The 202,127-nt window shown below is 42.6% G+C and overlaps 7 protein-coding genes and 1 long non-coding RNA gene across 9 annotated transcripts in view; 4 read left to right on the top strand and 4 right to left on the bottom strand.

Annotated features, from left to right (window-relative positions):
• Window positions 1-17,646, top strand: part of fgf12a (fibroblast growth factor 12a) — a 23,916-nt gene extending 6,270 nt beyond the window's left edge. Inside the window, exons 4-6 of the mRNA XM_062403590.1 lie at window positions 3,990-4,093; window positions 13,637-13,835; window positions 14,905-17,646. Coding sequence (XP_062259574.1) covers window positions 3,990-4,093; window positions 13,637-13,835; window positions 14,905-15,020 — 419 coding nt within the window. The 3' untranslated portion in view covers window positions 15,021-17,646. The remainder of the gene's footprint in view (window positions 1-3,989; window positions 4,094-13,636; window positions 13,836-14,904) is intronic.
• A 7,617-nt stretch (window positions 17,647-25,263) lies between these two features.
• Window positions 25,264-48,182, bottom strand: LOC133968364 (collagen alpha-5(IV) chain-like). The gene is made up of 50 exons (XM_062404360.1): window positions 48,111-48,182; window positions 45,733-45,777; window positions 45,497-45,541; window positions 45,289-45,351; window positions 44,943-44,996; window positions 44,796-44,822; window positions 42,950-43,018; window positions 42,492-42,554; window positions 42,362-42,397; window positions 41,832-41,876; window positions 41,619-41,699; window positions 40,809-40,862; window positions 40,570-40,635; window positions 39,862-39,903; window positions 39,644-39,697; window positions 39,509-39,550; window positions 38,378-38,462; window positions 38,169-38,204; window positions 37,870-38,046; window positions 37,605-37,694; window positions 37,244-37,327; window positions 37,043-37,113; window positions 36,783-36,971; window positions 36,534-36,705; window positions 36,338-36,427; window positions 36,130-36,237; window positions 35,895-35,989; window positions 35,303-35,453; window positions 35,085-35,195; window positions 34,780-34,944; window positions 34,488-34,574; window positions 34,147-34,287; window positions 33,533-33,631; window positions 32,890-32,988; window positions 31,407-31,546; window positions 31,131-31,257; window positions 30,951-31,036; window positions 30,654-30,744; window positions 30,426-30,473; window positions 29,876-30,058; window positions 29,377-29,507; window positions 29,064-29,136; window positions 28,719-28,793; window positions 28,435-28,560; window positions 28,174-28,269; window positions 27,753-27,962; window positions 27,493-27,670; window positions 27,244-27,358; window positions 26,974-27,146; window positions 25,264-26,386 (listed from the first exon to the last, which is right to left on the bottom strand). The coding sequence occupies exons 1-50, from the start codon at window positions 48,180-48,182 to the stop codon at window positions 26,269-26,271; spliced, it is 4,878 nt and encodes a 1,625-aa protein (XP_062260344.1). The 3' UTR covers window positions 25,264-26,268.
• A 4,514-nt stretch (window positions 48,183-52,696) lies between these two features.
• On the top strand, window positions 52,697-67,011 carry LOC133967896 (collagen alpha-4(IV) chain-like). Its single transcript, XM_062403591.1, has 41 exons — window positions 52,697-52,928; window positions 53,392-53,457; window positions 53,569-53,604; window positions 53,738-53,800; window positions 53,973-54,008; window positions 54,114-54,155; window positions 54,516-54,599; window positions 54,821-54,865; window positions 54,942-55,013; window positions 55,102-55,146; window positions 55,231-55,284; window positions 55,476-55,539; window positions 56,661-56,765; window positions 56,890-57,051; window positions 57,325-57,414; window positions 57,655-57,806; window positions 57,906-57,978; window positions 58,291-58,397; window positions 58,479-58,662; window positions 58,767-58,838; window positions 59,119-59,226; window positions 59,390-59,608; window positions 59,767-59,931; window positions 60,087-60,254; window positions 60,952-61,095; window positions 61,317-61,427; window positions 61,570-61,748; window positions 62,580-62,643; window positions 62,830-62,904; window positions 63,048-63,155; window positions 63,644-63,751; window positions 63,943-64,014; window positions 64,261-64,389; window positions 64,611-64,718; window positions 64,827-64,982; window positions 65,054-65,161; window positions 65,320-65,457; window positions 65,591-65,707; window positions 65,841-66,029; window positions 66,119-66,402; window positions 66,477-67,011. The coding sequence occupies exons 1-41, from the start codon at window positions 52,755-52,757 to the stop codon at window positions 66,735-66,737; spliced, it is 4,737 nt and encodes a 1,578-aa protein (XP_062259575.1). The 5' UTR covers window positions 52,697-52,754; the 3' UTR covers window positions 66,738-67,011.
• Window positions 67,012-67,174: 163 nt separating this feature from the next.
• Window positions 67,175-82,660, bottom strand: nyap2b (neuronal tyrosine-phosphorylated phosphoinositide-3-kinase adaptor 2b). Its single transcript, XM_062403578.1, has 6 exons — window positions 82,465-82,660; window positions 78,217-78,533; window positions 74,012-75,058; window positions 69,933-71,351; window positions 69,708-69,811; window positions 67,175-69,514 (listed from the first exon to the last, which is right to left on the bottom strand). The coding sequence occupies exons 1-6, from the start codon at window positions 82,641-82,643 to the stop codon at window positions 69,221-69,223; spliced, it is 3,360 nt and encodes a 1,119-aa protein (XP_062259562.1). The 5' UTR covers window positions 82,644-82,660; the 3' UTR covers window positions 67,175-69,220.
• Window positions 82,661-90,196: 7,536 nt separating this feature from the next.
• LOC133968363 (cullin-3-like) lies at window positions 90,197-97,039 on the bottom strand. Its single transcript, XM_062404359.1, has 16 exons — window positions 97,001-97,039; window positions 95,559-95,747; window positions 95,124-95,237; window positions 94,654-94,814; window positions 94,419-94,533; window positions 94,096-94,324; window positions 93,810-93,955; window positions 93,543-93,719; window positions 93,286-93,456; window positions 93,063-93,170; window positions 92,736-92,860; window positions 92,556-92,652; window positions 92,314-92,448; window positions 92,013-92,199; window positions 91,717-91,862; window positions 90,197-91,166 (listed from the first exon to the last, which is right to left on the bottom strand). The coding sequence occupies exons 1-16, from the start codon at window positions 97,037-97,039 to the stop codon at window positions 91,035-91,037; spliced, it is 2,271 nt and encodes a 756-aa protein (XP_062260343.1). The 3' UTR covers window positions 90,197-91,034.
• A 1,633-nt stretch (window positions 97,040-98,672) lies between these two features.
• On the top strand, window positions 98,673-101,023 carry LOC133968909 (uncharacterized). Its single transcript, XR_009924151.1, has 4 exons — window positions 98,673-98,796; window positions 99,400-99,486; window positions 100,237-100,384; window positions 100,621-101,023. It is a non-coding gene; the product is annotated as an uncharacterized LOC133968909 (long non-coding RNA).
• A 199-nt stretch (window positions 101,024-101,222) lies between these two features.
• LOC133968908 (zinc finger and SCAN domain-containing protein 21-like) lies at window positions 101,223-103,572 on the bottom strand. Its single transcript, XM_062405162.1, has 2 exons — window positions 103,226-103,572; window positions 101,223-102,564 (listed from the first exon to the last, which is right to left on the bottom strand). The coding sequence occupies exons 1-2, from the start codon at window positions 103,518-103,520 to the stop codon at window positions 101,609-101,611; spliced, it is 1,251 nt and encodes a 416-aa protein (XP_062261146.1). The 5' UTR covers window positions 103,521-103,572; the 3' UTR covers window positions 101,223-101,608.
• Window positions 103,573-106,313: 2,741 nt separating this feature from the next.
• On the top strand, window positions 106,314-199,113 carry LOC133969002 (glypican-5-like). 2 transcript variants are annotated; one of them, XM_062405303.1, is made up of 9 exons: window positions 106,314-106,739; window positions 114,484-114,645; window positions 128,549-129,252; window positions 142,962-143,125; window positions 144,244-144,300; window positions 144,886-145,008; window positions 166,381-166,501; window positions 180,926-181,064; window positions 196,358-199,113. In XM_062405303.1, the coding sequence occupies exons 1-9, from the start codon at window positions 106,562-106,564 to the stop codon at window positions 196,543-196,545; spliced, it is 1,836 nt and encodes a 611-aa protein (XP_062261287.1). In that variant the 5' UTR covers window positions 106,314-106,561; the 3' UTR covers window positions 196,546-199,113. The 2 variants fall into 2 exon arrangements, with proteins under 2 accessions (XP_062261287.1, XP_062261289.1); XM_062405305.1 differs by lacking the exon at window positions 144,244-144,300.
• Window positions 199,114-202,127: the final 3,014 nt, after the last annotated feature.

Here is a 202,127-nt window from a genome sequence, read left to right as displayed (position 1 = left end):
TGAAAACCAGTTGTTGTTGATGGGCGTATGTCGGGAGAGAGTGGTCGTCAAAGTGATAATGAAAAACTCTCCCAGTCTGGTGTGAAGCAAGGCAGGAAATCAATCATGGCCTATCTTTAAAAAAAAAGAAGCCAATCTTTAAGGAAGCCGTAGCCAAAACTGCCGGACCATAGCAGTCATGCAGCGCAAAGAAACGTCCCTCCCTGTCACCCACCGTTTTATATTTTATGAGGAGACAGATACTCTGAGAGAACTACTCAGAGCATCAGAGTCTCCAGAACAAAGAACAAAGGATTAATGGAGAGAGGGGGGAACAATGATGACATCCATGTAATGCATTGACTCCCTGTGCCGTTTTTTGACCTCCATTGTGTCCTATTAAGGTTTAGGCTGATGAGGTTTTTGTTGTATACAAGGGTTTCCCCACCTCAAGGTAATCCTCTACTTAAGCAGCCCCGCTGGCCCAGAGATGGAGGAATGCAGTGAATAATTCAGCCAGAGGAAACTAAAAATACCACCTTCTCCGTTTGTACCCGATGAATAATTCTCTGTGTGAGATGCCTCAAGCTCAGACAGTCCGACAGAAGAGACAGAGGGAAAGCAGAGGGGAGGAGAAGGCTCAGCGAGACGGATTGGAAATGTTTTTAGCAGAAAGACGCAGAGGCCGAAACAATAGAGGAACAAGAGAGTGTGATTAGATAAGATAAAAATGGAGCAAGAAGATTTGGTATTCAGGTCTCGCGCAGAACTATTGATTGCCTGGCAGCATTATTAGAATAATAGATTACCCCCACCCTTGAACCACACCACCCTCTGACCTGCAGAATCCGGCTTTTTATTTTCAGGGGGAGTTTCAGTAGAAGCGATGGGATTGAGGAGAATGACGATGCCCCCGTCCATACAAGGGGCGAGCTGAGCCAGCCAACTTCATGTTTTTATAATTTACTATAGTTCTGCACTGAATGACAGCAAGCTCCGAGACAAGGACACAACTGAACGGCTGTATTACAAACAACTCACCTTCTGCTTTAATTAAACTAGTTGAGTGCCTGAAACATTGGGAGTGCAACCTCAATGATGTCATCGGTGACAGTATCAGAGGGTTGCGTCTTAAATGTGGTTACCAGTGGAAACAGCATGTGCAGATTCTCTGGATGATGACGCTGCACACCGCTTTGTCCTCAGCAACGAACCTGCCGAGTTTGAAGTCAGACCAGTGATTGTAGAAAGACGGGCCGACAGATCAGGAGGATTTGACAGATGGCTGCGATCCTCTCAGTGGGACTAGTGCAGTGTCTTATCTGAACCAAGCTGTTTGGAATAAGGCTGTTTGTTTGGCCTGCGGTGACGCTGGTTGCAGCTTTTCATTCTGAAAACTATAAAAGAGACCTGCAGTAATTGAACCAAGGAGAGTAAAGTCCGGCTGCAGGAAACCACAGAACCCTGAAGCTGCACCAGCGCTGCTGCACAAAGAGCTGTTCACTTGTTCAAAGTTCACAGGATGTTGACTCCGAGTGCAGAACTGCAAACTGGAGAATCAGTTGGCGTTGCAGTTGTCTGTCACTTATGAGTCCCAACTGCTGCTGCCCCAGGGAGCTGGTTGCCTGTGACTTAAATATTTATTCATTTTGAACATACCTTTTGTCAAATTCGCACCAAAATTGTCACTGCACCTCCTTGGTACACACGGCAAGTGTGTAGCCGATAAAGTGAGCGGTTCTCGAAACATGAGATCCACAGACAGACAGGCAGGCAGACAGACAAACAGCTACAATCTTATTAGTGACATTAATAGAAACCTTTTCCACCCAACATACTCAGTAAATTGTGAGGAGTGACGGGATAGAGCAGGTTGTTACTGTATTACACATAAAACTGATTTAAGCATCGCTGACTGGCAGGGCTACACTTAACTCACTGCAAGCGTCACGGAGCACCATTCAATTAATTAACGCCCTTGTTCCAATTTGCTTAGTTATTAATTAAATTGTCGTCAGTTGATCGCCTTCAGTAATTACCTGCACTCTCTGAGGCTCTAGAAAGATGGTGCTAGATATGAGTCACCTGCGGTATCAGGCGCCCCCCCTCCACCTGTATCTGGTGCTCCAGGTTTGATGGATGGGATGAAGGAAAGTTACTATTTAATTTTATGGTTTGGAGACCCAGGTGTTCATTCCAAATGCATAATCAACTCTTGCAGAGAACTGTGAGGAAAGTAAAATTAAAAACAGTATGTAAGTAACACACCTATATCCACACCTCCTTCTGGGTTTGGCTCAGATTTTTTTTTTTAACTAAACCTTTTCTGCAGGGAATATTTCCTGCTGCGCCAGTATTCCTCACATAAAATTCGCTTCTTTCAGCCTACCTGCTTGTTTTGCTTGTAACCGATTATTGCTCCACCGGAAGACTTGCTGTTTCAAGGATTTTTGCTTTGTTGGGTTGTTTAAACCTATTTTGTGTGGCCCTTTGACGATAGTAGATCCCCTTGGAATTCTCTGTCCCGGCCCGGACGTTCTCTTTTCTGAGGTTATTAGGAGGAAAGAGCAATTACTGTACCTTCAGAAGAGCCACCAGGTACAAACAGCTGGAATTATGGAATCCATCAACTTGTGGAACAGTAAATAGAGAAAAGCCAGACATTTAGAAGAAAGACAGCTCCCGTCAGCCTAGCATTTTTTGGAGCAGAGATAAATAGTGTCTTACTATGTGTTGTCGTTCTTCTTCCCACTTTTCAAATTGGGGCATCATTTTGGGCCCTACTGCAAATAGGAAATCTCAGAGAAAGCTATATTTTGATAGGTGAATGGGCTCTGGCGCAGAACACTACTTGGTTTTAGTGATACGTGACAGAACTGTGCACAGTATGGGCACAAAGGGAGCAGCCATGAAAAGCGGATAAAACAAAAAGAGCAATGGAACGGGCCAATGGGGAAAGGGAGCGTTACCACAGATGAAATGAGGAAACAATCAGGGCAGCCCTCGAGCCTGAGAAAACAAGATTTCAGGTGGAAATGGAGCCACATCCCCAGTCATCCAGCCCTCAAGGGTATACCTAACTGCAACAGGGGTCAGTGTGTATCACCCACACCAGTGGCCTGAGGGCAGTGGGACACCATTGGCAAGCGAAAGCAGTGTGTCGATATTTATTGAGTGAAATTGAATCTGCTTGGAGGACGGACCCGTGTTGGCACATCTCCTCTTGTCTCTCCAGCTTTATCAGATAGTCCCCATCCGTACTCGCAAGAACAATCATGCCAACAATACAGGCAGCCTGAGGAATGTAGAGTGACCTCACACCCTCACCAAAACCAAAGCCCGTTAAAAATCACAGTCCAGTCGGCAGAGTCGTTGGAACTCACCTAGAGAGATAACAATAACTCAGATCCGCAGGTACAGAGCCATTTAGAACTGGATGTCCCTGTGGACATTTTCAGAATGAATCATTTCACCTGGATAATTGTTGAAACATGAAGTACGGTACTTAATTTGCCATAATTAAAGGTTTCAGTTGTGGGTACACTCAGCACAACAAGTTTAGACATTTGTCACTGTTGCTGTTCAGCCTCAATTCCTTCGATATGATGGCGATCGCAATTACTGTTCTGTTCAAAGAGCTGTTGCCGACAAAGTCACATGAATGCAAATCAGTGTAACTTGTCCTGTGGACAATTTCAATTAAATTACCAGGTTGCTGTTCCAAGAAGTTGCTTTTCCAAATTATACCAAACAACGTTTCAAGTACCTGAAAAGTTTTGGATTTCTGACTTGTGATTGATCCATCACTGTTAGACTTGGGTGCCTCAGTGTTTCCATTGTCCATGACCTTTACTGTTCACTTTAGTGCCGACAGAAAGCAAAACAACAGAGATCAGAGTCTTTCGTGAAATCTCAAATGTCCTATTCTGTCATTTCTGTCTGATATCTGTCTTTTGTCTCCCTCTCTCTTTGCATCTGTCCATACCTCCCTCCGCCTGTCCTCTCTGCAGCCCTGTTTAATCTCATTCCCGTGGGTCTGAGAGTGGTGGCCATCCAGGGCCTGAAGAGTGGCTTATACATCGGCATGAATGGCGAGGGCATGCTCTACAGCTCGGTAAGATACACAACCCGTGCATGTGTGTGTTTGTGTGTGTTTGTGTTGCCAGCGTGCGTTAGCTCATTTACACGTGTTGTGTTTTGTTTCTGCTTGTTGTCTCTTCCAATATCCCACTACAGCAAAGACTCAGCCCTTCCCAACCCTTTCATCTCAGCTCTATTCAAGAGCTCTTCAGATCTGCTGCGGAGCACTTATTCTCCCCTTTGTTGTTGAAGCACCACTGCACATGTTTTACATTTAATTTGGCATCAAGTTCTGTGGCTCAGCCCATTAAAAAGAATAAAAATAAAATGCTTCTACTGGCTACTGATGGAGGCTCATTATATTATATTTCATTATAAACAGAAATCCCAGTAAATTCCACGGTCTTTTGATGTAAATGATGCTTCTCTGTTCCACTTTCATCCTGACATCTATCCAGGATTCCTGCTGTCATGAAAGCAAACCACACACCCAAATATCCCTTATTATATCAAGGCAGTCTTGGTTCAGGAATTAATTTGAATTAATATTTTTTTAACGTTGGCCAAATGTTCATTAGAGTCCAACACATGGCTTGGAGAAATGAAAAGACAAATCAAGACTCAGCGGGGGAGTAAATATTGTGATGGTGGATGTTTTATTAGCAGAGGAAGTTAGAGACAGCACACAGGCTAAGGGCTGTTGGTGCAGGGGTGGGGGTGGACGCAGTCACTGATGTCAGGTGTGGAGCTGCAGCTTTTGCATCGAGGATGAAGTCATGGTTCTGCAGCACGTTTTGAGTCTAAATGAGTTGCAGAGGAAAGGAGTGTTTGAGTGCATGTGTGAGAGAGAGAGAGGCAACGAGCTCGAGAAATGGGGTGGGGACAGACAGAGATACAGAGACAGGAAGATATCCCTATAGTTGGCATAGTTACATAACCTCCAGTCTCACTGTTTCTAATCTAGCTGAAGATATAGCTACTGGGGGAAAAGGAGGATGGGAGGGCTGTGTTAAAACTCGGTCTGATCGGCAGACGGTCCCGATGAACGACGTGCAAGAGCTGAAATTTTTTTTTATAAAATGAAGGACAGAGTGAGGCTAGCGTCTGCCGTATTCCACCGTGGATTTATTGTTAAGTGAGGCGCTTTACCGCAGCAGAGACAGGAGAACATTTAGAAGCGGGCCAGATGAATAGCTGCACATGATGTATTTTTTAAAATGCCCACTTGAGTAATTGCGGAGTCGATTAAATTCAGTGCAACGGGAGCTCAGCTCGGTGCCTCGGCAGATGTATGAGCACTCACAGGTTCACAGGAGGACGTACAGTGAATGCACAGGCCGTTGTGACTCATCCAGGTCGACCCACTCATTCAGAACGAAAGGCAGAAACAAGAGCAGAATTCACAAGCTTACAATGAGGCTCATAATAACTCTCCACCCACCTATCTCTGTCTAATTAAAGTTTAGTTGAGGCCAGACAGCAATCTTTTAATGTATTAAACTGAGCGAGTTGGGCACTCTGCATGACTCTCCATACTCACAAACACACAACTAAATGCCTAACCCTATCCCTAACCCTAATCTAGACCTGATTGTTACCCTAACCGTAATACCAAACAGCCCATTGAATTTGTGAGGTCCAGTCAAAATGTCCTCACAATGATGGAATTAAACCAAAATGGACACTCAGAACTATAGATATTGATGCTTGCACAAACACACACATGCACGTCTCTCAACAGTTGTGAGGAAACTCATTTACATAATGCATTCCCTAGCCCCTAACTCTAACCTTAACCATCACAGCTAAATGGCTAACCCTAACCCTGACCGTAAAACCAAGTATTAACCCTTAAACAACCCTGAACAATGATGGTATTTAACCCGAAATTGTCCCTCATAACTATAGAAAGACATATACACACACAGACACACACACACACACACACCCTTGATAAAATCATCATTGGCATCAGAGTACGTACTTATTATTAATTACAAATGATTCAGTCTCTCTGTGTCAAACAGGCAGCATTAAGTTTGTCTTTTTAATCGCCATTTTTACGGGCGCAGGAACCAACTTGTTACCTCTCTATTGCAGTGGGAATTTGTCGGGATATGTCGCGGTTCAAAACCCCCTATTAAAAAAGCAGTAAAGCGGAGGCGCTCACTTGCCATATGGAGGATGTCCGGTTTCTCAGTCCTGAGGCGAGGAGAATTAGCATGCGTTGGTAAGCGTTTTTGTGTGGGTGGCAGACTTTTTAGCTTGCAGAGCCACAGAGTGCTCGTAAAGAGGCCAATTTAAGACGTAGACCTTTGGATGAAAGAACAGATGCTCTTGGCTTCTCTCTCTAATCCTTGTTATTTACCTGTTTAATTTACCAATTCAGATGTAGTGTTTCAGGAGGACGGTAAGGGAGAACATTTCCGTTACTTATTTATTCATGAAAGGTGCTGTGGTACAATAACAGCTATACGAGGCCTTCACTATCATTCCTCATACTTACTAATTTTTACTCTATTATCATTTATCCTGCGCCCCCCCCCCTTCCTTCCCGCTCTCTTTCATTCAAGGTCTCCATTACTTTTCTGCCTCTCCAAACTATGAAGTTTCTTTCTTGCTTGTTTGTTTCAACTTGTTTTGTTTTCCTAACATCTGCGAAATCCACCACCACCCCCCAACACACCCCACGCCCCTCACATCCTCTTGGGAGATAATTACTGTGGGTTATCCTCCTATACTTCCCTTACTCTCCTTCCTTTCTCCTTTTTCCCGCTCCCTGCTTCTTTACACCGTCTTGTCAGGTGAGGGAATGTGACAAGCTTAACCTTCACTGTGTCGGAGATGAGACGTTGTTTTAGTTGCTGCTCTGTGAAGCTGCTCGATCAAACTCCTTAATCTAGATGTGGAGGTCCTTATAGTCGTTTTTTGCTGGTCGGTTTATCGTTACCTTTTCGAGCCTGGAGTGCAGACCTCACAGCGGGCAAGCGGGGTGATAACGCTTGTGTGTAGTGTTTAGCGATGGAGTGCGTGGGGGCTGAGCATCTACAATGAAGAGTTCCCTTCCATTATTTATAACATTTCTCAATATGACCTAGTTTAGTGCACAGCAGCAACCACTGTTCTGTCTCTCTGGTTTCTCCCTTCATCTATCCATCTATCCATCTATCCATCTATCCATCTATCCATCTATCTATCTATCCATCTATCTATCTATCTATCTATCTATCTATCTATCTATCTATCTATCTATCTATCTATCTATCTATCTATCTATCTATCTATCTATCTATCTATCTATCTATCTATCTATCCATCTATCCATCTATCCATCTATCCATCTATCTATCTATCTATCTATCTATCTATCTATCTATCTATCTATCTATCTATCTATCTATCTATCTATCTATCTATCTATCTATCTATCTATCTATCTGTGTGTGTGTCTGTGTGTCTGTCTGTCTGTCTGTCTGTCTGTCTCTCACTCACTCTCTCTCTCTCTCTCTTTTTATCTGTCTGTCTATCTGTCTCTCTACCTGTCTATTTGTTTCTCCATCTATCTGTCTCTCTCTCCTCACAAACGCATACTTTATCTGTTTATTATTTGTGTCAGATAATAATGTGTGAAAGTTAAATCTTCAATGAGGGCCCTGAGGGATGAGTGAGTGGCAGTTGGTGTGGAAGGTCAGGGCTTCAGATTTGTGTTGAGTGACAGATAGTAATAATGGAGATTTGTGAGTTGACTCTCAGAAAGTCACATGCTGTGTGTGTGTGTGTGTGTGTGTGTGTGTGTGTGTTTTGGATGCATCAGGACATATCAGTGGTCCGTCCCGGTCTTGTGCCTTGTCTGATGCTTTGCCACATAACAGACCCATCTTGTCGAGGTCAGTCATCACCATTTGCTGAAGATCTTGTATGACCTGAGCTGGCGTAGCTGTTTCGTACGTGATACGCACATTCCATGCTCCAAAGTAATATAGACATATAAAAAGAATAGATTGCCTCTTTAAAAAAAATGTGTTAACAACCCCACAAGTTGCTATTCGGTGCAGAGGGAATTATGGAAAAATTAAATAGACCTTTATTAGTATTAATGCATGCCAACGATAATGCAGTTTGATGCAATTTCAAAACCGTTCCCATTTAGTGGCCACACTAATAATTACTTATTTTTTTTATTTTCATTGTTTCAGTTCATCACTTAATTATTTAGTGTATAAAATTGTGAAAGGGGCCTATTTGAATGACATTGTAACAGCGGATGTTTTGCATTTCTGCTCAATAACAGACCTGAATAATAATCAATCAATAATGAATCAATTATATAAATTTGTTGGTGAATCATCAGTCAATACACTTATGGATTATTAAACTAATTGCGTAGGCCCTCGGGTGCATCAACATTGAACAGGGGTTTGTTTGTGCTGACAGTCACAATGGCAGATAGGGACAATGCTCACTGCAGAGAATGGGAAAAGAAAATTGAGAGGAGGAAGACAATTTGTAGCACTAATCTCGAAAAAGTATTTTATTATTTGGGCATTGGTTTGTGTTGGGGTTTGAATTAAGCCACTGGCCACCGACGTCGTCTCTACAGGACTTTTTTAAAGGACAGAGCAGCCCCTTGCTGCAGAGTGATTGAGTTACAGAGGAAAGGAAGAGGAAAAAGATAAAGCGAGTAGGATAAACAGCGAGGGGCAGATAGAAAAAGCGAGAACAAGAGTTTTTAAGTTTAAGTAATGTCTAGACAATCCCCGACCTGAATCTCCCCCAGAATAACAATGAGCTCGATGGGAGTTCGGTGGCAGGGCAGGGATTCTTCTCACCGAGTCAGGATCTCTCTGATAAACCAGAGTCTCAGTGTCATACGTCCTCCCCACATCCAGAGAGTCACAGGACACCTATCCACAGCAAGCAGGGCTGCTTAATGCAGAGCTACAGAGCTGCCTGCCCTTTAGGGTGGAGCCGAGAAACTGATTTGGATTCAGGATGCGTTCAACCCAGTTCTTTTGGCAACCCAGTTTTATATCCATTACATATTGCTCTCTTGCGTAATGCTTCATTCACTTTGCACACCACCTTCTTTAAGCCCACAGCCCACAAACATCAACTCACTCATATCTGTTTAAATATGCTGTTTTGTTTTTTATCGCGGTGTTTGACATTGTGTGGAAACGGACTCCAGCGTTAAAACACCCTGTAGCCGACTGAGCCACATGTAACCAGCTGTTACAGATAATGTCTGACCCGAAAGTAAATCTCAGCGGTTTGGTGAACCTCGAGCACCTTTACTGCTTATAACTGTGCTGGTGTGATTTGGGCTCTGTGATCTTATCAGCCAGCAGCTCTCCTCAGCATAAAAGCTCTGACACATCCAAGAAAGGCGCTGAATATACGTCTCTGTGGCTCAGAGTTGGCAGAGAACAAAATGGAGCCGCAGACATGTCTTCAAACGAATGTGTCCACTGGGTGTGCTGATGTGTTTGCTATCAGGTTGTGTGAGGTGAAGTTTATTTTTCCTCCAGCTTGTTGCGCCAAAACACGAGAGAACATGCAACATATTTTATAGCGTACATATATAATGTCAGTTCATCCAGACAAAAAAAAAAGCTCCTCAGTTATACAGTGTCCTTTTTTTAAATTATTGTTGTGTTTTGACATTGTGCTGCAACGGACTCCAAGGACTAAGACATCATTAATCCACAGACCCCATTATGAATAGCATAAGATAAATCTCATAATAACTCGAGAGAGAACATTGTTTAGGTGACCCTGCAGTCCTGGCAGCCATAACAGTAATATTACACAATTTAATAATTTATGGTATAAGCCTGGAAAAGCTATAGCGAAAGCAGGCTACAATATGCTTCCATCCCACCGCCTCCCGACGGCCCACTTGTCAAAGCCATGCCACCAAAACACAAGAAAGCTCCTAACTTAACTTCCGTGTCATGTTTATTACAGTCGTGTTTTATTACTGCGAGGGCCACAGAAAGCCGTTTTGTCACAGCTTACATTCATTGTCACGCATTAACATTTGCAGCCACTATTGTTGCATGGATGAACGTGTTAAACGCGGTTTCATCCTCATAAGGTGTTTGTGAAGTCACTTCTTGGAAACCCTGCATTGTTTACATCCATGTTTACATTGACTATCATAGTCCATGTTCTCCAGCTTTATCCGGTGCTTTGGGCATAAGCACCACAGCTGTTCAACCGTGGAATAGCCGCCTCCCTCTGACAGACATGGTCGTTTGTCGAACTTACTGGCAGTAACCATCACACCCGTAGCTAGCACCTCATGTACTTGAAACTGTTTGCACCTCTTCTGGTTTGTCTTATCTCCTTCAGGTTTTATGAACTGCATTCACTTTACATTTGCATTTCTTCACCAGACCTGCATAAGATCCGTGCCTGTGAAATCACATATTTGAAATAAGCAGCAATAGTTGTAAGTTCAGCCGACATTCTTTTAATAAAAATATATAAATCCTTGGAAAGTGCTTTGTGTTAAACTGCTGAAATATTTTATAGGCCTGTATTCTACCTCCACCTCCGGTGTGTGTGTGTGTGTGTGTGTGTGGGGGGGGGGGGTATTCAGCAGGTCTCAGGTTGACCTCTGTGTTTATTTATCTTAAGCTCCCCGCTGGGACCCCTAATGGCAGCAGTCTCATGTGCCCAGCTTCGCTAACAAGTCCTTCGCCCCTATATCCTTCACATCCCCACAGAATATAAATAAGTGTCCTTGTAATCAGTTTACCATCACTAAGGGCAGTTTGAAATGTGGCATCACTTTTTTCCCTAAATCTTCCCTGTTTTTTTGCAGCAGGGACAATTTTAGCTGATTATGTATTCCTGGCCAAGGAAGTGATAGGGCAAACCTGTTGGCGTGCATTTTTAAACACGTGCGCTGCATTGACTCTGTGTAAATAAGTGCCCAGTTCACCAATTGGTATTTTAGTCCATTTCTTTCCCCGCATGGTTCTGTGGTTTTAGCATGTCCATTAGGCACAGCCCATTAATCAGGAAAAAATCTTGCCCCGTCTCTTTCACCTCATATTTCCTCTCAGTCACCCGCAAACAAGGCACTTTGTCAAAGATTTCAAAGTCACTTACATTCCACCCCTATCATTTCCAAGCCACGGCCTGGGTGCTTTCTATACCGCTCCGAGCCTTGTCACAGACGGGAACAGAGTGTTGTCCTTGTGGACACATTTAGAGGGGATTCTACAGTGTGTCAGCAAAGCGAAGTGGCTGGTTGTGAAGGGTAGGATAGCAGAGAGCACTAATGTCTTTGTGTGGGTGTGTATGTGCGTGTGCACGGCCTGATTTCGGCTCCGAACAGACGAAGCTAGAAAGCCTGCTGGTTTGTATCTATCACCCGCTCCCCCCTGCCCACACAAACACATATGTTCACACCCAAACACCCCCGATGCCCTGACGGAGGGAGAGATGTCTGCTCTTTGACAGGGTGTCAGCCGGCCCAGATAACCACTTCACCGTGAAGCCTCTCCCCTCGCCGACCAGCGAGACGTTTCCTTGCCGCCGACCACTTGACCTCACCTTCCCCGAGTCCTTTACAAAGCCTGCTGTGCCCCGCTGTGTCTTATAAATGAGCAGTCACAGACATTATGACTCATTTTCCGAGAAATGGCCCAGCGTACAGCAAAGACACAGACACACACACACACACAGACACACACACACACACACACACACAAAAGCTTTGTTTTTGCAGAACTTACTAACTTTTATACAAACCTCGGAGGTTCATCACCAGACTCAGCATTTCCCCTCTGCTCTTCAGAGCTTTCTCCCAATGCATTAATTTAGAGTCTCTCTGTGCTGTTGTGATTTGTTCTAAGTGATCCCATCAGCCAGAAGATGTTTTCAGCACAAAATCTCGGTGCTTAAAAATGGGTGGTGGTTTTGAGTTGGTGGAGAACAAAACTGAGCCAAAAGGAAAGTGAACAAAGGATTTGATTTGCCAGGTATGGTCATGCACAAATGAATATGTCTGCTGGGTGCGCTCCACAATGCAGAGAACACGCTACATATTTTAATTATATGAGGTGGATCCTATAAGCAGAGCCACTTTGTCAGTTGATCCAAAATTACAGAAAGACATATTTTCCTCAGTTACGTTCAGTGTTATCCCGACTTGTGGATGGAGATTAGGTTCAGTCTGCCCAGGTTTCTGATGAGATTTATTTGAATTAAAGTTTGCTTGTAGCGATCATAGTTTTGACAACTGGCAGAGACTTTTTTTCAGAGTCAGTGTCACTCTTACTTTGGATAATCCGCAGGCGTCTCAGGGTCATATTTCTTCAGTAAGAAGTGCTATATATCCTAGAAAGGCATTTTCACTTTCAGTTCATCTCTATTGATGCAGGCAGAGAACATATAAATGCAAAAACCTGGTTAAACAAATAAACACAGTCTACAAAGCTACAACAGATAACTATGTGTTTTGTGAATTGGGAACCCTATCCCTTTACCGAAAATTTGTCTCCGCCTCTCCGCCACTCTTTATCCTTCACTCTTTCAAAGACTCTCCCACTCCCTCTGTCTCTCTCACACACACACACACACACACACACACACACAAACACACACACACACAACCACACGCACGCTCACCCAAACACGTAAACAGTCACCTCCAGCGGGAAGTAGAATTGGGCTGTCAGTCAAGCGAACAACCTTAAAAGGGCACAGAATCCTGCAGCAGGTATCAATGAATGAAATATGGCACCAACACCAAAACTCACACAGGCACACACTCACACATATAATGCAAAGTCTGCCTAAACTGAGACGACCCATCATCCAACGAGCCATGCTGTTCCACATCACCTGCATCTATTGTGGATGCACATGATTTCACAGACCTTGAACCTGTCTGGAGTGGGTTTGTATTCTCACCTTTTGCAGACAGGAGATATTCAGACTACAGGGAGAGCAAGAGATTTCATATTTAGAATTCACTGCGTGTCATATTTAACAAATTACCCAACATTCCTGCAGCTTGGATCTGTAATGATTGAGAGAACTAGGAACATTGTTTCCTCTCTGGCATCGTCATGGCCATAATCTGGCTCTGCACTCAGTCACAGCAGTGTCTCCAGTATCTGGATCTTTCCATCTTTACTGACATTCGCCTCCACTTCCTCTCGGTCCCCTTGACTTTCTCACGGACTTTGTTAATGAAGCCGAGATAAAAATCTTCCACTGGTCATTGTCATTTTAATTAGTCTATCATTCTCATTACTTGGGAGGATGTGTGTCTGTGTGTGTGCGCGTGTGTGTGTGTGTGTGTGTGAGTGAGTGAATATAGTATGTCTCCTGAACTTGGCAATGTACACAAGCTTACTAATGAAAGACAGTATTGGCAGAGTAAACCAGATACACTTCATTATCTAAAATCTTCTGACTGCCATGCTGCCTCTCCATGTGTCTTTTATATTTATGTGGATGCAAATGAGGTTTTATCTGTGCGCACTGATTTATATCTCTGATCCTTAATGTCCGTATCTGTGTCCTCCGCTCCACTCCTCTGGCCATCTGTTCTTAGGAAATGTTCACACCGGAGTGCAAGTTCAAGGAGTCTGTTTTCGAGAACTACTACGTGATCTACTCGTCCACGGTGTACCGACAGCAGGAGTCGGGCCGAGCCTGGTTCCTCGGCCTCACCAAGGAGGGGCAAGTCATGAAGGGCAATCGGGTCAAGAAGACTAAACCCTCATCACACTTTGTGCCCAGGCCCATTGAAGGTATGACATTTTTTTGTTGTTTAATAATTTCAAAATAACCCTCCTGTCTTAATGCATATTTTGTCCGTCTTAAATATAAATTGCGCATATTATTACTACCATTAACATTTTGATTTTCGCCCTATATAGTATAAAAGGCTAAATACCTAGTGGCTGTATATAAGCTATCACAGCAACATTATGAGAGATTATTTATGCTGCCTTTACTTACAAAAAGAGAGACGTGCATTTAAAAAAATTTAACCGTCAACATGCCAAACCTTCATGCTAGGTTTGGCATGAAGGGTATGCAGTATGAGCATGTTAAGCGATGCGTCCACTAGAGGGCAGCACATAGTGAAGCATTTGTTACCTTTCATAAAGTTTAGCCATCGTTGAAATTTTCTCCTCATGTCCTTTGGTTGCTTGAAGTATTGGCTACACTGACCCCCACGATTTCTAGTGATACTGCTCCTTTTTTTCTGTTTTGTCCGGAAGCTTTCAGAAGATGTGCACAAATAAGAACAATATTATCGCACTATATTGACAGGAGGCACCATCCACATATCTAATGTTGGTCATAAATGAGCCCTGAAGTGCTGGTTTTACGCAACATTTTATGGCACAGGAAATATTCTGACCAAGAAGGATAAACTATTTAATCATTAAATTTAGAAAGTTGCACTTTGAAGCTAGATGACTATCTAGCCTCAGACTATTTTCAATGATACTTCTGTGATCTTACTGTTGTAGATATATAACCTCTAACGTATTTTCGTTTGATAGATATTATCATGAGAACTTGTCAGGCTATGTGGAAAAAAAGTGCTGACTTGGTCCAAAATATCCATCTTATCACTCCCAGCCTGGTATAATTGTCCCTCCAGCCTCACACCTGACCTTGTCTCCGTCTGCACATCCATCTCTCCAATCTCCATTGTCCCCTCTCTGACTTCCTCCCCCTCTTTGTCCCTCTCCTCTCCTCTCCTCTCCTCTGCTCTCCTCTCCTCTCCTCTCCTCTCCTCTCCTCTCCTCTCCTCTTCTCTTCTCTCCTCTCCTCCCCTCTTCTCCCCCGGCATCTCCACCTCAGTTTGTATGTACAGGGAGCCGTCACTGCATGAGATAGAGGACAAGCACCGCTCCAGAAAGAGCTCAGGGACTCCCACCATGAACGGAGGGAAAGCTGTCAATCAGGATTCCACATAGCAGCAAAGGGGAGGGGCTTCCAGCGGGGATGGGGGAGTGGCCTCATCCTGACTCAAGGGGCGGGGGTCATCGGAATACTCGCCGCCCCCCCACCAAGATACATACCACCATCCCCTCTGAAGAAGGGAGCTACGTATTACTGTACACCCGAGATGACAAAAAAACTGAACTCTTGCCTGTGAAATACTTTTAGATGAATTAATATGAAACCAGAGGATATATATATATATATATATATGAAAAAAAGAATATTTTCAATCAGGACTTGACCAACATTTTATGCAAAAAAAGAAAAAAAGCTGTGATAAACAAAGAATGGTGGTCTCTCTTCACACAAATACAAATATCTATCATTTCCAATTTATGCTGTGAAAAACAAGCTTTAATACATGTTCAATTTTCATAAGGTGAGTTTTTTTTTATCTAAATGCTATTGCACTCTCATATGCTTTATGGTGTTATTGCCGTCAGTAATATCTACATCATCATAAGGTTATAGCTTTGTTTTTGAGATCATAGAAAGTTTTGATTTGATTGTTATTACTCCTATATTTTGTTTTCTCTCACAGTTTGATCTCCAATGTATTGTCTCACTACCTGCTCTGGTGTGAGGGTAAGACTGAATGTATTTGATAGTTCTCCGTATTGAACTGAGACAGAGCGCTTAGGGTGGGATATAATACTCAGGTGTGTACTGTACGTTAGACTAAATGAGACTAAATGGACAGACGGGGCTGTTTGAAATACTCGGACATGAACTCCCCTGCGTTGTCCTGCCATGACGGGACAGGACTGATAAAAAGCAAAATAATAGCAAGCGGTTGAGTATAATACGCTAATAAGCTGACAACACATCGCTGTGATTGTTGGCCATGAAGACTGATGAAGAAAGCTGTTTGAGGAGGTTAAAGTCTGAATCAAGGGTAAAAGTGTTTTAAGCTGTTTCAGTAAACTTTGCAAGGGTTACTAGGTTTTAGATAAAGAGATCTTCACACTCGTCTACTATTCTCTCCAAAACCTGAGAGGAAGACCAGCATCAGCACTACGAGCCATGGCCAGAAAAAGGTCACATCACATTGGCACCTCAAGAAACACAGACCCCTTTTCTTTCCACTGATAATCTAGATTATAACCACAACTCCTCAAGTGTACCTACACGACAGCATTCATGCTTTTGAATTCTACGGACGAATTGTGAAATAATCCTTGATAAAGAGGAAGTCTTTTTAATGTTTTTCCAAGACAAGTCTGCGATTGTTACTTTTATTGTGAAAGCATGACTGGTTCCTCAGCACAGGTCTGATTGGCTGACTGTTTAATCATCCGCTGACTTGACCTGTTGATATCGTCGTTGTGATGTCTCTATCACAGAGACTTTCCCGTCACAACAGAAGCAGAGCGCTTTACTGAGGATCCAGTATATCTGGAGTTAACTAGGTTCGAGGAAGGGCGTGTTTCCATCCCAGTGAGAGCTGTTTGTTCTCTCGGACATGGTCCTGGTTTTGTGACCCATGAAAGGAGCCATTTGCTCCATTGTGGAAAGTCAGGTCTGTGTATGAGTAGGTGGATTGACCAGTACACTGCACAGGCTGTGTACACTCTCATAACTCATTCCTGTTCCCCCGATTAGTTCGTCCAACTCAGGAAGTCCTCCTATAGTTCTGTGAATGGGGCGAGATGAGTAAAGGCTAACAGCCTGTCTTCCAGCACCCATCGCAGAAAGCCTGGCCACTGCGTGGTGTTTAAAGAGGTCAGGATTGGGGTCAATGGTGTTTTTGTTATTTTAAGGATGGTGTACAGCTAAGCTTAGCCAGGTTAGGTAGTTTGATAAAGGGACAAGAGGAGGCCTGACAAAGCATGAACATTGCATGATTGTAAAAGTTGATGTTAGCTTTGGTTTTGAGGTGAGAGCAGGGAGGAGAATGTTCCAAATTTGGGGAGAGTAGGTAAAAACTTTTTACTGCAACATTTTGATCAGTATTTGTAGCGAGAGCTCCCACATCTCTCTTGTTACTGTTTGGAAATGTTGTGCTGGGTTGGTGGTATGTACACTCAATAGCACACATTCAGAGCAAAGCGCAGTGATATATCATCATGGATCCGGGAGAGTCTTCCATCTGGGGCCCGGATCCATCGCTGGTGCAAATAACCTGCAAGAGCTAATGATAGATTAGTTCAACTTCCACAGCACCTACAGCATCACAGAGATACACACAGTATATTTGACTTTGAAAGTCGACAGGCAAGACCAGCATATATCAGAATGTTTTTTATAGAGGTTTATATTGGTGCAAATGAGATACATGTGGCCTCAAAGCAATGCATGAAATTGGATGTACTCGGTGTGAACTGTTGAACGAGAGGACTTGAGGAGGAGATGAGTAAAAGAAAGGAGGTGAAAACAGTTGAGCAGCAGCGCAGAGCACTTTTGGTGGGTTCATCGACGAATGACAGGGTGAGCGAAGGTTTCGGTTGTATGTGGTATCAAGTATCATGTGTTACTTTTACGTTTGCAGAGGATTTCACTGCATCGGAACACGCTCATATATGCATTATGAATTGTGAGATGAAATAAAAAATATGCATTGATAATAAAAATCTGAATGAAGTTAGTGATTGTTTAAGAATAAAAACTATGTTATCAAAAACTTTCACGCGGTGATTGATTCAGTGTCGTCGATGTGCCTGACTGAGTGTGTGTATTTGATCCTCTTTATTTGCGTCTCTCCTTGCATCAACAAGAGAAACAGCAGGATAAGCAGAGGAACTAAATCCATCAGTGTTGGGGCTTTTTAATGCACTTCAGTCAGATTCAGAAAATCCAATGTCAATTCACCGGGGCTGAGTTATCGTCTCGCCGGCCCCTAAATCCGTTGTCATTTTTGGGATGGCGCGCCCTTGCCCTTAATTCTCCCGTTGTCATGGAAACAGACCTTCCGTGCCGTCTGCAAGGAGAATGAGGAGGAGGAAGAGGAGGAGGAGGAAGGCTCCCCTGACTTTCAGGACGTGGCTTATGTTCTCTCTCCTGCGCGATGGCTGCAGCCCAGAGAACAGCAGAGTTGGAGGAGGGGTACTTTGTTCTCTCGTCTTTTTTATTGTGCTGTTTTCTTTAGTTACAGTAAACAGCTGAGCTGTGAGCAGCACTGCAATCTATAGGGACACAAGTGTGTAGTTACTTATGATGAGATAAAGAGAGAAGTTGCATGGAAGTAGAGCACATATCTCCCTTTAGAGCGAATCATGCCGCACCAAATTGCACACACTTATAGAAGTAGTGTCCTAAATATACCAGATTTTTTTCATCATAATCCATGAATTTTTCTCTGATAATCAGTAAAAATATCAAAGAAATGCCCCTGAGGTGATAAATTATTTTTGGTTCCTCTCCCTGATCTGCACCAAAATTGAATGGGTTTCTTCTCTGACCCATAAAACATCCTTCCACTAAGTTTCATGATAATATGACCAAAAAATATACACACTGACCAACAAAAAAACACATAGGGGTGAAAACATAACCTCGCTGGCAATGACAATGGTTACTGGCAAATGTGGCAGTCATGATGGCGTTGGAGCAAAAGTAAGCGCTCTCCAAAGTCTGTAGGGTTGATTATATGGAAAATCAAATATACTTCTTAAAATAAGTCTGAATATAGACTCTGGACCCTGAAGGAAAAGTGATGGGATCACTAAACTGTGTATGTTTCGTCTTCAGGATGAAACTAAACTGTCTGATAGTCAAATCGGTGGTATTCATCATCTGGGGACCATGAATATCTTGAAGCTCATTCATATTTCAGTCTGAACCAAAGTGGTGGACCCACTGACTGCTGTTACTGACTTTACTCCTAGTGCCATGCCATATGTGTCTGGTCAAACCTTACAGAAGCTGTGATCATGTGTTCTGAAGCAAAATATATCAGAAATACACAACGGTAAAAATGCATCCGCCTCTGTAATTGACTTTTTCACAAAGAACAGAAACAAGTCAAGGTCAGCTGATTGGACACCCATGGGAGTCGGTAAGGCTCATCTGTTTAGAGACACGTCGGGAGGGCAAGGCCTGGAAACAGCTTGAAGGCCACTTTCTCCTCCTTTTCTCTCCATCTACATCTCTGCCTCTGGCCTTTGCTTCTCTCCTCGTCTCCACCTGTTCTCCGCTACCACCTTCCCCCTTTTCTCAGGCAACCTTGGACTCAAAACCACTATTCAAATCTCCCCTGGAGAGAAATGTACTGATAGTCCAACTATTATTACCTTGAAGAGTGACATCACTCAGATTTATTATTCAAAAGCAATAACAAATAACGTAAATGCAAATTGCATGATGAAAAGGGAATTTACCAGAATTAGAGTTTTCAAAAAGTTTAACCCTTTTCAGATCTTATTTCCACCTCCACAAGGAGAGTTGTTTTTGGCAGGATTGTGCAAATAAAAATAAAAAAGCCAATTTCCTTTAAATATTGTGGAGGTCTGGGACCTGACCCAAATGAGAATCTATTAGATTTTGGTGTGGATCTGGGAGCGTATCCAGGAATAGGGATAGAGATAGAGGGTGTTTTTCAAGATTTTCATGGATTTCTCAGATTATTATTCATAGACCTTTTCCTGTTTAATGAACTAAAATGTATGAATGAGTATGAAAAATCTGGATCTAGTGAAAGAAATTCAGTTTCATCGGTCCGCCTGTCCGTCCGTCGGGAAGTTGCCAAAATGGCCAATAAATCCAAAATGGCGGGCTTCCTCTTGCATTTTTCATAATGCTCCATGAGACTTTTTTACTTGTCTGGTCATGATACACCTGTGAACCGATTTTTGTGAAGATCGGTCGAAGGGAAACCTAGGGGTTGCTTTCCAGGTGGCGCTGTTGAGCCATTTAGCCAGGCCGATTTCAAAATACTCCAGAATACGTACATTTTCACCACTTTAAAATGTTCAGCAAAGTTTGTAGAAGTATTTGAGCAGGTTTAAACCCTCAAAAAGCCCTTTCTTTTGCCTTAAAAATAATAATAATAATGTTTAAATTAATGAATACATGTTTTTAATTGTGTCTTTGACTCATTTAAGTCTCCTTAAATGTAACCAGTAAGTTTTAAGTTGTGTTCAAACGGCATGTATTGTTATTCAGCTACCCTCCAAAAAAGTGTTTGCATTTAGCTTCATCAACAACACTGACACCTATTTCTGGCCTGTGCTGTTATTTTAAACAAGCCTGTGTATGACTTTGTCTTTTGCAGACTCATGAGCACACGGAGTGAAAATATTCTTGATCCTTTATCCCAGGCATATCCTCCCTCCCTCTCTGCCTGCCTCTTGTTTGGCCTGTTGTTTTTTAAGGTACGGGCCACTGGGACTCCACTCGTTTCTCTGTTCTCGTCGTCCCAGGGAGAGAACGAGGGAACTCCTACTCAGAAGTGGGGCGTTCAGCTCTACTCATTAAAAATAATTGGTCTCAGTTCAATTAAGGCTCGGTGATGCCGCTTTGATCCAGGCGGCTCGCTGTGATTTTTTCTGTGTCTTTTACATTAAAATGAACTGTTGGCATGGATTGGGTAAATTGGTTATGCTGTGTTTATTTCCAGAAAGGGGGGGGGGGGGTAGGAAATAGGAGCTTTACTCGGGAAAAGATTATACAAGTTAGAATGAAATGGGCTTTGATGGTTAAAGAGGCACCGTGCGAGACGTTCCGCCGTCCCGAGACGACAGAGACGGATCACCTTACCTTCTCTCTTCCTCCCTTCTTGCTGTGATTTGTTGCTCTTGCCTTCTCTAGTTTGCAGATGAGTACCGCAAGGGATACTGCGAGCGAACACGCCGATACCAAACAGACGCAAGACACATCAAAGCTCATGCCAAGTGCACACATGCACCTACTCTCCCAGCCACATGCCCGCACGTCCACTCACACAGGCTGTGTTTCTCACGCTCACACACGCTCACCGTCACTTTATGGAAGAAGCTCTGCAGTATGAGCATGTTAATGTGCTGGCAGGGCTTCCTGACACAGAGGGAAGCTGTTCTCTTGAATCCCAATAGCCCAGGGACAGAAAAGGATACCAAGCCAAGCCCTGACTGCAGTTATGATCCGGCACTGCTTCTTTAATCATCCCCTTTCTCATCCTCTCTCCACCTCTCTTTCTCTCCGTCCTTCTTCTTTCTCAGTTTTCTAATCTCCGGTCCCTCTCCGCACATCTCCATCCATTTCTCCTCAATCTAGCTTTCCTTACCTGCACAGTACATCCAACCTATTTCTCTCTTTTCTTTTCCCCCTTGTTGTAGGTAATCCGCGCAAGAGTTCCAGAGTTCTACATGCATGCACAATACTGCACACACACAGTGGATATCAATGCATTTTTCATCAGAAATGCCTCTAAGACATGCATTAATGCAGAGCCACCTAAACACACGATCATCCCTGCAGTTATTATGCGAATTGGCACACATAAGCACGTATGTGATAATGTGCAAAAGCAATACATGAGTCATAGATGCATGTATTGATGCCATACACATCTTTTTCCAAAGCACTTACGTTGGGAAAAATATGCTTAATCGATGGTATAACAATTGAAGGAACATTCGACACATACTGAAATTGATGAATGGATGTCTGTAAAGATTCTTGTTTATTGCTTTGCAGGTAGACCATGACAATTATTGGGAAACATCAAACACACTGCGGGCATCTATTACATTTAAAGTCTATGTGGATTTGACAAAGAGAAGAACAGCCTCCTCTGCTGGAGTGAAAAATCGTGACAGAGTATAAAAGTACTTATTAAAGAGAGCCAGAACATAACTGAACGCTTTAAGGAATAAATTAATGAATGTTGGTTCATGTGTTTGACTTCGTAGAAACCGTGTGCATGCTCAAACCCCACAGGACAGTGGAGCACAGTTGGTGATGGAGGAAGCCCGCTGAGTGTTTCAGCTATCGTGGCAATTTCTGGTTGGGGCTGTTACAAAGTCAAAGGTCAGGATATTCTGATTAGATCATGGCAACAATGCCTTAGTTAAAGCAGTCAGGCCAAAATTCATTCAGTTTTACAGGATTCAGCATGATCAAGGTAAAATTGTATGAGTGTAAATCATGATCAATCAACGGGGAAATGAGCATGATCATATTGTGGTCAAAATGTTACATTTCCCTTACACAGCAAATAGCAGCGATTGTTTAACCATATCTTTGATGAACAGGACACGCAGGGTTCTGCAGAAGCTTTCCAATTGTGTGGGTCCTTAAATTAGTAATTGATGAAAGCATGAGAATAGAACGAGAGACATGAAATGGTTTGGCATTCAGTCCGGCACCTGAGTGAGAGCAAAGTTAGCAGGAATCCAAGGATTTCCAGTAGAATACTCGACAGCCATTTCTGCGACTTGCATTGCTTCTACCGAGGGCGCGTCGAACCTTCTCCTGTTGCTCGGTATCTTCCGGCGACTGGAAGGTATTTCCATTTTCAGCTTTGAAATATTCAAAAATCAAATCTGCAGCTGTCCGAGTCTTTGTTGATTCCTATGGAACAAAATATAAAAATAATATGGAAAATTGTCAGGGAACAGACTGGGAACATCTAAAACCTTTACCTCAATATGTATGTACGTTTCATATACCAAAGTTTACATTTGTTTTATGTTATAAATCATTTCGCATGAACATTGGATTGTTGCCATGAAAGTAAATGTTGTGTAAGTACTCCATTCTAAGTATCATGTTTGATCTGCACATTCCTGGAGGGACAGCTCAGAGGAAAATCCATGAGAGAAAGACTGGTATAGTATCTCTGAGAGAACCAGATGAAGCAAAATAAGGTAAATGTGTACGAATATGAACAAACTATAAAAGTATGAACTTTTTTAGTTGGAAAAAATCTATAGACCATCACATCCAGATGTATGGGACATAATCATAGCTGGGACCCGGAGACTGCTTTCAATCAATGGGAGGATTTTGTGCTGCACTCAGTATTAGGAACATGCATGCAGAAAGGTATTAAATAAAATAAAGACCTCTTACCTGCTTGTCATTTAATCTCTTGAGCCATGACAACGAGTCTTGCAGCCGTTGAACGTCGTTGATTTCCTGCTCAGTTTCCAGGTTTTTCGCAGCACATGATGCAGAACACAGAAGTGCCAAAATACAGAAGATATAGGCCATCCTTAGTCAGAAAATCGAGTTTGTGCGCCTCTTTTTTTTCTTGGGAAGACACCACAATGTCGCTGATTTGCACCCTAACAGAAGAATACTCTGAGAGGACTATTTTATATGTTGTACCTAGGTCAAAAAAGGGGAGGAGTATCCTGGTTATCTGCGTAAAGGCCCCATGTGCACTGAGGCATGTATTATGTTATTTACAGCTGCCATTAGGGGTGAGGCATAGGTCTAAATAAGGATGCTTTCACCAACCCGATGGTGTGACCATTTAAATAAACACACAGTAAAAGCACACAGGACAAGAAAAGGTCATCCTGATGCTGTCATTGGTAAAATATCCCCCCCCACCTCCTCCTTTCTAGCCAAATCCCTCACGAGAAATGCTTTGTGCATTCAAGTAAAAATACAAAATGAGTGATGCACAAACACTGGGGAAACAATGATATGATCAACCCTGCGCTGCTGTGAAGTTGAATCAACGGGTAGCACAGAGACACTGGGGCGTCCAGAGGCCATGAAGGTCACCTGATCATTTGTTACACCCTTGTGAGTTGGTCTCTTTGCATCTCTGCATCTCTTTAATGAGATTTCTGCTCTGTTTAACTTTACAGTTCTACTGCATCCGAATCGAGAGGCGTTTTAATGAGTTTGTTATGGTACATGCTGTAAACGGACAGCCACATTACATGGACTGGAAAATCCTCTTCTTTTTTTATGTTTGTTAGGCAAATGCCGGGTTTATTATGGTACAGTGTTTTTAATTCAGATGAATGAAAAGCCTAATTGAGTCTATAGAAGTGCACATTTTGAGTTAAATTTGACGGAAAATGGGAAAACAAAAGCATGTATGCTGCATCCCTCCTTCTCCTTCCCTATGTTTCTCATCAACACCACCAAGTGATAAGCGGTGTCATGGTCAGATGCAGAAGCCAAAGGCAGCAAAGACTATTACGTTTAATAAACACAAAATTCACAAATAAATCCCCGGTATCTTTATGGCGATCAGGGTTAATTATGTAAAGCCTCTATGTGAAGGAGCAGGTTAAGACAGATTAATGATTATATGAAATGAACAAATTAAATCTTTACTCTACCAGTTGTTTCCAGATCATTTTCACAGTATACATCACTTAATATATAGTTTGTATATTACTTCATAAACCTGCATTATAACTTCCAAAGTCACAAGAAATCCCTTGTTGTTCAGGATTGAGATCTGACCTGGGGAAAACAAATGTGCATTTAATGGAGCCAAAATACATTTAATACTTTGTAATCCACTTTTTCTTTTTTATTTACTGTTTGATACTATTCCAAGTTGGAGTCCATCCTCCAATGTGTGAAACTAATCTGTAACAGAATCAGTAGAAATATCTTTCTAGCACGTATGTGGATATAAACCTAGAAGGACGCGTCCTTCTAAAACAGGAGACGACCTTAAAGCGCATCAACCTCTCAACAAATCGCCATTCTAACCTAATTAGAGAGGTGTAGAAGCCTTATATAGCTGCCTAAACAATTAGTAAGTGCAGTGTCGGGAGCAGAATAATCCTGTTAAGGATACAGAGAGCGCTTGACAGCAAGAGTGTTTCCATTCATGCTGACAACTGTCTGCACCGGGCCATGTAAGACTTATCTAATTCAAGGTGGCATTCAAGGAGTGGCTGCTTCTCATACCTACAATACCTGGACTCCCAGATGTTTTGAGATGCTGAGCCAAAAATATCTAATTTTGATTTAATCAGTGTGATACTTTTATTTATTGTTGTGACATTCATCGTAGGTTTTTAATTCAGCTATCGTCAGCTGTTACATAAGCACACGAGGCAGTGTGTTATTTATGACCGCGAGCAGTCGATATCTGGGGATTATCTGCGAGCCGAAAAGAAATAGTTTGTGTTTGTGGACATTATTGTGCTTAATTGCATCAAGCTCCATTGGGATGTATTGATCACGGTGGCAGATATGGACGAGCGAGCGTGAATGACTGTCCCTCTGAGGTTTATCGCTCCAGTGATAGTTCTCTGAATGGAAAATGTGGAGGAATAATATGCTGAGGGAAATCACAAGATTCATAGTTTTCTTTATTTCTTTGTGGATGGAAATGGATGGATAACATATTCATTACGTTTTTGATAATTTTATAACAATTAGGAATCATTGGCCAAAACACTATATAACAAAAAATTGCATTATTTCTCATTTGTATTTAATCTTAATACATTTTTCTCCACTTGTTCATCTAGTAACATGAGTATGAGTTGCACATTTGTTTGTCTCCATGCACCATTTAACATTCATAGGAATGTCTTTTAGAGTGAGGGAACAAATGACTCAATGTTTGCATTTGGAAACAATTTCAAAGCGAGAGCAGATCACATTTACTCCCCACTTTCTCTCCAGATGGTTGAGAAATATTGGTGACATTTGCTGTGACCTATTACCTCCAACGTCATTGACTGGACTGCAGCCGCTTCTCAGGTCACTTAGAGCGAAGCAGCAAACATGTCACTGACATCACTGAGTGGACAGGAGTGGAAGGCTTTTGTTTGTTTTTTAATCAAAAAGATCTTTTGTTATCACATGGTGCTACATGACATTTTATCAGTTAAGGTACACACTGTAACAGATGGCTTGTTTTCAATATGTCAGTGAGTTTTTTAACAATATTAATACTAATAACATGTAAGAAAAATTATGTTGGATGAAGCATTTAAAGTTAAACACTCAAAGTAAAAAATTAATCATTTACAATCCAGAAAAAGATAAAATGTAAAAACTGAATAGGATACAGTGCTGCTGTTGCTACGAGTGCTTTTTCTACTGCCATAATAAGTTGTTATTCATGCTAAAAATTAATTAATTACTCTCCAGTGGCATACTACAGCATCCATAAAATATCATGGATCACTAAATGTTTCATTCAATTTAATATTCACTATTTTCAGAGCTTATATAACTGCCATCAAAGATGATTGGCTATTTGGTTGAGGAATGTTTTTCTATTTATTGGAAAAGGATAGGCACTTACACAACTAACAAGTACCCTCTCCCATTTATCATATTTTAGATGACATTGAAAATCAGTCATTGTTAAAAGCTGTCCCCACGTCTGTCGCCTGGACGAGCCTGTACTGGTTTCCTACAGACTTGACAACGGCTGACAACGCTTTCCAGAGCGGGTCCCTTGACGGTCCGAGGAACAGGTTTACTGGAGGGGAGAAAAAAACACAAACACAGTGTTACAGATGGCAGGGGCAGATCCAGGGGTGGGGACAGGGGGGCACTGGCCCTCAAGTAGGCATGTCTAGTCAGTAGTTATTTTTCTTTTAATAAAGAAGTTCACTTACCAACAATACATGTGGCAACCTGTAGCTATAGAGCTAACTGTAAACAAGAAATGACTTAGTGTGCTGGCCCCTCTGTGTAAATTGTTGCCTATTAATGTTCCCTGATTCAGAAAAATCCAGATATGTGTCATAGAGTTGTGGATCACAGCTGTTTAGATGATAGATTTAAAGTAAAATGTTAAAAGTGTTAACAATGCCATTGAAATCAAGAAGATAGATTTATTTTGTAAGATTTTATGGAACTAAACAGATTAATGTGGGAAAATGTATGTTATAAGAGCAAATATCTGTAACATTCAGTTTTCCCTCCAGAATTTGATTCATGGCAGGGTGGATTAGGACAAACGCTTAAGAGAATTGTTTGGCTAAGCAATTGTTTCCATGTGGCATTCCCCATCCTGAAAATTCAGACTGAACCACTACGTAAAAACAGAAGTAAACAGTTTACCTGAACATGTTGTTGGGGTCAAGGGAGGCCAACCAGTAGCTGTAGGAGTCGGGGTAGTAGTTACATGTTCCCTTGCCATGACATTCAATGAAGGGCACTTGGCGGAAACTTTCCAGACATGAGCCAGGAGAAACCAGAGGCTGGGAGGAGCCATCTGCACCAACGCCTGTTTGCTAGAATGGATAAAAGGTCCAGAGAGGACTAATTATTTGGGAAATGTCTGTTAAGGTGATCTCCTAATTCAGAGGCAACAAGCACTGGTCTCTTTACCATGACAAATGAGTATCCAGTCCACAGGGACTCCCATCCCTGTGGACATTGAGGTATCCGAGTTGTCTGGCTGTGGACGGCTATAACATTGGAGGTGGTTTCACACACTGAGCACCTAAACCAGGCATGCAAACACAAACGTTAATAGAATCATGCTCCATAAACAACTTCAGTTAACGAAAATCAAATTGAATTAAACAAATTCCTATTTCAACTATACAGGACATTTTTGTGAATGCACTGCTCCACCTGCTGATGTAGGAGGCCAGTTTATCCCCTGCGATGGCAACCATGTTGATGGGCATGGGAGCGTCAGTGGACAACCAGTACGAGTAGTCATTTCGAGAGGCGTAGCGACAGTTACTCTCTGTGTCACAGAACAGGAAGGGCATGGTGGAGAACCGAGGGAGGCAGCTTCCCATTGTGCCTGAGAGAAAGTTTCAAGGGGAAGACAGTTGTCCTCAAATGTCTAAAACAAAAAGAAGCTTCTATGTATGAAGGTTTCTTACCGAGGTCCTGACCATGAGCTTTCTCATTTCCATTGATGAAGAGGAGGGAGTATCCAGAGTAGATTAAGATGGAGCCATGAGGGCAGTCAGGGGCATGGATGCTTTGACTGTGTCTCGCTATCAGGAAACTGTCAGTGTGACATGAAAAACCTCGACCGGGCAACCCCGAAGGACCCTTGAGACCTGGGTCTCCGGTTCTACCTTCTGGACCTGCAGAGTACAGAACAAAATGGACAATGAAGTTGAATGGTTCACTGTCTTTGTTACTGTCACTGTTCTCACTGGACTCCCACCCAGTTTTACATGTATATAATGCAAGCAACCAGTCATGTGCCCCTTGATGTAGAAAGGCATCATATATAGAAAGGCACAAGAGCAGGTTCTTGTTCCACTGGTATCCATCTTTCAGCCTTAATCATACCTGGAAACCCGGCTCTTCCTGTGTCTCCTTTGCGGCCAGGAAAACCCGGCAGGCCGAGTGGGCTGGAACCACGCACCCCTTTGATTCCTGGCTGGCCTGGGGAAAATATATCCAGTGTCACATAGTATCACAAAGGGAAACTTCATTGAAGTAACATTATTTGAAAAAACTGTACATCACACTACACATTATTATATCAAACAATATGACAAACTACTGGAAAAAAAAGGCAAAGATTGAACTGGGATTAAATTTACGAACCTTGATGGCCAGGTGGTCCTGACACTCCCGTGCTTCCTGGGGATCCATGATTTCCAGAGGGACCAGGTAAGCCAGGAGGCCCTGGTTCATATATTACTTTGCCAAACGCTGGTTCGCCATTAGGGCCTGTAGCGATAGGTGAGAAATAATCAAGAATGGTGGTTTTCTGAAATGTCCATCAACTGTACCGAGAATGTCAGAAGGACCAAATCTAGAAGATATTATCGGGGCACATTGTTATCCCTGCTTATCGGGAAGAACAGTCAAACAGACTTCTGACGCACCAGGTTGTCCAGGTAATCCTTTGTGTCCCGGTGGTCCTGGCGGGCCTGGGATGTATCCAGGGTCTCCCGTCCCACCTAAAATACAAATGTTATAATTCGATTTCTAGTAGCTTGCCTCAAACCTTACTTCATATATTCTTTCTCATAGTGTATGCCAGAAAATATTTGAAATTTATCCTCATGAATATTAATTTACTTCTGGTCCCATTTGGGTCCCATCTCAGTTGTAGGGAAATAAATCAATCGCCGAATATCAATCTTCTGTGGTGACACATCTGCATTTGTTGGTGGAGGAATTCATAGAGGCCATCTAATCTGTGCAATAAAGATGAAATGATAGATTACCTCGAGGGCCTTGGAATCCAGGAGAACCTGAGTCACCTATTGGCCCTGGGCCTCCTGGTAGTCCTCTTGCACCCTGGGTACAAAGGTCAAAGGTTAGACTTCAAGTATTGCAGAGAGATTTTTTTTATATTCAGGATTAAAGGCATCAGTATAAGACGTGATGTAACTGCAGGTGATGCTTGGAATTAATCAGGGACAATCACCTGGAAGAAATTAAAACTACATATATGACATATTACTTGAATCTTTTGTCCAGCATATTTTATCAGACATTTTTGAGTAATCATCAAAAATAAATGTTAGGATCACTTACAGTTGGTCCTTGAAGCCCTTGATCTCCTTGTTGACCACAATAACCAGGGAGACCTGAAGGACCCATGTTCCCTCTGTCTCCTTTTAACCCTGCTACAGTGGGACCTGGAGGGCCAGGTAAACCAGGACAGCCTACGTATACAGCAGCAAGGAGAGAGAGTGTTCGCCGAGAATCCATCCATCCATTTTACTGCTTATCCCTTGAGGGTTCCGCATGGACTGGAGCCAATCCCAGCTGACTTTGTAAGCTTATTGGCAATTTAGTCTCTCCAATTCACCTAAGATTTATGTCTCTGGATTACCAGGAGATAACCCAAGCAGATGGGGCCTGCACACCGTTAGACTCTAGTCAGACATCATGTTTGAACCCAGAACTTACTAGCTATGAGGCGGCAGTACCAACCCTACCAGTGCACTGCCACTCTCAACACCTCAAACACAAACATTTTGCCACTTTAAGATATATCAGGTTCTTTAGTCCTGCAGCAGGAAATCCTCACCTCGTCTGCCAGGAAATCCAGGATGGCCACGGTCTCCTTTTAATCCGGGTAAACATGCCACTTTTCTACACGATGGCCCCCGAGGACCCTTAACCCCACGTGCGCCTGGAAGTCCTCTGTCTCCTGCCGGTCCAGGACTCGCTGTCACAGACAAGCCGGGAGGACCAGGATTTCCTGGGGGACCTAAAATACATAAAGAAGAATCTTCTAATGTCCACAGCCAAACAACGCAATAGTTAAGAGGATTAAGATTCTTAGTTAGATTTTAAGGTAAGATTTTGAACTCTGGAACTATGTCATTGTCTATGTCCTTATGATCAATTTAATTTTATAGTGTTAATATTACAAATTTGGGCATGATACAATTATGACATGAGCTATAAATGAGTAGGTTGCTAAAGCTTTCACCAGCTTCACAGCAGGTTAGAAAGCAAGGCCGACGCCCTTGGAGTCCAAAAACAGAATCTTCAGTCAACTTTCCAAATGTGTGAAAATTAAAATGCAGCACCATAATGAAGCAAACTTGCACAAGTGTTGTCTATTACCTCACCTGGTAGACCTGTGTCACCACGTCTTCCGGGAGTTCCTTCATTTATGGCTGCAGAGAAAATATCGAAGGTGAGCTTTGGCTACCTCAATTACCTCAATGACTTGTTGTCCAGTACACAGACAACTGTTCAGTAACAGTAAGAAAATAACACATTTATAGGTTTGTAATATGCATGATTTGCACGAGTTCATCGCGCCATGCAAGATGTTCATGGAAGATTTCTCTTACGCTCCCCTTTTTTTCCTGTTGGTCCAGGGATCCCATCCCTGCCCTGGTTGCCTTTCGGACCTGTAGAACCAGCAACACCCCACAGTCCTCGCTCTCCTGAGGCAGGAGACATGAAAAGGTCTTGTTGAGGTTTAAATTAAGATAAAGTATAAATAAAACTCAATGGTTAAAAGTTCAGTACCTATTACAGTATTTTCTGCCTACAGATTAGTTTTCATCTTGAAAGTATGTCGTAGATTAATTTAGTGACTTTTTAATGGTATTGTTATACAGTAGAAAATGGTTAATTTAAAGGACTTTGCCTGGTAAACCATGAGGTCCTGGGTGTCCTTTAAGTCCTGAAGGCCCATCTGAACCTTTAGCTCCTTGATACCCTGGTAAACCTGGAATGGGCAGTAGAGACAGACGTTGGATGTAGAGGTAAATAAAGTGTGAGTAAATGAAATATGCCTAGTTCTCATAATAAGAGGTAGTTACCATTTTTTCCAACAGGTCCTGGGTTTCCTCTGGCTCCTGAACTTCCTGGTATACCTACTGGTCCACTGATGCCAGGTTCTCCTTTCTGACCTTTCATTACTTCACTATTGATTGATCCTGGTTCACCCTGAGGACAGAAATAAGAAAAAAGAGAAAATTCATAGTCATTATTTACAATCAACACATACATTGGATGCATCCATATTTATATTCATATTCTACAAGATTGGATTGTGCTCTACCGATTCATGCGAAAATATTTTTGGGATCAGTCACCTTTTGTCCGGCTGGTCCAGGGAGTCCATATCCAGAGTAACTTGTTTCTCCATAAATCCCTTTGTATCCAGTTGGACCTGTTTTGCCGACTAGACCCGGCCCTCCAGTGATACCTTGAACTCCTTTTGTGCCTGTCAGACCTGTAAGGGTAACAATAGGGTTTGTTTGGTTTAACTAACCCTATTGTGGGAGCATACTGTATATGCTCCCACTGGGTGACATTATAAGAAAGCATAACATCTCTTTTCACCTCTATGCAGATGATTCACAGCTGTACCTGCCATTAAAATCTAGGGACTCCATCCCATCTCTCCTGGTCTGTCTTGAAGATATCAGAAACTGGATGGCCAACAACTTCCTCCAGTTAAATGGTGACAAGACAGAAGTCATCATTTTTGGCCCCCCCAAGGCAAGATGCACTACTCTAAATAATTTAGGTTACCTCACTCCATTTGTCACACCCTACGCCAGAAACCTGGGTGTCATCCTCGACTCTGAACTCTGTTTTGACAAACAGATTAGTAATGTGGTCAAAACAAGTTTCTACCAACTTAGAGTGATTTCCCGCCTCAAAACCTTCCTATCTCATAAAGACCTGGAGATAGTAATTCATGCCTTTATTACATCACGGCTGGACTATTGCAATTCCCTCTACCTCGGCCTCCCCCAATCCTCACTCAGACGTCTACAGCTGGTTCAAAATGCAGCTGCACGTCTTTTAACTGGCACCAAGAGGCGTGAGCACATCACCCCCATTCTGGCCTCCTTGCACTGGCTCCCCATTCTTTTTAGGATACAGTTTAAAGTTTTATTATTTGTTTTTAAGGCACTCAATGGGCTGGCCCCAGCCTACATCACTGACCTTGTACAGCCCCAGTCAGTCCAAAGGTCCCTCAGATCCTCTAGCAAAGGTTTTCTGCACGTGCCACGCTCACGGCTCAAGCAGAAAGGTGACAGGGCCTTTGCTGTCGCCGCTCCACGTCTGTGGGACCAGCTCCCTCAGAACATTAGATCCGCCCCCTCCATTTCTGCCTTCAAATCTAGGCTAAAAACCCACTTTTACTCCCTGGCCTTCCTTTCCCCCTAACTGTTCGCCTCCTGTTATTGAATGTTATTGAATGTTATTGCACTTTGTATTGGTTTTTAGTACTTATGGTCAATTTGTATTGTTATATTGTATTATTTGCCTTTTATTGTCATTGTACAGCACTTTGGTCAGTTATGCTGTATTTAAATGTGCTCTATGAATAAATTTTACTTACTTACTTACTAATGTATTGATTTATATTCTAAGGTTTTTTCTAATTTTGAGCCTAAATATTCCCATTTAAACAATACCTGTATTATAACTGTATTGATCAGGAGAATTATTTACAAAAGTGAAAACCAAGAATTGGCTGCAAATAACTATTTAGATGTATTAGTAGTGAGGTGAACAGGAACAAAAATAGTTAATGCCCTTAAACCACAGTTTAGGTTTTACCTGGGGGTCCCCTAAATCCTGGGTCTCCCAGGACTCCAGCAGGTCCTTGACTTCCTTCGGAGCACGCTGCTCCATCAATACCTGGAGCACCTGGAGGACCTGGATAAATAATACACATTACAAATACAGCTGCAAATAATGCAAAAGACATGCTTACCCTTATGACATCACCATGACATCATTTGTACCATATGAAAATCCATGATTGGTTATTCCTGTTTGTTATCTTATTGATTACAAAAGTTAATGTGATACAACTTTATAAAATGTATTTTACCGACCTACAGACAACACAGACACACACACACCCACACACACACACACACACACACACACACACACACACACACACACACACACACTGTGTCATAATACATTCATTAGCCCCTTACCCTCAACCCCCAACCATCCAAACTAAATGCCTAACCCTAACCTAAACCTAATTCTAACCCTAAAACAAAGTTCTAAACCCTCAATCAGCCCTTTCAAAAAGTGAGGACAGGTCAAAATATCCTCACTTTCTAAAAATGTCCTCACTCTGTAGGATCTATGTTTGAAATGGTCCTCACAATATTATAAATTCAGGAAGGAACACACACTCAAAATGAAGTATATTGTTAGAAATTTTACTCTAATTGCAAACCTCTTGGTCCAGGACCCCCTGGTCCTCCTTCTGTCCCTCTTTGCCCTTTTGGTCCAGTACTTCCAGTGTCTCCATGGGTACCAGTTGGACCAGGGGGACCTTAAAAAGTACAGTTAGAGTTAGAATATTGCAATATTTCAGTGTATGTATTCCATACAGTGCTATTTTGTATAAGAGTCAGACTGTATTAGTGACTTCACATGCACTCTGGTAATAGATGACCGTAAATCCAGATCAATCAGAGAGCTCATAATCTTCCGCTACTGCACAAAGATCTAGCTTCCTCTCACATTTCGACCGATTTATTCGCTATTAATCAAGATGACTATCACTGCTGTGGAGAGGTCTGTTGAATTCTTTATTGAGACAGTATTAAACAAACAAGACTCTATATTTCTCTGAAAGATGAACAGCTGCATGTAATAGTCTGTTTAGATTTTTCTTTTACTCATTTGGAAGCTGAAAACGAAATGAAAGGTCGCAGAGGATCTGGAGATAGTGGGCCCTGTCCTACCAAATTTTAAAGTTTATTAGAACCATAGCAACAAACTGTCTTTTACACATTTTTCTAATCCTATTTACTGAGTTACAAGAGTTTGATATGATTAGTTTACCAATAAAGCCAGGGTCTCCTGGGGGTCCAATGATTTGTATTGATGTTGGTGATCCAGTGCCTGGAGGACCTCTGGGACCAGGTTCTCCATCCATGCCTGGTGGACCCTGGGAACCTTTGGGTCCATCAGGGCCAGGGGAACCTGTGTGGTTAACAGTCATGTTAATTAACTCCATCATAAGTGTGGGTCACATCAACAAATACAATGAATCACTATTATTGAATGAGGCAAAAACCTCTGATGAAATCAGATGTAAGACTTTCTAATGTCAAAAATAATTAATAGATACATAGTGATTTGCTTGTCTCTGAAGGTGTTTGTGTGTTATATGGAAGTGTCACCTATTTGGCCTGGTGGTCCTAGAATTCCAGGCAATCCCTTCAGTCCATATCCCGGTAAGCCTTCTGGTCCTGGGTCTCCTCTCAGTCCTGATGAAATCCAAGTGCATCATTGAAAGACAAGCTGTTTCTCAGCATCTGTACATTCTTCCATTGGCACTGCATAATTATTGCAAACGTCTTTTTGATATGCACTTTAATTTGATTCAATGTTTTCTTATATAACTAATGGTTGAGAAAAGAACTAGTGATCATGAAATTAGTGTAGTTTTCACTCAGAGAAATAACGTCCTACCTGGTTTACCAGTCAGGCCGTTTCGTCCCATAATCCCTTTTTGTCCAGGAAGTCCATGTGAGCCTGCCACTGATGACCCAGGGGAACCAGGCTGACCACGGGGGCCCGGATGACCAGACCCTGCTAAACCTTGATTCCCCTTCTCACCAGGCAAGCCATTGGGCCCTGGTGTAGGTGACATAGAGAGTGATGTGGATAGAAGCAAATGGGGGTGGTAAATAGTGGAAAAGCTGAAATTCAATAAACTTTTATCTTTGACACTTTATCTTTCATAGTCACATGTCTTTAATGTACTGTAGACTGACCTGGGAGTCCTGGATAACCATTTGGTCCTGGTGGTCCCTCTGGTCCAGATAAACCATTACATGACTCTTTGCTACCAGGTAGTCCGGGAGGGCCTATAGAGCCTTGGCTTCCTTTATGCAGCATAGAGTTATGTTATACACAGATTAATATGTGTTTGTTGAAATATTACATGCATTAATGCCTATGTATTACAGTTTTACATTTGGTGTATGACTACCTTTTCCTCCTGGAAGACCAGGGTTGCCATTTAGCCCTGGGTTTCCAGGTAAACCAGGATTCCCAGGATCTCCTATAGGTCCCTGCACTCCAGGTTCTCCCGGAAACCCTGGCAGACCTGGGGTCCCACGTTTTCCAGAGCCACTATCACCCTGATAATGAAACATATAGAAATCATTATTTATTTACTTTGTATAAGATATATCTGTGCGCCTGCAGTATGGTATTTTCCTAGTGCTGTGCTATGCTAGTGCTGGAACATATCGTGATTTGAAAATTTACTGAAGCCGTCTGTGGATCCTAAACAGCAGGATAATCTCCAGTAGTCTACCCTAAATTCGGTTGTGGTTAGCGTTGAAATCTCCCTAATGAACTCTAACTATACTTTATACAAAACTCATGGCAGGATAAATTCAAAGAGGCATCTACCTATATTACATTATCAATAAAATAAACACTTGCATGTCCTGGACAAATTTATATAAATATAAAATAAAACATATAATAATGTGTTTTTATTCACACATTAGCCAACCAGGCACTATACCATATGTAGCTTTCTACATTTCACAGATCTTGTTTGTGTCCCTGACCTTCAGTCCCGGAACACCAGGAGGGCCCTGTGAACCTGGTTGACCAGGCAAGCCCATACCTGGAAGACCTGGGAGACCTGGCTGCCCCTTTTCACCTGAACAACACACACAGATGAAAACAGATGTTATAGCGAGTCTCCTAAGGCAATATCAAACTAACTGTGACACTGATAACACACCAATCTATAGAGTATAAGCATGCCTCCTTTGCTTGACTTCAATACACATTGATTACCTTTTGACCCTGGAATTCCGAGCTTTCCGGGAAATGCCAGATCCCCTCTTTCTCCTTTCTGTCCTGGGATACCTGGTAGGCCTGGGATACCTTGCACTCCGTGATCACCTTGATGTTTATTAGCAAGTATGAGATATGCTTTCATCATCTAATGTATAATCATGTTCAGAGTATCCGTCCATCCATCCGTCATCATCCTTAAGCTTACCCCGGTTCCCAGGAACACCAGGCAGACCTTTAAATCCAGGTGGTCCAGGTAGCCCCTTGGTGTGAATGTGGATAGGTTCCCCTTTCTGGCCTATCAATGAAGGAGAGGAGAAATAACAAGCAATGGCTTTCACACTTTTTCTCTCTCCATCTACTGGTATTTGCTAAATTGTTTTTTCATCAGTGTGTTTCTTTACCTGGAAATCCAGGCAGTCCTGGGAGGCCCGGTACACCAATATCTCCCTTACTTCCTGGATGTCCAGCATGCCCATATCCTACTGGGCCAGGGAAGCCAACTGGTCCTGGATGGCCTAAAGGCCCTGGTTGACCTGGAAAACCCTTGTCTCCCTCCACACCAGTGCTTGGATACTAGAGAGGAGACAGTAAACTTTGTAGAACTTTTGGTCCCAAATGGCATAAGCCCAAATTAGGCAAAACATTCTTACTGAATCCCCTGGAGGGCCTTGATATCCTTTGCGACCTGGTAATCCAGGAGTCCCAGGGAGACCGTTTGCACCAGGGTTGCCAGGCTGTCCTAGGCCTCCTATCTCTCCTTTTATCCCTGGGGTGTGATAAGAATATGAGTCTCCCTTTTGTCCTGGAGGACCTTGAAATCCCGAATCACCAATTGGACCCTTTAGAGAATAATACATGTTTGTAAAAAAAGGAACAAAACAAAAAGCTAGGTTAAGATATAATATCTTACTGGTCTTCCAGGTACACCTTTAGGTCCTGGGAAGCCTGGATCTCCGTTGGCACCTGGTCCTTGAGTGTAGCCTAAGCAACAGAAACAATAGTGTCTATTTCAGTTTTATATTTATTTTACTCCTCATAGTTACCACTAATAATATAAAAATGCAATTCAATGAAGAAGATTTGGACTGTTTTCAATCAGTCCAGGTTTTACCAGGAATGCCTTGTGGGCCCGGGGGACCTGGTAAGCCTGGGTGTCGGGAAATAGTACACTGACTACAGGACCCCCCTTTCTCTCCTGTACAAAGCATAAGAATGTATTTATACATTAATATGTATTTTGTGAGCCCTATTTTCATTACACAGTATTATATTTTGCTCATCACAGTTTTATGTATCCGTCTATTATACAGTATATACATAGAATAAGGTTTTAGTCCTTCTTATATTAAAAAATTATAAAATATCAAAGAGTTTCCAGAAACTGTATCTTACTAATACTCAGATTTAGCAGTTCTGAAGATGTGTAGAAGAAATGTGAAACAAATGAATGTTAGCCGTCAATTTATTACAACCTTTTATTCCTAAAGTTCCGTCATATCCCGGGGCTCCAGGTATCCCCCTGATTCCCTTTATTCCTGGGACACCTGTGGTTATCCTGTTAGCTATAAGCCACACGAAAAATGAAGTCAATAAGTTAACGCTTTACTGTTTCAAATTATTCTCACCATTGTATCAAAAAGGGTTGTTCTTTTCATCATTGTGCATTTGTTTGTACTTCAGAAATCCAAATCCAGACACAAAAAGCCTGGCATGAATAGCTTTGGCATTTATACATACTTCTGTCTTCTGGAAGTCCAGGTGGGCCCTGATCCCCAGGAAGACCTCCATCACCAGGGTCTCCTTCTAGACCTGGGAGCCCAGTATAAATATCCCCAGGCTCCCCAGGGTCCCCTTTGGAACCTGGAAAGCCATTATGACCGCGTGGGCCTGGCACATAAAAGCCAGATGCACGGCCTGTGTGATGAAAAGTGACAGACTGAGACAGATATATTCAGGGGAGAAAGCAATACATCCATATTCTGCATCTTTGAAATAAAACTATAGGAAGGTAGGAAGGCAGCTTATTTTCTTCACACCTGGCAGTCCTTCTTGTCCAGGGAAGCCCACAACACCTGAGAACAGAATAAGGACTTGTGTTATTGTCTGATTACTGCGTTACCGTTATAGCAACTGTAGAATTTGTTATAGCACAATCATGTCACAAACTGTCTTAACCCTTTGTTGTATCGATCTATTTCTCATCTCACTATCTGTCAGTGTCTTTATCATAAAGCTGTTCATCTACCCTGACGACCAGGAAGCCCAGGTGTTCCAGGGGGACCAGGATCTCCCTGATATCCTTTGAGTGGCTCAGGCACAGGCCCAGGTATCTGCAAACAAAACCATGTAGTGAAATCATTGCGGTACAAGTACTAGTCACGCACAGTATAGGACACACAAAAAATTCACAAGAATAATGTATAATAATAATCCTCATTCTTTCATCCGTCCATGTTTCAATAAATTATTAAAAGATCCCAGTTTGCTTAACTCAATCCCTCCATTCGATTATCGCAAAGGACGTCAAGAGAACCTGTTTCCAGAAAATATGGAGACTACATTAAGAGATATAAACTACACATTATTAGTAAGAATGCCACATCGGAATTTACTTATGATCCAAAACATACAAGCTCATCTGTGAAGCCTGAAGCAGATAGGATATAATCTCCCAGATTTATGGAACCATCTGTACGATGAAACCTGTCAGTAGATTAGTTTAGAACAAATGGACAAAAAATTTTGGCCACGTTATATCAGTCAGAAATCGGCATGTAATCATACCTGATCTCTTTGCTGCAGACATGGACTCAAAAACTTAAATATAAGTTTGTGCATTGTATTCAACATTAGTAAATATTAACCAAATCTGGACCCTACCAAAATGTAAATCAGAGCCAGCCATAAAAATCCACGTCTCTAGAACAGGTCATTTTGAAATCCTTAGTGAAGCTTACAACATATTTGTGGAGCTGCATCTTCTCACTGTGGGTTTCAGAGGAAATTTTAATAATGCATTTGCCTTTACTTGCTCGATAAACTCGCCGTCTTATCCTGTTTAACTCAAAAGATTCTAAGCCCACCTTCCCTGTCTGGTGGCCCCCTAAGGGCAAAGAAGGTTGAGTTAAGTAAAATGCGATGCCATTTTTATCTTGTATCACTACTGCGGGGGTAACAAATTGGTATGACTCATAGCGGATCAAGATTTATTTATTTATTTGGCTTTGTTCTCTCTCTCCTATTGTGTGGAGGCTTTCTTTTTTTCTTCTCACACACTTTTGTGTAGTTGTATGAAGTCTAAAAATTGTTTTTAAGTCTCAGAAAAAGGGATGCCAAGAAATCAGGAATATTAAGTTGAAAAAGAAAATGAACTCACATATCCGGGTGGACCAGAAGGACCTCTAGCTCCCTTTTCACCCTAAAGTTAGAATGTATAGTCAGAGCACTAAGCAAAGCACAGCAACCTTCCAAAAGACTATGTATTGTTTTTTGGCACTAACAGATCACTAACCGTTCCTCCTGCTGTCCCTGGATTTCCTGGCTGTCCTCTGTGGCCAGGGTTTCCCTGAAAAAAAAAAAAAAAATATTTAAAGGCCACATAATGAGGGCATAAACACACTGATACACCCACACACACCAACACACACACACACACACACACACACAGTCACACTCACATAGACACAATAACAGTTGACATTTGACATTCAACAACAGTTGAAACAGTACCTTATGTCCTTGACCAGGATGCCCATCCCTCCCTGGCTCTCCCTGTAAGTACATATAAAAACATCATTAAGGTTTCTATAGGTTCTACTTTCTATAAAGAGAATAACTTAGCGTGGTCCCTGAGCATATTTAATTTATTTTCTATTGAAATTGCAGAGTTGGCAAGTTTTGGCGGCTTTAATGTACTGAGTTAAAAAATACATATCAGATGCACTCTAATCAAATTGAGCACAGCTAAGGACAACATGACAACAATTTGATTTATAAGCTGTATTCAGGTAACTGTGGATTCATGGAAGGATTTTGTCCTTAACGCTTTCCCAATGTTCCAGAGAAGACTCTGTGTTGCAGGTCCTTTTCTGTGTTGGCCCTTGTAATTGGGTCAGTGATGAAAACTATTTTCCAGCTAGATAATTCTGATGACATTATGTGTAGATATCAATGACATAGGTCTATTCTTTTGTTCTTTCTTCTCTTTCTCCTGTACAATAGCAGATCTCATTGGGTTTGATGTTGCATTACTGCCCTCTGCTGTTCATCCCTATTCTTGAACTGCCACCTAAGTGATATATGCAAAGTGATGTCATAAAACAAATATCTGCACATAGGGAGAAAGATATTTATATATAACAGTGAAATACATTTGATCTGGGACACCACTACCTTTTATTTGTATGCACAGGGAAGACATTGAAGCTAGTATCTTACTTCTGGACCCTTCCGTCCTTTGTCTCCCTTTGATCCTTTGGAGTAGAAGCCATAACCGACGTCTCCCTGAGAACAGATCGAAATGAGCACAGAAATAAATAGGGCGGGAAATACACAACACTAGAAAGGCGGAATGAGCAGTGGCTGTTGTTAAACGTTTAAAAACATTAACTTTGAAGTGTGTATGCTTTGAAGCCAGGTGCAAGTGTCATCGATGTGAACTGTTACCAGAAACTTACTGGTTCACCCTTACAGCCTTTTTCTCCCACATCTCCTCTATCTCCCTTTAGAGCCTGAGTAAGAAATATAAATGAGTCAGTAGTTGCAATAACAGTCTGTCCAATGGACAGATATTGTAATAGCCACTGGCTATAAATATTGCTGCCATGCCATATTAAGAAAACAATCTATTCCTGTTTTTTTTTACATAAGAAATTGTAATGACTTGGGATATGAAGCATTATAATAATTTCCCTCTTACTGTACTTTGAATAAATGTTGCCTTCCCTCAGATGCTCTCTCTGTGTCTCAAACTACCTGGCACCGTCATTTATGAAATTTGTAATACCCAAAAAAACTCTCGCCAGCAGGTTGGCAACAATAAACTGATAAATGTATCCAAACATTGATGTTTTTGAATAAATGATATATTAATATTAGCTTATATCGCAACTGTGACTGCCTTAACACAGTGGCGATTTAGCATTGGAGTTGTCCTCATATACAGGAAACAACACATTGTAATACATTTAAAGATTCAGTGTGTATCATTAAGTTACATCTAGTGGTTGCATGAATACCCCTAACCTCACCCTCCCCTTCCAAATATGAAAGAGAACCTGTGTCAGCCTTCAGTTGTTATAAAAACCCCAAATGTCCAGTTTTGACGACTGTAAACACATATATCTTAATATAAAGGGCCCATTTTAGGGAGAAGAAATCAATAATTACAACAATTTAGTTATGTTAGTTTATATTGAATTAATGCCAATAGATCCTTTTCACCTAAATCGTACACACTGGACCTTTAATCGTCACAATGGTCTGACCTCAATCTGTTGCTGTAGGTCAGTCAAAAACTGCCTAATTCGACCTGGTGGCCCCGGTTGTCCATGTGGTCCTGGTCTCCCCTATATCAAACAAATTAAAATTATCCTCAAGACATAATACAGATAACGTTATGATTATTAAACAGAAATTGTCAACATCTTCTCCTCTGTAATAATTATCAGTTTACCTCAACAATGGATTAAAAAAAATACCTTTGGTCCTTGAGGTCCTCGGATCCCACCTGTGCCCCCTTGACCCTGAAGGATGGGAAAAACATTTGTAACTTGTTTGCATCTCAATCTCTCTCGAAACACTCCCTCAGTTTGCTAATTCTAATCTAATTTTTCAAGGTCTTGTTGCTACAGCACCAACCAAAGAGAATAGATATTCCTGTCCCTTCTCTGATCCCAATTATGTTTTCACCGTCTGAGAGAAGTTTCACTCAGAGCTGGGAGTCTGGAACCCATGTGCATGTTCCCAAAACAGTGTGAAATCCTGCCCCACTGATAAACAAGCGTAGGGACAGACGGCAGCGACAGCCAGTAAATGTTTACACTTTCCCAGGTTGTGTGAACACTGCCAATTATGATAATTGGATAACAGGGGCAAAACAAAATAACCCTGCAGCTGTGGTTTTCATGTGGTTTCCCAGGATATACAGTACAGTGCTCACTCTACTGATCACAGGTGTCAAATAGTGTTGGTGTGAGCATATCTAATGAAATATTCACACAAGCATTACCTTGGATCCCTGAGCCCCTGGACGGCCAGGAAAGCCCTGTTCACAAAGAAGGCATACGGCGATATCAAAATTCACATCATAATTTCCCATAGTGTCAAATATATTCTAACAACAAGGCAACTTCACTCACAAAATTTCCCCTTGGTCCAGGGTCCCCAGATGGTCCAGTCTCTCCACGGGGACCTGGGGCTCCCTGAAATACAGACCTGGCCAGTTATCAAGATTATCTGACAGTCTTCCATGATCTATAGCATTCACCTTTTGAGCGTCACATACAGGGCCAGTCCAAGCTGATATTAGGTGGAAGGGGGGAGGGGGTACACCCTGGACAGATCGCTCTTCCTAGATCGGGACTACATACAACCATTCACTACTATGGCCAACGTGTCTCCAATTAACCCAGCCCAAATCTGCAAGTCCTTGGATTGTGGGAGAAAATACAAGGAGAACATGCAAACTCCACACAGAAAGACACCAGCCGATTCAGGATTTGAACCAAGAACCATCTTTCTGGGACGGTACTGCCCCCTGATGATAAAATGGTGAATATTATACAAATCTAAACTGCGATGCAAAATGAATAGTTACCTGTTCTCCGTCCTTCCCAGGTGGCCCGGGTGGCCCTTGTCCTGAATTTGCTGGCCCCCGAGATTCACCCTGTGTAGCGATGGAAATATGTTTATTTATTATTTGATACAATAATCAAAAGTGTTAAATTTAGTGTTAAAATACCTGATAATCTCAGATATGTGATAACACTGTATCGAAGATGTAACGATACTTAGCTGTTACATTCTGAAAATCGAGCTGACGGTTGTGCTCTGTAGGCTTCATCACTCATCTTTATGTAGCCGTGCACTTGACATGCACATGCTCAGAATTACAATGACCACAGTCAGTGTCTTGGGAGCTGCCTCATTGAATCGACCACATAAACCCTACTTCTCATTCGCCATGACTTCAGCAACTAGTGGAGGAGAATCGATATTTAGAGGGTTTTAGCTGTGTTTATAGAACAAGGTAAAACAAACGTTAGCCTGTTTTACACATGCTTTGCTTTCTGGAGGGTTTCAACAAGCTTAAAGAGCAAAGTTGGCTTAAAGCGTCATGGCCCAAGCATGACAACACAGTAACAGGAATTTAAATGAGCCAAAAATGCACTTACACAACAATATCTCAGAGTCAAGATCCACACAAACACACACCAGGGAGGATGTTACTCCAATCATCTAAAAACTGTTTGTGATGTCATGGATCAATTTACAGAACAAATATCCAGTTTTAAATGAACCTTACTCGTGTCTGTCTTTATTTTTCCAGGACCCGGTGTGGCAGCCAAATCGAGGATATCGGTCAATTTGCGCTGTCAAAACACAATTGTGTGTTAATGGATCGATGTTTGGGAACCGGCTGCATTGCTCAATGCATGTGACATGCCTCATTCTCCTTACACATCCTCCCGATTTAGCGGTCTGCTAATGTTTTCCCATTTCGTCCTTTGCCTGTCAGCACCACCTCAGCATCCACCTGCATGCTCCAGCAGAGGGTTGAAGATATGTGCTCATCACTCACCATGATCTGTCATCTCTTATCTGGGCGGAGTGTTGAGGTTAAAGCCTTCAAACTCAAATTATGGAATGGAGCTCAGCGTAATTTCAATCAGGAGGATTATCGCAAGGACTTACGAATTCACAATTCTCCCTCCCTGCGTTTTCTAATTAGCCGACAGTGAGCATTTTCAGTAATATTAACCAGATTCTCATCCAGCCAATTATCTCCTTGCGGCCAAACTTTAAATCTGTTCTCACTCCCCTTGCTGTCAGATGTAAGTTCGGTGATTTGCTGCAACCCTCCTCCACCCCAATGACCTCCAGACTTTATATCCACAGCCTTAGTTCTTAGCCTCAGCATCGCTCCATCCCATCATAACCACCACCAGAGTCCAGAGGCTGATGGGGGGGGGGGGGGGGGGGTCCAATTCTACACAGTCTCACCCCCTTTCAATCATAATTACATCACACAGGGGTGTAAGTGTCAAAAGATTAATTTATATCCCATCACTTCATATTCTTTGGTGCACAGCTATAAAAAAAAAGCATTCAACTGTCAATTGAGGTCTCCCCTTAATAAACTGCTACTGTAATAAACATTTTATCTCAGCGGGGCAGATCCCTGTCTTCGGAGGTTGTTGTCAAACCTTAAAAGCGCGATCACTGAGATGTATTGACCTTGGTTCAGACACGTTTACCAACACATCCTTTTGCCTGATAGATAACAACATGGACATGTTCACAAATACATAAAGATGAGCCACACCTGCGGCAAAGGCTCAGATAGATCAGGGTCACAAAAACATATAAACTTCTTAAAAGTCGGCCAGTGTCAAGGGAATTCTCACTCTTCATCAATAGAAAAAGGCTTTAATGATCATTACCTTAGGTCCAGGCAGACCTGGCTGACCCTGTAAAATAAAAACAAAGCTGAGGCCAGTTTTGAACAGTAAAGTGGATTGAATTGTAGAAAGCCTCAATACATTATTTTGGTATACGTAATAATGAATTGTTTTGAGTTTGCTTCTTACTGGTTTTCCATCAATACCGAGGGCCCCATGGATTCCAGGAGGTCCATCCTCTCCCTAGAAGAAGGTCACAAACACTTTGAGGCATGAAAACATTTGTTTGAGATCAGAAGAAGAGTGATGGAAAGTTTTTCGTTTTACAAAAGTTCAGGATTTCTTAAATTCAGCAGCTCGGTGTTGTCTCACCCAATCACAGCCTGACATGCTTGCCTTTGGCGAATCACTTATTACAAGCCCTCAATACCATAGCTGCAGTCAATCAAACCCTGTCCTGTCATGAATCATCTTTCTCAATTAAACGTCTCCTAATTTAAAACTATTACAAGTAACAATGTTATTTTTTTCTTACATCAGTTCCATTGCATCCTGGGGCCCCCAGGGGTCCCGGAGGCCCTTGTAAACCCGGGATACCCTGTAAGAGAATGATCAATTATCTATTATCAGAAGTTTAAAAAAGCATCTATTTAACTATGCTGGAACATACATACATTTACACAATATGTAAATGATATGATGAAGAGTGTGGCACAGACGTGTACGAGGATAAGACAACTCACCGGTAAACCATGAGATCCAGAAAATCCTTCTTTGCCGTCAGGTCCCTGTAATGACATTGCAGTTTTTAAACAGCAAAACAGGTGCAACAGAATGGATACCAGGTCAATGCAATACAGTGCAATGCACGAACTTGTATTATACACAACTACATTCAAGCTGAAGTCAAATATATATATCCACTGAGACATGACTCAACACCAAACAAACAGAAGCAAGGATAACACAGTTATGTTACCGGATTGCCTTTTGGTCCCACGTGTCCATCAGACCCTCTTTTGCCCTGTCAAAGACAATAACCTATAATTGATTTGAGGATTTGATGTCATGCTGAGGTGTAACAATCTTAACACGATTGGAGTCAGTGTTAAGATCTGACAACATCTGACAATAACCTGTGTTTTGAAATAAAAAAAGAGAAGCCATTAGAGCCAGGCTAATATTTTACCTTTGCTCCCATTGGCCCAGCATGACCAGTTGGTCCCTGACGGCCTTCCAGTCCTGTGGGACCTGGAACTCCTAGTAAACCTTTGTCTCCCTGTGTGTGTGTGTGTATAGTAATGAAAGACAAATACACAAAGGGACAGACAGATGACAGATGACAAATGAAAATAGAGATAGCATTTTAAATTGTACATTTACACAGTTGAATTTTTCAGTGATTAATTAGTGAAGAGTTATTGAGGAATATATAGTTTCCTTGATGTTTGTGGAAATAATATTTTACCCTCTTATGTCACTATAATTTTGAAGGTTAGTGAATAAAATGGCTGTTGAATAACATCCCATTGATGACTGTATGTCATCAATGGAGGCCACTGCCCTTATAAAACATATAAACTCAATGAGCCCTCTGGAAAAATAAGCTTATTTCTATTATATGAACAAATCTACAAATATAAATTATGGTTCAAGTAGTTTTCAAGTGTCAGTCCCTGTCTTTATAAAATAAAGTGAGTAAAATGTATGTTCTTTTGAAGACTGGAGATTTGAGTGGGTTGACACTTTTGACAGTGAGACTGATAGCAAAGTGCAAATTAAACGTACTTCTCAAGAAGGTTTAAAAAACAAATTGAGTATGTTACATATACTGTAATTACAATGAAAATGTTGGAGTGCAAACTCTGTGAAAACAGACACATTCTTTTAATTCATGATTCCTCATGCATTGAGAATTATTTGCAAACCTTAGTTGATTAGTTTATGATGTACGATTTTGGAATATATGCAGTCATAGCAATTCTAGATCATTAAAGTGTTTGAATTATTTTACATTAAATAAGTTTCATTTGCTCTTTTTCTGCTTGAATCTTACAGTAAAGTAATTTCAAATAAAACTAAAATAATTATTATGGATGTAGAATCAAACATGTCAATCAAACAAGATGTAGCTGAGACTGATATAAACTATTTAGAAAGCTATGTAAAGAGAACCAGGTCTAAAACAGCAAAAGCTGAAAGTAATTCACATTTTAATTTATTTTTCACACAGTGAACAGTTGCTCTACTCACCCTGGTGCCTTTCACTCCTTCACAGTGGCACCTGGATTTTCTTCTGCACACACACTAAAAATAAATTATAACATTATTCAATATATATCGTCTGTATGGAAACCATTGTCCATATTCCAGAAACCAGCAACATTTGGGGTTGAGTATCTTCCCCAAGGACAATGGCATGCTGATTGGCTGAGCAGGAGATTGAACCACCAACCTTCTGGTTAGTGGACGACCCACTAGCTAACACACCACAGTCAGCGTGAGTGTTTTCATTTAAGCCATTATTGGTTTCTACCACACTGCACACATATTTTTAACAATTTATTTATGAGTTTTGTACTAGAATTGGCACAGTCACAACACCAACCACCTGTTCCTCCTCTGCTTAATGCTTGTTCTGCTCATTTCCAGCTTTCTCTCTTACATCCACCACTGTCTCCAAGACCTTCCTTCAGACAGCCCACCAACATGGCCCACTTGAAAAACACTGCACACACTGCACTGCATGTGCAGACCAACCGTAAACAAACCCATCTCTTCGGGGTACAAGATGTTTGCACATAAGCTCAGACCCTGCAGTTACAAACAGACCTTAGTGTTGTATATGAGAGCTGAGGCAGTGAAGAATGAACGGCACTAACTTTATACACAACAGAAAATACACAGAGAACTACAAAATGACACTCCTCTCCCTAAATAGATTTTAGTGAGGGATCTGGGCAAGTGGGTTTCAGGTCCACAGCATTATTAAGTATGTAAAAAAGTTGATATATTACTGCCATCTGCTTTAAATGTAAACAAAAACTTGACAGTGTTGAATGTGCAATGATTAAAGCTCAGTGGAAAAGTGTTTCTTACTTAATGGCTTTAGATTCAAGTTGTGACACAGTGCTTTTCTCTTGAAAAATCCTCAGCTTAAAACTCTCCTAAGACTTTTAGAGAAATAACGAGCAGTGGAAACATCACAAGTTTGACTTCACAAAGTGTGTACAATATGAGATGAAAGCAAAACTACTAAACTACTAGAGATCAGTACCTCTGCAGATGAGTGTTTACACCTCTGGCTGAATGAAATCACATCATTCTCCGTTAAAGAAAAAGCAAGAAGCATCTTACATTTTTGGCCCAGGTGCCCGACAGCATCACAGCGAACACCATCAGAGGGAGCACGAGCAGTGGCCTCCACATGGCTCTTCTCGCTTCAGCTCAGGGAGTATCCTCCAACAAACCAGGGGGTGATTAATGTCTTTCAGATCATCCTCCTGCGGCGACCGGCCTTCAAAGCTCACACCCGCACACTGCTGCAATCCCGGACACTCTCAAGTCATTGCCTTAGCTCATATCAAGGTTCCCACACAAGGGTTTTAGCGCCTTGATAGACGCACAGAGAAGTTGTTTAACTTAATTCTGTAGTGGTAGGAGGTCTGAGCTCACTGATGCAGCCAACCACAGTCATCATCCTTCTACTGATCTCACAAACAGTGGCAGCTACTCCGTGTGTGTTCTACTGATACTGAGGCAAGAGATCAGACTGAATCCCCTCTGTGGTCGTTCTGTTTGGAACACGCTAAAAGCTTCATGAGGATCATTTCAGCATCTGAATCTGGGTGAGTTGTGGATGTTGCTTTATGTGCACGATGGACTGTCAGCCATGGACTACATAGAATTTTTCAGCAAGTAGCATCATTTCAATGTTTTATATATCATAACTGCATGTACTACCTTTTATCTCAAATGAAGGATTTCTTTATATAATGTTTACTGGTCCATGGTTCACAGGTGTATTTGCTGTGTCATGCTTCCTTTTATCCCCTACAGGGGGCAGCCCTGAGGACAATACTCACCTGTTAAGCTGACTAAACTGATGTGAGATGAGATCCTCACTTACTGTAGTGACACTGTGCAGGTGGGTCTTTATCTGTAGCTACATTCATATCTGATCACTACTGATAACTGCTTGTCATTTAACTGTCTTCTATGATATCCCCACATCAGAAAACCTAGACTGGTGTGTGTTTTTAATTTTCTATGTTAAAATCTGTCACAGGATTTTATCAGGAAAAAAAAGGTTTTGGTGTAGAACAGCAAGAGGGCAACTAATTTAAGAAAATCATTTTCACTATTGTAGTATGGAATGTCATATGAAGCCCAATGGAATTCACATCCACTTCTCAGCAAATCTATTTACCGGAAGGCAAACACACTTCATGCATGTTTACTCAACACGTCTGAATACTATCAAAACCTCAGGGATGCACACGCAGGAGTCACCTGGGGCCACTGGAGAGTTTGAGCTCGACAAACCTCCTGCAGGGTTCCTGCTCTAAGCGAAGCTCATAAGTCCACATGCACACAGGAGAGAAATCACACAAGCCCATGTACAGTGATTTATCATGTGGATTTGTCTTTTTAATCTTCTGTACTCATATTATATGTATTTGCATCGGTTGGAAGTTCTGGGTTTTATGTTGTACTCCATGAAAATTTGGTCTCTTTTGGGATTCTGTTCTTGACGCTGGGGTTAAATGAGGCTGCAGCTAATCTATTTACATTCTTATATTCACAGATGGATCCTTGTGGTGTTTATCTTCGTGCAGCAGCTCAGTGCAGTAAGTATTTTCTTCTTGATTTCTTCATACACCAACCACCAGTTAAAAGGTCAATCAACAACTTAAATGCAGACATATACTACGAACAAAATTAAATATATGATCATAGTGTATGACCATATTGATGTGAATGACCATTACCTATGGGCATTCCCCCCAGTCTGACGTTTGACATATTTAAAAGATACAGCTGCCATAATTATTGCCAAAAAAATCAATAGAATGTCTTCAATATCAATGTCTTCCATGTAAATTCTGTTTTACACAAAAACTTTTGTTAGCACCTTTGTTAGCAGGTTTTGCTAATGCAATACAAGTGTGCATTGTGAAGCTCATCTTGTTAGTCTCTGTTGACACAGTTTCAAAATGCATCAATGAGCCCCTGTTAATTAATGTAAATGGTTGAGTTGTGGGTAGACAAATTCTTAGAATATAATGCTTTTCAATACAACGGCATCAATAACAATAAACTCACAACTTACCACTGAGTTAACCTTTTTTGACACAGGCTGAACCCCTGCGGTTTGGACTTTGTACAGAAATCTGAAATGCATCACGTTAACTTTAATTCCAGCCTAGCTTTCGCAAACATTGCTGCTGCTACAGTAACCAGGGATGTAGTTTGGGCCCATGTCACAAACAAGTCAAAAAAATCAACGCTCCCAGTATTACTTCCCTCATGGGGTCACTGGGTGTACATGAACTTCTGTTTGTGTTTACGTCTCGCTGGTAAGTTCTCCCAGAAAAAAAACAAACCCTACTGGGGTTTGTGATGTATTTCAAGGTAAAATTCCTTCATGCACTTGACGCACCTGCAAACTGTATGTGCTGCTCCCTATGTGTTTACAGTTATTTGTCACCAAGTATAACATTTCCTGAAACTTTGATGCACAGGACTATTTGGTGTTTTTATAGTACATAAATGTTTAATTCTGTGGAGCATTTGCTGGACTGACATTTTGGCTAAATATGAGTTACAAAAAAGATGTGTAGTCTATAAAAAAAACTAATAGATGAATTGATAACAGATAATTTGTTGTGATCTTGTCTTTAAAATGATTAAGTTAGGTTGTTAATTTTAAACCATCACTATTGGGATTGTGATGCTGGGACAAAGATGAAAAGGGACACCAGTGAAGCAGTAATAGTGACATCATGGCGATCTCAATGGCCTGTCCAGGACGCAGCTGCGTGCTGGGTTTTTTTTTTGGTGACTGAGAAACAGTCACGAGAAAAAGAAGACGGACTTGTGTTCCAGATGTGCATCAGAATACAGTTTCCCCAGACTACACTCATTCAAATATTTGGAATACCTCTGGGAAATTATTTCCAAATATTGTGACATCTCCACACTGTGAAACTCCCACCACTCACACACACACACATATCGGTGGGAACACTTGGCATCTGGAAGTGTGATAGAACAGTGCTTTGTTTCACACTATCTAATCAGCACTACTCAGTCTCCGTGGGGGAAATGTGTTCATTCTTTAATTCTCAGAGCCGACTCTTAAAGTGGCAGATACTGGTGGGAATAAAACTTATCTGCTGTGCTTGCTCGATGTTCCCATCATGAGTAAACCAGTAACGTTAAGTCCCAGTAAGGCCTGTGTTTCATCTCTGTTTGTCGTTCCAGGGGGAGGTTGAGCAGCCATGTCAAGGGAGAAACTGCTCTGTATGTCGGTGTCATCCCGCCAAAGGTGCACGGGTATAAACGCTTTTCTTATTACGTTTCTATATATTGGAAAATTATTCCCACTCAGGGGCAATATAGAGTATGTTTTCCATTTGAATGTGTGATCTCCCTTAGTTTCTTTATCTAATATAGTGCTCGCAGGTAAAAGCCATTTCATTCTGCCTGCACCAATGTTGTTGCAAAAGTGTCAATAAAGTCTGATTGGATTTCTGTTGGCTCTTAAGAGAGATATAAAGCTGAGTAGCTGCAGTAAATGGAAAAAGGGAATAATATATGAATAAGAGTATAAAAAAACGATCAGTTTCCATTATAGAGAATTTGCTACTTTTTGGTAATTATTCACTATAGGAAAATACATGTAACTGCAGTGTTAATGTGATGCTCTACAACTATTCAGGTAAAGTGATTAAAGCAGCAGCAAATTCTTTACAGTCTCAATCGCAGCAAGATTTTATGAGCATGACTTTCTTTTCCTAGGGTTCTCCAGGCAAGCCGGGGGAACAAGGCCCCCAGGGACCAATGGGGCCGTGGGGACTTCGAGGGCCACCTGGAGACAAAGGCAGGAGGGGAATAGAGGGCTCACAAGGCCCTGAGGGGCCCAAAGGAGACCGTGTTAGTGCAAATGTTCCTCTGCATGTTGCATTTCATTGTTGTATCTGAGGCATCAAATTAAATCTACTTCAGTAAAACTTTTTAAAATAACTAAAAACCAATATAAAACAGGAAATAGTGACTGATGCTCATGTTCCTTTACATTTCAGGGCAAGATTGGTGCACCTGGTTTCCCTGGTAACAACGGCTCGTTAGTAAGCAAACCACTGTAAATTGATTACAATGTGATCTCACTTAGTTTCAGACTACACAGTAATTCCTTTGCCAACGTCTTCAATGTTCAACATGAAGGTAAGGTACTTCCGAATTATTTCCCCACAACCTCTGTAAATAGGTTGTAATTTTATAAGTAGTACCAACTCGTTTAAGATTTTATCCAGATACAAGAATCCACAAGAGGTGGTGAGTGATTTGAAGCATGTGTCTGGTGGGCCCTCTAGTGGACACATCAAGGCACACTGTAGATGTGGACCTCTTCACGGCCTAGTGCAGCTGCCTCTTTATCACATTTCATCACATTCACTCACTTGGCAGATGCTCGGGGGACAGGGCTAAATGTGCAGTACATTAACAGAGCTGGAAGTGGGTACGTAGTGCAAAATCTAAGAAGTGGGAGATCAGAGAAAGAGGTGGTAGTTAGTCATCAAGGAACTAAAAATGAGAATAGTCTGGACTGTGATCTTGATTTGGGCAGGATGGTACTGACAAACACTGTCTCTTTGAGGATGGGGGAATGATGAGCATGACCCTGTATGAGACAGAGTTCAAGTAGATAGAGGCACCACTTCATGACAACTCAATTTCAAGTTGCTTTACTTAGCCGCTGTTATTACAAAGAACCCCATGACTTTAGTAATCTGCAATTATACTTCATCACCAGAACTGTGCAATATCGTTCAGGGTCACCCTGGGGCAGGTGGAGAGCCTGGTTTGTCAGGACTGGATGGCTGTAATGGTACAATGGGGCGACCTGGAGTTCCTGGTACTCGTGGTTTGGACGGTCTGAACGGGCCGCCGGTGAGTTAACTTCTGTTAGTATGAACACCATGAATCTACGGACCCAACCTGCCTTGACTCCAGACTGTTCACATTCATATCTTTATCTTATGGCCCATCACCAGGCGATAGTTTGAAGGCCACAGACTATTTGAGCATTGATACTGGCCACATGCATCTCTTATTGGCCACGATTTACCATAGGAGCTGGCCACTTCCATCGTTATCAATCACCATGTCACAAGGCAGAAATAGTCTTTAAGTGGTTTCATGGACATGAAAATAAATCCAGTTTACTCAGCAGATCAGTAGAATATATTTGGATGGTATAGAGCAGAGAGATTGTCAGCATGAATAAGCAAGAAGCCAATCTGCTGAGATGGTGGGGATTATGTGATCATGTTTTTTCCACATCGTCCAATACAAATCTTCTATTGGAAAGCGAATTATCGCTTATAATATGTCTACTCTCTCCTGTTGTCAGGGATTACCTGGACTTAAAGGAATTAAAGGAGAACCGTCGTATGGTGTTACCCTTCCTGGACTTCCTGTGAGTTTTTTCACATAAGAAAAAGTGCACAGTGTTTATTATATTAGATGATTTATAAAAATGTACTATGTCTTTCTTTATGTCCCATCTTCTGCTGGTTTTACATTGCAGGGGGAGCGTGGCAGAGATGGAGAGTATGGTCTACCTGTATGTTTTTAAAGCAGTAGTTCTGTACTATTACTATATTCTAATAAATAATGTATTGGTTAGATATTTGTAATCTTTCACTCTCTATCGTACAGTTAAATTGACTTATATGTGTTTTTACTCTTTTTTTAAGGGAGGACGAGGAGTCATGGGACCTAAGGGCAATGATGGCTTCTCTGGTCCTCCTGGACCTGAGGTAAGAAAATACTTAACCAACTACAATCACTTAACTACAATATCTTATATAACTGATTACTGTTGCAAATCTTGCATATGAAGAGTATTTAGAGACACATTAGATCACAAATTTCCAGCATTTACATAACAAGAAATGCAGCTCTTTAAATGTGTGTGTGTGTTCCCTACAGGGCTTGGTAGGACGTGAAGGTGTCAGAGGACCACCAGTGAGTCACGGGCTTCACAATCTTTGGCAGTGCATACTGTAGCAAAAACAATCATTGCACATAATTCACACACAAAACCTTACTAATCGTCCTGTTGTTGTGCAGGGAAACCCTGGAGGATCACTGGGAGGTGATAAAGGAGAGGATGTAAGAAAAACATATTGGCCTTTGGCTGACTGAGGTGTTGTGCTGTGTGTGTTTGTGTTCTTGTATTTATTCCTTTTTGAGGACCATTTTAAGCATGGACCCTACAAAGGGAGGACATTTTGACCAGTCCGCACTTTTTCAATAGGCTGTTTGAGGTTTAGGACTTGTGTTTAGGGTTAGGGTTAGAATGAGGTTTAGGCATTATGGGCTAGGGAATGTTTTATGTCTATGCATGTCCTCACTAAGCCAGGCGTACAAGCATGTGTGTGTCTGTGTGTGTGTCTGTGTGTGTGTGTGTATGTGTGTCTGTGTGTGTGTGTCCATCAAAGAACACAGCCAATGTGTTAATTTTTTATCCAGGGTGATCAAGGTCCACCTGGGCTCCCAGGACCAGAGGAAATCATTGGATTTCCTCCTAACTTTCTTCCACTCAAAGGCTACAAGGTGAAGACAAAATGCTCCTTTTTATTTATAAAACACTGCTGAGTTTAAGACATCCTTTAAGACATATACTATATGTAGAAGAAAAAAAATCCAACTTTATTTGTTTCATGGCAACCCAGGCTATCATCTGGAAAAACAAATAATCTACCATGCTCAAATTCTATATTTGACCAAACTATGAGTGAACCTTGATGCTATACTTTCCTTTTTCTGCTTCTCAGGGAGACAGAGGTCTTCCTGGACCATGTGGACCAAAGGGCATTAGGGTGAGTTCGATCCTGTATGTGACTACAGGTATGTTTCAAAGAGAGAAAATACATCTGAGTTTCTTTTTTTTATCAGGGAGATACAGTAGACTTTAACGGACAAAGAAATAAAGGAGAGCAAGGAATCCCTGGATTTCTTGGACTTCCGGTAGGTGACGTAAAACTGAATGCCCCATGATTTAACATAAACAACATGCATACATATTATTCTTAACCTCGCTGTTTGTGCTCTATAGGGTCTTCCTGGTATTCCTGGTATAGATGGACAAAAAGGACCCCAGGTACATCTATCACATGATTCAGCCTTCACATGTGTTTTAAACTTAGATAAGTTGATCAGGTTAAATACAATAGTGCATTTTCAGGGTGTCTATGGAGAGGAAGGACTTCCGGGTCTCATTGGAAGAACTGGACCAAAGGTGAGTCTGGTCCAATTTCCAAAACAATTTGAACCAAATTTTTGTGTTGAGCTGTAAGCAACTATAGGAGTGAGAAAAAAAATGCTTTCCTCGACTGCTGCCTTCTTGTGGTGATAACCCTTGTCACCTTAAAATCTCTGGCATGTTCTGTTTGAGTCTATGGTTTCCATCTCTGTCCTTGCATTCAACAGGGTTACCCGGGAGATCCAGGTCCTCCCGGCCCCCTTTACTTATATAATGGAAGTGATGCCAGAGGTGAGAACAAGTTGTATGAGCCATATGTTTCGTCTGGGTTTAAACAACGCAATACTCCTCAAAGCAGTGTGGGGTGTATCGTGATGCCCGGTTGACCATAGGTTATTCAGGTTCACGACAATCATCACTGTTGCTGAAGATGAATCAGAAGAGAAACAGTTTTTTAACTGTGCTCTGAAAAACGTTGTTTTTGGTTATATTGTTTTACTTTGTTTTTCAAAATCTTATTGAAAGTGACGGACACTGTGGTGAGCAAATAAACACCATGTTGAGAAAGACTAAATCTTTGTGACTGAGCATAAGTCTACGCAGCCAGTGGCAGCTATATTTTAGTCACAACAGTAGTTAACTTCTCACTGGTTTAGCAGTATTCTATTTTATATTTAGAATTATATTAAATAGAAATTGAAAAATCCATTAGTTTGCATTGTTGATCCTTACTATTTCGGCGAATAAAAATATAGTTTTTATAATTCTCAACACTGCCACTTTAGATGTAGATATACTGTCCAGCAGTTGCATAAACTTTACTATACTCAGACTCTATGTTTGGACCAAAGAGGTTTGGACGCTGTAAGTGGGTTGTGCTGAAGGGGTTGCAGCACACCCACTTCCAGTGTCCAACTGGGGTGCAGGGAAAAAAGGTTTACTAGACAATTCTGTCAAAATAAACATTTAATTTGATTTTGAGAGAAGATTAAGATTAAGATGCATTTATTAGTCCCAAACACATGCACAGACATGCAAAGGCACACTCATGCAGGTAGGGAAATTTAACTTCTGCTTTTGACCCATCTGGTGCAGGACACACAGAGCAGTGAGCGACCATGTACGGTGCTCGGGGAGCAGATGTTGGGGGAGTAAGGTGCCTTGCTCAGGGGCACTAGACAGGGTAGGGAGAATCTTGGATTTTTGGACAGATCAATCCAGGTTCGTCTTTTGTTGTCTCTCCGTGGAGTCGAACCAGAGACGAACCAGAGACCTTCTCTGCCCATAGTCCAAGTTCCTGCCACTCGACCACCGCCTCTCAAAACATTTCTTATTTATTTACTTCTGCTCAGTAAATAAATGACAGTTTGACACATATAAAGCATCTCTGACTAGTTCTGTGTGTGGTTCAGGAGCTAAAGGTGAACGTGGTTACCAAGGGTCATCTGGAATCCCAGGTGACATGGGGTACCTGGGGATGCGAGGACCTCCTGGCCCACCAGGGTTAACAGTATCAGGTCAGAGTTTAGCTTTTGTCTTGGCTCTCTAACTTTCAGGATACTAGTGTCCGTTTTACTTCACTAAGTATTTTTTAAATTAAACCTCATTTAAAGTTTCACATTATCTCTCACCCTTTTCCAGAAGGGCCAGGCCTTCCTGGTCCACAGGGGCACCCCGGTCCAAAGGGCTACAAAGGACAACCAGGGGGTTATAACAATTTTGAAATAAATCCGTTCCCGGGACCAAAGGGAACTAAAGGACTCCCTGGACCCAAAGGTGGCAGAGGCCTCCCTGGTCGTGCAGGTAAATATGAACTAAAGCGTTTCTTGAATGTGTGATCTTGCAAATAATATTTGATTATATGAACAAGTGATAGATTCTCAAATGTTCATTCGAATAAGGTTTTACCCTCCTATCTGTGTGTGTTTATTGTATGGCGTACTTGATGGCATCTGATTAGGATGTGGAGGTAAGTCTTTGTTTTTCCCAAAGAAATGTACTTTTACTCAATTTATCATTCAATGCACTTTCAAATATCGTATTTATATTGCTCAATATTTTTGGTTGATCCGACAGATTACTACTGTGAGCCTGGTGTCCCAGGCGACCCTGGTGACCCAGGATTCAAGGGATCTCATGGAAAGAAAGGACACAAAGGAATCAAAGGTGAACTGTGACTGCTTGTGATCTGACAAGCAAAGGCTGTGTTACTGACATCTGGCAGAGTCATAAAATATAGTAAGCCGTTGTACATAACAATCATCCTCGATGAATGTACTGGAACAGAACCAAAACTGATTTATTATACTCTATATGATCATGTTTGTCTATGGGTGAGAATGTTATTACAGTATATAAACATACTGCATCATAGTCACACATTTTTGCCCTCCCTGTCTCGAACAGGATGTCCAGGGGATTGTGAATGTAGGTATGTTGAGGGAAGCATTGGCCTGCCTGGTCCACCTGGTTATCCAGGATCTCCAGGGTTTCCAGGAGCTCAAGGACTCATTGGGGACCCAGGTCTGAAGGGAGATGAAGGTGCGAGAGGACCATGTGTAAGGATAATATGACTCTGGCTAAATGAATAAAATCTTTTTTCTCAAAATCTGTACTTCATAGCAATAGTTTTGTGTTTTGACTCTGTTTATATGTAGGGCTTTCAAGGAATTCCTGGTTTTAAAGGAGTCAAGGGGCAGAAAGGTGATTTTTTTGTGGCAAGTGGTAAAGGTAAGCTCCCACTGAAGGTAAAACTCTAGTATACACAGTGCTATATAAGCAAGGTTTTGTGTTAAAGATGTTTTAGAACATACATCCTCTGAGGGGATTCTCAAGATTTTCTAAAATGTTTCATGTTCCAAAAACAATAACAAAGCAATCCAATTGCAGACTGGTATAACAAGTAAGCTGTATTTGACTGTAACAATGTAATTGTGGTGAAAATAAGAATGATAAAACAGACTTCTCTTTTGTAAATGTCCATACCTTGGGTTTTTAAAAATGTCACGCCTAATACGTATTGTTTCTTTTTGTTGTTGGAAGGTGTCCATGGTGAAAGAGGATTTCCTGGAAATACTGGTCCTCCTGGAGCAACAGGTAGGCCAGGACAGGATGGCCTCCCTGGCCCCTCAGGAGACCCTGGACCAAAAGTAAGTGTGTCCATTTTAAGTTGAAAGAATGTATGATTAAAATTGTTACCACATAATAACATGCTACAATCATTTTTTAAGGGTTCTGGATATCCAGGATTACCTGGTACCAAAGGTGACCCTGGTGTTGTTGGACCCAAAGGTTTTCCAGGAATTGTAGGCCCCAAAGGACCTGGTTTTCCAGGCCCTACGGGGCCCCCAGGACCCAAAGGAGATTATGGTTATCCTGGCACCCCAGGAGTTACTGGCAGACCAGGACCTCCAGGTCAGAGACTAGGTTAAATTGAAAGATTCTCAGTCGGGTTTTTCACCCCCCCACCTGTCCCAAAGTCAGGTGTAAAATACTAATGATTGTGTTTGTGTCATCAGGTGAAATTGACAATTGCTGTCATGAAGAAGCGATTGGATCACCTGGTCCAAAGGGTGAGCCGGGCTCCCCAGGTAAGTCTTACAACTTTAACACATAAAATATGATAATAATGATAAATATAATGATAATGATAAACCAAATCAGTTCTCTGTCTATTGGTTTGACTTTTCTAAAGTTTGTAGAATAAGATCATCCCTACAGTTACTAACAAGTACTTTCCTGAAAGCCAGTAGCTCAAAAGTTGATGGCAAAATGTATTTGCCATACTAAGCCTCCGTGTATCATCAGCGTTGTTTAGACATTTTCAGTTCATGATGCAATTCAATGTTATTTTCATTTTGTGCCTTATAGGAATTCCAGGTGAGCCAGGAATAAATGGTCTCCAGGGAGTTCCAGGACACCTAGGCCTTAAAGGATTGAGAGGAGATGACGGTGGAACTGTAGGGGTTGGACTGCCAGGTAATGACTCTACAATGTCAAATTAAAATTGTGCAGAGGTTTTTTTAAGGTATTTCTTTCCTGGAAGACCCAGGTTCAATGTTTTGGATCATCGAGGAACAAGTTACAAATTATACATATCAGAGGGCTGTTTGTGTGCTTATGTCTTTCTTACTTGTAAAAGGACCTACAGGTTTAAACGGTGATCCAGGTGACCCTGGTCCCTGTGGCATTAAGCTGGATGGTCCTCCAGGCATTCCGGGGATACCAGGACTTCCAGGCAGAAAGGGTAGAACAGGAGACATTCTCTCTGCCTCTCCTGGTGTTATTGGCCCAGCTGGCCAACCTGGGGTTATTGGGACAAAAGGACTTCGTGGCTTCCCTGGAAACCCTGGGTCTCCAGGTATATTGGTTTGATTTAGGTGAACACAATAAACTGCTTAACAGATTTGGCTTTAGATAAATGTGACCTTTATTACATATAATAAAGTACTAGGAGAGTACTTCCTTATCTTTATGTATATTTAAAAACGTTTGACTATTGCTGCTATGGAATCACAGGCATACATGGCCGACCTGGACAACCAGGCCAGAAAGGAGAGCCAGGAGTTAGTGGTGACCCTGGTGCCACAGGGCCCCAAGGCCCACCTTGTGCTGTATGTGAACTATATGGACTCCCAGGCCCTCCAGGCCCTCCAGGGAACCCTGGACAGAGAGGAATACCAGGTGATAACACAGCACTGGACAGCTTGATGGATTGAGTGTCCATTACAATTTCTGTTGAGACTAAAACTGGCTTACAATAATGCATATTTTCCTTTGTAACCATCAAACAATCCATTGACATATTGTCTCATTGAGTTTTATGATGTTGCATACAGGCTACCTTGCTGAGAAGGGTTTGAAGGGAGATAAGGGTCCACCTGGTCATGGACCGAGGGGTCTTAAAGGATCTCCTGGCCTCCCTGGTTTGCCAGGCTCACCTGGAGGCATCGGCACCATTGGCCTTTCAGGAGATACTGGGATCGACGGGTGGCCAGGGACAAAGGGTGAGGCAGTTATACAAGTAATTGTTAAAAGCTCGAGTTTCTTAGACTTAAGGGATAGTTCACCCAGAAATGAAAATTCACTCATTATCTACTCACCACTATGACAATTGAGGGGAGGGTGAAGGGTTGAGTCAACAAAACACTTAAGGAGTCTCAGGGGAAAACAGCGTTAGAGCTGAATCCAATAAAAATGAAGTTATTGGAGACCAAATCTTCAGACATAATAAAACAACAGGAAAAACGGAACATACCTCATAACTGCTGGTGCAGTGTCATCAAAGTATCTGAAACCCAGACATTAAGATTCAACTCAAAACTGCATAATTTACACCGTGTCTTAAGCCTTATTAGTCCACCAGAAGTGGCTTAGCTGGCAGACGTTAGCACGCCAGGCGGACCCTTATTGCTCCTCATCAGAAAATATCAGTGGACATTTAGGCCTAAAAACAGTGTAAATGACCTTCGAGTCGCATATTAATGCGGGGCTTGCGGACACTTCTGGGTGAACTATCCCTTTAAAGTCATGCAACTTATTTTGAAAGATTAAACCAAAGAAAAAAAACAGGTGCCGTTGTTGAGCACAATATCTGACCAAAACTGCTACGAGGAACTCCACTGAAATCAATGGTATATCAACAATGCAATGTATGTAAACTAGATTGCTATGGTTGAAATGATTTTCTTTCAATACTTCTAGGGGAAATTGGCTACCCTGGTAGGGCCGGAGCAATTGGTTTACCAGGTCATCTTGGACCTCCAGGACCAAGAGGTAAACAGGGAGAAAGAGGCTTTACTGGTCAACCAGGTGACACAGGAGACCCAGGACTGCCGGGTAATAAAGGTAAGTGTCTGTGGCAGTCAACTTGGCCTTGACCCAATTGTCTTTTTAAATAGACTGTCTGCAAAAGATTACAGTCATGGCTATACAGCCTCAACACTGGTTAAGGAGGATTGTGGTAGACAACATAACAAACCGTACAATATAATCTCTGTTATTGAGTTTCACTTTGAATTAAATGTATACAGCAGACATGCATTTAATCAGAGTTGTGATGAATCCAGGTTTACAAGGTCTCCCAGGATTACCAGGCTCATCAGGACCTATGAATATGACTAAAGGCCCAGCAGGACTTTCAGGAAGGAGGGGACAACCAGGCCAACAAGGACTTGGAGGCACGTATACATGTTTTTTTTAAATATGTTATATTGTTTCTTTAATTTACATGAACAGTATGTCAGTTTAGAAGAATAACATACAGTTTGTGACTTTTTTGGCACAGATTGTATCATTTCTGATTAGTGTTGTCGCTTACAGGCTTAAAGGGTATAAGGGGAATACCAGGTGACTCGGGTCCTGAGGGATGGCCTGGTCCACCAGGGCTTAAGGGCAGTGTTGGTGTTCCAGGCAGGGGAGGAATTCCAGGACCTCCTGGGCACCCTGGAATCAAAGGTTTCCCTGGTCCAAGGGGATATACAGGACATGTTGGAGATCCGGTACACATTAAACTCAATTTATGTCTTTTAAGGGCCATGTTTTTAGAATCTCTCCAGTCTATACCCCAAAACACCTACACAGTCACAGAGGAGGAAAACCAGAAAAGACGGTACATTAAGTAAAAGATACACATAAGGAAAGCTTCAAAATAAAACAGGAATCTAAAAATCCAAAATATACAAAAACAACACGATTACAAATCACGTTAACAAATCCAAACTGAATATCAAAATATAATAATACTACCAATTCAAGGTTATGTTTACCAATAAAAGTCCAATGATAAATCAAGACTTTCAAATGGTGCACAACAGTCTCTTCAATAGTACAACATGGGGGCAGAATCATGGCACATTCCAGCCGTTTGGTAAAACCTTATTGTTTTTACTTTTTAGGCTCAACTCAAGTTAAACCAGGTCTGTGATCCCTTCTACCTCAGCATGTTACACAGCGTATTGGACTTCCTTACTTGTGTATTTGCACAATCTTAAGTATTTTAAAATGTTTTTGTTTATGTTACAATCCCATAGAGTCTTCGATAGTGAATAGGCATTTTACAGTTTTGCAAATTATTGCATATTTTATACTCATGTTTATGAAAACAAGAAAAATAAACAAATAAATTAGTTAACAATACGTTTTTGGGGGAACTTGTGGTGCTGCGATTATGACTAGATACTGTAGCTATCTACAGTATCTAGTGGATGGCTACAGTATCTTTCTACTTTTTAATGTTGTCATTTGTCAGACTCAGATGTGATGAGATATTGTTGGAATTTTATGCTCAATACAGATGAAATGTAATTGAATATGCTGATTATCTTTTACAGGGAGATCCAGGGCCTAGAGGGAATATAGGCATACAAGGGATACAGGGATTGCCGGGTGCCAAGGGTCAGTAACACTGGATAAGTTATTTATTAATACTGGTAAATATCTTCTCAGTTGAAAAAAAAATGCATATTATGATAAATGCAGATCGACCTGTAGGTATATAGCAAAATAAAGACAAATCTCTTGTATGAGCTCATGCATTTGTTATTCAGCTGAACTGAACTTGATGATCTAAGTCTGTTCCAGGTGAGCCAGGAAAGTCAATAGGACAACCTGGTCCACCCGGACCCAGAGGACTGCCAGGGGATAATGGACTGAATGGTGAGTTAAGACAAATCTACATGTTGAAGAAGAAATAGAAACATTTAAAAATTATTTAAGTAGGTTTGACAGTTTCATAGTCTATATGCTTGAGTGGAGGTAAACAGGAAATACATTAATCTCCACAAAATGATTTCCTCAAGCACACAGGGGGAGTCCAGGTGATTCAGGTGACCCAGGACCCAGGGGAAGGCCAGGACAGCCTGGACAACCAGGCATTCCTGGTTGTCCAGGAGAACTTGGAGGATTAGGTGATTTCCTGTGAACTGACGTACTACAGCAAAAATTTAAAGTAAATTAAGGTACACTGATGAGGTCTTTCTTTTACATGGGAACGCTGACTCATGAGTCAAGTACGAAGTCTGACTCCAGCAGAAAAAAATAACCAAGAACATGTGCCAATAACCAGAATGTCTGTCCTTCATGATATAATTATCACTTACGATTTGATTTAAAAAGAATTGGGTGTTATTAAGTGAATAAAATCAGCTGCGGTTTCCAATAACATCCTGTCAAGAATAAGGATTCTTACAAATTCTGATTTGCTCTCCTAGGAATTGAAACCATTCTTACACATTTAAATTTCCCTTAAGAAATTTGAAATCTGTGCTTAAGGTACATTATTTAGTGCATGTGTATTTGTGTGCGTATGTGTGTGTGTTAATGTGTGTGGGTGTGTGTGTGTGTGTGTGTATGTGTGTGTTTGTGTATGTGTGTGTGTTTGTGTGTGTGTATGTAGGCATCCCTGGGCCTCGTGGCACATCTGGCCATCAAGGGTTTCCAGGTATTCAAGGCGATAAAGGAGGTCTCGGCCCACCAGGTCCAACTGGCCCAAGTGGGCCTGAAGGTGCTAACATAATATCCCCTGTTTCATGCACACAAACACACACACACACACACACTCACACACACACAAACACACACACAATCTGTACTTATTTTTCTGAAGATACACAAATAATTGGATAAAACACACTGCAAAAAGTTGCATTTGTATGCTGAGGACACTTCTTATGTTGCATTGTGATCTTACACCAGGGCACCCTGGACCACCAGGTCTGGATGGATTGGATGGACTTAGAGGTCCAAAAGGGTTTAGGGGAGCAAGTGGTAAGCATTTTTTTTTAAGCTGAGCAATTATCCATTTGCATGTCTCTTATGGTGGTTGGCTTTCATTTTTCTCCACACTAAAATAAACTGCATATTTAGGACTTTCAAACTGCCTTAAATAGGAATACTGAACTTGTGAATTTAGTGATTGGTCATTTCATCCTGAAAAAGTGAAACTAGAGTCATTACATCGACTTTGTGAGGACATGCAACAGTATAGCACTGAGTCTAATAAATCACTTCAAGGCCAAGATATCCCTGGCCCACAAGGACTGGATGGTTTTCCTGGAGTCAAAGGTCTGAAGGGCCATCAAGGACCCCCAGGAGTCACCTATCCTGGGCCTAAAGGTCGGACGGGCCCACCTGGTGACACAGGTATGATATATATGATTATCATCACTTTTTCAGTACTGTAAGTCGGCTTAAAATATCAAAATGATTTGATTTGTTACCATGCAATAGTCTGTTCTGGTTTCTCAGATTTAATGGCCCACTCTTTTCTGTTAATCACTCTTCATTGTTAAGTGTGGCACATGCTCCATTCCTCTACATATTCAGTCAGCAAAGGAATAAAAGTTTTAGATTTCTTTTCTCAGGTCTTCCAGGCTTCCCTGGCGAACCTGGATATCCTGGTACAGAATGCGACACACCTTCCCCAGGGCCCCATGGAGATGTAGGATATGAAGGACCTTCAGGACTCCCAGGTGTGTGTGAATATTGTTGTTCCTGTCGTCAAGTTGTGTGGACAACTTGAAGATAACAACATTGTGTGCAGCCTGTCTACATCTGGGACTTTTGTATTGGGTTGGTAGGTCTTCCTGGGGAACCAGGCCCTCCAGGCAGCAACACATCCTCCAGTGGAGATCGAGGACCAATTGGCCCCCCAGGGTTAACAGGTTGTAAGGGAGCCATGGGCCACCGAGGGCCTCCTGGATCTCACAACAATCCAGGCTTTATCGGTCCAAAAGGTACATTATATAGTGCTGACCTCACTTACGAACCAGGTGAATGCTTTCTAAATGTTGCTGCACTCTGACAGGTGAGAGAGGTCCCAATGGTCCCAGGGGTGCTCAAGGACCCAATGGTCAGCAAGGTTTCCCTGGGCCACGGGGCCCTAAGGGAAAAACGGGTCCAGCTGGAAATAGCGGTGAGTGAGATGCTCAGTAGGTAAAAGGGTTCCAATCACTTTCTAGAGGTATTTTTTTACTGCTATTATTTCAAAAGCAATCCTCACCGACTGAAAGACATGTTGGGCTTAATGTTATTGCAGTGCATCTGGTAATTAGTGAACTGTGTTTTTACCAGGCGTCAGAGGAGCTCCTGGTGATATCATCAGTGGACGAGTAGGGGTGGCTCCTCCCGGACTTCCAGGACCAATTGGTCCCCCCGGATCTCGGGGATTCCCTGGTGATGTCGGTCCTACTGGGGGTCCAGGACGCAAAGGCAGGACGTTCTTAATATATTCTCTGTGTTGATACATTTATACACTTTCTGTCCGAATTGATATGTACTGTGCAATTCTCAGTTGTTTGCATGTTTGTGTGTTTATCTGTTCCTCTTTGACTGTGTGTTCCAGGTGAGAAGGGTTCTGCAGGCTCCATGGGCGGCCCTGGTCTACCGGGTCCTGCTGGTCCTAATGGCTATGTTGGAGACCCAGGTGAAGTCGGTCAGCAAGGATTCATTGGACCACAAGGTGAAAAATGAGAGTTTATGTATAAATGAAAAAAATGTGACCATTCATGGCCTCCATTAAATCACTAATTTATTATCTTCTTTGTCTTATCCTCTCTCTGTGTCATCCACTTGCTTACCCATTTATCCTCCAGGTGTTTCAGGCCCACCTGGTGAACAAGGTCCACCAGGTCACAGGAGGACATCCAGGTCAGGCTTCCTCTTGGTTGTCCACAGCCAGTCAGTGCAGGTGCCTCAGTGCCCTGAAGGCAGCAGTCAGCTTTGGGTGGGCTACAGTCTGGTGTACCTAGAGGGACAAGAGAAGGCTCACACACAAGACCTTGGTAAGTGTCTGCATAAAGTGATCGTTTTGTTGATGTATCTGAGTTTATTCACACACAATATTTTTTAATTTATTCTCTTTTCCCTGTAGGCCAGGCTGGCTCCTGCCTCCCTGTTTTCTCTACCATGCCTTTCTCCTACTGCAACACAGCTGCCTGTCACTACGCCAGCCGCAATGACAAATCCTATTGGCTCTCGACCACTGCTCCCATACCCATGATGCCACTATTCGGCCAGGAGATTAGCTCCCACATCAGCCGCTGTGCAGTGTGTGAGACGGTGTCACTTGCAGTGGCTTTCCACAGCCAGGATCACATGGTTCCTGCATGCCCACCTGGCTGGAGGAGTCTGTGGAAGGGCTTCTCTTTCCTCCTGGTGAGTACAAAACAAAAGTGAGTGGATGAAAGAAAATGTTACACCCTGAGCGTCCTCTGTCTTCCTGTCCTCAGCACACAGGGGAAGGTGTTAATGGCGGTGGCCAGTCTCTGACCTCCTCCGGCAGCTGCCTCAAGGATTTCAGAACTCAACCCTTCATAGAATGCCAGGGCGGGCGAGGCTCCTGTCACTACTTCGCCAACCTCTACAGCTTTTGGCTGACTACTGTGAGTGAGACAGAGCAGTTCATCATCCCGAGACCCGGCACCATCAAAGCAGCCGACAAACAGCGACACAAGGCCAGCCAGTGTCATGTCTGCCTCAGAGGGATATAAATGTCAACTCACATCACTTTTAACTGTTACTCTAAGGGTTTCAATTTTCAAAACCTAATTCTGATTTCCTCTCAGGGCCACATTTATGTAACATTTACTGGCAGAAATGTACCTTCATCTGAACATTATTTTGAATGAGGTGCTATTTCTAATTGAATCATCAATCATCTTGTTGCTGTACTGTATTCGTGCACATTTCACGATTAGTGTGGAAATCATTAGTAAAGCATTCGTGAGGAGAAATGTTCAAAACGCTGTCGTCCTTTATCTTACGTCTGCTCCTCAAATAAAATGTTTTTCTAAAAGTTTCAGAGTCATCCAGAGTTCAGCAGCTATGACAGTTGAAAATATGACAACTTGCATGCAGATATCCCCAGGTGTGAGGAAAATTAATAATTTCTTCAGGATAGAGGTCTTTTCTCCATAGTGGGTTTCAATTTCATATTTATTTATTTCTCTCAACAAAACCCATGTGACAATCAGAATACAGTACTTATTTCCTCAAACATTTTTTTTTCTTCATTTTTTTATATTACGCGAAACAAGAGAACACTCAGTGCAATAGGACAGAGGACTCTGACAGTGCGGTGCTCTCTCTACCTTTTCACAGTGCACATTTATAAACACAAAAAGATTGTACATCATCATTATTACATTTCCAACCTCCACCCACCAACACCATGGATAGGGCAAAGTGAATGTCTTAAAACAATCATTTGTAAAGATTCAACTTGCATACAGTGTAGCTTGGCACACAAACACAGACATGCACAGCTCTCTCCCACACACACATACACACACACACACCACCATTCGCACAACACAGAGGGACCTCTGTACTATGATTCTCACCAGAGAGAGGGGGTACTGCACTTGCACTCTGAGTGCTCGCCCATTTGTCAAACCCAAACTATTTTGGCAATGTTGACATTGCATTTTAATGTGCAAAGAGAACCAATTTCGATGATGTAAGCAGGAGGCTGAGGTAGAGGGAGAGAGCTGGGGGAGAAGGACGTGTATGTTACCAGCCTGATTGAATGTGATGGAAGATGATGGGTAGTGCAGTTTTCTTTTCTTCTTAACAAAGCCTCAAATGTGTGTAGGCCCTTGTGCAACCCCTGTCCTTTTGACTGGGTAGAGCTGTTGCCATGTGATAGGTCCTGGAATAATTTGATTTTTTAAAATGGTTTCCAGCCAATTCAATTGGGAACATTTTCAGAGACAACCGATCATGGACGGCCAGTCTCCTGAGGCGTTTACATCCTAGCCAATAAATGAAAACTTCCATGGCAGAGCTCGCTACTCCTAGCATTTTCAAAAATATATATATAGCATAATCTTGAAAGTTATTTCATAAGCAAGTGCATATGGCTATTATAATCTGCAGTAAAATTAGGAAACGTTCTAAAAGATCAGGTGTTGATTGTGCGGGCTGGTCGTTGGCATCAAGTCTTTACACTGTGCCATGGTGCTTGCAGTGTGCATGGCAAAAGGTAAGGGCGCTGGTTCTTGCCAGCTAATGCTACCAACCCGTTTTTAAAAAAAAAACACATCCTAAGTGCAACCACACCCATGTCTTGCTTTTACAGGCTTTGGCTGGTTTTGGAAATTATATAGTCTAAAATGTAATGTTATAATTTACTACCTCCCCATCCCACCCTCATAGTGTCTCTTAGAATACAGCAGAAACATTTCACACTTTCTCTGTCATCTACAACGTGCCAGCCAACAGGTTGACCTATAAAAGGAATTGACCGCTTGAAAGGCTTTGACGCAGTGACTACACAGCTTCTTACTGTAATATACAAAGTGAAGCACACAGAGTTTCCTGTCTCTTTTCTAGGACCAACTGTTGTACATTCTACAACATGCTGGACCAGGCATGGAGGGCGCCAGAATCTAAAGCACGTTGATGTTAAACTCCTTAACCTACTATACAACAGTGAAAATGAAAAGTATATATATAGACAGAATTGAATAGTCCATTCACTTCAGGGCTTTTGAGCACAAAAAGAGTTGGGCATAAGAAAATTATGCTACTACAGTACAAGTATTGATAGATTATGCTTTCAAATGTAAAATAACCACAAAAAAAACAACTTAAAAAAACAAACTTTAGATAGCATCTACATCTACTATACATATTTTAAGATGCTTTTTAATCCCCATCTCATTTAAAAAATATCTATTCATCAAATATCTATTCTACTAATTATATTACAAGAAATCCAGTCACAGGAAATAGAAAAATATCAAATATCATCAGTGATGATAAGAAAACATGACAACCTGAACAAGCAGAAATATTGCTATGGTAACCACCATTGTCCTTTGACATCAGCAAGAATCATCCCCCCGGTGCTCTTATTTGCTGTCCTGGTTCCCCCTGATGTTGCAGGGATGAATCAGCTCAACTCGGAGGAGAGAGGGATTGGGTAATTGGGGGGGTTGTGTGGCAAGGAGGTGCAAGTGTGTTGTCCCTGTCAGATTGCCGTGTCCCAGAATACGGTTGTCTGTGTGGGGTAAGGGGGGGGACGGATCTTTTTGGGCCCGCTGCTTTTCCCCCAGCTTGGGAGGACAGATGCACTCTCTTGCTTGCACTGACTCCGCTCCGGGTGCCTGTCCTCGTTCCTGTCCGGTGGAGGAGGAGGAGGCCTCTCCAGGGATCGCTGCAGGTGCGGGTGCTGTCTGGAGCGGATCTGCATGCAGAGGGTGCGCTTCCTCTCGATCTGGTCTAGCATGGTGTTGTCCCCACATATCCAGGGCATCTGGGGCAGCTGAGGGAGAAGATTCAGTGCATTCAGTGAATTGAATACAGCTTTAAAATCAACAAACATGAAAAGTTCCCTAGTAGGAACATTGAATATTTATGATAAAAGCAGTTTTAGTAATATTTCAGGAACCGCCTTTGAAAGTACATTTTCAGGAGCCGTACAATATGATTAAAGACCAACAGACAAATCTGTTTACCTGACTGTGATGCGCCTCTGCTGCTCTCCTTTGTGGAGTTCCCAATGGTGAGGGATTGCCAGGAGCAGAAGGTGAGCGGGCATATTTCGGTGGTGGTTTCGGATCTACAAAGCAAAATCATGACATAGAATTGGTTAAATGCACTTTATTCAGCTGGATGCTTTATGTTGCTCCTTATTCTACTATTTAAAGATCCGTATCAGATTTTGAATTTTAGGTCTTTACCATTTCCTGTTCCCACAGTCATTGGTGGGCTGCCGGATGATCTCCCGTGGTGAGTAGGTGTTGTGGTGGATGAATGCTGCCCTGACGTTGTGCTGCCGTTCCTCTCTTGTGCTTTTGGCTGTTCCATGCTGTAGTTTGTTTTATTTTCGCGGCGGGGCGTGCCATCCCGTCTGTATCCTTTGCTATCACACCTATACTCCATTGCAGCGGGGCTCTTGCTGTTCTTCAAATCGTAATAATGCTGCTCCCCCGAGCCATTCAGACTTCTGTCTTTGCTGTCCCGCCTCACCTCGAGGCCGGTTCTGCTCAGATCTTTACTCTCCTGCTTGGGTAGAGGAGGAGGAGGGAAATCTCCTCCATTGTGACAGCTCCGCTCTCTCCCTTCAATCTTGGAGTCAGAGCTGGAGACAACTCTGTCCTTGCTGTTGCCTCCTCTGGACGTTTCTTGTCGGGGCAGGATCTCCGGAGGCTGGTCTATTCTACCTTCATGCCTATGCTCAAGCTCACCCCTGAGTCTCTCTTTGCTATCCTGTCGGGGTAATAAATTAGGTCGATGATCTTTGCTATCATACCGATATTCTGCTCCAGTACTAGTTCCGTTTTTGCTCTCCAGTCGGGGTAAAAGCTCAGGTGGCCTGTCTCTGCTTTCATGCTTTAAGTCCACACCGTTCCTGGCCTTCTCCTTACTATCCTGTCCTGATATGAGCTCAGGTGACTGATCCAGCAGTCTCTCTCTGCTTTCGTGTCTGGAGTCTACACCATTTCTCGCCCTTTCCTTGGTGTCTTGTCTTGGTAAGAGCTCAGGCGGCTGATCCAGCAGTCTCTCTCGGTCTTTGCTGTCCTGCCTCAGCAGAGGCTCCACTCCATGTCCCCCGCTCCGGTCCTTGCTGTCTCTCCTTGGCATCAAGTCACCATTGCTGATCCCTCTGTCCTTGGAGTCTCTTCTTATGGAAGAGATTGGTTCTAAGGAGCTGCAGCCCTTGTCTTTGGAGTTCCGTCTCATAGGGATTGGCTCTACACTGCTGCAGCCCTGGTCCCTGTTGTCCCTACTGTCCCTGCTATCCCTGCGAACAGGCGGTGCCTCTACACTACTACAAGTTCGGTCTTTACTGTTTTTGTGGGCCAGTTGTTCTACATTGCTGCTTCCTCTGTCTCTGTCTTTGTCTCTGTCTCTGTCTCTGTCTCTGTGTCGGTCTCTGTCTTTGTCTTTGTCTTTGTCTTTGTCTCTGTGTCTGTCTTTGTCCTTGTCCTTGTCTCTGTGTCTTTCTTTGTCTTTGTCTTTGTCTTTATCTTTATCTTTGTCTCGCCGATGTGAAGACTCTTTGCTGTGCCGCTCCTTGGATTCTCGCTTGGACTCCTTACTGTGACGTTCCTTGCTTTCCCGCTTGGACTCACTGTGAGACTTGCTTTTGGACTCAGCTTTAAAGGAACAGGACAAAAAAATGACATTTTAATAATTTGGACATCTAAACATACTGTCTTAGTTAAAAAACATATAGTCGCATAATGTCAGTTTTTCACAATACGTTAGCAATTTGATAACACAAATTATAAATGCCATATTCCTGAAGAGAAACACCTGTATTTGAGAAAAAAATTATGTTTTTCCTGCTACAAGATTCTGCACTACCATCAAATATACACTAGGTGTCACTCTGTGCTCACTGAGGCAACTGCAGTAAACCGCTGGTGTCAGATGAGTCAAAACGTGGGCTCACACAAATTGATTATGATAATTTAATTTCATACTAATGATAGTTGAAACAAACCATCAGTGACACTCTCAAATCATTTGATGTTTGTGTATTTTGAATGCAATAAAAAGGTTTATTCTGTCACATTGTTTCACTCTACTTCCCTTTCACCTTAAAAGCTACGAACTATAAACATGAAGTGATCTGGATTACCAAGAAACATTTCAAACCATTAACCACTGTCATGTTTAGATTTTCTTCTTCTTTTATTAATGCGCAATTTCAATGTGTGCTTTTCTCTACAATGCACAACATTCCTTCATGCGAGCGTTGCAAACACTAACAGGGAATCATAAGTGTGTCACTGATTCAAGCATAAAGATATTAAAGATCAATGGTGCACCATAGGAAGAAAATGATGTGCCTGATTGATTCCCATATACACTTTGCCTCTATATGGTTTATATATGGGCATCCACATACAGTACCCTACGCAAGCGTCCCCTGTCATGCCCACATGTGTCATCCACGGCTCTACGGTGTGTGCGGATGCATGAGTGTGTGTGTGTGTGTGTGTGTGTGTGTCTGTGTAGTAGTATAGCGATTAACCGGCTGGTAAGTGGGTCAGGCTAGCTGTTGCTGCCTCTATCGCCTTAGAAAGGGAGAGTGAGAGAGGGGAAAAAATGAGCCTCTATTCATTGTGTTAAGTGTTCGTGCTCATTACAGCGTGTGTGCTCGTAGCATGCTGCAACCTGTCAGTGCTTTAGCCCCAATGACACAGGTGTCAGGATGAAAAGAGAATCATTAATTTAAAAAGACCCATCACCACAACCCACAGTGGATGTTTAGAGAACATATGCGCACAGTTTGCAAACCATATGAGACAAGCAGTCAAAGGGCTCATTAGTGAGACATCACTGGGAATTCCTGGCACCTGAACGCAACACTTGACTATCTAATAATCACTTAATGTCAGGTAGTAATTGTAATTCCCACAAGATTAAAAAGTGCACTGACTGATACACTACACTGAAAGACTTATTGATCAGTAAAAGTCGAATTAGCAAGGAACCATTCATTTTCACAGCTTCCACATCTGCCAGCAGCCCTGGCTTCATGATTGGCTGATTCATTAGTCGAGTGTGTGCTGATTGAACGGGAAAATAGAATCTGAAATCCTGTGATCAAGGGTAGATTTGAGTTCATAGGAGAAGCTATCCCCACCAAGAGCTCACTGCTCCGTCGTAGAACGACGTGCTCTGAGCTGTGATTGGCTGCAGTACCCAAGGGGAGGGAATCTGCAAATAAGAAACAGGGATTTCTCCTCCTTCCGCTGTTGCTATGTTGTAGTTGCTAAGAGCACGGAGTGGAGATGGATGGGTGGACTCTTCTTTTTTAATGTCTGCACAAAATGTACTTGAAAAGTTTTGAGCATTCAAATTTAGTTTGATATCTTAAAAAAAAGATTTCTGATGTGCAGCTCACCTCTGAAGAAACACATGTCAAACCTCTCTGTGCATAGTTACATACTCTATGCAAATTTACTAGTGACCCAAATAATAATGCATGACATGCTACTACATAAATCCTTCATGCATTTATGAAACACTATGTTCCTTATGTAGTTTGGTTTAATGGTTGCAGTCATTATTTTTTTATTATTGATTTCCAACATTATATTACATTATATTTCAAAATATTAAAGATTAATAGAATTCATTTGACAATTTGTGCATCTTATTTCATAGCGATCAGTGCTCATAATGATATAAATTGCACAAATTGCACTTTAAACATGGTATGTTCAGTTATTTGAGTGAGTTATTCGTGAGCAGATAACATTTCCCATTAGAGTTGAATTGATTATGGCACAGCCAACTGTATTTATAAATGATGTTTACATATTTAAAATTAATGCTGCCTGATGGCTAAATGCCTTGAGTAGGTTTGAGGGACCTGCTGTCTGCTTTAGACTCTAATCCTCTCAGATTAAATCATACGATCTGTATCAGACCTTGCTTGTGGGGCCGAGATTAAATGGACGGAAGGTTGTTGAACGCATCATAAACATGGTAGTATGTGCAACTTGTTACCCCAAAGCAGGGATAAATTGAAAAGTATCACTGATTAGGGAACTGAAGACTACTTATTTAATCGTTGCATTTAGACTCTGACTCTTTCTACTGTGTTTGGACAGTTATTCCAACTCTCCAGTTTGTTTGTCTAGGTTTCTTTGCATATCCTCTTGAGTGTTGATAGGGTTTATGTCTTGTTGACCCTCTTAACTAACCAAGAAGATGTCTACAAATAAATAAAGATAAAACATGTGTGCCATCTTCAGGACTTTGAGATCACTAATCATGATGAACCTAAGTGCTGACTTACTTTCTCCAGGCTCTTTCGACTTTCTGCCGCTTGCGTTCTTCTTCAGCATGTTCCTGCCTGTCGTGAACAGGTTGGTGAGTTCTTCCAGCGGGCTGGTGGGTGTTCGTGACCGCCCTGTTGACACATTCTGCATGGAGCCATGGAGGCGACCCACACCATCCTGAGGGGGTGATCCTTTTCCGTGAGGGGTGGCAGAGGCGCTGCGAGGCAGACCTCCAGGGAATGGCATTGAGCCGTCAAAGGGAGGTGTGCGCATGAGGCTCAGGGGGGTGAGACAGCGACCCATGCTGACGGGCGATGGGCAAGCAGAGTGGCTGCGCTGATAGGAGGACGAGGAGGACGACTTGTAGAGGGTGCAGGGTAGAGGAGGTGCGGAGGAGCGCCCGGAGACGGTGAGGGTTGGGGTGGCGGTGAGCTCCCTGCGGAGGTGTGCAGAGGCTGTCTCACCCGAGGACGTCGGGGATTTGCTGTAGGGTTGGTTGTCCATCATGGGCAATTTGGTCACATCTAGAGGGGTGAGGGGTGACTCGTCGGAGTTGGGCGAACACTGCGCTGGTGCTGGGGGGAACACCAACAGCGGAGGCCGATGGGTGAGTAAATTGGGGAAAGGTGCAGGAATGTCACAGAGGGGAATGTTTCGAGGTGTGGAGCAGCGGCTGAGAGGTTCGGGGTCATAAGGGGCAGGGGTGGGGCATGCAGAGCGGCATCCCACAGGGTCAGTGCGGTACTCCATATCATCCAGAGCAGGGTACTTCATCTCCTCGTACACAGACTCTCCCGGTTCCTCGTCCTCGCTCTTAAGGGGTTCCCGTGCTCCGACGTCAATCCCGCCCATCTCTATATACACAGGTTCATCTTCACAGTCATCTGTAGGGCTCTCGTCGCTCTGCGGTGGCGAGGGGTTGCGTTCGCAGGGGGAGGTGCGGTGGTGGTGGGGTCTGTGAGTCTTGATGTAGGACTCATCAAAGGAAACGCTCAGCTGTGTGTTGGGGTTCCTCTTGGGTTTGGGTGGCGGCACCCTCCTACAGTCCTCGCTGCATTCTTGAGCTGGTGACCAACAGGGAAAAAGAAAGTCTTAAAATCACCTTCACAAGCACCATACACAACATGATCTGTTTCCTAAATCATATGTTCAATACCCTGAATGCCATTTTTGTTTGCTGGCGTACAACATTTCTGCTGTCACAAAGCATTACTGGGTTTAACAAAAGTGTGTCATTTCTAATCAATCATTAAGTGATTCAGTGGCTTTAACCTAAAGCCCATCCCTGTTCTGTGGGTCAGATGTAGGTCAACGTGTGTAGCTGAGAGCAATTTCTTGAGTCAGATATGTGGGAATAGTTGAGGCATATGCATGTTTCTAGGTCACATATACGGCAGTGGAGCAGTATGTGAGTATAGTATCTGGGTCACACACACTGTGGAGCTTCGTTCTGATAGTGGTGACGTGGCATTGCAGTGTGAATCTCTTTAGATGTGGTGCAGTGAGGCTATAGAACAATGTTCGCATCGTGGATACTACGATACAGTATTGCTAGTTTACTCACGGCCTATACTACCGAGTTTGTTCAGCGTATTTCTAGGTCAGGCACTGAGATGTTTGGAGTGTCCCTTTCTCTGATAGGTGGGGGGGGGGGGGATAAGTGTAGTTAAGAGTCGGACCATGTTGGAAATCTTCAAACTGCAGATTTGACACCTTTAATAATTCAGAAGCCAGATGGCCCAGGCACACGCATACTTCCCGTAACTTTATGACTCACCACCATCGCTTCGTGCATGAATGCATGTGCACACACACACACACAGCACATGCCTACACAATCGCAGAGGGAAATTAGGACGAGCATATACCACGCAGTGTCACAATTTAAGAAGACTTCCAGAAAATGGTCTCAGAAACTGAGTAGGTGTACGCCTTCCTCGTTTTTTGGGTTGCATCTGAATGTGCTGCTTTGAAGATTATGTTGCTTAAATTAGATACACGGGTATAAAAAGATTGATTCAAGTATTTTATTTAAGTGGAAAAAATCAATTGAATTCAAAGTTAAGAAGATGATCCGCTGGGTTAAACAAAAACGCCAAAAGTGGATATTCAATCAGAAGATTTTGTGTTGTTTTGCTCTGGTATTTTGCATGTGGTGCATTTATACATGTTGATGGTGATGCCAGTGGTTCTAATTCGAGCTGAGGATGGAACAGGTCTTTTGTTTCCACATTTCCTTTTCATTACCACTAATTAATTGGGTATTAACAGAAGGCTTGCTTCATTCCAGATGTGCTCCTGATATGTCTTTCGTTAGACTCATATAATACTCAAACTCTTTGTGTTCAGATGTACATGCATATGTGTATGTGCATTTCATTTGTCTTTTCTACAGTTGCCCAATACATTACTACACTAACAGGTTTGCATGGTGGATCTGGAGATCTGTTTCAGCACTGACGATGAATCCATCGCACCCAACATCCCACATTCCCCTTCCCTTCTCCTGCTCTCTCTCCCTACTGCTCCCTCTTCGCCCCCTCCCCCTGTAGCGGATGTGTTTACCCGCAACCCCCTCTCCCTCCCTCTCCTCATGGGGAAAACGAATCTAGGTCAATCGCTCCTCCTGAATGAATTCTACTTTCACAGGCTCCTCCTCTTGCCGCTACAGCGCCAGCTACAGAGCATGCAACCCTCCCCTCAGCCAGGGACACCCCCACACTCTCGCAGCGATTGGCTCCGCAGCCTCAGACTTCAGCATCTCTGGAGCCCCATTGGCCCAAGCTGTTGAGTGATGCTGTGATTGGCTGGGCTGCAGGGGGTCTTGTTTCTGTGGGATGGTTGCCGTGGTGCCCAGGAAGATCTGTGTGCACATAGAGAGATCCCCACCAATCTGAGCCAGCCTGGGCGACTCCCTACACATCACGTTGGCAGCATCCAAACCGAAATGGAGTCAAAGACCCCTGCAACCTCTGAATCTCTCTGCTCTCTGAGCCACCTGCCACAGAGACCTTTATTATAATATCAGCTTAATATTGAAGTGCTGGTAACCTTACATTCAGCATACAGACGTTTGCATTGTGCATTTGCTGCAGCAACCACTGATTCTGTGGCATTTCGAGCACAATTGCCCAAGCTTGAACTTTGCATCAGAGATTCTTATACACTGAGTTGTTGTTCTGTATAAATGGTCAAATACAAACGGGAATCTGACTGAAATCGCTGCAGGGGGCATCTTCTAGAATTAGATCAATGCATCTCTAAATGTTTCCATTGGTAATCTGCCGTGTAGAAATGTAAAACTAAGTCAGATTTAATCAAGGTTACCATGTTTCTGCAATGAGAACCACTTTTACATTTTACACCACAGTCCACTCATCCATCTGCTGTGGTAAAGCTGGAGCTTCACTTGAATATACAGATCTGTTTGCTCTATAATATATCAAAGTATTTCTTTCAGCATTAAAGACAGAGACAGTGTTGGAAATCTACGAGTTAGCAGACTTGTTACGTGGATGTTTCTGAATCTTCCTCTCTGTGACTAATCTGTGCGACGAGGGGAAGAATGCGAACATCCTGTAATTTGTTTAACTGACTGTAAACTGTTTAATTACAGCTGTAGATATTTGCATCTTATATTGCACTTCGATAATGCGGTGTTTGTTTGGGTTATTGCTACAGTGTTATTTGTGGGCAGCTGGGGCTCAAAAGGAAGAGTGGGTCGTCCACTAATCGGAAAGTCTGCAGTTTGATCCCAGTCACCCCCCAGTCCTCTCAATTCCATGTCCTGAAGTGTCCTTGGGTAATATACTGAACTCCAAACTGCCCCTGATGGCTCTGTCAGCAGTGATGTATCATAGAGATAGCTAGACAGACAAAGATGTGCAGTGTGAATGGGTGAATGGCAAAAATGTACACTAAAGTGTTTTTGTTGGTCATCAAGCACCACATAAAAACAGACCCCTTTGTCAAAATGCTTGACAGATTCCATGTTGTTTACTTACCTGCAGGTTAATGTGTGCACAGTGTTTTAACCATGTTTTAACCCCATTGTAGTTATGCTTTGTTATAATTTCATATCAACATGCCACAATGCCACACACATTGGAAGTAAGAGATGAATAGATGTCACGTCATTGTAGGAGACAGTGTTGAGGAGGGCACTGCAGAGAGAAGCTATATATAGCGCAGCAGTTTGGTGTGAAGTGCCACCACCACTCACCGTCACATCTCTCCCCACGGCAGGTGGACATAGGACTGTGGTCCACCGCCTCGGACGACATGCTCAGCTTGGTGGCTGGGTCCCTCCTGGGCTTGGGTGGGGGCTGTTTCCTAGAGGTCGGGCTTCCAACTTCCTCCTCTCCTCCACCCCCAGTGTTCCCACCACCGACAGAGTGGAGGGACTGGGAGCGTACGGAGAAGCCCTGGCCACCGGCAAGGGCGTGCGGGTGGGGCATGGGCATGCATTCCTGCGGGTCCGGCATGGTAATGGAGCCCATACGCAAGTGCTTGCCCTCAGTTGCTATGTTTTCACCCGTCCTACATCAGGAAAAGAGGAGAGGGAGAGAGAGAGGGCAAAGGAAGGAGAAGGAAAAAACAAAAATATGTAAAATGTGTGAATGACAAAGGTGTTTATGATGCAAAAAGACATATTCAGCATCACGACACTCTTCTTAAGCCCTTGTGTGTTTGTTCATGTTGGTTTTGTTCCCTGCAAGGGTCTCAAATGATGAGGATCTGAGGTTAACAATAGCAGACGTGTTAGTGCCACATGAGAACAGGGTCTCTTTCGGGGCAAGGCATTGATTTGTATTTAACCCTGCACCAACCCTGCTCACACAACCACAAGCACAGTGACACCATGGAAGTTATCCAGCCTGTACACAATCAATCCCCTCAAATGGATGATTGGCCTGAATGGAGCAGTAATGATGTGTTAATGGAGGGGTGGAGCTCTGGGTGTGTTTGCGAGCGTGTGTTTTTGCAAAGTAAATGAGCTCAAGAGAGTTTGGGGAAATGGTTTATACAAAACACATGATAAATTTACAATGAAGCAATCCTTGATCTCTGCAGTTTATTTATTTATTCTCATATTAGAGGCACAATTAGGCTAATGTCAGAGATTGAGTTTAAGCAAATGGAATGATTTGCATGTGTTTTTTCACAAATCTCTTTCTTGTGTTCTGTGTGTGCATGTGTGTATGTATGCATGTGTGTGTGTGTGTGTGTGTGTGTGTGTGTGTGTGTGTTCGTGTGAGAGAGAGATTGTGTGTACGTGACACCCCACGGTGTGGGACTTTGCTGACTCTGGCTCCCTCCTGGCCAGTTGCTGAGCAGAAGGTGTTTGCTGGGATGGGCTCACTGACCAGGAGGACTTAACTTTGCCTAGCAACAGGGTACCCATAGTAACCAGACACACAAGCAGCTGCCGCCACACAACAATAACAAAGTGCACGTGCACATCTCCACTGCTTTGCGTTCTGAGCAGAGATTCCTGCAGCTAGATAAACAGGCAATGACATTTTAAACAGTTATGAAAAGAGCACTTGTATTTGTATACTATGAAATAATATACTGTATGGTATTATTAACCAATCTGCTTGGTCGATATTAATATACATTCTGTATAGAAATATGAATCTTCCATGGTTGGACTAAAATGGATTTTTGAAAAAAATAATCTTCATCTCAAGCCACAGGTTATACAACACAGTATACATCAAAACTCACCCTGTCATGCATGCATACCCACATATATGTGTTGTGTTTGTGTGCATGAGAGTGTGTGGGTCACTGGACTAGTGGTGACTGGGTTATTTATAGGATGTTTGCCCAGTGATTGGCTGCAGGACGGACTAAAGGTGTACTGGAGTTGACATGTCATTGGGCAGCTCTGGTTCTCTGTGACACCAAGAAAGTAAACAATACCCTACAATAAAAAAAAAACATTAAGTGTTGTGTGTGTCATTGCGTGCAAAGGAAAGAAGAGGAAAGCAGTCGTTTGATATTTGCCTGCGTATGTAAATATAGGTAAATTAGTGAATGTGTTTTTTTTGTGTGTGTGTGTGGGCGGCAGGTGCTTGTTCATGAATACAATTCAATTTATAAGTAAATTTGTCTGCATCTACTTTGTGTGTGTTTGGGTGTCTGTGTGAGTGACTTCTGATGAAATACAATAAAAGAAATCCAGAGTGAGACTGAGACAGCAGCAGGCAGGAAGGCCCGCCTCACTCAAACCTCACATACTGATCTGATTGGCCAATGGCTCTTCCAGCTGTCACCAGGCAGAACATATCTCCTGCAACTGAGCTCACACTTAATCTCTAACAGGTTTTTTTCCCCCTTCTTCTCTCCCCCCCACTCTTAAATACATTTGCTATAACAAGCTCTCACTCCCTCCCAGAGTCGAACAGGCCATTTGTTCTTTCCTAACCCTCCTCACACACTAATAACATATGATTTCCCCTTGTTTTTCACGCCAATGCAAGCACATGTGCAAGAGCACATGCTTATTTACGCACATGCAATCATACACACATTAATCTTAACACCGTGCCTAACTGTCAGTCAGTTACTGTTAAAAGGGGTCGTCTCATTGACCTACTTGTTGGCCTCATGAAAAATCCAGTTATTTTTTAGACTCTTCCTCCAGTGACTGTGTATTAATATTTCAGCTTTGGCAACAGCTGAGAGCCAGTGAAGGGGTGGCAGGACAGTAGATGCCACTTTCCTCAGGCGTCGCCCTGTCCCATTCACCAAGTTACTGCCTGTGTCTGAATCAGACTGCCTAAAGAGAGCCAGGGACATTTGTGCTGGAAACAGTGTTTTTGTATCTTAGCTCTCTTACTAAAGCCTGAGGAATGAAGTGGAGCTCGGCTTTGATCAGCCAAGGGACACACAGTAGAAAGAAATGGACAATCGCAGAGGCAGCAGAGCTCTGTTTAAATCTCATGAACCTTTGACAAAAAGGTGATAGGGTCGAAAGTGTTGCTGAATAAATCGGTTAAGAGGAGGAACATCTGCTCACATATAAACACCCGGTGGCCGAGACCAAGTGAACGTAATCATCTGATGCAAAGCTCAAACTCCCAACTGCTGCTCAAATGCCCTGCACCATGTCAAACAGACTGATAAATGAACACAAATGATTCATTTCAACATTTCTCTGAGCTTTTCCACTGTTTGTTGAGCCTGCTGCATAATCAGATGAGTTGTTTTTCCCGTTAGAGTGAATAACATATTCCTTTAAAAGATGATATCTTATTCTTTTAGACAACCGGCATTCAATCGATATTTTTATCATCAATATCTCAGCAAATGTAAGATCTTGTTTAAGTGTGATGACTTTCACTATGAAAAGGACAAAAATATATTTTCAGATTAACACCAAATGTTTAATTTCTTTTGGCATCTTGTCAAAGTATCAGAAAAAAATCACAGAACAGTTGTAAAAGCAGATAATGGTGAACAATACTCTTGAAGCAAAACTCAAATCAGCGCTGTACAACTTAAAAGTGAATTACAGATAATGTTTTATTCTACACAGTTTTTCCTGCCTTCCGTTATTTTGGTGGGAACAAAACACAGACTTCCATGATGTCACACCAAAACATCCTTCGTAACCCTTTTACAATGTACCATGATAGTCTCCAACGACTGGGTGACTCAGTGCTCTCAAACTTTAGCACACAACACAAGCGTACTGCGTCCACGTGCTGGTCACGTTTTCAGAGTGTGCCTCCTATTCGCTCAAGTTCCGGGATGCCACACAGTGGTGCTGCTGTTCACAGTGGCACTGCTGTAGCCGCTTTCTCATAACAAACTCAACAAGGTGCAGCAGCGCATGTGACAAAAACTCTGTTGAGGACGATTGTAAACATTCTTTTCTCTTAAACACTTCTTCAAGATGATATGGGACAATGAACTGAACATTGAACCCCAACAAGCAGGACACTTGGATGTACATGGATCACCACAGCCTAGGCAGATGTCTCATTTCGGTCCTAACACACTTTCTGTCACTGCCGGCCCGCCTCCTTTTGCATTCTAAAAACTCTCCTTCTTCAAAAATGGAACAGCAACAACCTCTATGCAAGGACAAGTCCTAAATACCTCCAGAGTGAAAAATTAATTATCCTCTTAAGATCGTGGAGTGCACCAGTCCACATTGACAAAAACCAAAATATGGCAACCTGCCATTGCCACAGAGACCCTCTGGCCGCTTGTCCCAATTCCTTACGACCTATTTGTGAAGTGAACCCGCTGACATCCTTGCATCTACAGAGCTTGATCCCATTTGTGTGATGAAGTGAGTCTTTTGAATTTAATTCATAAATCGCTGGGAAGTCGAACATTACCTTACCTCCTGTGACCAGATTAATGTGTTTTGTGATATAACTTCATACATTTATTTGTCAAGAAGTTTGTCATTTGTGCTTTTGGGAGAAACTTTTACTTGTTGTCTTTTTACCTCCTTATGGCTTCCTCCTGTTTTCTCTTCTTGTCGTTTTTTTCCTGCAGGAAGGCCTTATTTCTCTCATTCCTGGTGTGGTCCAAGTTCTGAGCTACCAGGCCATTGTAGGCTCTCAGCCCACTCTCTTCAACATACTGGAAAAACCGGAGAGTTTCCTCCTCTTTGGAGCTCATCATTCTTCAAGTGTCTCCGCAGCATTCTGATGAGAGAATACAGGAAATGTTAGTTCTAAAAGAGAGAAATATATACTATGAATGATGTGGATCAGCACAGCACCACGTTTGAGTATGTTCTGAATGCAATAAGCGTACGGTTGTGTTAATTACTATTCTTTCATCCTTCGATTTTCAAGGTCAGCCTTGGTGCGAGGGTAACTGATGGAGCAAGATTTCATCAGCACTACAACAGTGTCACACATTGAGTTTGTGCGATGTTCCTGTTGTTTTTACTGGTTTTCTGACTGTCGCAGTGGAGTTCATGGCCTGAGGAAGGTCCGTGTCGGTGGTGAGACTTGCATCATTCCTGTGTCTGCCAGAGTAAGCACTTTCCCCCAAGGGTTGCAACATCTTTTTCCATCACTCATTGTGCACAATACACATACACACATGCTCACATGCACACACAAATTTGAATAATGTCGAAGGACTCACTATCTGGCTACAGTCACTCATTCGATTCCAGTCTTTTCATTTTGGCTGAGGATAAGTAGCAGCTGCTCATTTTTCTCAGTTGTGTTTGCACATTTGCTGGCGGAAATTACTGGCTTTAAGAGTGTCTGAGTAAAACTGGAGAGAGGCTTTCATCCTCCACAGTTGTAATGTGTCGGGCACAGATGTGAAAATACAGCCCTCCTGGGACAAACCGCAGAGATGAAATGAGCAATCTTCCTCGACTGTGATGCGTGGTTTTAAAGATACCATCATCATCTTGTGTTTCAGATCTAAAAATAATCTCCTGAGTTTCCGTGAGTTCGAGTGTTCGTCGCAGCCTTTGATCTTTGTAAAAAAAGACTTATGCAGACATCACTGTCATATACGAGAAAAACAGCCCGGATGTTGCTGCGAGGAAGAGCCTCTTTGTTGAAACATTCACATCGGCAAAATCGTCATGTGATTCAATCAGTTAAAAGAATCAACGTTTGCAGCCACTTAAGATCAAACCATAGTGTGTAGCAGTTTAATTTGTGCATGCATGTATGGCATGCTCGTGCCCTACCACCCGTGCAAATGCAATAAACAGAGTATGTACAATGTGCACGATCCAAATGTGAAAGTGGATACGCCAGTAGTGGAAGAGAAGAAAACAGTGAATGCTTTTATGTAGGTCAGTGTTTTCAGATCAGCCTAAGACTCATGGCTGTTTACGTGTGAGAGAAGCACTGAGTGTGAGTAGGGAGGGGGAGGGGGCTTGTGATAGCTGTATGTATGTTTTTGTGTGTGTATGTGTGTGTGGGCAGGCAAGGGCAGCGAGGGGAGGGCTTGGAGGGCAGCCAGATGGAGATTGCAGGGCATGAGAGAGCGGCCATTGTCTGGTCATCCTCGGCATCCCTCCACCTCATGTCTGGCTATCAATAGGTCCAGCATGGGACTGAGGTCAGCGGGTTTATCTGCCAGTTCCACTCACCACGACGCATCCTCAGCATGCCTCAGCATGGGTTTTTACAAGCATGAGGAGAAGAGTGATAAGAGCCGACAGACAGAACCACCGTCTCAGGGAAGAGCTAAAATCACGGCACAGAATCCTGGTGTCAAGGAGTGTTGAGATTTCCCCCCTGATTGTCAGGTCTTATCGCCAATGCACAGCCACAGTCAGAGATCTGAAGCTGTACAAAGAAAATAAACCGTGGTTTCTGAGGAGAGACAAGATGCACCGGCTGGATGTGTAGAGGGTGCAGCAAAGGGAAGGCACAGTTCAAACACTGTTTGAGCGGAATTAAGCTTGCCTGCCTAATCCCTGTAAGCCTGCAGCAGCACTCTGCACTGGAATCAGCTTGTTTATGACACTGTTTTTACCAACCAAGCCTTTCACATTGGATTGTCCTCCTGTGGGTCATTGTTGTAAATGTTTTATTTTATACTCATCTCGATAAAAACCTGTCCCCTCAGCAACTTAGATTTCCATCAAAGCTGTCTTCTTATTGCTCTTTCCCCTCACTTGATGCGTTTCCATATTTTTCTGTCTTACCTCTCCCCCCTCCCCCCCTGCCCCAGTTGACATTGGCTGCAACAGTTAGAAAACAGAGGTGCACTTTGCTTTAAAAGTAAATGGCAGTGGCACAGTGATTATGTTTCCAGGCAGCCATGTCAGAGGAGGAGGGGCAGCGTGAACATTATAGAGACACAATGTCAAAAAGATTGCAAGGCCAATTGTCTGGTGTCAAAAATGTGTGGGACACATCAGTGCAGTGTGATGACCATGTAAAGGTTCATCTGTAATTTCAGACACACACAAAAACAATTGGCTGCATTGCTTTGTTATTTCTATGTTGTCTTGAGTTGAGAAAAAAAAACTTTTGCATACATTTGCATTTGCATACATTTGCATGGGCATGATTCTTTGTGGGTTTGTGGGTTTGTGGGTCATTGTTGTATAGCGACAAGCTCGATGATGCATACTCACAATGGGGCTGTGTCCCTTCAGATTTGTGGACCAATGTGTCTTCTGTCTTCCCCTGATGAGTCCAGTGCACGCTAGTGAACTCTGACCTATGCTGGAGCACCAGTGCACTATTCCACTTAAATCCACAAAGACTTCCATCCATTGTATGGTCCAACTGAGTGGCTTGCTAGAAGGAGTCCCTGTGACCCAGGATGATTCTGGTGCTAGAGGGGAGCTGAGCCATTGGGTGCCCAGCACGGTGCCCCCTCCCCTGGGAAGAAAAGGGAGATGCACCCCCTCCAGTCCAGATGCTGTCAAACTCCAGGCCAGGTGTCAGCTTCACTGCTCCACACATCTGCACATTCTGGAGACGGAAGGAAGACGCAGTGTTGCAACAGACCGCACCCGCAACTGCAAGCACGACACAAACACACACTGACACATTCACACTTCAAAACTCCCCCTGCAGTTGCAGCCCAGGCACTCACTGTCTCTGTTACACTCCCGTCACAGACTGTCTTCAATATGTCCAAATGCACAAAATGTCCCACAGGTGAAAGAGATCCTCATTTGCAGCGCCCTGAAGGTTGAGACCAAGGTAGAGCGGAGTGGTGTGTTTCCAGGTATGTCGTTCCCTGCTGCCTCCCTCTGTCCTGCTCAGCCACACAGGTTGGTATAGTCAGGCTTAAGCAGATGACACCGGGCTTCCCAACTATAGATCACAACAAGAAGAACACGCCCACTGCCGACTGTAGCCACCTTCCACTACAGCTATTCTCTCGTGCCGTGCGCCTCTCAACTCATCATCCCAAACACTCAGAGCCGAGTCTCTTGCTCCAGGTAGTCATTTCATGTTTCTGTCTTGTGTGTCTCTCCTGTGCCTTCTCTTCGCAGGCTGCACTGTTACTGGCGCCTGAGCGTGTTTTTCTGCTTTCAGCACCACGGAGAGCTCACTCTGTCAGAGGGTAGGGGGGTAGGGGGAGGGGGGAGGGGGAGGGGGGAGGGGGAGTGGGTGGGCACACTCAGAGGGGGGACAAGTGGAGAGATGGGGGGGGGGGGGGGGTGGGAGGAGTCACCGGGTTGCCAGGGTGTGACCTCATTAGACACAACCTCCTCTTCCCCCAGCAACGACTGTGCTCTCCCTCAATGACGGCCAACCCCCCCCCACCCCCCTCTATCCTCACAGCACGTAAACAAGACCACGACACAACAACACTTGCCAGTGGATGCACCGTGTGTCTCTCTGGTGCATTCATTACATGTACAGTTGCCAAAACAAAAGCAGAGCAATAACAAAGGGGGAGCTTGACGAGCATGAGAGCAAAACACACAGAAAAAGGGGGAAAAACTGCATTCTGCAATATCCAAGGCACGTTGAAGTGCAGATGCAAGATTAAAATATGTTTGCATACAGACAAACAAAGCTTGCAATCCAGAACAGAGATTTTGCTCCCAGTGGTCATAAAGATGAACAGAATGAAAGCAGGGACAGAGTTGAGCGTGAGTTGTGTGTTTGTCGGGGGGGGCTACTGCGGCTGCTGTTTACGTCTTCCTGACTGTCTGGGGGAGGAGTATTGGTTTCAGTAGTGCTGCCGGTTGTTTATGCGGTGGGACTAGCGGGTACATGGTGCAGAAGCAGGGGTTGAGGTAGGGTGAGCGGTGCGGGTAGGGTGGCAGGGCTGGGGTTTGCGAGGGATGGATTAACACCGGCGACACAAAAGGATTAGGGAGCAGAGATCTGTTGTTTTCATCAACCCTTCCCTCCATTTCTCTTAACCCCCCCCCCCCCCCCTTTTACGGCTCTGTCTCGCACTTTGCTCTGGGAAATATGACGCTGGGGGTGGGAGGTCGCACTCTGGGGCTCCACGATCAGTTTTCACAAACATGTGGTGGTTAGTTCAGAGGAGAGATCGGGATAATGGGGTTGTTAAAAATAAAGCAAGGGGAGGGCGAAGCCAAAAAGAGCAGCAGCCCACTGGTGAGTTCAGCAGGCGAGGGATGAACAACTGTGACTGCGTTTGATTATCAAAAGAGGAAAGAAAAAGGTAAAACTCCTCTCCCAACAACATGCCACATGCCACAAATAGACCACTGCTACGATCTCACTGTGGTGAAATGCTCTGTCAAAAGCTGGTCACCCCCATTTGTCTGCCCATTGTGAGGGATGTGGTCGAGTGGTCATGCACAAAGCAAGTCACTCCATCCAGACCCAATGCAGCGCATGCACACACAACAAACATGCCCGTGCACACAAAGACGCCGCTCTGACCTCAGCGCACGGCCCATGTGTGGGACCTCAAAGGAAGTTTTTAAGTCCCATCAGGCTTCAATGAACCCAGACACTGAGGGAATCTCAGGGGTTAATTGGGTTAAACACATGTTTTCCACCTTTGTGTGCAGCGGCACTTTGTTTTGTGAACAGCGGAGGACACTCCCTCAGGGATGGAAGGTGAAGATACAATGCCTGCAACCCTCTGGAGCTCACGCACACTTGTGCACACACAAAGATCTGCATCCACAGAGAGAGGCATTTAAATTTGTATGAATACATTAGTCGAGACACAGTTTACTGTATCCAAATTACATTTGGGGCTGTTTTCTGATTTTCTTTTTTGCATATATTTATCAAAGCTGCTTAAAAAAGTCTGATTATATACAATACATTAAACCAGTATGATGTCTCATCAATGATATCATATTTCAACGTCAGGGTGATAGCAAAACATCGGATTTATTCTACGTCTCCCTTATCTCCCTAAATCATTTACTAACAAGCCAATGACATGAAACAAGCCAATAAGTCCTCTCGGTTACAGTTCATGTATGTAGAGGGACATTATGACTGTTTACAAATACAAACCAATGTGCCCTGGAGCAGATGCCTGGAAGTCAGTTCAATCATGCATGTAATGATGTTGTATTGATCCACTGCTGTAACAGGCTAATGAAGAGTCTATAAAAGCCATTATACCAATCAATTACATGCCAGTGAGCAAACAGAGTCATTATATTATAGAGCAAGGTACAGTGGCCCCAAGAGCATGACATGCTCAACTTAGGAAAAAACGCCTGCAAATAGAGAAAAAAGATCAAGTTTACGGCTTATATGTCAAATACTCAAAATACAATGAAAATGATTCCAGGGGAGACCAAAAAGTAATAAACACGTCTAGTACACATGTGCCGTGGTCTGTGACTATATACATTTATTTTTCAGATCAACAGCTACACAGTAAAGAAAATACTGTCCATCTGATTATCACTTCTGTTCTGTTGTATTTGGTTGTGTCATTGGTTGTGTTGTGTTGGGGCGGTGTGGCCTAGGGGGTCGAGTGGTTATTTTCCCACAAGAAGGTTGGCGGTTCAATCCCAACTATTCCCCATCTGCATGCCGAAGTGTCCTTGGCAAGATACTGAACCCTTAAAATGGCCACTCATGAATGTTGAGTTTACTAATTGTAAGCTGCTTTGGACATGCAATGTAATAATGTAATGTAATATTTGTCACACATGTGGTTTGTCTATTTGGTCATTTTCTTAAGTTTGTAGTGTCTTCAGCTCTTAGGGCCACTGTAGCAAGAACCTTACTTCACAATATTTGTCATGGTGTGATTTCCTGATATCAGAGATTGGCGCCTGCACATGGGGCCACTGTAAATGGCACCTGCTTCGAATTGGGGAATGGAGGATAGCATGCAGACTCTTGTGAGCCTCAGTGGGGTGGGGTTCTCTGTTCTCCCCGTGAGTGCCATGCAGGTCATGATGAAGAAGGCACTGGCAGGACAGATACTGAGACAGTGGCACTAAAGATGTCAGACTCTCATTAAAGATGCAGCACAGCTTCCTCACATCATCAGAGAGAAATGGAGCGTAAGGTTCTAGCTCTGACCAACAATGTGCAGGCATCTGACCACTCCAGGTTTCATGTATGCACGCATGTGCTTTAAATTTATGCAACCGTTTCCTTCATCGTGCACAATTTAGGGTTGCATTTTTTTGGCACCGAAATCGTATCCACTTGTTCCCTAGTATTTAGCAGCACAGCATGAGGAACTGTTCTATTTAATCAAGCTCCTCGAGACTCATGCACAAATTATTCCCCCTGAGATATCAAGCTGAGGCCCGTCTCTAATGACCACCCTTCACACTTCCTGCTGTTTCCACCAAGACAGAGAGGTGAAAATAAGAGACTGAAGATCATAATCTCTCAAATGGGCAGTTGAGGGCTCCAGTCTTGGGGATTTAACCCCATGTAAGCCCTTTAAATCCACAGTTTAGAGGGTCAGAACTGATGGGCTAAAGCTTGCAGACTGTCTACGAACTACTTGACTCCAACACAGCGTGAGGATACAGACCAGTGGGCCACCACCACGACAATGGCAGCTACAGCATCCTTCTGTAGTCCTAGTCAATGGGGTTGGATGGGCTTAGTTGTTCCCCACAAACTTGGGATATAGGAGATTATTCCAGTTGAAACAAGAGATTGATCTCAAAATAATATATATAGATATATATATTGGCAGGAGACAAACACTTTTTTCTTATCACCTCAGTTAGACTAAAATTATGAAAATGAATCCTTATCCTTTTTATCTGCTATTGAGCTTTTTTAAACCATGTTTAATGGAGCTTCATATGAAAACTGAAACCTGAACAGACTAGCACCCAGAGTGCGACAGGGAGGACTGGGAAAACTAGGCCGAATGGCGCCATCTGCTGATCAATTCTATTCACATTTGGATGGTGTGAGAGGATTAAAGAAACAAACATAGTTACCTTTTCTACTTGTTTTTTTTAACAACAAATTAAGCTTTACCAGAACCAACTGCATCACAAGGGTCCTCAGCTTTAGCCTATACATCTTTCTGTTGAAAGTGACACAATTGGGAGGTGGAGACTGTGTTAAATGAATAACATCCTTAGCATACTGCATGAAAAATGCCTGAACAATTCATAAAACATTAACGACTGAGACCATGCTGCTGCATTTATGATACCTAAAGTGTTAAATATGGGAAAACTATTGGAAATGAGCTTGGTGTCTGTAGAAACAGAAATATGTTTATTTCATAGCTACTGAAAAGTTGATTAAAAAGCTCTATGACCTTACATTTACCTTTGCAAACACACAAACACAGCAAATATGGTGATGGGGCTGCAAGTCAATGACAACTGCAGACATAGACAAGGGCATGGAATCAAACAAACACTGCATTAGTTTGATACTACGGTGGCTGAGAGAGCTAAACACACTACAAATAGTAAGAAGAACACATGTAAATAGAAAAAAACATGTGGAAATTTAGAAAACAAACTTCAGTTTGATGACACATGCGCTGCTAAAGGTCACAACACATAAAAATACAGAAACCGACTGAGTTTCATCATCATCCCTGACGGATTGCAGACTTCAGCTAGAAAATCCCTCTAGGGAGAGGGAGACTTTGACAGTTTCAGAGAGAGAGAGAGAGAGAGAGGTTCAACACTTTTTTGGTCCCTTGGAAACATTTGATTGGTGAACTTTGCCTGTTTTCAGGCAGTGGAATACCACTTTTTCGAAGTAGAGCCAAACGTTTGGATTGATTACTATGCGAGCTTAATGTGGTTATTTTGAGGAGTTTGTTTCTGTTGTCGTGAAGGACCACTTATGACCACCACAAGGTGCAGGACAAAATGACTGACACAAGGTCTGTTCTTAAGCCATGCCTGAAGTACAGAGATCCTTTCCAGCAACACTGTTTGGTGCTGGGTGCCTGAGGAGCACAGCCTGTCCACCAGACAAAAAAAACGTGATGGTAAAAAAAAAACTAAGCTCTGCTGGTCCATGTATGGCCTGTTCGTTCTGTTAGGGTAATAATAAGCAGTTGGACCAAAGATGCAGAGTTTTAAACAAAAAGTGTCCTTTTAATGGGAAACGTATCTTAACAAGGTCAAGGGTGTGGTTTCTCCTCAAAACCACAGTTTCTCTTCTATGCTACATAGGTGTACACTTTACGATCCTCTGGTGTCCTCGCCAAGTATTCTCTTTCTAGGAGTCCTTCTATACGCTTCTTGATAACCACAGGACTGGGGAGAAAATGTGCCCGGAGGTGTTCAGTCACCTAAACACACAAAGAACAAACATGTAAGAAAGAGGCAACGTTTAAACAGGCGTAGATGGAAGGTAGATGTAGATTTTTTTTTTATCAAAATGATGCAGTCCGAAGAAGACTGTAGTTTTGTTTATTGTTTGTTTGTTTATATTGCTGCTACTTTCCCTGTCCTTTTGTTTTGAAAAAAGAATTGGATACTTGAATTATGTATTTTTTATATTAGCACTTCGCCTGTCCTTGGTTTTAAATGGACAGAAACTTGATTTTTTCTTTGTTTTTGTATCAGAAGCCTAATATGCAGCAAAGTTGATTAAAAGACATTTTTGAATGAAGTGTCGATGTTTAATGTCTTTATTGTCAGTCATCAAATGCCGCGATCAACCTCCAGCTAAATTTTATAGCTGATGGCTAATTAAGAGCAATTGAGAATTTGTGCGATTCATAATCTGATTAGTCGATTCATCGTTTCAATAAGCCATAGATTAATCGACTATCAGAACAGACTTAAATTGCAGCCCTATAAAAGACCCAACTTCATATGATCATGTGCGTAGCTTACCTCCGCCACCAGGACATTGTGCTGCATCTTCATCCTGGACTTCATGATTCGGACAATGGCTGCCTCTATCTCATGCTTCCTGTCATCGTCCACTTTCTGCCGTGTCTCTTTCCTTTCGGGGTCTGATTCTCCTTGTTTAGCAGCAACTTAGAAAGTAGAAAACAGAGATGAGGTTCGAGGAAGAAAGGGGACAAACCTTCAATGTGCTGTTTTATATTAGCAGTCGTAGCTGTTCCGTCCTACTCCCACGTCCCTGTTACATTTATGAACATGATGTTCACAATCCTTTTGCCCACCTGTCTGTATTTTGACTCTGTGCAGTTTTGAAGTAAACTGATCATTGACTGTAAACAAGTGTCCATTTTCAATCTCCTTGGACTTTGGCTCCTTGGTGAGAACCCGCTGTGTGGGTTTCCCACAGGCCAGAGACTGCAACGCCCTCACTAGCTCCCGCTCGGGGATATCAGTCTCCTGCAGGATCTCCTACAGACGAGGACAGAAGCAGGGAAAAGGTTGTAAAGAAGGATGTTTTAAACTCTGTCCTGTAGAACGACAGAGATTAAAGCCAGATAAAGGTGCTTCACTGTGCCCCCCCACCTCGAAAGTGCACTTTTCCCTGTTGTTGAAGAGCATGAGGATAGTCATCTGGAAGGTGGAAACCTGCAGTACGTGCCTGCGGGTGTTTGAGCCCGTCACCAGGGCACCTCCCACACCCACTTCGGAACCATCCTCCTGCAATTGAAGAGGGAAGGAAGGTGATTTTTGATGAAAGCCAACAAAATTTTAGTATAATATTACCAAACATAGCATAACTGCAATATTTTGACCATTGCTTCTACCTTTTTTACAGCTCCGTAGAAAGTTGTGTTGAGGTCTGCCCCACCCATGTGGTGCTGAAGTTTAAGCAGCCTGCCACTGTGCTTAGCGAGATAAAACCTGGGAAACAAAGACAGGATCAAATAATATTGAGCCCCCAGTGTGTGTAGTATTAAACATGATTGTACTTAAAGGGGTATTACCTTCTAAAGACTTCAAATGCGTGTGTAGGACCAGGGGGGATAGTGCATGTTGAGGTTGCAGACTGTGTGGGCCAGTAGCCAGTAGTGAGGACTCTAACTATTAGGTCCACACCACTTAAGGAGGCCTGAGAGAGAGAAGCAGGGAGGTTACACACAAAACAACTAGTGTTTGCTTTCTGTAACATTCTGTGCTAACGAGTTAAGACTAAATTACTTTGTCCAGATCTTCTTCCGAAAACATATGATGAAATGTGCAGTGTCATGTTATATATGTGTCTTTTTCCATGTGCCCTGTTTAGAAAGATTGTCACTGCCCGACTGCCTTACCGACGTGGTTTGTATGTGTTGCCTGAACTCATCCATGGTGGTGTCGGAGATGCTCATGTCTCTGAACATTCCTTCTAGTTTTGAGGTGAAATGACAGCCACATTCTGTCTGAGAGGAAAAAGACAGAGAGCAATCATTTGAATCAGCCAACTGGGCAATATAATGAGGAACAGTATGAGTGATGTGCATATAGAGTGCAGCCAAATGCTATTCTTACTTTTACCTTTAGTTTATGGATCATGCTCCTCTCTGATTCGTCTGAGACACTGTTGTTGCTGAGCAGCCTGCGAGACAGGTGCTGCTTATAGTACCTTTCAAATACATCCTTCTCCTGCATGAACCTAAACAACACCATGGCCTTCTCAAGGATGTACTCCACATCCTGTTCTGTTAACTGGGGGGGGGGGGGGGGGGTTAGAGGAACATTCACAATTACATTTTTTGGAGGGCGTAGAAAGACAATCGTTGTAAGTCACATACCCCTTTGACTCCTTTCTTGAGCTTATCGTCGATGAAGAGTGATAGATACTCCGGAGATCGAGAACTGAGATTGAGGAAATACTCAAAGTCGCCAGCTATGGTTTGTTTGAAGAGTCGGTCATTGTTGAAGGACTCGAGGAGGAAACGGTCAAATCGGGTCTTCAGGTCTAGCAGGCCCTGATGAGGAAAATTTACAGAAAACTGATATGATCTTTGTCATCTGACAATAAAAATGTAATGTTTTGGACATATGTTGAATCAACATACCTGTATATAGTCGACAGGGTTCTTGCCCTCTCCCTCTTCTGACACCAGAGCTTTGCCTTGCTCCCTCAAGTAAGAGCTCATGCACTCACACATTGTTTTTAGGCCGTCTGGCACGCGAGTAAACAGCTTGTACATGCATGCCAGGTCTGAGAGGGACACAGTGGGAAAAGCAATGAGAAACCAGTTGAAAATGCAGGAGAAAGCCAACAGGAAGATAATAACTTGTGGTGCAACTGCTTTTCATTTTAAAACTGGAATTAGATGCAGTACAAAACAAAGTTTTCACCGTCTAGCTTTCCATTCTTGAGCATATGGACGAGGCCCGAGTTCTCCATCTGTACAACTTCCTTCATGTGTTTAGAAATTAGCTCCTGTTCCAACACCTTGACAATGTACTCTTCTGTAGACTTGTCCAAGCAGTGGAGGACTCTCCCAATTTCTTCATTGATTCTGGCCTCTACCTTCCTTATGTAGACACTGGCACTGTTCTCAGCAAGGAGCTTCTGGCTCTCCATCTGAAAAAACAAACAAACAGATATAGTATGTTGTTTAATTACAAAGACTTGTAATAGAAACAAAGAGGAGTCCATTAATCTACCACAGACTCACCTGAAAGAATTCAGCTGACATATCTAAGAAAGGGCCCTCAAAGTCATCCGCATACACAAACCTACCATCCAAGCCCAGAATCATTAGCATCTGGCAGGCGATTTTGATGTCACCCCTGTAATGAATGAGTGTACAACCTCCATATTAGCAATCATTAAATATAAAAATAACAACCCTTACCCTGAGGAATCCTGGAGAGAGCGTATAATTACAAAAACTCTTTTGAACTGCGTACCTATTTACAACCTCTCCATTCCTCTCGCGTGCGATCATGTCCAGTAACGTCTGTCGCAGGTGGCCTCGAATGTAGCCGTAGCGAACCACCTGGTCCCTGTATATGATGAGGCCAAGGTTGTACACATTCTTCACATTGTTCTGTTCAACATAGACTCGGTCCTGGGAGATGAGAGAATGGTGCGAAAAGGACATCAGACACTGTATGTATAGATAGACGAACCATGGCCTGAATCTGATTCAATCTGACTCGATTACATTCACATAAATGTATAGAGATTTAGGATGCAGAGTATGAAAATATTTAAGAATATAAAGTTTATTTGGAAGTTATTTATCATCTTGATTCATGAATTATTTTTGACAGTAAATAAAAAACAACCTTTCACTGCATAGTGGTGGAGAAGACTGTTACTAATCTATAACTACTATAGTATTTGCTCAGTGGGACAAAAGATGAGGCATACCCACCATGTACATGAGGATGTCTCTGATCATAACCATGGCCGTTTGATGGTCACTCCAAGCCTGATTCATTGTTTGCAGAAAGTTATTATTTAAAGAGTTCAGGACATCTTCCCGGACCTGAAAATACAAACACATCAGATCAGGTCAATGAAGGACAATGATGAGGAGAGGATTGTGAGTAACCTAATTGTTAATAAATGCGATAACCATAGGTCACTCACAGTCAACTTGTGAACATAATGCTTGATAAAAGAGGTATAAACTTAACATCATGAAACAATCCTTTAGGTGCATGGTTTGCCTTCAATGAACAGTGTTTTTAATCAATAAGGAATGGCAATTGTTCTCTTTTTTTCTCCTTTTCACACATACCAATTATGGAATGTTCTGTAAATTATCCATAAAAAGAGCAGCCTTAGAGAAGTATAATATATTTACTTTGTTGACAAGGTGCTCAGTGATGAGCTCCCTCAGGCCTGTGTAGAGCTTCTCTCCTTGCTTGTGGAGCACCATGATGTAGGCAACCGTGTGCAGCTCCCCAAAGCTTAGCCCACAGTTGTTCTTCCTCTGGATCTCCTGGATGGCATTCTTTACAACGCCCCAGATGTTGTCCACATCCATCGTCCTCTACGAGTGAGCACACAGATGAAGGTGTGTTTAAACATTTTTACCAAATGCATGCTAAGTAGATGAGGGCAGTGATGTCAAGGCTGTCAAAAACACAAATATTTTGGGAATATATGTCCTGGGAAAGCCCAGGACTGTGTTCATGTACACAGGCCCGTAGCCGGGATTCAAGCAATACTGAGCTAGAATTTCAGGAGGCTGAAGGGCAGCACCTGGAATTTTTTTTGGGGGGGGGGGGGTTCCCCGATCTAAATATTCACATTTTAAGATGTTTGGAAAGCAACTACTGTATAACAGTGGCTAACATCTGCAGGGAAATTTTCGGTGTCTGCTCTATTTTTTCCGCTCGCCAGGAGGTAATCGGACCATAAACACACTGAAAATCGATTTGAAAATGATATAAATTATTTATTATATATGATCAAATATGCCTCCCTATACCTGATTTCCCTGCTGTTCTCCTGGAGTTTCCATGATGAAATTTCCCCATCTGCCCATCCGTTGCAATCGTGAGTTTCAGTTATGTACTTACTCATTTGTCAGTTGTGTCTTAACCGACAGACAAACACAAGCAGAAGGACACAGAGGCAGAGGGGGGGCATTAGGCTACATCAAACGGATACAACAACCACCGGTAAAGGCAGAATCGCGGGGCTGACTGGCGCAGAGAAATACGCATCCGGTGTGAACCTGCGCGACTGCGACGGCTGCCCCGCACAACACCACCCACATACACACACAAGGTGCTGCTGAGCACATCCTATTTGTGCGTTGTACAAGTTAATTATAGGCAGTTAAGTCGCTCCGGACCCCGGTGTCTTTAATGGTAGCTACCGCCATACATGTTCAGGAACTTCTGGAGTTACCGTGGACATGTTTACTGTGGTTTTGAGATTTAGCTCTGTAGCTAACACTTTATGACAGTGTGTCTATAACAGCTCGGGTTAAACCCCTGCTGTAATAAAACACAGCTCACCGCTATCGTTGCCCTAATGATACTCGCAGGCTGACTGCAGCTTGGCTAACGTTAAGTACGCTAGCACCCAAGCGTGCTTCAAGCTAGCTACTGTCTGCTCGTCTCTAACTGGAGAAGTTTTCCTACATATGCTAACATTAGTTCCTATCAGACAATTACTCCATTGTCAAACCAAACATTTTATAAATGTAAACACACTGAACCAGTAGCACAGTTCCATTTGCTTCGGGTATCGCATTTTGTGTCTTGGTGTCTATGGAGCCGGTGAAATACTTACAGGCGAGTCTTGTAACTTCCTTTTGGTGGTGTTGGGCATAGTTAGCTTCTGGTGTTAGCTTTCTGTGCCAGGGTTGCGTCAGTGAGCGTGCTGTGTTGTTGTCACTTACTTTCTTCGCTCTCTTCCCTGTTGCTTTTTTATCAATGTGTTAATTTTGTAGGAGTCGTATGCTACGCGTACAGGTGCAAACCCCACAGGTCAGTTTTTTGGAGGGTGGGCTAACATCCATTTCAATTAGCACCATCTATATCTTCTTCTCTGCTTGCATCATAGGAAGTTCAAAGTCTACATCAAAGAGTAATTCCCAGAGCTGCCAAACTCTCACGCTTTTGCCGTGTGACACACGCTTTTGCATGTTTTTACACGCACTCACGCCACACATCTAATTTCTCACGCCAAAAAAAAACGGATCTTTGAAAATAAAAACTCTGACTAAAACGATTTTAACATGTTGACGAGAAGACGAAAATGTTGGTGGTGGACTAAGTCACGATACTTTTTTAAAACATCGTATCAGGCCGTCATGAAGTACCAGGAGCGGGCGAGTGTGTGTGTCTGTGTGCTCCCAGATAGCGCACCGGTCCGTTGGCTGGCTCCGCCCCCCGCCCCGCTCACTCGCTCAGAGACACAGTGAGATCAGAGCTAGTTCACGTGAAGGAGCCTCTCAGTGACTGACTGCTTCTCAACTATGGAAACAGTGAAAACACAGATTTTCTCTGGTCTCAGCTGATCAGAGATCAGCGCCGCAGCTTCTTGATCAGAGCAGAAGCTGCAGTTGGTCTCCACCAAGCTTCAGCATCTGTGTTCGCCTCCAGTCTGACCTGCTCTCGCTTTTTTTTTTTATATTTCGCCAACTAAAAAATATATTTTTAAGCTATTAGGCTGCAGCTATATGCTTTTATTTATTTTAAAATAGGGTACTTCTTATTTCATACATTTTCCACAAATATGAGGAGGATTCAAATAGCCCTACATAGTTCTGAGTTTATTTTATTTCAAAGTAGTCTGACACTTGCCTGTGTATTGTCTCCTGCTCATCATAAGCCTTTGCTGATTTCCTTTGTTGTAACAGGTAAGTAAACATATCAATAAAATGTCAACAGTTTTCCCTATTGTTGCTCTATAATGTCATAACAACCCAGTCTCATCAGAAAACGTTCAATGGCAACGTTGGTCCACTTGGAACGACGTTACGATCTCACCGTCTGGCCTCTCAGAGTGTGAGATGGTAACATTTTGTCCGCCCATTGTTTTGCATTGGCGCGTTCTCACGTCACGTGACGCACAAGCTCCCGTCTGCGGAGAGGAAAACATGGCGGATATTCCTTGTTTTTTCAGATAAAAATATAATTTTGTAACTTAGTTTGGGCATAAAAATACACTCTGACACAATTTCTAGCGAGAAATGTGCTCTTTGCGTCCACAGTCTTCAGCCAGTTCGTGCTTATGATAAATATTTTAATAGTTATCACGAATGTTTTTTATCGTTGCTATGAGGGTTGCTATGACGCTGCCATGCGGAAGACCAGGCCACAGCGTGCTGTTAAAATCACCGTGGCGTCGTTCAGTGATCGTGTATGTTATTCACGTTATATAATATTAATATTTGCGGCTAGATTACACCTCTAATGCTAAGGATCCTGCGATCCTTAGCATCCGATTGGACTGAACACGTTTTGCTTGATGAAGAGCAGGAAGGGCAGCCTGGAGAGAAAGAGAAGCCGGGTTGAGCCCACTACCATCATCCACGTACCACGAGGAAGATGAGGGAGAGAAATGATCCTACCATTAAATAGGTACTTTTAAGTTACATACCAGAAACACCATTTTATATAATGTGCCAACTATACATTTTTATTAAATCCCCAAAGTACGCTTGCTGACATACAAGTTAATATCACACTGAAAGAATTTTGATCAATCATGCTTCCCTGCTGTGATTGTTTAACTGGGAAAACAACTTTTTCCACAGGAAGGCAAGTAAATTTAAGGAATACATTTGCAAAGTTTTCCTCTGTTATGTATAATGATGACCCCCATCAAACATAATGTTAGCAATCTTTACACCTTTTAATTTATACTGATTATTTCTGTCTACTTGTGTGAATTTGCCTCCATTAGTTTCAGAAAAGAGAGATGATGTATCGGTCAGTGGGCGGCAGCACGAGACTCCGCAAACTAGACGAAGGCATCGAGGTTGCGGCCTGCCATCATTGTTATTTTGCTTAAGGGACTGAATATGTTTCATGTAGAAATATTAGCATTTCCCTTATATCTACCAAAACTGCTTGTTTCACAGACTGCAGTTTTGTTTTGATCCGATGTGGTGTGCAAATAAAACCGTATCGGCAATGGGTTGTGGGGCATTAACATTTGTAACTCTAATTTTGTTTTGACAGACTGTGAAAAGAACATTGAGAACATCACCACTCTACAGGAAGACACAGTCCAGTAATGGGTGTCAGAAGTTCAGTAGTGAACGACAGGTACTGTGGAAAAATGTGTGTCATTGTTGTACAATGTCCTTTGACTCTGTTTAACACAAAAGGCTTGATTGTAAACTGATATTGCTATGAATTCATGTTATTCTCCTCTTCACAAGAAACAAACAATCCAAATTACCTGCAGAACGCCCTTGATGGACGCTTCAGATGCATCGTCAGACTGGCCAGACAGCAAGATGCCAACTTTAATGCCAACTTATTTGTGTAACATTCTGTGACCAAATATATAGATAACTTTTTGTAGATTGTAAAAAAAGATAACCCATTTATTAAAAAAAAACTACACTAGAATTACCGCACTGCGTTGTATGACTCCGCTAACCAGTGCAGTGTCCGTCTACATATTTCTACATATTTTCTCTCGTATAAATGACACTGTGTCTCTTGACAACTGAAACCATAAGATGAGGTCAGTGTGGCCTTGACCTTTTGACTTTAACACAAATACACAGTTAGACAATCCGAAAACATGCAGTTATTAGTGTAGTAGATTGGATTTGATTGGTGTTACATTGGACATCTTGTATGGGTACACCAAAAAATATATTTGGTTTCACATTCTAGATGGCATAAGCAGAGACATCAACTCAGGAAAAATATTTCTGTAGAAAAGAAAGCCCTGTACGTGTGTACGTGTGTATACATACACACCTGAGAATACATCCCTGTGTATACATACACACGTACAAACGCACTATTGAGACGTTTTTTTTTTTTATCATATATTCTCAGGAAGGACTGATGCATTTACTGAGACGGGACGTGAGGGCCTACTCTGCATGCTCAGAGTTCAAGCCCTGCAGGCTGCAGCGGGCCTGACATATTCCGGAACAGCATCACAGTCTTTGGATGACTCCTCTGAAGATGAAAACATGGGGAGGTACTTCTCCACTGATGAAGAACTGTGAGGGCTGTGATAAGCTACACTCTCTTGCTACAAGGCTACTCTTGCTACTCCCTGGCAGCCTTAGGAAGGCATTAGCTTGCTGTTGGGTAGCTGTTAGCTTCAGCATTTTTAGTTTTTAGCGGCCTGTCTGACGTTTATGTTTAAAACAAAAAAATCAGAGGGAACCATCTTCATAATTTAACACTATGGTTTGTTTGTGTGTCCTTCAGTTCTTCTCAAGAGAAGCAGTACAGGTGTGCCTCAGCTCCACGGTCCCTCCTGCAGCGTCCGCTCCTGATGCTAACCTCATGTCTCCATCAAACCAAGCAGCAGACCTGGATTGACAGACCTTTCTACAGAGCTGCCCCCTCCCTCTGAAACCCCCCTCTCCAAAACACTATTTGTGGCGTTTTTAAAGTCTTATTTGCATGAGAATTGTTGATCATAACATTTCCAGCAGATGCCTTAATGTAATGTTTTTTGCCCAATAAATGACATTGTTCATAACATATTGGTATTTCCTTGCACTTCTACACCATGATATTGTCAGATAAGATGCTGATTACATTAAAGCAGTGAATGCTCTGCTTTAAGCAACATAAACACACAATGATCCAATGGATCTGAAGTAGAATGGGCACGTAACATTCTGTAGAGAATGCCTCAGTAATTGAAGTCAGTTTCTTTATCTGAGGTTCCAGTCATTTATAGTCACAGCAAAGCACACAGGTCTGGTTGTCTAGGGACACCCATATCATATTGTTTAAGATGTGTAACATCAAGTTTGTGTATCAGTGCAAAATACATACCGTCATTAGTCAAGAGTTCACTCTCTTGTTTACACTAAATTTAATCATATGAACTAGTTAAGAACACCCATTCATTCTGTGCAAGGAACACACTTAAACCTTAAAATGACATGAAGGACATTATGAAAAAAGATACATTAGGTACATATCATATTTTATATCTAGGGACATAAAAAAACGGTTAATAGTCTGTCTAAAATAGTGAACTATGAATATGTATAATTTGAATAGCTGCTGATAATCCTATTAAATCTTTTGTAGCAAAGGTTGCAACTGAATCACTTCTCTCCTGAATGAATCCTCACATGCTGTGTACAATGGGACTGAATCTTAAATCTGTTACCACACTTAGATCAACTAAGCAGTTTCTCTCCTGTATGACTCCTCATAAGTCTATTTAGACTGCCCCTTAGGTTAAATCTCTTACCACTCTCAGAGCAACAAAACATTTCTCTCCTGTATGACTCCTCATATGTATATTTAGATTGCCTTTTTGGTTAAATCTCTTACCACACTCAGAGCAACTAAACGGGTTTTCTCCTGTATGAATCCTCATATGTCTATTTAGACTGCCCCTTAGGTTAAATCTCTTACCACAATCAGAGCAACAAAACTCTTTCTCTCCTGTATGACTCCTCATATGTATTTTTAGACTGCCTCTTTGGTTAAATCTTTTACCACACTCAGAGCAACTAAACGGTTTTTCTCCTGTATGAATCCTCATATGTAAGTTTAGATTTCCCCTTTGGTTAAATATTTTACCACACTCAGAGCAACTAAACGGTTTTTCTCCTGTATGAATCCTCATATGATTATTTAGATTTCCCCTTTGGTTAAATATTTTACCACACTCAGAGCAACAAAACGGTTTTTGTCCTGTATGACTCCTCATATGTTTATTTAGATTTCCCCTTTGGTTAAATCTTTTACCACACTCAGAGCAACTAAGCTTTTTTTTTTCTGTCTTGCATCCCATATCACTGTCTTCAGTCTCAGAAGAGTCTTCATTCTTGTCCACAGGACCTGGTTGTAAACGTCCATCAGGACCTGAGTTCCTGGCTGTTTCTGGTCCTCCACAGTCTGCTCTGTTCTCCTGCGTCTCACTCGGGTGAAGCGTTGACGATTTAAGTTTCTCTTCATCTTCTTCACTCTCCTTCACAGCGACAGGAGTCAATGTGAACTTGATATCAGCCTCCTCCCGTCCTTGAAGCTGCTGTCCATCCTGATTGGTCCACGGTTCCTCCTGTTCATCTTTAATGTGGGGGGGCTCTGGGTCCTCCTGGTCCACAAGAGGGCTCCACTTTGGCTGCTCAGAGGGAACCTCTTCTTTAATCACCATCAGTTGCTGAATGTCTGCAGGACACACTGAAACACAAATATACATGTTTATCATTTCAGAGTTACCAGAGGTGTCGTTTATTGTCGACTGTTTTTTGAACGATCACATTCGGGATGTTGAGGCCGTTTACAGTTGGTATTACACCGCAGCTCATAAAGGAAGCAGCCTTAAACAAAGGGTTTCTGGTAAAAAGGTTTTTTTTCAATTTGAGGCCAAATAAACCAATTAGGTCACTCACAGAGGAGAACAGGGCGAGTCGACAAATCCCCCGTTCTGTGAACCCTTTGTTAGGTGACACTGTGTGTGAGGAGGTCATATAATATCAGTTACTTGAGTGACACCCTGAAATCTACAGGAACCCATTTGTTCATCCCTCTAAAGATCTCAGTAGTTTCTTCTATCAATCATTGCCCAAATGTAAACAATTGCTATCACAGCTGCTTTCAGACAAGGCCTGTGGGTAAAACTCAGAGACATGTGTGTTTACTTTCTGTTTCAGACATGAGCAACACAGCAGCAGGTTTTTTGGCGCAGAATGGTTCACAACATCATCAAATCCTCCTCATTATACAGGTGAGGTGGCGCAGCCGGGTGCATTAGATAGATACAGGATGTGACGTATTAAGTCCGCTGCTCGAGCGAATGCTAGCTCACGTTAGCCTGTGAGCGGATCCTCTAGGGACTGACCTGCTCTGTGCAGCCGAACCACGGGCTTCATCGCGGCATCGAGCAGCCTCCTCTGGCGGCAGATCTCCCGCTCGGACCGCTCTGTCCGCTCCACTCGGTCTTCGTTCTCTGCCACGGTTTCCTCAAACTCCGCGAGGATCTGTTCAGCCGCCGCCATTAGCCGCTCGGTGAGCATCGCTCTCATCGCCGGGACTTGAGCCTTTCCCCCTCCTTGCTCCATCTGCAGCAGGAAGTCTTCAGCGGCAGCGCTGATCCGCTCGTGTACCGACACCCGCAGCAGCTGCACGGCGGACATGTTCCTCCTCTCTGCGCACTCTGAGTCTCGGAGCGATCAAAGAGAGCCAGCGACAGGAAACCAGACACTCCGAGCCAGCAGCGCCCCCTGCTGGACTGGAGGACGAAGAGGAAACGAAAGTTCTAATACTGCACAGTAGAAATACTCTGTTACAAGTACTTGTTAAACAAGTAATAAAGTATAATCAACAATATAATCATTCACTGAGGTAAAAGTACCAAAACACTAAAGTAATATTCACTTACAATTAAAAGTACTAAGACAGTGAAGTAGAAATACTCAATAATTAAATTAAACAATCTCCGACAGTAAAACCAAAAATGAATGCTATTTCTAGGACTGCAAAGCAGCACTCAACGGGCCCACTGCAGTAATGATAAACGCTTCCCTTCCTGTGTCCGTCAAGTGATGTCGATCCTTGCCTGCTAACTGCTAATTACGGTCAACGCTATCAATTGCTGATCACACTGTGAAAACTTTATGTAAAATGAATGACAGTTGTAAAACAAAGCTTATTTCCTGTTGCCAGTAGGTGGCGCCATCAGTATTATTACATACAGAATAATAGATCCGTTTAAGTAGGCGCTCTGATGTAGCATGAGCAATTTTGTTTCAATTAGACAATGTTACAACGTGAACACTGATCAGTAGGTGGCGCTATGACCCTGAGGAAATATTGACACATAGAGCTTTTCAGGCTTGGACTCTGATCATGACACAGAAGTTTGCCGATGATAGGACAATGCAAAATGGAGTGGAGTGGTTGTTAAGAGCTTAGCATCAAACGATTCATGGTCGGTGTAAGTCCCAGATACAGAACATTGTGTTTTGATGGCGTGTATTCAAATTTTGACGCCACGCCACGGTCACACCGTGCAACGAAAAATCTATCTTTGGGTTAGTTTGTATCTCCAGCATGTTGTGATGATACTCATCTCAATTTGGAGTTGATCTGATGTAAGCCCTGGTACAAGTACCTCAAAGTAGAAATGTGGAATATGGCCAAAATGGGCACTAAAATGCAAAATAGCAGGCTACCTGGTACGTTTTTCAAATTAAACGTTTTTGTTTGTCTGGTCATGATACACCTGTGTATCGATTTTTGTGGAGATCGGTCAATGTGAACGCGTTCCGGGGGTCTCGGGGGGGGGGGGCACCGTTGAGACATTTTGCCACCCCCATTGAAAATTCCTCCAGAATACGTACACATTCACCACTTTCAAATTTTTTGCAAATTTTGGTACGAATTTGAGCATGTTAAAGCCATCAAAGAGCCAATTCATTTGCCTGAACAATTATATATAATTTCAATAGGGCCTCACCCTGTCTCACTCTGTTCGGTGCTCTAGCCCCCAGCTAAAATGGGATTCTGGCACTGGCCTGATGTGGAAGTTTGGATGACTGAAGATATATATATAAAGTTTGGTGAAGATGTGGATACCAGGTGAGACACATTACAGATCATATTATTTCTGGAATTTGTCTCTTTCTTTCAATAAAAATCCAACACCAGGATTTCCACCTGAGACATGTGTTCTTTTAATTGGACTGTGGAAGCTTTGTTCCTTTGTTCCAAAAGGCTGCAAAAACCTTCAGCTCTCTGATCCTGCTGGAAAAAACCTGGCTTAGCTTTTGAATCTCCACCAACTTCAGCAGAAAGTTGAGAATTTATATACCTTAAACGACAAGGCAGTCACAACCCTCTCTGACTAATCCGGTATGTCTCAACCTCCTTACTATATAGCATATTATTTACAGATTGTGGAGTTATACGGTCCATAAGGGACAGCCTTGATCTTTGCTTTCCCCTAGGGACAATTTGTTGTGGACAGGTGAGAACAAATTAATAAAATGTATTTATGTATCACAGAAATATAAATATATATTACAGGCCTTATGTCAGGATGACCCTTAAAGTTCATATATAAGCGTTCAAGTGTATTGCATATGTGAATAGCATCGCATTGAGAACACAGTCCTCTCATCATTGATTAACAATACTTTCAGTAGCTTCAACAGTTGATTCCTCTCTTAAGGTTAAAACAAAGAAACGTTGGTTTTGTTCAAAGGGCCATGAGAAATGGACAGCAGAACCAAACCTGCCGCCCTATTACACCAAGCCCTATACTTGCCCCAACCTGTGACTTAACAGCAAATTTGTAGAAGTAGATAAAACAATTCTGTGCTTAACCAGTTGTCAGTTGATGGCTGCTGTACTACTCCTGTTTGACCAGGAGAGGGTAGTATTTACAAAAAAAAATGTATGCGGAGCACCATTAAATACACAGTTGGAATATTTTTCTCTTTTGTGTCTAGGGGAGATAGACATATATTGGCCTATTATTTTAATCATAATCCCAAATCCTGATTATACGAGTGCTCGGTCACTAATAATTAATACATTCTCAGTTACTCTTAAACATTGTCTCTGTCTCTCAGCAGTGACTATCTGCCGGAGTTTTTTTTAATGGGAATTTGAGGGTGTCAGACACAAGTAAAAATAACAACATAGGTAAAGTTAAGGCTTTGATTTAATGAAATTTGACTGAAATTAGTTTATCAGAGTTTAAGTCTTTTTATAAAAGGGACTCTGCAAATTCTATTTGTGAAAAATATAAAGAAGCGTTTCCAGTAGTTTCATAACGCCAGGAGAAATGGTTCATTTGTATAGATTTGAAATGTTAAGAGTGAGATGTAGTTTGGGCACTGGGCTGAAGTAAACAGAGAGGGAGGGGTGTGCGCGCAGGGCTTTGGAGACAGACGCGCAGTGAGTCGACCACTGCAAAGTGTTGAGCGCGGGACGGACTGGCTCGGGTCCACACCACCGTTCATTTGTCCAAGAGAAGACCCCAAACCTCCAGTGAGACGTTCACACTCTCATCCCAACCAATAATGTGAGAATCAGACGGAAAGCAGATGCGTAAACTCACCGTCGCTTCATTGTGCTCCAGTGCCGTCTACACTCAACACACTGTCCCGCAGTTCGCAGCCAGGCTACAGTAGAGGCTATCCACGCGGATTACCTGGTGGGAGATGCGGCAATGTCCCGAGGAATGTGCCCACGCGTGAACTCTTGCGGATCCGTTTGGATTTTGTCTGCGCTCATATTTGCCGTGAACGTGATCGACGTGGATGCGTACAGCTGTCATGAAGTGCGGACCGCGTTCCAGCTGCGGCAGGTCGGGCCGCTGCACCGCGTCCCGGAGACACCTGGCACAGGTGAGACCGTGCGTTTTGGCTGAGGCGCACTTCAGACGCAGAGGCTTAACACTTCGCTTGAACTGCTCCAGCCTCCACCCATTGTCTTTTCACCATTTGCAAACGTTCCAGTAATGTGTTAAATAACTTTATGACTACCTCTTTTTATCAGACTGAACTTTAATGAATATCCAGTGCGTTCAGTTCTCCTTACCCAAAGCGCATGTGGATATGTGCGCACTGTGCGTGGTCTCCTAGAAGATTAATCATATCCATTCATGTGACTGTAGAAAGAAACTGAACGTCAGAGCGACACAACAGACGTTGCTGTCTTCACTTTGTTTCTCTTGTGAAAAGACAACAGAGTTTTGACCATATCCATCTGATGTTGTGTATTGGAATGTTAGTGGTTATAATGTGTAAATATGTATATCAAATAATCGTATGTTAAGTGTGTCTTTCTATGTTTCTTATTTGTTTTTTCCTCCCAAAAACATGCCTCTATAAATGAGTATGTAATATCGCAAATTTAAATCAGCCAATGTGCATCTCCCATCTGATCTGTTGGGTTTAAATCATCAGAGCCTGTAGATTTTCTCCACTCTTTGCAGCTTCACATACCACCCAGCTGCTTATCATATGTGGGCTGTTTGGAGAGATTAAACAATTATTTTGCAAATTTCTTTTGGCAGTGAAGCGGTCCAGCACATTCACAAGCCGCTGAGACAGGGTTTTAGAAGGAGAGCAAGTCTGGTGTGACTCAGGGCTCCCATATGGTTTAATCTGTGTGGATAAAGAGGCTACAGTACGTGTCTAGAATTTGGGGGAGTGATTGATTTGCAATCTGCAGATTGATTTGACCACCAACTTTTTTTGGCCCTCTGTCTCTAGATACTTGGGGCAGCAAGCCCTCCTACATGTACTCTGGGCCGCAGCATTTTGCAATCATTGAGACTCTCACAGAAGGGCAGAGTCTTTTGGCAAATCTGCCGTCATGGCTCCCCAGATTTTCCCTGTCTTTACTCAGATTTTTGTCAAAATGATGCTTGAAAGCAGCTTCAAATGGCTGGAAGGTTTTGTGGTATGTTGTTTCTTTTTGCACTCGGAGGAAAAGTTATAAGGATAAACACTGTTGCCAAATCTGTTTTGGAGGTAAAACACATTTTGAGCGGCTTTAGGCTTTGGTTCAACTATTCTAGCTTTGCTTGAACGTTTTTCTGCATGCAAGACACTTCAGTTTTAACTCATAGTCATGTTTCTTCTCTGTGGATTTCAGTTTACATATACAGTGTATTTGAACTAAACAAACAAGGCTACTTAGTGTACATCATTATATTTTTAGTCACACGTTAAAATCTTTCAATAGTGAGGTTTGTAATTTTCATTTATTGCGAAAGCTTTTGATCTTGGTGTTGTCTAAGAGGGATTTTCCTTGTGAATATCTAAATACTAGTAGATATGCAATGTACAACTATCCTTACCACCACAGACCACAATCCTGAGTGTCATATGCAGGTCGGCGGCAGCTTGAGTATCACCAGTCTGCATCTGCATGGTAGGAGAAGAGCAAAGGCTGGGTGGAAAACATACCTAGAGGTGCATCCAAACCACTTGATATGTTTGTTTAGCAGGATGTCACTACTAGCAACAGAGGATGTCAGGTTCATTACAAGCAGGAGTTTAGAATCCGCTCTTAAAGACAACGGAGGGACCTTGGTCTTATGAGGATGTCAGCAGTCTGGAGCAAGGTCTGCGTGACAAGCGAGTCAGCAATGCGTTGGCAGAAGCTACATATGAGTGTCTCAGTCTGCGATCGCAGCTGTTAATGAGCATGTTGGCTAACAGAGAGTAAAGAGAAGCAGATGAGACACGACAGTCTTTTCCTTTAACGAATTTGCTCTCCCCACCTTTAACCTCCCATTCATGAGACATACCATCCCCCCTATAACAGTTTTTGAAAATTGTGCGAACATAATCCAGATGCGGACTGTGGCTCCTCGGTTCTGAACTATTAATTGACGTACATAATTTGTGTGTTCAAAAGGTTTGGTGAAGTGCATATTTGTGCAGTTACCCTCCGCCACCTCCCTGCTGCGCTTTCCCTTCACAGCTAATAAAACATTCACCAGTACATTTTGGGCCTCTATTTTATTTTGTTTTTCATTTGTGCTTGTCCTAGAGAGGCTGTCTTGGGTCAGGCAGAATCTTGTCATCAAAGCAACCAATGGAAGTGGGCGTCGGAGCGGGAGATTTGGTGTATACATGTGTGTGTGTACACAATTATGCTACTCTGCTTCAGCTCTCAGATCAATTGCCAACAAAAGCAAGTCTCGAAATTTGAAGTGGCAAACCTTCAGCCCTTTTCAGAGTTTGATGTTTGTATTAGGATACAGTGCTGCGTTTCATTCATGTTTGGTGACCTGATTCCTCACTAACCCTGCGTGGCAGCGGGGAACTCATGAGGCCAGTTGGCAATGATTTTAACTATTTATACTTTAACATTACAGATATTTTATGCATTATCTCTTTCTAAATAAATCTGGTTTTCAAATAGTTGGACCCTTATGATTATCAGCAGATTCTTAATCTCGTGTTTTTTGAGGAGAACTCATGTTGTAATTGCTCAGTGTCATGTTTAGATCCCTCCCTCAGGCTAAGGGGCATGGAACTTATAATGTCAAGTGCTTAAGCTTTTATAACTTTTTAGTAGATTATCAAATACCAAACACTTTGCTTTGCACTGGTTTAATGTTTGCTTCACGTAGTGCCACAATTTAGAAAGAGCGACATTATCTCCATGCCAGATCCAGCATCAAGGGAACCAAGATAATCAGCGAGGTGATTTTGCTGATCCTGTGATTATTTGGAAGAGTTACGACCACTTTGGAGCTGTGGTACCCAGCCAAACGCTCGATATTGAGATTACCACTGGGTGCCGAAATAGCCCCCTGGAGATAGATCGTTTAGATAGCAGACTGTTTACAGTGCTGTGTGCACAGACCCACTACCTCCACAGTTGGCTTATTGGATAACATCCTCAGATATGATCAACCCATTTAACAGCTCAGTTAAAAAACGATCTGATTGAGCACAGCTTATCTGATTATACCTACCACAGACACAACCCTTTTTCTTCATCTCATTGCTTTACTGCCATCCTTTTATTTACTGAGTCATTAACAGCTATTAAGGAGTGATAGAGAAAGTGTCTTATATCTTTTATACAAGGCAGGCAGGGTCATGTGTTAATACCAAGGGAGTGTGTTACCATGTGTCGCCACATCCTTAACCAGTTGTGGCGTCAAGAACCTTGGCAAGCTGTCAAAGCTTAACGGTGTCTTTGATTTGCGATGGTTATTTTGTGTCCCTGATGTTAGCCTTTGTCCTTGAGATACCTTACACACGGTGCACACACCTACTCCATACACACTCAAAATATTTAAGCATCTGGGATTTCTTCTCCTGGCCATCTCTCAAACACCCACTACAATCTAATGCAAAATTCACATGTGAACCTCTGGAGTGAGTTTTGTAAAACTGGAACCATTTGAAAAAAGACACAATGGATTAAAGTAACATGATACAGTAAGGGCGAACTGAGGATTGAGATTCCCCTCTGAGTCTCCACACAACAGGTTTTATTGGATTTTAGTCCGCAAGTCTATCTTGTCTTTAAGTTGATTGTGTGCGACCTTACCTTTCTAGTTTGCTACTGTGATCGAGGCAGATGCGATTTTACGAGCTTAGCAGACTGCCAAGTCTATCCTCTCACACTCCAATGATTCAAGCATCTAGAAAAGATGAATCATCTAATGCGCTAGGAATAGAAACAGTCCACTAGAGAAGATGTGGTCTCTGAGAAGGAGTTTGGAATACTTTATCTTAAATGGTAACATGATTGCTCTGCCAGATTGTGGTTGAGCACCCGTCTGATATAATGCTGCTTTGACAGGTGGGCATCTTCTATCTAGCCTCTCACTTTTCTCTTTAAGATCTGTCTGACCAGCACCTGCCTTGTGGTCTGGCTTTTGACTCCGTGCCGATCACTCTGCTCCTGGGTCTGGGGAAGCTAAACATTCCGTTAAGGTTTTAAGGTTGCCCAAAAAGGCCAACACGCAGCAAAGACCCTTTGAGCTGTGTTTTCATTCAATGTTGTCCATCCATAGCACAGCAGATCTGTAGAGAGTAAATATCCTGTATGTTCAGTGGATCACAGCGCTTCAAAGGAACTGGCTTCCTGAGGCAGGAGAAGGGTAAATGCATTAATTACTTAGTTTCTCAGAAAAATATCAAAACAGCAAAAACAGCCGCATCAGGGAACCGCAACCCTCCTAGTCATAAACACAGTCAATATGCTTTAATATGGCAAATACTGCAGAGGTATTTTAAGGGAATTAGGATTCAGAGTTGACATCTACTCTTGAGAGCAAAGTGTTTCAGCTTTAACCTGGCAGGATGACTGGCATACATAGGGGCACTAATTACAAAATAACAAGTAGAGTTCAATCTTCTTGGTCTGTTGGAATTTGTGGTAATGGGTATATATTCCGCAATTTAGAGAGTGGAATTAGAAGACTAGACACAATAGCATTTACAATTCATGAGAAATTTGAAATTTGCTAAACAAAAGGACCATAGCAAATGCTGTATATCATACTGCAGTCCAATACACCTTTTTCCTCATATTCCATAAATGTCCATTAAAGCCACAACTTGCTGGATTGAACCTTGAACTTGTCAGTTCAATTTATTTCCTCACAATCTCATGATTGAAGAAGCATTTTGGCGGTTTCTGAAAATTCCTCTTTTGGAAGGGTTGGCAGACAATCTCTAAGAGCTCAAAGCACAGACAGACCAAACTAAAGAGAAGGAAATTAATTAGAAAGTATGACAGAGAAGTCGCCTGTGGGGGAACCCAACAAGCTGCTGTGAGGTACACACATGGTTGAGGCTGGAGAAATGGTTCATACAAAGACCTAAGTGCTTCACCACTTACAGGTTTATAGAAGAGTTGCAAAGAGAAGAGTTAAATCTGATGGCATCAAGCCCAAATAAAGTCAAACCTTTGCATGAACAATTCAAAAATGACATGTTGATGTCCTTGTAGTCAAGTCAGAAATATTACAATCATCTTACCAAAAATGACAGATATGGTTGTTTGAGTGTAACGGTCATCAAGTGACTTGAAAGAGTGTCAGTAATTTTTTATGAGGAATCATGTAGAAAAATGGCCATGATGCTCAAATTTTGGTGAAAAACAATGCAAATTTGTTTAATTTGTTGATTTTTAGTTTTGTGTTGACATTACACTGACTTTTAAAACTACCATTACATCCAATGCTTTCATTTGATTAAAGAATATAGACTAAAAAAGTTGATTGAGATGTCAATGTCTTTTATACTTGTGGTGTGGTTGTTGTATACAATGGGGGTATAGTTGAACAATGGACATTACTCGAGGGAAGGCAGCCAGATATTAATAGTGACTATATGTCCTAAACTTAAAGGACTCAGAGTGATCTTTGGTAGAATGCTTCCATGAGTCCTTAACGCATATTTAATTTGACCCTAAAGGAAGAAGCCACTGAGAAACAGATTTTAATATCACATATGTAAATTATTATAAAAGACACAGAGAACAGATTCATCAGTTCCTTTGCTGTTGGCCAGACAAGCAGTGACATGGCTTCTAATGATTGGAGAAGGTGGCCTGGTATGTTCGTGACACAGTCAGACTGTCCTGACTGCTGTGGTGGCTTTAACAGCCAAAGTATTTCTGAGTATCACTTACTCCATGCAGCTACTCGCAAGGGACGGTTAGCTAGGCTGGATTCCACTGTGAGTCCCTGGATATTAGTTTCATATCACAGATAACACACAAACACAAAGGAGGGAACGAGCCTGCCAGTGAAGTGAACGGGGTCAGGGGCAGGAGAGGAGAGAGGACAGTCTCCAAATATGGAGATAGGAAAACCCTAAAACCAAACTAGAATTGTTTATCGTAAGAAATGGCACTACAATATCGACTTGAGTTTCATATTAAGATCAAAACTTAACAGACTGAACTTGTTTTCTTGGGTAAAATATTCAATAAATCAGCCTGTTTAATCTCCACAATGATGAGGTCCCACCTGTGACGTCATATTATGCTTTGTTATTTTGACATACAGTAGCTCAGAAATGGATTTTATGGGTAGTTATTGCAGACAACCAGTATATGTTATAGGCAGAACTGCATATTTAAACTTACCCATTAAAAAGCAGTGGTAATGCCCAGTATTGCTTGATACATTCTAAAGGTTGAGGGAGACTGCAGGCAATATTCAGGTGTCTTGATTACCTGGACCAAAACAATAAAATCAGAACTCACAAACACATTTTTGTTTCTTTCCTTACTGATCGGTCTTAGATTGGATAATGTCCCTAAAGTGCCCCCTGATTTAAGTGTCCTTGTTAAATGTATGTTTAAATCTGTAAAATATCCCTAGTTTGTATGATGAAATAAATTTGTGAGTCCCATACTGCAGTAATTCAAAAAAATTGTATGTTAGAATGCAGCAAAGTAAAACTCAAAACTAAAGTGTTGCATTGTAGAAAAAGTTTAGTATAGGACTCAGCTGAAAAGTTGTAGATAAAAAGACCGGACTGTTAACGGAGATAGATGTAATGAGCTGGAAGGGGCAGGACAGCCAGTTATGACTCACTCCTCTGGCTCTGGGATGGGAACAAATGGAGCCTCGCTGGGTAATTAAGAGACACCCAGGCCTCAGTAGGATATGCCAGGCAAATGGGAGAGAGGAGGCAGAAAGGGAAAGGGGGATTGAGAATGCAACCCTATTGTGTTTCATGGAGGGATTTGGACGGTGAGGCACTGGTCTTGCAGTCTGTCCTAAGGCCATGCTTCAGGCTCTGGTTACAACACCTGCCTCCAACCACCCCATTCAGCCCTTCCCCCTGTAAAATGAGTTATCATATCAGACCTCTGCATTGTGGAAATGCCCCTGCACATGTCAATTTGTGCAAGGAAATATGTGGAAAGGACAGTTTTAATAGCTCACGCTAATTGCGACCAGTCTCTGTGATGTCGTGACAGTGTTTCTATATGCGGTGATGGTGGGAGGCAGGCAGGACCGGCTGGACTCTGATTCAGCTGATGTAATTGTGCCTGATTGAGATGTTCTTTGGATCATAGTATTTGCAGTTAGGTCACTGCCTTCATGTGGTTGTTATGAGGCCGCTGTGGTATTGCTAATGAGAGGAGATGATTTCACACAAATTGCTGCGGGTGTGTGTGGGTGAAAATGCACGTGTTAAGATAAGCAAGTTTTTAATTTTCACATTTCAAAATAAGTGTATGGATGTTATTGTGTCTTTTCAGGCAACATGGAGTGTAAATGCTTGTAGAAATAACTGTTTTGACGACATGTGTACAATTGTCTGAGCAAGAAGATATTTATAAATATAAATAGCACAGACAGTATTTATAGGTGGAAAAGTGGATGAAGTCTTGGTCTACTTTCTCACCCTCCCATGGAGCCTCTTGTGTCTCCCAATTGAGTTATGGCCTGCCTGTCTATATATTAATATAAACACACACACACATATATGTTTGTTTGCATATATTTATATATGATGTATTTCACTTCTATTTCCTGCATGTGATATGTTTTATGTGTTATCAATGACTTAACAAAAAAGACTGTTGGCAACTATTAAATATATGTAATTGAATTGACTAAATATGTGTCTCTGTCTGCTTTTCTAGATGTGGATCTGTTGATTTGCAAGCACCAGGGTCCATCGTGCTGCACCCGGAAAATGGAGGAGAGCTACCAGTTTGCTGTAAAACGGGAAACCCTTCACAACATTCACTCCTACAGCTATGAGCTCGAACATCTCATCTCCGGCCACTCAGATGCTTTCCAGGGTAAGAGCCAGCACAAAGGGGCCAAGTTGGGGTTTGATGGGCCTGGCCTCAACTACTGGGTGGTTATTGATGGAGCGGAAAGGGATGTTGGGATTCCATGGTTTGTCTCTTAGTTATCTGGTGTTTACTGTATCTACCACTGCATGGGAGCGACACCACAGGATCCTGACTTGACCCAGCTCCTTGCTCACTTGAAACTGATCTCATACCCTGTACTTCAGTAGCAGTAAAAACAAAAAAAACAAACAAAAACGTAGTGTTTACTTTCTAGCTTGCAAGGCATATTTATTTGTCCAGTATTTTGGTCAAAAAGGTTTTAGTTCTCTAGGGTCACGGTAGCTGGTGGGCAGACAAGTGTGCAACTCACAAAATGGGCATGCATTTACTCCCCCTCCCTTCTTCTGTGGGTTTGGCAGCAGCAGAACTGTGGAGAGGGATTGCTGAGGGTAGACAGGAAAAGAGGGCATAGAGGCCGTTTTCAGCCGCTGGTGTTTGGTGAAAGATGGTCTGCTTTGTCATTATGTTCTCAAGACAGCAGAGCAATTATTGGAACCGTTGAAAAAATATACTGTATTCCTGCAGGGTCAAACAATCGGTGCAAGGTTTGGTATTTATTTGGGATATACTTCTTTTTTTAATTGCAATAGTCTGGTCAGTTCGGATGTCTGCGTTCCGGAAAAAACAACGCTCCTCTGTACATATGAAGCTCGTTTCGGTAAGGTCTCGCCTGCCAAAGAAGTGCTACACCCAACCGAATCAAGCAATTGACTAGTCGCCCAAGCTTGTCCTCCCTCTTCCTATTGTAATTGCAGTGTCTTTCAAATTAAAATATTTCCGAAACAGACCATGTTTTTCCTTCCCAGAACCTCCAACAAAATCCCACAGGGTTGGAAACATGCTTTGGATGGTTTTAGTGTCACAGGAATACCAGTACACTGCAATTAGCTCTACAAGACAACAGGCAGATTGGATGCTATGTCGGCCAAGTTTTATGTTATGATGGATGTAAGCTCACTACTGGACTGGCAGCCCAATATGAAAAAGTCTCATCATATGTAAAAACATGGTGTGATAGAAAAAAATGGAAAATTAAGTAACTTCAGACCCTCTTGTCTTGTAAATGAATATAGTCATAGATAACTTGTAAATGGCATAATGACAGGATATATAAATGTCAAAATGTTCATGTGGTACAGTAGAAATGACACGTGACATTTCAGTTCCTTCAAAACTATGTAGACATGGTACGGGAGAGAAGTCGATCTTACAGCTGTTTCACAAGCGGGTTACGTGAATATAAGTATAGTGTTTGAACAGTGCTTCTGGTATTCGTTCTTTGCATCATTATTAGGATCTTTCCCTCCTGACCTCATGTCTGAGCGTGTCTGGAGAATGAAGATCAGGTGTTCCACATATCTAGAAAAGGTCAAGATGGAAAATAACAATGGAATAACAATAGAAACTGGGCTATGGTGGTGCTGAAAAAAGATGATGTCATTAGCCCTCAATTTGCAAGGCCATCTAAGGACAGTCTCTGTGCTGTCTGAGTGCCTTGGGTGGAATGTGAAGTAGCAAGTGGCTCATACCACATGAAGTAATGAGAATATGATTTTGGCTGTTACTATTGGTACTGTTATTCACACACTGGATGTTGGGGAATTGTTTGTAGGTAGCTCTCTTCTCCTGCTCCTTATGGTTTATATTGTATCCATCTAATTGCACCACATGCAGTTCACCACCAAGGAACTTGTCTTTTGCTGTTAATCTGCATTTTTTGTTGGATAATTCCTTCATTGTGTGGCCGTATGGCAAATTTTACAGGATTGTGTGTGTGTGGGTTTTCTTATGCTATGTGGCTTTTATTGTTGTAACTCAAAATCACTGTTCTTATTACAAAGGTTTAGCCAGAAGCACATCCCCAGAACTTTATGCTGCATGTGTTTGTTTTCTTTGGCTTTCCTCTGTTTTGACAACCCTTAAGGCCTTGATGTGCTTTGTCATGAGTGGGAGTTGTCATGAGTAGGACCCCCATATACACAGTCTGCATTTATGAATGCATGGTCTTTTTTGCCAATGTTTCTAACACTATTAATACAAATTAAAAGGGTCAAATTTATACCGTAATACCAAAGCTTTCTAGGAAAACTGAACCAATTAGTCTTTGAGATTCTCCAAAAATCCTCTTCTGTCACACTCTAAAACCCTGCAGGCAGGTTCCTTTACGTAACAACCTCCTTCCTGCTCAGTATCCTCTTCTACCATTCAACCTTTCCCAAATATACTCTCGGAGTCCATCCAGGCCAACCCCTCTGGTCCCTTCTCTCACCACCAGCACACAGACACAGACTATCCTAATCCATGCCATTGTTGGTAGGTAATGAGTGTTGGGGCATAATGGTCGGTAGGTGTCAACAACAGAACCCAGTCTAAGCTGGACCAGGCTAAGTTTGGCCAGCTTAGAGCTGCCATCAAGTCAGACTGCTATAGCCAATCAGAACTGGTGCAATCTGAGAGAGAGGTTAAAAGATCAATTGACCACTATGTGTTTATGTTTTTTTTTCTTTTTCTATTTACTCTGTTAAAAGTTAGAATCATCAAGTTAGAGGAAGCACTTAAATCAGTTACACAAAGCTTACTTATTCGTCCCACTATGTAGCCGTCGCTTGGATTGGCAAATTGTTGCACAGGCGATCAGATGTGAATGTGTGCATGTGTGTGTGTGTGTGCGTGTGTGTGTTTGTGTGGCAGACAGGTGGAGATGATGAGCAAGGGGGAAATTATCTGGGTATATGGTCACACTACTGGGAAGCAGATGTCAAGAAAATGCTGACACTTTTGATTACCAGTGTCACTGATATGACGGGACGTTGGCCACGGCAAAAGGCCATGACATCTGTGTTTGTGTGGGTTAGTTAAGTGTGTGTGTGTGTGTGTGTGGGGGGGGGGGTGTATGTGTTCATGTGTCTGTAATGCTGGCATTTTAGTGTTTAGTACATGTACATCTTGATGGTTGTATATGTGTACCAAGGACATGTGAGCATGCACAGTATTTACCACCCTTGTAAGTCACCGTGACCAACTCGAGGCTCAAGTTGTCCTCACAAGCGTTGACAAATGCTTTTCAGGGAAATGTATTCTCCTGCCCTGGATGGCACTCTATCAAGTGAAAGTGCCTTGCATTTAAAAGTAATGGTGTCCTTCAATGAAGGGACGAGGATCACACAAGAGAGAAAGTGCGAAAGATAGAGAAAGAGGCCTAGGCAGGGGCTGTGCTTTTATTTGCTGAGGTGATATAATGAGCTGGTCCTTGTCTCATCATGTGAGAACTCTCTAGAGCCCCCCCTGTCCTGAGAGACAGCAAGTTCATGAGCCATTACTACAGCCTGTGGCAAAGGGACACTTGAGGGTGTTTGCTGTTAATGTCAGGCTGCAGAAAGAGAGGGATCAGAGAAGTCCTTCGGTTAAGCAAGACCAACAAATAGGCCTCACAGACTATGTACCTTGATGGTGCATCGTCCCCTGTGACTCCCTGTCTCCCTTGTCTCTCGCAGCTACAACCGATTGCCTCTTTCTGACCCTTGGGAATTTGCAGCCTCCCAGATCATGCCTGTTGTTGTTCGTGCCCCAACCCTCCAGTGTTTTTACATTTCCCCTCAAGGCAGAGACTCACAAGGATATCCAGCCTAAAGCATTGCTGTTCAGAATACACATCAAATTAAACTGTTGAAAATGCCTTGCCTTCTTCACTTTGACTCTCAGGATCATCTTGGGTGGGTCACAGAAAAGTCGCCATAAAAGCAACAGTACATTTATTAAATAGTGATGATTAGTACGTGTCTCCAATTTGTGTAAGCATGTCTCGGCATGTGTGTGAAAGTGATTGCACTGATGAATCATGGCTGGGGTCCTATCTTCGCTCCTCCATCAGACAGGCCCCTCTATCTATAATGCGATCTCTCTGCATTTGTCTGGGAAGTTGTCTTACTCATTTAGCCTGTGATCTTCTTTGCCTTTGCTTTCTCACATCATTTTTTTCCCTCTCACTTTATGTCTGCATGTATTTTCCTCTGCAGATGTTTTGACCGACAGTGTTATTGCTCTAGAGGCTGATGCTTGGACACAGGATGACATTGCTCTGCACCATGAGCTCATGCTTAAATTAGGGAGGATATCCGGAATCCATCCCTACACGTCCCATTTAATCATACAGGGCGGAGGAGAAACGTGTTTATCTACCTAATAGTCGAGCAAATACATCGTGAGAGAAAGTGTGTGTGAGTGTGTTTCTTAAGCATGGCTGTATTTTAACGATACGCCTTGCTACTCTCCTGAGTAGACATGACACATGTGGGCAGGATGCTTTTCCCTCAGAGTTTGCAGCGCTCAGGCTCACTGGGGAAAACAAGGAGAGAACAAAGGGAACGAGGGGAGGAGTGAGGGGAAAAGCTCAAAGCCTCTCGCAACCATAAAGTCACACTCCAAGCTTGTCTAATTACTTCTGCTTTTCATCTGCACCTCTCACCTCCGCATGGATGTGTGAGAAGTGTGAGAAGTCAGAGAAGCAGGGAGTCGGGCCTAGAAACTGCGGAGAGAGAAGTGGACATGGAGGAAGGGCTCGTGGTGAAAGCTGAATTTCAGTGAAAGTGTGCACAGGTGTGTTTCAATGCAGCTCTGTCATTTCTATGCAGCCATGCAGAGATTCAACAAGTTCCTTACCAGTGGAATCACACCTCCCTGCTGCTCATCGTTCATCCCCTCTCTTCCCGGGTGTCTCTCTCTGTCTGTGGTCCATGCTTTGTCAGCAGTGGTTGCTTAACAAGAGCATGCTGGGTCTCGGAAGGCAGTATGCCAACAGCTTGCTTGCTGGCATGTGCTCTACAGGGAACTCTCGTGTCTCAAAGATAACTCAGCTGCCAAATGTGCTCGCCGCAGAAATTCTCCCCTACTATTTTCTCCACCCCAAAAATCTCCTTTTGTTATTCTTTGTCATTGTTATTCTGCTCCCCAACAGCCTCAGTTCACCTCACCAACCATCCATACTTCCCAGTATCACATCTAGTGCCGACACAAATACAAGCTCTGTGTAGATTAAAGCCGTGCCATGGCTCCGCATCCATAATTTGACACAATAGCATTAAATCATTAATTCCTCGCCAACACAATTTTCTCTAACATGGAATAATGTTTTGACACAACTTTACGAATACTGTGTCTAGCTTTGCCTTTCAGCTATAGCCTCAACAAACACTCCTGGTGGAGACTAAGCTTCATCCGTCTCGTGTGATGACAATAAGCCCGATGTCCAGGAAGTTTCTTGGTAATCAGACAAAGTCGCATCTCCGGGGGCTTGCTCTCTGTCCAAGAGAATTTAGCTTTTCTGGAACACAATCTGTCTGGGTGGCTGATGGGATTTGCACTCTAGCGCTGCTGATTGGTCCAGCCTGGCCTCTTCCTGTGTCCTGTCTGACTCTGCTGCACCGGTCCTTTGCAGGCTGATCCCAAAGCCATAAAATGTGTGGGTGTGTGTGTGCGAGAGATGAGATAAATATCTGTGTGGACACGTGATTATATAGCAGCTGTCAGTCAAAATTCTTTTCAGAAAATGTCCAACAACCTACAAATTCCCAAGCTTTTATTCATTTTAAGGAAGGGACATATAATGATTTTGGCCAAAATAAGGTCATTCAGGGGGAAAGAAAAAGAAAATGGGCTAGACCTAGCATGAGAGGGAAAGGAGTAGGACATTACAAATAGACTTACAATGCCTGTGAAAGAGCGCTGCTTCTTGATGCCTGTGGGAGATCAGGGTGTGTGCCTAATATGTGCTTTTAATGCATAAGTGGAAGCACGTCTGATGTACACGTCTCCCTGTTGTGACTCACACTGTTGCCTCAGCTCAAAGTCGCTCAGAATTGGCTGTGTTCCTCCCAGCTCTCGCTACCAGCTCACTTTGTCCCTCCTCCATTCATGTCAACTCACTTTCCTTTCATTACGCCCTGTGTTGGACGGTGCTCTCCTTCTCGCCTCTGCGGCTCCTCGCACACCATTAAGGAGTCCCCGCGGAAGACTTCATTCACTAATCCTCCAGTCTTTCAATCTGTTGTATTCCAGAGGAGGAGGTCCAATGAAGGAAATAAACGGTTGTGCAGAATGTTCATCCGACCAGACGCAGCCTTGTCCTGTTATTTTGGTCCGTGACTCTATTTGCTGTATTGTCTGCCAAACTGATTAGAGGGTGTGCATGGATCTGCTCCACCACCACTGGCACATTTTGAATACCTCAATCAGTTTCAGTAGTAACAATTATAATAACTTTAGTTCTACAGCACTCATCTAAACATTAGGTTGTACAGTGCTTCACAAAATAAATGGCAAAAAAAGTTCCTTAACACAACTTTAACATATTACCTTATTACCTTGGAATAATTGACATTAACTTGAAGAAACCTCTTGCAGAACCAGACACAGTGTGGGCAGGCGGCCATCTGCCTCCACCGGTTGGGGTGAGCGTAGAATATGGGGAGGAGGAGAGGAGAGGTGGTAGTAAAAGAAGGGAGAGAATAGAGGGAGAGAAGGGGAGGGGAGGAGAGAGAGGACAGATAGACCAGGAACAGTTGTGTAACCATCATGTCTCAGCTCTGTCAGACTGGTTGTTATAATGAAACTAATAATCTTCAGTTTTGCCCTTTCGCGTCATCAGGTGTTTCGGCTTTGATTTGCAACAGAGTTAAAAGCCGAACCTGAGGGAACGCTCAGGCTAAAGGTAAATCTGACTGTGTACTGGCTTGTGTCGCAGTGTTATAAGTCCATGTGGTCCGCTCACTAGATCAAACACCATTACCTCCATATAGAGCAGAGTCAATCGCTGACCCAGAGAAACTACATAGAATATAGATAGAAAAGAGGATAATGAATTCAAACAACACAGTAGCACCAAAGTTACAAGTTACATTACAAATCAAAATATTATGTTGGAATATGTCCTTCACAAATGTTTGTATACATTTATCTCGATTACCTAGTGTTTTCATTTGATTTAACTCACACCACTCATCAGACAGACGTTTTTTTGTGTGGTTTTTAATGGCATAAGCTTCAAGGCTTAGGCCGCATCAAAGAGCCTTTTTGACCCATAATTGAAGCAATATACAACTGGCCCTCTCTATGCTGAAGCTGAAAAATGAAAACAGGGCCCACACTTGCTAAGAAAAGTGGAAAATTCTTCATCAGAGCTCCCTTTCATCCTGGATTCCTTTCACACCTGAGAGTGCGTTTCAGGGCCTGTTCTGTGTTAATCTTTTGTTAGCTTTAATGTTTCCTTTCCTCCTTCAGTGAAAATCTGGAGTCCAGTCCCTTTTCTCTGAGCCGTCTCCTTGTCCTCATCAGGTTCTACTTAATATTATAGGGTACTAGTTTGACAAGGCTGTTTTGTTTATCACAAAGCTACACTGTCATCAGTGAAGCCAGGTTTTGGAGAAAGTGCCTCCGGTCATTCAGATGAAGTTGATGTTTTTGTCTGCAGAGTACAAAGTTAATGGCAGCTGATTTGCTTTAGCACAGAATTTACTTTTCCTAATTATTTCTGTCTTGTTCTTTTTTTGGACGTGCATGCAGCAATCAGCTTTTATTAATCACCATGGTCTGGGGATGAAGTATTTCAATAAAACTGTTGATCAATTTAGAAGTCTAGTATCTAGTAGATCTAGTAAATCTAGTAGAAGCAGCAGTATCCACACAGAGCACAGCCACACAAAACTCTCACTTGGACAATAAATGGACATGGACAATAAATACAATTTAAAACTCCAAGCTTTAAAAGACACAAGGGGATCTCATTATATTTAAATAACAATTTCCGAAAAGGCTAATAGCAGCTGGGACAATGAATTTCTGTATTTGTTCTCCATAGAAACAAACTGCATCAGCGGCCAGACAGACACAGATAAACCTGGTCTCAGCCAGAGCTGCACTGGCTGTCATTGGTGGAACACTTCTTGTGAGTCAGAAGTCATTCCTGTGCCTCTGACATACATTGGATCGCAGCTTCGTGTAGTTACCAATGGATGTTTTTGAATGTATGACACACACCAGGACTGCACCTTATCAAAAGTAACACGTGATTTATGTACCAATAAACACAAGTGAAAGGGGTCGGTGTGTACAGACCATAGACCTGTGGCCCCGTTAATGCTTAGGACCAGAGGTGCTGTCCATCAGCCTGTCAACAGCCTGCCCCCAGGCTGGCCCTCCACGTCTCCCCTTTATGGTTACAGCCATTTGAACAGCCTTCCCTCACTCCCTCCCCTGCTCTCCCCCTCAGCCCCTCACCCACTACCCCCGCTCAGTTTCCTCTGTCCCTGTCCCTCTCTCGTCTGCTCGTTCCTCTGCCTTCGATCATGTTTCCTCCACTTTGGCCCGAGCTGCGATCCCCCCCGCCAACTCCCTTCGCCACCCATCCCCACTCCATTACTGCCCAGTGCACGTCGAATGCCCCTGGCATCCGTGGAATTGTTTATGTTTCAGAGTTTTGATATGGCCTGGGCTGCCTTTTTAATTACCGGGGACACTGATGGAGAGATGAGGAGCTTTCTAAGCCCCTCTCCTCCTCATCCTCAAACTCCTCCTGTGCTCCCTCTCAAGCTAATCGTCCCACCTGTTAGCCCCATGATCGGAAAAGACAAGCAAATTAGGATTTGGGGCTTGGGTTAGCTGGTTCACAACCCTACAGACAGGTTTTCTAAGTGGATTGTGGAGTTTGTCTGCAGCTCCCTAGTTCTTGCAGGTCAAATTTGTCCGAGAGATGAGTCATGCTCCCACTTTAGAAGCATGATTTTTGAGTACGACAAATAATCAGATTGAATAATTGACTTATTAATAGTTTATTACCGTTAAACTGTCTGCTGAAAGGTTAGAGGCTGTGAGAGTGTATGACATTGCAGCTCTCCTCTGTAACTTAAGATGACTAGTGCTGTGTGGGAGATGGGCCTATGTACAGTACTAATTAAAACAAGGATATGTAATCTACACACGTGTCACTATGTCACATATCTTTGTGGTGACCTGCCTGAAACCCTAGCCTACGGTGGGATTAAAATTCTTTGCTGAGAAGATGGTTGGCCAGGTCTGGTCGGGACTGATGGCCAAGATAGGAATGGCCCACAGCTCCATGGTATGAGAACAGTGTCTCCTACCTCATTATCACAATATTACGGCATCTCAGAGCACATTCAACCCACACACACGCACACACACGCACACACACAGACACACACACAAACCCACACACGCACACTCACGCACACACACGCACACACACACACATGCACACACACTTACACACACTTCTATAGGCACATATGTACATACTTAAAAATACAGACATACAATACACTGACTCATGCTTGCACTCACTTAAAATATGCAGTCTCGCTTATGACAAATATTTAAATGCATTTGTATATTTAACTCTGGGCTACACCACTGATGTAGGATGGGGGGAAGTTCTTGGGTCACACAGTTTAAAGTTTCCCTTTTTTTTCACTGACAGACTTATGAGAAAGTAGCTGATCAACCTGAAAGCTCATGATGTCAGAGCTTCAACAGAACCACTGACGGTGACCGATTAGTCATTTAACAGTTTAAACTGTATAACAGGAACAGGAGAATTTTGATGTAAACATACTGTGAAATTGTTTTTTGACATATCTGCTGTTTTACATGACACACAAGGCAACACAGCAACAGAGGAGTAAAAGAGGGAATGTGCATTTTTCATTTCATAGGGATTTTATTTTAAAGGAAAGGTGAAATTCCACTATCATGTGAAAACGAACAATTTTAAGTTTCTGTTTGTTTGAGTCTCATATATAAGAAAAGCTGGTTCTGGGTGATACTCTATTGGACTTTTTTTCAAATTCTGCATTCTGACTTGGTTGTAAAGTTAGGTTGACTCTCTCCTCTGGATGAAATGCTTTCACTACGATTTATGATGTTTCTTTTGAGGCTCAGCTTCACTGTCTTGCGTCTGTTCTTATGTCCACCAAGGTTCTGTGGCTGTGTGGCATGCATGGCAGTGTCTGTCTGGATTCTACCACTAGGAGCCACCAAAGTCAGACATTTTAAGTGCTTTTTTAATAATAATATTAATAAAACAATTAAATTAAGATCACATCAACAACTAGGTTGCCTCTAGAGCTGATAGTAATAGTAACACAGTATAATTATTTTGTCTCATCTGTCAGACAGATACCAGCCTGCCTTGACAGTATGGTACCACTTGTTTGGGCTGAGTATTGCCAACCCAGTTTTAATGCTTTTGCCTATGTTACCTTCACTTACTGTGATAATACTGCTCACTTACACGTACACACACACACAGAGACACACCCAGACACACACACACACACAGACACAGAGACACACACTTACGCACAACACACACGTCTGTATAAGTGGCTTAGAAATCAGAGACCACTCGGCAGCAAAGTCAAGCAACATTACATATGCGACTCAAATCACAGAGGCTCCACTGTGCTTATTTTGACTCAGTTATTGTGGCAGCTTCACCATGGTGACACGCGAGAATTTAATTGTGCTGGTTAAACACTGGGTTGCCATGCAGAATGTAAAGTGGGAATAACTAACTGTGTGATTGAAACCCTGTGATCGCAGAAAGGGGCCTTGGCATCGCATTGATGGAAAGATATGGTATAATTTCCCATTGCAGCGCCATGAATTCAACTGATTGCAGGACAAACGCCTCCTCTGCATTACCACCACTGCTTTTTGATCCATTGAATACCTTGTTTATTCCGAGCAGAGAGCATACTAAATTACCGAATTACAGACAAAGCAGACCTGTTCATTTGTTTCTGTATAGTTAGCGTCACAATTATGTGTTTTAAAAGTCAGTGTTTGGAGAACTTCCTTGCAAATTAGACATAATTGCTTCACGCGCAATGGCTTCGGTCCAGCCAGACTTCTTTTCCCAAGAGGCATGCTGATGGGGAACTGGGACATGGTAATGATAGCCACCCACAACAGTGTGTCTGAGTGGAGTGTGGTCAAATCCAGATTCAGAGACAGTGGTCACACGGAGCAGTCAACCCCAGCTGACTCTCATGCAGTGGTAGTTGGGACGTAAAAAGCTCTCTGTCTTTGGTTTCTTGTTTTGTTTAGTTTAGTTTTGTTTTTAACCTGTTTCCCAGTACTGGAAAGTGCAGGGAAACCCACAACGATTCCCCTCGATTTATCACAGGATGAGAAATCGTGGGAGAGTACTCGATAGAAGACAGAAATGAACAGATGCAGAAAATAAATGAATCATGCAATCCACTTTCGTGTTTGTCAGAGGACAAGTGGAGAGGAAGAAAGATGGATTCTTGTCCTCGTTGAGGGAAGGACATGTTTGAACCGACAGCCATGGAGAGACAGGGAAGTGCTCCGGACCCAGGGGCCAAATGAATCCAGATGTCCGAGCATGTTCACAAGGTGGAGTCCACTTGTACAGTAGTTGTTTTTCCTTGTTTTAAAGTTCACTCTCTCTTTTTTTTTTTATTCCATTTTTTTCCCTGGCAACCTCCCACTCGCTCTTCCTTTTTTCCCCTCTTTCATGCTCTCCCTGTGTCACACTCTTGGCAAATGAAAAAATAGGCCTTTTTAACAAGTACAGAACGTCTTCAGGATTTAATGAGCCTGTCACAAACCCTCAGCGAGACGTGCATCCAGTCATGGCCCTCTGAAGACTGGATTTTAAAATTGGAATATCATTGAGAACCCTTGATTGATTCCTCCACGTACATACCTTTATATGTGGAGGAGATGAGTTTTGTTTTTGTTCTTACCACACCTAACTGAAAATAAAGCTTGCGAGCATGATCATTTTATAAAAACATTATGTAATGCAGCGTAACCCGAGCCTGTGGATACTTCTTGTGTGTTGAACGTCCTGTTGCTATTGAGCCTTGCAGCCTGACTGGAAGGTGAGCAGGCCGGCCTCACACTGGTACCAGCTCTGCAGCCCCCCCCCCCCCCCCCAGGATTAGAACTGGAACCATTTCTATTTTGGTTTGTCATTTCTTTGCTCTTGTTGGTCTGTCATTAGCTGAATATGTCTGGAGAGTAATAATCCCTACCAGACCATTAAATGTCACGTCTGTCCTCTTTATTTCAGTCCCACACATCACTCTCCTCAAACCCTGTTTAATAGGCGACATATTTAAATGTTTTATGAGCGGGAGCTGCGCTGATCATGACGATAGTGTTTTCTGGAGTATAACAAATGACCGGTGCCTTTTACAGACCATTGGGGAGTCCCTGTGTGTCACAGACAGCGGTCATATTAGTGCAGCTGTTGGGGAGGACATGACTGTTGTTATCCTTCTGTCTGTGAGCAGGGAGGGGCTGGACACACACAGGCATACACACACGCACACACACGCACACGTACACTCATTTGGTAATTGTGCTGAAACACAGTGGCTTCTCTACAGGAAATGCATTTTTATGTATTGAAAATGTTCTAACATCAAGCAAACATATTAAAAAAACTTTGATCAAACTTACATTTATGTCTGTTGTATGTATGATATACAAGTGTTTGCTTGTGTGTGCGTGCGTGTGCGTGTGCGCGTGTGTGCATGCATGCCTGTGTGTATATGGTGATCTTTGGATTATGTATGTTGGCACCCTCCTTCTCTTGTCTCAATTTCTGTACAGTTGCCTCAGCCCCTTGCGTCCTGGTATGCTTTTAGGGTGACATCACATCCCAGGAGAAGCGCTGTGTCCAGGACACGTACATGCAAACTAACACACATGCATGTAGATCCAGTGCGACACAGTTGCATGCTGGAGGGACTGTGTGGAGAGAAGGAGAACAGGACAAAAGCTTATAAGATTAAGTGGTTGGGTTGTCCAGGAGAGAATGGGATAAGAGGATGAGTTGGCTGTAAAGTAGAGGTTCCAGCCCATGTTGTAATCAGCGGGAACGACCATATTTTTCATGTGCTGGGGTTATTTCGAAATTTGTACATAGAGAATCAAATTGGACTAGAAGGGCGTGCAGAGGGCACATGCAGCCGCCAAAGCTGACGCCCTGTGTTGCCATGTTAACGAAAGTAAAAAAAAAAAAGATGCTGGGTCCGCCCGTCTATCCGGATCCCCTCCAAAATTGAATGGTTTCTTCATTCGGTCACACCCCTCCCCTCCACGCAAACTCATGGAAATCAGTTCTGGAATTTGTGCAAAAACCTGCAAACCAACAAAGAGAGACAAGTTCAAAGTGTTATTTCTTTTCTAAGCCTTTACCTGTCTCCTCTCATTCAGCTTTTCTGCTCTGTTACAAAACCTTGCTTAGGAAGAAGTGGCACTTCATCGGTGCTAATCAGCCTCTGCACTGACATCATTGATTGCTTTACAGCTTCACTTGCTCACCGGGAAATGACACAAGAATTTGATGACTCAACTATTTTCGTGTGTGTGTGCGTGTGTGTGTGCGTTGCACTGTGGTATCGTGCCAGAAATCCCTGTAGAACAAAATATATGTATTTGCCATTGCAAACGCAAACTGATTGCGGTTGGTGCTCATATCAGCAGTATGTTCAAGTGTGTCGCTGTCTCTCAAGACAAACTTATCGGGGTGATGACTTCATACACATTGATATCCAACTGCATTATGGGGAAACTTGACACTGGTTCCTCAGCCAACTTACTGATACACACAAGCCAAGCTTTGCTGGTTGGGAGCCAAGGTTGGGAAATGTGTTTTCATTTCGCATGCCTTGCCCATTTCACGGGGAGCTTTTGGATCATGCCATCATGCCGAATCAAAAATGTGTCCCATGCCCTTGTCTGTCCTCCTGTTGCATCTTCTAATCTCTAGGTGTGTCATGTGCTTGCCTTGCAGACATGTTCCAGTACCTGCTATCTTTCTCTCAGGGACACCTGAGTTCTCTGTTGGAGGGAACTTATCCCTCCCTGTCCCGCCAAACCTTACCCCATGTAAATCAACTCTTCTCCTCCCTCTCCCTCTACCTCCGCGGGGCCAACGTTTCAGTGGAGGCTGCAGTTCAACAATTCTACAACAACCTTTTCCCACTCGTCTACACACGACTCATCAATCTGGGTATCGAGGGCAGCATGACAGCGGGCAGCGAGATGGGTGACTGTCTCCGTATGATCAGGCAGGATGTCAACCCCTTTGGGGCTCACCCGGCCGTCATGGCGCAGGAGCTGGCCGGGGCACTGGGAGCAGGGCGGCAACTGGGGCTTGCGCTGGAGGAAGGTGTGGAGGTGATGAATGCCACCGAACACATCATCCTGAGCAAAGAGTGCATGAAGGGCCTCGTGAAGATGGTGTACTGCTCCCACTGCCGAGGCTTGACGCTTATCAAGCCCTGCGTGGGATACTGTCTGAATGTCATGCGAGGCTGCTTGGCCAGCGTGTCGGAGCTGGATCAGCCTTGGAGGAGGTATACCAGTTTATTGGAGCAACTCACCCACGCCATGGCCGGGCACCACAGCCTGGAACTGGCCCTGCTGGAGGTCAGGGGTCGCGTTCACAAGGCCCTGCTGTACGCACAGCTTCATGGTCCAATCATCGCTGCCACAGTGAGTACACACTGCAGAAACATAGCTCAGCAGCTTAATGGCACATGCAAAAAAAATACTCTAAACCTTTTTTTGTTTGACATCTTTGCTTTTTATACATATACTTTGGCAAAGTTTAATGTATTGATTGGAGGCTTTTCAGGCTGCATGTGGGTTATGAGATATTTTTTTCCACGACTGCAACAAAGAACCCTGCACACTCCATTAATGTTTGCACAGTATCGAAACTATTCAGAGAAAAATAATGTTTATTCTACGAAAATGTTCAGCCTCCTCCAAAGAAATAGCGGGAGGGTTTAGGCTGGAGTCTTTTTCCAAAACAGCAAGGCAGATAAAAATCACCACTATTGTCTGGAGTTTTACTGTAAGGCGATATTATAAATTCTTCATTTACTATGATGAAAATGAGAAAACTAGAGCCTATACTGAGAATTGGACGTACTTGCATGCTGTCAGTAGAAACATATGCCTTATGCTATATGTGGTTATTAGTTGGATGTTCACAACAGAAAGACAGTATCATGAATTCCCCGCCAGACACTTATTTAAACTGAATACTAATGTATTCTGTCAGAATCTAGAGTGGAAATTGAACTTTTATACATAAGAAGCTAATTGTAACACAACTCAGATGTGATACCCGCTGATTAGTGGCTGTGTTTGCAAATCATTCAACATCTTTAATCAGCTTTGCCAGTAAATACGGAACACTGTGATCTTTATCTTTAACTGTTAAACGACACCCAACAAAAGGCAGAAAGCTACATGTAGGTGTGAGGTGACACGGGTCAAACACCAAGGCTACATTTACACTACTACGTTAAGATTTAAAACGTGTTGCCGTGCTACTACTTTGGAGTTTTAAGGCACCTAAGACGTTTGGAGATGATAATGCAGTTATCGGTCCCGACTCCAATAAATCCCTGCCCTCACTTTTCACCATTATTGTTTCTCATTCTAAGCATTTTTTTATAATAAGCAACCGACTTCAGAGTCGACAACCAGCTTCCTGCTTATACCCAAATGTAAAATTGTCAATATACGCCAATGATGCCAAGATGTGCATTTGTAGGTGTGTCAGTACGCACAGGGAATATTATTGATGCAAAGCTTAAGCTCATGTGGACTGTTTGAAAATGAAAATGTAGTAGTATGGATGTGGCCTGAGGAGCAGGAGGTGATTAGCTGAGGGTGACGTCAACAAGAACAATTGAACAATAGAATTAGATTTTATATAAATGTATACGACCACATGAACCGGGGAGTTTGGGGCGCTTCCACAACCTTTAGAGGCCCTGGATACCAAACACGTGGCCGGACAGGACTCCCTGATTTCTTGGAATGGTCTGTTTATTCTCTTGAGACTGCGTTTCTCTGATATTCGGCCTTACCTGTTGTCATCCCATTAGAGGGGTTACAAATAAACGTCTTGATGATTCATATCAACCCTTGAAATACTCTGTTGGACAATAGTTTTTTGTAATATGATCTGTGTTGAATATGGTAACATAGAATAGAAGAACAATGCTTCATAGTTTGAAAGGTTGTCTTGGGTGCAGTTGTAATAATGTGTATTTAATGGGACCACTCATGGACAAGTCTACATTGGAGCTGTTCCCAGAACTGGACTGGAACTATAAGACAACACTATTAAGGCCATAATGTGAAAAATGTTGGTGGATTGCACATCTTGGCCATTTAGTTTGGCACATAGAAGCAATCCTTCAAATTAAATATTTTCACGGGTCACCGATGACCATGCAAGACAAAGAATTACATCCCAACCCACTGATGAATGTTGCTGCCAAGCATGTTTAAATCTTAGCTTTAGAGTATTTTAATGTATTTCTCAAAATCAAGTGTTTGTTTGATGCTCCCAGTGCAAAATGCAGTGCTTGGTCAGCAAATATGCATGATTGCATCAATAGATCTTAATATTACACGATTTCTCTTGGTTCTTAAAACTGGACAGACTGCTGTGGCTTTTTCCCTCACTGTGATATGTTTGAGCTGTTTAAGAAATAATCTTCATTTCATTGAAAAGAAAGATCACAACACAGCCCCATTACAGTAATTAATGATGTGCGATGCTGCTCCCAACAATACAGCTCACAAAGGCAGATCTTACTTCACTCGAGCACACGTGAATTCGGCGGGGGATCCCCTGCTGGGTTCACACACCCACTTCTCCTGGATTTCTACCGACAATTTACCAGGAGGTCAGGCAGATGAAGACATTTGTGTTCACACAAGCACCTCCTCCAGTGGAAATAAAGATAATCTGTGGAGTCCAGTAAATATCTGAAAGCAGCTATAGATATCAGTCCCCTAAATTTGAAGTTAAAGAAAGTTAGAGAATTATTTCCTGGATCCCGTTATGTAATAGTCTCTTTCTTGGCCCATGTCCAATCCTTTCACCAAGTCGCATGGAAATCTCTTCAGTAGTTTTTGCGTAATCCTGCTGACAAACAAACAAACCACTAAACAAACAGAGGAGTGGAAAACTAACCTTCTTGATGGAAGTTAAAATAGTAAAAAGGCTGTTAACCAGGCTCTCAGGCAAGTTTCAGTTCTCCTTCTGAGTTGAATTTCCAAGTGTGCCAGAGTTAACTGAGACAAACGTTTGCCTGGAAGCTGGAAAAATACATTTAACGTGTACAGTGAGTCTGGTGGAAAACGGCTGGCAGTGACATAAATGTAAGTGATTTGTAGTTAATGGGCTCAAACATGTGAAACCACGGGCATGCTCCCTTTTAAAGTCGTGGAGGAACATCAAAGCTTCAGTGACTCCATAATAAACACCCACATTAAACGGACACATCCAAAGGCGTAGACACTTGCTGTATACACACATGCACGTGCAGACAGGGTAGTGTTCGTTGCCCGGGGTTTAAAGACTGACCTAATATAACTATGCTCAGAGAGACCCAGCTTGTATTTTGTGTGTATGGGTATATGTGTGCCTGTGTGTGTGTGTGTGTGTGTGCCTGCTTGGTATTCATAGGGTGGCAGTCGGGAGCAGGGAGACCAACACGACGACAAGTGGGACAGAATTGAAAGGGTTCCAGCTAGGCCATACAAACTAGACCCAGCCAGCTGGAAAAAAAAGAGGCCAGAGAATTGCTGCTGGAAAATGAGGTGGCCCCCAGACGAGCGCTGGTGGCTCCCATGTTTCTGTGCTCTCGTCTGCTTTCATGCAGGCTCTCACCGGGGCCAGAGTGCAAACACGAGCACAGAGGTTTACTCGCCCGCTCACACACCCACACGACACCCGTGGCCCTTTTTAAATCACAGTATGGTTTTATAAACCCACTGTGGCCTGTCAGAGGAAACTGTTAAGTCTCCATTGCACAATGCAACCTTCAACCTTACACCTCTCAGATCAACACCCCATTTAAACACCAATTTTATCTATATTAACAAACTATATATTTCTTAACTATCCTACAGCAAATACCAATCACGTGAATACCTTTTCTAACTTAGTGCTGATTTTTACAACCCATGCGTGTGTATGTGAAGTCAAGACGTTGTGTTTCGCAGAGTCAGAATATTATATGAAATTGTTATTCAAGGAATTATTGTGACCTCGCGGTTTTAAACTGGGATGTTATCCCAAACCATTTTGCGGTTGCTCCATCTCTCACTCAGAGAGCTGCAGTCTACACAGAGTCTGCACTATGTGCTGCTGTACGTCATACGGGTAGGACGTAGGGCGCAAGACATATATTCCCTCTCACACGCTCACACTACCACACCACGTGCAGGTATCAGGTTTTTAGCAGTACTGTACGGAGCCTGGATGTATGGCCCACCCTGTGACAATACCAACAGTGCGCGTGGGCCTGAAAGGCAGCCATTGATAGTTGTGTGGAGCGGCAGCAGGATCGGCTCTGTTTTAACACATCTCTGCTCTTGTGGAGACGGAGCGTGAACGTGGCTCGAGGGGAAGTGGTTATGGATAGTGGGGGAGCCCGGGGCTGGATTATGTTGAGTAGACACAATTATGAGAAAATTGGGAAATATCCAGTGAAAGTGGTGACTCCTATTGGGCCCCTGGTAGCTCAAATGTAAGGTGAGGTTTTCACCCGATGAATACTGCACTGTTGGATTAATTTTAAAGTTTCTCCCTCCAGGGTCAGCAGCGCTCGTGAGGCCACAGGCTGCTGTTTATTGACATGGCCATAAAAAATGATACGGTTCATATGAGTTAGAGGGTCACTTTATGTCCTCCACTTCCTTATGATGAGTGGACTTCTGGATAAATCTTAACACTGACAAGCATGTACTGTACTCACTTCTTTTATTTACTCACTCAGAACTTGATAGTCTGCTCATGAGGCAATAGTAGCAGTGGACCACATCAGAGCAGTTTACGTTCAGGTCTACCTTCTCTGCTTGTTGGTTTTACCCCACCTCTTCATTACAGCCTTATGGAGGAATGATAATAGCAGCCTGAACCTTTAGATAATGGAAACAAGGGCCAGTGGGACGACTGGTTTCCAAGGTTTCCATCCATCATGGCGGCAAACTCAGTTGACTGCAGTGGCTTCCATTGCAAATTCTGTTATCTTTTCCTTCAGCCTTCAATTAATGATTATTAGATATATTATTGGTGTGTGTGATGGCAGATTTTATAATTAGATATGTTTAATGAAAGAAATGACAAGTATATAATTATGATAGATTTTCTGTGTTGAAGACTGCGAACATGTGGGGTCAGCTTAGGAGACTCAGATGTGTATTTGCTTGGAGACCTCTGTGCCCTCTGTTGAAACAAAAGGTTTTCACCGCAGGGGTCAATCCAGCAGAAGACAGGGGTCTGAGAAACGGGGTCCTCAGTCAGATTGAAGGTGACCAAATGTAAGCCTGATTACAACAAAGCAGAGAGTTGATTGGATGAACATTCTTCCTCTGTGTGAGGAGGGGTCTAACTTGTATAAATGCAATGTGATTTCATTGTTCAGGGCGCTTGCTCAAATCTTTCAGTGTTACAAGCAAGTTGCCCTCAGCCGCAGCTGAGTAAGAATTAAACAACCAGAATTGATAATTGTTCTAATGTGAAATGTATTAAATATTCCATTAAATGTGAAAACTCACTTTGTCATAATCATACTTTCAGCCTTTACTTCTCTGTGTCATTATCTGCATTGCTGTATTTCAGGGTGTAGTATAGCATAGGAGTCGGCTGTTTGTTGATATGTATTATGACTGGAATCTTTTATATTATATTACATACGTATTATAAGCAACTGATACAGTAAGTACTCTATGGCATATTTGTTTTGATATTAATATGATACTTTTTATGAGATTCACCTTTTATTAGATTAGACAAAAAAGACATTCTTTACATTCTTCCTCACTTATCTGATATTTAATGTTTCCAAAAGATTTGCTACATTACTGTGTGCTTTTATTTTCTTGCTCAGTGCTTGTGGCTAATTGAAACAGTCTTTATATATTTAACATGATCAGTGAACAGTAACTGTATATTTATGTATGTTTATATATTCATATATGAGGATAATTTTAACTGTAACTTTATAAAAGTAAGGCACATTACATTTTAGATGTTGTGTTTAATGACCAAACAGTCCCCTCATTAAATGGACATTAAAATTCACAACATCCAGATTTTTGGGGGCTCTGAACCAAATTACACACACTTTTAATATCACTCCTCTATACATGCATACCCTATAAAACATTTTCCCATCAAGATCCATGATTCGTTTTCTGCAAAATCAATCAAAACATTGGAAAACGCCCTAACCTCGTAATGTTGAGGAAAGTTAAAATAGATTGCTGGATCTGTTCCCCTGATCCAGACTTGCACCAAAGTTGAATGGGTTTGTCTCCGACCCATACCGCATTCCTCCACCCAGTTCTGTGCTAATCCTTTCAGTAGTGTTTGCGTAATTCTGCTAATTGACAGACAAACAAACACTTGCAGACAAAACAAAACCTCCTCGGTGGAGGCAATTAATGTGATGCAAAGTTAATTGTGCTGTAACAATCATATAAATGACAAAAGAATAAAAGCCTTGTTGTGTAGGTAAGAATAGAAGGGCAGATTAGGAGTCTCTAAACGTGTGGAGGTACTCTGACATCAGCTGCTGAGAGCCCCTGCAGAGGTCACCTCATATAAAAGGATTAGCTGCACAGGCTCAGGCCATTATGGGGTTTCTATCTAATATTTGAAACTGTTAGGAGAATGGTTGCTGACGCAAAATGTGTGCATGGCCAATCTATATCTTTAGGCCATCTGTCTGGGTTGTGTGTGGCTTTGGCAGCGAGTCTAACCCTCAAGCTGAATGACTGATTTATAAAGCACTCCATTAGCTAATGATGTTGGGTGCAGCCTCTCTTCTCCGTAGCCAGTCTCACACATCTTTTCCTGTGCTCCTCATCCCTCCTTTAGTATTTTTCCTATTTTAGTATTATCCTTGCTTTAATGTTTTTGCCAACATGTAGCAGCTCTCATACTTCCATCCCTCAGTTTCTTCTCTCGGAAAAATTGTAGTTGCAGCGTTGAGCAATCACCATGTTATTAATTCCTGGACCATTAAATTTGGATCTAAACATAAAGCAGTGCTCGTTTCTCTGTCGCCCCCTTTGAACGGTGTAATAACACCATTTCAAAAACCATGTCATCTCTCAGATATGTAGTTGATTAAAGTTGATTAAATGTTCAGAGAAGGGAGAGTAGAGCTTACGTTGGCCTGTTACACTCTCAATGAAAAATGACAGGAGAGAGAGAGAAAGAGAGAGAGAGAGAGAGAGAGAGAGAGAGAGAGAGAGAGAGCGAGAGAGAGAGAACAGAAAGAAAGAGGGATGACAGGCAGACAAATTTATTGATGTTGTAATTTGTGGGACTAATAACTATCAGCAACCAAGCTCATATCCATAGGTCTTCGCTGCACTGACAGGGCGTCTTGCTCTTCTGCCTGTATAAAAGCGGCCGTGAACTGGATCAAGGTACCGCCAATAGACACACTCGACCAATCGTGAGTCTGTCTCAGCTCTCGTCATGTTCGACCACATTTTTATAGCATCCAGTAATTAATAACAACCACTGGAAAACAAACCACTTGAACATACATCAGTGTAATAACAACCACCTTATATTACAGTGACCATCTTTGAGAAATATGTATTTAATGTGCACTTTGACTTTTTATGTTTGGCCAATGTTCCAACTGCGCACATAAGCCCCATGAGACAAATTGTGATTTCGGAATATGTGCAATACAGATAAAATTTGATTGATTGATTGATGATAAAGGAGGCAGGATACTGCAGCCAGCCACTAGGGGGCAATCAAGAGGTTTTAGCTTCACTATTTTGAAGGTATTATGTCATCCATCTTTGTACAGTCTGTGGTCACGGTGTGTTTCCGCCCCGGGTGTTTGTGTGTCCTTTATCCAAATCAGGACATCCCACCGTGCTTCTGTCCAATGATGCTGCATTTGATATCATCCCACCATAATATCTGATCAAAAACAAACCACCATTGGGCTTTTTCTACCTGATCTCACTGTGGTGTCTACATCTCAACCCCTGGCCACATGACCTTTTTACCCCTGTGATAGCCCTGCTTCCAGCTCCTCCCCCTCTCTCACCCTTTAAATAGCCCTTGCTGCCCTGTATGTGTCTTCATACTTGCCACAGCTGCACCTGATGTGGTGTTTGAACTCCTTTAAACCTGAGCTAGCGGCGAGGATAATTTCACGCAGCAGCTGCTGTGAAGTTAACACAAATGCCTACTGCATCTGTGTTATGATGTTAGTGGTAATTACTGGTTCATTGGAAGGCTTCAAATGGCCATGTGGACGAGGAGCTCCTATCCGCAAGCTTATTTTCCTTGCTTGTGCGCGCAGGTTCCGCCGTATCACAGACGCAGTCGAGATGAACTCACCTGACCTTCCTCTGTGCCTCGCTCCTGCACCCTCTCCTCCATCCCTGCGGTGTTGAATCCTCAGAGACATCCCTCCACATTCTGTCTGCAATCCTCGTAAAATGTGTTGACAAAGACAGACAAATGTTGTCCACAAACTCCAGAGTAACACCCATATTTACAAGGCAAAACCAACAGCCTCTCATTTTTTCAGATCATCTGCGAGTGATTTAATCAGGGGGAAAACATAGAAAAGCCTCAGTATGGAAAGAAAAACTCGGTGTTCCCTTCACTGATTGGAATCTCAAGGACTCCTCACTGTGATATACGAGGACTGAGACTCTCTTTAATTAGCACTGACATCATTCGGATAGGAGAGAGAAAACGACGAGGAACCGGGGGCTGATTGACAAAGGCTGCAGAGTCAAGACTAAAGAGAAAAACGAAGATGAAGTGAATTAGAAAAAGTAGATCGAGGTCTATAAAAGAACTGGCAAGGGGAGAGAAAAGAAGGAAAGAGACGAGGAGCACTGCTGTAAATCTTCTGTCCCTTCTTATGGACTGCTGTCTGGGAGAGCCCAAGTGGGAAGCTATCACAATTAGGTTTAGTAGTTATGGGGAATTCAGTGCTGCATTTTTTACAATGAATGAAGTTGACTATTTTAGGTGTTGATTCAAAGCCACTGTACGTTCTACTGTAAACTGCGGAATTTCTGTCTATGTGTATTTCAATACTTGAAGAAAATGTCGGGACTGCACTATCAGGGCATGTGTGGCACCTGAACAGTTCACCGTGCACACATGCCGGTGCTTTACAACGGGCGGAGCTGAACTGTGACTGCACTTCCTGCACGGTCACCCACCCACTACTGGGCAGAGCAGAGCAGCCAAATCCAGGAGTAAGAATATAAAAGAACGACTGACCACACACAGTAGCCTGGAAATAGATCAGACCCTGCATGGACAATGCTTTTGAAAATTTAATTTCGGCTAAATCTTAGCCAGCAAACATTGTACTATCATAATTATATGTTTTACATGTATAAAAAACTCAAATACGAATTCATCTATTATAATTTATGTGTCTAGGCAGAGCAATCTTCATTGTTTATAGTATATCTGTTATTGTAGATTATCGGCCTTCTCCACCCAGAACCCTTTTAGATCATATTTGGAGAGTCAGCCATGTTATTTTGATAAAACAAAATCTTCCAGTTTCTTGTTTTTTCTCTCATTGAGGAAAAATGCGGGTCCTTTGTCCACGTCCTGGGTTGACTCCGTTTGAGGCCATGATGGTCTGATTAAACTCACCATCCTAAAAACCTACATCTGTCTCTGTGTGTGGTTCAACTTGAAACAATCCCTGGTGCTGTTGTTGAGGGAGGAGAGATACAGCCTTCTTCCTCCTAACCCACCTAGATTTTCCCAGATGTCCCAGGGTTTGAAGTGGCTACTCTCCAGTTAGAAGCTTCCTTCTGTAACCTTCAGTCCTGCAAAATTCAAGTGGACAATTTACTGTACTCAAAGGGGGGAGCTGCTTTTTATTGATCTTTAAAATGTAGGATCATTTTTGGCCATTTTAACAGGACAAACGCAGCTATTTGTTTCCTATTAATTTAATATTATCCATGGATCTTCCTCTGTGGTGAAATAGAAAGAGAACCACTATATTAACCAGTGGTCTGGTGTTCTCTGAGCTCTTCCAGCACTTGTGTTGCCATTTGGCTGGAGGCTGCACTTTTTCCACTGCTTTGTATCTCCTCTAGTTAGTAACTGCCATGGATAAATTTCAGTTGACGTTAATAATAATTGCGCTATTTGTCTCATTGTTTTCCTTGCTCATTTTTCTTTTGATGCGGTGTTTGGTTAAAGAAATGTCATTGAAACATCCATGTTGAATAATTCCCGTACCAAAGGAGGTCCAACATGACTCTGAACAGGGGCCTCTTGATTCTGAAGCTCAACACAAGGACACCACTGTTAAGTTCTTTCCATTTCTGCCTAGAAAACTATGAGGATTAGATTTCATTTATATTATTTTTGTTGCTAAATATCTCACGAGCTATGTCCCATTTGGACCATTCATCTCTATAATATCACAAACCTTCTCCATCCCACAATGCAGTGAGTTCGGGGCGAGAGGGGGCTGAGAAAGTTTCCTCGGCTTTACTGGGTAATCCCTCGATAAATAAACTGAAGGCACGACCACTGCTGCTATCTGTAAGACAATACTCCCAGAGAGGAGGGATGGCCCTGGGCTTGGCTGGCTTGGAGTTAATTCTCCTGTGCTCTTCTCACACGCTCTTGCCTTAGGATCATATGAGCATAAAGGAAAGATTTCTAGACACCAATTTGGAGTTAAACGTATGGGAATGGATCTTGATTCACTCGTTTGTGTGACCAAAAGTTTGCATGGACTAATGTCTGTCTATTTCATTTGCAGAACAGTAAACCAGAGCAGTATGTAAGCTGTAAAGCATTGATACTGCAGGTGAAATCAAATTTCATTGGATCGCTCCCATGCTCAGAGAATACGTGCCTCGCATTTCCCTGAAGTCTTTCCGAGGAGACAGCATGCATCCCACCAATCCGCCCCCTCCCACCAGCGTCTGTCCTCGGGCAATCATATAAGGAATGCCCCACAAAATAGCTGAAATTGTGAAGGTATAACAAGGGCAAACAGGTGGCCACACACATACACACTCAAGACCAAGCACTCACGCTGCGCCCAAATGGGATTTTCATTCTCACGCCATCATCAGGTCAGGGGATAATTGATTTACGGCCGTGTCATGGCCTACGCCGTTATTCAATCTGTCATCTGATTGGCCCTCAGGATTATGTGGTCACAAGATCCAACCTATAAGTGCACGTCTCCATTTCACAAGAGGATCCACATCCAAGATACTGTTTGTTTTTCCGACGATGACTTTGTGTTCTGTTTACTCCGTTGTATGTTTTGTTAGGCGTAAGAATAATTTGTGTCAGCATGATTTGTTTTGAAATGCTGGTTTCTCCCGTCTCCTCTGGCCTCTTCAAAAGTAGCACATTTTTTTGGAACGTCTTCTCTCCGGTATTTGTTGGAAAAATATTGCAAACAGAACTGCGAGTGACCTTCTCTTTGTGTTCATATTTTACCGAGATGTTTACATTCTTTTGTCTCAGAGAATAGCAAAGTGTCATACAAAGTCATGGGAGAAATGACTCTGGGTTTAAAACCTAAGTTCTCAATGACAGGATTATGTCCTGTTTTAAGCCTCTATTAATCACCACTGCCGAGAAATGATAACCTGCAGCTCTGACCTTTTTTGGATGGTTTTTCATGGACTGGATGAAATGTATTAAGATATCTATTTAAAAGCCAATGTTGAGTCAAAAATAAAGTGCAGTTAATACCTGTTCTTGTTAACTACTGGCATAACTTCATAAGAATTCCCTGATTTTTGATATATTTTCTTCATGGATCTGTTTTTGTGTGGTCTGTGTTATCTTTTTATCGCCCCCATTTAATTGACATGGATTCAGGATGGACATTACCAGTCAAAATGCCAACACTATTACAATGTAGGATACAGAGAACCAAAAATCTATTGTAACATAGCCATCTTGACTTCACTCAGCCTTTTGCACACCTGCCCATTGGAGTTTGCCAGCTTCACCACTTTCATACAAACACATACCTCTTCCACACGCACAGTATAGTAGACCTCCCAGACTCTGTCTGGACATGATGTCATGAGACTGTATGTTGTCTGAAATCTGTATTTTTTATCTCAGGAAGATATTTAGCTAAATAAGGAAGAAGGTTAATTTCAACACATCTGACAGTGCGGTTAAGATTTTAAAGCATTTATAGTTTTGGGTTTTAAACTGTTTGAAGTGAGTTTGCAAGGAAAAATTAATCAACTCTGACATTTATAGCTTTTACTATTTCTTTAAATTATCAAATGTTTTACAACATACATTTAATTGTCTGTTGGATGCGTCTCTAGTACTAATCCTTAATTTTGCAAACTTTCCTTGATAAAACAATACATTTTACAGGTTTAAATTGACACATGTTCAAGTTAATTTATGAACACATTGTGCGCTGACGCTATGCAAATAAATTCAACGGTAACTGTCTGCAGAAACACAGCAGCACCTGCATAGAGCATTTGGCTCAGTGTGTTGATAAGTTGCATGGACAAAATAGTTGCGATTAACTGTCTCACTGCGACAATGCAAAGTGTGCATGTGTGTGGCATGTTTGCACGTGCATATGTGGCTGCGAGCTGCTCGACCACATGTGAGCGTGTTTTATGGAACCAGAGGGAATTAAGGTTAATGCAATAAAACAACCTCTCCCCGTGCTCAGCGTCTGCCTCGAGATAATTTAAGACCAGACTGTCGTAAAGAAAAAGTGGGAGAGAAGGGCCAGAGTGAAGAATGGAGTGCAAACAGTGCAGGGAGCAGGAAAAATGTTCAGGTAGTTTAGTTATACTGCTGGAAAGCATCTCTTTTGGTTCTTAAGCCCCAGATGATCCTCCCCTGCTCAGGATGTGAGAACTTCCATTCAAACTCAATTGATGAGGCACATGAGACGACTGATCCGCTTCTCCCACGAGGGGAAGACACATTTTTGACTGTTTAACACTTCAGGTGCTTCCAGAATTTCTTCTCCAATCTCCTCCCAGCATGTGGACACCCGGCTTTAAACCAGCCCTTTTAAGCACACATGCTTACCAGTATGTCACTGGATTTAGCTGATGTCTACGTCTGTGCTTTCCATTGTTTCCAGGCCCTCACATGGCGTCATTAACACTGGCCCCGTTCTGCACTGTTTATAACTCTATTGGAAAATTGCACAACAACAAGCAGAACTGCAAGGGAAAAAAACTTGCAGCTGATTAATAGATTGTCATTGGCTGTACTATATCCAGGCCAACCAATTCCATAATAAGTCACTGAACTCTGGGTGGGCTGATTGTGAAAACTATCTGTAACATGTGCCTTGCCCAAGTTTGGTGGAAATCGATTTAAGGAGTTTTTGTGTAATCCTGCTAATAAAACAAACAGACCTACAGACTGACTCAGGTGAAAACCTTAGTGTTGGAGGCCTTTAGACAGTATTGACACATCCCTCTAAGCAAAGCAGTAACCGTACATTGATCAGTATGAGGAAGAATTCACTCCAGCGTGCAAGAGCCATCACACTCCGTCTCGCCAAGATAATTGACGACCATCTAATAACACTGCCCACATGCTTTTAAGCCAATGAGATGCCATCGATTTCACCGCTCGGTTTGCAGCACACGCCCCTTAATTCTCCTGACCCTGCTGCCTCCTCCTCTCTGCTGCGGGCTTTAATAGCCCACTGGAGATCAGCGCCACCGTTTGCCAATAGTGTGCACATGCATTCATCTCCATGAGGTAGTGGAATGTGTTACGTTTACTGTCAGCCCTCCTGGCAGTAACTCACTCATCACTCCATTTTCTTTCATCACTTACCTCACTTCACGCCCACTGTTTTCCCATGTTTCTCCGTCCCGTTACTTTGAACTTTTACATAATTCTCCTTTCTCCCGTCGTCTGTCTGCCATCATTCATTTTTTTTTCATTTGAAATGCTCAGTATCGCGGTGAAAAAAAGATTCACTTTGAATAATGTATGCGTTCACATGCTTTCAACTGTGCAGGTGTCACTCGGTGGTTTTATTGAAGCCACCCTGCAGCTCCGGCCTCTGTGTTTTGTGTTTTCCTAGCTTAACGGATGCATGTGTGTGTGTGTGTGTGTGTGCTTCTGTGTGTGTTTTCTGTGACCCCCACAGGTGGACAAGGTGTGTGGCCTGACTACTGTGGAACCTACAGGCATGCAGCCTACTAGCCCCGAGGTCACAACCTCTACCGTGACCTCATCGTCTCCTCTTCCATCTGCCGCTCCCTCCCAACCTCTACCAGAGCAGTGGCAGAGGCAGCTCTCCCACTTGATGAGGTAAGACAAAGCATTGAAATAAACTTTGATTAACTCGGTGGGATTCAGAAGTTTATTACTGACAGCTGGAATTTAAAAAACACCTCTTTCTGCTAAATGGTAAATGAATTTCAATAAACCTAAACTGGCCAGGTGTGTGAGAAGTAGCCAAAGGGGGTTGGCCCATGTCTGTCCACAGCTGCCATCCCTATTCACTTTCTTCATATGCTTAGTTGTAGACAACACACACCCACTCACACATGGTAATGTAGGGCCTGGCACAAAAGTCCGTGCCCTCCACCTGGCCTCTGAGGCAGCCACCCCATGTCCACAGCAGCTGGTAGTGATGTGCCAGGCTACAGGCGGGGGGGGGGGCATAATTAATCTTGACGAACCGACGATTTCCTGTTTACCCAGACGGCCGTACCACAAACTTTGCACACCAGCTTGCCTCAGCTTAAATGGCACCACACACAAAAAAATACACACAAACTCAGACTCCCACTTGCAGTGTTGCCTGCCTAATTTTGTCCCAAACCATGAATCACTGCACTGATGCCAGCCTAGCTGACAGGTCTGGCCTGGCACTGCCACTGCCATTCATGGCAACACAATCCAGCTCGCCGCCTGCTGCCAACCCTGACCAGAGCACATGTGAGCGCTGACCACTTCAGAGACATGGCAGCGCCCAGTGCAGCGCAGGGAAAATACTGTGCTGCTGAGAAATATCAAGTATCACGTAGCGGAGCAACATTTATGTTTGGTTTTGAGGGAGGAGAGAGGTGAAGGTTTCATTGGCTTTCCGGTGAATAGTTAATTAATTGCTTGTGTGTTTGTTTACTGACTGAACGCAGGCATACCAGTACCTGTCCTGCTGATGTGGTGTGGTGACAAATGGTTATTGATGTGTGTTTTATTTTTTTTTTTGTGGTGTGGCCATTCTCTGCATGGGCATGATTAATCACTCTCTTCCAGGGTCAACTGACTGGTCTTTTCTCCCAACGTGTCCTGTCATGTCATCCTTTTGTTTTTCTTTTTTCTGTCTCTCACTCTCACCCCCCTCCCAACCCCCTTTCACAACCGTGCATCCTCCCTGCTTGCCACAATCTCCCCTGGACTCCAACTCCCATCATCCCCAGCTCGTTCCCCCTGAAACCCTCCAAGAACAATAAACATAGTCTGAGAACGCTCTCTAGGTAAGCATGCACCCAAGGGACTCATTTCTCTCAGTCTCTCACATAATGTATCAAGCATTGATTGTGACTGGTGTAGACACGTGTGACACTTTAATTTACTTTAACTGTCAATTATCTTTGTGTTTCTGGTGACTGGTGCATTTTTTCTACGTCGTACAAAGCCCCGGCCTTTATACGTATCATCTGTTGCTCTCGTACAGCGATTCCCGACACTGACTGACTCAGCATCATCGCCCCTGCTGTTTCTGCTCTGTCTCACGGGTGGCAACAATATGTATCGGATCAGAATATCAGGGCATTGTTTCGCTCCAGACGAGAGCGGCCTATGTCAATAACACGTGCTCGCGGATCTGGTGAAGCAGGCCCTGCACGACGCAGTGGGAAATAATGCTGACGTACTGAGGTGGTAAAAATCCTTATCTACCACCATCAATACATGCGTGTATTGTTAAGTGGGAAAACACGGGGGCCACTTGTGCCACAATCACACAATGCATTCCTCGGTTGTATGTTTTCCAACATGGATGGTGCTGATTAAAAAGATATTTGGTGCAACATGTTTTAAAAGGTTTTTTCTGTCCTTAGGGAATTCTTGATGTACCTGCAGCGCTACAAGTCTTTCTTTTCAGCGTTGCCGGAGATGCTGTGCGAGGGGGAGAACGTAGTGGACGACTCCACGTGCTGGAGCGGAGACGACGTGGTAGAGAGGTAAGAGAACTGTGTTCAGTCCTCCGGCAAAACATGAGATGTGTTCGGCGTTTCAAGTTTTACTGCTGTGGCCGACATTTTGTTAATCCAGTCCTGAGCTACGGCTGGAGATCTTTCATTTCCCCCAAATATAGATGCAGAGATTCAACAGTGCTACATTGAATGGGGACATATGAGTTTTGAGTCCATTCACATTTAGAAAAAAAGGAACAGATCCGCTTTGTGTTTGTTTGTGACAATGCCAGGGTGGGTGAGTCAGTTTGCCTGACTGTTGTTAATCAATGAGAAAATAAGGACGTAATTAAACCCAGGCAGAACAAATAGTTGCTATGTTCTCCTCTCTTCTTGTTGGTGTCAGTTAATGAGCTGTTATCGTTTTTTTTCTCTTTCTTTTATTTATGAGGGCTTTTATTGTGTGCTGATTTTTAGGCCTGGACTCGGAGCCCATTTTCCTGTTTATGGTTTTGGGTGCATCTCCCAGAGACTCGAGCCCTTACTCTCTGATGGTGTGTGTGTGTGTGTGTGTGTGTGTGTGTGTGTTTGTGTGTGTGTGTGTGTGTGTGTGTGTGTGTGTGTGTGTGTGGTTACGTGGAAGTCTGGATCTGACTTCGCTGAATGTGTTTCTTTAACTCAGTCCCTGGTTTTTGACAGGGTTAACGCTCTCCTTCTTCTGTGCTGGCTCTGAACTGAAGAACTTTAACACGGCAACCTCAGCCCTTGGCACTGCCAGCGTTGGCCTGGACACAGGAAAACAGTGGGCTGGGGATTCCTTTTCCATGATACGCCCAGAAAGTTTGGCATTTTTCAGAATATAATATTATTGTTTTTATTACATATTATTACTAATATATGTCCTTTACATTTGCTGGTGGTTGCTAACATTCGCTAATATCAACTGGTGGTAGGCATCTTGCAGTAGACCTTCAAACATACAATGAATATTCTCCATCGTCTCCTATGTTCTAGAATAGAAAATATTATTTCTTTATAAGTCTTCTGTAATAGTCATGCTTTGTACACTGTTGACATGTCACTGCATGAATACCGAATCAGATGGTTCTGGTTCAGAAGCTGCTCTCTTCTCCCTCCTCTTCTCCTGGCCTCAAACTCTCCAACCCTTCCCAGTAACTGCAGGGGATCTGCTAATGGCTGAGACACACTGAGAAGACCTCACATTCATTAGAGCCTGTAACAGCGTTTTAGCACACAAATTGCTAAAGGCAGCCAGTGTGCTCAGTCCATGATCAGGAGCATGTGACAGTGTAAACACAGGGCGAGGTAGCCATATCTCTAGCTTAGCTTCAATAGAAAGAGAAGAGAGAGAAAGGGAAAGGCAGGAGAAAGAGGGGATAACATGCAGCAAGTCGCCTTGGCTGCATTTGGCTCCAGGCTGCCGCTGTAAGAACTCTGCTTTGTTAGTGGCACCAGGGCTCCCCCATCCCTAAATAAACGTGTCAAGATACGGCTCTTTGTTAATATTTAAAGCCACTTCTTTATTTCTTTACTCTGCACGCGTGTAAGTGAGTGTCACTTTTACTACCAAAGGCAGTGGCTTTTCGACAACAGTGCTAATGGGTTGAAACGGTGTGTTATCGCACGCTCCCTGGTGAGAGCCAGGTCTCTGCGTGTGGTGTCAAGTGTTCTTGGGTTGAATAAGAAAACAGTACCCTACTGAGACATTTGGCACCACTCATAAACTGTTCAGATTGGCCTGCGGCTATTCAGCAAACCTCCTCCACTGTATTTGGCTCTGTTGGCATGAGGTAGTGAGAGAAAGAGGGGGACAGGACAGGGCATGAAAGGGGCTGGCGTTTCGGTGCCGAAGTGCCCCCTGTGCCTCCCTGTGCCCCCGACGAGGGAAGCACGATGGAGTGACGGGGAGGGCTTGGCGGCATAAAGACCCATTGTGGAGTCAGTGGAGTGGGGCACAGCCCTGCCGTGGGGACCCCCAAAGCCTAGAGGGGGAACAAAGACCCTCCTATGAGGCTGCATGGGAAAGACTTGGACATTGCTGCCACTGCTTCTGCCACTGCCCACACCATGCATGGGAAAGTTGTATGAGAACTGCAGAGGAGATGAGACGAGGGCAGATAGTGAGTCGCGAAGATTAGAAATGTGAGAAAATATTAAAAGAAGTGTGCAGCAAGGAAGAGACGAGTAGTATGATCGCAGATAGATATGCTAAACTGCTACTGTGCTATTGTCTTACTTTGTGGGTTGACTCTGTGGTTTCCCGCCGTACACACAAGGACGTAGACACACACATACACACACATATATATATATATATATATACTGTATATCTCAATCTCGGCACAGGATCTATGCTATTTAACAGCTGGACGGGTGATTCATTCAGACACAATCATACTGTGCTCAGACAAGGAGACACATGTGAGAACATACTCACACACACACACACACACACACACACACTTGTATGTTGTAACACTTCAAAGCACATCAAAAGTATTGGGGATTTGAATCCCCTTCTTCTCTTTATCCAGCAACTGATGACAGAAGGGCGAGCAGGAGGGGGGCAGTTACTTACAACTAAAAGTGCACGTTGGCATGTGCTCAAACATCTCTGAACATTTACATCGCCACACGTGTGAATACTTTGCACCATCTTTTCCGGAAAGATAAGATCAGCCAAAATGACCACCATCTTTATTTAGATCTCTCAGTTACTGTATATCTCTCTCAGTAGAGTCTTATCACCATGAGAAGTAATTCATTGGCACCTCTCCTCACTTTAATTACCTTAATTACTGTTCCTGTTGTTTCTTGCTTTTTGAGAAGCTTTTGTCTCACGATGAGAACTCGTGTGAGCAAGTTATGAAACATTGCTGCTGGCTATAGAGACAAATTTGACATCGTGAAGATCTTCATCAGCTTCTTGACTGAAAACACAAGAGCCGAAATAAAGGTTTTGTAAAACAGCCTATTGTTACATTTCATCAAGTCATTACTAGACATTAGATCTTTGGGAAAGGAGGGCAAATGTCAAAGAAGAAATGATATTCAATTCATGGCAGATTTCATTTATTAAATATTTCTAAGTGGCCAGTTTTGATCAGTCTGTTACGATCCCCCCCTTACCATCACTTACCTCATACAAACTGATCTATAGAGAGATTTTTAATAGAGGAACGTGGTGGAAAGAGGTCGACCTCAATGTCAGGATCCTGACATTGAGCAGCAAGTGGAGAAAGTGAGGATTTTGTGGAAACCTCCACCTGTAGGTAATCAGATGTATACCAGTTTCCTGCATCCTGCTTGGGATGGAACATGATTGCTCATTAACCCGTCTTAGCTGAGATCTTTACCATTCACTACAAATAAATAAAAATGGTCACATGTCCTTTAAATACAAAAATGGACGACATGAGAGCTTCCCATAAGTGAAGCCAACTGATCTTGATTGCCCCCTGGTGGCAGGCTGCACTCCATCTTATCATTTACGGTCTATGATTTAGACTCTGTGTTTGTCAGTCACGGGTCATGCAGCATTCTTCAGCATTGTGGTTTAGAAAGGAGGGAGATTTGATTTAAAGTCAAAACTGATGATATCAAAGAAAAATTTCAGAAATTTTGGTAAATTGATGAAGTGATTTTGTCTGAACTTTGCCGAAGTTCTGTTAATATTCAGTAAATGTTTTAACATGTCATTTTGATGGATTCCGGCCCTTTATCAAACTCTTCTGGCCTGCTGACTCCCGTCACATTGTATTGACCTGATTAACGCTCGATACAGGTGGAGACTACATTCTGGACCTGAGACAGTCACAGAATAATACAGCTCAGTGGAAAGCTCACTTCCTTCTCACTCTGTATGTAGACTCAAGGTCAAGCCCCTCAATGGTACACTTGTAAAGGTGACCAGTTCAAAGTGATTTACCCACGGTGCTCGAGTGGGTCGGTTTAAGGTTAGATTGCTGAGGATGACACTTTAAAGTAAGAGGGTGTACACACATTTGTGTGTGTAGTATGTGTGTTCGTGTGTGTGTGTTTTTTTTTTATAATTGCGGACAAATCATCAGATCATCTTTTTGGTTTAAGAATGATTTGAAAGTACTGGATTGGCTCTGTGCGACGTACCACAGACAATACAGCACTGAGAGTGCCTCTGAATGCCTTGCATTTTTATAAGGTTATGACAAGCCTTTTGTTTATCATTTTGACATCTGGATTCCATTCTGTTACTACGGGGAGAAGCAGGGAGAGCGCAGCGCTACATCGGGCAAAGCCCTCACCCCTTTGCACTCTCCCTCACTTTGTATCTTTCTTCCAGTCCCATCAAGCTTCTTTCCCCCTCTTTCTCTCTCTCTCTCTCTCTCCCTCTCTCTCTTTCTCACTCTCTCTCTCTCTCTCTCTCTCTCTCTCTCTCTCTCTCTCTCTCTCTCTCCCCTACCTTTCCTGTGTGCTGGTCTCATGGGTCAGAGGAGCTGGACAAACACAAGGGAGTTGGATACTGAGGCTCCAGCGGAAGGGACAATAAATTAATTACTAAACGCAGAGAAAGGACATTCCACGCTTCGGGCCTGCGTGTGTGCTGTGCATATGTGCCGGAGGGCTTTTGTTGTAACAGCACAACACCATCAGAACTAACTTTAGTCCAACAAGTTTGTGTATTCTTTTTGAAAAATGTAGACATATAGATGTTGGAGAAGAAGTTGCAGCAGAGAAGTCATGTAAATAACGATTGCACACCCTTTCTTTTCTTCCTTTCATAAACTTGCCCTCTTACCTCTGCTATTAACATCTGATGTCTGCGACGAACCTTCTCAGGCCTTCCGCTGGACCTCCCACAATCCCTCTCTTCTATTTGTCCGTAGCTGTGATTCGGAAGCCCATCCCTTTCCCATAACCCGGCTGCTGCCTAGGACCTCAGCATGACCCGCTCTGCATTGCTGCACTGCTTAGACTTTTCTCTCTTTGGGCCTGTATCTTTGTGTTATGTGTCTGTGTGTGTGGGGTGTGTGTGTGTGTGTGTGCGCGCGTGTGTGTGTGTGAGTGCGTGTGGCACAAAGAGAAAACAACAGCGATCGTATAACAGTAATTGTGAGTTATTTATTCTCTCTGCTGAAATGTCTGGATTGTGACAGTCCAGAGTTTACGGCTTTCTAAATGCGTAGCACAAGACAACGAGGAGACACATTGTTAGAGGATTGTTCTTGCGGTTGCTTGTAAGCAAATTTGATTTTCTTCTTGGCCTCACTTACAATTATTTGCCCATTTGGGACTCAACTTGCCTCTGACTGAGGAGTGTTTATGTGTTTCAGCCTTCTCAAGTTTGGTTTTATGGTGTGCCTCGTGCACATTGTATGTTTGTTAAGTTTCCGTCTTACTCCTCCCAGCCCTGCTGCCGTCACTTTTATGGAGGAGACACAGTTTCACAGCCTCTCGCTTCTGTAGTGTGTCCAGCCGGTAGATTGAGTAGAGCTAATATCATTAAAGTGCCACAATAGACTGGCATGTTTTACTGGAGCAGTTCCTACTGGGTGATGTTGACGTAGTGCCCTCATCAACCTCAGTGCTGGTCCATTGGCAAGGCATCAAACTCCTAGCAGGAGAGGCGGATGAGAAACGGAGGGATGGACGTGCCGGTGGAGGAAAGGAGGGGGGCGGATGGGAAAACAATGAATAGATGGAGAGATGGACTGATGGATGGAAGAAGGGAAGAAACAAGTGAGGGATGTAGGTCAATGGCAGCAGGAAGCAGTGGCTTCAGGAGAACCCTCTGTCTTTGTGGCCTAATTGACTGCAAGCTCGTTTGAAGTCCTCACCGCTAGCGTGTCTAGTGGTGAGGACGGGTGCCAGTCAATACAATTTTATCTCTTGTCGTAAAAATTGCTCTTGGAAGACATCGCAGCTTTGCAATGGTTATCACGGTGTCGCAATATTAGAGCTGTCTCTGGCTGTGTCAACAAAGTCTGTTTCTTAATGGACCTTGTATCGGAATTCTTCTTGTATAACATCACACGCAAGATCAAAGATCACAGTTTTACATTCGATTTCTGGACAAGCAGCCACATGCGACTTTCTGTTTGAATTTCTGTGGGAATTTGAGCGGCGGAACCAAAGCGAAGCCCCCCCCCCCCCCCCCCCCCCCACACACACACACACACACGCTTTTGAAGTGGTGACATTTCACTTTGAGTGCAGTTAAAACAAAGAAAAATAAGATTAGTTCTCAAGTGAAGGTATGAGAAAGGCTCGGTGTGTGTGACTCTCCACAGATCAGTAACACACACTGGCACGCTCCCTTGGTGCGGCGTGCACTTTAACACCGTTCAAAGGCAGAGAAAATCCACCTCCAAACCTCCTCTTTGATCCGAACTCACGGCTCCCGGCCGCGCAGACGTGGGATTACGACCTTATAAACTATCGCACTATTTCCGTGTACCGCAGACTGCGCACATTGTATACACAACACACTCACACGCCCAACACACATGGACGCTCGCACAGCATGATCACGTCTGAGTTACCGGGCTGAACCTCTCTCTCTGCGGGGACTATATTTAGGGACACTGTTATTCCTTTTCCTGGGGGACACAGGGGACTTAACAAATGACAGTTAGCGCTTGATTGAGTGTGGGTTGTCGCCTGGATGCAGACTTTCTTTTGTGTTGCGGTGTGAGTTTGAATATATGGCCCACAGTGAGGACTACCAACGCTCCCTGTAGAGTTTTAGTGTGAATGTGTACACGTTTAAGTTTCCAGCGTGTGGTATTTACCGTCGGAGTGAGAGTTTGTGTCTGGTTAGAATGCAATGGCACATTTGGGGATAGTGCACGTTGTTGCGAAGCCCAATGGGTAAGTGAATGAGTCTGGATTTAAAATGAATGACAGGCCCGGGAGGAGTGAGGGAAAGCTAACAGATCCAGCGCTGTACAAACAACAAAAGTACAGTACATTACTGTGGAGGGTGTTGTGTGTGTGTGTGCATGTGATCTGTGCTCAGTGTGTGTGTGTGTGTGTGTGTGTGGTAACCTGAAACCACAGGAAAAACGTTCCTAGAATTCCGGGTGGGTTTGGTGTCGTGGCTCGCTCACTGGAGCCCCCTGAATGGTGCTGGGAATTCGGCCTACGCACGGAAGAGCTACAGAATGAATGGAAAGTACCCCCAGCCTCACCCCATCCCACTTTCATACATCCATATACACTTCATGCTACGGCAACACACACGTACACACACACACACACACACACGCACATTCCCTAACAACTGACTAGATAATAAACTAAGTATACGTGTAAGACAAAGTATAACATCTTCCAGAAAAGGCTCAACTTTACTATTTAGTCTTAAACTCTGACAGTTGGTACAAAATCTCATCCTGCTGCCTTAACTTTACTCAAAACGGTGAATGAACTTATATAATATAGCTTGTGAAGTGACAGATGATAGCGACACATATACATCGAAGTCAAACGTAGTGCACACTGTATATTTCATTGAAAGTCAATCTAATTATTTATTGCTGTGACTCAGTGATGATGAATGGAATGAGCAAATGTGATCTGGACCTGCTACGTGTATGGTGGCCATTTGTTATTTTCATATTCAATTAGAAAACCAAAATTGGAAAGATAAAAACATGTTTTTATCTTTATTATTTCGCTTCTCATTTATGAATCTGAAACCAAAAAACAATTAACTTGTTTTTCATATCCTCAGAACATTGCTGGAAACCCATCTGATGCAGCGTGGTGGGAATCTCTGCATGCGTCTTGCCAGTTCTACACAACTCTTTAATTAAATTAGCGTATGGTTCCAGTGCGGCCATGTTGTTGAGACCAATTCAAGAGTGATTCAGTCCCTGGGAATTTGATGCAAGTCTATCCTGGCAACACAAGAAGACACTAACTTCGTCAAATCATACAAATTAAATATCAAAATAAAGTTCGGCCCGCTGCGATTCTCCTATTCTTGATCTGTCCGCTTTTCAATTATGTTTTTTTAGCGTTTCATTCCCTTTGTTTTCACACAGACTATCAAGCAATGATTTATTGAATTGGCAGTTTTTTTAATAGGGTTCTGGAAGTAGTTTGACAGTAGAATCCACATTAGGAAGGCAGAGAGTAGAGTGAAAGTGATTTGAATCACAGACTTTCAGGCGACGGCCCGGGCACCGGATCCACATAAGCACCAGTAGACTGTTACAAGGTCGGAATCTAATCATCGATGGTATTCATGCTGATTTGTATTTGAGAGAGAGAGGCAGAGAAAGAAATGCACAGTATCTTTTCAAATTCATTAATTTATTTATAAATACATTTATTGTCAGTAACCTGTTTGTTTTGACAAATGTACCTGGGGCTTTAGAAACCACAGTGACTAAACTAATGTGAACTAAACTGTTAAAATTTGAATAGTGGAGGCTTGAGTCCTCCTTCAACAGTTGGATCCAACCCTTGGGCCTGCCCCTGTTCGCTTCCTCTTTTCAATCCACCGACAGTGATTTATTTGAGGAGGCAATCCTGTACATCAAATAACGTCTTTTCAACTTTAAAGATTGCAGCTTCAGATGTGAGCCAGAAGATGACGACAGCGGGGAAGCGTTGAAGGTTTTATGACCTTTTCAGCAGCTGATCGCAAGGCCACAATTACAGACTACACCTGCTATAGCTACACATTCAAGAATGGGACCTTCCTGTAGCTTCAAGCTATTACAAGCTCCATTTAAAATTCCTCCATGAGAGAATCCTTGTAAAAAAAATGTTGAATGGACATAAGAAGCTTAACTTATTGTTAACGGCAATTTTATGGCAGTTTATTGAAATAGTATCGGATAGAAACAGCCGGTCAATGACTATTTAAGTCAAGTCTAAGCCTTTTAACCCTAACTTGACTTTTGATATGCAGCTTACTGACTCACTTATGAAGATGTGTCCAGTTTCCAACCTGTTGCTGATTGACAGATAAGCCTGATCATGAAAAAACATGGTGGTCATATCTGGAATTTCTGTCTATTTGTCCATCTGTTGGTCAATGGCACCATTTGCCAGTCTTTATTTTAATAATTGCTCCATAACCTCTACCCTTGCTATGGGGTTGTTCAGTCCATCTTACTGTGTCTTTCTGTATAGAGGGATGTGCCTATTTTCTGGTTGCATATCAGCGTGATAAATGTCTAGCGTGGTGTCCGTGTCCATCCAGCGCGCATGTGCCTGTCTTCATGGTCGAGGACGGGTGTGAGTGTTGCTCCCACGTGCCCTTTTGCAGCAGCAGAGTCTGATCCCTGACCCCCTCACTCAACACCCTCGCAAGCCCTCTCCCTTCTCTGTGTGGCCGTGTCTGAGTATGTGGACGCCTGTGTGTGTCTGAGTGTAATGTACTGTGAGCTGGACTTGAAATAGCTCTTTGCTTTATAACAAACTGCATGAAGAGTTCAGTCCAGATGTGGCAGTACGCTTCCTTCTTTCTTTGTCCATCCGTGTTTTTGATACACTCATGTTCGTGCAAAACATAAAAAACGAGGACATAGTTCACTTTAATGTTCAGCATATTCAGCTTTCTCCACGGCGAGTCCCTTGACTGCGGTTCAGTTTACACTGGAGCTGTCAGCCCTAAGCACTAGATCACACCATTCATGCCCAGATCAGACAGACAGACAGGCAGACAAACAGGTGGTCGTACCACACCAGAGGATCAGGGTCCACTCCACCCGTCTGTGCTCCGGGGCATAGTTTACTCTCCTGGCTCTGCCCCGGCCTTCCACACACCAACTGCCCCTCAGACCTCTAACCTCAGCTATCCATGCCCTCCTAGGCATGTGGGCATGTGGCCGGAAGTGAGGGGGGTAGTTTTCTTTATTTCTCTCTCTTGTAAATGCAATGACACACACACACACACACACACACACACACACACACGTACACACACACACACACACTCACACACACACACACACACACTCATCCTCTCTCTCTCTCTCTCTCTCTCTCTCTCTCTCTCTCTCTCTCTCTCTCTCTCTTCTCTGTCTCTCTCTCTCTCGTCCTTCCTTCCCTATCGCCCTACCTCCTGCAAATTGACAAGTCCTGTCAATCATCGTTCAAACACATTCAAACGATAATCTATGAAATGTGTACCCTGTCTGGAGGACAGGGTAATTACTTGGGCTAATGTTGCCACCTACTGGGGAATCTGTGTTACTGAAGGGGGTATGTGTGTGTTCCATCAGTTTACAATTAGTTTCTGAGAAATCAGCGCAAATCGCTGGAATGAGTTCAACACAGTTTTGCAACAAGAATCATTAGTCATCCTTATTTTTCAACGTCATCTATCATGCTTATACATTTTGAATACAGGTTATTGTCACTAATCTTGTCTTAGAAAAACAGAGTCTCAAGGCAAGAGTTAATGGGCAGACTTTTCTTTTGTCTTTCTCAGTGAATTATGCCTGTCTGCACACAATTTCCTTGTGTGGGCATGGCGGCTGTGACTTTATTCATTCCCCCAATCTAACGGAGCTGCATAATTTTTTCCCGAAAGTCTGTGTGGTCTGTTGACTCAGCCTTCATCGGAGCAGGCGACACAGTGAGGTGGGGAACAGTTACACCCACTGACAGGCACAGTCGGGCCTGCGAATGTCCTCAAAGCAAACCACAGACACCAATTACAGTTGTAATCTATGGAACCTGCCACCAGACATTGTTAAAGCTTTAAACACTAAAAGCCATACTGTACGTTTCCACTAGTGGAGACAGATGCTCCTCATTTTCTAATTTGTCTTAACTTTCATGTAACAGAGAAGGGAGACTGTGGGTAGTAGCTCTTCTTCACTTCCTGTGAGGAAATTGCTTCAAATTAACTGCAGATAAAAGCTTGTGTTTGCTTGATGTAATGTGGGTTTATCTTACCTGCAAGGTTAAAATAAAAATGACAGTGTGACCTCAGAATGTATATATACATGATTCAATTTTTTGTTGTGCATATAGACAATCATTTTATTTATCAGCTGACTCCTTTCTGTAGAGCAATAGTCGTCACTATGCAGTAGCCCAAGTTACAAAGTGTAGCATTGCATTTTTTTTTGAAAAATGTAGGCCATTGTACGGCAGACTGCAAATCTCTGAACCCTCAACAGGGACAAGTTTTGCACTAAACTGCGAAAACCCCAAAAACGAAACTGTGACATTGTTGAGTTTTAGTGATCTCGGCTGTCTTACTTTGAAAGGTTCCAAAAGTCAAGCTTTGTTTGAGAAGAATATTAGAACAATCTACCTGTAAATCATGAGAAAGCTACAGACACATTTAAAATACAAATTGGTGCAGCTCTCTCAGCTCAGTAATACCCAATGCCTGAAAGATTAGATACTGTAGGTTTTCAGTTCACACTATTGGCCACATGGGTGCAGTGTGGAACCATATTCTGCTTCCACACTGGAAACGTGGAAGCTAACTATGGAACCAAGTCTAGAGACATTTATGTGTGTGTGTGTGTGTGTGTGTGTGTGTGTGTGTGTGTGTGTGTGTGTTGATGGTGAGTGAATTTGAGAGCAGGAGGACTTTGTTGCCAGCAGCAAGACACTTACACCGAATTAAATCAGCTCTTTGCAGTTGCTGTGATTGTTGGGTAAATCGATACTTGTTCATTAGCCTAGAGTAACACTGATATGAAACATGCTCGGCTGTGTGTCAGCCTTTAATGGGCTAATGATGAACCACGCGTGATATTGTAGACTTCAGCTCGCCTGCGGACAGAAATAGACACAGGCAGGTAGAACGGCCATACTGATGAGCATCAAACACCTCCTCTGTACAAGGTAGTCACAGCATGTGATTGCCTGTAAGTGTATGTGCATGGTAAATGAATCACTGCCTAGTCATAGATCAATTTTCATCTCTGTTTTTCCCCTTTAAACTCACTGCCCTCCTTTTCGCTCAAGCTCTATTTCCGCTCTCTGACTATCCTCAGGGTTGGCCTGGGTCACAGTGGCCTGGAGAGCATACCAAGGCAGGACTAGACTTGAGCCGAACCCAGAAGACAGAGTACTTGCTGAAGGCGCCCGAAGCCGGGCTTGTTTGCTTCCACACGGACTCGGGCCGCATTCTTAGTTTAAATGTTCAGGATTGCTGTACGCAGGAGGTTATTGGGTAATTTTGGTTAGTGTTAAACACTGGAGAACTACACTGCTAAAAGCATGCTAAATGAGAACGCTGTTTCCCTTTTTATGTTTTAATTAGCACTGAGCATCTTGGAAATCCCGATTCTCAAGGGGGTTGCAGCCCACAATTCGCGAGGGCCACATCTCAACGAGACCACTCGACTGGCTCGCTGGGGACTTGGTCAGCTTTCATCTGCATCCCCCGAGCAATCTGATAGGAGACATCCAGTCAACATCCACCTCTATTACACCGGAGACCGGCACACAGACGTATGTTCAATAAAAAAGAGAGTGTGCAAAATACAAATCTGAATTTAATCATAGGGTGAGAAAACTAGATATCCCTCAAGAAAAAGTGCAAGATATAATTATTGGGTATGGATGATAAATATGGATTACTGTAGATAGTTAGATGCAGTAAAAGACCATGCACATAAGATAACATATAAAACAAACATTCAATATGAAGTCAGCCATTCATAAATGCAGTGTCTCTTTTCACTGGACTGTAGAGGCCAGGCTAACAGTGCGTAATAGCCATGAGTAATATGAGCCATTGGACCTTCAACCGTATAGCTGTTACACTGCAACCACTCGATAAACCAGCCCGGTCTTGGCAAAATCACCCTGGGACCTCTTCAGAAGTGGCAAAGCAGTTGAGACCAACATAGTGGTGTGTAATTCCATACGAACCACACAGCCATAAACAGCCATATTTAACTGGTGCACAGCGCCTCAAAGACAGATACACTCTGAGTTTAGCGCAGGTGTCATGCCTCAGGTGAAGTCCAAGACAAAAACTGTGAAGATTCATTAACTTAAACGCAGTGGACCGTAATGTTTCATCTCGGCTTCAATGACACGAGCCTGTAGTTGGTGTAACCGGAGTCTGAAAAAGGCTGTGGACTGTCTGTGTGTGAGTCTGGAGCCCCATCGTTGATAGTAGGAGATTTTTTTTTGCACTCACAGCAACTGGTGCCGTGCCTGCTCTCCACATGCCTGTTTGGAATCCTTTGTGGTGATGGTGGTTGCAGCTCTCTTTCTGAGACTGGGAAAGTGACCTCCAGTATTCGAGTTGTGGAGAGTCAAGACTGTCTGCAGAACTCGGTGTGCAGATCCCTGAAGACACAGAGCTGTTCACCTGTTAATCGATTCATCAGTTGACGTGATCATTGTTGTGAGCGCAAATTGACGTAGAATGAATCACATGTCCAGATCCTGACAAATCCAAATCGTCTGGCACTGAACAATTCAAATGGAAAGTGTGAAGCAGACATGATGAAAATTTGGATGGATAAGATAGATAGATCCCTCTCGGTCCTTGAGTCCCTCGGCCTGATAGGAGAGCTGTAAACACTGCTATACAAATCTTGCTTTAAATGCCACCTCTAAAAATAATTTCCAAAAATAACAAAAACTATAATCAGAAGGAAAAATCTGTGAAATCACATATGTAAACTGTTGCATTGGGTCGCAGCACACATTACTGCAGGATCAACTGAAAGCCAGAGAGTTAATTATGATTGGAGACAGTATTATTCCCCAACTAGAGAAGAATCCAGATCCAGAGACGAACGATGAATGATTATTGAGGCAAAACAAGTTAAAAAGGTTCCACAGCATCTCATGATTAGTCACGCGGACACGTCCCCAGAACCAGGAGGAGCGGCAAGTCAGTATGAAATCATCAGAACAGTTTCCAACTCACTTCAAAACAAGAGAAATTAGATTGCCGGGCTCAGCAGCTGATGTTGATTTTGTCTGGAGCTGCCGACATGACTGCTCTGCCTGTTCTGCTCTTTCTTTTCCTGACCCGGCCTGACTCTCTACCTACATCCCTGACTCATCACCACCGCCACCACCACATAACCTTGCCAGAGCGAAAAGAAGCATGACGGAACTCGGCGACCGGCTGCTATTCACAAACATCCACAAAATACCCTCCGAAAACGTAGCCTCAGCAGTTTCTATAGCGAGGAATTCTGGATTAGGAGTTATTAGGGAAACTTCTGAAAACAACTCGGAGCAAGGGAGGGGCTGAAAGTTTATATCAAGTCAAGGAGTGGGAGCGGTTGGCCCTGCTCACCATCAACATCTCAGTTGCATAATTTGTCCCCAATATCAAACAGCCCTATACTTTACATTTGATTAGATTTAGGTTTGACCTGCTGGTGATTTAAGTATCAACATCGATTTGGTATTAAAAATGGTTCCGATTTGGTTGACATGTAATTCTACCATAAACCAGTGAGCACTGACCAAAGTTTTCTAATGTTTATTCAATTTGTTGAGGAGCATAGAATCATTGTAAGAGGATAATTTGGCTTCGGTGTTCCAGCACAGGACAAGAGGCGGACATGAGAGAATACAGTTCAGAAAATGAACCCCTGACTCCCTCTGGTGCAGCAGTGAGCAGTGAGCAGTGTTAAAAACAAGATTCTTCATGCTACTATACTGCTTAACATAAACTGTGGACAGAGTCATTTTAAATAATTTAATAATGCAAATTTCTCTCCTACTTAAGAAACACTTGAGCCTCTTAAATATCCTCTTCCCTTCTCCTACAAGAGATGTTTCACCACAGGAGCTCTTTAAAAAGGCTCAGACGCTTTGTGAATAACTTTTTTTCTTCACCAGGATCTCGTCTGAAATGTGAGGGGGAAATTATGAGAATATGTTATAATTCTAACAACTTTCATAAGAAGCTTTATGAATGCAGCTCCAGGTCCACAAAATCACACAGCACCCCTAATGACTGAGAAGATTAGCCTAGAGTTCCACAAAATTGGGATAAATTGAACACCAATGATGAGTTCTACTTTCAGCAATTGACCCAGGAAACACATTTTTTATGAAACAGAACAGTTATAAAATACTTAACATGTTATCAGAGTTTGTCCAGTGGGTAAACTTGGGGTTGCTTCTCTCAAAGTCAGCCTCGTTATCCATAGGATCAGTGGTATAGGTCAGTGTCTCACTGGAACAAGACAGGCTAAAGACCTGTTGAGTTTTCAAATCCCCCGACGCTGCCAGCTGGGAATATGTGAGCTGAAAACATAGGATGAGACAGATACAGGTTGGGGGGAAACACTTGTGATGGAAACAGAGCAGTATCTAGCCAAGAATGCGTGCCGCAGGTACTGCTGAGAAATGACTGCAGCTACTGGTGCCGTTCAGCGCGTTCATGTGGCCGCCAGCTGGGTTAGAAAGGAAAACAAAAGGAGCAGAGAGAAAGCAGGATTTAATGGAGTTCATGTTTAGTGGGCAGAAAAATTAGGGGGAAGAAGGAAAGACGACTTGAACTGGAGAATCGTGATGGATCATTTAGAAACACGGAATAATAGCAGAGGTTGGAAGGAGCGAAATGGGGCACAGAAAGAAAAGCACACTGTTTGAGCTCGGCTGCCCTGGAGATGACCTCCCCTGATGTGCTCGCTGTTCCTCCTTGCACATTTTCGGATCTGAGCATCTTTGAACCATTTAGGTCCACGGTGGATATTGTCAAGGGTTTGCACATCTTAATTTTGCATATAGCTGTTTTTTTCAAATATTTATTTTCGCAGGGTTTATCGTTGGGTCCCAGGGTTTGTGGTAGGTCTGAGAGAGAGAGAGAGAGAGAGCGAAAGAGTGTGTGTGTGTGTGTGTGTGTGTGTGTAATTGCATTTCCAGGGCACAGCATTGCGTAGCATTTGTATGTGATTGCACACATGCATGTTTACTGTCCGGCAGACAGCATGTACACATACGGTATGTCATGTTGATTAGATGTTTGCAAAGTGGCCTCAGAGCTGTCCTGCCTGTTCATGTGCTTGGTGTTAGCACAGTGAATGGCAGCTAAGCTCACAGCGTGTGTGAGAACAGTCTGGCCTTTCAGAACAAAAAGCTCCCGCTCAGAGTATTTCAACATGTCCTGGCCCTGCTCGTAAAGTTCGCCGGCTACAAACATCCACTCGACTCCTCCCTTGCTCTCACCGCTGGCCTGACTTGTGACTTCAGGGCCTCATGTTCCAGTGGGCAGGTAGATAAAGCTGTGGTGCTGCATTTTATGATGATATAGGCTTGGGTGAGCCATATATACAGTTTCCAACTCATATAGACTCAATCAATAAAACAGTCAACTTAGCAACAAAGAAAAATATCACAGTCTTCAGAGAAGTTTGAAAAATGATTTCAGAAATGAAATTATTGCTTTTTTTGCAGGAATGTGCATGGTTGAGTATTTTTTATAAATATTGACAAAATAACACAATTATATGAATCCATTTCTCCAGATTAAACTCAATGAGTGATGATTTTATATATTGTTCCTTCTTTTTGTTGTTTTTACTGATCAATAGCCTTTTAGAGCTCAAGAGGGCCCAGTTTTAAAACTCTTCAGCAGCAAGTTCACATTTTACACAGTGTTTTCTATTCACAGTAGGGTGTGTGTGTGTGTGGGGGGGGGGGGGGGGGGGGGGGGGGGGTATTAAAAACCTGCAAAACAAGAATTAAATAAGTGTCAAAATCCTGACACATTACAGGAAAAGTGGATAAAAATGGATAAAGGGGATAAAAATGGTGTTGACATTAATTACAAGTAGTTTTTTTAGTATTTTGCCCAAAAAAATAACATGTCACAAGTCAGTCTCAAGCCTCAAGGATGACATCTTCAGAAACTACTGCTGGCCCGATGCATAGTTGGGCCTTCACTGTGAATAACTCAGCACATGTTGAATCTTGTTAACCCACAACGGGCAGGAGGGCGGGGAAATGCTTTATTAATCATAATGAACCAGCAATTTGTTGTTTAAACTGACAGCGGCACCACCAGCTCTAATCCAATGCCCTCCTCCTCTGGAACAGAGCCACAAGAATATACACACTCATAAACCTGTGAAAACAACTGAACTCTTCTCAGTCACTGACACTTCTGCCCTCCACAGTTTGCTCTAATTCCACCTGATGTTTGTTTCAGAGATGACATCGTCTCTGCTATTTAATAGTCACAATGCAAACATTGTTGTTTAAATATCGTGTTTTTTTAGGTAAAGTCACCTTCCTTTTTTAGAGACAGAAAAAGTTCACGTATTTCACTGTATGCTTTCAGACAGTTCGACTCAAAGTCAGTCTATACTTTTGGTGGAAAACAAATTTCTGTTTGAGTTCTTCCCTTCAGCACTGTTGACTTTTAGATGGTACTGCACAACAGTGAATCACCAACAACAACAAACTGTCTGTCAGGCAGAGACGACTTTACTGTATGTTGTCTATCATCTGCTCATACTGCAAGTGTTACACGTGGGCTCTTGCTCTGCCAGTGGCAAATACAATTCAACAGGATTCATTTTAAGATTTGGATATATAATATAATAGAAATAAAACTCAGTTGTGGAGACTATTTCTATATTATTTAATGATATTATTCTATTACTACATTGATCTAATTTACGTTCACAAAACGTCCTGGTTTTTGCTAAGATGATTTATTGGTTCTAAGTACTAAATTAAGCTGTAGGATGCCATATAGCTTTGGTGCATGATCCAATAATCCTGAAGAACATCAGAAATACCAACAAAACTATCTCTCAGAGATTATGTGAAGATATTTCTCTCACTGGCAGAGACCAGTTGATAATCATTAAACTAATGGTGTCCTGACAAAGACCTATGCAGCAGTACCTATTACAATCTGATAAAAAACGACTGGATCTATCGTCTGGTTTTTATCTTGTAAGTCTTCAGCATGTTCTACATGAGCATTTTGCAGTTTTGAATAAATCCTGCATAAGGTATAATATTGATTTAAAGTGAAATGTGACTAGCCATAAGGGACCACTAACATAGAAATGACCCCTATGTGTACTTAAAGGACACATGCATACAAACCCATCTAAATAATAGAGTAGCACTCTGATAGGTATAAACTTCCGCCAAGGCATTACAGGTCCCCTTATGAAAGCACATTGAAATCTAATAGATCTGGATTATCATTTGGATCTGGATTGTCTAATTTCACACACTCATAGATATCAGTCCCCTGAATATGCCTATTTTCCCAAAACCAAGATGAGTGAATTTCTCCAAGGGAAATTGGTTAAAACGTCCAAAGATGCTATTGTAATGTTATAGAAGGTGATGGAAATTCCTGGTTCCAACCCATAGGCCACATCTGTGCTAAAATGTAATGGGTTATGCGCATTCCCCATCTTTCCATCAAGTTTCATCTGCTCAGTAGTTTTGTGTTGTTTGTTTCTTTGTTTGTTTTGTGCGTATCCTGCTCACAAACAAACAAACAAGCCAACAGACGTCTATTGTCTCAATCAACTAAGAAGTGGAAAGACATTTATTATTTATTTGACCGGGGGCAACATCTACTGGACATTCTATCACTCAATAACTAACCTTGCATTAGCCCCTCATCAAATGTTTACACATTCTTGAAATACTGTTGTTACTGCTGTTACCTAGCCTCGTCTCCGATGATCGACAGATGTAGACCAAAAGGTTCACGTAGTAGCGGTGCGCTTCAAATGCACATTCCTCCCGTTGATGTATCTACAGCTTGAAAGATGAATATTTAATTGCTGCTGCTTTCTGCCACCCAGCCCGTGAGCGTTCCTGCAGGCCTTCAAAAAGATCACGTCAGTTCGGTCTGGGGTCGGCGTCAGGGAGTGGAGGTCAGTGCTAGTCGGCGCTCCAGGCAGACGGAAAGACGGCACAGACAAAGCTGCCTTTAGGAGAGTGCATCAATTGGGCATTCACAGGGGAATGAGTCAGTTCAGTAGAAAATTGTCAGAGAGCTATGACTCAGAAGCTGTATGTGTGGAGGTTACGGCTGATTATTTGTTGAGGTTAAAAGTTTGAGACCACCAGACAGGAGCACGGCCTGTTGATTATAGATTGTGGTTATTCATTTATTAGACACACAAGAGACTGGTATAATTATTCCTTCTGCACTTGTTTTTCTTGAACAGTTTTATTTTTTTTATTTTTTTCACAGTTTGATTCAATTGGACGCAGGGCTAATAGCGAGTTAACAATTTTGAACCGCGTACGTTGCCTTTGGCAGGGGACTTATCATAACATCGGCGGTCCGCTCCAGATCTGTCCAGAAATTTGCAGCCTTAATTGTGCGTCTATCAGGTAATCATCTCTGGGGTGTCCTGCCTGGTCGGTTGTCACATCCCCTACGCAATATCAAACAAAACCCCAAACTGAAATGTTCCAGGCCTAACACGCCTGCCAGACTCACCCTGACACTTCCCTTTCATTACCATCCCATCTGATGAGCTCATTTCCACGCCAACACTGTTTATCCCGAGCCAAGGCTGGGGACTGACACGCACACTCTCCCTAAAACACAGGCCTCCACTTTCGACCACTGCTTAGGGAACCAACCGGTTGATGCCTCAATTAATCCTTTCTGTCAGAGGCGGGAAGTTGGAAGTCCAAAAGCTATTGATTGTCTCATCTAGACAAAAGAGGAGTCAGAGCGGCCGGCAATTAAGAGTTCAATTGTTGTCAACGCAGAAAATGGTTTGTGTGTCTGTGTCAGCAGGAAGAGGAAGGATATATCCACTTTGCAAATACAGTCAAAAACGAAAACGAAGGAGTTAGAGGAAATAAACAAGAAGGAGATATGTCAAGTAATGTGCCGCAGCAGATGGGGAAGTGAGATATTTTTGCATTTTGATTGGCCTGATCTGTAAAGCTCTGTTTCAGCACACCGGAGGAGCACAGAGCTCATCAATGCACTGCTTATATACCACCAGATTCTCAAGTTCAGCACTTTTATGATTGCCTCCCCTCAAATCCTTATGAACACATACAAGTGTGTTCATGCACAGCTACACACACCGATCCAACACATCCATACAAACACAATTACTTACACCATTCATAATCCCTTTATCGGGCCTTGCACTGCCTGTGGAAGCATCAATTGATTAGATGCCTGTAAATGTCATTGCTCTTCAGTACTGTTAATTTCCCCTACGCATGGAAGATCCCCATCCACTCACAGTATATCTCCCATATTCATTTAGATAACAGTCTAATGGCCCTGTGGAAATAAAAATGTATAGAAAATGTATAGAATTAAGTTCATTAAACACTCTTCATACTCATCTATGTTGTTAAGGAGTTAGTATTGATCCTCCAAACCACCCTTTGATACAAACCATAGTTCATGTATGACCTAGATTGTCATTGCAACTACTAAAATTATAAAGTAACTTTTTTGGGGGGGATTTGTTACGTTTAAAAAAAAGATTGTGGCTCGGGCTAATTAGACAATCCTTGTTGTCATGATAAGAATAACGAGTAATGATTTTTATCCCTGTAGTCCTAACACAGACTTTGTAGCTGAATATAATACGTCACTCAACTTTCTCCTTTAGTTCCGTCATAATTGCAATGGCCACTAGAGGTCGCTTAACATTAAAACAGAATTATCAGTCGTAAGCTAAGATGCTGGGACAGAACTATGGGGTTTTGTGTTTGTTTGTTTTTTTAGCCTGGATAAGGGGGATGATTAATTTTTATTATATATTGATTATTTGCATAATAACCGTGACAAAGAGGATGTGAGTGACTTTGAACAGCAGCAGTTTCTCTCCTATGTTAATGAATGGATTTTTCTTCTGAAGATGTAGAGTGTGAGCTCCTCATTTGTAAGCTCACTACCCAACCAACTATGGGATGACATTGTAATCATGCTGGTTGCTGTCTGTAGCAAACCAGTCAGATACAAGTCAATTAGTCATCAGTGTCTACAGACTCAGTCCCAGTTGCCCACTAGTTACTAACTTTTATTAGCAAAAGTTAATAAATGACCTTTAACTGAACTAATAATGAAGTGAAGATAAATATAGCAGAAGATTTCTGAAAGCTTGTAATATTTCATTAAACTTCTGCTTTACACAGTAAATATTCATTTCATACATTTTGACATTTAAACTAATTATTCCTGGAGGCTGTAGTGTGCTGATTCGTAATGAGCTTGTATTTCTATTCCGCCAAAAATTGTGTTTGTCTCAATTTTACACAGTTTATACAGAGCCCTTCTAAATCAGGCGTGCTGTGAGAACTGTTAACATCCCTGACATCAGCTCAACAACAGCTCTGACAAAATCAACAGCTCTAATCCCTGCCAGGCCCAAGGAGCATGCCAGGGATTAAAAGGGTCCATCCCGCCATGTGTCTCTGTTTCATGTTTTATTCTGCAGTTTTCTGTGCTGTGTCTGATTCTCTCTTTTCTTTTCCGTCTCACAGCTATTCTGGCAGAGTTGTTGGAAACGGTCTGCACGCTCAGAGGCAAAACCCGGAGGTCAAAGTTCGCAGTGTTGACCCTTCATTGGCTGAGGTCAAGGAGAGGTTGGATCGCTTCAACCAGGTAGGATGACCTTTGCTCAACATGATTATTATTAATACAGACTCTACAGATACACGTATATATTTATATCTTTGAACACAACATATACACAATGTATCTAGAAGAAGACAACAGAAGACAAAAGAGAAGAGATGTATTTAAATGTTTAAGAGCAGAAATAAGAAGTAGGGCATTCAAAGAAAACAAAAAAGATGATATAAATACAATATACCAAGAAATAAATCTGAAATGGTATAAATATATGGAAAAATGAATAAATAAATAAAATATAACTAATAGTCAGGAGATGCTTTAGGTCTTGAGCTTGTTATCAACATCGTCCACTGCCCTCAGGCCTTTAGGCTGTTCATGGACCATGGTCGACCTATTGATGTTCTTTATTTATTTTTGGCCACCACCAGAAGACCTGAGGCTTCGAGCAGCTTCATGGGATAAAAGACAGTCTGATGAATAGGTCGGACCAAGACCATTAAGAGCTTTATAAACCAATAGAGGGATCTTAAAATCGATTCTGAACCAGACGGGTGACCACTGCAGAGACTATGGAATTCATATAATCTGCTCTCTTTCTGATGTTGGTTAATACAGCTGAGTTTCGAAACTGTTGTTACATAAAGATATATATATGCATTTCGTAGACATATCAGTATCTATGTTTATCTTTGCAAATATGACAACATTTTTACAGAAAAAACATTACACTAAAGGTGTACATTTATCTTGTGGCCAGTATGGATGCAAAATCTGCAACTGCATCAGAACTTAAGTGACAATTTGCCCATTACTAAATTAAATATGCAAGAGAAGTCTTACATGTCCCTGTTTTTAACATTGTTTAAGATTTTATTTAGTTAAAAATATAGTACCATTTGTCCAGGCACATATATAAATATATATATAAATCAGTTTGAATATTTTTGCTCTGACTGAGCTGCAGAATATTTATCTGCAATCCATAACTGAATTACAAAAAAGTCTGGCCCTATCAAAGGACATTGATTTTTCCAGAGTCCTCAGGAGACAGCATTTCACAGAAGTTTAATGTTTTTAGTTACATAAGAACATTTTATTACAGTAATGAAATCAGATTCCACTGAAACCCATTAAACATTATGAGTGAAATGATGGTTTTATGTAATAACAAGCCTCAGTTGATCAGGCTTTTGTCTCATTAGTACAGCTCACACAATATAAGCCGTGGTCAGACGAACGGCTGAAAAGTCCTTGGCATTCGATTCAAAGAATTGTTTTGAATGCAGAGGCAGATATCAAAGATAAATGAAAAGGACAGAAGGTGAAAGGGAGACAGTGACAAAAAAAAGTGAATTACTTTGGAAAGAAAAAGGGAAAAGATGAGAGACGGGAGCAAAAGGTCAGGAATGAGTGACGGATGGGCCCAGATGACACATGCAGCTTCAAAGTGACGCTGTTTGTCATGTAGATGGGGTTTAGGGCTGAAAAGGACCAAGAATAAAAGGGCCATTTCACACAGTCCCTACAGGCCATTTGAGGAGACAAACGGGGCAGGATTCGGTTCCCCTCTGCATGTCTGCCCTTTTGTGGCCCTGGATTTTCTGCCCACGGATCGTTCACCGGGTATCTCTCACTTTCCATCACTAAATCCTCCTCTCTTTCTCCAGTTTGTACCCTTTCCTGTACCCGTTTGATTTCTGATCCTTCCCTCCAAAAGACTTTCTCCTGTCTGCCCCTAATTCTCGCTTGTCTTTGTCTTTCCGTTGACCCACTCTATGTCCTGACTTTATCCTCTTCTGCAAACGTCCTCTATACCTTCACCCCCTCCTTTTTTCTCTCTATACATTTTCGTTGCCCGCTCCATCCGGGTGCAGCTTGTGTCGTACATACACCCCTGTCCACCTGTTTGTCCATTGACAGCTCGAGATCATTTCTGCCTGAGCCCAGCATCCGACTGTGCACGGTGGCTGTCAAGTACCCCGTTGTCATGGCAACCGTGCCGAGTTGAGCCGGCCTGTTGACATTTGCAGGGTTGAGACGCCCACCTCCAATCTAAACCAGGTGGCCGAGGGCGGCGGAGCTTTGTGGCTGTGCCAGATAAGAGCAGAGAATCACCGAGTGTTAAACGGCCTAATTTGGGCTTTTTGAGCTGCAGCCAGAACAGCTAAACATCGAAGGGTAGAGAACCACGTTTTGATCACGCGTGCTCACAGTTGCTGTCACGCACACTTTTGCATTGATGTCATGCATATTCATCAAACTGTTAAACATCAAGTTTTGCACGCTACCTATGTGCTGCGGTAGGAATTGCCAAGTTCCCCATTGCGGGACTATTAAAGGAATTCTTTAGGTTTGCGTCAAATCTAGTTCTTTTCGAGACTTTTACAACCCTGGGTAATCTTCATACAAATTTATATCGATCAAAGAGGATTGGTTCAGAATTAGATCTACTGGCCACAGCCGTAACAGACTGAAATAGCCCATAGCACACGCAGAAGTCTTCCCCCCCCACCCGAAATACTGACACTTCAACTTTGAAAGGAAGTTAGTAGGAGCTTTACTACACCAAATCAGGGAGTATATCTCACACCTAATTATGTTTGTAGGTAAATTTAATCTTGAGCTTCTCAATTATTTAACCAGGTAATTTTTAACAAACGTTATGTTTGATTTAAAGATAAAATGTTCTGTCTTATTTTTTCTTGTTCGGAGTCAGATATTTAGTTATATGATTGTTCTTTAAACCTTATTAAACTTGAACGTAATCACATCCTCATTTAAAAAAGAAGTCTTAACACAAGCCGCACGCTGAATTAGTGGCTCCATAATCAAGTCACATGTTTTCTGATCAAACAAGGTCAGGACTTGTCCGCAGCTACAAAACAACTGATTTTTTTTCAGGAAACAGGGCTATTTTATAAAAATCTTCCATGTGGGCAAGTCAGTTCACAAAATAAGTTTATTTGCAGATGGATTTTGGCAAGTCCATCCGGATCACTTTCCATTCCACAAATTTCACTGGATCGCCTCGCTGGCTGTAGAGTTAATTGCAGTTAAATCACGAGGGAGTAGTTTACAGATATTAGACAGCGCTGATCAGTTCTGATTTGTTCGAGCAGACGAGGTATTTAGGCCTTGACAAAGCTCCGTGATTATGGACTTGACCTTGTGTGTAACAAAAAGCATAACAGGAAGCGATGTTGTTAATTTTGTGCTGAGACCTCTCTGGTGATCCAGATAATCAAACTCATGTCTGTACAATTGTTCACAATGGTTCTCTGTATCTGTGCTTACCAGTAGTGCCAGCTTTGCTAATTCCATAGGTTCTCAATGTTAGAAGTAAAATGACACATTCCTGTGTGTTTGTCTTCTTTCAACCTTGAAGAAGAGCTATAGCCTGGCTCAGTATTCGCAGTATAAAAAAATACACACATTGGCCTGGTATTCACAGACTGTATTTCTCTTTTTTGACTGAAAAAGTGTTGCAGGTATTTCAACAAATCCCTAATCTGAGTTTTCCCAGATTTGAATAAAACCTCCATTTCCGGGATTAGTGAGATTGAGACGTGTATATTTTTACCTAGTGGAGAGTAGTTAGACCCAGAGGGCTGTGGCACTAAGAGGATTGGGAAACTGCTGCTGATGAATCACAGACTCTGACCCCTCATTTACCCGTGGCGTTCTCCTCATAAAGCACTCAGAACGAAATACAAAATGAACACAGACACACTAACACACACACAAACACGTACAAAGACACACGCCCGTGCACACGAGAACAACCGGTGACAGACAGGTTTGTGAGGTGAAAGGGAAAAGTGCGCTCACACACACATTTGTGGCTAAACATCTCCAGTTGAACCAAGTTCCTCAAAGCTGGAAACAACACACAAACACACGGCACAAAAAAAACTAATCTCACCGACCTCCAATAAAACGGTCCATTAAGTGAATAGGCCTGCGTATCTCCTTCGACTATCCTCTTGCTCTCTGCCTGTAAATATTGCGGATGTGGACAATAAATGTTTCAAAGTGGATTTTTGATTCCCGGCCATGGGTCCAGCTGTTTTTGGGTGGGGAACCTGTCACAATGCTCCCTCTGTTTCCGTGGGACTGCTCGGGCCGTGCGGATCATTTGTCGGTTCGTCAATTTGCTCTAAAGTAAATTCAGCAAGCAGCGGCAGAGTTTAGGGGCAAAACATGCACATGTTTTGTTTCTGTCTTTATTTTTCTCACAAAGACTCACACACACACACAAACACACACACTCACAAAAAACAAGGACAGCGACATTAGAAACGATGAAAGCTGCAAAGAGTCCAGCATGAAAAAGTCCAGTACACAGCGGCCAGTTGTGTGTGTGATTGATGAGATTGGCTGCTGCTGTGCTGTCTGGTTTGGCGTGTGGCCCAGACAGGTTCCACATCAGAGAAATCTGACTTATGTTTAACACACACTCAACACATCCCCCGTGGAACCCGTGGATCTTCGAATCTATACCAGCTACTGCCGGGACTAACAGTTACTGTCGGCTCTCGTTTGTGAGCTTGACAGTTTAAATGGGATTTAGGAGGACTGTAGGAATAAAATAAAAAAGTTTTTACGTTAAATCTTAAATATCAGATACTGTAGGTGTAGTTGTATGAGAAACCCACAGTTTGCCTTCCCTGAATATACAGTAAGTCAGCAGTAAGAAGAGCTTTGAGCTTTAAAGAGTGGAGTCCAGGGCTGAGCTGGCAGCGCGTCACAGGGAGGGGACAGATTCTTTCCACTTGAAGATGATGATGGAGCCGGCCGTCACTGGAGCTCTGCTGCTCTTTGCTGCTGCTGCTGCTGCTGCTGTGGCAACGACACAGCAACAAGTCTCAATGCTCAGGGCGCCCTATTAGTTTGGCAACCAAACCTCATGAACCCAGACTCCACTCTTAAGCATAACATGCTTTTTTTTTTAACCATCACAATTAGATGAACATTTCATAAAAACCGGTGACCGTTTTTCCACATTTTCATATATTTACTTTCCTCATGGGTTTAGCTCCATGAAAGTAAGAAAATATGTGACCTGCTTGTGTTTCTGGCACATAGTTGTGAAAAATCCAATTTTTTCATTCTAATGTGATGCATGTGTTAAACCAAGTCAACACGCCATGTTCCAAAGGTCATCGGCAACAGGGATTACAGGCTCCTTTCATGGAAATGGAAGCAGGGTAACACACGCAGTTCATGTAGAGAAACAAAATAATCTATTAATCACTCATGCAACCACAGAAATCATCATCTCACTACAAGCAAGCAATCGGGCCGTCCACCCATGTCCAGTCCGCATACGGCTAATCGGATTAGCAAGACGGACAACATCTGAAACCACAGGAGTTGCTTGCTAAATTGTAGCCGCTACTAGCTAGCTTTACACCGACACGGATAGATGATAAGGTGAAAAAATGCACTTCCAGGGAAGGAAGATGGAATCAGCATCAAGCTTCTATCTAATAACAAGTGTGTAGTGATGAAATACCTTGGTTCACCTCATATTGATGAAGAGAGGGGGGAACTTGAGGCCCACTACTTGGTTCCGGAGCTTTAAGGCTGCTGCAGACGAGAGGATAATCAGGCTGATTCCAGACCTGATTTGACCCGTTCGACAATCACGGGGTCGTTCACGACTGGCGTTCAATCGGTGCAAACTACCAGCCAAAATAATCCTGAAGTATGAGATGTTTACACAACGATCGGCCAAGAGTTGTAAATCCTGTAGTGTACAGCAGCCTTTAATCGGACCACAGCCACTTCAGGACATATTTCAGAATGTCGTTTGTCATTTGAAAAACGGCTGTAACAGCTGGCACCAAGATAAATATTTTATTCTTTAGTTTGGTAGTATTTAATTTGATTACGGTTCCATTCGAAAGTAAACAGTCATACATTTGGTGCATTCATTTCCTTTGACAGATGTTGGATCGCCTGTTTCTTCAAGTCAGTGACAAAAATAACTGTAATATATCAAATATGTTGAGTAACTCTTCAAATAAACGTCATATCAGACTGTACAGAGGAGGAGGATTTGTGTGTTATATGAGAGAAGTGGATCCTGTACCCTGCTTTAACAAAATGCTGCAGTACCGCTCAGCTCAGTCACTGAAATGAAAGCTTTAATTATCTGGATAAAGGTTTGAAAAGTTTGAACAAAATGTGTCTTGTGTTCAAAGGCTTTAAGACAAAACAATGACAATGGCACCAAAGACAATAACCACTGTGACTATATCAACAATATATCATTAATGAAAGTTTCAAACAGACACACTCAAAATGATTCTGCAAAGCAGCAGCTGATCTGAGCTATGCACTTAAACGTGACAGGCTGTCATGTAGACCCACTTGAATTCATGCTGAGAGAAGAAGTAAATGCGTAGTTTTGTAGGAAGAGAAACTCCACTGGTTTGTGGTTTCCTTCCCTGCTTCATAATCACAGGGAAGGAAACCACAAACCTGAAGAGAGACCTTATGGTGCACCACAGATATATAGGGAACCTAACGTTGAGATATTAAATGATGCTTTACCTTTGAAGCCTTATGAAGCCCATCATCTAGTAGCATCGCACAACAACGGGACATTACTAGATTGGTCACAGATAGAGATTCAGTCCCAGAGAGAGTCAGTGGCACGGTCAGCTACGTTAGCTCATGTTTTACTTAAGACAAATTGTGTGGGTACATCGAAAATGTTAGTAGTAGTTTAAAGCACACGCAACTTCATTTCCATACACATTTCAGTTCTGTTTGAAAATGTCAGTGAGAGTTTCCACATATTTTATTTAACCATTTATATAAATGTCAGGTTACTACTTATTATGAACACTTATTATAGACACACAGTCTAGTACAACACTACCACAAATTACAGATTGGCACTTTTCTGCCGCAAGCCTCAGAAAACAGCATTTCACACTTGACATTTGTCAAGTCAGGAATTATTGCAGGGCTGTTGCACAAGTTTCCTTCGATGTCAAAGGCTTTTTTTTTAGGTTTACTTTTTGATCGACTCAAGTCAGATTGTATCAGATTTGCTTATGTTGCTGCAGTTGGATGAAATCTTATTTGAATCTTATTGCTCAGGTTTAACAGAAATACTTGTTCTCAGTCTTTGACCAAGACTAGGCTATGAAAGACAAAGGAAATAACTGGTTGACTGAATATGATTCAAAGTCAAACTCAGGATTAAACTGAAACTATCTGTTGCTGATACGAAATCTTGTAACTGCGTACAGGTTGGAAAACAATTTATAAAATACGCAGAGAGTACGAAGGCCTTAAATTGAAAATAACAGTAATTACTGCCTCAGTAGATTTATTAATCAATTATTTGATTTTATATTTCCCAAATTTTAATTGCGTTACAGGTCCAGGTACGGTCCAAATAGTAAAAAATAGGACCCTAATTTATTTTGTCCTATTTCACATGAATGATATTAAAGTTGACGTACTGTAGGACCTCCACTGATTAATGCAGCATGTGTGCTCATGACGTTTATAATGATGGACATTCATGTTGAGTGACCAGCAGTGGTTACATATGATGTAAGAGGGGGGGCTCTTTAAACCTGCTGCCTTACGAGGGCCCCCGAAGCCCAGTTTGAGGTCTGCAAGGCTTCTGCTTCCCAGAATCACAGCGGCAGCTTTTCAGCGTCTGTTGATCCTCACATTTCTCACAACAGACTTCTCATCAACAAGGTGGCTGTCGGAACACGCTCCCTGAAAACCGCCGATGTCATTCAAACTGCCAAACATTTTTGAACAGCGACTCGATCATCTCGCTGACAGAAACCAAAGTTCATTCACACGAACACCTTTCACACACACACACACACACACCCTCCCTCCGTCAGGCCCTGACAGAAGCAGGGTTTGACAGGTCCACGCCACGGTGCGTTGCTGTGATTGACTCATTAGGGTTGCATGAGGTCATGGCCAATAATGTGTCACTAACAGTTAGCGGCGGAATTGGCTTGTGCTAACTTGCAGTGAATGGGTGTGTGGAATTGTTCGAAAGATGTCCTTACCGTAACTCAGACGTCTTGTGAAATAATTTCCTTATTTACTGCATTTTATGCATTTTTTTTTTTATTATTACTGACTGTTGAAAGGGGGACTGATTAGCCTTTGTTGCAGAAAACGCCACCATGTGAAAAGCCATTTTCATCTGGCTCATAACTTTGGAGAATAATGCCAAATTTTCCAGCTTATTCAAAAGAAATGTTTTGTTTGTTCAGGAGAATTTCTGCCTTAAGAAACATTCTCTCTATTGTTGTCTAGTCATCTTTCCTTGACTTGTCTAAATGATATCAAACCCACATTCTGCAAATGCAATCTAACTTAACCATTGTCTAAATTAACCAGAAGGGATTTGGCAACATTTGATGGAGATACATATTTAGTGGCAGTAACTCCAACATAATGAATTCTTCTCATGTAGGTATTAAGCTCTTCATCAGAAAAATGCCTGCAACCGCCAATATACATGATATCAATCACTCTTGATCCACATCCAGAAATATAAAACACTTCTTATCATTGAAATAACATTTTCTAGGTTTTTGTGGCCTTGGCAGAAGTGCATGTGGTCGAGTGAGTTGGCGAGTGTGCGTGTCCATGTATCTACTCACATTTTTTTTAGCTAGTATTTATATAACAGCATGACATCTGCTATATTACACAGCGATCAGAGAATTTCAGTTTTTGTTTTCTACAGTGTGTTATGGATTTCACATAAAAAGGTCAACACGGCAAAAATATGTCAGCTTTGGATCGTTGTTTTTGTTTTGGCCTCATCTTCAACCTCAGAGTAGGACAACTTCAGAACAGTAATCGGCTCAGTGTTTTCTTATGCCTTTGAATTGGAAATCACTTTGGAGTCATTGTGATTTTCCATGTTGTGGATGGCAATGCAGAGTGTAACTAAAGTCCAGAGTCCAGGATTAGCTTAATCTGCCAATCAGAGGCTCCCTATTGATTAAGAAGTGTAGAGAAACTGCCTGGCCATAACAGGCGCAACTAATCCACACAAACAAAACATCACATGTCTTCCAGAATCAGCAGCTACGGATCAGCAATTCACAGTTTTAGTTACAGCCTGGCATTCTCCCTTGAATACTTTCTGCTACTTTCTCTCACTCTCTCTCCCTGTCTAACCTGTACTTTGGAAGAAATACCTTGTACTTTATTCCCCTTCGGCTGCCTTCACTTGGTCAGGCCATCCAAGATCCATGGAGAATCGTAGCCATTTCCTCTGGAGACAGGGGGACACACACACACATGCTTGTTCGGTCTTTCAGCTGACGTTTGTTTTCGTTCAAAGGCTTCCCGAGTTTTCACAGAATGTGACAGAATGTAGAGAATTCGAATTTAAAAGTCAGAAGGACTTTTGCAGACTTTCACAGATGCCCATTGTCACTTTTTCCTTAGGTCTCGTCCAGCTTTTCCTTCCCATCTCCTCCTCTCGGTCCACACACGCAGTTTTACCACCACTGCCCTTAATGAGGTGATACTGTTTCAAATTGTCAGGGAAGAGAAAGACCACATGTTCTCGATTTGGACGTGCAAGGGATATGACTTATGATCCTGCTTCACCAGTTTGACAACCACGGAAACACACATTCTATTACATAACCACTGTGGCAGTTGCAGTATTCATATACCATCCCTAACGGTCACATTTTTTAATTTCATAATCAGATGTTCTCTTTCTACATTAAACTGGGTTGGTATCCATATTTGTCTCCTGGTTAAGTTTTACACACACATACGCCAACTTCTTCTCAAGTTGATCGGAGTTGAACTCTTGGAAATGCATTTTAATTTGCAGAATGCATTCACATGCAGGAATCCAGCCCCTGATGCTCTCACCCTGCCCCGTCATCCTCTGACTGGAGCGAAGGGTTGAGCGGGGGGAGAAAGAGCCGGTGGGGTGAGAGGAGACTCGAGAAAACATTTCATGATTTGGGATTTTATTCAAAGCCGTGTGAGAATGAATGATTTCTCTTCAGATGCCAGGGTAATTTCAAGGTAATACTCAAGAAGGCTGGCAGCTTGTTTTTCTTTCCCTCAGCGCCCTCACCTGCTTGCACAACTCCCGGAACCAAACTCCCCGACTGAACACTATGAACAAATTATTATAGATTTCGCTCTCTTTCCTCCACATCCAATTCTCTTTTGTCCTCTGTCTGTCTCTTTTTTCACTCTGACATTTTCTCAGTCGATCTCATGGACGTATTGTCTTTAAAAATACTAAATCTACAACAAAGGGCCAATATAACTTACAAGACGATGTCCGTGACACTGACATAGTAGAACTGCACTGAAGAGAAATGGCTTCACTTTAAATCTGCCAACGATGTTTAAGCAGGATGAAATGTATCATAAAAGAGCCTCAGTCACCCATTTGTCAACCAGCAGTATTCTCAATAGCCCAAAATGCAGTGCAGACACGAGCAACTACAAAAGTCAGCCATTGATCTGAGTGTAGTTCAGTTTTATAACAAGTAAATAGCAATTTAGCTCAACTTTAGCAGTTTAAATGCTCTTCTACTTCTCAATATGTGTAGGCTGTTGGATAACAGCAGCGCTATAATCCAGCAGCATGATATTCAGCGTTGTGCCACATATCAGAAAGAAAGTCATGATAGAACAAAGACGTCTGTCCCTGATGGTTTACAGTCACACTGAATCTCTACCGTGTACATCACATGAAGCTGCTGCTGCTGCTGCTATTGAAATATTTCAATATAAAATATTTATTGAAATATGAAATACTTTTGCAACATATATAGTTCATGCTATGTATATCATTTTACTTTTGGAAATTATCTGCTACATTAAGCTGCTTCGCATTAATGTGCGTAAACTGTCACTGTTTCTAAAAGAAAAGCCATTTTCAGAGACTTATCAAGATGAAACCTTGACACTATGAGCGAGTTTTCAGCATGGCAAAAGTCTTTCTTGTGTTTCTTAAAGAAGGTCAGGAGAGAGAGAGAGAGAGAGAGAGAGAGAGAGAGAGAGAGAGAGAGAGAGAGAGAGAGAGAGAGAGAGAGAGAGAGGGTCGATTCACTGCATATAATTCATTCTGCAGTGTCTAAGAACTCATATTTCAGTAGTGTCCATCTGTCTTCCTGCAGCTCCAGGGACACATTAGAAATTAGCTCCTCTAATGTGTTGTTGGAATGAAACAGTTCACTTCCCTGTGTGCTACCTCTGAGTTATCCACAGTAGAGCTGTGGCACTTTCTCAGTCCTGACTTCATCGCAACAAACCAACAAACTGCCTTGGCCAGCAGCCAACCGACAATTCTACAACGAGCCGACTGTGGTTACCACAGCGACGGCGCCTTAATTGATTCCCTCTCTAATTAACATGCTTTAAGGACAGCTGGGCCAAGCGGCATTGTGTTAAACGTCCTCTGAACGGCCCGGTTATTAGCTTAATACCCAACTGGTTATCTGGACGGTGTTGGTACACAACATTCTGCTGTTCAGCACAACGTTTTCTTGTGAACCCGCGGAATGCGAATTGGATTTATTCGGTTGCTATGCATAATAAAGAGGCTTAATGCGTTTATCATGGTTGCCGTCCAGAAACAAGAAAGACGTTTTCTCTCTCTTGCTGTCCATCTTCCATTATCTCTTATCTTTATTCTGCAGGCCTATGCTAAAATATCTGGATTAATGCAGTGATTAGAGACTGAATACTTTTTCACGTACACGAGTCGTTGTGCCTTCACCTGTAATTCATAGCAGCCGTCAGTTTCCTCGGAGTGTGAGGAGAAATATGAGTATGACACTTAACTTGGTATGGTTTACAGCTGAGGCCGGAATGATGTTTTTTATTGTGTCTCCCATGAGCCACAAGTCCCCGAACCAAAGCTTGTCCTTATTTTGACACGGCATATCGCATTTCAGCCTCAAACAGGTGGAACCCGGACTCACAAAGAGCCTGTCAACAGCTGTAATGTGAGCCTCTCCATAGCCATAAAGTGCAAAACTCTGAGTGAGCATTATTGTTCACATTTTTCAAAGTAATCCTCTTGTACCTGACTGCTCAAAAACCGAACCATTCACTGACCGTCAGTGGCTTTCAATTTATTTTGTGGTGGGCATGAGTGATATGTTTTAGCTGCTTGTGCTAAAGGGCACACTCCAGTTTCACGAAGCCCGGCCTCGTGCTATGGCTGAACATGACTCAGTTCAGCACAGCGCTCATTTTCTCCCACTCGGGCCTGAGTGAAGGGGAGTGCATTCACCAATGGGATACATGACAGATGTAAAGAGTTAGAAAATTACAAGTGCCTGCTCGTGCTGGGATTGTGTCCGGCTTCCTCTTCCCCTCTCCTCAGCAGAGAGTGGTAATAACTACTCTGGCATTACAACTAGAAAGGACACCGATCACTGCTCCACTGATAACTTTGACATCAGCTGAGCTGTTGCAGAATAACTGTGACAGTCCAACATTTATGTGGCAGTGTAGTCAAAGCTTGTGTGGTCTTTCTAACAAGGTGGGAAATAACCTTTTTTTTTATTTATGAAAATACCAGCCCCTGACAGACAAATGTTCAAATCCACCAGCCCCTCAATAGAAAATTAATGTTTTGAGTCTGTACACTGATGGCTGGTGCTAATTACCCACCTGATTTCTCATTATTTCTGTTTATCAGTTCAAGTCATTGACAACCATTTGCATAATTATCTTCCAAGTTACGAAAGTTTGGACAGAAATATATCAGAACTATGTGTTACACCTACTCAGCGTGATACATGATGTATAAGAATATATCAACGTATATATTGGACTTAGTCAAATTGCTTATTTGTCATATTGTGTAATTGTTCAGCTCTATATTGGTACACAACTCTATCTTAAAGGTTCAGTGTGTAGGATTTAGGTGAAAGGGATCAACTGGCAGAAAATGAATATAAAATTATCCTAGTGATGTTTTAACTAGTTTGTTTCATTTAAAATGTACAAATGTTGTGTTTTATTTACCTTAGAATGGGCAAGTTTCTATTTAAATACTAATTACATCATCAGCAGGTCCTCTCTACGGAGGCCGTTATGTATTTTACAGTAGCCCAGACTGGACAAACGAATCACATTTTGAGTTTTTCATAAAAATATTTTGGGGTATTCAAAGCTAGAGAGACTGACTGAGTGGCATAATCTGGTGTCAGTAACAAGGATAATAGTGATTCCTCAACATCTCAAGCCAACTCCCCACCCCCCACCCCTCTCAGCATGTCTTGAGTGCTTGTTCGCTGCATGTGAAGTCCAGTTTTGTTCCAGAAGTTGTATTTGCCTGTTTCTCATGAATGTTTAATAGCGTGCATATGTGCACATGGAGCAAAAGGATGGTCAACATGAGCAAACCCTGTGTCTTCACATGCGTCTCAAAATCTGGTATCCGTGCCTGCGTCCTGGCTTCGGACTCCAAAGCACCATTTGTTCGGGAGTCAGGGCAGCTCCTCAGATATGCTGTGATGGAACAAAGACCACCTTGATGATGCTGGACAGCAGGAAGCGCCAGCAGGCGGTCCAATTAGTTTTCCCCATGCTGGGATGAGTGTTAAAGAGAAGTGCTTCCTGCCTCAGGCTGAGTCTTAACCCTGAACTCTGGTCGTGGTAGGATGTGATATGCTTCCAAAAAGTCCGGCTGTCAAATGAAAATATTAAAATGAGTTGTGTCAAAAGATGTACGGCTAATGATTCACAATCTATTAAACTGTAAACTGTGGAAAACTCGGCGATGGTTTGATGCACAGTGATTCAAATTTCATAGATCGTGATCTTTTCAATGGGTGAACTGAAATATAAACTGCAGATGTTTTACGTGTGCAATGAAAACATGGTCAGTTCTACTATGTTGAGTATTAAACATATAGGACTTATCCAAACTGAACACGAGGAACCTTTTACCAGTTTGGAAAAAATAAGACTTATATATAAACCTTCTGTTTTTGGGGGGGGCTGTTTCTTAACCTTTTAATCAATGTCCCACCAAAAATGTGTCTGTAATTAAATGCAACACATCATCCTGCCACCCAGGGCCCTTGCTCTTGAACACCACCCACACTGCTCTACTCCATCCCCACGAGGCTATGTGTCATCTGATGGACACTAAACTATACAAGGCCTGTTATATCTGGGCAGGAGCGATGTTGTGTCAACTTAAGAGCAGTAACGCAGGAGACACGAGGAGGCTCAGTGGTCCACTGGGACCCGCTGTTCTCCTGTTCTCCTTACTGGTATTATGTGGCGTTGCAGAACATGGATTTCAACTGTCATAAATCAGATTTACTCCCAGAGAGACTAGAGGGTGGAAACTGTATAGAAGCAGATAAAACAAAAAAGAAGTTATATCGAACATGAACCAGTGCTTTATAGACCGTGCATTGCTGTGTTGTGGTTTAGGAGACCCAGCAGAGGTTTCCAAAACTGGACCAGGTGGAGGACTGGGACGAGCTGGGCAGTGGGAAGTCGGAGGGCAGCTCCACAGGCTGTGATGACGAAGATGGATGTCAGGCTTCAGGAGATGGTGAAGAAACTATCTGTAAGTGTCCTTCACTCTGCTTATAAAATACCCCGCTTGTTTTATCAATCACATCTCACATCACGTCTAAAACAATCTGAGTGATGATTTTAAATTGTGCTCTACCTTTTATCATATGATTTAGTGCAACTTATAACAATGAACACAGCTGCTTTAGATTTTTTCCGGGGATTCACTTTAACACAAGTTTTCACACTCTGCAATCCTGACTGCATCTCCTTGAGGTTACAGCAAAGGGGGCAACACAAGAGGTTCACACAAACACACACACAAGAGGTGAGGAAAGAAACGGGACTTGTGTTGGCTTTAATGATAATCATTTGATCTCCTGTAGAAGCCTCATGTTAATCATTTGTAATTATCATGCTGGTACTGTTTATCTACACAGTAAAACGTAGGGGTTTGTTGTACATCATTTAAAAACTATCGAGGTGAGAGGAGACAGAAATTTGCGGGAGCAAAAACACACTCAACCAATATACACGAAGGTCAGATATAAATGTTATGATTTTTTTTTTTATGTGGGTGGTATATAGGCCATTCGGGGATACTGTGCGCTGAGGCATCCAAGCAGACAGGAGAATGTAACGAGGGGAAGGTCCAGTGATAAGCTGATTTCTTTTTGGCTTCCCCAAGTGCAAGACTGCAGTAAAGTCAGATGCTGATTTAGCAGTCATATATATATAGATAGATACATAACATTTAGCATGTTTACCAACACAGAGGGTATCATACATTAACATGTGCATAATGATGAGCAAGCCAGTAAAAACAACAAGACGTTGGAATGTGCTGGTCGTCGAAATGTTCTGAGCATGAGATTCAACATCATGGCAAATCATCTAAATGATTTATTATTCAAAATTATACATGTATTATTTATGTTTATATATAATTATATGATCAGTTTAATCTATCAGTTTATTCGACTTGGCCGTAGGAACAACTATGAACCTACTGCCTCTACCTTTAGTTTGTAATATTATATCATGTGTCAAGGAATATTTATGACTAGACTACTTCACGCTATATAGCTATAATTATGGGGCAGTGTAAGTAATTCTGCGACTCTGATATTCCTTTATATCTGTCGTTCTTGGACTTGGTCTTAAATATCTATCATTATGATCTCAACAAGATCTTAAATACAACCTACAGAAACTTTGGCATCACTGGATCTGTATGTACAATTGCTGGCTTGGTAATCAAATCCTTATTTTCCTCAGGTAACACGCTTGCTTTTCTCATGTAACTACTTGCAGCTTTTTGTACACCTGGAAGTAAAGTACAAGGCCACAATTGTCAAAATTATACTATTCTAGCACAAAATTTATAAAATGTTATTAAAAGATACGATTCGCAAGATATAAGGGCTCTAAATCAGCATACAAAAGATCACACAGTCAGTATGGTTTAAAACCAATAGTTGTCAAGGTGGCAAGGAGATGATCCATGCCAATATACAGCTAATGCACCAATCGATAGCCATTACACTCACAGTAACACACTTCTCTGGACAGGTCCCTGCTGCCCTGCTCCTCTATGTGACGTGGATAAAACATGCCAGCCTTCTCAGAGCTCTGACAACAGAGGCAGTATCTCAGCAGGGGATAATCAATCAAAACCACTGTCTGAGATTTATGGAGCAACACTGATTAGACTGTGCTCAAAGTACAAATCCATATCTGGGTGAGCTTTGTTCAGCTGTACTTGAGCTTTCAAAACAGTGTTGGTTACACTATGCAACTTGGAAAGGTAACCGCCCTATTCGTATCAATAAAAACAAACTGCAGATGTTGAGGCAGTTCTGACTAGATAGCTACTTTCAGACAACTCTGGAAAATTGGGTCTGGATATTTTCCAGGAGTCTCCCATATAAAATACGTAACCAGATATTGTCCAGGTCAGAACGTTCACAACAACAGGAATATATCGATAACATTCAGACTGTTGCATCTGTCTCATGTAACAAACGTTTCAATGTTCTACATTATTTTTTGCTGTGGCACAGGCTCACACAGATTTGTTTTTGCCGTTTGATTGATGGGTTGGCAGAAAACATTCCAGAAAACATCAGGAGCGATTGGCTTCGACATTTGAAACCTCACGTACAGCCCCTACGGAAAGTTTCAGGAACATGTCAGGAGTTCATGGCATGTCTGAAAGCAGCTTATGCCTCAAAGCAATTTGTTTTTTCTGTGGACTATGAATGCTAAGAGCTTGACAACACTTGTCCTCTGGAGTAAAGATACTCTATTTATATTGACCATTTGCACTGGCCAAGGCTGGTCAAGTAATCCATGAACTTATCCATTATACTCACACACTCCCCGGCTAAGCACTATAAAGTGACCAGTTCTGCATCAAGAATTTCCTCCGACCATTTTCAAGACTTTAAAGCTCAATATACATCTGACATACTGAGGCAATGTAGTTCTTGACACTTTAAAATTTGCATTTCAATGTAACTTTGACTCATTGGGATTAAAATATGTTAAAGAAGAGATAGAAAAACAGAAATCAGATCGTCTGATCTATTATTCTCTCATGACTTCACAAACATTGGTTCAACCACTATCGATTCAAGCAACAACCTTGGCAACTGTTAGAGGAATTCCTTGTGTTGGTGGGATTGTAATGCATTACAGTCATAGGAGGCATATTTTAACTTCCGTCTGCCTGTTCATTTGTATGCCTCTGTAGATGTGGCAGAGCTCCCAAGGTCCATGTTAAAAAGGGGGCATGACCACCCACTGTTCTGCTGAGGGAGACTTCATTACATGTTAATGAATAGCACTAATCTGCAGAGGACAGACTGACTGTCTCTATAATCACTAAGATATGATGGAGCCGCTGCAAGTCTTATAGGAGATGGGATCATGCACACAGCCCTCTGCGTTATCAAATTATGCAGACATATGAGCTTCTATATATACTGAACTAAGAATAGTTGTGAAAACCAAAGGATTGCAGGCAACTATAGGAACACGGAGCTATATATATATATATATATATGTATATGTATGTGTAGGCTTGAGAGAGGGAGTTGGAAAAGTCACATTCTTTTCACATACTCCAATTTGCTCTCCACTACTAGAAGAAAGTCTGATTGCAAGATCTCATGCCTGTTTGATCGCGGTTCAGATCCCGCTACTTTTGCCTGGAGACATGCTAGTGTACTTTGTGCGCCAACTAAACAAGGCCTGGTCATGTACGAAGCCATGACCACAGCCAGGGACAGGAGAATTATTCAGTGACTCTTTAATGAACCATATCATCTCTTCTGCCCTGCGGCTGTGAGGGCATCCTCTGTGGTACATTTTGTGGCGTGACTATGGCTTATTAACTGTATTAGCCCCGGAACACTTATGGCTGCTCTTTCCAAAGAAGCTATTCATTTTTAGCTTGCCTATTAACACATTAATCTCTAAAAAAAACCACGGTGGCACATTAGACTATCTCTCCATTAGATATCGAAAGGAGACTCCTATTGTCTGTGCATTTGTCTGCCTGCTTCCAAACAGTCTTGAGTGAGTTTCTGGCACAGTGGACGCAGCCTTTTTCTCTTCCCGGCCTTTTGTGCAAATCTGAGAAAACAGACATGGAAGAGACGATTTTCCTTTTTACATTGGAAGTGCAAGGGAAGATGGGAGATGCTTTTAGTCCTCATAAAATGTTAAAGGAGTTTAGGGTGGAACATGGGAGAAAAATAAAATCCCACTGTACCCGTTGTGTTTGGTCTCTGCTGCTGCTTAGGCAGTCCACCTGGAAAAGGTGTGGGAAGCCATGAAAATACAGAAAATACACACAGGAGAAAAGCAAGTTATCCATCTCAGATGGGGAGGAGAAGCACACACATGGATAAACACTGTCTGTGATTGAGCCAGAGGGATATGCAGTGAAAAAGTGTGAATCGTACAGCCATGGAAGTACAATTCTCTTCTGGTAACAAACACCATCTGTCAGGAACACTGGAGTGCTCATCAAGAAAGTGAAGACACCCCTGGCATTGCTCTCACTCGCTGCACTTCAGTCGCTAAACCTGTCTATTAGCATGGAGCCGTTGGCAATGCTTGTCTTGCTTTGCCACCCTGTTCAAGAACATAATTACCTACATGTGACAAGAAGGGAAGATTTAAGAGAGGATCATTGTGCTTCTGTTTTTCTCAGCGAGAGGGACAAGTATACTGACTTTACTCTCCTTGCATACCCTCACACAGAAGGAAACAGCTGGCCGTGTGTGTGTGTGTGTGTGTGTGTGTGTGTGTGTGTGTGTGTGTGTGTGTGTGTGCGTGGTGTTAACCTGACCCTAAGGGAAGTAAACTTCGAACACTATTTCAAATTCACAGCTGCTACTTTCGTGAAGTGTTTTTTTTAGTGTAGCGGAAGTTGCAAATTTGAGTCTACATCTAAACACACACACATACTTGGTCTTCTCCTTCGTGAGGACACAACTACATAATCAGTGTTAGGGGATATTATAGGCATGCATTTAATAGAGACTAATCAAAAGGCCCCAATCAGCCAATTACACATTTAAGTCAGGTGGGCACCTACTGTATTTGAGACTTGTTTTAATTATCCAGCAAGTCCCAATGTTCCTTTCACCCTTTGTTGTTCATTCACACACACAGGCTTTCTTGTAGGGAGATATTAATGTGTCTGATATGACCTTGAATATGACTTTGATTCTGTAATCCAGTGTCGTACCATTCCAGTATGTTTTTGAGTTGCCGCTGTGTTTGTACCTGAATGTCAAAGGAATGGAGAGAACGTCTCTCAAAAGACTATAAGGCTGTAAAGGTGTGCCACAGCTGTTCACCCTGGCAGGGGAAGTACATTCCCAACATTAGCATCTGCATGGGCAGGATATGGTCAACCTTACACCAGTGCTAGCAGGATTACAATGGATTGGCCCCAAACTTACAGAGGCATGCTTTTGCTCTGGACCCAGCACGCATTGACCTTTCATGTTAGAAAACTGGAGATTAAGGGAGGAGAGTTGAAAGTTGTTGTTGGAGAAAGGACAAATGGTCAAAAGTAGAAGTGCTGGAGCAGGAAAACGCTTTGAGATGAATAATGCGGGGTTAATACCCTAGACCTGTATGACGTGATGCTGAAGTACAAGAGGTAACAGAGGATTGGGAGTTCAGCTAACGTGAAGATAAAAAGTTAAGGGTTGAGGTTCAGAGAGGATGACTGTACAAACCCATGATTCAATCTAGCGTGAGAGGGTGGATGAGGGATTTGGTGCTCGTATTCTCTGCCAGGCTGGGTAGACCCAATCCAATCCTCGTTCTTCCCATCCTAGGACCTGGAATGAGCCGGGGCCTCAGAGGACTAGCGTGTGTAGAGGCCGGCTGGACAGCAGATGTCCCATTGCGGATATTACCAGTAGGACTGCCATTTCCCCTAGCCTTTCATCTGGAGCTCAAGGGGCTGAGAGGGAGCTCCGTAGCGCAGAGCAAGGCTGGGGAAGAAGGAACCAGAGGATCAGAGATGGCTTTGGCGGGGCAGGGAGATGGTCTGGTTTGCGTATGGATGTGGGCGGAGTAAATTACAATTTCTCGCAGATATTCCAACTCATCTGTGACACAGCTAGTGAATAAGATTGCACAATATTTGCAATACTTACCCTGAGAAAATCTGTGACTTATTCTAAAAAATATTTCTGTATTATTCCATATGAAAGTAATTTGGGGAAATATATATTACTAACAAAACAGTTATAGTGATAATTTGAAAAATGTGCTCAACCCATTTGGAGCACTACAAATACCTGACAATATTATGTTTTATTGAACTTTTTTTTTCTTTAGTTTACACAATAGAATTTGTTATCAACTGTCTCCAGTTTCCTTCTGTCTCCATCCATCCCTTTTTTTTTTATGATCTTCCACATAGCTTTTCAGTAGTCTCCTCTTTCATCCTAGCTTAGCACATTCTGCCCCGTGGCTTTTTTATGGCACTTTGAGAGCATATTAGCTTGAAGGGCTCCCTAGGCATGAGGTCATCAGAGGAGAATGGTTCTCATTAGCCAGCATCATCATTTCCTCTCTAAGCAGTGTCATTGAGACCTTTATGATTGAGCCTCTCCAGCACACCTTTGGGATCCTGTTTGGGAAATACCGAGAATCTTTGGTGTAGATATAAACCAAAGGAATTGTGAGGAATTACGACCTCGGAAGTTAGTAAAAAAACGATATGTAGAATTTAGCATTTTGTATAATTGCTATGAAGTTTACTAGCCGAGAGAAAAGGAATGCTAGTGACTCAGTGCTCTGATTTTGTCGCCACATAAAAGTCTTTAACTACAGTACCACAAAAGCAGCTCTTATCCACTTATATAGAGAGAAATCCTAACAACATGTGCAGGTTCCCAAGCAGTAAATGGCATTTTAAAGATGGTGTCCAGACTCATAAAGACTTTTTTTATTGAAAGCTGCAAATTCAGTAGATATGACCTGGAATTTATTGTGTGCTTAACATGCTCATACACCACCCTTCTCTGCAACTGCAGCCAGGCTCAGATTAAACTTGTCACTGTTGTCATTGGGACCAGAATTAATCAGTGCTAAATGGATTTATGGAAATGTCTTGCTGCAAGCTACACACACCAAGAGCAAAAGCTACAACTGAGGCAACTTTGTGACAGCCCTGGCTTATTAAGTCGTCTTTATTAATGCTTGTACCCATGCAAGCTGCTGGTAGTTGAGATGGGGATTGGTTTGGATGGTGGGCGGGGGAGTTGCATGAGTTACCTTCTCGACTCGCTTGCCTTGCCCGTAGCTCAACCCTGGCTCCAAACACAAACTGGCATTCCTGCTGTAACACAGCACTGAGAAAATAAAGACAGACATTCCATTGATATTGAAAAATACTGTTGAAGGATAAGCAGGGATGAGTCTGATCCTCTTTGTCTCAGTTCACCCTGGTATGCAGGGGGAAATACAAACTCAGTTGGGAGAAAGGGAAAGAAAGCACGGAGGGAGTTGGGATGGAATTCTCCAAATGAGGCTGGCACCTTGAATAGCAAACTCCTAAAACTCAAACTTGTCTTAAAGCAAAACCACGATCAGTCTATCTGCTTTACATAGCCAATTGCATTAGCATTGCATGATTGGTCAGATAATGGAAGTTGGAAGCAATGAGCCAATTTTTGTATTGACTACCTGTGGTGGGAGGCTATGTGTGTGGTCTTATAAATGTGTCTCTATCAAAGGGACGCACATGCAAGACAAGTCACTTCATTAAAAGCCCATCCTATTGACCAGCAGTGAGAGCGACAAATCTCTTCTCTCTTATCCATAATTGATTTGGCAATTAGAGCTGAACCTGGGGCGGACTGTCAGGCCCGTGGGCCGGGAGAGGGCTGACCTCTCACTGCTTCAGCTGATTACAGATCAGATTGGAAGACCCACCGACAGCGTAGGTAATGTAGTGCGCGTGCATAACTTGTTTCAAAAACTGCAGTCAGTTATAAAATCAAAAGTATACATCAAAGTATTTGACTCACCCCCACCAAATCAAACATTTATAACATCACACCATGTATTTTTTTCTCCTCCTTCTAACCCACACAGATTTCTGAAAAACCTTTGAAGTTGAGAAGCGAGCATCACTTAGATCGTATTAATTCATAGGAGGCTGTTCACATGGACTTACACAAGTTTGCAATCTATTCTCTGCTGCTTGCTGCTGTGTGGCTCCTGCCTCTCGGTGTCACTGACAGGGTAGCATCCTATTGACAGTTTTCACACTAACGCACTGGAAAATATTTTCCACAATTCAGCTTATATCCACTGAAGCATTGAAGTCATCATTGGATCATTTACACACAAGAAAAAAAACGACATGCTCTTAACAGTTTAAGAGAGAGGGAAATGGAATATTGTTTATCATCAGAGTGCAATGATTGGGGGATTGCAGTGGGCAAGAGAAGAGATTTGTGTGAGGAATGGTAAGAAGGAGACACACACAGCAACAATATCTCCTGAGTGCTACCTGATGTGCACTTCCTCCTGACTATAATGGATGGCAATAAAGTGTGTGCATGCATGTGTGTCTCAGTGAGGGAGCAAAATAATATGAATGTGAGTTTATCTCTGCATCCTTCACGCTTGTCTGTCGACAAGGACAATCTGACACCTGCCAATGCAATGAGGCATCTGGTGTTTGAGTGCAGGCAGGTGTAGTGTTGGGCGTGTGTGTCTCAACACTGATATACTCCAAATGGCCAATGAGTGCCCTGGTGGGGAATGCAGTGTATGTGCCGCTGTAAGATTGAGAAGTTGCACTCCCTCCTCTGTTGCATAGAGGTTGCTTTCATCTCAGGAGTCCCCTCCATCTTGTGAATCTGTCACATTGACTGGTGGAGGTCACTGTCCTCCCAGGGCCCCTTTAGCCTATTTGTTTCTGTGTGTAAGTGTTTGTGTGTGTGTGAATCTAGGGGAGTAAATCTTAATCTTGCCAAGGAGCTTAATAGTCTAAGAATCGCAGGGTAGATTCCATTGCACTGATCCCTGCTCTGGAGTTGCCATGCTGCTGTGCCCGTTGCTAGGTTAGCTGCAGGCTCTGATGTGTACCCCACTGGTGCCCCTGTATTTTTGGCCCTTTAGCCCCCCGAGTGGCCTGCCAGAGTACCAGTCCTGGATTCCCTACGCAGGTTGCCTGTGAACCAGAAGGACAGTTCCCAGAACAGCGACTTTGTGTGTATGTGTGTGTGTGTGTGTATGTGTGTTTGTGTGCAGGGAAATTCAGTGTGTATCTTAGAATACAGAACAGGGAGATTAGTTTGATGGGTTGAGGAGCCCCATCCTGACATGGCACCACATAAAGAGTGACCATAGACAAAAAGAGCACCGAGATGAATGGTCAGTCATGAACTGCGTGAATGCATCCTTTCCTTCTGCCCACCCTTTAACCTTAGCACCCATTGTGAGAAAGTGTGTGAAAAGAGATAAGGAAACATTTTGTGAGTTCTTGGGAAGGTAAATGTCCGTGTGTAAGACAGTTCAAAAGAGGCATTGAAAATACATTGTGACCCATAGAGTTTTAACATTCTCCTGATGTACCAAACAGTGTCAGGACAGCCTTGATCCATTGCCACGAGGATCAGCATCCATCTTTTATTAGTGTTCAAAGGCCTAATTGGAGGCTGATTGATTGCCCTGTTTCTTAGTAATACTGGCTTTACCTAAGAATTGAAAACAATTGTATATACCGTGTGTTGCTGTCTATTGGACCGTGTACATTCAAGTATGTTGAAAATATATGTTTATGAGAATATTGCAACCAAGGAGTAACTTTGGTCTCTGAATGGATGTGTACTCTGAGGATATATAGAGACCATTCCTATCCTAACACTAGACCGTCTGATTGCTGTGCTGCAAAAGAGGGCAGCTGAGCAGTCATTCTACACAAACATCTTCCAAAACTTCTTTGGATAGATGACAAATTTATAATCACACATCATGGTGAATCATGGTCAACAGAGTGTAATGGTTCAAATCATTTCACAGCATGTGAGAGAGCCTGAGCTGGAACACATGGAACACATATTGGCTGGTTGCATAATGATCTCTTTACAGCAAATAAGGATTCATCTAGCAAATCAACAGTGCCATTATTTGGCGGCTTACCATAGTTGTCACAGAGGAAGTGGAGGAACAGCTGTCTCTGAGGCATCCTCACAGATCTCGGACTTAAACTGGAACCAAGCACACACTCGTCTACCAAATAATTCAGACAGCATGTCTGCATCTGTGTGTTTGTACATGCACTAAGAACATGTGTAAATTGTTTTTTGCCTGTGTGCATGCTAACATATGTGTTTCTGCCTGTGTGAGTGATTAAAAACAACGAGTCAAAGGTCACTTCTCTTAATGAAACATTGCCATGAGGCAGACCAAATAGCCTTGTCAAAATTCAGGACCATGAGCTGCTTTACAACCCCCGCCACCCCACCCTTCTCTGTATCCGTCTCCCATCAACAGCTTCGCAGGGAGAAAAGCCTTCAAGGTCAAGACAGGGTGTGAGCCTAGAGAAAGGAATATGGTGAGAATGAGAGAGAGAGGAGGAGCAAGCTGTTGACCTCCACCCACCTCCATCACACTCCCCCTATGTGCCGTAAATTAGCGCTCTACCTTCTGGCCTTGTTTATAATTGTACCCAGCAGGTGGAGGAGTGAAAACTGATTTAAAGCTCTTGGTAAACAAGCAAGTCCTCTGTTTTCACACGCAACTTCTGTGGTTTGGTTAAGTTAAGTTAGTTACTTTAAAGTAAGAGTGGGACGCTACAAGACCATTCTCATTCAGAGACAGCACTGCACAATTAAATTGAGCAAATATCTAAGTTTATAATATATACAAGAATGAGCATAGACTCGAAAAGGTGGCAGTTGATATGCCAGTTGATGGCATATAGCCTGACAACCTGCTAAGCCCAAGTGCAGTAGCACAATTTTCATTGGATTACTGCTACAATGCCAGTATTCTGCTTTCTGATAGTGTAAACAGCACAACTCACGTGGAATCTGATATTTTCCAATTCGTTTTATGGCCACCTTTATATGTGGTCCAAATCTGCCCTGGTCAGATCACTGGACTATTATACAATGAGCTTGATTGTGTTTTGGGTCATAAACTGTTACTGCTGCTTTTAAACTCCGGGGAGCAGAAATACTTCTTAACTGCCATTTGTTGACTTCAATTTCCAACGACTTACACATAAAACTGCACACATTGACTTCAGTGGCCCCGATGTTGTTTACTTCCATACGATGTGCTGGGTGTTACGTAGTTATAATGTGAACTGCGAAAGGACAAGGTTTGCAGAGTCAACATAGCGGCTGAGTGTGTTGTCTTGTCTATGAGTGACACAGTGAGGAAAATATGGACAGAAAATCATTTAGTTAAGGACATTTACTCTCTTCCCTTTACATCGATTAGTGGATTTAGACTCTGCGGCAGCAGTGGCTGGGTGTTGACAAACCAAAAGAAGCACAAACGAGATGAGTGAAGGAAAGAGAGAGCGAAGACAGCAGCAGAAAAATTAAATGGCTGACCGGACAACCATCATGCAATTTTCTGTCCCTCAGAACTTTTCAAAAGAAATGATGGCCAAGACGTTTGTTATTCCTCCCACTCACCTTCCAACCCTTAGTCCTCCCTTCCTCTCTCTCCCTACCCTCCAATCCCTCCTTCCTCTTGGCAAGAACCCAGGGTCCACCTCTTCCTCGGTGCAGTGTCCAGGCTTGTTAGAAGCAGCTGTTGTTGCTCCCGGGCCAGAGGGAAATGGAGTCTCCTCCAAACACACAAGCTGCCCCTGGAGAGGCAATAATGGCAAAGGACACTCTGAACCATTTCTCACACACTTGGCCAACAGAGAGGTCAACAGGGTGGCAGAGGGTATTGTGTTGTATCTGTAGTAGTAAAGGTAACACAGTCCCTGTATGAGTGTTGGATGTTCAGATGGATGAAGGGACATGATGCCTCATCGTCTTTCTTCTCACGACCCTGTCTGCTGCAGGCTATAATGACAAATGAAAGCTCCCTCAACCCATTCTTTATACTACTACAGGGCACAGACACACACATTCACACATTTCCTCTCAGACATTAATGTCTGTGATCTCGCGGCATCTATTTGTCTCCCACGTTTGTTCGGCCCTGTTCTCGTTTGTCACTGTCACCGTTTGCTGACTATAATAAAGCTTTTTACCAATTAATCACATTTATCTTTTACTGGTAAAGAGCATATGTCATTTAGTGTTGAATGTTGTTGTGATGGGAGAAGCACGGCGGTGAGCAATCATGTATCCTTGATGCAAGCGACATCTCTCTCATGCTGAAAATCAAACCAAACTATTTTCCTCTTCTCACCCTTTACATCATCTTTCACTCCCTTCCACCCTCTGTTTTTCTGCCTCGCTTGTTCTCTTTCCCTCTTTAGGGGATTTAGACATGAGCCAGTTCATGAAACACAGCTTATCTGCTAACATTATCTCATTGTGACAACAACATCACATTCCATTATCCTCCTGCCACTCTTGGTTTTCGGTTTTTGATGTGCTTCAGGTTGTTTCATGCTTTTGGGGACTTAACTATTTCAATGCGCCTTTTTTTCCCCTCACATCTCTACTGCCTCTACTGTTCTGTTTTATAACTGTTGTCATGTCATTTCTCTCAACTAGGGCTATGCTAGAATACTTCACATATCCTTATGATATAATAATAAGCATTAGAATAATATTTAAATATTAACATGACGCAACATTTTAACACCATGTGATAACAGTTTTTAACACAGTCTGTAATATTTTTTTCAAAAGTAACATGTTTTTTGTATTAGCTGAAAAACGAAAAATTAGTATAACTCAAAATTTAACCACATATAAGTCCTGGCCTTCCTTGCAGTAGAGATTAAGATTAAGACTTAATCTATCGAAATCTACCGAATTAAATTGTTCTCTTGCTGAAAAATAATTTCTCCAAGATTAATATGGTGCAATGCATTATCAAGTTTCTATTTTGTAGCTCTTGATTTTCCAACAATATTTAATTTTTCATCAAGACCTCAAACTAGTGATAATATTATCAATTATTTCATTCATACAAATGTTTTAATCTAAAACAAGTTCTCTACCACTGTAGTGCATCAGTGATCCATATTTCAAATCACAGCAGCACATGAATACATCTGTGTAAAAGCTTGTTGTGTAATGTAGTGTATATTGTGAGATGTTATTTTGGTTGGGGCATTTTAAACTATGTGAGACTTTAGGTAAAATATTAATTTGATTCCATCTTGTTCATGTGTCTCCCAGCCAGTGGCACTCTAGACAATTACCAAGTTTCGCACGAGTGGTTACATTAGGTTACATTAGATGATCGGTTTTAATGCTTCCAGTTTTATTATATTTAACAGATCCCAAACCCGTCCACCAACAACATGCATTCTTGAATAGCTACCAAAGACTTGTTCCAGTAATTAGCCCCTTGGGCAGCCTGCAGTGGAGATGTATTGGTGTTGTACTGCTGTCTTCTGACATGTCTCTGATGAGATGCAGCCCATTTCCACTGAAACAATAACAGCAATCTGATTTGGGATAAATGATGTCTTTGTCTATTGTCTACTGGAACAACACAAAACCATTGGCACACACTTCTCTCTCTCTCTCTCTCTCTCTAGAGCCCTGCCGAGCCTTATTCAGACTTGCATGCACATAAAACCCCACTGCATACTAGGGATGGGTTGAAGTACATCCTCAGTTCTACAGAAGATGTACAAAAATATTACACGTTTGAATATGGCGTATCTGAAACAAAAATCATATCGGATGACAATTTGTATCCGCAAAGAAGTGACTTAGTTTGCTATGCAGAAGTCTTTTTTCGGTTTCCTATTAACGCAACGTCTACCACACACCTGGCTGTCGAGTTGTTTGGCAGCCGAGTTCACAGATGGATTTAGACAATCCAGACAGATTGGTTTACACACCCAGGCTGGTCTCAATCCCTGCAAACCTGCGACTGCCTAAAGAGACATTTTGACACTGATCATTGTCAGTAGTCAGATAAATTGTTTACTCCCCGACACAGCACACACTCCCGTTCTTTCCTTCACCCTTGACTGCACGTGTTTCTTGCTGTATCCTTTGGGATTGGCAAACCTTGATGTCACCTCATCTATCTTTGGGCGCTCACACAGGGATTTCTGAGCCTTTCGCTCCAGCAGGAGGGTACAAACTAAATGTATGACACTTGTATCACCTGAGCGATACATGTTTACGGGATTTTAATGGGGAATTTGTGTGCTGAGGGTGGTCATCTGTCTTCAATCCAATCATGTACATTCTTAAGTTGGGTTTGGTGTTGAAGAGGAGCAGAGAGTAGGATGCATGATTACTTTCAGACAACAACATGTTTTTACCCCCCAGAGAAAAGCAAAGTAACTGCTTAGAAGCAAAGCAAGGCAGCATCAGGCGTAATGCAAGTTTCTTTGCCAGTTTCAGTCCCACACAGTTGTTATTTTCCCATCCAGCGCCCAGCTTGTTTAAATAGAAAAGGCACCTGTGCTTGATCTTAAAATGAGGTGTGGCCGGTGACATTGTTGCTACACTGCTGAGAACGTGGAGAGTGCTTGTGCTTTTGACAAACCAAAACCTGGTCTGAAGTCAGGGGTGCGGTAGGTCACTGGTATTTTGAGGACGCATTAGTAATATGAGACAGGTGCACAGCACACGTTCACCCCGTTAAACCCACAGATTGCCTGCAGACCTGGCAAATGCACCATTGTCATCACTGCACCTGGCCTTCTATTGGTTGGGGAAGTTTTGACAGACTTGTTGCACAAAATAATACTAGGGCAGAACAAATTTAAATCTAAAGCTGGACTGCAGGAAATCTTTCACCAGCAGAGAAATTCTGAGCACAAACAAGCGCCATTTGAGTGCAAGAGCACATGCAACATGAAATCAGCAGTTCCTGCTCTTAAGCTGAAGGACCACACTCTTTAATTAAGATAGGAATGTCTCCCTATCTTGCAGCATGTACATAAGACAATGATGTGTTCATTGGACTAAAGCCCAACAAGAGGGATGATGTATGTTCACAACCAGAGCTGTGATATTGTGATACCAAAGTTATTAAGCTTGATAAAGAGCAGCAAGTGGAGGAGGTATGAGTCAAGTTCTTTTTCAGGAAAGCTTGGATTTCACTGATGTCAGCAACAAAGTGTTTGTGTGGCCAGCTTTGTGTGTTGGTGTGATTTGCGGGGCCTGTGATAAAATGGCTGCTTAAAGGGTGCTGGTGGAGATAAGACGACCAATCAGTCCACCACAGTGTGTTTGTGTGTGGGTGAAGAGTTATTTATTTTGCTGTCTCTGTAGGGCAAAAAAAAACATAGACAAAAGGGATTTACTAACTCCAAAATGAGCAACCCAGTAGCACTGCACATGCATTTTTGGAATTTTTCAAAGCACTGTTAAATAAATTACGGGTTCTTTCGACTAAAGCAGCCGCAGATGTGCTGCTTCAGATGCACATATGAACTCACTTTAACCGTAACAGACGTAATAGCACATCGTTTTCATGTCAGATTGTTTTTGAAAATCCTCCGAGAGAGGTGATGGTAATGGTGATTGGAGATGATGAGCCCCTAATATACAATTTTATAAAACCCGAAGGACTCTCAACATTAAACCATTATACCATGATTACAGTGATGCGCCAAACCATTTATCTGTGTCTGTCTCTTCTCTTCTCTCTCTCTCTCTATCTGTTCTCCCCCAGCACACACAGACGCTGCCAGTGAAAGGAGGCCCGTCGGCAGAAAGCCTGGAGGTGACAGCCCGCACGAGAACCCTTCCAGGCCCCCCTCGGTGAAGGTGAGAGGGGGTTCGCCGTCTGCCAGCTGGGCACGACCCTGGAGCCTTGCACTGCTCCCTGCTGCCCTTTGCCTGCAGTGGACCCTGTTCTGAGGCCAGCACCGCCTGTGAATCCCCCTTCACCTTCTAGGAAACATGCAGACAGACGTTCATATCATATAAATCACATCACAGTATCCTTACTCCTGTCCTCAATCTGCATGGGTGGAAAGTAGCGATGGAGAAAGGAGAGAAGATGGAAACGGAAGAGAGGAGGACAACATTGTAGATGGGGGGGCTCCTGCAGGAACTTGACTGATCTCATGCACGGCCACCTACAAAGATTATGCCTGCTGCTTCCACTAGGCTGTTCTGGGATAAGATATGTGTGTATAACGGACACCAATATAGTCCTGCAGCTCCTTGCTCCACTCACACTCAAAACGTACTTCATAGTTCAGAGCAAGAATTCATCAATATGATTTTACTTAAAAATACATTTCAACGCACGTTCATGTTTTCTACACAGAGCTGTCCTCGTCGTCTTCTGCTGGATTTTACTTTCAGGCTCATCACAGCCCTTTGCCAGCCAGACTGAAGAATTCTGCTTATTTGAAAACTCAAACTTATTTTCTTTTTGAGGATTAAGGAATGCATGATAGATTGTTAGATCAATCCCAGGTGCCTGGCCCAGCGCAGCAGATTGGATATACTCTGACTGTGTACCCTGGCAGGGATTAGAATGGAATGAGTTCACAGATAGAGCACAGGCACACTTGCAGGGTCGCAACACATTGCGCAGACAAACTAGGTGTGTTTAGTATGTAACTGTATATAGGTGGAAAGATTTGATGGGAGTGTGTGAGGTTTTGATTCTGCAAAAATGCTCTTAACTGATTTAAATAAATGGGTTTTTTCTTTTGTTTTTTCGTCCTGCAATGAATGGACTGTGTTGTCTGCTGTCCATACTATGTAGAAAACAATGCAAAACAGACTATAGAGATTTCATTTCTATAACAAATAAAGCAGGAATGTACATCATTTACCAACTCAACACCGCAAAATGAACGGACACATTTTGCTCCACACATTGTTGATTTTTCTATGATGTTTATCCTGCATCCAGTTGTGTGTGTTTGCGCGTTGAAATGCACATTAATGCATGTATAACCTTCAAGGTTCTCCAAATCTATATGATGGGATCAGGCCTTACTTCAGATAGCATATATCTGAACACAAACATATATTTTCAAACCTGCAATTTTTCACTGACCTTTCTTGATCAAATGATTGTTTGGTATTTGAAAACAAGAGGCAGGTTGGGCAGCAGATTCTAATGCAATTCAACATATAAAAACCTTACCTTTACATTATTGGGTGCATCTATGTTTGATGTAATTCAGTGGCAGCCATTGTATAAGTCCTTCAATGATTTATTGTGTAATGTGTCCTGTTGTCGATTCTTCTTGAATATCAGGGCAGCATGGCATCTTCCATTAAGGGGGCTCTGGGTTCAGGGTTGGGACGGAGCCAGTTCCTGCCTCAAACCAGTTCTTTGTGATTTGACCATCAAAGAACTGTCTCTTGGTAACAAAAAAAAAACTGGTTCGACTCTGGCACCAACCCTTTGCTGGACTAGAAGAAAGAACTGCTTACGTCAGGGACTGGGGATGGGATTATTATACCTTTCATGTGTAGCAAAGAGACACTGTAGTGCTCTGTGTGCTAGCGACGTATAAAGTTATTTTGGAATGTGAAAAAACAGAAAAGGTTTGCAAGTTAAACCGGTGTGGAGTTTTCCGGTGCCTGCGAGGGTGTCCTCTGGGTACTCCGGCTTCCTCCCCCACTTCAAAGACAAGTAGTTCAGGTTAATTGGTGACTCTAAAGTGCCTGGATAGTTGTGCATGTTAGGGTGATTGGTCGATTGTCTCTATCTTGGTTAAAGTCCCCCTTGGACCCTTGAGGAATAACCGCTAAAGAAAGCCCAAAAACCCCCAAATGTGTGCTGACCATCCGTGGAATCCAAACAGTTAAAGGGCAAATGATCACTTGTTTTAAACGATCCCTCGTGACGATGGAACAAAAGGGGGGAAAAACAACCCGTGTGACTTGTACAATGGCTTCCTCTGTATACCAGGTTTGTTCCTTGTGCAGATGAGGATTTTCTATGCACAGATATATGGTACAGCAGTGTGAGTGAGGATGATGAATGTATGGCCATTGCTATGCAGATGCAATATTAAAGCTGACTAAGCCTTGCACAGATACAGTATCTAAGCTACGGGCTACACACACTTTAAGCTTGACATGGGTCTATAAGCAGTGATATACCTCTTCCATTAACTACACTTTATTCTAGACAATTTGTTCCTGTCTCTACTGACAAGAGATTCACCTTTAACTCTGCCTATATTTTTTCTAAACGGATGACCCACTTAACCACACGCAAACATATACAAATGTCTATTAAAGGCCTGCACTTAATGAGGAATGATGATTACTACCTTCACAACGTTAGGTCTCTACAGTTTAAATGTGTCACATTTCATGTTCTGTAACCACGTTTGTTTAGTTCCTAAAATTTGCTCCATGTTGTTCCAGACTGGCGTTCATTGCACCCACAGGTCACTTACAGCCCTATACCCTCGCATGTGTATAAATGTACATATTTTAAGTCACTCATCACTTGTTTTGTGTCTCATTTCCTCTCTTTTGTATCAGTATGATACAGTACAGTCGGGCACTATTAAAGGTGCTCTGCTTTTTTGTGCTCGTCTCAACAGCCTCTCCTTAAATAGTAAATCCGCCACGATGGACACTCACAAACAACAGATTTTATCCGAAGTACGTGTTTATGGAAGGCTCTACACACACGTGGCACACCCACACAGGCCTTTAACGCTCATTAGTCCTGAATAATTCTCCTCTTAGGCTTGTGTGGGTCTGTGCAGACCACACTTGATTGACATTTCCCTCATTCTCCCACACTTTTGTTAATTATCTAAATCCCAGCCTAGCATCACCAGACTTCCACCTGACTTCAAGTTAAATCCGCCATAACATGTTAAATTGCTGCGTGGGCGAGTATGCACCGAAACATTTTTTTTTAATTTTGATATCGCACACATTCATCCTGTTGGTACAATCGAAGCTTTAACAATGAGGTGTCCACACTTTACACATCCACTGAGGCTTAATGAGCATTTTAAGTTTGACATTGATTTAATTCACAGGCTGGAGCAATTAGCTTAGCTTTGCATAAAGACTTGGAACAAAATTCCATTGTCTCATTCGAAATCTAAGACTCCTGGAAGTAGACAGCACCCAGCCAAGAAATAGGAGCAGTAAATAAGCCTCCTCTCATTCTTAAAATGTAATTTGTGCATGAATTAAACAAGTAGGTTCCGAACTTATCAGCATTCAAAATAATCACTATCACAAGAGGTGTTTGGATATTGATTTGAGCCCGTTGAGGAAAAACATCACCTACATCCACATATTGCAATGTTTCCTGTGGTGCTGTAAATAGTCCTGCTGCAACTTGTGCTGCTGCTAATCTGCCATAATCAGCTCATGTGGTCATGTGGGGACCGAACAAATCAGAAGGTTGATTTAATTTATTTTTAATTTATCTGATCTTTGGCGAGCTTCACCCTCGTTCTATATTGCAACCCCACCGGGGGGCCCCTGGTTTGGGATCAAGTGGATACAAAAAAACAAGATGTGTTAATTTGTTAGCTTTGGAGGTGATAATAGACATTGAACCTTGGTGTGAGTCAGTCTAGCTGTTTCCTCGTGATTTCAGTCTTAATGCTGAGCCACAGTAGCTCTATCTATATATATATGTGAGCATATTCAAGTCAAACTTCCAACCAAGAGGAATAAATAACATGATTACACTTCACTGACCTGCTTCGTGTCCCTTTCAAAAAAATAAAAAAACATGTTGTTTCATTGACCATACTTGTTGCTGGTGGGCGTAGGCAGGGAGCCCCATCTCAGTCTGACCTTCCTTATTTGCATCCATTGAGCCTCTTGCTAAACATATCTGTCTGTGTGTTTGCACCAGGAATAGAGAGGCCGCGAATAGGCTCTGTGCTGGAGAGGACTGGGGCAGACAGTCGGTGGCGATGAAAAGCGCCATCGACGGTGACAGTTTGCTCACTCAGCTGACGTGCGGCCGACCCCTTTGGCTGCTCCTGTAGGGGAAACTTTGCCTGTTCATCAGCTATAATTGCCCTGAGTTCGTCTGTGCTGTCAGCTGCAAATGCACAGCAGCACTGCTTGTCTTAGCTCGCAGTGCTTTAAGCATTATGTCAGACGCAGGAGTCACAAAAACAGACAATGGGACAGAAGCAAAAATGTTTTGAAGTGATATTCAATGTCTATTTTTCCTCCACAGTGATTATAAAAGCATTCGATGGCAGCGTATCAGGCGACAGTGGCCCTCCAAGTCTCACCACACCTCCCGCTGTTTTAACCATCAGCCTGGGAGCACATTAACTAATAGAACTTTCCTGGCTAAAGCACGCTGTGTCCACAAGCTCCTTCTCTCTCTCTCTCTCTCTCTCTCTCTCTCTCTCTCTCTCTCTCTCTCTCTCTCACAGATGATCTCACTGACACACCCTGTCCCATAGTCATGTACGTCCAATTGCAGACAGGCTGACTATTTGAACCTCGGAGTCGAGTTTGTGTGTGTCGCTGTGAAACTGAGAATCTGGCTGGAGGTGCAGATGAGACCAGAGCAAGTGCCCGGTCCAAAGGATACCGTGCCTGCGCTTTGCCTAAGCTGTAATTGGACTGCATTGTCCCTGCCTGGTAAAACCGAAGCCGTCTGTCGTCCTACAATAACCTCCGCTGACAGACACATAAAAGCCATGCATAACTTTAAAATATGGGCAATAATGGGAGCTAACCGAGACACTGAGAAAGAGCAATTAATCTGACTAATCAACTGCTATTCCTTAGCCTCGCAAAGACAGTTTAATGTCTCGACAATTGGCGTGGATGATTCAGTGCGTGACACAGTGGGTACAGACGCACACACACGTTGCAAAGAGCAGTGTGGTCAGTGAGTGCAACTGAGAGTGCGAGGGACCTGAGGTCACAGCTGCTCAGCTGTCTGTCTGGGCTATTTTAAATGGTAGCACACATCAGCGCTTCTGTCCCACTGGCTTGGCCAAGTCAACGCTTGCAAGTCCTCGCACACACTGAGGTCTCTTCTTGCCTGATAGTCAGGAGTGGATCTAAGACTAATTCACACATTCAGAGAGGGTGCACAGCTGCAACGCTCAGCGTGGACTGAACCTTAAGATGCATAAGTGCATTCTCGAGCAGATGTCCCCCGAAGTTAGCCTGATGCAGTGCAGTACCAGGGTGAGATCAGTGGAGCGACCCCCCCCACAGCAGATTGTCTTACCTTTTCAGCCAGGGGATCAGAGTGACAAGTTTGAACCAGAGGAGGGAGCAAAGGAAGGCGGGGAGGGAGGGACACTTGAAATAGCTTTTCAGAGATGAACAATTGGGTGAGGCAGAGGGGAAACACAGGGGGGACCTGCGGCTCCTGTTCACCACAGCTCTCCTTCTTGAGTTTCGGCCCTCTGCTGTATCCATTCGCCTCAGTTCAGAGCTCCCTCCTTCCTCGCGACGGGCCAACACAAGCTGTCACTGCCAATTCTCCATCTGTCTCCCTGCTC

This window comes from Platichthys flesus, chromosome 14 (assembly GCF_949316205.1).
Source record: "Platichthys flesus chromosome 14, fPlaFle2.1, whole genome shotgun sequence".
NCBI lineage: Eukaryota > Metazoa > Chordata > Actinopteri > Pleuronectiformes > Pleuronectidae > Platichthys > Platichthys flesus.
Note: the sequence above shows the minus strand (reverse complement) of the source record. Positions and strands in the feature narration are given on the sequence as shown.

What these genes read in the sequence shown, in the direction of transcription:
- LOC133968364 (XM_062404360.1), bottom strand. Translation starts at nt 48,182, where the DNA reads ATGTGGAGGCCACTGCTCGTGCTCCCTCTGATGGTGTTCGCTGTGATG. An exon ending in AGGACTGCCTGGATTTCCAG is followed by an intron (nt 36,428 to 36,533) that starts GTAAAGAAACAC and finishes CTTCATTGATAG; the next exon opens with GCCAGAAAGGGGAACCTATC. An exon ending in TGGTGTTCCTGGGAACCGGG is followed by an intron (nt 36,238 to 36,337) that starts GTAAGCTTAAGG and finishes ATAAACATCAAG; the next exon opens with GTGATCACGGAGTGCAAGGT.
- LOC133967896 (XM_062403591.1), top strand. Translation starts at nt 52,755, where the DNA reads ATGACTTTAGTAATCTGCAATTATACTTCATCACCAGAACTGTGCAAT. An exon ending in TAATGGAAGTGATGCCAGAG is followed by an intron (nt 55,540 to 56,660) that starts GTGAGAACAAGT and finishes TGTGTGGTTCAG; the next exon opens with GAGCTAAAGGTGAACGTGGT. An exon ending in ACCAGGGTTAACAGTATCAG is followed by an intron (nt 56,766 to 56,889) that starts GTCAGAGTTTAG and finishes ACCCTTTTCCAG; the next exon opens with AAGGGCCAGGCCTTCCTGGT.
- nyap2b (XM_062403578.1), bottom strand. Translation starts at nt 82,643, where the DNA reads ATGATGAGCTCCAAAGAGGAGGAAACTCTCCGGTTTTTCCAGTATGTT. An exon ending in CCGTGGGGAGAGATGTGACG is followed by an intron (nt 75,059 to 78,216) that starts GTGAGTGGTGGT and finishes GTTGGTCACCAG; the next exon opens with CTCAAGAATGCAGCGAGGAC. An exon ending in GTCGAAAGAGCCTGGAGAAA is followed by an intron (nt 71,352 to 74,011) that starts GTAAGTCAGCAC and finishes GTTCCTTTAAAG; the next exon opens with CTGAGTCCAAAAGCAAGTCT.
- LOC133968363 (XM_062404359.1), bottom strand. Translation starts at nt 97,039, where the DNA reads ATGCCCAACACCACCAAAAGGAAGTTACAAGACTCGCCT. An exon ending in ACCCTGTCGACTATATACAG is followed by an intron (nt 93,720 to 93,809) that starts GTATGTTGATTC and finishes TTTCCTCATCAG; the next exon opens with GGCCTGCTAGACCTGAAGAC. An exon ending in CAGAGTCAAAATACAGACAG is followed by an intron (nt 91,863 to 92,012) that starts GTGGGCAAAAGG and finishes CTACTTTCTAAG; the next exon opens with TTGCTGCTAAACAAGGAGAA.
- LOC133968908 (XM_062405162.1), bottom strand. Translation starts at nt 103,520, where the DNA reads ATGTCCGCCGTGCAGCTGCTGCGGGTGTCGGTACACGAGCGGATCAGC. An exon ending in GGTTCGGCTGCACAGAGCAG is followed by an intron (nt 102,565 to 103,225) that starts GTCAGTCCCTAG and finishes TTTGTGTTTCAG; the next exon opens with TGTGTCCTGCAGACATTCAG.
- LOC133969002 (XM_062405303.1), top strand. Translation starts at nt 106,562, where the DNA reads ATGTCCCGAGGAATGTGCCCACGCGTGAACTCTTGCGGATCCGTTTGG. An exon ending in GTCCAATCATCGCTGCCACA is followed by an intron (nt 129,253 to 142,961) that starts GTGAGTACACAC and finishes TGACCCCCACAG; the next exon opens with GTGGACAAGGTGTGTGGCCT. An exon ending in GGAGACGACGTGGTAGAGAG is followed by an intron (nt 145,009 to 166,380) that starts GTAAGAGAACTG and finishes TCCGTCTCACAG; the next exon opens with CTATTCTGGCAGAGTTGTTG.